At 44.1% G+C, this 288,358-nt stretch overlaps 3 protein-coding genes, 1 long non-coding RNA gene and 1 pseudogene across 11 annotated transcripts; 1 reads left to right on the forward strand and 4 right to left on the reverse strand.

Annotated features, from left to right (window-relative positions):
• Positions 1–672: 672 nt before the first annotated feature.
• Positions 673–64,590, reverse strand: LOC129865275 (GRAM domain-containing protein 4-like). 4 transcript variants are annotated; one of them, XM_055937918.1, is made up of 20 exons: positions 64,248–64,590; positions 59,971–60,187; positions 43,745–43,865; positions 19,581–19,701; positions 18,595–18,668; positions 15,518–15,662; positions 14,344–14,369; positions 14,138–14,229; positions 13,428–13,519; positions 9,572–9,620; positions 9,382–9,453; positions 9,226–9,269; positions 8,960–9,069; positions 8,403–8,557; positions 7,856–7,873; positions 4,634–4,778; positions 4,404–4,497; positions 4,056–4,146; positions 3,829–3,897; positions 673–3,738 (listed from the first exon to the last, which is right to left on the reverse strand). In XM_055937918.1, the coding sequence occupies exons 1-20, from the start codon at positions 64,349–64,351 to the stop codon at positions 3,625–3,627; spliced, it is 1,953 nt and encodes a 650-aa protein (XP_055793893.1). In that variant the 5' UTR covers positions 64,352–64,590; the 3' UTR covers positions 673–3,624. The 4 variants fall into 4 exon arrangements, with proteins under 4 accessions (XP_055793893.1, XP_055793894.1, XP_055793896.1 ...); XM_055937919.1 differs by lacking the exon at positions 7,856–7,873 and having other exon boundaries at positions 64,248–64,589; XM_055937921.1 differs by lacking the exons at positions 59,971–60,187; positions 64,248–64,590 and adding an exon at positions 44,155–44,885.
• A 20,767-nt stretch (positions 64,591–85,357) lies between these two features.
• On the reverse strand, positions 85,358–206,537 carry LOC129865276 (cadherin EGF LAG seven-pass G-type receptor 1-like). 4 transcript variants are annotated; one of them, XM_055937924.1, is made up of 38 exons: positions 202,798–206,537; positions 150,784–150,952; positions 150,365–150,545; positions 149,763–150,051; positions 147,970–148,192; positions 145,426–145,541; positions 143,909–143,997; positions 131,100–131,180; positions 113,156–113,313; positions 111,557–111,720; positions 111,243–111,368; positions 106,512–106,678; positions 106,191–106,376; positions 105,986–106,099; positions 105,623–105,797; positions 105,161–105,302; positions 103,897–104,017; positions 103,432–103,615; positions 102,449–102,550; positions 101,357–101,451; positions 99,132–99,341; positions 98,154–98,337; positions 97,784–97,933; positions 96,464–96,650; positions 95,674–95,841; positions 95,294–95,420; positions 94,904–95,104; positions 92,495–92,669; positions 91,422–91,534; positions 91,012–91,091; positions 90,574–90,700; positions 90,086–90,211; positions 89,836–89,930; positions 88,515–88,621; positions 88,180–88,344; positions 87,632–87,916; positions 87,119–87,428; positions 85,358–86,593 (listed from the first exon to the last, which is right to left on the reverse strand). In XM_055937924.1, the coding sequence occupies exons 1-38, from the start codon at positions 206,348–206,350 to the stop codon at positions 86,566–86,568; spliced, it is 9,273 nt and encodes a 3,090-aa protein (XP_055793899.1). In that variant the 5' UTR covers positions 206,351–206,537; the 3' UTR covers positions 85,358–86,565. The 4 variants fall into 4 exon arrangements, with proteins under 4 accessions (XP_055793899.1, XP_055793897.1, XP_055793898.1 ...); XM_055937922.1 differs by having other exon boundaries at positions 89,794–89,930; XM_055937923.1 differs by having other exon boundaries at positions 85,358–86,626; positions 89,794–89,930.
• Positions 206,538–208,040: 1,503 nt separating this feature from the next.
• LOC129866072 (mitochondrial tRNA-specific 2-thiouridylase 1-like) lies at positions 208,041–210,283 on the reverse strand (annotated as a pseudogene).
• Positions 210,284–215,928: 5,645 nt separating this feature from the next.
• Positions 215,929–223,889, reverse strand: LOC129865280 (uncharacterized). Of its 2 annotated transcripts, XR_008761346.1 has the most exons (4): positions 223,458–223,889; positions 223,192–223,368; positions 216,133–216,196; positions 215,929–216,010 (listed from the first exon to the last, which is right to left on the reverse strand). It is a non-coding gene; the product is annotated as an uncharacterized LOC129865280 (long non-coding RNA). The 2 variants fall into 2 exon arrangements; XR_008761347.1 differs by lacking the exon at positions 216,133–216,196 and having other exon boundaries at positions 215,945–216,010.
• Positions 223,890–224,129: 240 nt separating this feature from the next.
• On the forward strand, positions 224,130–228,766 carry LOC129865279 (putative Dol-P-Glc:Glc(2)Man(9)GlcNAc(2)-PP-Dol alpha-1,2-glucosyltransferase). Its single transcript, XM_055937926.1, has 3 exons — positions 224,130–224,518; positions 224,872–225,069; positions 225,301–228,766. Exons 1-3 carry the CDS (start codon positions 224,354–224,356, stop codon positions 226,357–226,359), a joined length of 1,422 nt encoding a protein of 473 aa, XP_055793901.1. The 5' UTR covers positions 224,130–224,353; the 3' UTR covers positions 226,360–228,766.
• The last annotated feature ends 59,592 nt before the right edge of the window (positions 228,767–288,358 follow it).

The following is a 288,358-nucleotide window of genomic DNA, read 5'->3' on the forward strand; positions in this document are numbered from 1 at the left end:
AACTATTTTGCTACAAGTCATTTTTCCAACAATTGTTTACAGACAGATTATTTCACTTATAATTCACTGTATCACAATTCCAGTGGGTCAGAAGTTTACATACACTAAATTGACTGTGCCTTTAAACAGCTTGGAAACTTCCTGAAAATAACATCATAGCTTTAGAAGTTTCTGATAGGCTAATTTGCATCACTTGAGTCAATTGGAGGTGTACCTGTAGATGTATTTCAAGGCCTACCTTCAAACCCAGTGCCTCTTTGCTTGACATCATGGGAAAATCTAAAGAAATCAGCCAAGATTGCTCCTTGGGAGCAATTTCTAAGGATGTATATATATATATATATATATATATATATCTATATACACACATCCTTGGAAATATATATATATATATAACACACACACACTGAATTGTGTATACAACCAGGCAGGCTCTAAAAGGTTTTGGGAGTTATTCACCTTATGCCACTGCCCTCTAGTGTCTAAAGGGTCATTATCAGCCTCCATCCATCTGTCCTGCAGTGACATCAAGTTGCCGAATGTGGGAATTGCAGTCAGCACTCGACCACACCATCTCCTACTACAGTACCTTCGTGTTAATTTGGAATGACTAACATTCTTATAATTATCTATAGGTGTACTACAAAGGATAACAATACAGAGAAGGCCAAATACTTAATTATTTTTATTTATATTAAAAAAAAATGGACACCACATATTTTACAATGGACATTGTTCTCTTTAAAAATCAATGGATTACGTTATTGTATAGAAATTCCTCTTTCGTCATTTTAGTCCTCGGACCCACAGATGACAAATAATTACCCACAACTGACAGATGATTGCAGTATATTGAACTTTGCAGTGATATACTGCATGGGAATATCATGAAGTAATTGACTCATGTTTACATTTTGAGTTACAACTCATACTTGGTTAACACAACGAAGCCACAGAAGTCAAAACCAATAGAAACCAGTGGACAGAAGGTCTCGGAGTCGCCATGATGACCCGTGCTGTCTGTAAGGAAGGCCTGTGAGTGATCCAAAAATAGCTAAAAGATTATGATTTTACCATGTACTGCACGCCACTACCATTAGAACGATCACTGACGTTTTTTTTGCAGCGTGATTGACGTGCAATATAATCTGACTAGAATGTTCTCTGATGTCACCGTCTATCTACTGTTAGCCTGGTCCCAGATCTGTTACTATATGCTTGATCCAACTCCTCTGACTTTCATTACCACGCTATGCAGTACATGTATAGTATTTGCCATGACAACAAACTCAACAGAAGAGCTAAACTTTAGCTTTAGCTATTAAAGCATTATAAACAGGTCAGAGATCAGGCTTACGTTTGCTGTTGGGATGAAGGTGAGCAGCAGAGGTTGTCCTGAGACCAGTCTGAGCCGATTTAAAAGCTGACAGTTGACACAGTAATTCAAACGCAAGAGGAAGATATCTGTCCGGTCTTCATAACTCCGCCTGTGGCTAGGAGCTCAAACCGACAATCCAAACAAAAGAAAAACAAAATCAATTAAAGGTTTTTAACCCAACCTTCAGTAAACATCAGTGTAGGCAGAGTATGGCGGGCAGTAAAAGAAAGAAATTACGTTTTGGCAACAAAACAATGTAACTAAGCGTTTACAGCAGTAACACAATACATTCAGTATGCTTCTTTTAGGACAGACCCTGAATGCAGATCTCAAAGTTAGCTGTTACTAATCCACTAAGAAAGGTTCCAGGTAAGCATTAAGACTACAGTAACGTACAGTCAGACAATCATTCAATCAACACACTAACATCATGAGTTCCTTAGACAATAGACAATCTCCAGAAATGATATTTTGTATCCAGTCGTAACACAACTGGAGATTGGGTTTTGTAAGACAATAACTAACAAAGTTTATATGGGCTTGTTAACAGTGTGGGAAGATGAACGCGCTTTAGGGGACTAGCTTGTTGTGCTGAGGCAAAAAAAAAGGATCGAAGAGCATGGTACAATCTCCTCTCTCATTTGCAGTAAACGAGAAACGAGAAATATTTACCCACAATAACTCTTCCAGCCATCTTACAAAACACAGAAAGTGTGCACGTCCACTTAGTTTGGCATTCATTACAATTCTACATATCAAACCTATCTGAGAAATAAAAGACCAGCTTTAAATCCCAAATGGTGACAATAATAAAGTGACATTCAAATATTCAGTTCAAACGTCTACTTCATCCTGCGGTCAATGAATACTACAGAACTAGGCCAGTTGACTGACTCGATTTGCATTGAAATACTGAGATAAGTCATCCAGGAGTTAACTAGTTACTAGTCAAGTTAACCAAGTTAAATTACTTCTTAACAGGACAGCATATTGTACACATCTGACCACTCCAGTGTTAATACTACAGGTTGGTATTAGTGGTATTACCGTAGAACTACTATAGTACTACTATACCGTATCATGTCACTAAAAACTGAAGTAACACAGGTTTTGGGTCTTAGTATGTTTATGTGACCTACAGTATGCACCTTAAGAATGTGTTGGCCTACTAGGCTAAAGCCAAGGCATTAACTTAGGCCTCAGGGATACTCAGCACACAAGTTTAGTTCACTGAACCAGTTATGTTACATTTAAACTATCTACCTTCAGTTTAGACACATTACTCAGGGTTTAGGTCTGTTATGGCTCTCTAACAGTGAGTGTGCTTTAGTTTTATAACACAATCCACAGATCCAGGACATACTTTAACAAAGTCCAGTTCCTCATCATGCCATTGGTTATTACAGAAATAAGCAGAATTCAAAAGGCAGGCATTTGAAAACATTTCACATTGAACATCATCGCCAAGGTCCACACTACTGTACGTGACACAGTACAGTTCAGTAGTGAGTGTTGAAAGTATAACACACACACACACGTCATATGCGAAAAGACACCTGAAAGCAAACGGTTTGTTGCTGAAATGTGCATGCGTGTCTCCACAGAAAATCCACAGCAACGATGTAAACTAATGGAAAAGGCTTCGTGTCATGTTGAACGTTGTTCAGGAGTTGGCTCGACTTTCTCGCAGCTTTTTGTTTTCTACACAAACATCTAGCTACCGTACGGCATACTGTCTGTACGGTTCCGTGCAGGAACAGCAGTAACAGTTACACTGACTTTGCGAGACAGACAGAGAGAAGACAGGTGAGTAGAGACGCACTGTCTGGGCAGCACACACACACACACACACACACACACACCTCTGAAGCGAATTAAAGCTGTCAGTCAGGCAAGCAGGCAGGAGAGCCAGCTCCTTCTCCTATGATGAGATGCGTGTTAAAAATGTCCCTCCCATCCCTTCTTCTTCATCCCCCTCATCCACGTTCCAACATAGAAAGAGTGCAGGAATGTGTGCACCATCCCTATTGGACTACAAGTCCCACCTCCAGACAGACGCGCGCACAGACACCTCTCAGTCATAAAAGAGAAGATTGTCCAGTCACTGTAAATAAGAGAGGGAGGAGAAGAGGTGTGTGTCCTGTCACTTTCCCCCCCAATTGTCTTTCCTCCAGCCAGGGAGGGTTCAGAGGAAGGTGGCCCAGCCCTGACCCCAGCCTAGCCCTCTGTTCATGGGGATAGCAGGGCTACAGCTCAGGGCTGCCCGAGGGTGGCCTGGAGGTGGTAATGATCTTCATGTACTGGGTGAAGATCGCCTCGAAGGCCTCGTCTCGATGGATCATGGCACCAAACACCAGAGGCTGAGGAGACACAGAAACCCACAAATAAATTGTATTATTTGTAAATATGTAAAGGATAATAAATGGTCAAATGAGTCTTTATTTCCATACCTTCTGTGTGGCGGGAGTGGCTATGGAGATTCCCATTCCAGACCCAGGTAAGACAGACAGCACTTTGTACTGGGAACAGAGAAGAGATGGTATCAGATGCATACAACTATGATAGGTTCTTTTGAAATGAATCTATCAGTTGTTGGAAGATGCATTTCAGGATATCACAGAAAACACAGAAACAATATGATAAAAATATTGAATTAGCTGCGAGTGTAGATAGACACCTTCTGGATATCTGTGATGTCCACCAGCTTAATGACCTTATTCTTCTTGGATGAGGCCGATTTGGAACTGGAGCTCTCGAAGCACAGATAACTGAGAGACAAAGACACAGATGGTGAGAGAGGAGGAGAGATAGAACGATGGAGAGACGAGTCAGCACAAAGCATCCGCTCTTGGATCTAGCTCTGAGAATCTGCAACATAATGGCACTATTTTGTGGCATGTTGTATACACCCACATTAGAGAGTAAAGATAGCACCCCAAAAAGGAATAGCAGACCACGAGGTGAAAAGCTATTGAGATTAAGTACTTGAAGAGACAAGCTAGTGTGATGAGGTAGGTCTACTTGCTTCTCTGTAACGTAGAGCATGCCGTTTCGAATGTAGTCGGTTGGCATCTTCCGGTCTCTGTTGATGAGGCAGCACCTCCACCCATTCTCACACACTGTAGACACACACAAACACAAAAATAGTTATTACAAGCGGATGGACAGCGCCCCAAAAGCATTAAAAAAAAGTAAATAGCAGGGGGAAAAGATTTTTAAAAATAAAAATATTTTAGGTGCATTAAGTCCTCTGACCTGGTAGAGGGCGCTCATTCTCTGAGACGTTGAAGATCTCATGAAAGGCTCCCTTCTTGGTGCTATGAATCCTGGCGCTGTCACCATCCAGGCTTACACCGCACGGGACGGTTGCTAAGCTACCTCTTGCCACCACAGGCTGAATCTAGAGGGGAGGAGGGGGGGGAAGTGGGAGGAGGAGGGGGGGGGGGGGGATTTGGGGAGCGGGTGGGGGAGGAGGAGGAAGGGGAAGAATTTTACTACAGAGCACTACTGTAGCCGTCTTCCACTATGGATTCTCTCGGAGACTAAACTGGTAGACAGCCTCTCACATAGAGGAAACATAAGATGGAGGCCATTCATCTGTACACAGTAGGAGTACGTACTCCTCGTAACATAACCTTGCAAACAACTTGCGGCTTATCAAACATCAGCCTCAGGGTGAGGGTCTCGTGCAAAGCGCAGAGCAGTTCCGACCCCCCCCCCCCCCCCCCCCCCCCAGACACAGTACACTTACAGTACATGTAGGTAGTCATCTCGGTTAGTTTCATTTCTAAGTGAGGACATTTTGTTATTTAACTTAATTGATTTAATTATCTGTGTTCTAAGGGTATCCTCTACTCTTCTGCCCTGAAGTGTTCACTGGTTCACTACCCCTCATATATAATTATAGTGGACCATTTCCCACCTGTCTTTTGCCGATGCATGCTTACACCCACCAATCCAATGTTTTTAGTGAAGGCTAAATCCCTGAAGGGGGGTGAGCGAGTGCACACTTCAGGCAGAGGGGTATGGGGGGGGGGGAAATCAGAGGTCAGTGTACAGTATAGACAGGATGGTATAGTAGTGGATTAGTTAGTGCTTGTAATGCTGGGAGTGAGAGTAGGGAGCTCTGCAGATAAATGGCCATGCCATTTACAGCTACAGTACAATATACTCCCTCATGCTGCAGGCAGGCAGGCCCCTAACTATACCAGCAGATGGACGGGATTATTTGTAATGTTACATAGAAATAGAATAGAGTAGAAGTCTTCGAATAGCTGTAGAATAAGTCTTAGTTACATGGTTGGGGAATTCAGACACACTAGTTGGCTCTGTTTTTCAAGGGTCACCTGGTAAATGATTCTAATTGAGTGATTGTTATACAAAGCCTACTACCAATTGGAATCACAAGAAAGTTTAACCTTACCTGATTGTCTTACCATCGATATGAAGGAATACACATTTTAGTGTTCTAGAGGTAAACTATGGGGGAAATAAAGGTGCTACTGTAAACCGGACAATAGTGTATCCTACTCTAGTCACACTAAAGTTGATTTTGACAGTGCTGGTTTGGGGTTGTGTCAGCACACTGAACACCTGGTTACTACAGAGTATGTCTGTGAAAATGGATTCAAAAAAAAAAAAGTCAAATGAATTCATAATTGTATCAATTAAGACTGGTTCAATTAAAGCTTAGTAAGTGTCTCTTTTGGACTGAGTTTGACGTTATGTCATTATGGCCCACTAAAAGTGGATACATGCATTGATATTTTTGATCCATTTATTCACAAACACTCAGTTAATGTTGGGAGGTTTGTCGTGAACCACACACACACACGCAGTGCGCACACACATAGACAGACTGACTACCGGTCAAAAGTTTTAGAACACCTACTCATTTAAGGGTTTTTGTTTATTTTTACTATTTTCTACATTGTAGAATAATAGTGAAGACATCAAAACTATGAAATACCACAAAAGGAAATATGTAGTAACCAACAACAAAAAAAGTGTTAAATCAAAATATATTTTATATTTGAGATTCTTCAAATAGCCACCCTTTGCCTTGATGACAGCGTTGCACACTTGGCATTCTCTCAACCAGCTTCACCTGGAATGCTTTTCCAACAGTCTTGAAGGAGTTCCCACATATGCTGAGCACTTTTTGGCTGCTTTTCCTTCACTCTGCGGCCCAACTCATCCCAAACCAGCTCAATTGGGTTGAAGTCGGAGATTGTGAAGGCCAGGTCATCTGATGCAGCACTTCATCACTCTCCTTCTTGGTCAAATAGCCCTTACACAGCCAGGGGGTGTGTTGGGTCATTGTCCTGTTGAAAAACAGATGATAGTCCAACTAAGCACAATCCAGATGGGATGGCGTATCGCGGCAGAATGCTGTGGTAGTCATGCCGGTTAAGTGTGCCTTGAATTCTAAATAAATTACAGACAGTGTCACCAGCAAAGCACCCCCACACCATAACACCTCCTGGGGAAATACACATGCGGAGAACATCCGTTCACCCAGACCGCGTCTCACAAAGACACAGCGGTTGGAACCAAAAATCTCAAATTTGGACTCCAGACCAAAGGACAAATTTCCACCAGTCTAATATCCATTGTTCGTGTTTCTTGGCCCAAGCAAATCTCTTATTATTATTGGTGTCCTTTAGTAGTGGTTTCTTTGCAGCAATTCGACCATGAAGGCCTGATTCAGTCTCCTCTGAACAGTTGATGTTGAGATGTGTCTGTTACTTGAACTCTGAAGCATTTATTTGCACTGCAATTTCTGAGGCTGGTAACTCCACTGAACTTGTCCTCTGCAGCAGAGGTAGCCCTGGGTCTTCCATTCCTGTGGCGGTCCTCATGAGAGTTTCATCATAGCGCTTGATGGTTATTGCAACTGCACTTGAAAAAACCTTCAAAGTTCTTGAAATTTTCCATATTGACTGACCTTCATGTCTTAAAGTAATGATGGACTGTCATTTCTCTTTTCTTATTTGAGCTGTTCTTGCTATAATAATGCTTTGGTCTTTGACCAAATAGGGCTATCTTCTATATACCCCCTACCTTGTCACAACACAACTAATTGGCTGAAACGCATTAAAGAGGAAAGAAATTCCACAAATTCATGAGGTAGTCCACAAAAAAACTTAAGGCACACCTTTTATTTGAAATGCATTTTGGATGACTACCTCATGAAGTTGGTTGAGACAACGTCAATAGAGTGCAAAGCTGTCATCAAGGCAAAGGGTGATTTGTTTAACACTTTTTTGGTTACTACATGATTCCATATGTGGTATTTCATAGTTTTGATCTCTTCACTATTATTCTACAATGTTGAAAATAGTAAAAATAAAGAAAAACTCTTGAACGAGTAGATGTTGTAAAACTTTAGACCGGTAGTGTATATACATGTTTTAGCTGGTGGCACACACAGGCACTACGTAACGTAAGGGGACAGAGGCACACCAGAGTCCCTACCTTCTCAGACCCAGACAGCTGAGAGAGAGAAACAAAACACAACGTATAGTGACAGTCACTAAAGCAAAGCCCATCTAGCACCACTAACATTACTGTCAATTGACTGAGGAAATAAACCAAGATAGCCATTGCAAACACTCACAGTCTCGCACACACACACCACACACACGAAAGAGCATGACATTCAGGTGACAGTGTCGAGGAAAATTAAGTTTGTTTAAAGTAAGGGTTCAAAATAAAAAGGGTTAAGGCTCATCATAAGATAAAATCAATTACAACGTTGGTAAGTTACAAAAATTATAAAAAACGAAAAAATCTATCCTTCAGTTGTAATAGCTACTTTGGGGTTTAGTTATTTAGCATTTGGATAAAGGTCAATTTTAGGGAAGTTTGGGTTGGATAAAGAATTGGTTCCTTTCTCTATGGGGTGAAGTTATTTTTTTAAGTTGTCAGATGACAGCCTGTGTGTTATTGTATACCGTATATGCTGTGTACGTGTGTGTGGATATGTGGGTCTGTGTATGCATTCATAAGTGCGTGTTCTCACCCGTCGGGACATTGTAGCGTTGGTCCTCTCCTTCAGCTGTGGATCAGTTGGTAGGTTGTTCCAGTCGATGTGAGGTGTGTCATATTTGTCCCTCAGCTTGGGACAGCTCTTAAACAAGAAGTCTATGATGAAGAATTTGATCCCTGCATACAGTCCTGAGAGCGAGAGGGAAAAAATGTCATATACATTTTTTTTGTTTTTTTAAAAGTTGACAGTAATGTTGTAAAAGTACAATGATTGTACCAAAACATATGTTGGTATACTTTTTTTATCTACATGTTTTATGTATTTCATAAAACGTGTGTCTGCTGTAAACTAAATGGCTCAGTCAGTCTCTTTCCTCTTAAAGCCTCCACAGCCACCAACAGGGAACACACAGTAGAAGACCAATTGCTTTAGAGAGGAACAAAAATTGTGCCAAGAGACAATGCCCCCAAGCAGCAAAGAGAATAAAGTGGTGTTTTTATATTGAATGTTACATAACCATAGCATTTCACTCAGTGTGTGTGTGTGAGGGCTACAGCAGTGTGTGTATGATTGTGTGTGCGTGTACTCACCAATCATGAAGCCCACGAGTTTAAAGGGCAGTATGCAGGAGGAGAGAAAGGCAACCCACAGGCTGATGTAGAGCTTCTGAGTGATCTCAGGCTGCACCCACATGAACAGGCTGAACACACACACACACACACACACACACACACACACACACACACACACACAGAGAGGGCGATAGCGAGAGGGAAACCGTTTGATCAACTATTCAGTCCAACTTAGAGAAAGAGAATAGAACGGTAAGACAGTGAAACAGCCATTTCTTACTTACTTCTTTATTTTCTCCAAAACATCCGCCATCTTACCAAAAAGGTTCTGTAAAAAAAGCCCAACAAAATGACTTTTACGAAACACACAATGTCAGAATGTGGTGTTTTTGCGTGTATGTACGCGTGCTTGTGTATGTGTGTGTTCACTACTACTGTACCTGGGCTTTTTGTGCAACGTCAAGCACTAACTGGAACTTTTCAGACACAGTCAAGTCATCCTTTGACGGTTCCTACATGAAACAAACCCAAAATTAAATCAGCTCATTCCATTCCAAAAAAGGTAGGAAATACGACAGGCTGCTTCCTGTGAGGTCAGAGGAAGTCATGTGAAAATGGGAGGTCTCTTACTATAGGATCCGTAATATCCGGCACAATGCTCCACTGAATCCTCCAACCTCTGAAAAGGAAAAAAAGGGAAGAGATCAAAATAAATGTAAAGATGTCAAAACTCTAAAGCAGGGATGGACAACTGGTGGCCCGCACCTGCGGATCAATTTCAATTCCTTTTTTTAGAACTCAGTCGGGGTCTCAACTCACTGTTGAGAGTTAGAATAATAGAATACACAACATTTGGTTGTGCATCAGTCAGTCACTCAGAATTCACTTAAATATTTTTTTAGATTGGCAAGTTAGTCTAGCAGCCAGCTATCTACACTTATAGTAATCATTGTTGAATTACCGACAGGGGGGCACCCATTGATTTTATAAGTCACTCAGAATTCATGCAATTCTCTCTCTCCACCCAATGGCAAAATGAGTAGAATTGCAGGAAATTAAATCTGCAACTTCAATTTTCCCTCTGCTGTCAATAGGGCCGCCTAAAATGTTTTGTTCGCAAGGTGCGGGGAGGGTTACAAAGTTTTGCTTAGGGTCCCCTAAAAGACTAGGGATGGCTCTGACTGCATGTGTGGGTATGGATGAGGGTACAGAGACCTGCGAGCCACTGCGGTCCCCCACGATGAGTTCAGATCTTTAGTGGCCCCCACTCCAATCAAAGTTGTCCATCCCTGCTCTAAAAAGGACTCTGTGAAAATGAGTTGCCCCACATTAAATAAATAGGTACAGTGTAATTACATGTAATAGAGCATAGTATGAATTTATTGATCCCAACTTGGTAAGTATGAATAAAAATAAACATGTAAAAGTGTTGGTCCCCTGTTTCATGAGCTGAAATAATGTCACTTAAAATTGTACATATACAAAAAAAAGCAAATTTCTTTCAAATATTGTACACACATTTGTTTACATCCCTATTAGTGAGCATTTCTCCTTTGCCAAGATAATCTATATACACCTGACAGGTCGGCATATCAAGACACAGATTAAACAGCATGATCATTACGCAGGTGCACCTTGTGCTGAGGACAATAAAAGGCTGCTCTAAAAATGTGCAGTTTTGTCACAACACAATGCCACAGATGTCTCAAGTTTTGAGCAAGCATGCAATTGGCAAGCTGACTGCACGAATGTCCAAGCTGTTGCCAGAGAATTTCATCTTAATTTCTCTACCATAAGCCGCCTCCAACGTCCTTTTGGAGAATTTGGTAGTACGTCTAACCGGCCTTACAACCGCAGATCACGTGTAACCACGCCAGACCAGGACCTCCACACCACCTGCAGGATCGTCTGAGACCAGCCACCCGGACAGCTGATGAAACTGGGTATGCACAACCAAAGAATTACTGCACAAACTGTCAGAAACCTTCTCAGGGAAGCTCATCTGCGTGCTCCTCGTCCTCACCAGGGTCTTGACCTAACTGCAGTTTGGCGTCGTAACCGACTTCAGTGGGCAAATGCTCAACTTCGATGGCCACTGGCACGCTGGAGAAGTGTGCTCTTCCCGGATTAATCCTGGTTTCAACAGTACCGGGCAGACAGCGTGTATGGCGTTGTGTTGACGAGCGGTTTGCTGATGTCAACGTTGTGAACTGAGCGCGCCATGGTGGCGGTGGGGTTATGGTAGGAGCAGGCATAAGCTACGGACAACGAACACAATTGTATTTTATCGACAGCAATTTGAATGCACAGAGATACCGTGATGAGATCCCGAGGCCCATTATTGAGCCATTCAACCGCCACCATCACCTAATTTCAGCATGATAATGCACAGCCCCATGTCGCAAGGATCTGTACCACCTTGACTGGAAGCTGAAAATGTCCCCGTTTCTTCCATGGCCTGCATACTCAGACATGTCACCCATTGAGCATGTTTGGGATGTTCGTGAAATTGTTGCATGTTGCGTTTATATTTTGTTCAGTGCAGAGCATGTGAGCCGCGTTGAGCAGTTGGAAATCCCGCTCACCGCTCCACTAAAAACCGCTCCAAATAAGCTCCATTCATTCAAATTTAACCAACACCCACCTGTTTTTGTGACTATCTGGACCTACCAATTGGTTTTTAGGGTATTGAAACCAAACCATAAGGATTTGAATTAAAAGTATTTGAATAAACATCAAAAAGGTGAATGTAAGAAGCAAACAATTTCAAAATAGGCTAACATGTCATATTACCCAGCATATAAAACACTAAATAGGTCAGGAGTCAGACAGGGAGCCTAAGAAGGAACGGCTAATAATAGGCCGTTATATTTCAAGGCTATAGCCTACAAATAAATACATTGTGAAGCATTTGCGAGTGCTACACAATAGGCTGGTAGGGACATAAAGTGCTCAGCATTTAAACATTTTGTTGGATTTAAATCATTAGTCTATAAATTGTGACTTACTTATACCATTTAAATGAAAAAAGGCTTCTTAGTGCCTTTGAATACATTTTTTGAATACATTTTTAGAAACACGAGTTTGGCCAGTCTGTGGCTTCAGGCTCATGCGATGGTGCCTGGAGAGCTGGCCAGCAGCGGAGAATATTCTCTCCACACTTGCAGAGCCACTGGGGATGCTGAACACCCTTTTGGCCACTCTTGCCAGGCTGGGCAGAGATGCAGAGTTGTTTTTTTTATTTTTCTATATGTAGGCCTAAAGGTTTTTAGGCTAAATAACCCAATCAAAACGGAAAGCTGCTTGAACGTGGGAATATTCCAGGCCTATTGGGCGTCACTACAGTCTCTGGTTCGAATCCAAGCTGCATCACTTCCGGCCGTGATTGGGAGTCCCATAGGGCAGCGCACAATTGGCCCAGCATTGGCCGGGTTTGGCCGGGGTAGGCTGTCATTGTAAATAAGAATTTACAATGAAGAACCGACTTGCCTAATTAAATAAATAAAAATAATATTGGTTCAAAATCAATTTTGGCCTATTGTATAGGTAATAGAATGAAAATGAACAAAAAGTTTAAGAGATCAAATGTTTTGTTTATAAATACTTTGCTACAATGACACACTTTGTTACACACACACCTCACTCCCTAATTTTAGCATGTGCACGTAGTAAGTACACCATCATGCTTTTTGGATACATGTCTTTTCAGATTCCACAATGATTCTTTAGTTGTGGACACTACATCAGCGCACCTTGATTTAGCATCTGTGTGTTTTATCAGTTTCTTTATGAAAATATTTAGTGAATACCATTTCAGTAGCTAAAGCAAGGGGCTATAGCAGCACACAAGTAAACTACAAATGCATGCTAGGGTGGGCATGCCCTGAGCTCATGAAGTGAGCGCTGCTGGAGCAAAATTGGAGCGGGTGAAAAGGCCGACGCTCCAGCCTTTGGGAATTTCGCTCCACGCTCCAGTCAAAATGGGCACGCTCCACTACTCGCTCCAGTTAAAATGGGCACGCTCCACTACTCGCTCCAGTCAAAATGGGCACGCTCCACTACTCGCTCCAGTCAAAATGGGCACGCTCCACTACTCGCTCCAGTTAAAATGGGCACGCTCCACTACTCGCTCCAGTCAAAATGGGCACGCTCCACTACTCGCTCCAGTCAAAATGGGCACGCTCCACTACTCGCTCCAGTCAAAATGGGCACGCTCCACTACTCGCTCCAGTCAAAATGGGCACGCTCCACTACTCGCTCCAGTCAAAATGGGCACGCTCCACTACTCGCTCCAGTTAAAATGGGCACGCTCCACTACTCGCTCCAGCTCCGCTCATATACTCTGGTTCAGTGTAGCTGCATCACTCATCATCATCAATAAATAAAAATGAATGTACAGTACAGTGTAGTTGCATCACTCATTATCACCAATAAATGGCAATTTGTGTGTGGGTGTGGGTGTGTGTGTGTAGTATGCTTGTCTTACTTAGCAATGAGGTAATTCAAGGAGAGCCTCAGGATGGCCAAGAAGAGGAACATGGGGATGGCCCAGCCATGCCACGCAGCATTCATGTATATCTGAGACAGGAGTAAACACAAGTGACATTCATCATTATATACACTACCTAGCCTACATCATATTTCCCACAATCAGATTTAATATACAAGTCTTCCAAATGACAAGCGCGCGCTACTGAATATAGTGGGAGATTTGGGACATTGAATGAGAGGAACTTGAAGAGACAAGCATTAGATTAGACATTTGGTCGATATCTCTATAGAATAGCATGTGTCAAAGCCTTGAGATAATGTTTACAGTAGTACTTTTCTATTTTTTATTAATTAACCTTTATTTAACTAGTCAAACTTATACAGGACAGCTCACTAAAGGGATAGTTCACCCAAGTTATATATTAGTTTCCTTACCCTGTAAGCAGTCTATGGACATGGTATGACAGAAATCCATGCTTTGGTTTTGTTTGCCTGGCCATGTTTCCAAATGCTAACTTATTACATTTGTGGCACAACTCCAATGCAAGTCAATGGTACCGATATTAGCATTTTTCGCACTTCATGTCCAAATCATCCTAAAGTTCCTCAAATTAATTGTGTAGCTCAATGAAGTTACTTTTAGATGATTTGGACACGACTCGCATATATCCCTTGAAAAAGACAGATAGGAGCAATTGTACTCACTATGAAGGAAATAGCTGAGGTGTATACTGAGTGCCAGTTGGATAAGGCTGAGAGGTTCCTCATGAAGTTCGTTACCGGTCTGGCTCCTCGCTCTGGAAAAAAAACAAAAGTCAGTCATCAACCTATTGTCACATTACAACAATATCTGACAACAGTAGCTCAATGGCAGAAAGTTCTGAGTGGGTATTAAATCGATAAATACTCACTGAGTCGCCTCATGTTTTCTGTTAGCCTGGAGAGAGAGAGAGGGACACACAATGGTAGATGAAACATGAACTTTAGCATGCCCTTTACACAGACACCACACCGTGGGGGAACAGAATTCTCAAACATCTACTAAAAGAGCGAAATGCTTCCTGCTTAGCGGAGGTGGCAACACCTCAACCCACTGATCATTCTGTTCATGAGTCACACAGCGGCGAGGAGGGAAGAATGAAGAGCTCAATCTATTTCTCTGTTCTCTCCATTCTCCACAAGGTCAGCTACAATACAGTGCATCCTTTATTTCTAGAACTTTCTACCTGCGCTGCCAACTTTTATCCAATCCGTGTGCACTTCAAACTGTGTATGTATGCGTGTGTTTACAGTAGCCTCCTGCCTAAGGTCACAATCTGATCTGCGCTTAGCAGGAAAATGAGCCAAGTCCTAGACTGAACCCAGCTAGCTTCAAGTGGAGTAAAGAGGAGCATGACATATGAGTTGCATCTCATATGTCACCATTAGGAGTTTACCCCCTAATGGTAAAGGTTAGAATTGGGGGATAGTGAAGCTGATCCTAAATCAGTGCACCGAGGGCAATGTCTATAGCCTCAGTCAATGGCTGCAGGGAGTTGTAGTGTGGTCAAACCACCACCAGAGGGCACAGACATTGTATTCACTCCCTGTGGCTAATCTGCCTTACACAACCTCCTATTAAACCCAGACAGGAAGGGCCTACCAGCCAATCAAATGTCTTAACATCACACTAATGTTTCTGTGAGTGTTACATGGTTTCACACCGTTTTAAAATGGCTTACTTCCTACTGAAAACCACCCTGGTCATGTTGCTCATGCAGTGATGTGCAACGTATACAGAATGTCCAGATGTCTTGTGTCTGTATAGAATTCCCATCACTACCATTAAGGTTAGGGTAGAAGACTACTGTTTCTGTGAGTGGTAGCATACTGTCAATGAGGGGTGCAACAAATACACAATGTTCAGATAATGACTACTACAACAGCCTTTCAATGTGACTGCTGTTTTCACCACCTCGTTCAGTACATAGAAATAATATTACAAGAACAGATATCGCCATTCAAAACCAATATTCCATGATGGGTGGACCCATTCATTCTATTTCTATGGTTTTGACAACACATCGTAGGACCACAACGATGTACCTTTTAGCACTTAGCGGTTCCTCCGCCTCCACAGTGTTCTCCTCCGGGACGAAGCGGAAGTCTTCTATGTAGACCCCCACCTTGTCGTAGAGCCACCTCCACGCCCGCAAGTACAGGGTCTCCCCCTGTGGCGGCTTCTCTTTGTCTGGAGGGGCCGAGTTGAAGATCATGTTGTCATTAGGCTTCTTTTTTTGGGTGGGTGTTTTATGTCATTGTATACTTGGAAGAGGACTCATGTATGTTCTTTTGTCTTTTATCTTGTTACTGAATATAAATAAACATACATTCAAAAGACAGAAAGAGGGAGAGCGAGAACAAGAGAGAGACAGGAAGAGAGGTTACAGGCAGCACAGGTTTATAATTAGTACAATGAATTTGCCTCCCTGTCGGTTTGGCATTTCTGTTCCTAGATCTGTGCCTAAGGGCAACTTCTATAACTACCTGAAGCTGTTTATTGAAATGAAGACAGGTACAGAAGGAGATACAGGGCTGTAGATCTCCCAGTTAAGAAGCTGGTTTAATTTAGAGTTAATACCAAAGACCCATTAACCTAAATTACACACTGAGCTCCTTGTGTCTCTCTTACAGAAACAAATTCATGTACGCACACATACACACATTCTACATTTGGTGAGGCTGCTCTAACACTGTGGGCCTGTCTGGCCTAGATTAAAAACTTAGCCCATTTCCTAAAATAAACACCCTTGCCAGTGTCACCAGCACCTGAAGCTACTAGTCGAACAACTGGTTCTGGAACCCTAAAATAATGTATTTTCAAGAGATACTTCAACAGCTCCTCTCCCCCAACCCACGCACACAAACAGTGTATTCTTCCAGCCTGTTGACAGACAGGCTGCCTGGCAGTAATCTGTGCTCCACGCACACTAAAATATCTCTGCTAATGAGGATGTTCAGCACCCAGAAAGTGGTTTGCACTAAACACTGCTATTAAAGCTGCCTGTCCTTACTGCTGGGTTAGAGTTTTAAAATGAATGGGGAAACTGTGTGTGAGGGGAAACAGAGAGAGGTTTTGAAGTCATTGAGATATGAGAATACCTGTTCATCAAATAACATTTTATTGGTCACATACACATATGTAGCAAATATTATTGGGGTTGTAGCGAAATGCTTGTGTTCCTAGCTTCCTATCTCCAAGTTTGAGGTGTGTGTGTGTATTCTGCATTGACTCAAGGGATTAAGGACAAGCCTGTGTGTGTGTGTGTGTGTGTGTGTGTGTGTGTGTGTGTGTGTGTGTGTGTGTGTGTGTGTGTGTGTGTGTGTGTGTGTGTGTGTGTGTGTGTGTGTGTGCGCGCGCGCGTGAAAAAAGGGGAAGCTTGCAAGCCGAAGAACACCATCCCAACCATGAAGCACGGGGGTGGCAGCATGATGCTGTGGGGGTGCTTTGCTGCAGGAGGGACTGGTGCACTTCACAAAATAGATGACATCATGATGAGGGAAATTATGTGGATATATTGAAGCAATATCTCCAGACATCAGTCAGGAAGTTAAAGCTTGATCGCAAATGGGTCTTCCAAATGGACAATGATCCCAATCATACTTCCAAAGTTGTGGCAAAATGGCTTAAGGACAAAGTCAAGGTATTCGAGTGGCCATCACAAAGCCCTGACCTCAATCCCATAGAACATTTGTCAGCAGAACTGAAAAAGCATGTGTGAGCAGGGAGGCCTACAAACCTGACTCAGTTACACCAGCTCAGTCAGGAGGAATGGGTCAAAATTCACCCAATTTATTGTGAGAGGCTTGTGGAAGGTTACCCAAAACGTTTGACTCAAGTTAAACAATTTAAAGGCAATGCTACCAAATACTAATTGAGTGTATGTAAACTTCTGACCCACTGGGAATGTGATGAAAGAAATAAAAGCTTAAATAAATCCTTCTCTCTACTATCATTCTGACATTTCACATTCTTAAAATAAAGTGGTGATCCTAACTGACCTAAGATAGGGATTTTTTACGAGGATTAAATGTCAGGAATTGTGAAAAACTGAGTATAAATGTATTTGGCTACGGTGTATGTAAACTTCCGACTTCAACTGTACATGTCTTAAGCTAAAGTGTACAACACGTGTTGAATATGGCCGGTGTCAGTAAACGTCGGCAAAAAAGCATAATGAAATTATTGCCAGCAGAGCTGGTTAGGCTGTTTTCATGTTATCCAGAGGTAAGCAAATCATTGGACAGAGCATCAATTGTGTGCTCTGATTGCTCAGAAAGCAAAACGAGATGGGTGGGGCCAAAGCTTAAGAGGGTGTGAACAATGCTGAATGGGTGAAGACAAAGAGGAGCTCTTCAATCGATACAAAAACATTCAACGGCCATTTTCTCAAAAGTGTGTTTACAAGTTTATTAACTTTCAAAGCAGAATTACTTTCCCATTGTTCCTCAAAAATGCAGTGTATGACATTTTGTAGCTAAAAAACACCATTTCAAATTGTGCTACATAAGATCGAATCCTGGTGGTGAGTCACATATGTGAAATCCCCCATGGAGAAAATAGATTCTCCACCATCCTGAATCCCCCCCCCCCCCCCCCCCACACGGGGTTATTACAGTCTTCCAAGAATAGTCATCCCTACACACCCCCACTGTAAAACACACACATCCACATATCCCAGTCCTTAAAGTGTCAGAGCAAATGTCAGTTCCTCCCCCTGTTCTGTCTCCTGTCCTTTTCCCTTCAGCTCTACAGTCCCACTGGCTTCAACCTGACTCCTGAATCCCACAGTCTCTCAGTCCCTAGCTGCCCTGTGGCCCTACAAACCCTTTTATTTCAGTGATCTATGAGAGTTACTGCTGTTTCTGACAAAGGTTTCTTCTGACCCAAAGCTTGAAAGCTTAGCACGTTAAATACCGAAACTGGCATCTGATTTTAGTGACTTTTCTACAGATTATTCCCTTATCCTTTTCAGCCTTTGCAGAGCTGAAGGACTGGGATAGGTGTGAGCAGTATCAATCCGGTCTCTTCAATTCCATAAACAGTAAAGGTAGGGGTTCTTGGTGTATACTAATCAGCAGTCATAGGTGTTTCGTCATAGTCCACTTTCTGCCTTGCTTACCTGTGTCTTTGCCATTGGCAGCAGGCGTTGGAGACGGGGGTTTACGGGCAGGCTGTGGCGGCGAGTCTTCCAAACTGATAGAAGTGTAGAAAAAGAGAGGAGAAAGACAGAAAGAGTGAGTCTTTGCAACACTATGTAAACAAACATTCATGAGCTTAATGCACCCTAAGATTTTGGTTATTTGATGTGTAATGTGTCTTCATGCCTTGTGGACCTTACTGTAAGGCCAAGGAGACATTCCACATGGAGTAGACTGGATGAACCCGAAGCTTTACTTAAAGGAAAATTCCACCCAAAAACACTATTTTGGTATTTGCAGCATATATATATATATATATGCTGCACTCCTCCAGCATATTTTCATTTTTTCTGCGTCTCACAAATGTTCTTCTTTGTGATCCGAACACCTCAGACTTAGATTCGTCTGTCCATAAAAAATGTTCAATCTTCTACAATCAAGTTTAACATATATATATATATATATATATATATATATATATATATATATATATATGTTAAACTTGATTGTTGACATGCAAAACATGTTTGGGACTACATCAACAATGGACTAATGAAACAAATACCAAAAAGATAGTTTTGGGACACAGAAGTGAACGTCCCAAGACTAACATAACTGCTGCGCCATGCTCTGCGCTCTGATATAGAAGCGCGTGATTTTGGTTATGACACATACACAAACACTACAGTGAGCACACACACACACACAGGTCCTTGAGGAATTCCCTGCCATGTGCCAACCAAGCTGCAGGGGCAGCTATTTATACCCGCTGCAGCCCAGGGTGATCCACCCCACCAAAGGACAACTCACTGGGGTAGGCAGGATGGTAGGCAGGGAGTGGAGGGTTGCAGCACTGAAGGCAGCACAGACAGACAGAGTGAAGTGACTAACTAAGTGTTCTCTAAGCAAGCAACACTTAGAGAATGAGACGACACACATTGTTCCCCTCACTCTCTCCAACACACACCTGGATTTTAGCACCTCGTTCATCCTCAGTTCGAGGTCGAGCCTCTTCCCTCTCTCTCTCTCCAGCTCTTCCTTTATCTTCTCCACATTGGTTTCCTCTCGTAGCTTCCTCAACTCCTCTTCTGAAAAACACACAAACACGACTGGTATCATCGCAATTCAATGGCTCAAGCTCGAGACGAATGTGTCAGGGTCTAAAGTCAATCATGGATTACAAAAAGAAAACCAGCCCAGTCGCGGACATCGACTTCTTGCTCCCAGACAAATGAAACAACTTCTTTGCTCGCGTTGAGAACAATACAGTGCCACTGACACGGCCCGCTACCAAAGCCTGTGGGCTCTCCATCTTCGTGGCCAACGTGAGTAAAACATTTAAATGTGTTAACCCTCGCAAGGCTGCCGACCCAGAAGGCATGCCTAGCCGCGTCCTCAGAGCATGTGCAGACCAGCTGGCTGGTGTGTTCACGGACATATTCAAACAATCGACATCCCAGTCTGTTGTCCCCATTATTCAAGATGGCTGTCCAAGAAATCTAAGGTATCTGAACTAAATGACTATCGCCCCATTGCACTCACTTCTGTCATCATGAAGTGTTTTGAGAGACTAGTCAAGGATCATATCACCTCCACCCCACCTGACACCCTAGACCCACTCAAATTTGCTTACCGCCCCAATAGGTCCACTAACGATACAATTGCCATCACACTGCACTATCCCATCTGGACAAGAGGAATACCTATGTAAGAATGCTGTTCACTAACTGCAGCTCAGTTAACACCATAGTACCCTCCAAACTCGTCATTAAGCTCGAGACCCTGGGTTTGAGGGGCCGCCCCCAGGTGGTGAAGGTAGGAAACATCTCCACCCTGCTGATCCTCAACACTGGGGCCCCACAAGGGTGCATTCTCAGCCCTCTCCTGTACTCCCTGTTCACCCATGACTGCGTGGCCATGCACGCTTCCAACTCAATCTTCAAGTTTGCACAAGACAAAAAACAGTGGTAGGCCTGATTTACCAACAATGACGAGATGGCCTACAGGGAGGAGGTGAGGGCCCTCGGAGTGTGGTGTCAGGAAAATAAACTCACTCAACGTCAACAAAAAGGAGATGATCACGGACTACAGGAAACAGCAGGGTGAGCACCCCGTTCCTCGGCGTACACATCACGGACAAACTGAATTGGTCCACCCACACTGTTAAACAGCCATTACTAACAGAGAGGCTGCTGCCAACATACAGACTCAAATCTCTGGCCACTTAAATAAATGGACTTAATAAAAGGTATCACTAGTCACTTTAAATAACGCCACTTTAATAATGTTTACATATCCTACATTACTCATATGTATATACTGTATTCTATAACATCTACTGCATCTTGCCTATGGGGCACGCCATTGCTCATCCATACATTTATATGTACATATTCTATTCATCCCTTTACATGTGTGTGTATAAGGTAGTCGTTGTGAATTTGTTTGATTACTTGTTAGATATTACTGCATAGTCGGAACTAGAAGCACAAGCATTTCGCTACACTCGCATTAACATCTGCTAACCATGTGTATGTGACCAATAAAATTTGATGATGATCATCAGATTTCTTTACCCCCTTTGTTAATGCACATACAGACAGATATGTAAATTGTATTCTGGAATCTATTTGTCTTTGTTCAAAATCTGGTAAAAAATAAATAAAAACCCAAAACCTTTGAGATGTTCCAGATCACATTGTCACATCTTTACAAGGGGCCGTTTCAGAATAATAACTGTTATTCTGGTAGCTGCTGTGCTGTGATACAATTTCAACCCCTGCAGACTGCAGTACAGAATGATAATCACGGGATGAGATCGTGATCCTCTTACATTGTCCCACTTGGCTCCTTTCACTGCTCTGCCCTGTACCCTGAGCAGAGCCACAGAGGTTACAGAGTGATCAAGGTGCTAAGAGGCTGGTCACTAGTCAATACACACCTGACAGACGAGAGGAGACTCTGGTAATTGTTTCACTAACGTCCTGTTTCTTTCTCGTTTCCTCACTTTTTCCTTTGTCTCGCTCATCCTCTTCTTTTCTTACTGACCACTTTCCCTCCTTCCCTCTCTCCTCGCCTGGCTGACTCCAGTAGTGTCAGGTGTCATCGGGTGACTGGGCAGACCATGCCTCCTCTTAGCCCCACGCCGGAGCTCAGCCCTGTGTTCCTGCTCACCTTTTGTCCCTGCACACACAACCACAGAGCCTCATGAATACTGGGAGAGAGAGGGCAGCTCCTCTCACAGACTGGAGGCACATGGTTAACGAACATGAACTGATACACAAAACGACACCGGATTCAAAAGTAGTTGTCTAGTTGTCAATTTGTTGAGGTGATCTGAAGAGATTTCACCCCGTGCTTCCTGAAGCACCTCCCACAAGTTGGATTGGCTTGATGGGCACTTCTTACGTGCCATACAGTCAAGCTGCTCCCACAACAGCTCGATAGCGTTGAGATCCGGTGACTGTGCTGGCCACTCCATTATAGACAGAATACCAGCTGACTGCTTCTTCCCTAAATAGTTACTGCAGTTTGGAGCTGTGCTTTGGGTCATTGTCCTGTTGTAGGAGGAAATTGGCTCCAATTAAGCACTGTCCACAGGGTATGGCATGGCATTGCAAAATGGAGTGACAGCCTTCCTTCTTCAAGATCCCTTTTACCCTGTACAAATCTCCCATTTTACCACCACCAAAGCACCCCCAGACCATCACATTGCCATCACCATGCTTGACAGCGGGCGTCACGCACTCCTCCAGCATATTTTCATTTTTTCTGCGTCTCACAAATGTTCTTCTTTGTGATCCGAACACCTCAGACTTAGATTCGTCTGTCCATAAAAAATTTTCAATCTTCTACAAGGCTGTAATTGCTGCAAATGGAGGATTCTTTGACAAAAGCAAAGTTCGAAGGACACAATTCTTTCAATTAAAAATCATAAACTTGTCAACGTCTTGACTATATTTCCTATTCATTTTGCAACTAATTTCATGTATGTTTTCATGGAAAACAAGGACATTTCTAAGTGACCCCAAACTTTTGAATGGTAGTGTGTGTGTGTGTGTTTCTTGACAAAAGCAAAGTTCAAAGGACACAATTCTTTCAATTAAAAATCATTATAACCTTGTCAACGTCTTGACTATATTTCCTATTCATTTTGCAACTCATTTCATGTATGTTTTCATGGAAAACAAGGACATATAAAATATGGGGGATTGGAAATTACGCAGACAAATACATTTATAGAAGCCACAATCAATTTGCAATATAAAAAATAAAAATAAATTTTAACCTGTTAGGCGGGCTCTCCCGACGTCGGTACAAATATGACAACATCCAGCTCATGTGCAGGGCGCGAAATTCAAAAGCTATTTTTTAAAAATATTTAACTTTCACACATTAACAAGTCCAATACAGCATTTGAAAGATAAACATCTTGTCAATCCAGCCAACATGTCCGATTTTTTAAATGTTTTACAGAGAAAACACCACATATATTTATGTTAGCTCACCACCAAATACAAAAGTGGACAGACACGTATGATTATGATTATGATGTATGAATTATGATTCAAGTAGCATGCACAAGCCAACCTAAATAACCTAAAACCAACCTAAAGAACCTAGAAAAAACTACCTCAGATGACAGTCCTATAACATGTTACACAATAAATCTATGTTTTGTTCATTAAATGTGCATATTTTAGCTATAAATCAGTTTTACATTACTGCTCCCATCATTGCTACAGCATAGCTACAGTCTGAAATCAGACGGGAGTAGCCAGAGAAAATACAGACACCAACGTCAACTACTAATTACACCTCATAAAACATTTCAGAAAAACATATGGTGGATAGCTAATGAAAGACAAATATCGTGTGAATAGAGCCAATATTTCCGATTTTTGAAGTGTTTTACAGCGAAAACACAATATATCGTTATATTAGCTTACAACATTAGCTAGCATACGGCAGCATTGATTCTAGTCAAGCGCTAGCATAGCACAGTTCGACAGATATATGAAAAAGCATCCCAAATTGGGTCCTTATCTTTGTTGATCTTCCATCAGAATGTTGTAACGGGGTCCATTGTCCAGTAAAGTCTTTAGTTGGGTTCCAGAACGAAATATTTCCCTCTTTGGTTAGCAAGCACAACGGCCGTGCGGCGCTAATCTGTCTTTCTTCAAATAATTCTTCCGTCGCATGACATCTAAAGTCCAGAATAAATTGCAATAATATAATTAAAGTATATTGAAAAAACATACTTTAGGATGATTTTGTGACATGTATCAAATAATATCGTAGGCAGAGGTCATATTCACCTTTAACGAGCGGATTCCAGGAGCCGAGTCCAGATTCTGCCTCGCGCCCGGAAAAAAAATTAAACTGCGCAGGTCTCACAAGAAGATGTGGTATTCAGTCCATGGAAGAGATATTCGACTCCTTTCAACTCTCACTTCCGCATTACACCCAGATGAAGGCGTATGACGTGTTTCTACGGTCCTAAGTGTCATGACCTTGTATAGACAAGGTCTTAAAGAGACACATCGCATTTTGGAAATCTCAATTCGGCTGGGAAAATGGCTGTAAAAATAGTTCTGTTCCACTTAGAGAAATAATTCAAACGTTTTTAGAAACTATAGACTGTTATCTATCCAATAGTAGTAAATATATGCATATTGTAAAATCAAAAATTTCTTAAGAGACCGTTTGAAAATGTGCACATATTTTCCAGTTTTTTCAATATTCACCCTGCAGCCTGAAGACGTTAAAGTACTGGAAGAGACGACGAGATGAGCAAGATCCAGTCCATCTGGGAATCAGAGTTGTCAGTTGAAAACAATAGAAGCCATACTCTTTGTTCGGGAGCAACAGAGCTAAGTGAGGGGATCCACCGCCCTTATACAAATGATAAGGAATGGTAGGGCAAACACTGCCATACTGTAGATCAATGCTGAGGTGACTGTTGTCAAAACTAACATCAGTGATAAAAATAGGTGGCTGATCGGCATTCGCGGTGAGTTAAGTAACGCTCCCCATATTTTCAATGCCATTTTTTCCCCAGCAAAAAGGTGGATAAAAGCAACAACAAAAAAGGTGTAGAAACAGTGTTTACCCTTCACTAGACCACTGTCTGTTGTTGTGCGTAGGCTCACCGCTCATGGTACTTATTGTCTATGGGAACGTCAATTACAGTAAAGAAACACAGCTCCACAGCCTGTGGAACTAACATCCATTATAAATGACTACCCACATCACAACACTCGTCTCCATACAACTACTACGGTACAACGTCCTGTCACACACCAGTCATAACTCAGTGGTTGACTTCATGCTAGAAGCTACACACATATTAATGGAACCTTACGTGGTATTACTTTACTCCACAGCCTTCGATCAGTCTTTCTCTTAATAGTGCTGCGCCAAAAAAAACATGCTGCTACTAACGTACCATCTTATTCTGAGTCGACTATGTACTGAAGCAACCTTACATAGCAATCATGCTAGCCTGTACAGTGTGATTAGACAGACATGTCACCAGGATCACTCTCAGATCCCAAAACAGCACTGCGACACTAGGGGTCAAAATCAAAACAGAACAAATCAGAGGATGAGAGACAAAAAAGGGGGGCAGAGAAAGGTTGACAAAGAACGAAAGAGATTGAGAGAGAAAAAGAGCAGCTACTCCCACCTGTAGGGCTACATCTATAATTCAGTTTCCTCTACCACCATCTCCTTAATTATCTACCATAGGAGATTTATACTACCGCAGTGTCACTCTTCTCTCTCTCCATCACTCTCATTTCTACCTGTTAACCCTCAAACAATAATACCCTTTGAGATAGAGCAAAGATTTCACTCCAAACAATCAATGGAAACATGATTGTCAACTTACAAAAATATAAAAAAAGGCACAATTTCAAAGATTTTACAGAGTTACAGTTCATATAAGGACAATCAGTCAATTAAAATGACTAGGAATACAGATACTAAGGATCTGTTGGTCACAGATACCTTAAAACTAAACGTAGGGGCGTGGCTCAGAAAACCAGTCAGCATCGGTTGTGACCGCCATTTGCCTCATGCAGCGTGACACACCTCCTTCGCATAGAGTTGATCAGGCTGTTGATTGGAGCTTGTGGAATGTTGTCCCACTCCTCTTCAATGGCCATGTGAAGTTGCTGGACATTGGTGGGAACTGGAGCACGCTGTTGTACATGACGACCCAGAGCATCCCAAACCTGCTCAACAGGTGACATGTCTGGCCATGGAATAACTAGGAAATGTTCAGCTTAGAGAATTGTGTACAGATCCTTGCGACATGGGGCCGTGCATTATCATGCTGAAACATGAGGTGATGGCGGCGGAGGAATGGCACAACAATGGGCCTCAGAATCTCATCACGACATTCAATTGCCATCGATAAAATGCAATTGCGTTCACTGTCTGTAGCTTATGCCTGCCCATACCATAACTCCACCATGGGGCACTCTGTTCACATCAGCAAACCACTTACCCACACAACGCCATATAAGCCGGCTGCCATCTTCCCAGCACATTTGAAACTATCTGTGAAGAGCACACTTCTCCAGCATGCCAGTGGCCATTGAAGGTGGCCATTTAGCCACTGAAGTCAGTTACGACCGTCGACTGCTGTCGGGTCAATTTCCTGGTGATGAACATGCAGATGAGCTTCCCTGAGATGATTGACAGTTTGTGCATAAATTCTTCGGTTGTGCAAACCCACAGTTTCATCAGCTGTCCGGGTGGCTGGTCTCAGACGACCCTACAGGTCCTGGGCTGGCAAAGTTACACGAGGTCTGTGGTGGTAAGGCAGGTTAGACATACTGCCAAATTCTCTAAAACAGTATTGGAGCCAGCTTATAGTAGAGAAATTAACATTACACTCTCTGACAACAGCTCCGGTGGACATTCCTGCAGTCAGCAAGCCAATTGTACGCTCCCTCAAAACTTGAGACATCTGTGGCATTGTGCTGTGTGACAAACAAATGCACATTTTAGAGTGGCCTTTTAATGTCCCCAGCACATGCTGTTTAATCAGCTTCTTGATATGCCACACCGGTCAGGTGTATGGATTATCTTGGCAAAAGGAGGAATGCTCAATGACAGGGACGTAAACAGATTTGTGCACCAAATTTGAGAGAAATAACCTTTTTGTGCATATGGAACATTTCTGGGATCTTTTATTTCAGCTCATGAAACATGGGACCAACACTTTACATGTTGCGTTTATATTTTGTTCAGTATAAGCATGTGTGGATGGAGGGTAGGTCACTATAGGGTCGGCAGGTAGCGCAACGGTTAACAACGTTGGGACAGTAAACCGAAAGTCTGCTGGATAGAATCCCAGAGCTGATGTTATGGGACACCGGTCCGGTAAAAATTGGTGCAACCAAATCATGTGCTGTGGCCATCAACTGAAAGTTAGTTGAACCAGTGCCACCCGTGGAAAAAGTTAGTCTCGACTAGACCCCTGCGTGGTATAAGTAGCTTAGTTGTGACCTCGTGCTAAGTGCCAGAGAATGCCTGTAACCCTATTAGACATCAGCTGACAGGACAGAGAGGCAGGCTAGGTAATAAGAGAGAAGCATGCTGGGTAATGTAACAGAAAGGCCTCCGTCCCTCTCCCCATGCTTGTGTAATGGGTATTGAATGACTGGAGTAATCAGGCAGAGCCAGTTACTCTGTCACTCTTCATCCCGTCAGCAGGTCAACGAGTTGGACCCAACACTGGGCCTGCCTGCCCTAAGCCCCCACCCCCTTTACCCCCCTAAACATCTAGGGTAGCTCATCAACCGAGGATGCTTTCACATCCACTCACCCCATTCCACCCCTTCCTTGTGGGCCTGAAACAAGTTAAAAATAAAATGCAAAAATATGCTGGGCTTTATTGTTAAGCTGAGATTATTCTTTACGGAGTCAAGTATATTTGGGGGGCTCGGGAGGCGCGTGAGGGGCGCAGCGGTCTAAGGCACTGCATCTCAGTGCAAGAGGCGTCACTGTAGTCCCTGGTTCGAATCCAAGCTGTATCACATCTGGTCATGATTGGGAGTCTCATTGGGCAGCGCACAATTGGCCCAGCGTCTTCCAGGTTTGGCCGGGGTAGGCCGTCACTGTAAATAAGAATTTGTTCTTAACTGACTTGCCTAGTTAAATAAAAAAGGTTCAATTCATTTTTTTAATCACAACTGTCCAGGCCTCCATTGCTACTTGACTAGCATCATTCACTCTCATTGTCAATCATTCTAAATGTTCTAACAGTAACTGGGGCGATTGCCATCTAAGTGGCAAAAAAAATTGGAGGCAGTGCTGCCTGCCAGTAGTAAATCTGATTGAGAGATTCATGGAGCTACTGAAGTTTAGTAACATAGTAGATGCAACGCATTGAATATTTATGTTCACGCACCTCAGAATGAATTTTGTAACTTTGTCCCAGAAGCATTTAACTGTCGGGCACTCCCACATTATATGAAGGAATGTGCCTACCTGATTTAGGTGGAACAGTAAACAGTTGGGTCAAATTTCATTGTAAAACATTTCCTTGTATTTAAACACGTCTCTGAACAAAATTAAAATGTTTAAATTGATGGTTTGGATTACGGGATGTCAAGACTGTATTTTTCCATATTCTGTTCCAGTTAAAGGGTTGTTCAGATTCACTTAGATCTGTGGACCATACTTTAAAAAAAATGGCTAGCTCAGAATATAAGCTTTCCAAAATTTGTTTATATATTAGAGATCAATCCTTTCGAGAGGACAGAGAATTTATTTATAAATCCCATCATTGGATGTTTCGGTAGTTGGGTTTCCCTAAATTACAAAAATAGGAGAAGAAAAAACACTGAGAAACATTGTGAACACCTGCTCTTTCCATGACAGACTGACCAGGTGAATCCGGGTGAAACCTATGATCCCTTACTGAGGTCTCTAGTTAAATCCACTTCAATCAGTGTAGATGAAGGGGAGGAGATCGATTAAAGTCTCAAGACAATTGAGACATGGATTGTGCATGTGTGCCATTCAGAGGGTGAATGGACAAGACAAAATATTTAAGTGCCAGGCTCACTGGCTTGTGTCAAGAACTGCAACACTGCTGGGTTTTTCACACTCAACAGTTGCCCGTGTGTATCAAAAATGGTCCACCACCCAAAGGACATCCAGCCAACTTGACACAACTGTAGGAAGCACTGGAGTCAACATGGGCCAGCATCCCTGTGGAACACTTTTGACACATTTTCCATGCACGAATTGAGGCTGTTCTTAGGGCAAAAGGAGAGGGGGTACAATGCAATATTAGAAAGGTGTTCCTAATGTTTGGTATACTCTGTGTATATGAGTCTTTAAAATCTTGGAATGTTCTAAAATCATTGATTTCGGCAAGGATACAGATTCCAACTGGAGGCTGCCCTCCAGTTCGCAAGGCATTATTATGAAATATTGGAGCATAGCATGCCATTTTGATTCCCAGTTACATTGTTTTTCAATTTTGCGGCAAATAGAAATTGTGAGAGCAATAATTGGAACAAGGCGTAGTTTACAGTGGTTAAGGGATATATCAGTAAAGACCACCTCTTCCAGGGTAATAGGAGACACCATATTTCTTTATACCCAGCCCAGGGAGCGGAAGAATCATGTCTAAACCAATTTAGGATGGGACAAAATGCTAGTGCCTGGAAATACTCTTTAAAATACAATTTATACAGAAGTGATAATTAAATAGAGCTATGAATACAATGGAAAGCACACCTGTGCTCCAAGCAGAGAGAACAGATGCACTAGTGTGCGTCGCAAACACTTAAGCTTTAGAATCCTGAGTGCAGTTTACCCTGGGTCGCCAAGGCACAGTAACAGAGCGTGTCTGTTTCACTTCCTTCTCTGGCCACAACGAACCCCAGTACAATGCCTTAAACACAGGGACAGAGTCATGCACAAATGTCATGTTTGTGGTTCAAGTGTCCTTAAATAGCGAAGACATTCTGTAACATGCCAGAGTGTCTCTCCTGTTCCCTTCACTAACCAGCTGCGAAGAAACTGATTTGCTGTTCGAGTGCAATCTCCTATGAATCCATATCCCACTCATCCACACACACAGTGGGGAAGCTGCACCCTCCAGTTAGAGTGCTGTGCCTCACACCCCAGAGCTGCTGGTCTAACCAATAAACGGACATCTACAGAGACAGAGACAGGTCAGATAGCTAGGAGACGGTTACCCAGAAAAGACAGGTAAAATATTCTGGGGCTATCGAGACAGACAAATGGGTCATATGAACCTACTGACGTTGAGGGATAGGTCATGTTAACTTACTGAGGTTACTCTTGCGAGATTTAATCTAGGCCGCTACAGTCCTCCATCTCCTCTGACCCCCCCCCCTAGACCCACTGAACCAACCCGCTCACCTCACATACACAGCCAGCACCCTGCTGTGTTAGGATATTGACTGACACCGCAGGATCCCACTCTCCAACCGGGCTATGGTATTGACCAAAACCAGAAGCAACAACTCGCCACACCTAAGAAAATACCCGCCAGCACTCTGATACAGGCCCAAACTTCGCTGAAGTCGGGATTCAGTGGAAGGTTACTGCCTAACGGACCCGACCCCAATCAAATCAGAATCTCCCTGCACTCAAATACAGCTCCCAGTCAGCCTGTCTAGGTTTAAGTTTATAGCCTAGCTTCACACAGCGACAGGTCAGTACATGGTGTACCAAACAAACAACCTCACAGCTGTTCAAAACTCCAGGTGAGAGAATGTGGGTCTGGTCTGCTTTGAGCCGGTCACAGTTGGATCCTATTACATAAACACAAGAGGCTTTGCAGTCTGCAGAGTTAGAGATGGAGCCTTGTAGAGTCCCTAAAACAGCCTGGAATCTACCAACCAAGTATGTTGAAGCCATACACCACACCCCTCCCATGCGGTCTTTCCCTACAGAACCTCAGGACCCCTGTACTAGTCCGAGGCAGTGTTCAGTGTGTATGCAAGCAGATAAATACAATTTACCTCACATCTAGGCTTAAAGAGCCGGGGGAAGGAAAAGTACTGCATGAGATTATACCAGCAGAACAATGGGTCCATTCACACACAGAGACCTGCTGCTGGTGCACTGTTGTTTATTGTTCACATTCTGTACAGAACTTAACACGCCAACGACTGACTGACGAGGATCAGTAGTTAGTGCAAGACGGCGCTACCCATGCATACATGTACACATCAATAAAAATAAACACATGGTAGCGTTATGTACTGTATAGTATGTAGTCTTCGGTTTAAAACACACCAGAAAGCTGATTTGACCATCGGTAGGTGGGGACATTCAGAGATTGTGATTGGCTGATCTATTAACCCCGGCAGACATGGAAAGCCCATGTACTCATACACACACAGGGTCCATCTGTTTATCAACACAGACCCTACAGGTCACAGGGACACTGCACTATTGACCCCAACGTCACCATGCCTCATGCTACTGTTGATTTCACTGCTGTCCTGACACAACCCAAATGCAATCCATTACAGTTTTTTCCCCTATACTGTATGCATTCAGGCTGTGGAACAGTTAGTTCTGTTTGTGACTGATCAATATTCTCCTCTAGCTGCCCTACTTCCCACTCGGTCATATAGACACACAGTTTAGAACTAAACAAGGTTATGACAGGAACACATGTCCTCCCGGGTGGCGCAGTGGTCTAGGGCACTGCATCGCAATGCTAGCTGCGCCACCAGAGTCTCTGGGTTCGCGCCCAGGCTCTGTCGCAGCCGGCCGCAACCGGGAGGTCCGTGGGGCGACGCACAATTGGCATAGCGTCGTCCGGGTTAGGGAGGGTTTGGCCGGTAGGGATATCCTTGTCTCAGTATGTAAAATGTAATAAAATGTATGCACTCTACTGTAAGTCGCTCTGGATAAGAGCGTCTGCTAAATGACTAAAATGTCAAATGTAACATTATGGCAGGAAATGGTGATAATAAAGGAAACATTGTTCAGAAGTAAACACATTCTCCAAGCGTTGTGGACTAATGGATGTGTGCATGTACTGTACTCAACATTTAATGACACCAGGGCCAAGCTTAGCGCATTGCACACAGCTAGCATGGTCAACGAGTAGCACAAGGCCGATAGGAATCATTCCCACAATTGATAGGACAAGCTTTGCTAGTGTCGTGTCTGTGACCATCATTAAAATGTGAAGACTTATTTTATCAAATAATTTGTCTGTGTAATTATTAATAGGTGATTAAACTAAATCATGTAAACTTTAATTAACTAGGAAGTCGGGGCACCCCGGGAAAATGTTTACGACATGTTTCTATTTCCTGAATCGACTTCAGGTATTTTCATATCTTATCGATTAGTCTCATATTAATATATCATTATCTCAGTCTCATTTCTGAATGTCGCAACCCCTTGGATATATGCACGAACCCTAGTCTCCATATGAATCAACGATATACACATAGTTAGTAAATAAATAATTAAACCTAACTAACCAAATCACAGAAATACATAAACAATATAGTTATTGGTTACTATCAATGCATTGTGTTAAGTCCCTAGTGGGCTAAAGCAGTATGACGGCTTGGTAGACAATGGAAAGGGGTGGGGACAGAAAGAACGAGAAAGAAAAAATGGATTCACTACACACTGTTGATAATTATATTCAGTGAAATGCTAATCGTTTGCACATGAATGGCCGCTCATTCGAAAATAATTGCAAGGTATATATTTACGACCGAATGTCATCTCCTCTGTTGGAATCACCGGTCCGTCTGCTGGAGAGTCAGTTCATCAGAGATTCTCTGGTTAACATCCCCAGAAGTCACAATGTATTTCATTGTTGTAGCCTTCTCAGCGGCTCTGGATAGTGTCTGTTGTAATGGAAACGTCAGGCGTACAGATGGCCGTTGCATAGAATAGATTCTTCCGCGGTTGTCGGTTTTCTAGTACTAGGCTTACGTAACTTCCAGGTGCAGACTAGTAATTATAAGTCTAGGATTTGCTCTTATTCTGTAGTGATCGATAGTCTCAGAGTTTAACCATTTCCAGCCGCGTAGCCAACACTACACACAGTCTGGTCTCCTGGGCCTATAGAGTTGTAGCCATTTCAACGTGGGGACTCCGTCCTGGCGTTGTTTGACTTCAGTTTGTAGTTTTCTTAACCATTCCAACATGTAGCAACAGCTCCATCTTTTCTGGTCTGATGTACATTTCGACAGGAGTGGGTTTATACTCACTGAGAAAATGGCGGTCCATGACGCCGACATAATGTGCTCACTTGGTTAACTTTATATGAAAACCTTCTAAATGAGAAAGTATGGGTTAACATCACATCTTTTCACAAATAGTCTCATGTTTAATCATATACATTTCGCAATATTTAGATGTGAACCCCATAATTAAGAAGTGTACACAACCAAAAGACACCGTAATGAGTGTTCTGTCCTTTATGAGATCAAATGAAACACACTCGACATGACTGCCCCTTAAGTGTCCACGGACCACTCCCACACTCAAAAATAGAAATATTGTTTAATTATTCAAACTTTTGAAGTCCAAGGGTCTCTCTGTCTTCCACAGTTTACATTCCAATCTCGAACACGACCGAGCATAGAGGCAATGTATTTTATGACTGCCATAAAACAGCCGACGTCCCGCTCTCCCCCTCTATGAGAGAGAGCACGCTGTATTACAGCCTGTCGACAACTTGGCTGGTAAGCCTGTCGACATCTCGTTTAGATGGGGCCTCCCGAGTGGCGCAGCAGTGCTAGCTGTGTCACTACAGATCCTGGTTCGAATCCAGGCTGTGTCACAGCCGGCTGTGACCGGGAGACCCATGAGGCGGTGCACAATTGGTCCAGCGTGGTCCGGGATAGGGGAGGGCTTGGCCGGCTGGGAAGTCCTTGTCCCATCAAGCGACTACTGTGGAGGGCCAGGCGCATGCACGCTGACACATGGTCGCCAGGTGTCTGGTGTTTCCTCCGACACATTGGTGCGGCTGGCTTCCGGGTTAAGTGAGCATTGTGTCATGCAGCAGTGCGGCTTGGTGGGGTCATGTTTGGAGGACGCACGGCTCTTGAACTTTGCCTCTCCCGAGTCCATACGGGAGTTGCAGCGATGGGACAAGACTAACTACCAATTGGATACCACGAAATTGGGGAGGTAAAAAGAAAAAGACGAAAGCAAATGGAATAATTGTGGGGCTAGCTAGCTACTCAATACCCTGCTACTACAACGCAAAGTTGTGAAAGACACGGGGTAACGTGAGCTTGAGCCAGGTAAGCAGAAACAGACAGCTGTATTTACCAGGGTGGTGGGAAATAAATACATCTTTATACTTTCGGTGTAGTGAAAGTAGAGCTAACAAGGATGCTAGCTAGCCATCGCGTCAAATACAGAGTAGTGACTCGGGTTGTAAACCAAGAACTCGAGGTAGAAACACACAGCTAGGTCATCTTTTACAGGATAATTTAAAAAGGAATGGTGCTTCAATGGTGGTGTAACACTAGGGAAAAAACGGCACCGCTCGTGTTAGCCAAACAAACTGAATGGGGGTTGACAGCTAAAACACCTGTGGTGCCGTTAGCCCACTAGCTAGCGAAGACATGGGAATGTTCAGTTAACTCTGAATGGTGGGAACCAATGGTGAGCTAGAGACCACAGGTAAAAGTAGCCAACACTAGTGGAAACCTGCTATAGGCGGGATGCTAAAGCAGTGGCTAGCGAGCTATCAATGCTAATTGCATGTAGGCCAAGCAAAAGGTGAACTGTAGCTAGCCGACTACAAAAAGCGCTCCTAACAAGTGGCATCTCCCAGGAAGGGTAGCTGGTGGTTTTGCAACAGCGAATGGTGATCCTAGTGAAATATCAAATCCACACCGAAATGAACCGTTAAGAGCTAGTTTTCCGAAGAAAGCTACTTAACGAGCCAGTAACCAAATAGACTTGTGAAGAGGCAAAGAATGAAGAAACCAGGGCATTGCAGGGTGTTATATAGATTGGCCTGTTAGACGTGCTTGAATGAGGCTTAACCAATGACCCATAGAGAGATCTGAGTTGACTGAAAGAACTACAATTATATTCTATATACATTAAACTACTTGATTACTGACGGTATATGCCCATGTAATCATCATTCATATAACTTATTGCATATAGTTTAACTGCTGTGTGACCTTTGCAGCATTATTACAGTATTAGCCTGCTGACAAGCAGGGAGATGCATGCCACTGTAAATAGCTAGAGATAAGACATACGGCTGGAGGAGGATGCTGCTAGGTTTGCTGCTGCCTACTGTTTTATGTATTGAGCTAAACCCCTTATATAATTTAAACATCCATTGTGCAATGTCGTGATATCTGCAGTACCATATGCTTAAAGGAGGCATCCGCCTGCAGAAGCAGGCTCTGCAGGCTGCAGAGTCAAGAAGTACAGACACACCCCCTGACAACCACACATAACAGGCTGCAGCGGTGGAAACCAAACCAATGACTGTGCAGAAACGGAATATGCAGAACAGGGAGGTACACGAATGAACCAACCCACCAACCTGCTATGATCGTCTTAAAAATCGACTAGTAAGCACAAAACACAGTGTGTGCCTCCAACAATGACTCAGCCTCTATCAGATGAAACCCTGATAAAGGCAGCATAGCTATCAAAACTATACCAGGTATCTATTACATGTATTGCAACTGAGCCCCGGAGTGTTTCCACTTCTCTTTTCTACATTTTCCTATTTACCAAAAAGATCAAGCGGCCTAGTAGACACCTGATGTCTGATCCTACTCACATAGTTACCTCACACGTATTTCTCAATGACTTATCAGCTACAGTGCGTGTTACATGCTCAATAGACACCCTCTAGGCCAGTTCCATAATAGGGTCTTGAACCTTCCTGTAGTCTAGCTATGGTCTGGTATGGGCTTTGGCCTATCTATGGTCTGTAATTCAGAGTCTCTTACTGACTTATACACACAAGGCTAATACTGTTCCATGTTCAATAGCCACTCCTAAGCTATTTGGGATCTCCTGTGATAGATGAGGCAGAGAGGCTGGTAGGGCAGGGTGGCAGGTAGCCTAGCGGTTGGGACAGTGACCAACATGTTGCTTGTTCGACTAGGTGAGAAATCTGCCGATGTGGCCTTGAGCAAGGCACTTAACCCAAATTGCTCCTGTAACTCAGTCTGTATAAGAGCGTCTGATAAATGACTAAAATGTAAATATAGTTTGTGTATGGTATGGGCTTTAGTTTAGCCTAGCAATGGTATGGACTTTGAGTTCCTTCACACAACCAAGTAATCTTTAACCCGCCAACTGGTGTCCCACAGTGTTCTTTCTGCGATGCAGTCTGGCTTCAAAACTAGCCATGGGTGCTAAACTGAAGGTTCTAAATCATATCTGCTTTTGACAACAAGGAGTATTTTGCATCTTTTTATTGATCTGGCTAAAGCCTTGGAATCGGGTTAGGCACTGCATCCTGCTCAATGGACTCGTCGATCTAGGGTTCTCAGAAAATTGTCTAGCCTGGTTTGAAAACTATTACAACGTGTCAAATCCGAGGGCCTGCTGTCCCAACCACTGCACGCTGTGTATATTAATAATGTTGCACATGCTGCTGGAAACTCCCTCATCCACCTTTATGCCGAAGCCTTTAGCCTGTAGTGACGCCTTTAGCACTGAGATGCAGTGTCATAGACCGCTGCGCCACTCGCGAGCCCTGCTGTGTTGCCTTGGACCTACTGTACATTGCTTATTGTTGTATATTTGATGTATATTTTATTTTTCCTCTGTATAGCGTTTTATTTATTTTTAGTGGTATTGTGTGTTGCCCTGTTCACTGGTTTTGGTTCTCAATTGACTTACCTGGTTAAATAAAGGTGAAATAAAATCTTGAATGAACTCCGCTGTCCCTCTCTTTGTTAATCTGATTAAAGTTCATTGTCGAAACAAAAAAGCGGTGAATACATTGAGAATCGTTGAATCGTTCACACATACAACACATGCCTCTGCTCAATGGTGTCTGAGTAGTAGCATAGTGCACCTTAGTTCAACAGCATCCAAGTTGTGCACTGTACAAACCTCCACTGTGTCAATGACTCTGGTTCGCCCTACAACGGCACTGGCTAAAATGGTCCCTGTAGAACTGAAATGAAAGTAGTGATTGAGTATTGATATTGTCAACTAATGTGATAAAGATGATCAGGCAACACGAGAACAAACAGGATCCCCACAACACAGACAATCCAGTTGTTCCCTCACTGGCTCGCAATCTCACACAGCGACACTGTTTGCATTCCAAACGGCACCCTATTCCCTACATAGTGCACAACTTTTGGGCCCTGGCCCAAACAAACAAGGTGGGCTTGGATTATCATCCAGGTACTGATGAAGACCACAATGCCTTCCTGCAACCTCCAGAGACTACTCTACTCTGTCATGCCTGCAACCTCTGCTGCAGATATCACGAGAGAAAGAGATGGGTGATGAGAGACCATGGTTGAGGGGGAAGCACTCACAGGGGAGAGGGAATCGATGAAAAGTGAAGTCATGAAAGGCGTAGATGGGAAAGAAGCCCATAAAGGCAGATCAGGGGATGAGTAGAGCGCTTACAGCGAGTGACTTCAGAGGAGTGAGTGACTGTGCAGTCAGAGGTGATATGCTAATAGGACAGAGAGTAGACTTCTTCCGCTTTAAAATCGGCTAGCCTCAAACAGTAACACACATACCACAGCACCAGCACTGCAAAAGCGACTTGTCAATTACGTCTGCATCCCAAATGGCATCCTATTCCCTACATAGTGCACTACTTTTAACTAGAGCCTAATGAGGACTGGTAAACTGTTGTGCACTACATAGAGAATGCGGTGTCATTTGGGACAAACATTGGTTGGCCGAGCTCAACCATTTCATCAGTATTATGTACCATCATGGGTTCTATCAAATCCATGCTGCCATGTTTAATAGATGTGGTAAAAAGGTCAATGGACCGCAGACCGTGGGGGATAGACAGATGCCAGATTGTTAGACCAGATTTGTTGAATGTGCGCCAAAGTGGATATTCGTCACATCCGTCATGATTTACGTATTGTAACAGGACCACAATGTGGCTACTACAGTCCGATTTGAAATATATTTGGCTGTTTTCGCAGCATAACATTCAGAAGTTGTCCCTTTTCAGGTTTAGAAGTAACTGCTAAATACTAACTCCTGTTCGTATAAGCTGGTAGCATAGCTAGCATACAGTAATCGGTGGTCGTTTTGAAGTGTAATGGAGTTTATTGGTGATGACATGAACATGTACTGGGGTTGACATCCATACAAGCATTATACTCATTTTTTGCTCAACATAGTGTGAAATATACAACCCATAGACGAAATGTATAGTTTTGGTCGAGTTCGATTGATCTCTTTAACGCATGTATACAGATTGTTTCAGAGTTCTAGTAGCATATTAGCCTGTCTAGTAGCTTGAGGTTGTTTCAGCTGTTCAGAGTGGGGCATCAGATGGACTATAGGCAATGCTATAGTCTGTAACCACTAGCCAGTCAAATCTCAGCCACTCACAAGCCCGTCTCTTTCTCAATTCGCCCTGCTCCACTACCTCCACCCACAACTGTGCAGAGATGAACACAAAATAAAGCAGAGATTAACAGAAAAGAAAGCAAGGATGAACAGAGCAAAGTCCATTTAGCTGCTAATGGAGTCTTCTGCGTCACTGCTCCTACTGGTCCAATTACACTGGGAGGAAAAGAGGGGTAGAGGGCGGGAGAAAGAGAGCAGAGAGGGGCCTGGTCAGGACCTGTATTACCCAGAAACAGATTCACTCTAGTTCACGGATACAACAGGCACCTCCCACTGCCATTCAGTATGAAGTGTGTAGATGCATTTAGTCCCTGGCCTGACATCTCTATTCTGACCTTTAGCAAGGCAAAGCTGCCATGTTGTGACAGTATTCTATAGCATGCTAAACGCTAACTCAAACATCAGCTATGGAAGACTGTCATTGACAACAGAGCAGAGTTGAATAATGCATGAGTATGTCCAGTATATATGCAGATTCTTATACAACAGTCCACCTTCCCTCTCCATACAGATCCTACACAAAACAGGAGTGTGAACTTGAAACAGCAAATTACCCTGACAAAAGACTGTGCTATGTACATATGACACAATGGTACTCAACTCTGTAGACAACATTCATCGGGACACATTTGTCTGTCTAAATGAGTAGTGGTGATGATTACATTTTTTGGGGGGTATGATATTTATGCTTCTGTAACTTTGTCACTCATTATTCACAATTCATTCATGATTGTCACATCCACATCGCCAGTTTACTAACCACAGCTCATGTCAACCCATCATTACGCACACCTGACAACCATTACGCACACCTGCGCCTCATCATTAGGCACACCTGGACTTAATCACTTCCCTGATTACTTGCCCTTTATTTAGCCCTCTGTGTTAATCAGTCTTTAGATGTTATCATATCTCGTTCAGTAGACTTCTCATGTTGGTTCTTTTGTATCTGTTCCATATTAAAAACTCACCATCTGCACGTGCTTTCTGACTCCCGGCGTATGTGTAACAGATTATCCGTAATCATGTGTCATGACGCTAGGCCTTTCAGTGAATTGCCTAGCAGAGATGTGAACAACCCCTTCCCCTGTTGGGGAGGGCAGGTTTACAATTTAACCCCCACGTCATAAAGAGGCGCTCCCCGGCCATGCAGCGAGTTTCACAGTAGAACAAAAGAACTTCTACTACATCACAGAATTTGAGAACTGAACAATATCCATCATTTTAGAGAATGTGTAAATGGTCGGTGGAGAAGCCAGCTACGACCCGGTCCGTTTTGTTTCATGTTTGTGACCTCATGAAAGGCAATACAGCCACATTACCATAACTCTGTTTATACAGGTTCCTCCATTATGAGGTTTGCCTCTAATTATTGTATAAAATGAATGAGTAAAGATGAAACTATTTGTGAAATTAAAGGTTTAACGTGAGAGAATTGTATTCCCTTTAAAGTTTAACTAAGTCATTGGCCCGCCCCCATGAACACAGACATGATCTGGCATCATGGAACCGCCGTTTCAATTGTTATGAATAAAAACCCCTCCTGAGGGAATCCTTTTCAGATCACGCATACCTTGGTGTAAGCTGAGAAGGCACAGGTTTGAGTACCAAGACTAAGCAAAGCCACAGCGTGAGCTGTGATTGCGAATAGTTATTGAATTCCTAACCATGCCACGTGGAGCATTGGCTACACAGCTGGAAATAGTTCAACTCAGACTATCGATCCCCACAAAATAAGAGCAAATCTTGGATACTAGTCTGCAGCTAGAAATTATGTAAACCTGGGACGAGAATACCGACAACCGCCAAAACATCTATTCTATGAGAACATTTCTGGATGGTACTCTGAAGTATTCACTCTAACCACGAAAGACTGATCTTCAGGGAAACAGAAATTCCAACAGAGAAGATCACAACACATGGGCGTAAATATACATTGAATGCAATTATTCCCGAATGAGTGAGCGTTCATGCGCAAAGGATTAGCATTTCAATTAATATAATTGCACTGTGTAATGATCCATTTTGTCTTTCCCGCTTCTTTCTCAGTCCACACCCACTTCCCTTTGTCCACCAAGCCGTCAGATCGGCTTAGCCCACTAGGGGATCTTCCCTATCATTGTTAGTAACCAATAGCTACTGTTTGTTTATGCATTTCTGTGATTAGTTAGTTAGTAAATAAATGATTAAGCCAATTGCTCTATGGATGATTCATGGTTTAGGCTGGGTTCGTGCAGATAACCAAGAATTCTACGACGTTTTGAAATAAGACTGACGTAAGATAAAAAATTCATTAATAGAAGACTAATTGATCAGATATTAAAATATCTGAGGAGTTATATTCGGAAAATTATAACTTTGTAATCTGAAGATTTTCCGTGGTGCCAACTTCCTAGTTAATTACATTTACATGATTAGTTTAATCACGTAATAAGTTACAGATAATTGATTTGATAAAATAAGTCTTCACCTTTAATAACGCCAAAGACATGACACATGGTAGCATCCACATTCATGTAGAAGTGTTAAGATATATATTCTTATTTACAATTAAAAAGGGACTCTGCATATGCATCCAACAAGTTTGTAGAGTGCCAAGCTTGATGTAGTCATTGCGTGCTAGGAATATGGGACCAAAATACTAAACTTCTGACATGTAGATGGTAATCAACCAGTGCCCGAGCACCTGCCCTTCTAAGAGAAAGTGCCCTCGCTGTATTTTTTTATTTGATTAATTATTTTGTGTGCATGCGTGAGAGAGAAAGAGAGCCCTATAGAGAGAGAAAAAAATAATGAGCATGAAAGTCAACACAATTGAATTTGCTTCCCCTCAGAATACGGAGCATGCCAAATCCCTCTTCCATTACTCCCAAGATTCTTAAAAAATGTTTGGAATGTAACAATTTGCTCATCAAATTAGCAAAAAATAATAAAAAAAAAAACTGTTGCCTCTTTTTGCATGTTGTTTCAGTTTGCAAACAAAATTATTTTTTATAGTAACTTAATAGTTAATAAAACCGCATACAAATATTATGGTCTCTTTTTTGCTTTCTTAAGGCAGCTCCAAAATGCAGGTGTTTCAGCCAAAAGTGCATTCTGTGGTGGTGGGACAGCCTGGGAATAGGGTGATTGGCTCAGTGTTCCGCCGTGATTGGCTCAGTGTTCTGTTACTCATGGGGACACCAAGTCACCGCCAAATCTATGGGGAGAGCTCAAATTCAAGCCCCTTGGACGCGGCCATAGATTTACATTAGAAGTGCCCATCCAAGAAGGCTCAATGTCATTGGCCACAGATAAAATGGCATCAAATCACATCTACCATAGCTTTGATTGGACTGATCATGTCAACATCTTACTTTCTAAGTCTTAGTTAGCAGTCATCATGAATCAAGTAGAGCTACTGGCAAATCCTTTTCTATCCTTGTCATAATGAAGAGAAATTATAGATAACATATTGGTGCTCATTGGCCATAAACATTACACAACAAGTTGGAAATCTCAAACTCAACCATGAGTGGTTTGGAAGGAATCAGTGGTTTGTAAAGCGATCACTTGCCTGCTATTCAGTGGAGTGGGTGTATGGTCCAAGTCTGGGTTTATGGTCTCTTTTCCAAGCTTAGAGTTATAGACATTCACATGCCAAAAAAGGTTGAATACATTGGCCATGCTGCCAATCCAGCATGACTTATGCCAAGTTCAAAAGAACTGGAAACTCGTAAATCTCAGACTTCAGTGAGTTCAAGACAATTGGGAACTCAAGCGCGTCACCCTAACAATTTGGTTCCTTCCCCCTCATACCTTAGCCTACTATTCTGAATTGGTGGTGCACATGTAGCCTATAGCCTGTTTTAGAGAAATGTAATCATTGAATATTGTAAGAGCTTTCATTGTCTGCTTAAATGCCCCCCTTATTTATCCTACGGTTCTGACTTGGTGTACAGGGAGAATACTGTCACCTCTTTCCCCTGTCGCTGTATATTTCAAAAGCGCTGAATAAAGTTATATTCACTATGTCCGTCCGAGCTTGCTCATTAAATGTCTTAAATCGAAATTACAGATTGCCTCTTATTTGCTTGTCGTCGCTCATGCCATAGTTTGTACATCTCAATTGTCAGTAGAAACCACATTTGTTTAAGCAAGTCAGCAATATCAGCTATGTTTTTAAAAAAAGGCAGTAAACGATGCCAGACAAGGCTCCGCTGACCACCAGGTGAAGCAGTGGTAAGGATTCACTCCACGGTGCTTTAATGTAGGCCCTAACACTTTGTGGGCACCGTTTGTCACCGTTATAGTGCAATTAATGTAAGTGTTCCGTTATGGCTTTGCTGCCATGCATTAACAAAAAAGATTTACATGCCAAAATTGCCACTGGTAAGAGGCACGTCAGCAGCAGAACAAACTCAAATCAAGTTTAAAAAAATTATAATAATTGGGGACAGCATAGCTAGCTAACTAGCAGACTTACATCAACCTCCCGATGTCAATCATGTCTTTAGGAGGCATTGTCATTAGCTTGCTTACAATGTCTGATGAGCGAGTGTTGCAAAAGAAAAATAAACATTTCACTACAGAGGCAGTTGGTATGTTATGAATTCTGGAAGTTTATTTCTGTGTGCTGTTTTTATTTACACCTGCTGCTCCCCCCCAGCCCCGACACACTAAGTGAATTATCCAAATACTTGACACCTTCAAATGTGGGGATAGATATAAAGGGCTTTCATTTCTAAATGATAAAACAGATATGTATGAAAATAGCCTCAAATAAAAGATGATATGTTGTACTGTCGCCACTGCTGTCTCCAGCAGAGAGCTAAAGTAAACGTTTTAGCTTCACTGTCCAAATAAATACCAGGGGAGTGTATATTAAGCCATAGCTTAACCATGTAGCTTTAGCTTCAATGTAGCACTATAGCTTTGGACATATAGCTTTAGCCCTGGCAATTAGCAATAACCTATCGCTTTATCCGTAGCCTATATCTTTAGCCATATAGCCTTAGCAATAGGCTTTAGTCACACAGCTTCAGCAATGCAAGCTCACACTCTCAGGGATGGAGAGGTACACTGGCAGACCTGTGGGTGGAAAAACTGTGCGCATGCGCGCACACACACACACACACACACACACACACACACGTGGGGTAGCACACCCACACAAACAGCACAGGCCACTACACCGTAGGGAAGGCTTGGTGTGTACCCATCCCTGAGTGGGGTTAATGGGGCAGGACAGCCACATTGGCCAGAGGCATTAGAGTGGCTGACCCAGCAGAGAGGTGTGTGTGAAAGAATAAACATGAGTCAGCACAATTGAATGTGCTCCCCGTCAGGCTACGGAGCATCCCAACTCCCTCGTCCATTCCTCTCCGTCACCCATCCCTCCACCATCCTCTTTCCCCGTTAACCGCCAATCCTCCAGCCCCTCCCATTCTCACACTGACTCACCAATTAATGTGCACAAGCAGATGGCTACTATAGCAATGGAGGACGAATAAAAAGCAAAAAAAAATGTGTGTTAGAGTTGTTAAGGTTACTTACGTAGGAAGTGTTTCTCCAGTAAGGCAATCTCGAGATGACCCTTCATCTCATTTAGCCGGTCTGACTCGCTCCTCTGGAAGTCTTGAAATGCTGCAGCCATGGTGAGAGCCCCCGAACCCGCCTGCACAGAGGAGATACGCACGTTCATGCAGGCGTAATATCAACGCACGCAGACTGGAAGTCCTGAAAGGCGGCCTCCATGGAGAGAGCCCCAGAACCCGTCAAAGCAAGAACACCAAGAGGCGAAACGGACATGAATACAGGCATGACAGCAATACACGCGCGACAAACCATGCATGAGATCAACTAAAAAAATAAAAACACATTAAAACATGCATGAATTTTAAAAAATGACACGCATCACAAACACACCATGGCGGAGTAGCTATATCTCCAGTATGATGACTCACAGGCAGTGCGTTTCCCTCCCGTTTTGAAACGCGTTGCAAAGGAGATCCCTGCCGACTGACTGTCTGTCCTCTAGTCTAAACACTACACTGATGACTCAACCACTCTCTCTGACTCAGATCTTTAGACCACGTAACCGCATTACTCCATAGATTACCAGACTAATGCCAGGTGAGCAAGAGGGAGAGAGGAGAAGAGTGGAGGAGCAGATGAAAAGAAGTGTCAAGGGAAAGCGACAGACAGAGGATGAAATGAGGGAGGAGAGCGTGGAAGCTGCCGTGCTGTGTTGCTATTCTGAGCCACTGCAGGTTTACCAGCCACCAACTGACCAACGCAGGCAGGGTGTCCCTTTAAGAGGCTCCCGCCACAGACAAAGACACACGGACAAACACGCACAGCATACACTGCAGCAGCTTCTTCTCCCTGCAGCAGTCCTGACTGCAGCGTGTCTTAATCTATTATGCTGCCTGTCAAGTCCATGAAAGAGACACAGCGCATGAGAGAGAGAACAAGGAATGAGTAGAGAGAAAGGAATGAAGGAAAGATGCCCTACTTGGGATGCAGCCAGTGATTAACAAGGGATGAAGAATAAAGACAGTGAGACAAATTAAAGACTAAACAGACAGCCTTCGCTCTGTAGCTCAAATGTCAGAGAGAGATGGCGAGAAGGAGGATCGAGAGGAGACGGTGGGGGGACAATAGAGAGGGATGATGAGAGAGTGAGGAGGAGAGGGAGAGGGAGCTGGAGAGGGGAGGGGCTATACTGGGTGGGTCTGAAACAGGAAGAGGATTTGGAAGTAAACACCTAAGTCATGTGATCTGGTCCTGAGGGGCAAAGAAGAAGCAGTGCAGAACTAGCACTGAGGAAGGAGCAGTGTGTGTGCGTATATATTTTATTTATTCATTCAACCTTTATTCTTATTTACAATGATGGCCAACCAAAAGGCAAAAGGCCCCCTGCGGGTGCTGGGATTCAAAATGTAGGACAAATAAAAACACACAGCATGATAAGAGAGACACCACAACATTGAGACCAAAGACAACACAGCATGGAGTGTGTGTGTGTTTGTTGGGGATCGTTGCAGCAGAGCCCAGGATCTTAAAGAACTAGGACCCTGCATAGCCCAACAAAAGGTTCTCTCTCTAACTCTTTGAATTACTGGGCGAGGCATATTACTGGCATCTTCATTTACAAAACCACTGTTCAGGTCTACTCCCCTCAGTTCTATGCTTCTACTTCTATGATTGTGAAAGTTGTTTTTCAGAAAATGACTAGAAAGTCAGGAGCAACCTCACACATACAGCAGGCACTGAGCTGGTCTCATGATTGTTCCTGGGCAGAAAATAGATCTAATTATTAGGCTTGGGCCACATACCGTTTATCTGGTTATTTTGAAATAATCGACAGTATGACTTTCGATACCGGTTTTGTGGGTACCCATAAACCCCCCTCTCCTTTTTTATAAGTGCCACTGCTTATAAACTTAAGTATAACTATAAGAAATCTAAGATGACAAATAATTTCTCTAGCTCAGTGCTCTAGCTATCCTTTTATTTGCTAACTTGCTAGCTAAGATGGCTAGATGTCAAGATCAAGCTTTTTGGTACCACCAAATACATTCAATCCCCTCCCTGTTGCCTAAATTGTTGTGTAATTTTTTTTATAAAATATAAACAAATATTGTTTTGTACAAAAGAGTGTGAAAGACCAGGTGTTCTTAATGTTTTGTACACACTTGGCATGCTCTCAACCAGCTTCATGAGGAATGCTTTTCCAACAGTCTTGAAGGAGTTCCCACATAAGCTGAGCACTTGTTGGCTGCTTTTCCTTCACTCTGCGGTCCAACTCATCCCAAACCACCTCAAATTGGTTTGAGGTCTGGTGATTGTGGAGGCCATGTCATCTGATGCAGCACTCCTTCACTCTCCTTCTTGGTCAAATAGCCCTTACACAGCCTGGATGTGTGTGTTGGGTCATTGTCCTGTTGAAAAACAAATTATAGTGGGACTAAGCACAAACCAGATGGGATGGCGTATCGCAGCAGGATGCTGTGGTAGCCATGTAGCCATGCTGGTTAAGTGTGCCTATAATTCTAAATAAAATCACAAAAATTCTCAAATTTGGACTCATCAGACCAAAGGACAGATTCTCACCAGTCTAATGTCCATTGCTCGTGTTTCTTGGCCCAAGCAAGTCTCTTCTTATTGGTGTCCATTTATAGTGGTTTCTTTGCAGCAATTTGACCATGAAGGCCTGATTCACGCAGGCTCTTCTGAACAGTTGATGTTGAGATGTCTGTTAAGTGTTTGGGCTGCAATCTGAGGTGCAATTAACTCTAATGAACTTATCCTCTGTAGCATTGGTAACTCTGGGTCTTCCATTCCTGTGGCGGTCCTCATGGGAGTTTCATCACAGCGCTTGGTTTTAGCGGCTGAACTTAAAGAAGCGTTCTTGAAATTTTCCAGATTGACTGAACTCCACGTCTTAAAATGAATGGACTGTCATTTCTCGCAATAATATGGACTTGACAAGTCAGTTAAGAACAAATTCTTATTTACAATGACAGCCTACCGGGGAACAGTGGGTTAACTGCCTTGTTCAGGGACAACAGATTTTTACCTTGTCAGCTCGGGGATTCGATCCAGCAACCTTTCAGTTACTTGTCCAATGCTCTAACCACTAGGCTACCTGCCACCCCTTTTAACTAGCAATACCTGTTAACTGAAATGCATTCCAGGTGACTACCTCATGAAGCTGGTTGAGAGAATGCTAAGAGTGTGCAAAGCGGTCATGAAGGCAAAGTGTGGCTACTTTGAATAATCTAAAATATATTTTGATTTGTTTAACACTTTTTTGGTTACTACATGATTCCATACGTATTATTTCATAGTTTTGATGTTTTCACTATTCTACAAAGTAGAAAATAGTAAAAAATAAAGAAAAATCCTTGAATGAGTAGGTGTCCAAACTTTTGATTGTATCCATCCATCCACACTTATTCTGTTTAATAGCGCCCCTTATGTAAAGTTCCAGTAATACAGTACAGAAACGGTATGATAAAACTGGATACCGCCCAACCCTAATAATTATATCTGTGGCAGGAAATTAAACCTTCAAACAAACCACAAGCTCGCTACATAAATGGTACATTTGATGTTTGGTTAAAGGGGAAAACAATTAGCCATAAATAGCCACGATTATTCAAATCTAGCTGTGTGTTTCAGCCCAACAGGAGAGCGTTTCCTGATCATGACTCATCGGTGCTGTATCATGACTCATGAATCACTCATGTATCATGAATCATGACTCATTGGACCAAAAAAAAGATTTGGGGGTCCAATTGAAGACAGACCAATAACAGACACCAACATCAGAGGCAGACCACTCACAATCGGATCCCTGTGGGACATAATCAGAGAGCACTCCTAACAGAAAGACATCATCCCTGTTAGAGCATTCTAGCAAAGATCAATGACAGATCCACCCACCTGGGCTGCTGTGATGGGAGAGGAAAAGGATGGATGTTTTAAATAAGAAAACAGTGAGAGGACATCATCCTTTTTTAATATTTTTTTTTATATATATATTTTATTTTTGTCCAGCTCTAGTGCCCAGTTGGATGTGTGCAAAACAGCCTGTTCATATAGGGAGCAATAAAGGCTCCATTAGCAAGCTGTAGCCCTCAGGTGTGGCCTGATGTAGAGCAGAGAGTAGCTGGACTGGACTGCTATACAGTCTGCCAGACAGACTACTATCGCGGTGATATAATTCCTTCCATGTTAGAAGGTTAAGCAAACAGACAACGCCTTAGCAAAGGTCTGGAGTTTAAAAAGCAAGTCTAGTCTTACCTCCGTCTGCCGGAAAAGACCGGTGTTTCTACTGCTTCTATTCCTCTTGGTTCGGTTACAGGCCATGCAAATGACTTGCAAAACACTCCTGCCGAGATTTGCTCCACTTAGAAGGGGATTAAAATGGTCAAAACCATAACATTACAGAAGCATGGAATAGATTCATGGATTGATCCGAGATTGAGTCATCAGCTGTTACAGTATTCCTGCTCAATTACAACCAATCCGGACAGTTCCATAGTTAAGCTAAATATTGATTAGAATGCATCTGTGACTTGTACCTTTGCAGAAAGCCTAAAAAATCAGGAATGGGGACAGTGGATTGATGTGGATGATCACTTGCACCTACAATCTGTGTTGTATGAGATATTGAATGAGAGCTAGATAGGTCCTTCTAGAACGGCCTGAATATCTCAGCTGAGGAATTGCCTCCTGTCATGTTATTTGATTTGGCTTCTTCTCCCCTAAGCTACAGACAGGCTGAGACATCTTATCGAGCTGAAAATAAACGTTTACTCCACTTCTCATCCATCAATAGCCTTGTCCTGTCATCATCTAACCCACAGAGACAAGAGGAGAGACAGAGAAAAACAACAATTTATGATGCCAGAAGCCGTCAAGCATAAGGTGATGTAACTCTAACACCACAGTCACCTGAAGCAGCAGCAGTACTCTAGGCTACTGGGAAGCTGGGGTGGCAACCCAGTATCTCTGGCACTGGTCCCAGTGCCACCTTAATCACAGAGGGAGGACATTTCTTGTGTGCTGTGGCCAGGGGATTAATACTTGTGACCAGGGCCTCTGCCAGTTAACCAGTAAGAGCAGGGGTGTCAAACTCATTTCCCCAGGGGCCGCACTCAGTCTTCACCAAGGTCTGGAGGGCCGCACTTCATGTATTATACTTCCTTGGCCTCAAAATTAGCAAAATGTCTTTATTTGTCCATTTGGAACTTTCGATGCTTTACCAACTGTCTAGATTTAGTTTTGATGACTGTTAGCAAGCAGGACAAAGTAAACCAACCACAAATGTAGGTCCATTAGGTCTACACAGTTTTGATTTGGTTTTAGACATTTCAATGTCCACTGAGATAAGTTTTCCCCCAGAAAAGCCACATGCGGACCAGATTGAATGGGCTAGAGGTCCGGGCCTCGAGTTTGACATGCAAGTTAAAGGTTACGCACAGGAGAATGGGAGACTCAATAGTCTAGAGTCCTACTCTCCTTGTTTTACCTTCCTAGCCTGTAAATGTATCCAAATGCCTATCTGACTCACCTGCTCTGACAGACGCAATAAGGGGAGGAACAGGGAGAATACAGCGGAGGGTAAAGTATGTGAATACAAAGCCTTCGGAAAATATTCAGACCCCTTCACTTTTTCCACATTTTTAGAATAAGGCTGTAACTTAAAAGATTTGCAGTCAGTCAATCTACATACAATACCCCATAATGACAAAGCAAAACAAACTTATATATTTTAAAAAATATATAAATTAGAAAACATTTCAGAAATATTACATTTAAAAGCCACCAGCGTACTTTGTTGAAGCACCTTTGGCAGCGATTTTGGTCTCAAGTCTTCTTGGATATGACGCTACAAGCTTGATACACCTGTATTTGGGGAGTTTCTCCCATTCTCCTCTGCAGATCCCCTCAAGCTCTGTTAGGTTGGATGGGGAGCATTGCTGCTAGGTTTGCAAAGGGTCGGAAACGTTCAGGTAAATTTCCGTAAATTTTCCATGGGAAGTTAAGCCTGGGAATAATGGGGAATTTTGCTTAAATTCATATTTTTTTTTAAGTTAGCTTATAAGAGTGAACCTTTTATGTGGGATACACAAGGTAATTCTAGGTCTTGTGGCATATTTTGGTTAAACTATCCCCAATTCAATGGAATTGCAACTCAATCACATGTACAGCTGATTCTCAAGATCTTGCACAGTAATGAGATGCTATTGAGCCCAGACTACTACACTGTCTGAGCCAAGGACTACATGCTTTCTGGTAAGTTTTGACTACAATACTGGGTGGGGTGAATTTATTTTTTGTTAACTAGTAAATAACTAATAACTAACTAGTAAATAGCCTACAGCAAGTGTTACAGGCCATACCCTTCCCCCGATTGCTCAGTTTGGACAGGCCGCCAGTTCTAGGAAGAGTCTTGGGGGTTCCAAACTTCTTCCATTTAAGAATGGAGGCCACTGTGATCTTGGGGACATTCAATGCTGCAGACATCTTTTGGTACCATTCCCCAGATCTGTGCCGACACAATTCTGTCACGGAGCTCTACGGACAATTCCTTCAACCTCATGGCTTGGTTTTTGCTCAGACATACACTGTCAACTGTGGGACCTAATATAGACTGTTGTGTGCCTTTCCACTTCATGTCCAATCAATTGAATGCACCAGAGCTCAATTTCAAGTCTCATAGCAAAGGGTCTGAATACTTACGTAAATAAGGTATCTTTTTTTATTCTACATTTGCAAAACATTTTTCCGCTTTGTCATTATGGGGTATTGTGTGTAGATTGCTGAGGATTTTTATTTATTTAATCCATTTTAGAATAAGGCGGTAACGTAACAAAATTTGGAAAAAGTCAAGGGGTCTGAATACTTTCCGAAGGCACTTTATATGAAGTGAGAGAGGACTGTGTACGCTGACAGTGTTTTCCCGAGGCCTCCTCTAGTCAGTGACCTCTCACACGCTCTCAGTGAGCAGCTGCCCACATGCCTGGCACAGAAACACACAGGGCGGGCGGCCTGTGACATCCACACATGCGCAAAACACTGGGAGACGTACACACACACACGAAATGTGTACACTCAGACTAAAGGCCTAACTCTACAAAGGGCTCAGTTTATATTACAAAAATCAGCAGATGAGCACAGGAAACTGACCTCTGAGGAAATTAGACAATCAAGTGACTAATCTACTGTTTTAATATGGGGGAAAACACTGACTGCTGACGGTACATGAAGCATGAAAAAGTCAAGATGACGGTGCAGTTTAAAATATCCCCTCAAGACAAGTCCAAACACTGAGATCATCGGCAGTAATGATATATTAAATTGGCAAGCAGGGGACGATAAATTCAGAGTAACCTTAGTGCCTGAAAGCCTATAGGAGGTAGTGTGTGTGTACTCTGTATCTCTCTCTCCCTCTATCCAACCCTCCCTCTGAGGAATGAGCAGAGTAAACAGGAAGAATGCCTATCAAATCGCCCTGTGCTTCCTTTTCTCTTTCCCTCCCACTCTCGCTGAAGTACGTTCTCCGTTAAGTCTCCCTGAGGGATAAGTAATCAACTTCATTGGAACCTGTCACACACACACACACGTCTGTAGCAACATTAAAATGGTCCCTTTGCTTTCCCCAGGAAATTATGGAGATCTTAAGCTAAGATCAAAACTTCTGTCTGCAAAGTAGGCTAGATGTGAGGGAACACACACATCTGCCAGTAGGAGCTTTTCGGGGAAACATCAAACGGAGGACAAGCGGAACATTTCAGTGGAAAAAAATTGAAAATGTTCTGTAGGCTACAGAAAATTTTGGCGTCACTTAGAAATGTCCCTTGTTTTTGAAAGAAAAGCTATTTTCTTATCCATTAAAATAACATCAAATTGATCAGAAATACAGTGTAGACATTGTTAATGTTTTAAATGACTTCTGTAGCTGTAAATGGCAGATTTTTTATGGAATATCTACATAGGCGTACAGAGTCCCATTATCAGCAACCGTCACTCCTGTGTTCCAATGACACGTTGTGTTAGCTAATCCAAGTTTATCATTTTAGAAAGGCTAATTGATCATTAGAAAACCCTTTTGCAATTATGTTTGCACAGCTGAAAACGGTTGTTCTGCTTAAAGAAGCAATAAAACTGGCCTTCTTTAGACTAGTTGAGTATCTGGAGCATCTGCATTTGTGGGTTCAATTACAGGCTCAAAATGGACAGAAACAAAGGCCTTTCTTCTGAAAAAACTCAGTCATTCTTGTTCTGAGAAATTAAGGCTATTCCATACGAGAAGTTATCAAGAAACTGAAAATCTTGTACAACGCTGTGTACTACTCCCTTCACAGGACAGAGCAAACTGACTACAACCAGAATAGAAAAGGGAGTGGGAGGCCCCGGTGAACAACTGAGCAAGAGAACAAGGACATGAGTGTCTAGTTTGAGAAATAGACGCCTCACAAGTCCTCAACTGGCAGATTAATTAAATAGCACCCGCAAAACACCAGTCTCAACGTCAACAGCGAAGAGGCGATCCCGGGATGCTGGCCTTCTAGGCAGAGTTCCCGTCCAGTGTGTGTTCTTTTGCCCATCTCAATCCTTTTATTGGCCAGTCAGATATGGCTCTCTTTGAAACTCTGCCTAGAGTATTTTTATTAACCGGTTTACAATTTTTTTTTAAAGTCTATAAAAAAAATAGAAACACACTACCGGTCAGAATTTTTTTTAAAACCTTTCTTTTTACTATTTTCTACATTGTAGAATATTAGGGAAGACATCAAAACTATGAAATATCACATATGGAAACATGTAGTAACCAAAAAAGTGTTTAAAATATGGAAACATGTAGTAACCAAAAAAGTGTTTAAATCAATCAAAATGTATTTTATATTTGAAATTCAAAAAAAACACCCTTTGCCTTGATGACAGCTTTGCACACTCTTGGCATTCTCTCAGCCAGCTTCATGAGGTAGTCACCTGGAATTAATTTCAATTAACTGGTGTGCCTTCTTAAAAAGTTAATTAGTGGAATTGTTCCTTCTTAATCCATTTAAGCCAATCAGTTGTGTTGTAAAAAGGTAGGGTGATATAAAGAAGATCACCCTATTTGGTAAAAGATCCAAGTCCATATTATGGCAAGAATAGCTCAAATAAGCAAAGAGAAACGACAGTCCGTCATTACTTTAAGACATGAAGGTCAGTCAATATTGAACATTAAGAACTTTTGAACGTTTCTTCAAGTGCAGTCGCAAAAACCATCAAGCGCTATGATGAAACTGGCTCTCATGAGGAAAGGAAGACCCAGAGTTATCTTTGCTGCAGAGGATAAGTTAGAGTTGCCAGCCTCAGAAATTGCAGCTCAAATAAATGCTACAGAGTTCAAGTAACAGACACATCTCAACATCCACTGTTCAGAAGAGACTGTGTGAGTCAGGCTTTCATGGTCGAATTACTGCAAAGAAACCACTACTAAACTGACACCAATAAGACGAAACTTGCTTGGGCCAAGTAATGGACATTAGACTGGTGGAAATTTTTCCAAATTGGAGATTTTTTGATTCCAACCGCAGTGTCTTTGTGAAACGCTGTGTGGATGAGCGTATGATCTCCACATGTATATTTCCCACCGTAAAGCATGGAGCAGGTATTGTTATGGTGTGGAGGATCTTTGCTGGTGACACTGTCTGGAATTTATTTAGAATTCAAGGCACACCAGCATGGCTATCACAGCATTCTGCAGCGATACTCCATCCCATCTGGTTTGTTCTTATTGGGACTATGATTTGTTTTTCAACCGGACAATGATCCAACACACCTGCAGGCTGTGTAAGGGCTATTTGACCAAGAAGATGAGTGCTGCATCAGATGACCTGGCCTCCACAATCACCCGACCTCAACCCAATTTGAGGTGGTTTGGGATGAGTTGGACTGCAGAGTAAAGGAAAAGCAGCCAACAAGTGCTCAGAATATGTGGGAACTCCTTCAAGAGTGTTGGAAAAGCATTCCAGGTGAAGCTGGTTGAGAGAATGCCAAGAGTGTGCAAAGCTGTCAAGGCAAAGGGTGGCTATTTAACCAAATCAAAATATATTTGAGATTCTTCAACACTTTTTGGTTACTACATGAATCCATACGTGTTATTTCATAGTTTTGATGTCTTCGCTTTTATTCTACGATGAAGAAAATAGTCAAAGCAAAGAAAACTCTTCAATAAGTTGGTGTTCTAAAACTTTTGAATGGTAGTGTACCTTATTTACATAAATATAAATTGAGCTCAATTGCATCTTGTTCCCATTGATCATCCTTGAGATGTTTCTACAACTTGATTGGAGTCCACCTGTGGTAAATTCAATTGATTGGACATGATTTGGAAAGGCACACACACCTGTTTACACACCCCAGTTGACAGTGAACGTCAGGGCAAAAACCAAGCCATGAGGTCGAAGGAATTGTCCGTGAAGCTCCGAGACATGATTGTGTCGAGGCACAGATGTGGGGAAGTGTACCAAAACATTTCTGCAGCATTGAAAGTCCCCAAGAACACAGTGGCCTCCATCGTTCTTAAATGGAAGTAGTTTGTAACCCCCAAGACTGTTTCCTAGATCTGGCCGCCCAGCCAAACTTAGCAATCGGGGGAGAAGGCCCTTGGTCAGGGAGGAGACCAAGAACCCGATGGTCACTTTGACAGAGCTCCTCTGTTGATGGGGAGAACCTTCCAGAAGGACAACCATCTCTGGTAGAGTGGCCAGACAGAAGCCACACCTTAGTAAAAAAAGGCACATGAGAAACAAGATTCTCTGGCATGATGAAACTGAGATTGAACTCTTTGGCCTGAATGCCAAGTGTCACGTTTGGAGGAAACCTAGCACTATCCCTATAGTGAAGCATGGTGGTGGCAGCGTCATGATGTGGGTATGTTTTTCAGCAGCAGGGACTGGGAGACTAATCAGGATCGAGGGAAAGCTGAACGGAACAAAGTACAGAGAGATCCTTGATGAAAAGTGCTCTGGAGCAGGTTAGGACCTCAGACTGGGGTTAAGGTTCACCTTCCAACCGGACAACGACCCTATGCACCAAGCCAAGACAGGAGTGGCTTCGGGACAAGTCTCAAAGTCCTTGAGTGGCCCAGCCAGAGCCCAGACTTGAACCCGATCAACATCTCTGGAGAGACCTGAAAATAGCTGTGCAGCGATGCTCCACATCCAATCTGACAGAGACAGAGAATCTGCAGAGAGGGATGAAAGAAACTCCCCAAATACAGGTGTGCCAAGCTTGTAGCGTCATAGCCAAGAAGACTCGAGGCTGTAATCTCTGCCAAAGACACTTCAACAAAGCACTGATTAAAGGGTTTGAATATTTAGTGGTTGCTCCACTAAAAGTTTAGCAATTATGCTGCGGTACTTAGAGGCAATTTGTGGTTTAGTACAGTACCCTGTGTCACCACTTCATTGCTCCAGACCAGCGCAACGGTGAGTAAGAGCACCGATTATCTTTTTGGGGTCTACTGTGTCTCTAACTGACAATGAATGTGCGACAAACCTAAATAGAAACTGATAAATTGTGCACACCTTCAGTATTACTTACTAAAACTGCTGTTACACTAAGGTTTTTATTATCTTACTCTTACTAGTGATGCCCACTTCCGACCGGTCACGTTGTACAGCGACTGAGTGGCGCAACTTGTCTAAGACGCTGCATAGCAGTGCCAGCTGTGTTGTTACAGATGCTGGTTCAATACCCATGCCGGCCTCTACTGGGAGGCCCATGAGATGACTGTTGAAATAAATAATTATAAATAACAAAACTGGCTTTATTTACAATTAGTAACAATGTCTCACTCCATGTTCAAGAATGTCCTTTTTCCTCAGTCATTTTACTTAAAAAAATAATAATAAAAAGTTTTCAAATAAAAACAAAATGACTATTATTAATTTAGAATTATATAAAAGCCCCTTGGATATTCTCACAGATATTATTAACCCTATTAGCAGGGCAATATATATTGGTCATGGCTCCCGAGTGGCGCACAATGGGATTGCCTTGCAGTTCTCCAGCTGTATCCACTGAAAGCGCGATAGTATACAGGCACGAGGGCAGGGGGCACGGGATGGGCCGTAGAGCCAATGGCACCGACAGACCTAGCCCATGGGGAAGGGAAAGGGATGTGGACCCCCACCACACTGGGTAGCACAGAGCAACACTTTAAGGGGCATTGCACTAATAATGGCGCCGACTAGGAAAACGTTCCCGCTGTTCTTCGTGTCAGTCTGCACGTTCAAACTAAGACAACGTAACTAACAATGTCATTTTTATGCATTCGTTAATAAAATAAAAATACTCTTTCAAAATGCCGATGTTAATTTAGTTACGGATCTATAACTAATTACTACGGGAATACATATTACTGAATTACAGAAATATTGGAACAAAGTTGACAAATAAAGGTAAACAAATTGTTGCTTACTGGAAAATACTATTTCTAACACACATGGTCACGTTGTACAGCGCCATTATGGCTATTAGCAAGTAGCTGGACAATAGACTTGCCTAGGCAGGTAGGGGGAGAATTCTATCGTCAAATGTATTTCTTAGGTTGGCTGTATCACAACCGGTCGTGATTGGTTGCAATTTCAGTTTAATCCACCAGAAAAGACAAAACAAATAATACAACAAAAAGTATTATTTATCACATCCAACTTCGGAGTCCAATAGCGCAGTGCACAATTGGCCCAGTGTTTCTCTCCCTCTAAAAACAAAGAAATGTTTTGGCCTATACAAATATTATTTTGGTCTTTATTCACTTTACAATCGGTCACTTTTGTTTTATTTTTTTTAAATAACCTCCAAAATATCATTAGATATTATCAAGTTGATGGCACAGTCATGTAGCGGCACCTACATAAAGCTGAGTGACTCACTCATTCATGGCTTTGAATCAAAATAAATAAGTACCAACATTCTTTCTGATAGTCTTTAATAAAGAAATGCTTTGGTTATCCTGACCTGGACACCATGTACTAGAGGTCGACCGATTAATCGGAATGGCCGATTAATTAGGGACGATTTCATGTTTTCATAACAATCGGAAATTGGTAATTTTGGATTTTTTTACACCTTAATTTAACTAGGCAAGTCAGTTAAGAACACATTCTTATTTTCAATGATGGCCTAGGAACAGTGGGTTAACTGCCTTGTTCAGGGGCAGAATGACAGATTTTTACCTTGTCAGCTCAGGGATTCAATCTTGCAACCTTACGGTTAACTAGTCCAACGCTCTAACCACCTGCCTCACGAGGAGCCCGCCTGTTACGCGAATGCAGTAAGAAGCCAAGGTAAGTTGCTAGCGAGCATTAAACTTATCTTATAAAAAACAATCAATCAATCATAATCACTAGTTGATGATATTACTAGTTTATCTAGCGTGTCCTGCGTTGCATATAATCGATGCAGTGCACATTCGCGAAAAAGGATTGTCGTTGCTCCAACGTGTACCTAACCATAAACATCAATGCCTTTCTTAAAATCAATACACAGAAGTATATATTTTTAAACCTGCATATTTAGCTAAAAGAAATCCAGGTTAGCAGGCAATATTAACCAGGTGAAATTTTGTCACTTCTCTTGTGTTCATTGCACGCAGAGTCCGAGTATATGCAACAGTTTGGGCCGCCTGGCTCATTGCGAACGAATTTGCCAGAATTTTACGTAAATATGACATAACTTTGAAGGTTGTGCAATGTAACAGGAATATTTAGACTTATGGATGCCACCCGTTAGATAAAATACGGAACGGTTCCGTATTTCACTGAAAGAATAAACGTTTTATTTTGAGATGATAGTTTCCGGATTCGACCATACAAATGACCTAAGGCTCGTATTTCTGTGTGTTATTATGTTATAATTAACTCTATGATTTGATAGAGCAGTCTGACTGAGCGATGGTAGGCACCAGCAGGCTCGTAAGCATTCATTCAAACAGCACTTTCGCGCGTTTAGCCAGCAGCTCTTCGCAATGCTTCAAGCATTGCGCTGTTTATGACTTCAAGCCTATCAACTCCCGAGATTAGGCTGGTGTAACCGATGTGAAATGGCTAGCTAGTTAGCGGGGATGTGAAATGGCTAGCTAGTTAGCGGGGTGCGCGCTAATAGCGTTTCAAACGTCACTCGCTCTGAGACTTGGAGTAGTTGTTCCCCTTGCTCTGCATGGATAACGCTGCTTCGAGGGTGGCTGTTGTCGATGTGTTCCTGGTTCGAGCCTAGGTAGCGGCGAGGAGAGGGATGGAAGCTATACTGTTACACTGGCAATACTAAAGTGCCTATACAAACATCCAATAGTCAAAAGGTATATGAAATACAAATTGTATAGAGAGAAATAGTCCTATAATTCCTATAATAACTACAACCTAAAACTTCTTACCTGGGAATATTGAAGACTCATGTTAAAAGGAACCACCAGCTTTCATATGTTCTCATGTTCTGAGCAAGGAACTTAAACTTTAGCTTTCTTACATGGCACATATTGCACTTTTACTTTCTTCTCTAACACTTTGTTTTTGCAATATTTAAACCAAATTGAACATGTTTCATTATTTATTTGAGGCTAAATTGATTTTATTGATGTATTATATTAAGTTAAAATAAGTGTTAATTCAGTATTGTTGTAATTGTAATTATTAAATAAAAAATATTTAAAAATAATAATAATAATTCAAAAAATATATTAATATTATACATTGTTTTTCATTTTTTTTAAATCTGCCAAATAATCGGTATCGTTTTTTCTTGGTCCTCCAATATAGGTGTTGAAAAATCATAATCGGTCGACCTCTACCATGTACAGTATTATAACAGCCCATATGGGCTATTAGCAGGACAATATACCTTTACCAACACCTCTCTGTGATACCTTATGGATGGGGCCTCCCCAGTGACACAGCGGCCTAAGTCACCGCATCGCATTGCAAAATAAGTTGCTACAGATACTCGTGCCGGCCGCCACCGGGAGACCCATGAGGCGGCTTTTGGTTTTAATTTAGAATCCTCCAATCCTCTATATGTAATTATTGGCGGAGAGTCACGTCATATTTTTCGATATACTGTAAGCAACATGAGTCTCACTAGTGTTGAGTAACGTGCTGTTTAAAGTGGTGTAGGTCTTCTTTAAAGAGAATATTGAAGTTAGAAGCAATAGGATTTGAAGCAATAGCCTACAACTATTTTAGCACCGTTTCGCGTTGCTCTGAGACAAGCATGGGGACTAGCATTAATGGTACCAGGCACTTAAATAACGTGCCTTAGAATTCAGCGGCACCACGCAAGCTGTGCTGCAATACGCTGCAACTTTTAAAAGGACGAACCACTGTACGTAAATGTCATATTTCATAATTTTTTTTAATTGGAAAACATTTCTACAAACCTGTTTTTGCTTTGTCATTATGGGGAATTGTGTAGATTTGAGGGGAAAAAAACTATTTAATCAATTTTAGAATAAGGCTGTAACAAAATGTGGAAGAAGTCAAGGGGTCTGAATACTTTCCGAATGCACTGTGTAGTCTGTGACCAGATTTCAGTTTACATTTAACCCATCTGAACAGTAGGCTACCATTCCCTTGATGTGCCATAGGCCTATTTGAAGTCCTTTTGTAAAGCGCCTCACAAATCATCACACAACATAGGCACTGCTATCATCCTCTATTACCACTTCATCAAATCATTACCAAACATTACATTTCTGGCCCTCACTTCTCTTTATTTTTAACTCTCCATTTTGCAGCTTTTCTCTTATTGATTTTTTTTTTTTTTTTTTTTTTTAACGCAGACTTTGTCCTTTTTGCCTCAGTGTATCGAAGTTAACTTTTTCTGCCCATTCCCAAGAGCTTGGCAATTGGTGTGTAGGCTATGTCACGCGTAAAGTTAAGCCTAAGATTTAGGGCCTACACACTAATTCCATAACGTAAAAATGATGTAGGAAAAAACTCTAATGTAGCCTATAGATCTAAATTGCACAAGAAAAATACATGATTTTTTAAAAATGTTTTGTTTATTCAACCCGACCGCTACCCACCTGCCCTTCATCCACACAATATTTCATGACCCGTTGGGAAACACTGACGTAGAGTTTCCAGACCACCTGATACAGCCTATAACTATGGCCCAGAGTTTTTCCTGGTCGGGTCCCGTTGAAAAGAAAAACTTCTGTCTCTGCTCATGGTCTCATTTGAGTCAAAGAACACAGCTGAATGAATACTTACAGGGTCTCCTAGTTCTTCCGTGTCTTGTGTCTTGAGTGAAGGCTTCGTCCTCAGCAGGATGTCATCGCTACATTCATTGTCGGATCCGTTGGGGGACTCTGCTAGATCCAGGAAGTCGTCTCGCTTCTGACCTCTGAACCTGATTTTGTCCAGCCGCTTTAGCATGTTCAACACCCCTCTCGTCGGTGGCTTTACCTTAGCATGGTGTACAGCAATTCTGGAAAGACAAAACAGAAGGGTCAAAGGATAGCCTTTGAAAAGCAGTGAAAATTAAAGGGTGGGACAAATTTCTTTGCATCAGAAGTTGTTTTTTATAAATAAGTACCTAAACACTACAGAACACAGATGCACAAGTTAAGACAATTGTTGAGTGTGGCCAATACAAGCCTTTAAAAAAAAAAATAAGATACATAAATAGACACCATACAGACGCACTAAAATATAGGCCTGCCAGGAGCCACAGTATAATAATAATGTAACAGATCACTCCATTTAAGATATCATCTCTGCCACAGTATCCAGTTAAAGACTATCACCTTTCATCATTGTGTTTGTCGTCTCTGACTCAGACAGCCTACTGACAGAGACTACGTCCCAAATGGTGCCCTATTCCCTATATAGTGCACTTTTGACCAGAGCTCTATAGGCCCTGCTCAAAAGTAGTGAGCTATGAAGGGAATAGGGTGCCATTTGGAACACAACCATATAGATTTAGCGGTAGATCCATCGAAGGCTCATCAGTGTTTGAGTCATCAGCCAGGGCCATATCTCTTACTGCTTAGGAAATTATCACAACGAGGCGTGGAGCGAGATGGAGACAAGAGGCGATCACCCTCTCACTTCAAACACTGTCACCAAAAATATATGACTTAACGACTTGATTAATGTGAATCCTTTTGACCTAGATCTACACTCCCCTGCGTATTTATTTGGGCAGTGAAGCTAAAACGTTTAATTTGGCTCTATAGCCTACTCCAGTATTTTGAACTTGAGATCAAATGTTTTATATGAGGCAACAGCAAAGAATGTCATTTTAGGGTATTTTCATACATATCTGTTCTACCATTTAGAAATAAAAGCACTTTATGCATCTAGTCCCCCCCATTTGAAGGGGTCATAATATCAAAACATGATATCTCAACATTACCAATAACAGGAGAAGTTAGCATTTTTATGCCTCCAACTTTCTCACTCTGCATCTAATCCCCCCATTTGAAGGTATCATACATATTTGGACAACTTCACTTAGTGGATTACATTTTGTCAAAAGTTTAGTATTTTGTCCCATACTCCTAGCACGCAATGATTACATCAAGCGTGTGACTCTACAAACTTGGATGCATTTGCAGTTTGTTTTGGTTCGGATTATGTTGTGCCCAATAGACATGAATGGTAAATAACGTAGAGAGCGCTTATGCCTGGAGCCGGCCCCACACACACACCTCTGGGGCTGTATTTAGGGGGGTGGAAAGGGGCTAGTGCAAACTTGGTCAGTGACACGATAGCTCACTCGCTCAAGGGATCCTGTCCAAGGGATCCTTCACTCTAATGTAAAATGGTGGGCATTAGAGCAGATCAACAGGGATGACACACATTGAGGCACAGGGCTTTATATAGGACAGTTCAGGCCATTTTCTGGCCAGGGGATTCTGATCCGGCTCTCAAGGTGGGCATCATCTAAGCGTGTTGTGTCCTCATGTGCATCTCTAGAAGTCCTCTGCTCACCTCTATGGTCAGTGTGTCACTAAGTCCCTGCTAATGATGCTCAAGGTAGAAGTTACCCCTAACCACAGATCTAGAATCAGATTACCCTTGCTCTAATCCTAACCATGACCATTTAGGTTGATTAACCTCTGACATTAGATCAGTCCTTAGGTAACATTCTCTCGTCAGATAATGACCCCATAGCCCAGAGCTCACCACCATCAGCTTAGCTTAGTGAAGCATCTAGACAGTTGCAGGAGCAAGGTGAGGTGAGAGGGTACCATAGGGTTAAGCTGTAATGTTGTTCAGAGAAGAGGAGTTTTTCTTCAATGGGATATACCTAGAGAGATCTTAAGTACTGCGTAATCATACTCACAGTCAAACATATACAAAGTTAGACGACACAGACTCAAGACACTCACCCACACCTTAAATATTCAGGTGAATTGACACACAGTACTCGTGACTGCACATCAGTCTATACTCCTATGAGAGCCATTGCAATGGCAGCCATGAGCGTTGTCGTGTCTCACTTCAATGAGATTACCACCTCTGATGTGAATCTACTGAATAAAAGAGAAGGGGCCACAGAGACTTGACTCCGCTCCCCTCATTGCCTAGTGTGTTTGATTGAGCACTTTCTGAGAAGAGAAAAGCATTCTAGGAACTGGATAGTCAATGGCATCATTTAGTAGTGATGGAAGGCCCCACACTTGCATAGAAAATAGGACATTGTTGAATTAAACAAAGACATTAATCAGACATTGTTAGGTTTAGGGTGAGATACAAGGACAGATATTTCTGAGAATAATACAAACTAAAAACTCCCACCCGGAACCCCCTCCTGAAACCCCCATTGGCAAGTACTTAACACCTACCTGTAGGCATCACATTTATTTTATGCACAGTCACCTCACAGGTTTTGTTTCACATGAAATACAACAAACCCCCTATCAATGTTATTCCTGGTTGCAGACCCACTGAACCTGTAGTCTACATGTGATTGTTCATTCAGAGACTGAATTCTGAATGAATGTCAACGTTAGGCTAAATGTTTAAACGTTTTAGTAAAGGAGTTGAGTGTTTGGTCATTTTTATTATAAATTAAGGGGAATAGGGACAAAAACAACCCGATTTCAACAATTCTTATTATTTAGAAAAGATAAAATAATATTGCTATAGTTCATCTGAGGACACCAGAAAGCTATTTGTGCTTATTTCCTGGCCATGGGACTTTTGTCTGAATGGTCAAATCTGATTTTTTTACCCTTGTGGTTTTTAGACTTATTTGGCATTTCTTGTTGCTTACTACCTACTCTATCCCAGTGACAATAACATGTGGTAGCCAATTAGCTTGTTAATGGTTTCCAAACAAATTAATATATGTGATAACAAGCTAACATTGGGTAGCTGTATAGCTTTCTAACTAAGTTGACTGCCTTGACTAGCCAAAATTTACTTGTTTTTAAAGTTGGATGATCTTATCCTTTGAGGTTTTAAACGTGTTCTTACTGGGAAACATCCATGGCCAGGCATTGTTTTCACCTTAGCTCACTACATAACTTCTGAGTGATAGGAAGCCTGAGCACCAACACCAACTAGCGTAGCTATGTCAGCAAATAAGTGCTGTCTGAACACACACAAATCCAATTAGGTCACTTATCTATGGACAGTCAGTGTTACGAAACGGATTTGAAAAACAAAACTGATATAGGCAATAAGGCCTTCATTGTGTACAAGGCTTTATTGATAACAGTATTTTTCAGTGACAACATGTTTCTGGCGGCCTTCTGTTACAGACAGGTGTTCAAGGCATGCTAGAGAGCTAATTAGCACAGGTGGTCCATGTCTTCTGTAAGCACACACTGTAACATTGAGATATGGCCATGTGGGAACACTAACCCCAACCCTATAAAAAGGTGTGTATCAATTTAACATAGTTTCTTTAAATATTTTTTCTCTGATATGAAATATAAGGTCCTTCCAAAGCCGTACAGCAAGCGAGGCATGTTGATGTTCAGACAGAGCGTCGGGGTTCTTAACAAACCTTCCCCTTACAGAATACGCCTTCGTCCACTTGTGTAACGTAATGGAACTGAGTTATGATCAAAGGCTAACGCACTGCGAGCTGTCATAGCTTCGCAGCAAACGAAAATAAAACAGCTGATAAGATGAGCCTAATTGTGATAATGTTTGTCGGAGTACGAAGGACCAGCGTTGTATGGCTTCACTGTACCCGCGACGATTTGTAACAATGCGCGTGAGCAACAGTAGGTGTTGGCCCGTTGTGACAACGTAACAAGTCCGTTATGTTCGTCTTCGCTTCATTATTGAAACTATGGCGATGCAACGTTCATTTGTAATACTTTCATTTACTTGTAGTTCCTATTCCTCAATTAAAATTGTATTCTTCGTAAATGACAGGCTACGCACAGTAGCCCTTACGCTCTATTAAATACATTAATTACCCAACTAAAAGCCAGACGTTTACATAAACACCACACGCAAAGACTTGAGCTAGGCTACTTTACATGATATTTTTTATAATAAAAAAAAAAAAAGTTTCTTCTTACCCAGCCCGTAAATCGTAGCAAAGTTTCATTAACACTGAGAATTGCCTTTGAATGTATCCGGTAGCGTCCACCTGCTCAGATCCGCTAAGCCACAAGCTGTTCATTGAGCATAAGCCCCGCCATCGCAATCCACTCTTTTGTAAACCAAAGAAACGATTTTACATCCCGCTGCAGCCTTGATTAGTTTTGCAGGAATGCCAGTTCCCCCCGAGAGATAATAGTATAGGCGATCTCCATCAGTACCGTTTGAAACCAGTCACTCTCTCTCTTAATTCCATAGCTCTCGCAAACCAGACCAGGGAATTCCGTAAATGTCAGCAGACTTTCTTTCTTAAAGGGGCCGTTAATGGAGTTTCAAAGTTATCAACAAGCCTTCCCTTTCTGTTATTGTACCGCCTACTCTGTATTCGTCTGCCTTCATAATGCCCATCAGCATCCTCTGTTGGATGACAATATTATAACAATGTAGGCCTACCAACAGTATTGCATGTGCAGAGTTGATTTCATATATTATTCGACAGTTCTTTCATGTAATACAGGTGATAAATAAATAATACATACATTGAATGAATTGACATTTGCACATATAAACATTTATATATAAAACAGCAATGAAATAATGTTTTAATGAAATAACCAAACAGTTGCCAAGTGTTTTTGAAATACAAACCTTTGCATGTTTCCACTCAGATTGCAAGGCAGAAATCTAAACTTCCATCATCTACAGAAACAAGCTCCAAAACAATGTACAGTTGTGGCCAAAAGTTTTGAGAATGACACAAATATTAATTTCCACAAAGTTTGCTGCTTCAGTGTCTTTAGATATTTTTGTCAGATGTTACTATGGAATACTGAAGTATAATTACAAGCATTTCATAAGGATTTTATTGACAATTACATGAAGTTGATGCAAAGAGTCAATATTTGCAGTGTTGACCGTTCTTTTTCAAGACCTCTGCAATCTGCCCTGGCATGCTGTCAATTAACTTCTGGGCCACATCCTGACTGATGGCAGCCCATTCTTGCATAATCAATGCTTGGAGTTTGTCAGAATTTGTGGGTTTTTGTTTGCCTCTTGAGGATTGACCACAAGTTCTCAATGGGATTAAGGCCTGGGGAGTTCTGGCCATAGACCCAAAATATCGATGTTATGTTCCCCGAACCACTTAGTTATCACTTTTGCCTTATGGCAAGGTGCTCCATCATGCTGGAAAAGGTATTGTTCGTCACCAAACTGTTCCTGGATGGTTGAGAGAAGTTGCTCTCGGAGGATGTGTTGGTACCATTCTTTATTCATGGCTGTGTTCTTAGGCAAAATTGTGAGAGAGCCCACTCCCTTGGCTGAGAAGCAACCCAACACATGAATGGTCTCAGGATGCTTTACTGTTGGCATGACACAGGACTGATGGTAGCGCTCACCTTGTCTTCTCCGGACAAGCTTTTTGATGATCCGATAAATGTTTGATTTAGTTGCAATCTTACTGGCAGCAATGTCCTTGCCTGTGAAGCCTTTTTGTGCAAAGCAATGAGGACGGCACGTGTTTCCTTGCAGGTAACAATAGTTGACCGAGGAAGAACAATGATTCCAAGCACCACCCTCCTTTTGAAGCTTCCAGTCTGTTATTCGAACTCAATCAGCATGACAGAGTGATCTCCAGCCTTGTCCTCGTCAACACTCACACCTGTGTTAACGAGAGAATCACTGACATGATGTCAGCTGGTCCTTTTGTGGCAGGGCTGAAATGCAGTGGAAATGTTTTTGGGGGGATTCAGTTCATTTGTGTGCCAAAGAGGGACTTTGCAATTAATTGTAATTCATCTGATCACTCTTCACAATATTCTGGAGTATATGCAAATTGCCATCATACAAACTAAGGCAGCAGACTTTGTGAAAATTAATATTTGTGTCATTCTCAAAACTTTTGGCCACGACTGTATAGTCCGTTTGTCCTGTTATGCAGTTGTCGCAAAAACTATTGTAGACTAGTCTACATGCATTTGACACCATACAATGGTCTTCTCTATACTCTCCAGCAGCTGATAGTCTGATACTGCTGTTGTGCCATCCTGGTCAGGGAATGACCCCTGACCCTTACAATACCTCTCACTGGAATGGCTGTCTGAATAAAGTGAACTCTGCCCCCCGTGAAACCTAGTGATGAGATTAAACACTGGGATGGAATCATAGAACCATGTGTCTGTCTGTTGTGAGTCTGTTGTGAGACAAGGTCTGTGACTCAGTGATGAGACTGTTGATACACTACATGGTCAAAAGTACACTATATGACCAAAAGTATGTGGACACCTACTCGTCAAACATCTCATTCCATAATCACGAGCATTAATATGGAGTTGGTCCCCCCCTTTGCTGCTATAACAGCCTCCACTCTTCTGGGAAGGCTTTTCACTAGATGTTGGAACATTGCTGCAGGGACTTGCTTCCATTCAGCCACAAGAGCATTAGTGAGGTCACTGATGTTGAGCGATTAGGCCTGGCTTGCAGTCGGCGTTCCAATTCATCTCAAAAGTGTTCGATGGGGTTGAGGTCAGGGCTCTGTGCAGACATATCAAGTTCTTCCACACCGATCTCAACAAACAATTTCTGTATTGACCTCGCTTTGTGCACGGGGGGCATTGTCATGCTGAAACAGGAAAGGGCCTTTTCCAAACTGTTGCCACAAAGTTGGAAGCACAGAATCGTCTAGAATGTAATTGTATGCTGTAGCGTTAAGATTTCCCTTCACTGGAACTAAGGGGCCTAGCCCAAACCATGACAAAGAGCCCCAGATCATTATTCCTCATCACCAAACTACAGTTGGCACTATGCATTGGGGCAGGTAGCATTCTCCTGGTATCTGCCAAACCCAGATTCGTCCGTTGGATTGCCAGATGGTGAAGTGCAGAGAACGCTCCACTGCTCCAGAGTCTAATGGCGGCGAGCTACACACCTACACATGTTTGACATTGCGCATGGTGATCTTTGGCTTGTGGCCAGCTGCTCGGCCATCGACACCATTTCATGAAGCTCCCAACGAACAGTTCTTGTGCTGACTTGGCGATCCCATTCTGTGAGCTTCTGTGGCCTACCACTATGCAGCTGAGCCGTTGTTGCTCCTATACGTTTTTCCTTCACAGTAACAGCACTCACAGTTGACCGGGGCAGCTCTAGCAGGGCAGAAATTTGACGAACTGACTTGTTGGAAAGGTGGCATCTTATGACAGTGCCACGTTGAAAGTCACTGAGCTCTTCAGTAAGGCCATTCTACTGCCAATGTTTGTCTATGGCGATCGCATGGCTGTGTACTTGATTTTATACACCTGTCAGCAACGGGTGTGGCTGAAATAGCTGAATTCACTAATTTGAAGGGGTGTCCACATACTTTTGTATATATAGTGTACACCCCTTCAGTAGGCCTGTAGACTTACACTGGGGCACATTCAGCAGGATGCAATGTTTTGGAACGTTCAGATTGTTTGTTCTACATAGCATATTACTAACATGCCTCTCTGACACGTATTCTGAACAAAGATATAAACGCAACATGCAAGAATTTCAACAATTTTACTGAGTTCCAGATCATATAAGGAAATCAGTCAATTGAAATAAATAAATTAGGCCCTAATCTATGGATTTCACATGACTGGGCAGGGACGCAGCCTTTGGTGGGCCTGGGAGGACGTAGGCCCACCCACTGGAGAGCCAGGCTCAGCCCAGTTTTTCCCCCAAAAAAATCCACAAAGGGCTTTATTACAGACAGAAATATGTGGAGGTCCTGGGCTGGCGTGGTTACGCGTGGTCTGTGGTTGTAAGGCCAGTTGGACATACTGACAAATTCTCTAAAACTCTTTTGGAGGTGGCTTATGGTGGAGAAATTTAAATTCAAACATTAAATTCTCTGGCAGCAGTTCTGGTGAACATTCCTGCAGTCAGCATGCCAATTACACGCTCCCTTAAAACTTGAGACATCTGTAACATTGTGCTGTGTGACAAAACTGCACATTTTAGAGTGGCCTTTTATTGTCCCAAGCACAAGATGTACCTGTGTAATGATCATGCTGTTTAATCAGCTTCTTAATTTGCCACACCTGTCAGGTGGATAGATTATCTTGGCAAAGGATAAATACTCAGTAACAGGGATGTAAACAAATTTGTGCATAAAATTTGGGAGAAATAAGCTTTTTGTGCATATGGAACATTTCTGGGATATCTTATTTCAGCTAATATAACATGGGACCAACACTTTTCATGTTGCGTTTATATTTTTCTTCAGTATAGAATAAGGAATCACATCAGCCCTATTCATAGCATATCTATCTGCAACGTTCGACAATGTCTGTCTACTGAACGTGGCCCTGGTTTGAGTCAGCCAAGTGGACCAAGAAATGTGTTGGCCCAGTCTAAAACCAGCCTCCTTCTGTCGCTTGTCTGTCCTGTAAACCTAGATCTGAGAATGGAGGGCTAGGTGGAGCTGCTGTAATATTAATGATATGGCTAACATCCATCCGATCCTTTCAGACCAACAAAGTGTCTAGGAGAAGAGGGTTTGATTTCAGACTGTGCGGAAGTCTGGTCTCCACCTCTCTCTCTCTTCCTACCCTCTCTCTCTCTCTCCTTCTCACTCTCTCCCTCTCTTTTAATGTTCTCCACTAGGTGGTCACATAACAAACACGAAACAGATGGACCCCACTAAAATGTCACTGAGCCGTTAGTCATTGCACTGTATGAGCCAAGCAAACACTGCTTTGCATTACAGCATCATACAGTATAACCAATCATATAAAATGCCAAGTCATCCTCTCAAAACACTATCTTATATTGTTAAGTAATACAGCAGTATGCAAGATTAAGTGGGAAAATTCAGATCAAGACTTATTAAAGACTTCAATCACCACTGTGCATATGAATTGTGTTACGTACGTCCGCTGAGACCATGTTTTAGGTAATTCAATTACCGTCTTACGAAATTGTAATACATTTTATTTGACACAGTATCGCAGTATTATGACAACATAAAATCCTGATCCCAAATTTCTCATTGGACATGTTACAATAGCAGGATGTATGTTTTGTGGAAACTAAATGATTTTATACCATGGTTTTACAGTATGTAATCCCTACTCTATTTCTGGCCTAAACACAACCATCACTCTAGCCTCTCTCTCTCTCAATGTCCCATATCAGAGCTGTGGGGCTGAAGCGCCCAAATCCTCCCTCCATGTTATAAATAAAAGTCCTAATCCCAATTGAGTGTTTTCTAGAGCATTCATTGCACATGTTTTCTTCTTATGCAATCACAACTACCACACTTTGAGTCAATTACAGAACAGCTTGGAGGGGTTGGTGCTGCTTTAATGATGTAAACACACAATTGTATGAGGGGAAATGAGATTAGACATTTTGTAAGAAATAGAAAGGAGATCAAATATGAGTTGATATACAAGTCTGTGATGGAAAAAGTGACATTTATTTTCAATTGTTTTTGTAAAATAAGTTTATTAATTGAATTTTAATTCACTTTCTGAAATTAATGACCTGAACTTAAAGTGATCCCAGTGGTTGATATTTGATATATTGATATCCTATTTCTATATAAGATGAGTTTACATTCATTTTTCACATTGTGAATTTTACAAAAATTCTAATTAATTGTGTGTTTGGTGTAGGCTTATCTTGGTCTGACATTTTTGATAGCCGTGTAATTCTCTCTCCGACATGTTGAGAATTCCCTGTCAAGAGGAAAGACACGGAATCCCCGCTAGTTTAGATAGGTTGTAGCCTCAAATGGAGGACGCTAACAAACGTTTTCAATGCTGCAGGAGCTGTGTTTATTTTGCTTTATTCCGGGACAACGTGGACCGCCCGGACTTTCAATGAAGCAACTGTTTGCTTGCAGAGGACTACAGGGGCAAAGTGGCTACTCTTAGCAAACTTACACAAGCTACTAGGGAATCCACGCCCGCCTCCTTTTTCTTTCTCTTCTACCCCAGTAGCCGGATGCTATGGTCTGTTGGAAGTATAGAGACAAAGTAGAGTTGCAATTCAACGGCTCAGACACAAGAGGTATGTGGCAGGGTCTACAGTCAATCACGGATTACAAAAAGAAAACCAGCCCCGTCGCGGCCCAGGATGTCTTACTCCCAGACAGACTAAATAACTTCTTTGCTCGCTTTGAGGACAATACAGTGCCACTGACACGGCCCGCTACCAAAACCTGCGGACTCTCCTTCACTGCAGCCGACGTGAGTAAAACATTAAAACGTGTTAACCCTCGCAAGGCTGCAGGCCCAGACGGCATCCCCAGCCGCGTCCTCAGAGCATGCGCAGACCAGCTGGCTGGTGTGTTTACGGACATATTCAATCAATCCTTATTTCAGTCTGCTGTCCCCACATGCTTCAAGAGGGCCACCATTGTTCCTGTTCCCAAGAAAGCTAAGGTAACTGAGCTAAACGACTACCGCCCCGTAGCACTCACTTCCGTCATCATGAAGTGCTTTGAGAGACTAGACAAGGACCATATCACCTCCACCCTACCGGACACCCTAGACCCACTCCAATTTGCTTACCGCCTCAATAGGTCCACAGACGACGCAATCGCAACCACACTGCACACTGCCCTAACCCATCTGGACAAGAGGAATACCTATGTGAGAATGCTGTTCATCGACTACAGCGCAGCATTTAACACCATAGTACCCTCCAAACTTGTCATCAATCTCGAGACCCTGGGTCTCGACCCCGTCCTGTGCAACTGGGTACTGGACTTCCTGACGGGCCGCCCCCAGGTGGTGAGAGTAGGTAACAACATCTCCACCCCGCTGATCCTCAACACTGGGGCTCCACAAGGGTGCGTTCTGAGCCCTCTCCTGTACTCCCTGTTCACCCACGACTGCGTGGCCATGCACGCCTCCAACTCAATCATCAAGTTTGCGGACGACACTACAGTGGTAGGCTTTATTACCAACAACGACGAGACGGCCTACAGGGAGGAGGTGAGGGCCCTCAGAGTGTGGTGTCAGGAAAATAAACTCACACTCAACGTCAACAAAACAAAGGAGATTATCGTGGACTTCAGGAAACAGCAGAGGGAGCACCCCCCTTTCCACATCGACGGGACAGTAGTGGAGAGGGTAGTAAGTTTTAAGGTCCTCAGCGTACACATCACGGACAAACTGAATTGTTCCACCCATACAGACACCTCCTCAGGAGGCTGAAGAAATTTGGCTTGTCACCAAAAGCACTCAAACTTTTACAGATGCACAATCGAGAGCATCCTGTCGGGCTGTATCACCGCCTGGTACGGCAACTGCTCCGCCCACAACCGTAAGGCTCTCCAGAGGGTAGTGAGGTCTGCACAACGCATCACCGGGGGCAAACTACCTGCCATCCCTCCAGGACACCTACACCACCCGATGTCACAGGAAGGCCATAAAGATCATCGAGAACAACAACCACCCGAGCCACTGCCTGTTCACCCAGCTATCATCCAGCAGGCGAGGTCAGTACAGGTGCATCAAAGCAGGGACCGAGAGACTGAAAAACAGCTTCTATCTCAAGGCCATCAGACTGTTAAACAGTCACACTAACATTGAGTGGCTGCTGCCAACATACTCACTCAACTCCAGCCACTTTAATAATGGGAATTGGTGTAAAAATTGTATCACTACACTTTAAACAATGCCACTTAATATAATGTTTACATACGCTACATTACTCATCTCAAATGTATATACTGTACTCTATACCATCTACTGCATCTTGCCATCTTTATGTAATACATGTATCACTAGCCACTTTAAACTATGCCACTTTTATGTTTACATACCCTACATTACTCATCTCATATGTATATACTGTACTCGATACCATCTACTGCATCTTGTCTATGCCGTTCTGTACCATCACTCATTCATATATTTTTATGTACATATTCTTTATCCATTTACACTTGTGTGTATAAGGTAGTAGTTGTGGAATTGTTAGGTTAGATTACTCGTTGGTTACTACTGAATTGTCGGAACTAGAAGCACAAGCATTTCGCTACACTCGCATTAACATCTGCTAACCATGTGTATGTGTCGCCGCCATGTCGGCTCTCCACACCAGACTGGCCGGTACTCTGCATGGATCCCATCCCCGAAGGGGGCTCCCCCTTCCCTGGAGAATGGCGTTAGGAGGATGCTCCTGGATGACTTGGTGGATGTTCATGTTCTCGATCCTACCAACCAACCATGAAAATATCACTCACCGTGGAAGTCGAAAACAGCCAACTCTGGCAATGGGGGCCTCCTTGGCGAAGGTAATCCTGGACCGGACACAGACTTGAAACAGCTTCGCCGCCCTTGATCCTGAGTTTCCGGCGCCTTCTTCCCTGGGGGCTTCCGATTCGAGATCGGACCCTGAGGTACCTGCGCCTTCGTCCTCTGTTCTGTCTCCCTCTCCGGTGGCTTTCTAGCTCGGGTTCAGATCCTCAGAGCGCCCCACCTCATCGGACCGTGAGGCTATCTAAGATACCGGCCCACTCATCATCCACAATGGATACTACAGCTGATTCGGGTCCATCGGTCACCACAACCCTTCGGTCCTCGAGGGGTTTGCGAAACCACTCGAGGCGAAAGAACGAACGTACCTCCTCAGCCATTGCACCAGCTGTCGTCATCGGCAGCTCTATGGTAAGAAACATCTGAGTTCACGGGGTAAAAGCCCTGTGCTATCCTGGCGTACAGGACATTACAAGGCTGCTTCTGACTTTTCTACGACAGCTGCCGGGAGCTGACACTGTTATAGTCCATGTGGGGTCGTATTACATTAGGAGGGCTAGTTCGGAACTGCTGAAAATGTATTTTAAATAAATGATTATAGCTCTGAAAGATTCCAAAAAGCAGACAATTATTTCAGGTCCGGTTCCATCGTTGGGCTGTGGGTGTGAAAGATTCAGCAGGCTACTGGCATTACACACCTGGCTAAAATATTACTGTAGCTCTGTTGGAATAACTGGAAACAGACGATGCTCTACAGGAATGACGGAGTGCACCCAAATCCTCTTGACTCCTTGACTCCATCCACGCATTTTAAGGCTGCATTGAGACAATGATTTATCAGATCAGATAATCCCTAGCACTGTCGCTGAGTTGTCTTAATGCTACAGCAAATGTACATTATCCTAGGGGCATTGGCAGTCACAATGTAAGTAACCTAATTTATGTCCCTCTAACACCCCTGAATGCCTCTGTTGATCCTACAGCTGTTGTATACAGTAATCATGTGCCTATGAACCAGAGTTGTACTGTAAGCACTGAGGCGGTGTGCTCTAGTAGGTAGTCCACTGTATGCAGCTCACCCTGCACCATGAGCTCAAACATAAAAACATTGTCATGTCGACTTCTGATAAGCTTCCCGGTAAAGCAATAAAAACTATCAAGAGTCCCAGAAAAGTGCTAAAAATAGCCCACATTAACATAATATGTAGCTTAAGAAACAAGGTTTATGAAATCAACAACTTGCTAGTAAGAGATGATATTCATATACTGACTATCTCTGAAACTCACTTAGATAATACACTATATATACAAACGTATGTGGACACCCCTTCAAATTAGTGGATTTGGCTATTTCAGCCACACCCGTTGCTGACAGGTGCATAAAATCGATCACACAGTCGTGCAATCTCCATAGACAAACATTGGCAGTAGAATGGCCTTATTGCCACCTTTCCAACGAAATTCTACCCTGCTACAGCTGCCCCAGTCAACTGTAAGTGCTGTTATTGTGAAGTGGAAACATCCTAGGCCCAACAACAGCTCAGCTGCGAAGTGGTAGGCCACACAAGCTCACAGAACAGAACCGCTGAGTGCTGAAGCACATAGCGCGTAAAAATTGTCTGTCCTGTTACAACACTCGCTACCGAGTTCCAAACTGCCTCTGGAAGCAACGCCAGCACAAGAACTGTTTGTCTGGCGCTTCATGAAATTGGTTTCCATGGCCGAGCAGCCACACACAAGCCTAAGATCACCATGTGCAATGCCATGCATCGGCTGGAGTGGTGTAAAGCTCGCCACCATTGTTCTCTGGAGTGATGAATCACACTTCACCATCTGGAAGTACGACAGACAAATCTGGTTTTGGTGAATACCAGGAGAACGCCACCTGCCCAAATGCATGGTGCCAACTGGAAGGTTTAGTGGAGGAGGAATAAAGGTCTGGGGCTCTTTTTCATGGTTCGGGCTATGCCCCTTAGTTCCAGTGAAGGGAAATCTTAACGCTACAGCATACAATGATATTCTAGATGATTCTGTGCTTCCTGCTTTGTGGCAACAGTTTGGAGAAGGCCCTTTCCTGTTTCAGCATGACAATGCCCCCATCCACAAAGTGAGGTCAATACAGAAATAGTTTGTTGAGATTGGTGTGGAAGAACTTGACTGGCCTGCACAGAGCCCTGACCTCAACCACATCAAACACCTTTGGGATGAATTGGAATGCTGGTTGCGAGGCAGGCCTAATTGTCCAACATCAGTGCCCGACCTCACTAATGCTCTTATGGACTCCATATTAATGCCCATGATTTTCAAATGAGAGTGCAGGTGTCCACATACTTTGGTAATCTAGTGTAACTGCCTTAATGTTGCTGGACCCCAGGAAGAGTAGGGGATCCTTAATAAATACATTGTAAGATGTCAAGAGGCTGGTGTGCAGAGATGGTTGAGTTTAGAGCAGGGGTGTCTAACTCCGGGGGCCGCATTCGGTATTCAACGGGGTCGAACCAGCTTCCCCCTGAAGCTAGGACAGCAGAGTCCCTGCCTATCTTCTGAAAACACCTGAAATCCTACCTCTTCAAAGAGTATTTTAAATATTACCCCCCCCCCCCCCCAAAAAAAAAGAATAATAACCAACACAGTTGCACTGACTGTTTATTTTAATTTAGATGATTATTAGAGAGCTGGATACAGTGAAGAAGCTGTATAAATGCAGGTCCATTCTAGACAGTTTCGATTTGGTGTTAGTCAATTTTATGTATTTTTTTTACTCAAACCACCTGGGGGCCAGATTTGGTCCTCCTCGCGTATTTTTGACACCCCTCGCTTAGAGGCAGAGGAAATGAAAGGAGAAAGAGGTGGCTTTTTTACATTTTAGTGACACTAAGTGGGCTCCCAAGTGGCACAGCGGTCTAAGGCACTGCATCACAGTGCTAGAGGCATCACTACAGACCCTGGTTCGATCCTGGACTGTATCACAACTGGCCGTGACTGGGAGTCCCATAGGGCGGGGCACAATTGGCCCAGCGTCGTTTGGGTTTGGCTGGGGTAGGCCGTCATTGTAAATAAGAATTTGTTCTTAACTGACTTGCCAGTTAAATTAAAAAGTGTGCATTTTACGCCAGAGAAAATCCTAAGAGGGAGCCCTTAGTCCAGATTTAATACAATTAGAGCATACGAAGAGGTATTCAATCAGGACCCATCAGCCCTGGTATCCACTGTGGCAGGGCAGGCGAAATTAATGTATCTGCAATATAATATACCTGTTGTGATACTATTTTACAACCAATAGATGGCGGTGTAGGATTCTTGTCATGGACTTTTTTGAGCTAACAAATAGGACAGTTTTCTGAAGTCTGTGTATCTGCTGTATGGCACTTTCTTCCAGTGGTGCCAACATGGGCCCGCCCACAGGAAAAGGAATTATTAAAGTGATAGCCATGCCTGAGAGACACTCAGGTGAGGCAGAGATAATTTAGAGAGGAAAGGTCAGTGCCAGACTTCTGAGTCGGCAAAAGTGTCTCCACATAACCCCCAACGATACACACTGAGTGTGATTATACAGTGACAATGTGATTCTGAAGAGCATGAAATAAAAGGAATATTGGCTGATTGTTCATCTCGGACCAAAAAATACTCTTCATTTTTTTTTTAAACACAGTTTAGAGAGCACAACATCTTGAGGTTTTTAAGCTATCGGTCTCAGGTGCCCCCAAGACTACCTCTATCCCTAACACCCCATTATTACCTGTACGCATCCTCCTCAACTGTCTGTGTCCCACACCAGCTCTGTTACCTGAGGTAGAGCCTGTTGTCACTAGGCTGACTGACGTCCCATCACCCGGCCGCCAGTAACCCGAATCACACATATACACTTTTTTTTTAAACATTTATTTTTATTTTTTTATATATATTGGTAATAATGACAATTAAAACAATACTGAATGAACAATGAACCCTTTTATTTTAACTTAATATAATACATAAATAAAAAATATTTGGTCTCAACTAAATAATGAAACATGTTCAATTTGGTTTAAATAATGCAAAAACACAGTGTTGGAGAAGAAAGTAAAAGTGCAATATGTGCCATTTAAAAAAGCTAACGTTTAAGTTCCTTGCTCAGAACATGAGAACATATGAAAGCTGGTGGTTCAATATTCCCAGTTAAGACGTTTTAGGTTGTAGTTACTATAGGAATTATGACGCATCAACTATTTCTCTCTATAACATTTGTATTTCATATACCTTTGACTATTGGATGTTCTTATAGGCACTTTAGTATTGCCAGCCTAATCTCGGGAGTTGATAGGCTTGAAGTCATAAACAGCGCTGTGCTTCAAGCATTGCTAAGAGCTGCTCAGAAACGCCGTAAAGTGCTGTTTGAATGAATGCTTACGAGCCAGCTGCTGCCTACCGCCGCTCAGTCAGACTGCTCTATCAAATCATAGACTTAATTATAACATAATAACACACAGAAATACGAGCCTTAGGTCATTTGTATGGTCGAATTCGGAAACTATCATTTAAAAAACAAAACGTTTATTCTTTCAGTGAAATACGGAACCATTCTGTATTTTGACAAACGGGTGGCAACCCTAGTCTAAATATTGCTGTGACATTGCACAACCTTCAATGTTATGTCATAATTGTGTAAAATTCTGGCAAATTAATTACGGTCTTTGTTAGGAAGAAACAGTTCGCAACTAGCCAGGTGGCCCAAACTGTTGCATATATCTTGACTCTGCGTGCACTGAGCAAGAGAAGTAACATAATTTCCCTAGTTAATATTTCCTGCTAACATGCATTTATTTTTATTTTTTTTATTTTTTTATCCCGTTTTCTCCCCAATTTTCGTGGTATCCAATCGCTAGTAATTACTATCTTGTCTCATCGCTACAATGCATTTATTTTATTATTATTATTTTTTTTAACATTTTATCCCCTTTTCTCCCCAATTTTCGTGGTATCCAATCGCTAGTAAGTACTATCTTGTCTCATCGCTACAACTCCCGTACGGGCTCGGGAGAGACGAAGGTCGAAAGCCATGCGTCCTCCGAAGCACTGCTTCTTTAACACAGCGCGCCTCCAACCCGGAAGCCAGCCGCACCAATGTGTCGGAGGAAACACCGTGCACCTGGCCCCCTTGGTTAGCGCGCACTGCGCCCGGCCCGCCACAGGAGTCGCTGGAGCGCGATGAGACAAGGATATCCCTACCGGCCAAACCCTCCCTAACCCGGACGACGCTAGCCCAATTGTGCGTCGCCCCACGGACCTCCCGGTCGTGGCCGGCTGCGACAGAGCCTGGGCGCAAACCCAGAGACTCTGGTGGCGCAGTTAGCACTGCGATGCAGTGGCCTAGACCACTGCGCCACCCGGGAAGCCAACATGCATTTATTTGAACTAAATATGTTGTTTAAAAAAATATATACTTCTGTGTATTGATTTTAAGAAAGGCATTGATGTTTATCGTTAGGTACATTTGTGCAGCAAAAATACACTTTATCTAGTCAAATAAATGGCCGTTATCACCGCCAACTAGCTAGCTAGCTAACATTAGGCTATCACTAGCAATGCAAATGGATTTCGGAAATATTAATAATATTACCACACAGATCATACATGTAGTGTTAGCTAGCGAGCCAGCTAGCTAACAGTACGCTTAAACTTGCAATGAAAACAACTTTACAAGCATACCCATAACATGATGCGGCCAACACCATGCTTGAAAATATGAAGAGTGGCAGGTACTCAGTGATGTGTTGTGTTGGATTTGCTCTGAACATAATGCTTTGTATTCAGTTAAAAGTTAATTTCTTTGCCAAGAATCACAGAGTGCCTTATTGCAAACATGATGCATGTTTTGGAATATTTCTTATTCTATACAAGCTTCCTTCTGTCAGATGCATTTGTTAAATGCCTCCAGTGTGTCTGAGTGCGCTCTGTGTCATTCGTAAATTCAGACCGGTGTCAGAACGCACACTGGATGCTCTGGGTAAGGAGAAAGGTTGAACTGAGTGTTCTGGCCTTACAATGGTAGTCAAGCACCCAAGCTAACTCACTAATTGACACATTTCATTTGTTAAACTCTATAGATGTTGTAAGGCTCTATACTTTCAGTGTAAAGTCGTTAACTGGGCCACTCCACAAATCTCTTGTTAACAAACTAAAGTTTTGGCAACTAGGTTAGGATATCTACTGTGTGCATGACACAAGTAATTTTTTCAACAATTGTTTACAGACAAATTATTTCACTGTATCACAATTCCAGTGGGAAAATCAAAAGAAATCAGCCAAGACCTCAGAAAAAATATTGTAGACCTCCACAAGTATGGTTCATCCTTGGGAGCAATTTCCAAACGACTGAAGGTACCACGTTCATCTGTACAAACAATAGTACGCAAGTATAAACACCATGGGACCACGCAGCCGTCATACCCCTCAGGAAGGAGATGTGTTCTGTCTCCTAGAGACGAACGTACTTTGGTGCGAAAAGTGCAAATCAATCCCAGAACAACAGCAAGGACCTTGTGAAGATGAAGGAGGAAGCAGGTGCAAAAGTATCTATATCCACAGTAAAACGAGTCCTATATCGACATAACCTGAAAGGCTGCTCAGCAAGGAAGAAGCCACTGCTACAAAACCACCATAAAAAAGCCAGTATGGCAGCACTGGCCAGGGTGGCAGCATCATGTTGTGGGCGTGCTTTGCTGCAGGAGGGACTGGTGCACTTCACAAAATAGATGGCATCATGAGGGAGGAAAATTATGTGGATATATTGAAGCAACTTCTCAAGACATCAATCAGGAAGTTAAAGCTTGGTCGCAAATGGGTCTTCCAAATGGACAATGACCCCAAGCATACTTCCAAAGTTGTGGCAAAATGGCTTCAGGACTTCAAAGTCAAGGTATTGGAGTGGCCATCAGAAAGCCCTGACCTCAATCCTATGTACAATTTGTGGGCAGAACTGAAAAAGTGTGTGCGAGCAAGGAGGCCTACAAACCTGACTCAGTTACACCAGCTCTGTCGGGAGGAATGGGCCAAAATTCAGCCAACTTATTGTGGGAAGCTTGTCGAAGGCTACCCAAAATGTTTGACCCAAGTTTAAACTTCTTTGGGATAGGGGACAGTATTTTCACGTCCGGATGAAAAGCGTGCCCAAAGTAAACTGCCTGCTACTCAGGCCCAGAAGCTAGGATATGCCTATTATTAGTAGATTTGGATAGAAAATACTCTGACATTTCTAAAACTGTTTGAATGATGTCTGTGAGTATAACAGAACTCATATGGCAGGCAAAAACCTGAGAAAAATCTGAGGTCTGTAGTTTTTCAAGTGATTGGGGTCAGATGGGGTCAGATTGCACTCCCTAAGGCTTCCAGTATATGTCAACAGTCTTTAGAAAGTTGTTTCAGGCTTCTATTGTGAGAGGGGAGAGAATAAGAGCATTTTCAACAAGTGGTCAGCCTGAAAGCCATTTGTGTCTCGCACGTGGCGTGAGCGCAACGGTCATTCTCTTTCCTTTCTAATGACAACAGAATTGTCCGGTTGGAATATTTTTGAAGATTTATGATAAAAACATCCTAAAGATTGATTATATACATCGTTTGACATGTTTCTACGAACTTTAATGGAACTGTTTTGACTTTGTCTGGACTTGGATTAGTGAACTAAACGTGCAAACAAAAAGGAGGTATTTGGACATAAAGATGGACTTTATCGAACAAAACAAACATGTATTGTGGAACTGGGATTCCTGGGAGTGCATTCCGATGAAGATCATCAAAGGTAAGTGAATATTTATAACGCTATTTCTGACTTTTGTTGACTCCACAACTTGGCGGGTAACTGTATGGCTTGTTTTGGTGGCTGAGCGCTGTACTCAAATTATCGCATGGTGTGCTTTTGCCGTAAAGCTTTTTTGAAATCTGACACAGCGGTTGCATTAAGGAGAAGTTTATCTTCAAACAATTTAAAGGCAATGCTACCAAACACTAATTGAGTGTATCTAAACTTCTGACCCACTGGGAATGTGATGAAATAAATAAAAGCTGAAATAAATAATTCTCTCTACTATTATTCTTAAAGTAAAGCGGTGATCCTAACTGACCTAAGACAGTGAATTTTTACTAGTGTCAGAAATTGTGAAAAACTGAGTTTAAATGTATTTGGCTAAGGTGTATGTAAACTTCCAACTTCAACTGTAGAACCACTCCACAGCAGGAAAATTACCTCCAGATAAAAAGGTGAAGACTTCTTGATGTGGTCTTTATACAGGCCAATTTCACCATTGAATGTTGATTATAAAGTATTTCTAAAATCTTCCTTTGTGTTTGTGTACCGGTTTCATCAGAGGAAAAGAGTCATTTGGCCCCCAGGTGGACAATGGCCAGAGCTGAACTGATGCTCATGGGAGAGAAGCAGATGTTCTTACTGGAGTTGGATTGGCCAAGTGTGTGAAGAAAGTCCAAGGTAAACGCTGTTTGAGCTTCCAGTGGTGGAAAAAGTACCCAATTGTCATACTTGAGTAAAAGTATAGATACCTTAATAGAAAGTTACTCAAGTATCTGTAAAATACTACTTCATTAAATGTCCAAAAATATTTGGTTCTAAATAAACTTAAGTATCAAAAGTAAATGTAATTGCTCATCTAAAAGTAGATTTCATTATTTCAAGCAAAGCAGATGGCACTATATTCTTGTTTTTAAAATGTATGGATAGCCAGGGGCACACTCCAACACTCATTTACCAAATATGTGCTTGTGTTTAGTGAGTTTGCCAGACCAGTGGCTGAAGGGATGACCTTGTGTTTGTTGTCTTGATAAGTATGTGAATTGGACCATTTTCCTGTCCTGCTAAGCATTCAAAATGTAACTTTTGGGTGTCAGGTAAAATGAATGTAGTAAAAAGTACATTATCTTCTTTAGGAATGTAGTGAAGTAAAAGTTGTCAAAAATATAAATAGTAAAGTACAGATACCCCCAAAAATGACTTAAGTACTTTACACCACTGTGCGCTACTGACAGTGGTCATGGCTGACTGGTGTTCCTACAAAGAATGAGTGTACGAAATGACAAGTATGATGGTAAGGCAAAGGCGGAAAAGAGCCGTCGTTGATGGGTTGAATTAGTATTTAGGGTGAATACTGAACTGAGACACGCAGGGCATTCTACAGAATTAAAAAACGAATTCAAATTGAAATGCAAATTTGGCTAAAACCAATTGAATGTGTCAATAAACCAATTGCACTTTATGGCAGCGAGGAGTGGGTGTCCACTTGTTAATTAAACAAGATTTCACCCAATGGGACAAACACCCCATGGCAACCCTGCACACAGTTCTGTAATATTATCCTGCATGTCCAGAGGAAAACTACAAACAATGCATGCAGGGTAGAACATTTGTGGCCTATACTTTAAATGCCCGGATGTCATCAGAAAGCCAGATCTTACAACGCCTGAATATGTATTTTATGTATCAGTTTACCACATATTTTATAGCAATCTGTCGGTCGATGACACAGTCGATGATGTGGAATGCAACCATTGGTTTATGCATGCAACGTCTTAGTAGGGGGGCGTGACTAATTACACCAGTCTCAAATGGAAGAGTAGTATGTTGATGTTTGTTGCTTACTGTATAAGTTTTTACTAAATAGTGCTGTTCTCCCATACGCACAAAAAGCGTATTTCTTGCAAATGTTGTTAACAAATTTGTTTACATCCCTGTTAGTGAGCATTTCTCCTTTGCCAAGATAATCCATCCACCTGACAGGTGTGACATATATCAAGAAGCTGATTTAACAGCATGATTATTACACACAGGTGCACCTTGTGCTGGGTACAATAAAAGGCCACTCTAAAATGTGCATTTTTTTTACACAACACAATGCCACAGATGTTTCAAGATTTGAGGGAGTGTGAAATTGGCATGCTGACTTCAGTGATGTTCACCAGAGCTGTTGCCAGAGAATTTAATGTTAATTTCTCTACCATAAGCCACCTCCAATGTCATATTAGAGAATTTGGTAGTACGTCCAACCGGTCTCACAACCGCAGACCACGTGTAACCACGCCAGCCCAGGACCTCCACATCCGGCTTCTTCAACTGCGGGATTGTCTGAGACCAACCACCTGGACAGCTGATGAAACTGTGGGTTTGCAGAACCGAATAATTTCTGCACAAACAGTCAGAAACCATCTCAGGGAAGCTCATCTGCATGCTCATAATCCTCACCAGGGTCTTAGCCTGACTGCAGTTTGGCATCGTAACCGACTTCAGTGGGCAAATGCTCACCTTCGATGGCCACTGGCACGCTGGAGAAGTGTGCTGTTCGAGGGTGAATCCCAGTTTCAACTGTACCGGGCAGATGGAAGACAGTTTTTATGGCTTCGTGTAGGCGAGCGGTTGGCTGATGTCAACGTTATGAACAGTGCCCCATGATGGCGGATGGGTTATGTTATGGGCAGGCATAAGCTATGAACAACGAACACGATTGCATTTTATGATGGCAATTTGAATGTACAGAGATACAGTGACAAAATCCTGAGGCCCATTGTTGTGCCATTCATCCACCGCCACCACTTCAGGCCTCATGTCGCAAGGATCTGTACACAATTCCTGGAAGCTGTATATGTCCCAGTTCTTCCATGGCCTGCATACCACCCATTGAGCTGTTTGAGATGCTCTGGATCGACATGTACGACAGCGTGTTCCAGTTCCCGCCAATATCCAGCAACTTCGCACACAGCTATTGAACAGGAGTGGGACAACATTCCACAGGCCAGAATCAACATACTGATCAACTCTATGCGAAGGAGATGCGTCAGGCTGGAGCTGAAATACCCAAATCGGAAAAGGGCGAGAGGCTTACCTTGGAATTCAGATCTGAGAGGTGAATAATCATGCCTGCTTTTATGTAGGTTGTAATGTACAGGAGGAGAATGTGTGATGTCAAAAGTTTAATTAAACATGTGGCTTTACTTTAAAGTGGCAATCAGCAATTGAAACAATAACAGTAATTGAAACAATAACAAGGGTTTCCCGGCCTGTTTCGGTAAAAATGGGGCTAGAGAAATGTAACCACTCAAATTCATAGACAGAGCTATGGATGCAAAGACTGACCATCTATGATATCAAAATTATAGTTTAAACCATATTTCCAGGCTATATAGTGTTTGTTTACATTTACTTTGTTTACAAACATTGGAGCAAAACAAGCTTATTTTGGGTTCTGATGGGGTACGACAGTTGAACAAAGCTCACGAGGCATTTATAAGTTATATTCTTCAAGAATCCTTAATCATTAATTCACAAGTCCAAAAATCTATTTAGCTACTGTAGATTGCCCCTTTAAAGGGTGCTATTGAGTGTCATCATTTAGGCAAGGGGTTTTCCCTGACCGCGTAATTTGGTAAGGAATAACTCTGGGTCATAGTTAAAGTCTAGATTAACTAGAAACCATTTTTTGGGGGGGTCAGGGCCCGTATTCATAAAGCATCTCAGAGCAGGAGTGCTTGTCTAAGCTCAGGTCCTCCCCATCCTCTGAAGCTAAGTAGGGTTGGTCCTGGTCGGTCCCTGGATGGGAGACCAGATGCTGCTGGAAGTGGTGTTGGCCGTCCAGGGACCAACCCTACAAGGAGGCACTCTCTCCTCTGGTCAAAATGTTTTATAATATCCCAAATGCCCCAGTTCAGTGACTGGGGACATTTCCCTGTGTAGGGTGCTGCCTTTCGGTTGGGACGTTAAACAGGTGTCCTGACTCTCTGTGGTCACTAAAGATCCTATGGCACTTATCATAAGAGTAGGGGTGTTAACCCCGGTGTCCTGGCTAAACTCCCAATCTGGCCCTCATACCATCAAGGCCACCTAAGCATCCCCAGCTCCTCCTAATTCATCTTCTTTCCCCTGTAACTATTCCCTAGGTCATTGCTGTAAATGAGAATGTGTTCTCAGTCAACTTACCTGGTAAAATAAAAATCCATATAACCCATTTCATGACAAAACTGATCCAAGATCAGAACTCCTATTCTAAGACGCTTTGTGAATATGTCTGTCAGGAAACATTCCTGTTCATCCTCCTTATCATCAACACTCATTGCTTAAACCCCAGGTCACCTTTTCCATGAACTATGGAGCCATTTGTTAAAGAACGACTAAGAAAGTGTGATAAAATACCTAAACTCTTCATCAGGGTGTCAAGAAAAACTCAACGCACTTCAAAAATGTGCCTTCTATTACACACTCACGTTTGCCCCTGTTATGTGGATAATACAATCTGTGTGAGAGTTTGACTGTCTCTCAGGGTGCCTGCCTGGTACAGTGAGCATGTTCTGTAGGGTGTGTGTGTGTGTGTGAGATGTCTGGGGTTAACTGCTTCTGTTTCATGTGTGACCCTTTCTGGTATGTGAACGTACGGTACTCTGGAACCACACTGGAGGAGTGAGACACACACACACAGCAGGACCGGTAGGCACCATTGTTTCATAAAGGATTAGCCCTGGACCTCAGTCACTGTCTGGACTTTGGACCCCACAGCTGGCAAGTCAGACAGTCCATCAGCCAGCCAGACACACACACACGCAAACTCCCAGTTGTGCCTGGCACAGCACAGGACAGTCTCAAGGAGTGTAAGGAGACATTACATTCCTTGGACAGTGTAAGGATATACAGGGAGAGTCATTTAAGACATAGCTACACTACCTTTTAAGGAAAAATACCATTCAAAGTACATCTCTTTTCTTTCCTCCATTACCTCGTTCCCAGTTATCCTCATTTCAGTTTTATCTCCCTCCTTAAGGGTATTATTTCCACTTTTCATAATGTGTGGGTGGGATGTCAGAATTCAGACAAGGCATACAAAAACAAATCAACGTGTCATCTTTAATTTTACAGTTACAATCATTTTTTTCCAGTGTCTTGAAACCATAAAAATAAATATACATGTGTTACAAAACGATTCCAGTGTCTTTGATCATACAAAAAAAAGAAGACATTTTGTACAGTGCCGATCACATGATAGGAAGTGTTATAAAGGCATTACTCGTGTAGTGGTTAGCTTGACATTAGAGACTCCATACCGTATATATGTACTGCAGTGGTTCTTGATCTACTTTGGTAAGCAGAATAATGGGTGTGTGCTGCTGACCTGTGTTCAATTTTTTTGGGGGGGAGCACTCCTGGAGTGCCTGATGGGCATGGTTTGCACAACGATAAGGCACAGGTCTGCTAGTCTGAGCCACAGAAGAACATGTCCTATAACAGCGTGTGATTTCTCCACAATGACAAAGGATTTCTACAACTGTTGTGTTTACAAAAGCATTTTCTTTTCAATTTACAAATACGTCGTTTTGTCTCATCCATGATGACACAGTTCAAATACAAAATATAGATTTTTTTTGAGGAAATATCTACATATTAATTACACTCTAAAAGGGTGAAAAGGTGAAAAGCTATGCTCCTCTTTCTATGATTAGCTTGGAGGAACAGGGCAGTTGGTAAGGCTCTGAGTTTCTCCTGAGCTTCCTGTAGGTCTCCATAGGATTTGTAGTCTTAGAAGTCTTCCTCCGGATTACCTCTGACTGTACCGGCACACAGTGGTCATACATCCATATCTGTATCAGTCCTGAGGCTCTTAAGAGTCTCTGATCGACCAATTTGAGTCACTCATTCTGGGGGATGGAGTCTTTCTTCACGGATTTCAAAAATGTGGTTTGGCACATGAGGTTCCATTAGTCCAGTAGGTAGGACCCCATCCTTTACTTGGTTAAGTCTGATGCATACATTCCCTTTTCTTGTCTTTACTTTAGTCCGGCAGGCATGGGCTCTGCAGTAATACTGCTCTCCTTACGAGATTAAGAGGGTGAGAGGTGAAGGGCGAGAGGTCACTTCTCCATTGCGCATGGGTGTGATACCTGCTCTCTTTTTCTTTATACCGATCCTTTTCTCGCCTCCCTTTTCTCCATTACTCTCTTGTTTTCTCCTCTTTTCCTTTCATTGTCCTTTCTTCTCTTGTTCCTTTATTCTCCTCCTTCTCTCCTCTACTTCAGTGAGAGATCATCTTTTCTCCTCTCATAAGGGCAGAGAGACTCTGGTTTTCCTGCTGGGTCAGATTGAAGTTTCATTACTGCCGCTGTTCCGGGAGAGAAAAAGGAATGGAGGAAAGGATAGAGGGAGGGAGGGAGGGAGGGAATGATATAGGGAGGGGAGGGAAGGATAGAGGGAGGGAGGGGAGACATGCTGGGTTAGATGTGTGCAGGTAGGGATGCAGGCTAACACCACTAAACAGTGTACAACCACGTGCAGCATTCATATGTAGGATGGGAACTTTCATTCATACAGTACACATAGACATGTGCGACAGCGAAATATGTCCTCCCTATGTGATAACTTCACCTAACACATGCAGGTCAGCATCAATAGACTCCATGATCAACAGATGCGTGTCATTAAAGTGTCTATAATGAAGTAGCATTCAGATGCAATTTGACATTAAAAACAAAATCCACTCATTCACTATTTAGGCTAAAAGGATTCATACATCACTTCATGCTGAGTTGCGCTGCATTCTCAGCTCTATTGAAAAACACCACACACAGAATCACATCATCACGCGACTACCCACTCTGAGTCTGATTCGTTGCCTCCGTTGGTTGTTATCGCCTTCATGCTCATAGCCACGCCCCCATTCTGTGGTAATTGTGGCCGTGGGGCAATCGGCGGCTTGATGATTGCGCTGTTGCTCTTGCCCACAGATACGGGGTGCACCCCGTCGTTGGAGGCCACGGAGGGGGTCTTAGATGGAGGGATGACGGGTGGAGGGATGGAGGAAGAGATGGTGGGAGGGTTGTAGTCACTCAGCTTCTCTCTCAGTCGGTTCTTCATGTTCTTGTCGGTCAAGGGAGGAGGGTACGTGATCTTGTTCTTCAGGATGCCTGAGATGGGAAGAACACAGAATCTCTTTAGATTTGTTTTGGGTGTAATAAAAAAACGTTCACAAATGGACAAAGACCCAGTTACAGGGCCAATATATTGTATGCTTGGATGAATGAACAAACGAGTGAATGAATGAACAAACAAACAAACAAACAAACCAACAACAAAAATTTACTAAATTAGGAATGTCTACATATCGCACCCTTCTTCGGCTCAGGTTGATGAGTGCTGTTGGGTAGGCTTGGAGGCCCATTGGAGGGTCCATTGGAGGGTAGACTGGGAGGTCCATTCTCCCTAGTGGGGGTCTCCCTGTCCTGGGGTGTCTCTCCTCTCTCGCCTACATGGTTGAGTTTGTTCTCCTGGTGCATCTCCACGTTCACCTTGGTCTCCACCCTCAGCCGTTCTGCACCCCCAGGATCCTCGCTGTCACTGGCTGTTGTCGCCTCCTTGGGCCAGTAAGGCTTCACATGATTGGACACTACTTCCACTAGGGTCAGAGGAAGAAGAAATATGAGCCAATCAGTACTTTGGTTGTAGGTAGTACTACCATACCACAGTACAATAATAAATATGTTGATAACACTTTACTTTACTGTAAAGTCTGCAGGTATAATGCACTATAATCCAGTTATAATGTATTCTCAGACTTACGTCATCTTATCAGTGAGCCATTAAGAATGAAGCAGTGAGACCATGGATGTTTTGATAGGTACCGGTGAGGGGTGTTTTGGATTGGAAATGGATGGCTACCTTTGGGCGCAATGCTGGTCCCTTTAGGTGTGCTGTGTAGAGGCTGTCTCTCGTTGTTCCACTTGGGCTTGATGTCCATGTCATCATCTTCGCTGTCGGAAGAGTGAGACGAGGCATAGGACGAGCTGTGCTCATCTACAGACAACTCACTATCCGAGTCCGAGTCTGAGAGAAAGAGAGAGGGAGACCAACAGACAAAAAGAGAGAAAGAGCAAAACATGAATTATACAGACACACAGCTCACTTGCTGTGAAGACTGCACCCCATCTCCATCAACTCTTTCATGAAAAAAGGACAGTTTGATGGAGTTTGAATCGGATCATGATGCGGCTTACCGTCTCCTCCTTTAGTGCCGTTCCTGTGGAACAGAGATCCGTCCAGGTCAGTGTGTCCTGCTTTCGCTGTCGCCGACGACACACTGGGCTTCTGACCAGAGTCACCCCTACATCAGAGAGCAGGCCAAACGGAGGTTAGTTACACGTCTAGATGTCATCACATTGGATCCTTTGAACTTACTGTAGAGCAGCAGAAGAACTGATGACAAACTTAATTTTATTATTTATTTTTTTCCCCTTTTTGACTTTTCACCCCTTTTTCGTGATATCCGATTGGTAGTTACAGTCTTGTCCCATCGCTGCAACTCCCGTACGGACTCCGGAGAGGCGAAGGTCGAGAGCCATGCGTCCTCCGAAACACGACCCTGCCAAGCCACACTGCTCGCTTAACCCGAAAGCCAGCGGCACCAATGTGTCGGAGGAAACACCGTACAACTGGCAACCGAAGTCCGGCCCGCCACAAGGAGTCGCTAGAGCGCGATGGGACAAGGAAATCCTGGCCGACCAAACCCTCCCCTAACTAGGACGACGCTGGGCCAATAGTGCACCGCCTCATGGGTCTCCCGGCTGCGGCCGGCTGCGACACAGCCTGGGATCGAACCCGGGTCTATAGTGACGCCTCTAGCATTGCGATGCCCGCTGCGCCACTCGGGAGGCCATCGAACTTCACCTGGGCAATGGATGAAGTGTATTACCCGCCCCATTTAGTCTCTTTTCCCTGAACATAATGTCAGAGTAATACCTTTTCCAAACTCTTATAGATTTCTTATAGACATTAGCCAGAGGGCCTACAGCAATACTGTATTGTAGTTAACCTGTCTGATGCTTTCTGATCTAGGAGTTAGCTAGGCTCCAGCCCCAACAAGCCTAACTGCCAGAGGCCAGCTGTGTGTGTCTGAAATATTCTACCAGGTACTGTATATACCTCCCTCCTCCAGGCCGACACTCTCCACCCACTGGGACTAGCCCTAGTAGACCTGTGTAAGTGTGTGTGTGTGCTTGTCGTTGACACACTGCTGTGTTAAGCTGAGCCATGCTTTGCCTGCATGCGTGTGAAATAACATTCAGAAAGGTAGAAAAACAGTCACGAAATTAACAGAGAGAGAGAGAGAGAGAGAGGGCTCAGAGATGCTGTGGAGGCTGTAACTGGGGTTAGTGTGGTGAGAGAGAGAGATGGCTCAGAGATCAAAAGAGTAACAGAGAAAAAAAGGGAGATCCAGACTGAGACAGGGCAGACAGTTATGCCATTGCCATAGCCATGCGGCAGCCACCATGTTACCTGAGTGTGTAAGCGAGGTAGCTGCTGTGGCTTTTGGCTGACCTGACGGCACTCTCCAGAGAAACAGTGGACTCCCCAATGGCTGACCTGTACAGAGGACCGTCCTCAGTGTACGTGTTGTTACAGTTCAGAGACCGCTGGAGGGAGGGAGGAGGGGGGATTGGTTGGAAGGAGGGAGGGAGGGAGTGAGAGAGGAGGAGAGGGGTGTGGAGAAAGAAACCAGTCAGTACTAGACAGTAAAGACATCTGTTCATCTCCTTATGTGTGTGTGTTTATCCGTGTGTATACGTACAGTCAGTAGAGATGCTCTGGTAGTGCTGGACTCATCCGGTAAAGCCTTCTTCCCAGTAAAGACATTCTTCAGATTCTTCCTCACTTCTTTATTAAAGATCACATGGAAGAAGAAGATGAAGATGCCCTATAAGGAGACAGAGAGAGAGAGGGTCAGTGAAACCCTTTTTTCAAAAATCCATTCTCTTCACTGATATTAGGCCAGGGCCTGCATTCGTAAATTGTCTCAGAGTACGAGTGCTGATCTAGGACCAGGTCCCCCCCGGCAATGTAATCTTATTCATTACGATCTAAAAGGCAAAACTGATCGAAGATCAGTATGCCTACTCTGACACGCTTTATGAATGTAGGCCCTGGCCTAATGAAGAGAACAGATTTTGTAACGGCTGGTGTACAGTAAGGCTGAGAGTTTTAACCTCTAGAGTCGTGAATGACTGTACAGCCTGACCCGTGACCTTTTAACCCTGAGCCCTGTCCCTGACCCCTCACCTGCAGACAACTGAAGATGGCGAACAGGTAGTGGAAGGTCATGACATCACTGTTGACTGCCATGAGGCCCAACAGCCAGGTGGCGCTGATGAGCAATAGGAGGAGGAAGGCTATCCTCAGAGCAGGACTATGTAGGGGGAGGGAGGTAGAGGGAGAAACTCGGATTATGCACACACACACACGACATAACACACACATGCACACACTCATACATACACGCATGGATGCACACCCACACAGTCGCGCATCCACAGACACACACGTAAGTCCTACTAATAGATGGTTAATGTAACATAGGTGACACACACGTAAGTCCTACTAATAGATGGTTAATGTAACATAGGCGTAGCTCAACAATGGAATGTAGAGAATGGCCTTTGAAGTTCTTAATCTCAAGGGTGTGTGTGTGTGTGTGTGTGTGTGTGTAAAAATAATTACATGGCTCCAGACTTCTCGAAGGACCTCTGCCTGCGTCCACAGGATGCCTTAGCTGCCAGTACAAAGATGACAATGTTGACCTGAGAGAGAGGAGAGAGATGGAGACAAGCATTAGTGCCATGGCAGACAACAGGGTAATCCACTTACAGTCAACAACAGATACACTCAAGACCTTAAACTGCAAATCACTAGGGGAGAGAGGGCTCAGGCATGGCATTCACTAAGGAATTAGAGAGAGAGAGAGCAAAGGAAGGACAAAAAGAAACGGAAAGGGCAAGGAGAGAAGAACGAGCAAAGAAAGAAAGAAAGAAAAAGAAGAACGTAACATTGAAAAGAACCGTGTACAGTGAGTCAACATCTATCACTGTTACAGGTTAAAAAAAAAGGCACCATTTATCTCAGGCACTCACCAGGACGACTACAGAGATGGGTCCTGCGAAGCTCCAGATGAGGGTGTCGTGGACAGAGAGCCAGCAGAAGTCTGGGTTCCCATAGCCCTGAGGGTCAAGACCCACTGCCAGACCTGAGGAGGGGAGAACCAGAGAAACACATCAAGACTGTGTTAGCTACAGGTAAAGTATGAGCGTCACCTGTACTGGGCCAATAATACATTTGCACTGTGCAAGAATTCTTCATTAAATAAATCAGAGGCACCTATTAGAAACCCCCACAAAAAAAACCTATGCAAGTAGATGCATCGGGCTATTATTGACGGGAGAAGAGAATAGCAGAGAAAGTCTAGAACGCCTGTGCATGGTTCGTCCACAAATGTCGTTGCAGGTCAAGCAAACCATGCGGGGACAGCGTATACTGTGTACAGGCGTTCTTCCCTCATTCAAATCCATAGATATGCACAGAGGCTTCATAAAACACCTCACTCTAGTGCACGACGGTGTAAGCAGGTCTACTGGTGTTATCCACGAGTGAAGAGAGGAGCTGGGCTGGGTTAGGGTCTTACTCTCTCCCCAGGCTTTGTGCGTGTGCCAGGGTGGAAGGTGATATAGCATTATGGGCCGACTGGCATCAGCAGACACCGGTCTAATCCACTAGAGGAAGTCTTCAGGACAGGAGGAGACATATAGCAGACAGAGAGACTACTACCAGACAGAGACTTCAGGATGTCTCTCTCTCTCTCTCTTTCCACCGCTCGCTTCCTCTCTCTCTCTCTCTCTCTCTCTCTCTGCGCTCTCCCTCATATTATCTGGCTTTTCCTACTGCTCTCGCTCTCTCTCTTTCTCCCTCCCTCTCCTCCAGGTTTCCCACAGGGATCAAAGAGTCGCAGTACGCCAGAATACAGACAACTTGCCTTCTGACTCATGGATGTGACTAGGTTTGTTTACCTGGGATTGGGGTGACTGAGTTTAAGTGTGTGTGTGTGTGTGTGTGTGTGTGTGTGTGTGTGTGTGTGTGTGTGTCTGCATGTGCATCTGTGTGTGCATACATCGTGCATCTGTGTGTGCATACGTCATACATGTGTCCTCACCTGTGATGATTGCAGGTATGCCCCAGCCCATGGCGTAGTAGAACCTCATGTGACCGTGGTTGATGTTCCTGACCTCCGTCAGCATGCGATAGATGTGGAGGCCCTCCACAAACATCCAGGCAAACGTACACATGTAGAAGTAGTGGAGCAGGATGGCGATCACCGTACACACAAACTACAGATAGAGAGTCACGGAGGGACAAGGTCAGTGATCACGAGGGACATCCATTTCAATCACATTGAGAACCACTAATCCAAGTTCCATTCTTCAGCACTGGCCACACTACACCGAGGGTACAAAAACATTAAGAACACCTTCTTAATAGAGTTTTGTCTTGCCCATTCACTCTCTGAACGGCACACATACACAATCCATGTCTCAAGTGTCTCAAGGCTTACAAATCCTTATTTAACCTGTTTCCCCCTCTTCATCTACACTGATTGAAGTGGATTTAACAAGTGACGTCAATAACGGATCATAGCTTTCACCTGGATTCACCTGGTCCGTCTATGTCATGGAAAACAGGTATTCATAATGTTTTGTACACTCTGTATAGCCCTGAGTGGGTCTCTCTCTCTCCCTCCCTCCATCTCGCTCTACTTTTCTTTATCTCCCTCCATCCCTTGTTCCAGGAAGAATGCAGGGTTCTTGGGAATCCCCCAGCAGGTAGGGGAGGGAGAGGACTAGAGCTAGATCACGGAGCTGAGGGTCATCAATCTAACAGAAGACGGCTCAGGGCTGTGACTGATGACAGCATTCCACAGCACTGACACACAAACACACACACGGCTAAGCTTCTAACTTCAGAAAAACAGAGGGTGAGTCAGTGAGTAAGAGTCAATCGTTACTACTGTTGTAACAGCATAGCCAGAGGAGGAATGGCCAGCCCTCGGAGCCTGGTTCCTCTCTAGGTTTCTTTTTATGTTCCTGCCTTCTAGGGAGTTTTGTCTAGCCACTGTGCTTTTGCCTCTGCATTGCTTGCTCTGAGGTTTTAAGGCTGGGTTTCTGTAAAGCTCATGATATAAAAGAAGTTGATTTGAATTTGAACAGAGTCTATGGAGACAGACTCAGACCTGTATGTCTGTCTGTGACAGGGTCTACTGCCCCCGAGGCTCAAACAGTTAGGCACCAGTAACAGCATGTCTCTATTATCACAGGCCCGGAGGGGCATCAGGCCTATTAGTGTGTATGTGTGTGCATTTCAGAGTAAATTGCACCAATGTACCTAAAAAAAAATTGTTTAAGTCAAAATACACTATTAGATTACTTGCTTATAGGCAAACCTTTATACTGCACTTACAAGTTAAAGGAATCGCATGCTATGCGAATACACAGTATCGGCATCTCAGAGTGCCTTAAATAGGGAATCTATTTTTAGCCAACAGAGAAATGGTTAGTCCCATCCAGTACAGTAAATTCCTTAGCTCTAACACTATCAGTGACGCATCAGATGTATAATACCCCCCAACAAATAGAGCAGAAAAAGACAAACTCTCAGGTAGGACCGATCCCTCTAAGCTGCTGTCGGCACCAGTACCTGAATGGCTACAGGCAAACAAATAGCAGCTACTTACCAGTAACCGCTAACTGGCGTGAACCTGAAACAGAAATCCCTGCTTTATCCCTTATCCTACCTGAAAATCCACCACACTACAGGAATAGGACAAATACTGCATATGTTGGGGAGGAGTGTGTATGTGGGGGGACTGAGAGGTGTGTTTGTGTGTGCATATTTAATGAACGTGGGTTGTTAGTGTGTTTTAAACATTGCAATGTGATTTTGGACAAAAAGAGAAACCTGTGCGGGCAGACAGACACTAAGACTTTCCATAGTGATGTTGTAGAGCTGGACTCTTTTCTCAGCTCAACAACAACGATGAATTCCCATAAAACGCCAGGGAGAAAATGGCTGCAGGGCTGTATTCCTGGGGTTATCCCAGGTGATCCCTTCAATGTGTAAACAAAATGTGGCGACTCCATAATCCACATCATTTACAGAAGTGGTAATTCAAGAATGAAATGTAACTGTGAATACAATGGAGAGCACACCTGTGCTCTAAGCAGAGAGAACAGAGGCACTTAAGCTTAAGAATCAGGACTGCTACCAAAAATCCAAGATCTTTTTCATTCATATCACAAATACTAAACATTCCAAACTATCAATGCTAAAGCATGGTCAATGTCATTTTCAGGAGTTTAGAGGTCAGGGTTCCTTAGTTTTCAGTCCCTGGGGTTTCAGTCTGGTTGATGGGTCAGAGATTAAAGGTCAGGGTCATGGTTAGAGGTCACAATAAGGCTTCCTTAGTTCCATTTATCTCACCAGGTTGTCAGCCTGGTCGATTCATCAGGGTTAGGGTCATAGAAGTCACAGTAAGAGGTCAGGGGTCCTAGGTTAAATTGTTTCTCACCGGGTTGTCAGTCTGGTTGATGCCGATGAGGAAAACGAGCTCGGAGAAGAAGAGTGCGGCCACCAGGTTCCTGTGGATGCTGTGGAGGTTAGAGCGTAGCTTCCTGAGTAGAGCCAGCAGGATGAAGGTGAGGAGCAGGGCTACCAGGGAGGCTGACACCGTGGTGTAGGTCACAATTTTTAGGGGTAACACGTCACCATGCTGGGGAGAGGGGAGGGGAAGAGAAAGGAGGGAGAGACGTGTATTAGATTGTTATATAACTAGCTCAAATAAAGATCATAATCAAACTCGGTAGCAGCAAACAGTGAGAGGACATTAACTACCCCCCCCCATAGCAAAATAATTACAACTATATTTAGAGTTATGTACAGTGTATCTCTATGAGCCTACCTCTCTCTTGGAGATGTCCATGAGCACAGCGAAGCTGCTCATGTGGTCACACTGACAGCTGATGTGTGTGTTGTTCCTGTTCAGCAGCTCACATCCCTTAGACGACCAGCCTCCCGTACCACCAATCCTACACACACACACGCGCACACACACGAGCACACACACACACGAGCACACACACACACACACACACACACACACACACACACACACACACACACACACAGGAAAGAGAATAAATACCATGTAAAGAGTGTGTGTGTGTGTGTGTGTGTGTGTGTGTGTGTGTGTGTGTGTGTGTGTGTGTGTGTGTGTGTGTGTGTGTGTGTGTGTGTGTGTGTGTGTGTGTGTGTGTGTGTGTGTGCGTATGTAGTACTCACGCGATGGAGTGATTCCAGAACACACACACAGGTTTGGTCCTCTCCTCTGTCTCCAGTAGTGTGTACTCCAGTGTGATGGGGGGGTCAAGGGGAGAAGGGAGGGGCGAACCCTCGCTGTACACCAACGTGCTCACTATGGGGGTGTTGATCACTGGACGGTTGGGCAGCCTGCTCACACACAACACATATACATATGAGCAAGCATGAACGGGCACCCTCATTTTGATAACTTTTGAAGTACTGTTTACGCACGTATGACCGCAAACACTCCTTTTAGGGTATTCCCAAAATATACATTCTCAGCTGTTTGTGGCCACTTGGCGACCGGCCAAATAGTGCTTTCTGAGCCCTTCTAGTACCAGTGTAGCAGCTATCATATACACACACAGCGCTAAATATTATGACATACCAACCAAACTGTTCCACATTTAACTCCGCCTTACACTTACGTGTATGTTTTCATTTGTAATGATATGTTTGAATCATATATAGTTTTGAGTGGTCTAAATGTATACAGTGAAAGATTCAGACAGCATGGCAATGCTATGTGAGACAAACACCCACAGTATGCCAGGGCAATAAACGCACCTAAAGTAAACAATGGTTTGTACCAACGCAAACACAGTTGCCATATCTGTTGCTACGCTTGAGTAATTTATGACATACATTATGTCTTTATTATGATGGCTAGATTAGCCACATAGAAATTGATAAAGGCAGTGTCTGGTTATGTCCGATTTTATGAAAGATTGAAGTAAAGTGTGGAAAAATGTAGTAAAGTGCTGGTTACCTGAGGCTCCTACGGTCCGGGTCGTATCTCTCAGGGAGGAGCTGACCCAACGACCTGAACACTATCACCACGGCAACAGGCAGGGGGGCGGCGGGCTCGACATGGCGGCGTCTCTTATTGGATAGGTTGTGATCCTCTTCAGGGGCGTCGGTCTGAGAGGGCTCGACGCTGGGGCTGGGCTCGACTACTAGAGAGTGAGAGTGAGAGAGTTACACCTATTAAAGTCCTTGCTACATAGTAGATTGGGACCCACTGATGCATTAGAACAAAGATAAATGATATAAAGAATAGTAAAAAGCTTTGGACCTTAAATAAAAATTTTGGGCAAAAAGGCAAACTCGGCTCCATCATTTACTGAATCAGCTGGCTCATTCATCACAAAACCCACTAATATTGCCAACTACTTTAATGTTTTTTTCATTGCTATGATTAGCAAACGTAGGCATGACATGCCAACAACTATTTCTGAACCTACACATCCATGTATAACTGATCCAAATTATGAAAGACAAGCACTGTCATTTTGAATTCTGTAAAGGAGAGGCTCAAAGTAGAGGAGAGATTGACTTCCTCACTACTTGTATTTGAAAGAAGTGTTGACGTGCTGAATGCACCGAGCTGTCTGTTTAAACTACTAGCACACCGCTCAGACACCCATGCATTCCCCAAGAGAAATGCCACAAGAGGTCTCTTCACAGTCCCCAGAACAGACTACAGGAGGCACGGTACTACACAGAGCCATGACTTCATGGAACTCTATTCCACATCAAGTAACTCATGCAAGCAGTAAAAATACAGATATAAAAATGGAACACCGGGGACTGTGACGAGGCATACACACACACATGATAACATACGTACACACACACATGATAACATACATACACACACACATGATAACATACATACACACACACACACATGATAATATACGTACACACACACATGATAACATACATACACACACACATGATAAGATACATACACACACACATGATAACATACGTACACGTACACATGGATTTTGTGCTGTAGATATGTGGTAGTAGAGTAGTAACCTGAGGGCGCACACTTAATGTGATGTGAAATCTGTTGTGAAATGTAATGCAATGATTTTTTTAAATATGAATACAAATCACAGCTGATTCATTTTGAGTCTTGGTATGAGATTGGGTTACACCACTGCTTGAGCTTGACTACAAACACGGGGATCTGTTTAACCGGTAGGTCACCCACAAATCCGAAAGGTTCTGAAAGATTACAGCCCAAACGAGCTTGTACAGTTTGCAGTATTCCAGTGGTAGTGTGAGCAGACTGTACCTTTGTCGGGGACCTCCTGGGGCCTAGTGTTGAACTGTGGGAAACGGACAGAGGACGTGAGGTCTTTGGGGTAGTACTCCTGGATCTCATGGAAGCGAGGGATTGAGGCCTGCTCAGGGACGGACGTGTCCAGGTAATCAACAACAATGACTAAGGAGAGAGAAAGAACCACACATCAAGACCAGCTCATTATCAAATAAAGGTGATATATTATAATTGCACTGAATGGAAGTAAAACTTGACTACAGTTTACCCAGAGGCGAATTATCAATGGACGATTTGTTCAAATTCTGTGTTAGGGAGTTAGGAATCTGCTCCTAGACTCTCTGAAATCCTCTCATCATTGGTCTGTAAATTTGTCTTCACTCACTCATATTGTCAGTGACGATGGTGAATGGTATGAGGTAGGTCTTCCTCATGTTCCGTGCCAGGGTGTTGGTGTAATCCTCAAAGTGGCGCAGCAGGTGGGCGGTTCCCCCCTCAGAGCGTTGGATCTGCTCCCAGTGGTCTCTGGTGCCAGGGTCGAGGATGGCACTGCCCGCTCTCACCAGGTTCTGAAGGGTTTAACAATACAGAGCAGGACGGTCTGACAGTAAGTCGCTTTGAATATGGGCACAGCTCCAACTCTGTCACTCCTGTCTAATTCATTTTAAGTCCTGGAGTAGCAGAAGTTACCTGCTCACGTAGGCCTGTATGAGATAGGTGACCTAAAACATTCACAACCTAAAGAGAATTGCCATAATAAAATGTGGAGATATAAAATAGCTCAGATTTTTGTAGATTTCATATTGCAGGTTGACGTTTATTGTCATGAATCTTTCCCTGCAACGAAAACTGAGCAGTTTCCGCTAGATGGGACAGCTGCAAAGTCAAAATTGTCTATATCGTAAAAAAATGTAAGGTTAGGGTTAGGCATTAGGGTCAGAGGGTCAGCAGTGTGGTTCATGTTATGTTTAAAATCAGATTATAGGACGTTGTGGCTGTGCCAGCTAGTGACCACTCTGCAGAGCTGCCTCCAGTACACGAGTCATCGAAATAAATTCCAACCTGCGTTCACATTGGTCAGGTCAGCTTCCCCTTTCAGTGGAACTGGGAGAGAGCCAGTGGAGGGCAGTATTCCTCCAGTCTTCCCAGTGTAACTGAACCCAGTAGGCTACTCCTGAATAATGCACTGGTAATGCACCTGCTGTCTGACACAACAGACAACTAGTGCATGGTCCCTGAGAGAAATACTGTGCATACAAAAACGAATCTTATAAAAAAATATATATATATTGCAATTAGACAGTTTGCGATCAGCATACTTGCAATGTTGTATTCAAAGATTTAAAAAACAACAAACTCTGACCTCGTTGAACTCTGCGTCCCTCGTGGCGGTGAGATCGAAGCCTGTCTGCTGACTCTCGTACTGGAGGACCCTGGTCAGCAGCTGAAACGCTGTCTTCACATCGTTGCCGTAGTAGCTGTCCGTGTGGTTGGTGGCGTTGTGGAGCAGGCGGACGATCGCTTTGGAGCGCTCGCCATCCATCCTGGACTCGTTACGATGCATCTCCTCATTCTGGAGGGACGGAGGGGAAGAGAAGGGGGTCAAGAACACAGACAGATACTGGAGACAGTTACAGCTATATGGACTGTCTGTGGTAGGTTGGTACTAATAGATGAATCCTAACCAGGGGTGAAAGTAGATTGAATTTATTACCGATACGCGACACCCAAGCACACGCACCTATTCGTTTCATATAGGATCTCTGTGGGCCTAGTAGCCTAGACCAAGTAAAGATGTGTCATATCACTTTTAACATGCAATACCTTTTAACAGGCAGCGCGTTTGAGGGAGCACATTTTCACCATAAACATGCACCTTTGTCATAAAGCATTCCATGCAGCCTCGCATTTGCAGACGTATGTAAGAGAACCTACTTCTCCTAATGTGATGATTCGATTGGATAGTCTAGATTGGATAGTCATGATATAACTCAATCACTGGTTGCAAAAAAAGACTGTTCAGTGCAGCACGTAGCGGTGTAGAGTAGGCCGAGGCTACAAGCTATCGGCCTATCACATGCATTTGTTGTTGGCCTTTTATAAACACATTTCATGCAATTCTACTACACTTTCTAAGACTGGAGACATGAACAGAAACTGTTTAATACGACAAAAATTACATGGTAGCCTACTGTGCTGCCATTGACAAACAGCTCAATAGAAACGACGTTGTCGGATCCATATAATCGGCCTATGAAAAGGGAGAGACGCAAATACAATATGACGTCCATCTAACCTGGAGGAGGAAATGATTATCCAAAAACCAACAAAAGTGGCAGTGACGCAATGATAAAGACAGTGAATACGCACACTCACCGGAGATATGGCTGATGTTCTCTGCTCGTGCCAATAAGGTAGGCTACTGTTCGCTCAATTAAGTTGAGAATTTTGATAACTAAAAGACAGATTGGAGTCTTTTCATTGTCATCTCTTCACAGCAATAGCCATTTGCGTTCCAAACCGGTTTTCCACGATTGTATTTTGAAATATTACAATATGCCTGGCTGCGTCTCTCTGCTTTGCACTGACAGTCACAACTCAACGTTCATCTATTTGGTATTTGCCGAGTGCGCTACCCAATTGCGGGCCCTTGCGAGTGTTGGCCATGTGATTTAAAACAATCCACTGCAACAACAAAAAAAGCAAATGATCCTCTGTGGCCAATTCATGCTTTCTGGTGTAGTAGCACATTTCAAAAGATTGTACTTATTTATGTATAGACAGAAGTAAGCTAATTAGGATTTTTGAATTGGCAATTTAATTCAATTTACTTTAGGGAAAGCTTAGCTTCCCCTAGCCTCATGGACACGCCATCTATGCCTTTTCATGTGGAATAAACACAACCAGTCATGATGTTTTCATCTGACTGTCAATCACTTTAAAAGACACACCTGTAGGCTATCCATGCACTCACAAAATAATTCCAGCATCCAAACCCCAACAGTGCTCTGTTGACCCACAATTTGATGAATGGAAAGAGACATCTGTTGTAAAACACCCACTTGTAATGCACTGACATTCTGCGATTGTCGTTAGGCCTACACGTGTAGCCCGAATGGATGCCCACTGTTATTAACGCGCGCTTCGATCTCAGCCACTCATGTGCACTGCTCGGTCTCAGCCACTACTTTGTGCCTTGTCCTAGCACGTCTTGACCATTCATCTCCGCTTTGGCAAAATGTAAGTGCTCTCGTTGAACCACAATGCAATTTGGAGCAATTTGCACATTTTCCATGTGGCTGACATTCAGTAATGTTAAATAATGGTCTAATAGCCTATAGTTTTTTGTTTGTTGCCATTTTGTGTTACTTGTGATAGGCTCACTTTTTACCAGTATTTATTTTTGCTGGGATGCGTACCGGCTTACTTTCACCACTGAACTCTAGATTCACATAAGTGACTCCAAATTTTGCATAATCTTTCAGTGGGAGATTTGCAAGTTAAGAAAGAGCTGTGCATGTGCACGTCTGTAGTTAAAATAGGTCTCTGTATGAGTGAACTTGGACTGGATAAGAGGAGCACACCCACCATCTTCATGAGCTGGGAGAAGGAGACTGTGGTACAGTTGAAGAGTTCAGGAGGCAGCCAGCCCTTTTCATCATTGCAGTGGCGGATGGCAGTTCCTACAGTTAGAAAATAAACAAGTTCAATGATCGCTATAGTCACAGTAAGAATAGAAAAAACAAAAAGGAATATTGGGGTGTGAAAGAGTTCAACAGTCTCTTCCTAGCACCAGGTGGCTCTCTACACATGGGTGAAAATGGGGAGTTACTTCATATAATAAATTAGTTAAAAGCACAATCTAAATGCCAAAGTCATTACCATTAATTCCAAACAAGCATTAAACAGAGAAAAGACTTTACGGTTAGAACTGACAGTTGGTTGATGTGAGCCAAGGCGAGTCACCCAATAAAAACAGCCCAAGAGAGTCCTGCGGGGCAACAACGGGTTTCCGTGGTGACAAGAGTAACTAAGGGGGTAACTAGGGAGGTTACTGTGGTTTAATGGGAACAGGTCAGTGATGTTACGTCTTGGCCCTGCCCATATTGTCTCTACTGCTAAGGCTCTATGTGGAGTAGGCGACCACACACACACACACACACACACACACACACACACACACACACACACACACACACACACACACACACACACACACACACACACACACACACACACACACACACACACACACACACACACACACACACACACACAAACGGTTCTGCAGTATTATGAATGTGTCTCCAAGCAGATGTTGCCAAGTCTTCTACACAATACCCTGTGTTTTGTCTCTGTCTCCGGCTGCTGCCCTCCAGAGACAGAGTTTCTTTAACACCATTGGCCGACGACAAATCTCAAAAGGCCCTGATAGACCAATGAGATGGCCTCGTTAGTGTGCTGCGTTAATGAGTTCCCTCGACAAGAAAGAGGTGTTAGGAACAGCCCGAAGGCCTTGAACTAAGGGACTCCACAGTACATAACCTCCCTTCTCCACCCATACAATCTTTATTATGAATAAAATCCTTTGAAGCATTTGATATCTGTACGAATTGGGCTTTGTATTATTGTGACTGTACCTGCTATCATAAGAGCTGTGTTGCGTGCAGAGGAACTCACCGATAGATCCTTTGGGACAGTTCATGGCTGCAGGACGGCCAAACTTGGTCTTAGGCCACCAGATCCCTTGGTCGAAGGCCTTGGGACAGCCCTCGTACACCACTGAGAGATGAGAGGGGACAGATGGCACATCGTTAGAAGTGGTCCCTATAATCCCTAACCACTGACACAGGGTCAAACGTGTTGAGATCCCCTAATGGTTCTGGATGGCAGTGAGGCTTGTGTAATCTGATCCGAGATGGTTAGGAACAACTTCTGCCTTGAGCGTCAAGGGCTGCCTTGGGCTGTATTTCACATATCTAACACGCCCAAGAAACACGGCTGCTAACGACTCTTACGAGTCTTTCAAAACAGCCAAAACAGGCCAGCAATTATATCAATAATCCTAGAAAGTGGTTACACAATGTTAATAAATGATTCACCTGATTTCTAATTTAGTTGCCTAATCCTAAACAAAGCCAGGTTAAGACCTGTATGCGTGTTGTTATGGCTTTCTAAGTAATGCAGTCTGATCATGTGCTGTATTGTATACACACCCAAGTGCTTATATCCTAAGAAGTGACCATGATTGTAACCCTTTGAAGACCTTTGATACAGTAAGCCACAAGGTTGGGTTGAAGCACTTAGGTGACAGATATGGTATGGGGACTGTGGTTCTTTATTGAAGCGAGAGTGGGATCTAAAAGAGGGAAGGCCTTGAACCAGACTATAGAGAGGAAAAGGTTCTGTTCAAATACTCTGAAGATGAATCCGTCCTTCCTCCAGTCCTTGGCGTTATAACTGATCTGACATGTCTGGATGAGAGGAATCCTTGCTTTCATGAATCCAAATTGAGTGAGGTCAATGATTACGTCAAGGAAGGGAGGACAGAAGAAAGGCTGCATTTTTCAAAGTGTTCAAAAAGACAGAATGCCCTCACAGGCTCGCAAGGTCACATTTAAGAGTGGCAAACATTTGCATGTGCACCATTTCCTTCCACGTACCTTCGCAACCGGTGGCGGTGACCTCAGCGAAGGGGTTGTCACAGCGGTTACACTGTTGTCCAATGACCCCGGCCTTACAGGGGCACTGTCCGGTGTGTGTGTCACAAGTACGGGAGTGGGCCCCAAGAGGGAAGCACTCACAGGGGTAACAGGTGTCCTCATCCTTGGGCTGGTAGTAGTTATCCTGGGGAGAGAGAAGATACGGTTAGTTTACTAAGCCTACAACATGCAGTATTATCTACCAGACTATTGTTTAAGAATGGTTGGTTGATTTGGGACCTATTGGTGAGTTGTGGCCAATTCCTACTAGGTTTGTCGTAGTTTACAATTGGGGGGCTTCAAGAGGAAACATAGTTCGATTCATCTTCAGCCACACAAAATTCAAAAGGCATAGGGAGGGTCCAAAAAACATATTAGAAACGCTGCATTAGCCTGTGAGAAGAGTACCTGTGATTATCTTCTTACCTTGCACTGACACTCTCCACTGGTCTTGTTACAGTCAGGGTTGAATCCTTTGCTGATGTCACAGTTGCAAGGGCCACACATGGGGTTCCCCCACCAGCCCCGAGGACACGGCTTCTCAACCCTGACACATCACACGATAACAACGCATTTAGTTGAGTTCAGCACATAATGAATGGAAATAAAATGGCAGAAAAAAAATTTACGATAAAAAAGGAGACTGCATTTATCCTTACATCACATACCTGCTATATAACAATATCACTTAACAACACAAATGCATTCAACTGCATCATGAAACTAGTATAAACGTTCTATCCCTTGGAAGGGAGACACAACACAGTGAGTGAGTCAAACACTCTTTCTCCAACACTTTCATGTCTCTGAGCTGATGGAGGGGTAAGATCGTGGGTTATGATAGGGGCAGGGTAGTCAGTAGAAGAGTATCAGTGCAGGTGGAGACCAAACACCCATGGAGGAGCACTGAAGCATGAGGTGGTCCCACAGCCTGCCTTAGACAGGAAATGATGTGTGAAATATGGGTCAAAGGTCAGTGGGTAAAGAATTGACATGCAATCTACCACCCAGAGGAATAGTCAGGAATACGTTGCTAGCTACTGTTACATAACTACAGTCCTACAGGAGCCAGTTATGGCCAGAACCTAATATAGCCAAAGCTGGCATGAGGCTTGGCTTACCATTATATATGGCCAAAAACACACATACTCACACACACGAACGCTACAGACCCCGTTTGCGTTTAAACCATACACACCACACACATGCACACTTGTTACAAGACCCAGTTAATGTCTAGAACAACACACAGTGGTTTCATCTAACCCTCTGGCTCCTGCCTCTTAACACTCACGCCAGATTCCTGCTCTGATCAAAGGCAGATCTGGGATCAGTTTTGGAAGAAGGAACATCCCCCAGAGAGCTCAGATCACAGGCCTGGGAACAGACACATCTGGGGTTCATTACCAGCAGGCTTACATCAGGTGCTGGAGCAGGACTGTTTTGAGTTAAGGCCAGTAAAAGTAGAGCCTGTTGCCAGTCAGATGAATGGTGAGGCGCATATTTGTGAAAGACAGAGAGGAAGGTAAGGGAGCAGAGGTTGATTAGGCTAACATGAAAACAATCAGATGTTGCGTTGATATTGGAGGCATGTGTGTTTCCCCGGCACTGTGGAGCCAAACCAGGAAACACACATACCCACACGTGCACACACTTACACAGGCACTTGCACAAAGCGGCCAGGTCTTACTTGTTTTCGCAGTACTGTCCGTAGTAGTTCTGTCCACACTCGCAGGTGTAGCCATGGGAGGAGCTAGGCTTGCGGACGCAGGTGGACACGTGCTCGCAGGGGTTGAGGTGACACGCGTCAACGCACTCCCTCCCAAAGTACCCTGTGAAAGGACACAGGTCACAGAGAGAAGAGAGAGAGAGACATCCGGTCAGCAGGTCTTCAACAACATGGCAGAATTATACACAGTTATATAATGGAACGAAAACTCAGTCAAAGCTGGAGACTACAAAACAGCATTCCTATGGTGAACATTTTTCGGAACAAGTGAATGGTGTGACGAGATCCAGACACGGGTGTGTGTGTGTGTACACCGTGTGTACTGACAGCATGTGTGTAACCTGGGTCGCAGACGCAGGTGTGTGTATCTACTACAGTGTGTGTGTGTGTGTGCGCCCATACGTGCGCATGAGTGTGTGTTACCTGGGTCGCAGACGCAGGTGTGTGTGCTCCAGTCGTCGCTGCAGTGGCTGTTCTCAGGGCAGATGTTAGAGTCACAGGGGTCAGCCAGGTCACAGCCGTCCTCTACATGAATCTTAAAGCCCTGCAGCATGTTCACGTTGACCACGTTGGTGGACGTCTCACCCATACGCACACCCTGTGGGAAAGAAAACATGGCCTCTCCATTAGGTCCCAGAGAGTCGCAGGTACATACTCTCATCACACGCTCTGCCCACAGCCCCTAGGTATTAGCTAAGACAGGTAGGTATATACATACAGTGGGCTACAGTACTTTATGTTGTGAAGAATAATGTAATCCAGACCATGGTTACTGTTAAAACGGACCTGTATGCATCCGGTGAAGCCATCGTGGACGTCGTTCCCCACTCCTGGTAATCCTCCCAGATACAGAGCCCTCAGCCTCAGACCTGGCAGCTCATTACCTATCTCCACAGACCTCTGGAGACACACAGACACACACAGAGTATAAGATTTGCTGTGTGTGTGTGTTTGTGTCTGTGTCTTTGTCTGTATGTGTAGGTCTCAGTACCTCGTACAGTCCGTAGTCCAGTGAGACCAGGGCCATGTATTTGATGTCCTTGCCGCCTTTGACGCTCTTCAGCTCCACAAGGACATGGTGCCACTCCCCATCGTTCACCCTGACTTGAGGGAAGCCCAGCACCGCTACCAGCTCAGATCCCAGAAACACCTCAAACCTCACGTACTGATCACTTATCTGAGGAGAGGGTGGGGAGAGACAGAGAGAGAGAAAGACAATTACTACACACGGGCAGTCTACTGAACTTCAATCAACCGTATAGCACAGCTTACCTTCTTGCTCTGTTGTTACTGTGCGTGTACAATAACTCACCAGTAAATTGACCGTAGAGAATTCTCCAGCGTTAGCCCGCATCAGTGTGCCAGTGCCTTGCCTCGTCCGGAACATCAGGCCCATGTACCAGGGCACAGCGATGGTGATGTCGAGGTCACTCCACGACACCAGGGCCTGGCCGTCAAAGTGCTGCGGAGACGGCATCACTAGAGGAGAATAGTGCGAATCAGAATCACACAATATGTTCAATAATCACTGCTATTAAAGCAAATCACGTGTTATACACATCACATGCTTAGCAGGGCTGGGAATTGCCAGGGACCTCACGATAAGATATTATCATGATACTTAGGTGCCGATACAATATGTTTTGTGATTCTCAATTTCTATATGTATTGCGATTCGATATTGCTCACTGTATGTCTGCTACAGAGAGACACAAGAGAGCATGTGAAAATGAGTTTTGATCAGTCATGGAAATAAAAGTGCTGAAAGCATGTTGGCTCACTGTTTAAAAGGAAGATGGAGAACAAGCTATAGGGTGAATATAGGGCGACTAGCGCTAGCCAGCAGACAAAACAAAAACATTTGTATTTTTACACATCGATACCTGGAGTCAAAGTATCGATACAATATCGTCCAAAAACAATATCTCGATATGTAACTGTATCCATTTCCCCCCGCCCCATCATTAATGCTTAGTATGTCAGACTTACAGATTTGCATCTTGTATTTTTGTATTCTTCCAGGCAGAATAATTACAGTAGCTAATCCACCCCACCATGTCTAATTCAGCTATAAGACATCATTACTGTCAAAAACCTTGTACCATACAGGACACTAATCCTTCTCTGACAAACATGCCCACAGTATAACACATCACACTCCAGAGCACCCACTAGCCCTGCAGCCAAACAGACATGTTGTAGTCAGTCAGTCAGCCATTCAGTCAGTCAGTACAACAGTTGCATGTCTGTCAGCAGAGCACTAGGTTGTTCGCTATGAGACAACTGAAGCGCTAAGCTCTCTCGATCTCCCTCTTCTCCGCAGGGCACATATTTCTACTGACGCACAGAGTACACACGCACGCGCGCGCGCACGCGCACGCACGCACGCACGCACGCACGCACGCACGCACGCACGCACGCACACACACACACACACACACACACACACACACACACACACACACACACACACACACACACACACACACACACACACACACACACACACACACACACACACACACACACACACACACACACACAGAAGATGCATGGGGACTAGCTCCTGAACCGTCGCTCTCTCTTGTGTCTCTCCAACTTTTTTTCCACACGATACATTGCTCATTTGCAGTGCCTGGAAAGAGTCAAAAGGTGTGCATGGTGCATAAAGAACAACATCAGAGATAGCCTGGAGTTGGATTCCTTCGAGATACAGTTCATAAGAGAGTGGAGAGCAGAGGAAAGCCACCAGCTCACACGAAACCTTCACACTAACCTAAACACACTCACAGGTCAGCTGTTGATGTGCAACTAAACCACAACATAAACTCAGAAAAATAAATAAACGTCCTCTCACTGTCAACTGCGTTTATTTTCAGCAAACTTAACATGTGTAAATATTTGTATGAACATAAGAAGATTCAACAACTGAGACATAAACTGTTCCAAAGACATGTGACGAACAGAAATTGAATAATGTCCCTGAACAAAGGGGGGGTCAAAATTGAATGGCCCTAGCCCTCACCCTCCGATCCAACAGGTCCCAGACGTGCTCAATGGGATTGCGATCCGGGCTCTTCACTGACCATGGCAGAACACTGACATTCCTGTCTTTCAGAAAGTCACACACAGAACGAGCAGTATGGCTGGTGGCATTGTCATGCTGGAGGGTCATGTCAGGATGAGCCTGCAGGAAGGGTACCACACGAGGGAGGAGGATGTCTTCCCTGTAACGCACAGCATTGAGATTTCCTGCAATGACAACAAGCTCAGTCCGATGATGCTGTGACACACCACCCCAGACCTCCAAATCCAAATCAATCCTGCTCCAGAGCACGGGCCTCGGTGGAACGCTCATTCCTTTGACGATAAACACGAATCCGACCATCACCCCTGGTGAGACAAAACCGCGACTCGTCAGTGAAGAGCACTTTTTCCCAGTCCTGTCTGGTCCAGCGACGGTGGGTTTGAGCCCATAGGCGACGCTGATGCCGGTGATGTCTGGTGAGGACCTGCCTTACAACAGGCCTACAAGCCCTCAGTCCAGCCTCTCTCAGCATATTGCGGCCAGACTGATGGAGGGATTGTGCGTTCCTGGTGTAACTCAGACAGTTGTTGTTGCCATCCTGTACCTTTTCCGCAGGTGTGATGTTCGGATGTACCAATCCTGTGCAGGTGTTGTTACACGTTGTCTGCCACTGCGAGGACGATCAGCTGTCCGTCGTGTCTCCCTGTAGCTCTGTCTTAGGCGTCTCACATTGCAATTTATTTCCCTGGCCACATCTGCAGTCCTCATGCCTCCTTGCAGCATGCCTAAAGCGCGTTCACACAGATGAGCAGGGACCCTGGGCATCTTTCTTTTGGTGTTTTTCAGAGTCAGTAGAAACGCTTCTTTAGTGTCCTAGGTTTTCATAACTGTGACCTTAATTGCCTACCGTCTGTAAGCTGTTAGTGTCTTAACGACCGTTCCACAGGTGCATGTTCATCAATTGTTTATGGTTCATTAAACAAGCATGGGAAACAGTGTTTAAACCCTTTACAATGAAGATCAGTGAAGTTATTTGGATTTTTACGAATGATCTTTGAAAGACAGGGTCTTGAAAAGGGGACGTTTCTTTTTTGGCTGAGTTTATGTCCAAACCCACAGAATGCGTCTGGGAAATCCTGAATTATCGACTGTCTCGTCATATTTCTCTTACTGCGCCTCTACAGTACCACTGATATGTCTATGGTGTCCCTTGCCACTCTAAAAGTGATATGACGTCTATGGTTCCCGTGCTGTCCATACCCATGACATAACGTCTATGGTTTCTACTTCCTACACAGCTTGTCAACAAGTAATGAAGCAGCCAAACCCTCCGTGTTACTTCTGTTCCTAAGTCCAACTCCAGATACTCGATCTGCTGCCTGGCATCACTACACAGCTGCCTCATCCAACCCAGACTAGGTGGAGATATTTTGTCAAATATCAATGTGTGTGTGTTTTATAATTGTTTGGAAGCAGGCCCTAGAGGGTAAATCAAAGCCACCCTCTCACTGTTTTATAACTCAGTATGAATATTACTCGTAGTCGTGTAGTAGCATTCATTTCACTCAGGTAAAAATAACAATATTTTTGGCAAGTGTTCTGGTTCTATTGCCGTGGCCTTGGGATAGTTTCCCATAATGCTGACTGACACACAGTCGCACACACCGTTGCACACACACACACACACACACACACACACACACACACACACACACACACACACACACACACACACACACACACACACACACACACACACACACACACACGCACACACGCACACACGCACACACGCATATACACTACAGCTTCCCTTGATGACTTTAGATGTCTCTGGGTGCGAGACAGGACAGGCACAGAGTGAGTCACTTAGTTTAACCCTTTCAGAGGAACACACACAAACCATTTCAGTACCCCGCTCCGGACCACGAAACCAGTAAATCACTGTCATACAAGCATACAGTGCTATCATTAGGCCTGTTAGACACACACACACACACACACACACCCCACCCCACCACACCTCACCCCACCCATCATCCATCCCTAGTGGGGGATATGAGCAAAAGAACAGTCAGGATCAAAACAGGACAACCTGTAACAGTGTAACTACACATCATATATCTGTCTATTACACACCCACACCTGTCCATCAGCACGGGAGTATACAGGACTGCTATGATTGGTACTGTACATACACACTACAGGAGCTCCGTGGTCTGTTCCATGTAAACACTCTGGCTCAACAACAGTGGGGAAACCACAGGCTCCGCGTGTGTGTGTCCGTCCCTTGATCCTGGCACTGATATGTGAGTCAGAGTTGGTCTTTGTCTCATTAGTGAAATAGACAACAGCTCTTTGGGCTATGTTCTAAGTTTCACTATAATACTAACATCTAGCTTCTGCATAGCACGTGTATGAGTCAGTAATGACCAGTCACCTCAGGTTCCTGCTGGATCTCTATCCGCAGATACACTTCCTTCACACACACACACACACACACACACACACACACACACACACGCGCACGCACGCACCCTTCTTGATCGCTATCTGAAAAGACACTTCCTTCACAGGAAGCTAAGCCACATTAACTCCAGTGTCCTTCCTCACTTCCTTATGCAATCAACTGTAACACAAACAAGTCCTACTCACACTGACGCATACAGATGTTGATCCAGATATTCAATATGAGGGACTCTCCCTGTAACATGCACAGCTGCAGTCCTTATGCCATCTTGAAACACACACACACACACACGTAACAGTATTTCTTCCGTCCCTCTCATTGCCCCGACCTGGGCTTGAACCAGGGACCCTCTGAACACATTGACAACAGCCACTCATCAAAGCGATGTTACCGATTGCTCCACAAAAGCCGTGGCGCAGCAAGGGGAACAACTACTTCTAGGTCTCAGAGCAACTGACGTCACCGATTGAACACTACTAGCGTGCACCGCTAACTAGCTAGCCATTTCACATCGGCTACACACACACACACACACACACCCTCACCTTGTTCGCAGTTCTTGCCCCCGTAGCCCAGAGGACAGTCACAGCTGTAGGTGTTCCACTTGTTGACACACACTCCTCCGTTCTGACACAAATCCTTAGTACAGAAGTTGATCTTGGCAGGACAACCTACATGGGTCATGATAGATGTCCATCAGTAGCAGTACACAAACAACACAGCTAACCTGAGTAAAGACAAAAATATATGTTTCTATGAATTCATCCATTAATAGCCTGGTGAATGAATCAATTCATGAATGGTCGGACGGACGGACAAACAAACGACGAACAACGAGTGAACAAACAAAGGTTGTTACCTGCAGTGGTTCCGTTGTTAGCGATGAAGCTGGCCATGTCGGTGGGTTTGCTGTCGATGCTCAGGTTCCTCATGCAGCCCACAAAGTCTCTGTTCCTCACAGGGAAGTCCTCGGGCAGGTTGGGAACACCACCCAGCAGCAGCGGTCCTGTCAGGTCCAATGATCTGCAGGGGAGAGTACAGGAAACTGGGTCAGAATGGAGACAAAATGGCACTTAGAGTTCCTCTAATGGCTCTGGATCCAAAATGGCGCCTCAGCCCCCAATGGATTAGGTGCTAAAGATGCACCAACAAAGTGTCAACTGATGGGTAATGGACTTAGGTGAAAACAAAAGTCACACACTATATTGAACTCCCTTTCTTTCAAATGAATGCAATGACAGCACCAACGTTCCACAACAGAGTGCCTGTTGTGACAGACACCAAAGTGTTCCTCAAAGGGTCTTAAGTTTTCTAAAGGGGTACTGATGGTGTGAGTAGTATGGTTACCCTGCAAAAGGTTATTTGTCACAGGCCTTGTTGACTGAAAGGACAAAGCCACTGTAACCCAGCTAGCTAGCTTGATTCATTCCTCCTCCTGTAACACCACCAACAGCCCAGAAGACTTAGCAGGCAGCAAAGACGCTGGCTAAAGAAGCCACTTAGCTTACACACAAGCCTCTAAACTTACCAAACATCCAAGGCCCAGGGTTTAACGTGAATTATTGTGACGCAACACCAACGCATAACGTAAAACATATGGTCAATTTGAATACGGCAAAAGTCCAACGTCATATGGTCTAAAAATGCCACATTAACTCGTGTGGTGTCCCACAAAGTATGTGTTGAACGAGAGTCGCACAATGTATGCTATTTTGAGCCTGTCCTTTGTGGCGATTTTTGCCTCTCACTTCAGGAGAAGCAGCTAGAGTGCGGTCTGACCGACAAATAGGTAAACAGATAGACAGTGTGACAAATAGGTAAACAGATAGACAGTGTGTGCGTGCGTCGTAACTTTCACTCCTTTTCGTCAAAGACCTAACCTAAAAGCCTGGGTGTCGGCCTCGGAGTTAAACGGAGCCACGTAATTTACTGTGGAACAGCTCTGAGCCTATCATAGTGGAGCGACCGGTTCTAAAAGAATGCAGCCTCATTACCCCGTTCCTTTGATGTGTTTTTCTTCTTTTCCTAAATGTGTTCTAGCTCGCTGCCTTGCCTAACGTCCCTAATTTGAAAAGGATCTTGGGTTCAGATACAGAAACAATTAGTTGCAGGTAGTAAACGTCTGAAAGATGAAGTAAAGGTTAAGCTATGTTAGGCTGTGTAAGAGGCTATGTCTGAGACATTCGCCTGACAATTGAGAGCATGTCAATCCCGAGAGATTAAGAGAGAGAAAGGCAAGGTAATGTGGTGTAATGAGGGTGACTGAACATCAGTCCTGCACTTACAACACCTATTAGCCTAACACATATTAGTCTCACTGAAGGTAGTGGAATGAACCTGAAGACAGAGGGGGGGGGAGAGAGGGAGACAGAGAGGGAGAGAGATGAGAGGGAGAGAGAAGAAAGAGAGAGAGAGAGAGGAGGGAGCGAGTGGACAAAAAACAGAGAGAGGTACTCACTTTTTCTGTCCTGTTTGGGTTCCCTGGGCAGCACAGGAGTAATTGCCGATCTGGTTGCCAAAACGAACTGCCATGGCAATGTCACAGTCGTCCACAGCAACCACAGCCACCTTCTCACCCGAGGGTCCATGGGGGATCCCCAGTCGACCAATGTTGGGCTGGAACACAGAGGTAATAGGTCTGATGATTATTACAGGAATGGTAAAAACAACTAAAATCAATAATGGAGGAATGAAGAAGTTGCCCTCCTTTGAAAATTATTTTTGACTCATTCTTTACTGTTTGAAAATAGTTTGCATTCTAAAGATTGCGTGAAACTAAAACACTAAAAAGCTATCAGGTTAATTTGGTCATAACGGACACTGATGAGAGCAATTATCCTAATCAAGGGCTCTGGCCTATGAATGTTGATCTGAGAGAAATGAAGATCAGTTCAGAAAATCTGATTAAACTCCTTGGTTTTAATCGCAGTGTCAAAGCTCAGGCTGAACATTCATCTGCAGGAATATATCTCCTCTAACAATAGGCAAGCAGTGGGCTTGTGTGGAAAGACCAGTATTGTCTCACAGTGTATTTACTCCACAGCCTGGCCTGAGACCACAGATTAGTTGATTATCTGTCTCTCTGTCTCCCTGGAAAACAGTAAAAATGTAAATAGTCTACCCTTACAAGAACTCCCGTACAGATCCCAACTCAGATGAACAGTAAAGAACTCGCCCCTACAATAACTAACTACAGATCACAATGCAGATGACCACAGAGTTTACAGAAGATAGAAAGGCTTTTAATCCTGGGTGCTTAACGATTGGGCTAGAAGAGAGGAAGAGAATGAGAAGGGGAGAACGCGAGAGGAAGATAAAGAGATAGAGGGGCCGGCAGAGTGTTTATCACTGACAAATAACATTAAAGTAATAGGACAGTGTATGGTAGGGCAGACAGACTGTGGGAGGAAAGAAATACAGAAATAGAGAGGGAGACTATAGTTAGAAAGAAGTGGAAAGAGAAAAAAAAATGAGAGAAAAACAAGAGAAAGTTGTGAGCGAGACAGAAACAGAGAGCGAGCTCCATTTCGGGTCAGAGCAGTCCCAGGGCGGCACAGTTGCCAGGACACAATATCCTTTAGCAGCACTATCACAACCACTCCTTTAGCCACACCCCTTTCCACCGCTCTCCACCTTCAAAACACTTTTACATTCTCCACATAAAGACCTACCTAAACAACAGTGCGCTTCTGACCTCGTTACAGTCTCTCCCTACGTTACACTCTCTCTCTCTCTCTCTCTCTCTCTCTCTCTCTCTCTCTCTCTCTCGCACGCACGCACGCACGCACACACCAACACGCACACACAAACAGGGTTTAACAGGGACGGTGTGTGTCTAGCAGTGTGGGTATTTGATCCCTTTCCTGTGGATGTGTGACAATGGGGAGGATGGGCTGTTGAAAGGCAGGCAGGCGTGGTCCAGCAGCGGGAGCAGAAGCAGGAGCAGGTCATTGTGGGATAGCTCTCAGACAACACACCACCAACTGTGTCTGGCCGTTACAAAGTACAAAAGCTTAATAAAAAGGTAATTCGCACAGGCCTGGTCTGAGGATGTAAGTCCTTTTAGGTTACTGTTCTCTTTGCAGTGTAACCTCAATTGAAACCCCTAGATATTCTCTGGCTCATAGAGGGAGAGAGAGAGCGAGAGATAGAACACGAGAGAGAGAATGATAGAGGTAGGAGGTATAGAGCGTGAAAGCTTTGAACTTTTAAGTAGAGGTAGCGAGCCGAGCGGGCGGCGGGTGTTTCTTGAGGTTGAGCCAACTTCTCTTGGTACCACGTACAGCTCAGTACCGCACAATGCCCTGGTCTGCACTCACACTGGGTCAACCTGTAGAGCGTCATAACTCTGGCTGGCCAGGCCTGATTTAAGAGCTGCACTGGGAGCTGGCTGGCTACGTTCTGAAGGCACCACTAGAACTCTCTAATAGTTTGATTTACTATAAGAGCTTGAATAGAGTGCTAAGCACCACGGCTCTCTGTCTAATCTCTTTATCAGAGAGCAGAGTGAGGGAAAGTAGTGGCACCATTACTGCCAAATGTGCACATATACACGTGAACACATGAATGCAAGTAAGCACACATTCACACACACACTTACTGCCAAACACAATAAAATAATTACTTCCTCGCCTTGCCACATAACCATGAGAAAAGATCGATATTCGATAAGGAACAGTTGCCTGGAAAAATAACACGAGGCCGAGTTACATGCCTGTCACTCCTCCATTTCTCAACATCAAGGAAGATCTGTGCTAAATGAATGTGTGTAAGTGAATGAGAGAAAGGAGGAGCAGTTCTCAGAGTGGATAATGAACATTACCCTCTTATCTGTGTGTAGGTGAAGTGTCTGCTGAATGACCATAGAAGTCTAGTGGATGTTGTAGTAGATGTTGTAGCCAGCTCTCCATTGACAGGCTAGGCCAGCAGATCAATGGCTCTCAGGGTGAAGTATACAGTACTGGCCTCCTAAGTAGACACTCTCACACTCTCTGGTTATGTTCCAAATGGCACCCTATTTAACACACTACTTTCGACCAATGTAGGGCTCTGGTCAAAAGTAGTGCAGTGCACTACATAGGGAATAGGCTGACACTCTCCGTGTCAGCCTAGTGACACTGTATGATTAATGAGACGAGGGGTGAAGCATCTCCACTGGCACGCAGAGCGGCACATTAACAGTGACGCATGCATGCGCACACACACACACACACACACACACACACACACACACACACACACACACACACACACACACACACACACACACACACACACACACACACACACACACACACACACACTCAATGAAACCCCACTCTATACTTGGCTTGGCACATCAGGCATCTCTTTACACATTGGCAGCAACACACACTCAGCGGCAGTGGACTGGAAAAGAGTTGAGTGTGTGTATGTGTGTGTTTATGCCCAGGGGGACTGGGAGGGCTGTGTTTGGGCAGGTACAATATAATATCCTCTTTACAGTTACCTTTAGAACAGAAACACAAATACATAACTGAGCTCAGGTGAATCCGGTTTCCATTGATCATCCTTGAGATGTTTCTACAACTTCACTGGAGTCCACCTGTGGTAAATTCAATTGATTGGACATGATTTGGAAAGGCACACACCTGTCTATATAAGGTCCCACAGTTGACAGTGCATGTCAGAGCAAATAAACAAGCCATGGGGTCGAAGGAATTGTCCGTAGAGCTCCGAGACAGGATTGTGTTGAGTTACAGACCTGGGGAAGGGTACCAAAAAATGTCTGCAGCATTGAAGGTCCCCAAGAACACAGTGGCCTCCATCATTCTTAAATGGAAGAAGTTTGAAACCACCAAGACTCCTCCTAGACTTGGCCGCTCGGCCAAACTGAGCAATCGGGGGAGAAGGGCCTTGGTCAGGGAGGTGACCTAGAACCCAACAGTCACTCTGACAGAGCTTCAGAGTTCCTATGTGGAGATGTGAGAACCTTCCAGAAGGATAACCCTCTCTGCAGCACTCCACCAATCAGCCCTTTATGATAGAGTGGCCAGACAGAAGCCTCTCCTCAGTAAAGGGAACATGACAGCCCGCATGGAGTTTGCCAAATGGCGCCTAAAGGACTCTTGGACCATGTGAAACAAGATGATCTGGTCTGATGAAACCAAGACTGAACTCTTTGGCCTGATGCAAAGCGTCACGTCTGGAGGAAACCAGGCACCGCTCATCACCTTGCCAATACCATCCCTACGGTGAAGCACGGTGGTGGCAGCATCATGCTGTGGGTGTCACGCCATGACCTTAGAGATCCTTTTAATTCTTTATTTGGTTAGGTCAGGGTGTGACTAGGGTGGGCAATCTATGTTTTCTATTTCTTTGTTGGCCGGGTAAGGTTCTCAATCAGAGGCAGCTGTCTATTGTTTTCTCTAATTGGGGATCATACTTAGGCAGCTTTTTCCCACCTGTAGTTTGTGGGATCTTGTTACTGTGCTGTTTAGCACAACTGAACGTCACGTTTCGTTTGTATTAGTTTTTTTTCCGGTGTTCATTGAATAAAGTAAAATGTACGCCTACCACGCTGCACCTTGGTCCACTCATTCCAACAACGAGCGTGACAGTGGGGATATTTTACAGCGGCAGGGACTGGGAGACTAGTCAGGATCAAGGGAAAGATGAACAGAGCAAAGTACTGAGAAATCCTTGATGAAAACCTGCTCCAGAGTGCTCAGGACCTCAGACTGGGGAAAAGGTTCACCTTCCAACAGGATAATGACCCTAAGCACACAGCCAAGACAACGTAAGAGTGGCTTTGGGTCAAGTCTCTGAATGTCCTTGATAGACCCAGCCAGAGTCTAGAACCCGATCGAACATCTCTGGAGAGACCTGAAAATACCTGTGCAGCGACGCTCCCCATCCAACCTGACAAAGCTTGAGAGGATCTGCAGAGAAGAACGGGAGAAACTCCCCAAATACAGGTGTGCCAAGCTTGTTGCGTCATACCGAAGACTCGAGTCTGTAATTGCTGCCAAAGGGTCTTCAACAAAGTACTGAATAAAGGGTCTGAATACCTATGTAAATGTGATGTTTCATTTTTTATTTTATTTTTTAAGTTAGAGGGCATTTAGGACACACAAGGCGGATGCCACAGGAAATTCGAGACCCGGTGAGAATATTATCAAAAGTGTGCAGCCTGCAGAAGAAACAAAGCAGAGCTCATGCCTTTCATGAGACTTATTTCAAATCATTATTAGAGTTGCTTCAAAACATATATCACAACGTTTTAATCACAGCTAAAGTTGAAAAAATAACTCTAAATTAAGCATATTGGAGGATCTGCTTCTTTGTTAACCGCTCAGCACAGAATAGCCGCATATGCGCACTCCCTCGGAAATCATTTGGAGAAAATGTCCTTTCAATTTTATTTTGCTATGTTACATAGCATCGTCATACTATAAAACAATGCCACAGAATTCTAAGCAAATCTTGTCTGCTAAATGAACTAGTGTAGCACACAGCCATATGGCATTGCCAGATCAGGGCCTAACATAGGGACAACTCAGAGTATGCTATTCTGTTCTTCTGAAATAGACTACATTTTCCTTATATCATGTGTCTTTAGACCTGTCTAAAATAAATCATACATTTATTGTGAAGGTGTAGGCTATATTAAATGGATTTCTTAGACTTTTCAAAATGTAGATGTTGCAAAGGTCTGCATCAGTGGCTTGTAGGCGTTGCGTGGAAGCCAGGAGATGCCAAATGCGTTTATGTTAATTAAAGGGTAATTTACTGTGAAACCAGCAGTTATTTGCTTGACAATCACCGGCTAATAAAATGTCATGATCAGCACAGCTCTACCCAGGACGTTATATAATTAAGCAATAACGCCCGAGGAGGTGTGGAATATGGCCAATATACCACGGCTAACGGTTGTTCTTACGCACAACGCAATGCGGAGTGCCTGGATACAGCCCTTAGCCATGGTATATTGGCCATATACCACAAACCCCAAAGGTGCCTTATTGCTATTATAAACTGGTTACCAACATAATTAGAGCAGTAAATAAGTAATCATACTAGGGATTTTTCTGGCATTGAAATTCTTGGGTGGGACGGCTAAGTCCAAACAGTGTAATTTAAAAAATAAATAAAAACATATGTTTTATAATAAAAGCACTTCTAAAATTCAGCCTCGGCGATGGGCCAACCACGCCCATTGCCACGCCCCCTTGCTACACCCACCACGTAGGCCCCTTTTAAATCCAGAACAAACTCTGCATACCATGGTATATTTAAGCAATAAGGCATGAGGGCGTGAGGTATATTGGCCATATACCACAGACCCTGAGGGGCCTTATTGCTATAATAAGAGAAAAATAAATGTTTTGTCATACCCGTGGTATATGGTCTGATATTCCATGACCGTCAGCCAATCAGCATTCAGGGCTCGAACCACCCAGTTTATTGTTAAGCAATAAGGCCCGAAGAGGTGTGGTATATGGCCAATAAACCACAACTAAGGGCTGTCTTTGCTCGACGCAACGCGGATACAGCCATTAGCCGTGGTAAATTGGTCATATACTGTACTACAAACCCCCAAGGTGCCTTATTGCTATTATAAACTGGTTACCAATGTAATTAGAACAGTAAAAAGATGTGTTTTGTCATACCCGTGATATACCACGGCTTTCAGCCAATCAGCATCCAGGACCCAAACTACCCGGTTTATAATATACAGTACATGTATGGTGAAATCAGAGGTGATATATGTATTGCAGCAGGTGATATACATTATGCAGGTATGCAATTTATAATGAGAACACACCTCCGTCTCTGGCACAGTGCCATTCACCCCCGGGAACTGGCAGGTGTCTACCTGTACCTGGGTGCCCCCTGGGGTCTCATGTTAACCACAGACATCCCTCTTTCCTGTCTAGTACCCATAAAGGGGCAATCAGCTGTTGAAACAATAACAAAGCTGACACCCCGTCACTGATTTGGTAAATAGCCGAGGGTTGAGGCTGCAGAAATGTAACCAATCTCAACTGCAGATTGCCCCTTTAAATGCCTGTGATGGATCTTCACTTCTGAACCACTTTGTTGAGTTAGCCAATGTGACTTTCTTCAACAGAAGCTAGTAGTTAGTAAAACCACACAGAGTGGAGGATATGTAGTCAGTCTCACCTTCGTGTTCCCCTATGTCCTCAGCCATGCAGGGCTGGGAATGCAGGTGTTTTATCACTAGAGTGTGTAATTGCATGGTCTGTTCTAATCTAGGGAAAAAAGAGAGAAAGAGAGAGATAGACCGAGAGAGGAGAGAAAGAAAGACAGAGAGAAACAGATGCAGGTCCAGATGTGGTATATGGGGGTCCACACCGAACGGTGAAGGGTCTGCAGCAGATGTGCTCAACACTCACTTCACACTCACACACACTGAAATCCCAGGATAGGGGTCCGATATGTGTCTGACGTATTGACGTATGCGCAGGGGCAACAGCTCGGCCTGCGAACGCAAGGCACTACGGAGGGTGGTGCGTACGGCACAGGACATCACTGGGGCCAAGCTTCCTGCCATCCAGGACCTCTATACCAGGCGGTGTCAGAGGAAGGCCATAAAAATTGTCAAAGACTCCAGCCACTCTAGTCATAGACTGTTCTCTCTGCTACTGCACGGCAAGCGGTACCGGAGAGCCAAATCTAGGTCCAAAAGGGCCTTTCAACAGCTTTTACCCCCATGCCATAAGACTCCTGAAAAGCTAATCAAATGGCTACCCCCATTTTTCGCTGCTGCTAATCTCTGTTTATTATCTATGCAAAGTCACTTTAACTGGACTAACCGGCTCTATACCGGTACCCCCTGTATATAGCCTCGCTATTGTTATTTTACTGCTGCTCTTTAATTATTTGTTACATTTATTTCTTATTTTTGTACTTATCTATTTTTAACTTAACACATATTTTTATTAAAACTGCATTGCAGGTTAAGGGATAAGTAAGCATTTCACTAACGTCTAAACCTGTTGTATTCGGCGCAAATAAAATTTGATTTGATTTGAAACATGACCATTTACCCAGCTATCGGCTGGTCACAAGTGTCTCCCCCCCCCCCCCCCCCCCCCCCCCACCACACACACACACACAGAGGAAACTACCCCAATACAGCTCCAAGACATACATACAGTAGACATTTGACTAAGTCCTGTGTGAAATAATGTTGCCCTTTATATGGAATGGGGCTTTCAGTGACACTGACAGCATACCGACAGATAGATCTGTATGTATGGCAGAAATGTATGGAGTTGCACCAGAGTTTTCAGCAGAAATGAAGGCCTAGGCCCTATACAGTTTCAGTTTCAACAGAGTTTCTGATCCCCCGACTAAAAGTGGACTTGGCTCACAGACAGGGCCCCCTGAGAGTCTCCAGTTTACCCCCGTTCCTTCTCTCTTTCTCCCCTCTTTCTTTCTCTCTCTCTCCGGGGTGTTGACAATTCTGCCGTTCATCTCCTAGCTCGTCTCTGGGGACGATAGCCTAGCTGGTGCCATAGCAACACACTTGATCCATACGGCGACTGACAAAGAGGAGAAGGTCAGAGAACACAAGCAACAAGTAACACAGACAGACAGACACACGCACAAACGCATGCGTGCACACACTCTCTCTTCTCACCGCCTCTTTGAGTGTGTGAACCAACTAACTCTCGCTCTGTGTACTTGTTTTCAGCTCTAACACAAGTCAGTACAGGCATAACACTCCATGTTATGGCCTCACGTTTTATTTTTTTTATTTTTTTTACATTTTAGTCATTTAGCAGACGATCTTATCCATTGCGACTTACAGTTAGTGCATTGATCTTAAGATAACTAGGTGAGACAACCACATATGTCAGTCATAGTAAGTACATTTCCCTCAAAGTAGCTTTCAGCAAAGTCAGTGGTAGTAGAGGGGAAAAGTCAAGTATGAGTGTTGGTTTACGAAAGTTTCAAAAAATGTTTTACCACTCAGTGTGCCCTGCAGCACAGTATGTAGGGGATAAGATTACTGACAGAGCTGACAACACAGAAAACACTGCATTAACTACCCCCAAACAGCCCTAGGACTGAACACTGACTAACTAACATTATATTTTTATCCTTAGACCTCTGTCTGACACACATATGAAACTTTACTACCCGGGAGGGAGGCAAAGGTCAGTGGTGGATGTATCAGATTACAAACAAAAGAGGAAAAACAACTGGGGAAAAAAAATCGAGCCACTTTATGAGGACTTATAATACTGCTAATGTCATGACTGGAATCTTTCCAGGAGTACATTTTGAGTCACAAGGCAGTGTTAGGGCCGTGGGGTGGGAGGGTGTGGGTGGTGTCGAGAGTGTGTGTGTGTGTGTGTATCAGTCTTCCTCCGCTGTGTCACAACACTCCCCGCACAAAGACAATGGGGGAAACCCTGGATTTCAGATTGGACGGGAACCTCTTCAACATTAGGAAGCTCCAAGCTGCCACAAAGCTCAAATCTGAACACGTACGCCGATGATCGCGTTCTTGTGGCACATACCCCAGAAGCTTTGACGAGCCACCCTCACAGCAGCTGTGAGATAATACAGCAGAATCGGGCTGTCTGTTAACATCCCAAAAACAGAGGTCCTATGTCGGTGGTCATCTGATCCTCTGCCTGAACTACCCGCATTCTCCATTTCCGGCTCCTCACTTGACATTGTACCACACTTTAAATATCCAGGACGCATCCTCTCAGAAGACCGCAACATCGACCAGGATATCCAGAATCGGGTCAAACAGGCCTCATCCTCCTTTAGACGGCTAAGGAAATCGTGTTTTTAACAACCTAAACCTACACACCAAAGTGGCCGTGTGTATCTACACTCCTTTGTGGACGTGAAACATTGACAGTCTACAGCCGGCCGGTAAAACAACCGGAGTCCTTTCACATAAAATGCCTACAATGCATTTTGAAAGTGACCTGGCAGGACCGTGTTCCACACGCAGAGATCCTACAGAGAACCAGCTGCAGGAGCATTGAGGCATCCGTCACACACCACCAGCTTAGATGGCTCGGCCATGCCGTCCGGATATACCAGAGGATGGACAGAGAAGACATACGACCACCCCTGTACCAGCATCAACGGGACAGGCCTTTGTGTAACTCTGTCTGTGGCAGATTGTGTGCATCCCGCATCGTATTATACACTCATCCGCAAACCCACAAGCAGTAGTGGAAGTCATCATCGCATATGATGGACTACCTCAAGTAAGTAAGTAAGTGTGTGAGTCAGGCCCACGCTGTAGGAAGTTACTAGCGGAGGAGAGGAAAGGGTGAGCGGGGGTATTTTCAGAATGAAGGAAGTCGGGAGCGAAGGCTCTGATTTGACTTGGGTTTCACTGAGGAAATTCAATCGCCAATCTCTTGCCCTCTCTTTCTCTGTCTCCCTCTCATTCCAACTTCCAGAATTTTTTGAAAAGCGGTATCTCCTGCCATCCTTTGCTTTGTGTGCTCCTATGGAGGGAGGGGAAAGGCAAATGTTCAATGTGTGTGTGTGTGTGTGTGTGTGTGTGTGTGTGTGTGTGTGTGTGTGTGTGTGTGTGTGTGTGTGTGTGTGTGTGTGTGTGTGTGTGTGTGTGTGTGTGTGTGTGTGTGTATGTGCGTGTGTGTGTGTCTGTGTGCATGCATGGTGTGTATGTGTGCCTGTCTTGTGTGGGGTTGGGTGTCTGTGTACGTCCCCATCTGTTCTTTGACCATTACCTCACCTACCCTCTGGCACTGTAAACCTAGAGCTGTCAATTATTCATACACGCATGCATGCATGCAAAATGTAAACACACACACACACACACACACACACACACACACACACACACACACACACACACACACACACACACACACACACACACACACTCACACACACACACACACACACACACACACACACACACCCTGAGGATATACAACGGGTAACAATGTTGTTCTCTCTCCCACAGGACATGAGGCGGACGTTCAACCCTATATGTTACCCAGATGCCTTCTCTATAACACACACACATATATATCAGTGTTCTGCTCTTTCTCTGGGCGATGCCAGATGGACAGCAGCATTGTCCTCTGGATATCTTGAGCCGGACAAATGATATGCTGAGGAATAGGAAACCTTCAAATATGGAGTCTCTCTCCTACGGTTATTGAAATCTAAAGCTAGTTGGAATATCTGTGAGATGACTATCTTACTACAAACTCCCCAATGTAGGTGTGAAAGGTTACTGTAACACGTGTTCTATACAAGCCTAGGAGTATTGAAAGCATCAAACACCCATGAGAATGTCTGGCAGTGAATGCTGTTACACATTAACACGGCTTATGAGGAAGAGAAATGGACAGAGTGAATAAGGGAGGAAAGGGAGAGAGGGGGGGGGGGGGGGGGTAAAAGACAGAGACAGGTGCCAGGTGTTTACAGCACTAATAATAAATCCCTTTGCAGCACCCTCACCCTCCCTCTCGATCTCTCACCCTCCTTAGTTCTCTTTCTCCTGACCACTTTCTCCCTCCTCTCTCTCTAACATAGAGTCATGCTACATGAGCTGTGTGGAATCTCTGGCTCCCTCATTTGCAAACAGCAATTGGTCTGAAATAGGACACAGGAATTACAACAGGGGTCTTCAACCATTTCTTGCCCAGGGACCCCCACTCAGGCAAACCGGAAACATAAACTCAGCAAAAAAAGAAACATCCCTTTTTCAGGACCCTGTCTTTCAATGATAATTCGTAAAAATCCAAATAACTTCACAGATCTTCATTGAAAAGGGTTTAAACATTGTTTCCTATGCTTGTTCAATGAACCATAAACAATTAATGAACATGCACCTGTGAAACGGTCGTTAAGACACTAACTGCTTACAGACGGTAGGCAATTAAGGTCACAGTTATGAAAACTTAGGACACAAAAGAGGCCTTTCTACTGACTCGGAAAAAGACCAAAGAAAGATGCCTAGGGTCCTTGCTCATCTGCGTGAACGTGCCTTAGGCATGAGGACTGCAGATGTTGCCAGGGTAATAAATTGCAATGTCTGTACTGTGAGACTCCTAAGACAGCGCTACAGGGAGATAGGACGGACAGCTGATTGTCCTCACAGTGGCAGACCACGCGTAACAACACCTGCATAGGATCGGTACATCCGAACATCACACCTGCGGGACAGGTACAGGATGGCAACAACAACTGCCCGAGTTACACCAGGAACGCACAACCCCTCCATCAGTGCGCAGACTGTCCACAATAGGCTGAGAGAGGCTGGACTCAGGGCTTGTAGGCCTGTTGTAAGGCAGGTGCTCAGCAGACATCACCGGCAACAACGTTGCCTATGGGCACAAACCCACTGTCGCTGGACCAGACAGGAGTGGCAAAAAGTGCTCTTCTCTGACGAGTCGCGGTTTTATCTCACCAGGGGTGACGATAAACGATTTGCGTTTATCGTCGAAGGAATAAGAGTTACACCGAGGCCTGTACTCTGGAGCGGGATCGATTTGGAGGTGGAGGGTCCATCATGGTCTGGGGCGGTATGTCACAGCATCATTGGACTGAGCGTGTTGTCATTGCAGGAAATCTCAATGCTGTGCGTTACAAGGAAGACATCCTCCTCCCTCATGTGGTACCCTTCCTGCAGGCTCATCCTGGTTCTGCCATGGTCAGCGAAGAGCCTGAATCTCAATCCCATTGAGCATGTCTGCGAACTGTTGGATCAGAGGGTGAGGGCTAGGGCCATTCCCCCCAGAAATGTCCGGGAACTTGCAGGTGCCTTGGTAGAAGAGTAGGGTAACATCTCTCAGCAAGAACTGGCAAATCTAGTGCAGTCCATGAGGAGGAGATGCACTGCAGTACGTAATGCAGCTGGTGGCCACACCAGATACTGACTGTTACTTTGGATTTTGATCCCCCTTTGTTCAGGGACACATTATTCCATTTATGTTAGTCACATGTCTGTGGAACTTGTCTCAGTTGTTGAATCTTGTTATGTTCATACAAATATTTACACATGTTAAGTTTGCTGAAAATAAACGTTGACAGTGAGACAGTTGACAGTGAGAGGACGTTCCTTTTTTTGAGTTCATGTTATCAAACAAAAAAATGTCACGTCTTGTCTTATCATCAAGTGAATGGTAAGGAGAAGTAATCAACATTTTAAAATGAATAGATTTGCCCGCTGCACTTTTTCAATGCCTATGTCAGATACTCCAGAGAGTGTAATTAGCTCCAATGAGTGTAAATTGCTCAATATTAGGAGTTGAGAAATAAAATTGGAAAGGTACTATCCTCTTTTCTACTGTAGGTATGAAATTCAACATAAATGTAATCTGTTGTTGCTAGCGATATTCATAAAAACATATAAAAAAATGAAACTGTTCCATTTTTTTGTTTATACAAATACTTTTTCCGGCCCCCCTGCAGTACCGTGGACCCCCGGTTGAACACCCCTGGATTAGAACACAGAGGGAGGGAGGTATGGAGAGAACAAGGGAGTGTGTGATAGACATAGAGAGACAGACAGAGGGAGAGATCGAGAAACAGAGACCGGGAGAGAGGGAAAGTAAAAGAGGGATAGAGGGAGGGAGAGAGGGATGGGAGGAAGAGGCAGTCATGAATGCAGGTGGAGACTGGCAGATTTATGACTCACTGTCTAAACATCTGGGGTTTTCTACTACTGTAACTCACAAGTAGACACACACACACTACGCTTAGCTCATCATGTCCTGGTCTTATGCATACACCCTGCTGGAACCAATACAGCTGGAGAGGTTTGGAAGGTCCACGTTTAAATCCTTCACACAATCCCTTTAATGTAGCCATCTTTAATACATTAATCCCAATGAATTAGCAAGTCACTTATCCCAAAGTATCCTTATTATCACTCAGAGGAAATCAAATTGATGAGATTAACTGTTAAAGATAGAGTACCATCCACACTGACAGAAAGCACCCGAACTCCTAATCTTGCCAACATAAATTTGAGTTCTAGCCATTAAGCTTCAGTCCCTCGACATTTGAGTAGACAGCTGTCAAGATGCACACATAGCGGAGCGAGAGAGCAATGACGAGGTGTACGTACAGTATCTGCACATATGTGACATAGCACGCAATTTTCGGGGACCGCCTTTGGCTTGTGAGAGCTACTGGCTAAACAGTATACAAAAGCGCCAGATAATCTCTGTAATCCTACTGCTCCTATTTGCTCCCTTGGTCACACGACCAGCCCTATAAGAGATCCCTCTCTGTGTGTCAGGGCCATTCTGACTGGTGGTTGGCTGAAATCGGACACCTCACTTCACAATCAACACCTCCATTTGAACCCGTCCTCTGCTGAGCGCTACAGCGGGTGCTTGTAGCTCACGGTGCTCAGCGCTCCTGCAAGATTCCCTGCAGGTGTTTGAGAGGCTGCAGCATAGAGAGATGTCGACGAACACAAACACACGGGTTTAACGGGTGAGCATTGTGTTTTCAGTGAAGGAAAATGTAGCTACAGTGAAATGAATGGAAATCAAATGGAAACGTACGACAGGAAGTGAAGTAACTCTGTTAAAGAATGGAGTCTGTAAAGCAGGGATCATCAACTAGATTCAGCCACGGGACGATTTTTACTCGAGGGGACGGTCGGGGGGCCGGAACATATTTACAATTAATTTGTAGACTGCAAATTGACCGCAAGAAGCCCAAACAGATATAATGTTTGACTAAAACATAATCATTTTAAACCTTGCTTACATTTGCACACAATCACGTGTCTCTCTATTATGCATGGGAATTCTTGGGAACAGATATCTTAAATAAAAATCACTTTGAGCTGACTGGTGTTATCCAGTCTTTTATGTCCCGCCCCGCCCCCCAATTTTGTATTTAAAAAAAAAAACAATTTTCCTAAAAAAACTTGGAGGGCCAAATAAAACCACCCGTGGGTCAAATCCAGTTGGGGAACCCTGCTGTAAAGACATTCAAACCTGTGTGTCACGATCGTGTGGCGGATTAACGGACCAAAACGCAGCAGTTGGAAAATAAGCCATCTTCCTTTTATTATGAAGAAGGCAAGAAACGAAACAAAACACTGACACACTATACAAAACAAGAAAACGACCGTGAAGCTACTAACGTCGTGCACACACAGGCTACAAACGTTTAACATAGACAACACTAGACACCTGTACTCCACACAAACCCATATATTATACAACAACCCCTATACCATAAAAAACACCCAAAACCAACAAAACAAAAACATTCCCCATGTCACACCCTGACCTAACTAAAATAATAAAGAAAACAAAGAATACTAAGGCCAGGGCGTGACATAACCCCCCCCTTGAGGCGCGAACTCCGGGCGCACCATACACAGTCTAGGGGAGGGTCTGGGTGGGCTTCCATCCACGGTGGCGGCTCCGGCTCTGGTCGCGGTCCCCACGTCACCACAGTACCTAACCACCTCCTAGGCTTCCTCCAAACGACCCCCCTCCACATTAACCCCATTGCATTAAGGGGCAGTTCCGGACTAAGGGACAGCTCCGGACTAAGGGCCAGTACCAGGGTAAGGGGCAGTACCAGGGTAAGGGGCAGTACCAGGGTAAGGGGCAGCACCAGGGTAAGGGGCAGCACCAGGGTAAGGGGCAGCACCAGGGTAAGGGGCAGCACCAGGGTAAGGGGCAGCTCCGGACTGAGGAATGGCAGCTCCGGACTGAGGGACTGCAGCTCCGGACTGAGGGACTGCAGCTCCGGACTGAGGGACTGCAGCTCCGGACTGAGGGACGGCCCATGGCTGGCTGACAGATCTGGCTGCTCATGGCTGGCTAACGGATCTGGCTGCTCATGGCTGGCTAACTGATCTGGCTGCTCATGGCTGGCTGACGGATCTGGCTGCTCATGGCTGGCTGACGGATCTGGCTGCTCATGGCTAGCTGACGGATCTGGCTGCTCATGGCTAGCTGACGGATCTGGCTGCTCATGGCTAGCTGACGGATCTGGCTGCTCATGGCTAGCTGACGGATCTGGCTGCTCATGGCTAGCTGACGGATCTGGCTGCTCATGGCTAGCTGACGGATCTGGCTGCTCATGGCTAGCTGACGGATCTGGCTGCTCATGGCTAGCTGACGGATCTGGCTGCTCATGGCTAGCTGACGGATCTGGCTGCTCATGGCTAGCTGACGGATCTGGCTGCTCATGGCTAGCTGACGGATCTGGCTGCTCATGGCTGGCTGACGGATCTGGCTGCTCATGGCTGGCTGACGGATCTGGCTGCTCATGGCTGGCTGACGGATCTGGCTGCTCATGGCTGGTTGGCGGCTCTGGCAGATCCTGTCTGGTTGGCGGCTCTGGCAGATCCTGTCTGGTTGGCGGCTCTGGCAGATCCTGTCTGGTTGGCGGCTCTGGCAGATCCTGTCTGACGGACGGCTCTAGCGGCTCCTGTCTGGCTGGCGGCTCTAGCGGCTCCTGTCTGGCGGACGGCTCAGTGGGCTCATGGCAGACGGGCGGCTTTGCAGGCTCATGGCAGACGGGCGGCTTTGCAGGCTCATTGCAGACGGATGGCTCAGATGGCGCTGGGGAGACGGATGGCTCAGATGGCGCTGGGGAGACGGATGGCTCAGATGGCGCTGGGGAGACGGGCAGTTCAGTCATTGCTGTGCAGACGGCAGACTCCTGCCGGCTGAGGCGCACTGTAGGCCTGGTGCGTGGTGCCGGGACTGGTGGCACCGGGCTGGGGACACGCATCTCAGGGCTAGTGCGGGGAGCAGGAACAGGGCATACTGGACCCTGGGGACGCACATTAGGCCTAGTGCGTGGGGCCGGAACTGGTGGTACCGGACTGGGGACACGCATCTCAGGGCTAATGCGGGGAGCAGCAACAGGATGCACAGGACTCTGGAGACGCACAAGAGGCTTAGTGCGTGGTGCCGGAATTGGTGATACCGGGCTGGAGACACGCACCATAGGACGAGTGCGTGGAGGAGGAACAGGGCTCTGGAGACACACTGGAAGCCTGTTACGTGGTGTAGGCACTGGTGGCACTGAACTGGGGCGGGGAGGTGGCGCCGGAAATACCGGACCGTGCAGGCGTATTGGCTCCCTTGAGCATTGAGCCTGACCAACCTTACCTGGTTGAATGCTCCCCGTTGCCCGACCAGTGCGGGGAGGTGGAATAACCCGCACCGGGCTATGTAGGCGAACCGGGGACACCATGCGTAAGGCTGGTGCCATGTAAACCGGCCCGAGGAGACGCACTGGTGGCCAAATATGTAGGGCCGGCTTCATGACATCCGGCTCAATACTCAATCTAGCCCTGCCAGTGCGGGGAGGTGGAATAACCCGCACCGGGCTATGCACACGTACAGGAGACACCGTGCGCTCTACTGCGTAACACGGTGTCTGCCCGTACTCTCGCTCTCCACGGTAATTACAGGGAGTAGGCGCAGGTTTCCTACCTGACTTCGCCACTCTCCCTTTAAGCCCCCCCCAAAGAAATTTTTTGGGTTTTCCCACAGGCTTCCTACCGCTTCGTCGTGCTGCCTCCATTCGCCGGTATCCCTCCTCGCACTGCGCCAGAGAATCCCAGGCGGGCTCCGGCACTCTCCCTGGGTTGATCGCCCACCTGTCGATCTCCTCCCACGTAGTGTAGCCCAGATCCTTTGTAGGTTCCTTTTCCTGTCTCCGAGCTAGCTCCTCATATCGCCGCCTCTCTGCTTTCGCTGCCTCCAGCTCAGCTTTGGGGCGGTTATATTCTCCTGGTACCTCCCGGTCTAAAATTTCCTCCCATGTCCATGAATCCTTGTATTTCTCCTGTTGCCGCTGGTCATGCCGCTTGGTCCTATGGTGAGTAATTCTGTCACGATCGTGTGGCGGATTAACGGACCAAAACGCAGCAGTTGGAAAATAAGCCATCTTCCTTTTATTATGAAGAAGGCAAGAAACGAAACAAAACACTGACACACTATACAAAACAAGAAAACGACCGTGAAGCTACTAACGTCGTGCACACACAGGCTACAAACGTTTAACATAGACAACACTAGACACCTGTACTCCACACAAACCCATATATTATACAACAACCCCTATACCATAAAAAACACCCAAAACCAACAAAACAAAAACATTCCCCATGTCACACCCTGACCTAACTAAAATAATAAAGAAAACAAAGAATACTAAGGCCAGGGCGTGACACTGTGAGACACTCAACAACATGTTGGATAACACACTATGGACTAGAACCAAACTAACCATAGAACCACCGCAAGACTAGAGCACAACTAGAGCAAGACCAGAGACCAGACTAGAGCCAGACTAACCCCAAGACTAGTACTACCACCAGTACTTGCAGTACTAGAACTAACACCAGTACTAGAGCTAAGACACTAGAGGCCATGCTACTGTACCTCCTTGTGTGTCAGCTCCAGCCAGGCAGTATAAAGTGGGACCCCCAGCACCCCACTGGACCCCAGCAGGTGCAGGCTGTCCTGGGTAGACCATGGGAGAGAGAGGGGTGTGTTAGATCCATTAAGATCTGCAACTAGTGGGTGTGTGTGTGGACTACAGCACCAACAGTGGATCCTCTAGTCTAGTGTGTGTGTGTTTGTCTGTGTCTGCATGACAGGGAGTATGCATGTGTATGCATGTTTGAGAGAAATTGTTTCTGCTCATTTAGGTCTCAGTGACTGGATTATTCTGTATGTTCTCGGCTCAGCACTAAAATGCTGAGCCGGATGAAAAAAAAAAAGTTACATCGGTTATAACTCCAGGTATATCAACTAATATAGTGAACCACAAATATTATCTCCCTACAAAACCAATGGCTATGGCAGATATGACTCCCGTTTTAAAACACACGTTTTAACTCACTCAGAGTTTATGATCATGAGTCCAGCTGTGAACAGTGAACGGAGCCGTCTTAACTGTTCTGAGGCGCTAGCACTGATGACAAATGCTGCCTTTGAGCTCTGGAGTAATGAGCGTCAAGACATACCAAAGAATAACAAGCTGGCTTCCTTTAAAACACTCCCCTAAGAGACATAGAGACGGCCTTTAACCTAGAAAACATTCATTTAACCCCTGAGACATTTAGGGAGCAGCAGAGGCCCCCTCCCCAAACACACACTCCTATGCCCCCCCTCCCCCCCCACAGGGTTCTCCACCTGGGTGTTGGAACTCACAACGCCCACCCCAGAGACCAGTTATCTGTTGGGGGATAAATCTCACTGTGAGTAGCTAGATCATCCCCACTACCACACTACCCCTCCATCATCTCTCTGCACTGTTTGCATAGAAATGATCCTTCGTAGAGCAGAGACACACAGAGAAACAGAGACACTGTATATCACACTGGCTGTCCTGGATAAAAATGCTTCCTGAAACACAAGCAAATCCCTCTGCCATAACACTAGCTGCTCTGCTAGGTGGAGCTAGCATGGCTGAATTAATAAGAGAAAACTGGTGGAGGGTGAGAGAGGAGAGAGAGAGCAGGCAAACACTATGTTGTCCTGTGAGAATGACCCAGCAGGGGGTCCAGTGAGGCTAGACCTGTTTGTGTAGCCTGGTCCCAGATCTGCTAATACTGTGTATAGCCAACTCGCATGGTCACTGCCGTGCTACTACTTGTGGTCCTAGGACAGTGGTTCCCAACCAGGGGTACTAGGACCCATGAGGGTACTTGGCTTATCCACAGGGTGTACTTGAGAAGACTCATGAGACCATAGACCTACTGGTAAAATGCACATGAGGGGGTACTTCAGGCGATTTACGCCGAAACTTAAGCCTGTTTGTATGCCCCAATAAATACTCAGATCAATGCAGAAACAGAGTGCACCTTTTTTTTTTTTTTTAAAGGAATTCCATGTGACAGTTGTCACGGTAATCTCCTCTTATGCACTCTGGATATTGCATTGGTACTACCCAACTCACTAACGACCATCAGGTCTCTAATGGTCTAGTGCTCACTGCTCTATTGTCTCTCTAACCACTCTGACATCACATCAAACACTTATCATCAAAACAATGTCATGCTTTTAAAACTCACCTCGCCGTGAATTAACAATTTAAACAATGAAGTTCAACAACAGGTTGAAACTGAGTGGAAAACATGTTTGTTCAAAGCCCAACACAACGAAATGGACAGCGCTTTCTAAGGCGATGATTCATTCAAAACCTCATATACATATTAGAGCTTATGCATATGCATAGGCCTATATATATATTGCCTACCGCATATTACGCACGGCAGAAAAACATTTTTAAAAACTGACCTAGACGATCTTGTTGGTTCATTGATTGTGCAGGGTTAGCCTACAATTATAGTGAATTTGTATTTGATTTTGAATAGCCTAGTAATAGGGAATTTTTTATATTATTATAATTAATAGGCTGACACATTACCTTTAGCTACAGAATATCTTACCACCCTGCGTTTCCATCTCCTCCGCTCTCTCCTTCATTCCTTTCTCGAGTATGCAGAGAGAGGCTGTCAACAGTTTAATTAAATGTTTCGTTGTGAAAATATGTTACTATTGATGTTTCCAAACAGATTTCACTTTGTTTCCCAAATTAAGCACTGGGTAGCTGCAGGAACAGGGTTGGAGAGCTCATGGCATACTGAATTTGGGCAGAATATCACCTGTCGCGTATCGAGAGAATGCATGCTCCTCAAACAGTGGTTGATGGGTGGAGTGAAATAACAGGCAAAGACTAACTGGCATGATGGAAAAATCAAACCCATTCGCTAAGACATTTTAAGGTTTGTATCATTCACAACTAAAGTTTCCAAATAACTCTAAAACTAGCCTATAGGACCTGTTTCAAATGATTACTTTTACGCTCAATATTGCCACTTCATATTGGCACTCGCTCCCAAATGGGAAAAATATCATTTCTATTTTATTCAGCTAAATTTGATTATGTTCTCCTTACTATAAAACCATAACGATATATAATAATGGCACGGGACATATAAGCATATCTTATCTACAAAATGAACAAGCCTACAGCCTATGGCATGCACTAATAAAGACCCATATCTATAAAAGCCATGTTATCACCATCTCCATCAGTCAGAGTATGAGTTTTAGATGAGGGCTTCGATGCAGCAGTGTGATTAGGGCTAGCTATTACAGTGAGCTAGGCCTGTCTGTGTCTGGGAATGTGGCTGATAGAGCACCCTATACTGTAAAGTGTAAATAATATCGTGTCCCCTAGACTACTCCGTCCAGACCACAACTATTTTCAAGTCTGACACTAGGCCCAGACATAGACCCCTTTACAAATAAACACACAAATAAAGTACACAGACATACACAAATATGCACAAACACAGACACACACTTGTCAACCTCTTGTCCTTATTAGACTTTCATCATTCGACGTAGTGCCCAAAGTCATCCATCACAAGACAGAGCCTGCCTGCCTAACTGTCACTGTTTCAACCAGTGGTCTACAACAGAAAGGAGATGAATAGAAATACACCACAGTGATTCAAAATACTTCCTTCCCAGACGATCATCCTTTTGAGAGATGACGTGACATCACTTCCTGCTTCATAATCATCAAAACCTGAACGGTCCAAGAATATCCCTCTCTTTCTCTCTGTTTCCTGTTTAGCTCTCTCTCTCTCTGTGTGTGTGTGTGTGTGTGTGTGTGTGTGTGTGTGTGTGTGTGTGTGTGTGTGTGTGTGTGTGTGTGTGTGTGTGTGTGTGTGTGTGTGTGTGTGTGTGTGTGTGTGTGTCTTCTGCCAACTCCTCTTGCTGTCCTTGAGAAGTCGCTGCTCTACATCCAAAATAAAGTGGGAATTTCAAAAATGTCTCCTATTGTGTGAAATCTTCAATAGGGACGGCACCCCCGCCCTGCATGAGTCTACCCACCACACACACCACCGTAAATCACCTTGCACAATGCAAGTGTTTCTGTTACCATTGTGGCCCAATGCCCCTCATAGCCCACCCCCTTGTGGCCTCTGAACTATGGTTTGGGGAGAAAGAGGAATGGGTGTGTGCAGGGGCACCCCTACACCCTCGGTCCCTGACCCCATAACTCAGAGCAGACTGTTAGGGGCTGTTTGGGGTGACTGGGTCTCTCCACTCTGATTTGGACAACCCTTAATCTAACCGGTGCCTTGAGAAGCCTTAATAGGCCATAAGAATATCATAGGCTGTGTCCCAAATGGCAATGGCATTGCATTCCCTACATAGTGCACAACATTTGCCCAGGGCCCATAGAGCTCTGGTGAAAAGTAGTGCACTGTGTATGGAATAGGATGCCATGTGGAACGCAGACATAGAGCATCCCTTTATAAGTTCTCCAAGGCTCTGATGTAGAAAGTGATAGGTCTTCTGGGCTTAGTCTGGCTTTAGATGAAGGCCTGGATCCTATCTGGACTGTCAGGGCCAGGTTTGGCTGTTCTAAATCTGACTGGGATGAGGTATAACATAAGGTGACAGTGTGCCTGGTTGCCGTAGCCTCTTCCTAGATTTAACGGATTTCAGCCAATTAGTGGACGGCAAGGTTATTATAGTGTTTTTATATCTATTCATTTTTCGATTTTTATTTGAAATTCTGATTTGCTCATTTTTGTTTGGTTTTAGTTGTATAAAAATATGTATATTTTATTTTTATAGTTAGTTTTAGTATTAGGGATAGAAAGCATGCGTGGGAGGCTCGTTTTTTGTGAAATGTTTTGTGTCACTTCCTGCAACTGGGGGCAGTAATACATAAGGTGATTTGTCAGGTCATAGGTGAGTTTTGGTTGAATTATTAGGTCAATCTCATCGTGACTTGGATTTATTAAAAGAAATAGCGTACAGACTTGAGCAAAAAATATGTCGGAAGGAAACTTTAGCTCGCGTATGTTTACACCAATCCAGCGCTTTTTAACTTTAGTAGTACATGTAAGAAGAAGCTAATTAGCTACCAAGCCATTTTTTCCCGTGAGCTACTGATAGCTAGTGATAGTGATCAAAGAATGTGTACGCACTGACCAGATACTGGACTGACCACGAACCACTAACAATGGGAATAAATGTCGGAAGGCGGTGAGGAGGTTGAATCAGACCGGGACATTCTAGCCAATGAGAGGGCAAATATGCATTTGAACCACAGGGACAACTCTGATACAAAATTGTTTTTCTCAAAGTTATATCAGTACATTCAAAGCAACCTAAATAATACAGCTATTTTATCAAGTAAATGGACCTGAGGACAGTCAGACCTGTTCCTGAAAAGGCCTGTGGAAAAACAGACCCAAACATGCCCATTCAGAACCGAGAGTAGAAAGAGAGAAAGAAAGCAGCCAGCTCCATCAATAAATGAGAGACATTGACTAAATGACCCGTGTCCTTAAAAACTGCCAATGACAAATAAAATAAAAAACAATTAGTTGTGTTTTGATGTGTAGCCTATTCAAAACTTTATAGCCTATTGTTTAATTGATTATTACTCACCTAAAACAATAATTGTTCACCTGTCTAAGATTTGAGCAATAAATGCATCAGGGCATTGCATGAATAATGCAGTACATTCGCAATGTATTCAGACCCCTTCCCTTTTTCCACATTGTTACATTACAGCCTTATTCTAAAATGGATGAAATTATTTCTTTTTCTCATCAATCTTCACACAATACCCCATAATGACAAAGAGAAAACAAGTTTTTTGAAATTTGTGCAAATGTACACTACCGTTCAAAAGTTTGGGGTCACTTAAGAAACGTCCTTGTTTTTAAAGAAAATCTAATTTCTTGTCCATTAAAATAACATCACATTGATCAAAAATACAATGTTGTTAATGTTGTAAATGACTATTGTAGCTGGAAACGGCAGATTTATTATGGAATATCTATATAGGCGTACAGAGTCCCATTATCAGCAACCCCAGTTTACAATTGGCTCATTCATTCCCCTCCTCTCCCCTGTAACTATTCCCCAGGTCGTTGCTGCAAATGAGAACGTGTTCTCAGTCAACTTGCCTGGTAAAATAACGGTAAAATAAATAAAACCATCACTCCTGTGCTCCAATGGCACGTTGTGTTAGCTAATCCAAGTTTATCATTTTAAAAGGCTAATTGATCATTAGAAAACCCTTTTGACATTATGTTAGCACAGCTGAAAACTGTTGATCTGATTAAAGAATCAATAAAACTGGCCTTTAGACTAGTTGAGTATCTGGAGCATCAGCATTTGTGGGTTTGATTACAGTCTCAAAATGGCCAGAAATGATGTACTTTCTTCTGAAACTCGTCAGTCTATTCTTGTTCTGAGAAATGAAGGCTATTCCATGTGAGAAATTGCCAAGAAACTGAAGATATCGTACAACGCTGTGTACTATTCCCTTCACAGAACAGCACAAACTGGCTCTGACCAGAAAAGAAAGAGGAGTGGGAGGCCCCGGTGCACAATTGAGAACAAGACAAGTACATTAGAGTGCCTTGTTTGAGAAACAGACGCCTCACAAGTCCTCAACTGGCAGCTAAATAGTACCAGTGAAGAGGCGACTCCGGGATGCTGGCCTTCTAGGCAGAGTTCCTCTGTCCAGTGTCTGTGTTCTTTTGCCCATCTTAATCTTTTCTTTTAATTGGCCAGTCTGAGATATGGCTTTTTCTTTGCAACTCTGCCTAGAAGTCCAGCATCCCGGAGTTTCCTCTTCACTGTTGACGTTGAGACTGGTGTTTTGCGGGTACTATTTAATGAAGCTGCCAGTTGAGGACTTGTGAGGTGTCTGGAAAGATTTCCACCGGTCTAATGTCCATTGCTCGTGTTTCTTAGCCCAAGCAAGTCTGTTTTTCATAGTGGTGTCCTTTAGTAGTGGTTTCTTTGCAGCAGTTCCTCCATGAAGGCCTGATTTATGCAGTCTCCTCTGAACAGTTGATGTTGAGATGTGTCTGTTACTTGAATTCTGTGAAGCATTTATTTGGGCTGCAATCTGAGGTGCACTTAACTCTAATGAACTTATCCTCTGCAGCAGCAGAGGTAACTCTGGGTCTTCCTTTCCTGTGGCGGTCCTCATGAGAGCCAGTTTCATCATAGCGCTTGATGGTTTTTGCGACCGCACTTGAGGAAACTTTCAAAGCAATTGAAATTTTCCGGATTATCTGAACTTCATGTCTTAAAGTAATGATGGAATGTGCTTATTTGAGCTGTTCTTGCCATAATATGAACTTGGTCTTTTACCAAATAGGGCTATCTTCTGTATACCCCCCTACCTTGTCACAACACAACTGATTGGCTCAAACAAATTACACAAATTAACCTTTAACAAGACACATTCCAAGTGACTACCTCATGGGAGAATGCCAAGAGCGTGCAAAGCTGTCATCAAGGCAAACGGTGGCTATTTTGAAATGTTTAACACTTTTTTGGTTAGTACATGATTCCATGTGTTATTTCATAGTTTTGATGAATAAAGAAAAACCCTGGAATGCATAGGTGTGTCCAATCTTTTGACTGGTACTGTATATATAAAGTAAGAGAAGCCCTAGAGAGATCGAGAGAAAGATAGAGATATGCCGGTGCCATGTTCCCGACACAGACAGAAATAAAAGTTAGAAAATTGCAAAAAACCTGAATAGCGAGTTTCACACAGTCCATTCACACAGTCCAGTCCCTCTTAAGGATCGGCCCCATAATTTTTTTTTTGATGCCTAAAATGACATACCCAAATCTAAGTGCCTGTAGCTCAGACCCTGAAGCAAGGATATGCATTTTCTTGGTACCATTTGAAAGGAAACACTTTGAAGTGTGTGGAAATATGAAAGGAATGTAGGAGAATATAACACATTAGATCTGGTAAAAGATAATACAAAGTAAAAAACATTATTTATTTTTTGTACCATTATCTTTGAAATGCAAGAGAAAGGCCATAATGTATTATTCCAGCCCAGGAGCAATTTAGATAGTAGTGTATGTGCAAAGTTTTAGTCTGATCCAATGAACCATTGCATTTCTGTTCAAAATCTTGTATCAAGACTGCCCAAATGTGCCTTATTTGTTTATGAATAACTTTTCATGTTCAAAACTGTGCCCTCTCCTCAAACAATAGCATGGTATTCTTTCACTGTAATAGCTACTGTAAATTGGACAGTGCAGTTAGATTAACGCCGCGCCAACATTCTTCTCATCTTTGTCCACTACAATTTTTAAAACTTGTCCCCGAGAACATTCTCATTGTCTGAGAATTGTTTTACTTCAATGGAAAAGGCCTCCATCTTCACAATCAACAGTAGCCTAGGCTAGGGCTCCTTTCACTGGGTTTCTACTCAGCAGCAGGCGCACATGACGTGAGCAGCCGGAATACATTACAAGCTTGCGCAGTTGTCATTACCTCACACACATTAAATTAACAGAGGACGGGTCCAATCGAGAATACATTTTTAGTTACACCTACCCGACCCAGATCCGAGACAACAGTCAGAATTTAGCCTCTAACGCCTACCTAACCCGGACCCGGGATCCCCCCCATCACAAAAGCTGACTAGCATAGCCTAGCCTAAAGTTACAGGGATATCATAACATAAAATGTTCATGAAATCACAAGTCCAAGACACCAAATGAAAGATACAGATCTTGTGATTCAAGCCATCATCTCTGATTTTTAAAATGTTTTACAGGGAAGACACAATATGTAAATCTATTAGCTAACCACGTTAGCAAAAGACACCACTCCCATACCACTCCCACTCCCACCATTTTCTTACTGCATCAGTAGCTATCACAAATTCGACCAAATAAAGATATAAATAGCCACTAACCAAGAAACAAACCTCATCAGATAACAGTCTGATAACATATTTATTGTATAGCATAGGTTTTGTTAGAAAAATGTGCATATTTCAGGTAGAAATCATAGTTTACAATTGTAGCCCCCATCACAACTATCACTAAAATGACTAGAATAACTACAGAGACCATTGTGTATTAGCTAATTACTCATCATAAAACATTTCTTAAAAATACACAGCGTACAGCAGATGAAAGACACAGATCATGTGAATATAGCCAATATGTCAGATGTTCTAAGTGTTTTACAGCGAAAACACAATATAGCGTTATCTTAGCTTAGTACAATAGTCAGTCACACGGCAGCATTGATTCAAGGCAAAAATAGCAATAACGTTATAAACCACCAAACGCTATAAATTTTTTCACTAACCTTCTCAGAATTCTTCAGATGACAGTCCTGTAACATCATATTACACAATCCATATAGGTTTTGTTCGAAAATGTGCATATTTAGCAGCACACACCGTGGTTATACAATGTGATCAGTAGCAACAGGGCATGCATTCTGGCCGGCGCCATCTTGGAAAGGCACCTACTCTTATCGAAAGCTATTCATAAACTTGACTAAAAAAATACAGGTTGGACAGCAATTGAAAGACAAATTAGTTCTTAATGCAATCGCTGAGTTAGATTTTTAAAATTAACGTTACAAGACATACAGTGTGCGCTACAGCCAGACTAGTGCCGAAATAATTGCGGTCAAATCCGTTTACATTTTTACACATAAATACGGAATAACATCATAAATAGCTCTTACTTTTGGACGAGCTTCCATCAGAATCTTGGCCAAGTGGTCCTTTGTCCAAAAGAATCCTTGCATGGTTGTAAAACGTCGGCCTTCAACTTCGGAATTAGCCGCTAACAGTAGCTATGTGGTCACGCATGCCCAAATCCCCAAAACGTAATTCTAAGGAAATTCCGAAAATAGCAATGTACTCGCATAAAATGATATAACTCGATTTAAAATAACTTCGTTATGATGTTTCTAACACCTATATTAAATTAAATTAAAGACGGATATATTTAAGGTCGATAACTGAGCGTTCCAAAACGCCATGCTGAGGTCCTGCTCTGCGTAAAGGCAAAAGTCGAAAAGAGAGGTCCTCTCGCTCCTTGGCCATTTATAAACTCTGAGAATGACGTAGAGACCCCATTCCACTTCTCATTGGTTACTGACATCCAGGGGAAGGCGGGTGCAGTTCATGTCGATCCATACGATACATACAGGGCTTAAAACTGATCTCAGAGCAGAGCTTCGTTTTCAGACCTTCGCAGTTCCTGTCATGGATTTCGCTGCAGAAAGAGTTCTGGTTCACCCACAGACATAATTCCAATGGTTTTAGAAACTAGAGAGTGTTTTCTATCCAATAGTAAGAATAATATGCATATTGTACGAGCAAGAATTGAGTACGAGGCCGTTTACATTGGGTACACATTTGTGCTATGTCGAAATAAAACTTCTTGCCACTAGGGGGGTGCTAAGACCCACTTGGGTCCCGGGTCGGATCTCGGAATTTCAGGTCTGTTGGACTCGTGAAGACCTCTAGTGTGTGTGTGTGAGCTCGCCCATGCATGCGTGTGTGCGTGTGTATGCGTTTGGGTTTGTTTTACGCTGCCGACAGAACACTAGTAGCTTAAAGACGACAAGTCCAGTCATGGGAGAAACTAAACAAGCAAGAAAGAGGAGGATTTGGTTAAGAAACAGGAAATCTGCCCAGACTGGCAATAGCAGGGAAATTAATCACCCGTTCCCATGGTACTATACCCCCACAACACTCGCAATACAACAAACAGAACAATGAAAACCAACATTCCTTAAGTTTGTACAGTGCAAATAACACTGTGGTTTGTAATGGCCAGGTAGTGAGGTGAACAACTGAATGCCTTCAACTGAAATGTGTCTTCCACATTTAACCCAACCCCTCTGAGTATTCGGCACCCAGGGAACAGTGGGTTAACTGCCTTGCTCATGGGGCAGAACGACAGATTTTTACCTGGTCAGCTCGGGGATTCGATCCAGCAAACCTTTCAGTTACTGGCCCAACGCTCTAACCACAAAGTACTACATGATATGTCGCTCGTTAACAATAATCATCCTCTTTAGAACTGGTTCCTATTGAGAAAGGTTGGGATTTGGCCTATATATACACCAATGACAACAACCATGCTGATCTAAAGAACATCTTCATCTATTTACATTTCTGAGACCAAATGCTTGTCAGTGCCAGCATGCCTGGTAGAAACAAGGCTAGTTGATAGGTAGTGTGACAAAATGCTACATTGTTTTCTGCAATCCTGGCGAAGTCAGAACGGAGGCAGATCCTCTTTAAGAGGGAGCTGAACAAAACTATACGTACAGTAGGGTCCAAAATAAAAAATGTGTGTAATTAATTTTGGACTTCACTGTATGTAGGCATGCATGCACACACACGCACGCAAGCACGCACGCACGCACACACACACACACACACACACACACAGTATTTCACATCTGATCAAACCAGGGTTAGGGGAGCCCGGAAAGCGGGAATCAAAGACAGGCAGGAAATAAAGAAACCGGTGTCTTTTGTGACAAAAATGGATGAGGCTATTCTAAAGCTTCAACACAAGGCACATACCTTCCAGTTAACATATGCTTGTCCTGGAAACCGGTTGGAAAAGAGTCTAAAAGTCGGCGCTAAGAAACTCTCTCATGTTCAGAGAAGCATAATCTATAATATACGTTTGAGCTAGATGTTGTCAACCTGCTATTGTAATTCAATGGGCCCGAGGCCTTGGAAGTTTGTGGGAAAATAACACCCAGCAATTTACTGCCATAATATATACCTTTGGTGGTGAATTTGATCCACACTATGAAATAAGCATTATAATGCTCCTTAAGATTGGCTTTTATACAGAGAGTAAGGGAAATCACAGCCATGTTTCACTCTGTTCGAATAGTTCACATGGAATATAATTATGATTAACTCAGACACACACACGACTCGTAAAATCTTCATGATATAATCATGATCACTATGATTAAAATGTATGTAGTTATGTCCTTGAGCTGTTCTTGTCTATTGATGTTCTGTATTATGTCGTGTTTTGTGTGGACCCCAGGAAGAGTAGCTGCTTTTGCAACAGCTAATGGGGATCCTGATAAAATACCAAATACCAAAAATGAATATGGTACTTAAATGTAGTCACACTTTATTTCGATAGTCCATAATAAATGATCTAAAGGTGGCCCAAATATCAACAGACTATCAACCCGGTTATCTGAGTAGGTGAACATGACAGGTTCATTACAGACTTCTCCATTGGGGTGTCCATTATATTTGCCTTCAACATATGTTTACAGTTTCTATGTAGAGCAACAAACAAGCCAGACGAGACAGCGAGATGAACAATGTGTAGCGGTGTCTTACCTTGTTGTGGTAGTGCAGCTGAGAGATCAACAAGGTGTAGCGGTGTCTTACCTTGTTTTAGTAGTGCAGCTGAGAGATAAACAATGTGTAGCGGTGTCTTACCTTGTTGTGGTAGTGCAGCTAAGAGATCAACAAGATGTAGCGGTGTCTTACCTTGTTGTGGTAGTGCAGCTGAGAGATCAACAAGGTGTAGCGGTGTCTTACCTTGTTGGGGTAGTGCAGCTGAGAGATCAACAAGGTGTAGCGGTGTCTTACCTTGTTGTGGTAGTGCAGCTGAGAGATCAACAAGGTGTAGCGGTGTCTTACCTTGTTGGGGTAGTGCAGCTGAGAGATCAACAAGGTGTAGCGGTGTCTTACCTTGTTGGGGTAGTGCAGCTGAGAGATCAACAAGGTGTAGCGGTGTCTTACCTTGTTGGGGTAGTGCAGCTGAGAGATCAACAAGGTGTAGCGGTGTCTTACCTTGTTGTGGTAGTGCAGCTGAGAGATCAACAAGGTGTAGCGGTGTCTTACCTTGTTGGGGTAGTACAGCTGAGAGATAAACAAGGTGTAGCGGTGTCTTACCTTGTTGGGGTAGTGCAGCTGAGAGATCAACAAGGTGTAGCGGTGTCTTACCTTGTTGGGGTAGTGCAGCTGAGAGATCAACAAGGTGTAGCGGTGTCTTATCTTGTTGTGGTAGTGCAGCTGAGAGATCAACAAGGTGTAGCGGTGTCTTACCTTGTTGTGGTAGTGCAGCTGAGAGATAAACAAGGTGTAGTGGTGTCTTACCTTGTTGTGGTAGTGCAGCTGAGAGATAAACAAGGTGTAGCGGTGTCTTACCTTGTTGTGGTAGTGCAGCTGAGAGATCAACAAGGTGTAGCGGTGTCTTACCTTGTTGTGGTAGTGCAGCTGAGAGATCAACAAGGTGTAGCGGTGTCTTACCTTGTTGTGGTAGTGCAGCTGAGAGATCAACAAGGTGTAGCGGTGTCTTACCTTGTTGTGGTAGTGCAGCTGAGAGATCAACAAGGTGTAGCGGTGTCTTACCTTGTTGTGGTAGTGCAGCTGGACAGAGTGCCACTGGCCGTCACTGACCCCTCCGGGAACAAAGGGATGGACCACGGTCTTCGACTCTCCTGGAGGAGGGAGAGAAAGTGATGGGGAGAGAGGGAAAGAGGGAGAGAGGGAGAGAGGGAAAGAGGGAAAGAGGGAAAGAGGGAGAGAGGGAGAGCGGGAGAGAGGGAGAGCGGGAGAGAGGGAGAGAGGGAGAGAGGGAAAGAGAAAGAGAGAGGGAAAGAGGGAGAGAGGGAAAGAGGGAGAGAGGGAAAGATAGGAAAGACAAGAGAGATGAAAAGAGGTTGTGGTTAATTCAATACCATATTGTCTGCTGGATGTACATAACCTTGCATGCCAGACGTATAGGCTGTACTTTAATTGGATGATAAATGTCTCCTATTATAGTAGTGCCATCGTACGACACTGCTAACAAACAATACATGATTTACAACATGCATTTAAAAAAAAAAAACATTTTTACAGCCTCTTAAGTACGTCAAAGTTCAAATCAACGTATGGAAACCTACTTCTCTCCTCCATTCATCCATTAAGCTAAAACATGAAACTCCAACATGGGGAAATAAAAAAACACAGCCAGACTCACAAAGCCAGCCAGCCAGCTCACACAGTCATCATAAATCACACTCACTGTAAGAACACAGGGGGTTTCCCAACCATATCGATGGTTCTCAATCACAACGTCTACAGAGCAACAATCCCACCAGATTTACCCAGGGCTTTTACTGACTGTTTACCAAGGGCAGGAGTCCCTCTGGAAGCATTTACCCACTGACTCAGTCAACAGTAACGCAACATCGTAGCTGTGTAACACAGAGCCATTAGTCATGGTGTTTAGCAGTCTTTATCAGAGAAAAACGCTATGACTTCTGCAGTACAACGTTGCCTTTTCTCGTTGGTTGTGTGGTATAAACTCCAGGGCTCCTTAGGCTTTGGCAGTGAGACACACTCAGCGTAGTGGATTCAACAAGAGCTGTGTTTGTTTGCGTGCATATTTGAGCCAGGGGAAGCAGTGGCCCAGCCTTTGCTCCTCTGTTTGCGAGCGTGTGTGAGCGGGGCTGAGCAGGGCTAAGGTGTAAGTAGGTCTTTATGGCTTGTTAAGTGTCTATACTGTCATGAATCAGTCAGCCCGGCCTCTGTTACGGGGGAAAGCAGCTGCTCTCTGACCACAGTAAAACACTCATTCCTTTCACACAGCCAAAGCCAATGCATCTCTAGGTTTAACAGCACAGCAGCGTAGCCAGACAATTGAGAGGACACATTCTAACGAAATCCTGTAACTGTTTGTTTCACACTGGTCAAGGAGTCCAGCTGATAAGAGCATTTACCAAGCGGTTTGTGAAAGCCACATTAATGAAATCCTTACAGCGGAGTTGATTAATCAAGCTATCGGCTAGTGTTAATACAAACAACTTGAAAGTCATTTTCCAGCTCTTTGTGTGAGCCTGATTATTTGTACCGTGGACACACACACACTGCTGCTCTCTCACCTGCAGAGAAGGTGAGTTGGATCTGTTCCTCGATAATCTCCAAGGCGATAAAGTCATGCTTCTCGTTAAATCTCCCGTTGTACAGCAGCAGGGCATTCCTCTCTCTGGTGGCAAACCTGGGGACAAGATGGACACAGGGTCAAGCTTTTATTGTAAAACCCACATTTGGTGGCGAAATGGCACCCATTCAAATCCTACATCTCAAATATAGTTAGCCAAATTATTTTGTTTTGTGAATGATTATTCATTAGGTTTTTAAAGTATGTGGCATAGTTTTAGACTGTCACAGAGTCTGTGTACTGAACCCAAACCGCCAGATAAGATACACTAGATAAACAAAAGTATGTGGACACCCCTTTAAATGAGTGGATTTGGCTATTTCAGCCACATCCATTGCCGACAGGTGTATAAAATCGAGCACACAGCCATGTCATCTCCATAGACAAACATTGGCAGTAGAATGGCCTTACTGAAGAGCTCAGTGATGTTCAACGTGGCACCGTCATAGGATGCCACCTTTACTAACAAGTCAGTTTGTCAAATTTCTGCCCTGCTAGAGCTGCCCCAGTCAACTGTAAGTGCTGTTATTGTGAAGTGGAAACATCTAGGAGTAACAAAGGCTCAGCCGCGAAGTGGTAGGCCATACAAGCTCACAGAACGGGACCGACCGAGTGCTGTAGCACGTAGCGCGCAAAAATAGTTTGTCCTCGGTTGCAACACTCACTACCGAGTTCCAAGCTGCCTCTGGAAGCAACGTCAGTACAAGAACCGTTCGCCGGGAGCTTCATGAAATGGGTTTCCATGGCCAAGCATGCCAAGCATCGGCTGGAGTGGTGTAAAGCTTGCCGCCATTGGACTCTGGAGCACTGAAAACACGTTCTCTGGAGTGATGCATCACACTTCCCTATCTGGCAGTCCGGCGGATAGTGCCAACTGTAAAGTTTGGTGGAGGAGGAATAATGGTCTGGGGCTGTTTTTCATGGTTTGGGCTATGCCCCTTAGTTTCAGTGAAGGGAAATCTTAACGCTACAGCATACAATGACATTCTAGACAATTATGCGCTTCCAACTTTGTGGCAACAGTTTGGAAAAGGCTCTTTCCTGTTTCAGTATGACAATGCCCCCGTCCATGAAGCGAGATCCATACAGAAATGGTTTGTCGAGATCGGTGTGGAAAAACTTGACTGGCCAGCACAAAGCCCTGACCTCAACCCCATAGGACACCTTTGGGATGAATTGGAACACTGACTGCGAACCAGGCCTAATCGCCCAACATCAGTGCCCGACCTCACTAACGCTCTTGTGGCTGAATGGAAGCAAGTCCCCGCAGCAATGTTCCAACATCTAGTGGAAAGCCTTCCCAGAAGACTGGAGGCTTTTATAGCAACTAATGGGGGGACCAACTCCATATTAATGCCCATGATTTTGGAATGAAAATGGAATGAAATTTGGTCATGTGGTATATATGAGAGGTGGGATTTGGGGTTGGAGAAGTGTGTAAGGAAGGGGTGAGAAATTCCTGAGGAAGAAAAGAGGAAGAGAGACTTGAAGGACAATAAGGAAGTGGTCGTAAGACCAGTGGTCTAGATACAGGAAGGAGGAAGTAGATGCCCTGCCCTGCCATAGTGTGTGTGTGTTTGTGTAAGTGTGGGTGTGTGTTTGTCTGCCTGTGTGTATGCTATGAGGGGCACAGAGGGCACAAGAGTCAGACACCAGATGCCAGCAGGTCAGTGGGAGGTGCGGAGGGGGGCAGGGGGGCAGGAAGACACAGCCGATTAAAGAAAACAGTGATAAGAGCACCTCATCACAGGGCGCTTCCTGTTTTCACCCTGTTCTACCGCTTCTCACCGACACACACTCTGCTTTTCACATCAACCCACTTTTACGATCCTCACCCCACCTAGAAATTCAAATGGGACTAGCAACAGATCTGATACAATATTTACACTATTGTGCAAGTGCACTAGTTTTGATCAGAGCCACATAGGGCTGCCACATAGAATGCAGTTTACTATAGATTATGGTCCGGGAATATGGAGTCATTTGAGAGACAAAGAACTTGACCTGCATTCCCATTTCTGTGTTCCTGCCTTGACTAATATGGTTATGAATGGTGTTATAGCTCATTTTGCTACACGGCAGTTTCAACAGATTAGAGCGTGAACACACACACACACCCCTCTCATGTGCTTAATGTAAGCGGTTTTTGTGTGAGCTCCGACACAATCAAGATGTCTCTACATGCCCCACTGAACTGGTACACTGAACTGAGTGAAGTGTGTTTGTTTGTGCAACCCTCCCTGTACCCAAATTACAGTTTACCACACACACGCAACCATGTACAGTACGCATGTCGCTTTGTTAACACACCTAGTCTGTGTAGCTGCGTGTGTGTGAGGTGAAGATCGACAGGAGATGAGAGAAGAGAGGGTAAATGGGGAGAATAGTACAATTGATTCAGCTAGAGGAAGAGGGGGTAGACATGGATGGGGAGCTGAGATAGAGAGAGAGAGAGAGAGAGAGTAGATGGTTTCCAAGCACTCACATGAACGAGACAGTAAAGTGGAACCTCTGTCGTAGTCCTCTGAAGGTGATGAAGGACCGACCAGGGAAGGACCTGGTGGTCATCTCACAGTAAGGCTTCTCGTACTCTCCCGGGGGACACTGGCACATGAACCCCCCCACCAGCAGGTCCACACATTTCCCCCCATTCTTACACACCCCTGGGACACACCGCCCCGACCGGGCGTTCACCTCACAGTGCTCACCTAGGGAGAGAAGGGAGGAGGGAGACAGTAAGGTTTAAGAGTGATGTACAGCCGGTCAGACACACACAAAGTCATATTGATAGACTGCATTCCCATTTCCCATTTCTGAGAGACAGAAGACACTGAACACTGTTTCCATATTGCTCTGCTGAACGGTTCTCATGGAGAATCTAATAATAATAATGTTTTATTGTCACATACACCGGATAGGTGCAGTGAAATGTGTTGATTTACAGGGTCAGCCATACTAATACGGCGCCCAAGGAGCAAATTAGGGTTATGGACACTAACTACTGGTCTGGACATCACCACCACAGATACACAGCTCAGTTTCCCACTGACAGACTGTCTGTCTAAGAGACCACAGGAAACTGGCTGACTGGCTCAAGTTTGCATGCCAAAGTGGGCCAGCTTAGGCAGATTCCTGATTCCTCCACTGACAGACTCCCATGGCTCTGACTGGTACTCCATCTTGGATTCCACCAGTTTCCTTATCTAAGACAGCCACCAACCATCGGCGTCAACTCCAGCTCCAGTGTTGTGTCAACCATCATCCCGACAAAATCTGTCTGGGGGGAGGGGTGGGGACAGCCAGGTATGCGTGGGACGGAGGGGGGCACAGGATGCCAGAACATCAGATCTCGGACCCTGTCTGGACCCTGGTAATGACTCTTCTCTCTGCGGTATAATCCCTTTTTCCGATGAGAATTAGGAGGATCTGTTTCCCTGTAATGTGGAAATAATGTGGAAACCCAAGGCAGACACAGTATGCCCCATCTGTCATCGGCCACATAATGGCTCCCGACTAGCTGAGGTTGAACTGTGACCTTCAAAGACTAGGCCCCCCATTGGAGGAGCGGAGAGGTGGAGGATGGTATAATCAGGTAATTACAGCTGATAAGGAAGTGAAGGAGGGAAAGAGAGGAAAGGAGTGGTGGGGTTGTTATTATATTCTACCGGGACCCACTGTAGGGACAGAGAGACGGAGAGATGTGGTCTCACTATCAGATGAAAGCTCCCGGTCAGTTGACCTGCAAACGCCATCACAAAAATGTCACGAGTGCAACTGATAGCTCCGACCCTCGACCATCACTCCTAGACACAAAGACAGAGTGATAGGAGTAGGGAGTAGGGCCTACTATGGAGTGTACCTGGGGCTGCCGGCTAGACAGCATTCCAGCCTCATCTCAAACATAAATCACATTGAGACAGACCACATGCTTTCCATTTTAGTAAAGGGGTCATTTGTAGTTGATGGATCGTCAGTGGGTTGGTGCATCCTGCTGATGGCAAACACCAGAGTTGATCTGCAGCCAAAATGATTGCCATGAAATGTGTGCGTCACCCAAATGGGAAGCTACACTCTGATGGTGGATGGGGTGACTTACCAGACAGCACCTACATATAATTTAAAGCTCTTTGAGACCTAATAAAGTATTAGCCTGGTCCCAGAGCTGTTTGTGCTACTTTGCCAACTACTATGGCCATTTTCACACCATTGGCAAGACCGCACAACAGCTCACAGAACAGGCTAGCAAAGGATACTACAGTATAGAGTGGAGCCACTCACCAGTGAAGTCTTCCTGACACTCGCAGGTATAGCCTCCCTCTCGGCTGCGACACTTCCCGTTGTTCCCGCAGGGTCCTGAGTAGCAGAGGTCTATCTCCGTCTCGCAGTAGTCCCCGGTGAAGCCTGCAGGACAGCGGCAGCGCAGACCGTTGATGGGGTGGATGGGCCGGAACAGCACCGTGTCGGAGGAGATGAAGGGCGGGGAGCTGTCGAACTTCAGCACGGACACACACTTCATATAGTTCTCACACGGCTCCCTCAGGCAGATGTTGTCGTCGAAGGGAAGCACCTGGAATGGACACAATTAAATCAGGAAATTGCTCAAATCCAGAAAATGAAATGGGCAACAGAGATTGCTGGTTTTCGTTCCTTCCTTCGAATCAGTGGCTGACTTAGATCGGGAAAATCTTAGTCGCGTTCATTAGGGCACACCGTAGCTAAACTTTTCAAAACAACAACAAAAATGCATTATTTGACAAGTTCAGATAGTACCTTCCAGTCTGTGATCATTTTCTTCAATATCGTGACAACTGAACATGACCCAGTTCTACAGGAGTGCCTATGGGGTCGGTATTGGTCGATTTGGGACTCATTCAAATAACCTGCTGTGATGATATTAGTCGGAGCAGGGTGCGGTTCAGGTAGATCTGCTCCTGCAGCTCCTCGGAGGGGAAGTACCTCCCTGGGGGACCCCCTGGCTGGAGCGCCGAGAAGGTCACGTTGAGGATGGCGCCCCGAACGTCTGTGTCATTCTGGATATTGAAGACAAAGACGGCCTGGCGGCTGGTGGAGAGTAGAGAATAGCGAGTAGAGTCTTGTGAGCACACGGAGCAGAAGTACCGTAGCAGCAACAGAATTCTACACGGACTCCCATGTAGGGTAACAACATTTCAATATCTTTCCCCCCAAAAAATTCCCAGCTTAGACAGAAATCTCGGTTGGAGGATTATTATTCCGTCCTGATACCGAGAATCTTCCAACCAGGATTTCCTGGAACCCTCAGTAGGAGCAGACAAATTACCTGGTGGAGAGCACGGCTGCCACACCCTCCAGGAAGAGGGACAGCAGAGGGGACAGGAAGCGCTCCTGAGACATGTTCTCCAGGCGCACCGTGATGCTGTTGGTCAACATGTCGTCTGTGATTATGGTGACACGCAGGGTGCACAGGGCTGTGACCTGATGGATACCGTCTAGGGAGGGAGGGGGGGGGGGGGGGGGGGGGGGGGGAGGGAGGGTTAAATGGATGAACTACAGAGCAGAGCAACAGTTAAAAGGCGGACCAGAACTACTGTGCATAATTGAAACCATGAAGATTTGCTAAGATTTGTTTAGCATGTAGAAGTGATCATCGTCTAAGTCAGCGTTTCCCAAACTCGGTCCCGGGGCCCGTTTTGGTTTTAGCCCTAGCACTACACAGCTGATTCACATAATCAAAGCTTGATGATGACTTGGTTATTTGAAGCAGCTGTGTGGTGCTAGGTCAAAAAACTAAACATGCATCCGGGGGGGGGGGGGGGGGGGGCCTGGGAAACGCTGATCTAAGTGGATTTATTGCAGAGCAGAAGTAGAGTCAACCACATGAAGACTGGTGTTGAACAGTACTTTTTTTTTAACTAGGCAAGTCAGTTAAGAACAAATTCTTATTTACAATGACAGCCTACAGGGGAACACTGCCTTGTTCAGGGGAAGAACGACAGATTTTTACGTTGACGGCTCGGGGATTTGATCTATCAACCTTTTGTTTACTGGCCCAACACTCTAACCACTAGGCTACCTGCCGCCGTTGAGTAGTTAATGAATGAGAACATTCTGTAATAACTGGCCCGATCAGACATTAAATCAAGCAGACAGAGTCACTGGTAGGCATATATCATTTGAATAAATAAGCATTTTGTCAAACCTGTCCTGTCAATGACAAGATAGTGTAGGCATTCTTACCCCTCTTGTCCACAAACACACTTTAATTACATACAGTAAATATCTCAATCCTAACGGATCCTTCTCAGAGGGGATCTCGGGTGCATCCCAAATAGCCCCCTACTCCCTATGTAGTGTACTACTTAGACCAAGGCTCCGGACAGAAGTACTGTCCAAGAGGGTGAACGCCAAACGAGAGACGTGTGCTGCTCACAGCGATTTCCTGACACATATTATGTTACAGGTGAGACATGGGACGGACTGGCTTATATCGTCCTGAGTCTTTGCCAGCGTTCTCTGGGGTTAAGTAGGTGTCAGTGGGTCTCGTTGGGATTCCACCTGATTCAAAGCCACTCCTAAGTAATTAAACAAATCTGATGTGTCATTTCAACTTGTGGAACAACTGAAAACTGCTATGTCTTGCTGACCTAAATATCATATACACAGAGTGCACATAACGTTATGAACACCTGCCGTTTCCATGACATAGACGGACCAGGTGAATCCAGGTGAAACCTATGATCCCTTACTGATGTCACTTGTTAAATCCACTTCAAATCAGTGTAGATGGAGGGCGAGGGACAGGTTAAAGAATACGTTTTTGAATCTTGAGACATTGAGACATGGATTGTGCATGTGTGCCATTCAGAGGGTGAATGGGAAAGACAAAGGATTAAGTGCCTTTGAACCTGGTTTATGGTAGTAGGTGCCAGGCGCACCAGTTTGTGTCAAGAACTGCAATGCTGCTGGCTTTTTCGTGCTCGATAGTTTCCTGTGTGTGTGTGTGTGTGTGTGTGTGTGTGTGTATCAAGAATGGTCCACCACCCAAAGGACATCCAGCCAACTTGACACAACTTTGGGAAGCATTGGAATCAACAAAGGCCAGCATCCCTGTGGAACGCTTTCGACAACTTGTAGAGTTAATGCCCCGACGAACTGAGGCTGTTCTGAGGGCAAAGACGGGGTGTAACTCAATATTAGGAAGGTGTACCTAATGTTTGGTAAACTCCATGTAGAGCCTATAGGCACGGGCCCGTTCGATATAATGCTGGATAATAGGGAGAGAGCTGGCAACTCAAAACTGTTAACTTTAACTGATCCATACAAAGTCTATAGGGCTAGTGTATATGTTCAACACCAAGCATACAGACAGAGCCTATAGGGCTGTGATGTAGGAGGAGAGTGGCCAACAGGTGGCTGCAGCAGTTGACATACTGTTGAAACGTCTCTGAGTGGGAGATCGGGTTGCATGAGTCTTGTTGAGTCAATGTGTATGCGTGTGTGAGAGAGACGGCTGAGGGGCAGGTGCCTTGTCAGTCACTCTCCCCCAAATTAGGTCATTTCTCAGGACCCCTACAACCCTCTCTACCCCCTGCCTCCCGGCCGTCCTATATCCCCTCTCTGCTCCCTCCCCCGTCAGTGCCTCTGTTCATCAGACTGCCTCACACTGTTCATCAGACTGGGTGTTGATACCGTTGTCTCCTCACAGCCTCCTCCTCCTCTCCCTCTTCTCTAAAGTGTTGCCCAGTGTGCCATCATTATCTGACAAAGAAGAGCCAGACGACCCATGTTTTCCACTCTGTTGCACCCACAGTCACCACATATACTTCGAGAGAAGTGCACACAAAAGCACCCCCTCCCCACGTGGTCATACACACACACACACGCGCGCACACGCACACACACACACACACAAAACATTCCCTTAATTCGATGTAGAGCGAGTGTGCTCTACTAACACAGAGAGTAACTGTTACATTAGCAATCCATTACAGAGTAGCCTACCCAGCTGTCCGTTCGCCACCTGTCCCCTCTGCCTGTCTGTCTGCACAACACACTGCACATGGTGGTCTAGAAGCTAGATCAATCAGCTGATTGATTGAAACACAAACACATATGCGATCAGGGATGGTCGGACAAAAACATGCACACGTGTACACACAATGTGTGTCACAATACAGGAGGCAGGTGTAAGAGGTTCCAGTCACCTGTTGAGTGTTGCCATTAAGCCGCGATGAAGTAAGTCCTGACACTAGCTGTTGGCACTCAGCTTAAGACAACAGTACTACTCTGAACCCGTTGCTGTTGAGAGTACAGCTCAAGCCGTCCTGTTTGTGGGCTAAATGATGTGTTTGACAAATGTTTCATCACCGATTCTCAGTGTACTCAAAAGGCAATCTAAGCTATTCACTCACTGAGTAAACTAACCGGGAAAAAGCCTACTGTATAGGCCATGAAGTACATGCACACAGTCCTGACTCTCTAAGTAAGTTACTACATAGATCCACTGAACCCTCAAACTCTTCCCCACACACAATTCTAACAAATTCTTATTTACAATGACGGCCTACACCAGCCAAACCTGGACGACGCTGGGCATATTGTGCGCCGCCCTATGAGACTCCCTTATCACGGCCGGTTGTGATACAGCCTGGGTTCGAACAAGGGTGTCTGTAGTGACGCCTCAAGCACTGAGATGCAGCGCCTTAGACCGCGGGAGAACAAGGTTAAATACAGGAAGAGTTTTACACGAGTACCATCTTTTTCCTCTCTCTTTCCCGTGGCCTCCCAAGAGAGAGAGAGATGCTATTTATATTCCTGCAGCTGTTCTATTCGGGATCAATGAGAGGGCAACACACACACACAAGCACACACACACACACACACAAGCGGGGGGCGCACACATACGCACACACACACACATATACAAGCGGGGGGGCGCGCGCATACGCACACACACACACACACACAGGGTGTCCCTGGGCAGCTCACAGCCAGTCATCACAGGGTGTGTCACATTCAGACATCATGGAAAGAGGATTTCTCCGAGGGTAAACAGGACTACATGGGAGTGACGTGGGAGAAGACAGGACCCATCCCACAGTGATATAAAACACCACACACTACATTACAAAGATGCCGCTTACAAGTATATCTGAGCGTGTCACAATGAAATACCACGACGAAGGTCTATAGATTCAGAAACATTGGTGAAACAAGATCCATGACGTGTGTTGGAAGCATCAAGATCGCCCGTGTGCTACAGCTTCCTTGAATATTCCGTGCGTTACACCTACGATATGCCACGCATTCATGAACTAGTAATAACCATTAAGATACGAGACTGACATACTAGTGCTAAAGTAAATAAACAAATACATTATCCAAACAGTAAAAGCCATTAGCGTCACGGCGTATCACTCATTGTTTTATTAGTCATCTCGGCTGAAGAATCCAGACGGTGTACTGCCGAGCTGTAGCAGCGAATGAATCATAGACGAGATGATTGCAATATGTGTTTATTGGGTTACTAAAATGCAATAAACCCGCAATCTCTTTTCCATAGACACAGATCTAGTCAGCAATAACTCCCCCAATCCTAACCATAAGTGGGAGAAACTCAAAACTCACCATGGATCAGTGTCTAGGAGCATCTTGTTTACGAGGCAGGAGGTGCTAAGGCTGTTAATAGACTGGGAGACACCAGCCAGTCCCTGTAGATGCTAAGCCAACTTAACTATGATGGAGCTGGACACTGGGACACCGGGACACATTCCACCAAGGTCCCCAGCTGTCACAGTGAGTGACAACACCCTTGTCTAAATCACTAACTGCCCCACCCACCCATTCTGGAGATCGATGACACTGCTGTCACTATCTGTCTGTGGTCTGTGACTGACAGTCACAGAGTGTGGTCATCGTGGTGTGGGGGTAAATTGTTGTTCAACGCACAATTTAGGAAGCATGTTAAAATGCTAGTAATGAATTGGAACGCTCTCATAGAAACAACAGGTGATTTTCAATTCAACTGACTGAATTCAAAATCAAGCGGAGCACAACCCCGGTGGCCACCTACTCCATCCATCAACAACAACAACAGCAGTGTTTTCACAGATGACGGAAGAAGCCGAGAGGGTGGTGTAAAACAAACGACAGACGTCTCGTCTGTACGACGGTCGACAGGTTCCCCTCGCAAACCTGTCAACCTCACCTGTGTGAAACAGAGGGGGGATTCAAACCTCCCCCCTACAGCAGGAAGAGAGTGGTATGCTCCACTCCTAAATCACTATGACGGCGGAAAGAAGGGACAACCTCTGCATTCCGCACAAAGACCAATCCTTCCCTGCATTGGTTTGTTTGCAGTGGAAAGGGGATTATTTCAATCATTTTGACATTTACCACAGTCAAATAGGATGGTGATACGAGGAAAAGTGTTGAATCCTTGAAGAAAGCCAACAATTATTTCAACAGGCATACCAGACATAGACTTTTTTTTATTTTACTGGCAACCACGTTTTATTGTGCAATAACATTTTAAAAGGTACAGCGACCAATGAAAAGCAGTAAAAACGGAGCCCTATTTAGCAGGTGCAGAGAAAACGCCACAAAGCGACCAACTGACCCCTTTCTCTCTCCGAACATTCAAATATTTGAATCACAACAATGATTCCAAACCGACTGTACCTCGACCAATCGGTGTCTAGAGTGATATCAGCTCCCCCTTCACTATGACACACCTAACCGCCCCTGGCCTATCAGGTACAGAGCAAACAAACAGGTTATTTGACTGTAGAGTCAATCCCACACTTTCACTAATAGTTTGGCTTTCTCAGCAATCAGCTCGAGAAAGTGTAATTAATCTCTCTCTCTCTCTCTCTCTCTCTCTCTCTCTCTCTCTCTCTCTCTCTCTCTCTCTCTCTCTCTCTCTCTCTCTCTCTCTCCCTCTCCCTCTCCCTCCCTCCCTCCCTCTAGCAGACACAGTAAAACTTTTCCCTATAAGAACTTGGTAACTAACTGGGTCCAGTAGAAGGGTTTCTCTCACAGCGTGAGCAGACAGACTGGGATGTAAGGATCACATATCAGCGGCCTACAGACATCCTGCTGCCTGTGTGATAAGAAGAAGAACAGGGGAATTCACCTCCTCTACCACAATGGCCATTATATCCTACAGACTGACAGAACGGAAAGACAATCATAATAGAATCAATCTATTACTCAGGAATTCAATATGCAAGACATGAGATGATTGGTTAGGGAAAGTAATAGATTCAACGAGGAAGTGAAGGAAAGGTTCTTAGTAGTTGCCAAGTGGATGTTTATTACGCGAGCGTGGGGAGGAGAGGAAAGGAGAGCAGGAAACAATGAAACTGTAGCTGACAGAGATAATCACTGCCAATGATTGGGGATGATTGGGGCCTCCCTGAGACAGACAGACAGCCGTGCATCTGTCTCTCCCTACACACAACTGGCACACACATAAATTACATCTCCACACACAAACCCACACCACTGCCATAGGCATCATTCAAGGGAGGACAGGAGATACTGACACCAAGGCAAATCATTGTAATAACATTATTAGTGGGCTCCCGAGTGGCGCAGCGGTCTAAGGCACTGCTTCTGCTAGAGGCGCCACTACAGACCCTGATTCGATTCCAGGCTGTATCACAACCGGCCGTGATTGGGAGTCCCATAGGGCGGCACACAATTGGCCCAGCGTCGTCCGGGTTAGGGTTTGGCCGGAGTAGGCCGTGCCAAGTTAAATAAAGGTTCAATTGAAATAAAAATCAACTATCACTAATATAACTTTAGCATCTCTGTTGACGTACAACTGGGATGTGACTTTACCATAATAGCATGATAGTGTTTAAATATGGGCCGCGTGTCAGGGACAGGGAGTAGGAACTTCGGCCGCGAGTCCGACCAGTGGCCCTTTAAATGAAACCGTGTTCCAGGATCAATGGTTAACCCGACAGGAATGCGCAGAGTGACTGGGTTCACTGAGAAACCCTGGCAGGTTTACAGGCCTCAGACCTGAAGTTAGACAACTAGAGAAAGCTGGAGCTCATCTATCAGTTCACTCTTTAAAGTTCTTTTTTGAACTACGTCCGCATCCCAAATGGCACACTTGTCCATATATACTGCACTACATAGGGAATAGGGCGCCATTTGGGACGCTGGCTATATGTTTCCCGCCCACACTGCCGCTCTCACTCATATTCCCCTTCACCAGGAATTAATTGTGCAAAGTCAGCAGAGCGTTGTCGGTGTCAACTGGACTTCCTCCACCTGGCTGGCGGTCCGTTCAAGTGAAGGAAGAGATAGTCTGCTACATATCTTAGCTCATCCCTTCCTCCTTCCCTCTTGTCCTCTTTCTCTCACCATATCTCCCGCCCTCTCTTCACCCATCCCTATCGCTCACTATCTTTATCGGTCTCTGTCCGTCTGTATCTGTGTCTCATCCCTGTCTGTCCAGCAGGCCCGGTGGACTCTACACCCAGAACCCTTTATCTAACAGGATTTAGCGGTTATGTACGTCTGGCTGCAGCTTTGATCTGCTCTGGCCTGGAGACAGACACACGGACTGCATCTCAAATGGCAACCTGTACCCTTTAGAGTGCAATACTTTTGACCAGGGCCCATGGGGATCTAGTCAAAGGTAGTGCACTATAAGGGAATAGGGTGCCACTTGGAATGAAATCATGGACATACCTGAGAATAAACATGTCTGGGGAGATGAGAGGGGCTTTCACTGACTGCTTCCAGACACACTGACAGTAATAGAGTAGAGGAATAGAGAGGAGAGGAGGAGAGCTTCTGGCCACTACTCCTCTTCTGAGGCTGCCAGGGGTAGTGTCCAAAAGTGCACCCTGCCATATTCTGTGTCTATCTGTAACTCTGCGGCCCTGGCTGTTTTGGAAGCACTACTGATGATGTTACAGAGGTGTCTTCCTATCCCACTAGACTAGCGAAATTCACTTCACGTCATAACTCAGACACACATACACAAAAACACACACAGCTGTCCAACTCAACACCCGCACTTGCTAGGGGGTCCCCTCCCCCCTCCTCTTCCTCCTCCTCCTCCTCTCCAATGGTACAACCCCAAACTCAAGTGTGAGCTAACAGGGATTATTGCTCTCTCACTTAGCCAGTCAGTCACTCAGCCGTAGTTGTGAGGAGAGGACAGCAGAGCGGCAAGCAGGTAGGGACACAAAAGACTCCTTTCACCCCAGGATGAGAGGAGGGGGGCTAGCAGGGAATAACATCCCTTTGACAGCACTGGAACAGGTGGGATTACGACACAGGAACAGACATCTATTTATCCTTACAACAGGAATAGGGAATCATTCAATTCTTCCAGGGTGATCATGAAGTGCAATCACGACACCCTATTCCAAATCAAATCCAAGAAAATGCTTTTTGTCACATGCTTTGTAAACAACAGGCGTAGACCAACAGTGTAATGCTTACTTACGGGCCCTTCCCAAGAATGCAGAGAGAAAGAAAATAGAGAAATAATAGAAAAGTACACATAGCAATACAAGTAATAATAAATAGACAATAAGAAACGATAACTTGGCTATATACACGGGGTACCGGTACTGAGTGGATGTGCAGGGGTACGAGGTAATTGAGGTAGATATGTACATTACTACAGTGCCTTCAGAAAGTATTCACACCGGTTGACAGTATCACCATTTGTTTGTGTTACAAAATGCGATTAAAATGGAGTGAATTGTCATTTTTTCATCAAAGATCTCCACACAATAACCTGTAATGACATAGTGGTAGAAAAATGCTAATATTTCAAACATTTTTATGGATAGTAAAACACTCAAATATTTTGATTTGGATTGTACAATATTTGCCCATTATTCTTTAAAGAATTCTTCAAGCTCTGTCAAGTTGGTTGTTGATCATTGCTAGTGTCACACCCTGATCTGTTTCACCTGTCCTTGTGATTGTCTCCACCCCCTCCAGGTGTCGCTTATTTTCCCTGGTGTGTACAGTTGAAGTCGGAAGTTTACATAGACTTAGGTTAGAGTAAATAAAACTCGTTTTTCAACCACTCCAGAAAATTATTGGTAACAAACTATAGTTTTGACAAGTCGGTTAGGACATCTACTTTGTGCATGACACAAAACAATTGTTTACTGACAGATTATTTCACTTATAATTCACTGTATCACAATTCCAGCGGGTCAGAAGTTTACATACACTAAGTTGACTGTGCCTTTAAACAGCTTGGTAAATTCCTGAAAATTATGGCATGGCTTTAGAAGCTTCTGATAGGCTAATTGACATCATTTGAGTCAATTGGAGGTGTACCTGTGGATGTATTTCAAGGCCTGTCTTCAAACTCAGTGCCTCTTTGCTTAACATCATGGGAAAGTAAAAAGAAATCAGCCAAGACCTCAGAAAAAAATTGTAGACCTCCACAAGTCTGGTTCATCGTTGGGAGCAATTTCCAAAAGCCTGAAGGTACCACGTTCATCTGTACAAACAATAGTACTCAAGTATAAACACCATGGGATCACGCAGCCGTCATACCGCTCAGGAAGGAGACGCGTTCTGTCTCCTAGAGATGAACGTACTTTGGTGCGAAAAGTACAAATCAATCCCAGAACAATTGTTGTGGGGGTGCTTTGCTGCAGGAGGGACTGGTGCACTTCACAAAATAGATGAAATCATGAGGAAGAGAAATTATGTGGATATATTGAAGCAACATCTCCAGACATCAGTCAGGAAGTTAAACCTTGGTCGCAAATGGGTCTTCCAAATGGACAATGACCCCAAGCATACTTCCAAAGTTGTGGCAAAATGACAACAAAGTCTAGGCATTGGAGTGGCAAAGCCCTGACCTCAATCTTATAGAAAATGTGTGGGCAGAACTGAAAAAGCGTGTGCGAGCAAGGAGACCTACAAACCTGACTCAATTACACCAGCTCTGTCAGGAGGAATGGGCCAAAATTCACCCAACTTATTGTGGGAAGCTTGTGGAAGGCTACCCGAAACGTTTGACCCAAGTTAAACAATTTAAAGGCATTGCTACCAAATACTAATTGAGTGTATGTAAACTTCTGACCCACTAGGAATGTAATGAAAGAAATAAAAGCTGAAATAAATCATTCTCTCCACTATTATTCTGACATTCTTAAAATAAAGTGGTGATCCTAACTGACCTAAGACAGGGAATTTTTACTAGGATTAAATGTCAGGAATTGTGAAAAACTGAGTTTAAATGTATTTGGCTAAGGTGTATGTAAACTTCCGACTTCAACTGTATATCCCTGTGTTTCCTGTCAGCATGTTTTCCCGTACTCCTGCTTCTATTCTCTTTTTGCTAGTCCTCCCGGTTTTGACCCTTGCCTGTTTTCTGGACTCCGTACCTGCCTGCCTAACTATTCTGCCTGCCCTGACCTCGAGCCTGCCTGCCACTCTGTACCTCCTGGACTCTGAACTAGTTTTGACCTGTTGCCTGCCCACGACCATTCTTTTGCCTACCCTCAAACCATCTGCCTCCCGTGTCTGCATCTGGGTCTCGCCTTGTGCCCTTATAGCTAGACAGCCATGTTAAAATCTTGCCATAGATATTCAAACTGATTAAAGTCAAAACTGTAACTTGGCCGCTTAGGAACATTCAATGTCGTCTTGGTAAGCAACTCCAGTGTATATTTGGCCTAATGTTTTAGGTTATTGTCTTGCTGAAAGGTGAATTTATTTCCTGGTGTCTGTTGGAAAGCAGACAAAACCAGATTTTACTCTAGGATTTTGCCTATTACGTTTATTTTTATCCTAAAAATCTTCCTAGTCTTTGCCGATGACAAGCATACCCATAACATGATGCAGCCACCACCATGCTTGAAAATATGAAGAGTGGTACTCAGTGATGTGTTGTGTTGGATTTGCACCAAACAAAAAGCTCTGTATTCAATGCAGTATTACTTTAGTGCCTTATTGCAAAAAGGTTACATGTTTTGGAATACTTTTCTTCTGTACAGGCTTCCTTATTTCACTCTGTCACGCAGCTTTAGTATTGTGGCGTAACTACAATGTTGTTGATCCATCCTAATTTATGTCCTATCACAGCCATTAAACTCTGTAACTGTTTTAAATTCCTCATTTGGTCTTTTAAATCCCTTCCTCTCCGTCAACTGAGTTAGGAAGGGCGCCTGTATCTTTGTAGTGACTGGGTGTATTGATACACCATCCAAAGTGTAATTGATAACTTATCCCCCCTATCTATCAATAATTCCCCTCCCCATCTTCTTTGCGAGTCATTGGAAAACTTACCTGTTTTTTTGTGGCAGAATCTGTGCTTGAAATTCACTACTCAACTGAGGGACCTTACAGATAACTGTATGTGTGGGGTACAGAGGTGGAGTAGTCAAACAAAAATCATGTTAACCACTACTACTGAACACAGAGTGAATCCATGCAACTTATTAATTTAATTTTTTTAATCGAACCTTTATTTAACTATTGAACAAATTCTTATTTACAATGACGGCCTAGGAACAGTGGGTTAACTGCCTTGTTCAGGGGCAGAACGACAGATTTGGACTTGTTTTATGTGACTTGTTAAGCTTTTCTTTTTCTTTTTTTTACTCCTGAACTTATTTAGGCTTGCCATAACAAAGGGGCTGAATACTTATTGACTCAAGACATTTCATGCTTTTCATGTATTATTCATTTGTCAAATGTTCTAAAAACAACATTCCCCTGTGACATTATGGGGTACTGTGTGTAGATCAGTGACACAACATCTCAATTGAATACATGCTAAATTCAGGCTGTAACCCAACAACATGTGGAAAAGATCAAGTGGTTTGAATGCTTTCTGAAGGCGCTGTAGGAATAACGTTATAGACCCTCTCGGGCTGTGTGCTGCTTGCATTTTAACCTGTGATTGTCCCCATGAAGGCCAGACCCAGGGAGAAGAAAACAGCCACGGTTACAGAAAGACCACCTCTAAAATGAGTCCAAATGAAGGACTAACAGCTTGATTTGCTATTTAGCTGTTGTTACTCCATCTCATCCACAATAGGGTAGTCTAGGCCATTGTCCTCTATACCGTAGCTCGGTGCTGCTCAACGAGCTGTTACACTGGACCTGAGATTTAAACACAGATAGAACAGATTGATTTGCTGCTAGTTGTCCCTGTTGTCTCTATAGGCCTAAGATTTCAGATGGCGTTGGCTGAAAGCTGGAATTGCATTACAAGGTATATTAGATTAAGAAGGGAGGGAGAGAGAGAAAGAGAGAGAGAGGGAGAGAGAGTGGATAGAGTGTCATGTTCATCGTCTATTAAATTAGCTGGCAATAATTCGCCGGGTGTCACGCGACGTTCATCTGCCGTGAGGACAGAGACCGAGAATAGAGCCTGATAGCTGGTGGTTGGGGGTATTTCTACACTACAGGAATACAGTCACACGATGGATCACTGGATGGTCTCGTCCACCAGCCGGCTCTTTCTCTCTCTCTCTGTTACATTTGCTAGCAATTATCCTGGGGGCGAGGTCACTGGTGGCCACAGGGTCCTGTTGCTTTATCAGGGTTCATTAACATCCCAGATTCAGCAGCAATCAAAGTGGTCTCGTTGGAAGACATTAGTTGATTTTCACCGCTTAGATCTACTTAACGCAACTCAGCGCCCCCCCCCCCCCCCCCCCCCTCTCTCTCTCTCCATCCCTCCCTACCTCTCTGTTCTCTCTCCTCTAATCGAGTTCCGGTTCTTTATTTCCCCTTATTATAAAGGTCAGAGGTCATCATATCCAGGTGTCTACTACTCATCACCAGAAGGAAAGGTAGACGTGGCCCACAGGCACTGATCTAGGACCAGTTGTACCCTCCCCCAATATTAACCTTAGTGATTTGTTAGGGAAAGTGCAAAACCGACCTTAGATCAGTTGCTAGGGTCAACTTCTTCCTACTCCTCTCCAGACTGTTTTATGGTGGAGGGGAAAAGGAGGGGTATTACAAACAGGGGAGGAGAGGTTGATGAGAAAGAAGGAATGGAGGGAAGAGATGGGGGAGGAGCGAGAAGGGGTATGTCAGGAACAGATCAAGGGAGGGGTCAAGGCGTCCGAATGCTTCCCAGACTAAACAGTTTGGAGTATTTTGTGAAGTTTTTATTCGTTTTGGACTTCAGAAAGGTTTTTTCGGCTGTTCAGGCACAAAACATTTTTTCTCAAGGCAAGCCGAAGTCGACAGCCAAAGTCTACGCCTCTTCGTCAGTGATTGGTCAACAGTAGGGATTCTTCAATAAAGTCATTCAATGGGAGACAACTCGTTTTCATGCACATTCTTTCCTGAGTGTCTGTCCCGTACGGAGACGCACACTTACTCTGTAAGAATAGTGGCCACAGCAACTACACAGCCACCAAGGGCTGACCTAAATCCTCCTCTGTAGCCGGGGCCTTGGAGCATGGACGGACGGAAGGACGGACGGACGGACGGACGGAAGGAAGGAAGGAAGGACGGACGGACGGACGGACGGACGGACGGAAGGAAGGAAGGAAGGAAGGACGGACGGACACAGACAGACAGACAGACAGACAGACAGACAGACAGACAGAGTGGGAGAGTGGGAGAGTGGGAGAGTGGGAGAGAGACAGACAGACAGACAGACAGAGTGGGAGAGAGACAGACAGACACAGACAGACAGACAGACAGACAGACAGACAGACAGACAGACAGACAAGAGAGAGAGAGTGGGAGAGAGACAGACGGACGGACGGACGGACGGACGGACGGACGGACGGACAGACAGACAAGAGAGAGAGAGTGGGAGAGAGACAGACAGACAGACAGACAAGAGAGAGAGAGTGGGAGAGAGACAGACAGACAGACAGACAGACAGACAGACAGACAAGAGAGAGAGAGTGGGAGAGAGACAGAGGCAGAGAGAGTGGGAGAGAGACAGTGGGAGAGAGACAGTGGGAGAGAGACAGAGGCAGAGAGAGTGGGAGAGAGACAGTGGGAGAGAGAGAGAGGCAGAGAGAGTGGGAGAGAGACAGAGGCAGAGAGACAGAGGCAGAGACAGAGGCAGAGAGAGTGGGAGAGAGACAGTGGGGAGAGAGAGAGAGAAAGTGGGAGAGAGAGGTGAGAGAGTGTGAGAGAGACAGTGGGAGAGAGAGGTGAGAGTGGGAGAGAGGAGAGTATGAAGAGAGACATACAATATGTACAGAAAGAGAGAAGGAAAGGGAGATAGAGGATGCACCAGGGTTTGACCTGGGTTCTGTGATTATATGATCACATGTTCCTGACAAGATAAAACCCCACTACTCATTACTTTATCTGCCTTATCTGCTGTAGTCAATCAGTGACAAAATTGACTCAATGTCATATTTCCCTGCTCGGACAGCTTTGTTTTCTCCTTTTAGCTGGATTTGAGTACAGCATACACAAACCCTGCGTCACACTAGAGCTAGAGAGCGAGCGAGAGAGAGAAAGAGCGATAGGGAGGAGGAGTAGGGAGGGAATATGGGAAAGAGAGATGGAGAGAGAGATAAATGAAGAGAGAGAAGAGAGGAGAGAGAGAGATCTCCAATAACGGTGTTTAAAAAGTAAAATAAACTATGTCTGTGCTATCTAAGATGTGGAATAGGCTTCCTGTGGCGTGCTACTGCACTGTGAGAGGGAAGAGCGTATGAGATGAAGAGATAGCTCTGTCTGTCTGGGTGATAAACTCACTCAGCTACACAACACAATGACGAAACCACCGTACCAAATCAAAACGACACACAAAACAGGTCAACAACGAAGCATAGTCAATCAGGCCTGTCAAAACTACTCATACTGCTAGGCCAGGGTAAAGTATCTTATTTCCTTAACATTTTAGCTTACATTTCACACTACTGAAGAGACACAGAAGCACACAAAAAGAAAGCACCTGAGAAAGAACCACTACTACTTATGGTTTATAAATTTGACCTAAAACATACAGCTTTTAAATTCCCCTAAACTTAACCTAAACTTGAAATCACCTGGGTTGTAAATCAAAGAATGTTCTCCGATCACTCAATCAGATGAAGGAATTTAAGGGACATACAAAGTAGTGATGGGGGAAACAAATCGATACAGTTATATATCGGGATATTATTTTTGACAATATATCATATAGTGTTGACAATATTGCAATATTATTTTTGTGCTAGTCGGCTGTACCTGCACAAAAACGTCTGTATTTTTCCTTCACAGCTTGCGGTCCACCTTCTTTTTAAATAGGGAGCCAATTTGTTTTCAGCACTTCTAAGTCCATGACTGATCAAAAGTGGTTTTCTCATGATTCTCTCTTATCCCCCAGCAAACATATGGTGAGAAATACGTTCGCAACATCGAATCGCAATAAAATCACAGTACTGAATAGGAATGCATATAGAATCGTGAGAATCGCAATACATATCGGCACGTAAGTAGTGTGATAAAATCGTGAGGTCCCTGGCAATTTCCAGCCCTAATACAAAGTTACAATGGTAGAGTAGATGAAGGCTATGAACTTTCTAACAGCTCTCGTGACTTTCATGATCATGGTAGGAACAGTATTGGACTAATGTAACACAGCTGCCTTAGGCACACACACACACACACACACACACACACACACACACACACACACACACACACACACACACACACACACACACACACACACACACACACACACACACACACACACACACACACACACACAGACTTACACACAGACTTGCATGTGTCCCACACATGCTACCGTATGGTCAAAGACAGTATTCCCCCTCTCCCTCCTTCTCCAGAGAGCTATAGACCTCCCACCTGAAACACATCTGCTTTCTGCATCAGCAGCCAACATCTCTCTCCATCTCCCGCTCTCTGTCCCTCTCTCTCCCTCTCCCTCCCTTAGGCCTGTATGGCTGCAGCACCCATAGACTGACGTCTCAGTGTAACTCACTAGATGTCTTTCTCAGACATACTCTCTTATTAATAACCTCCACAGGCACTCAGATATATTCCACAGGAATGCATTTATCTGGAAGAGAGATTAAGGAATGCTCTTTTATATGTGCAGGTCTGTCTTGGCAAGCGTGCGTGTGTGTGTGTGTGTGTGTGTGTGTGTGTGTGTGTGTGTGTGTGTGTGTGTGTGTGTGTGTGTGTGTGTGTGTGTGTGTGTGTGTGTGTGTGTGTGTGTGTGTGTGTGTGTGTGTGTGTGTGTGTGTGTGTGTGTGTGTGTGTGTGCGCGCGCGTGCGTATGCGTTCATGTCTCTGACCATTAGGTCTCTCTGAGTACGTATACATGCACACTAATAATTCAATATTAAACTGATTATGGCAATATTCATGTAAACACCTTATTCTGCTTATCTTATTCGGCGTTAGGTCATAATCGAGGTAAGCATACCTGAGCAATCTTTCAAGTGATTAGGACATGTAAACGCCTTGATCTGAGTTGCAGCAGTTTATTTGCATGTGCTAGCACGAGCAGTGTGAGCTTCTTTCTTTTGCGCGAATGAAGTGACTTCGGAAAAACTCAAAGTATTCATCGTAGAAATAGTTTTTACAAACAAAACATATATATCAGAACTCAGAACAAAATAGTCTTCCCAGAAATAGCTGACAGCTGATGTTCTGAAAGAGCTGCAAAATCTGGACCCCCACAAATCAGCTGGGCTAGACAATCTGGACCCTCTCTTTCTAAAACTATCCGCCTCAATTGTTGAAACCCATATTACTAGCCTGTTCAACCTCTCTTTCGTATCGTCTGAGATCCCTAAAGATTGGAAAGCTGCAGCGGTCATCCCCCTCTTCAAAGGGGTTGACACTCTAGACCCAAACTGTTACAGACCTATATCTATCTACCCTGCCTTTCTAAAGTCTTCGAAAGCCAAGTTAACAAACAGATCACCGATCATTTCGAATCCCACCGTACCTTCTCCGCTATGCAATCTGGTTTCAGAGTGATCATGGGTGCACCTCAGCCACGCTCAAGTTCCTAAACGATATCATAGCCGCCATCGATAAAAGACAATACTGTGCAGCCGTAGTCATCGACCTGGCCAAAGCTTTCGACTCTGTCAATCACAACATTCTTATTGGCAGACTCAACAGCCTTGGTTTCTCAAATGACTGCCTCGGCTGGTTCACTAACTACTTCTCTGATAGAGTTCAGTGTGTCAAATCGGAGGGCCTGTTGTCCGGACCTCTGGCAGTCTCTATGGGGGTGTCACAGGGTTCAATTCTCGGGCCGACTCTCTTCTCTGTATACATCAATGATGTCGCGCTTGCTGCTGGTGATTCTCTGATCCACCTCTACGCAGATGACACCATTCTGTATACCTCTGGCCCTTCTTTGGACACTGTGTTAACTAACCCCCAGACGAGCTTCAATGCCATACACACTCCTTCCGTGGCCTCCAACTGCTCTTAAATGCTAGCAAAACTAAATGCATGCTCTTCGATCGCTGCACGCACCCGCCCGCCCGTCTAGCATGACTACTCTGGACTGTTCTGACTTAGAATATGTGGACAACTACAAATGGCTAGGTGTCTGGTTAGACTGTAAACTCTCCTTAAGCATCTCCAATCCAAATTTGAATCTAGAATCAGCTTCCGATTTCGCAACAAAGCGTTATTCACTCATGTCGCCAAACATACCCTCGTAAAACTGACTATCCTACCGATCCTCGACTTCGGCGATGTCATTTACAAAATAGCCTCCAACACTCTACTTAGCAAAATGGATGTGGTCTATCACAGTGCACATGTAGTCTATCACGTTTTGTCACCAAAGCCCCATATACTCCCCACCACTGCTACCTGTATGCTCTCGTTGGCTGGCCCTCGCTTCATGCCAAGAGTGTGCAAAGCTGTCATCAAGGCAAAGGGTGGCTACTTTGAAGAATCTCAAATATAAAATATTTTGATTTGCTTTACACTTTTTTGGTTACTACATGATTCCATATGTGTTATTTCAGCGTTTTGATGTCTTCACTATTATTCTACAATGTAGAAAATAGAAAAAATGAAGAAATCCCTGGAATGACTGGTACTGTATATTTTGCAACTTTTACTTTTACTCCACCACATTCTTCAAGAAAATATGTACTTTTTACTCCATTACATTTTTCCTGGCACCCAAAAGTACTCGTTACATTTCAAATGCTCAGGCTGGAATATGCAATATGGTCCAATTCACACCTATCAATATAATGCGTTGACATCCCTACTGCCTCTGATCTGACGGACTCACTAAACACAAATACTGTGTTTGTGAACTGAGTGTTGGAGTGTACCCTTGTCTGTCCGGAAAATTTAAGAAACAAAAAAATTGTACCATCTGGTATGCTTAATATAAGGAATTTGATCCATAGCACTTTTACTTTGTACTTTTACTCAAGTAAGACAATTTATTACTTTTTTCACAGCCGTACTTAAGTCATTTTTAAACCAGATACTTTTAGACTTTTACTCAAGTAGTATTTTACTGGGTGACTTTCATCTTCACTTGAGTAATTTTCTATTATCTTTACTTTTACTCAAGTATGACTATTGAGTACTTTTCCACCACTGCTAAATATGTAATATAAGAGCTATTTCCCCCCTTCTCAGAAGAATCTTTCTTAATCATAAGGGGGTGTGGCAAGGTAGGTTAATTGGTTCCACAGCCACAGGCGGTCCTAACTCTGTGTGTCTTCTCTCGCTCTTGTCACAACGCCCTCCTCCCTCCATTTTGTCAACAATTAATCTCCCTCAACGATAAAGCGGCCGTCTACAGTAACATCACACAGGTAGACACAGCCAACATGCTGCAACATGGCTCCTAGAACTTTAATAGCAGTGTGTGTGACTGTGTGTGTGTGCGTGTGTGTGTGTGTGTATGTGTTCGTGTGTCTGTGTGTGGATGTGTGTCTTTTAATAAGCACCGGAGGTATTTCAAATCTCTCTCACTGAGTGGAGTGTGGTGGGGCCAGAACCATAACTCAAAGCCAGCAGAATGAAACGCCTCGATCTCTGAGGAGAGATGGAATAGTTGTGTGATGTGATGATGCGAAGCAAAGTGAGGGTCGTCACTCCAGGCGCGTTACTGAAGCCATACAGTCATTTACTATTTCCTCTTAACCCCCCACTGTGTAGGCAGGGTGGAATGTAAAGTTAAGGCCTATTTACCACATGAGCCCTGTTTAGCGCAATACATATCAAATTACAATATACAAATTCAAATACACCCCCATATACACATTAAATACATGATTTTCTGCACAACAATACATGAAAAGCAAAACACAAGTCAGCGGAAATCCTCTTGTCCCTAGACAGCCTCTTATCCCTCCCAGAGGAAAGGAGGAAAGGAGACAGAGGAGGACTGGAGAAGGCTGAAAGCCTCTCCACTGACTGTACTTAGGAGGTAAAGGTATCTCATCCCTCCATTCCTGCTCTCCCTGTCATCCCTCACTACCTACCACCCACAATGCACTGTTACTTAACAGCTCCCCTGAGGAGAGGGCTGGGGGGAGGAGGGGTGGGGAGGGAGGAAGAGGGGGATGGTGGATTCCGCTCTATTCCTTTACTTTCACAATCACATTCTCTCTCTCTCTCTCATTTCAAAAGAATCTCCTGGTGAGCCAGGGATTATCTACCTTCAGTCGAGCAGAATGCTTCGTTTCACTCTGAAAAAGACCACAATTACATCCCATTCCACTGCTACAAAACAGCAGCCCTCGTAATATTCAGTTAACCACTCTATTCTTCGGTGAAAACACTTGCAAGTACATGTTGCAAGTACAGAAGCCTTTAGTATTAGTTGACTGGTGTTTAGGGTCTAGAGCCTACCTCTTCAACCATGAGGAGCCCTGCATTTCTCTATCGCCCTTTCTCACGCGCACGCACACACGCCCACATCTCTCCCCGCACACGTATGTAGTTTGGGTTACACACAATCCTCCATCCGTCTCATTAATGGGACTACAGATGTGTTAGTCTGGGGCCTGAGCCTGGGCCTGGGCCCAAGCCTTTACTGAGCCTTTACACATTTCCATTTCACACTTGTACAGGTTACCCACTTACACACGCAGTGAAACAGGACAAATATAAGCATCCAGTATTTGACCTTTGTAGAATTGCGCCTCAGAATTGTTGTGGAGTGGAGCTAGAGAGAGCCTTTTCATCAGGCTCACAGACCAGAGTGGAAGGACTGGGCAATAGAGAGCACCTGGCCTAGTCTGCCTGCCTCCTCTGTAGATTTCCCCTGATCTGCCTCTATCCCTGCCTAATCTCTCTCTCTCCTCTGAAACCCCAGTGTGGTGGGCTGGGCCGATACAGCTTTGTTCCTTGGACCAGAGGGGTAGTAAAACCAAGGGGAACCAGAACAGAAAAAGGCACGTTGGAGGAGGAGATGTTGGCTGCCTTCCTGCTACTCAGGTATTCAAGGTTTACAGCCCTGGTCCTGAGCAGCAGAGAGAGAGTGTGGGCAGGGCAGGCACCCAGCCAATAAATAGCAATAACTCAACCAAGAGGAGCAGCAGGTGGGCCTGAGCATACTGCCCATTCACTCATCTGGCTTGGGATCAATGGCTCAATGGCACAAGTCAACTCACAGGCTGATCACAGACCGGTAGTTTTGAAGAGGATGTAAAGGGTGCATGCTTTTGTATTTGTTTTCATTTGTCTAGTTTATACAAGAACATGCTATATTCGTGCAGAGAAGTCAAATATATTAGTTATGGCATTGGTTTTATATTGGATAGGCATCTGTGGTGAGCGGGGAAATTCTTGTAAGAAATAAAAAAAATCCCCATGTGAAGTTTTGTCCGTAAATCTACTGTAGTCTGATAATTATTAGGTTTCAAATCCCCCTTGACAGGTTAAACATCCGGAAAATGATCAATGATTTATAATTGGAACCCTTTCTTAGAGATGACAGTGTATCTGGGGGCTAGCCTCGCGGCGGCAGGCAGCTAAAGACGCCTAGCGCAGAGTAGGGGTGAAATAGTGGGGGTGTTTCACCATAACTAATTAGGTATGAAAACGTTGAACAGCAGTCATTTGTTCACGTTTTATTTGCTTTCCTCAGAAATGTGACAGGACACATAAAGAGAGGAATGAGAGGTATGTCTCTAGTCTCTATACATCCTACGGCAAGCGCTTTCAGATAGCTATGTGGTCTATATGGTCGTAATGTTGTTACTATCAAGGGCGTAATAAATCACTTTTGGAGAGCAGCAACCCGTAAGTGGACATCTCTGTCTTTCCTCAGCTGGCTAGGTTAGCCTGACATTACAGAGAGTAATAGGTTGAATTATAGGTATAATAGAGTAATGGTTTGTTTATCAATGATTTGCTACTGATGGCTCTTCCCATTAAATTAAACTCCTGAGTCACTAATCCAGACTGCCATTATGGAGTGGCTTGACTAAAATAGACACCAATACTTTGATTATTAAGCCTTCACTTTGCACATTGTTAAGTTCTACACAGGGAATGTCCGTGGGGTTACAGCTTGCTTAGCGACAGTGCAGGGGGTAGACAGACGACAGAGGGTATTGGGGGTCATGCCATCTCTAGCTGTGTGTTGGTAATAGCTGTGAAAATGCCTCCACTCCTCCTCATAATACGCCTGCATGCCCCGGCTCTACTTTTTCAAATGTACACAAGTCTCTGTGTCGCCCGGGCAACCCTTTCTTGGCTTTGTTGAAAAGAGCCAAAATAATCCGCGGGCACGTAACTAAGCCCCCTGTTTATCAGTAACTAGGACGGACAATGCCTGTAACTTGACTCTGGTCCAACGGAGAGGGAGGGAGGGAGGGAGGGCGAGAAAGGGGGAAAGCGAGGGAACGAGAAAGAAAGAGAGTAGGAGAAAAGAGGAGAGACGATGGCAAAAGACAGTGAGCGAGCCAAGGAAATCCAGGGAGAGTGAGTGGGAATGACAAAAGAAAGAGAAGACAGGAGAACTAAAGAAAAAGGAACAAGAGAGTGCCAGCTAGCTGGAGGAAGATCTAATGACAGTGGAACTGATACTCCAGACCAGTCTTATTAGGACGTGCCCGGGTGGGTGGGTCTTAAACAGCAAAGCCAAGGAAGGGTTGTGCTGTAAGAAGGCGTTTGATCCTTTCAGACAATAGTCAACTTTAGCCTGGCGTAACCAGGGTCAAGTTAACTGGTTACGTTATTGAATGAGATCATACATACACAGACTGTTTGGTAGACATATCTGGTAGACTAGCAAAGGACTTCACAGCCAGCGGGGTAAGGGTCGTTGGGGGGTGGGAGTTGGGGGGGGGGGGCGAGAGGTTGGTGTTTAAGGGGCAGGGGCCCGTGACTGGGTGACTGGGTGACTGTTGGTGCATGGCTGGCCCGTGTGAGGGTGTGGTCACAGCTCACTGGTTCTCTCTCCCAGTTGTTGAATAGGGACATTTGACTAATGCCCCCCCCCCCCCCCCCCCGTGATCTCCTCTGTACAGATCTAATAACCAGCCTCTGTTCCGTTCATCCTCAGCTGGCAATGCACCCATGCTCACCCTATTCTACCTCTATTCCCTATGTCCAGCTGGCTCTTCTGTCTGGCCCTATGGCAGGGGAGGGCCCTACAGTGTGTGAGAGAGAGAATAACCCACTGCTGCTTCCGGGCTCTTGTGATGCAGGCTGATATGCCCATTGCTTTTCAATATATTTCTAAACATTTTCCATTCAACATTGTCCTCCAAGAGTCCAGACTCCAGAGCAGCTGAGTATCTCTGGCCCATCTAGTGGCTGTGACACAGTGCTAGTGAGACAGAGCCAGCCCCCCTACTGTCCTCCAGTCACACAGATCAGCAGGGGGACACTACACACTGTGATACACCCAGCGCGAGGCCACAATAGACACAGCGACAATAGACCCTGGGCAAGAGCCCCACTCCACCCCAAAATGACCCTAAGAGGGGCTTCTGGTTGCTATAGAGATAGCCCACTGGGCACCAACAATCCTGCAAAGGCTTTTGGGATAAGTGAGAGAGAAAGGAGAGGAAGAAATTAAAGGAGGGGAAGAGAGCAGTGAGAGAGCTCGAGAGCATGAGAGAGAGAGAGAAAAATGGTTATTTTGACCCTTGATTATTGTTGTTACTGTTGTCCCGTTGACAATTTTGATTCTTATTATTTTCATGTTGTAAATATCAAAAGTAAGCTTTGGCAATATGTACATTGTTACATCATGCCAATAAAGCAAATTTATTTGATTTGAATTGAAATTGAGAGAGAGAGTGAGCAATGCAGAGAGAGTGGAATCTAGCCCATAGCTCCACTTCCCAGTGGTATACAGGTAGGCCTATGCCAGTGTAATGCATGCCCACGCGGTACTGTCATCACTACAATACTAGACCATTTACACTACCTGTCCCAGCCGCTGCTTGCCTGCTTCAGTACCATGAGATATGTTCCTACCAGCCTCTGTTCCCCCTGAAGACATAACCACAACACCCAATAAAACCTGCAACCCAATGGAAACTATGTCTGATGACAGTACACACGGATAGCACTCGTTAAAGAAGCCCATCATGCTGTTTTTACTCACATCAGATCACAGCAGGTACATAGGTTCCCAACCCTCACACACACACGCACACGCACACACACATGCACACGCGCACACACGCACGCACACACACACACACACACACACACACACAAACACACGCACGCACACACGCATACACACACACACGCACGCACACACGCATACACGCACACACGCATACACGCACACACGCACACACACACACACACACACACACACCAACGGTGTTTACTTATGAAAGCAATGTGTATGTCTAACAGTTTCTAGGCTGTGTGGCAACAGGCCAGTTAAAGGAAGTGATGAAGATCCTCCTGTGTTTAGTGTGTTTAGTGTGTTTAGTGTGTTTAGTGTGTTTCTCAGTTAAAAAGCTAAAGATAGAGCCATGCACTCCCAACAGCTACGACACACCTTACTGAGCAAACATTCCCTCAACAGGGCTGTGTAATTACTACAGGAGGAAAGCTTGGGGGATAGAGAGATATACTGTAGTAGTCTCGTCTCTACTGCTACATGATTGAACTTTATGTACATTGAGAGAGGACAGACTCGCAGATCTGTTTGCTAAACAGTGACTAGTCAGAACGTATGGCTCCACGCGAAAAGCTAGCTCCATTCAACTCCAGCTCAGTCTCAGCTCAGCACAGTGAACTTCATCGCAGACTTGTTTACCTAACATCATTACACACTACTACAGTATCTATGACAGCAAAGGCTTACTAGCTTATTAATGCCATAATATTTCATTGAGTGAAAATCAATAGGCTGGACATTTTGTGGTGAAATGAGGGCTGGGATAGTGACACACAGCGCGTGTGTCCGTGCCCGTGTCTGTGTGCACTGCAGGCATTCAAATGTATGTGTGTCTATGTGCGTGCGAGCCGTCCTGCGCGAGCCGTCCTGCGCGAGCCTGTGTGGTGATAGATGAGGATAAGGGGGTCAGTGAGTATGTGAGGCATCCCAGTATGGAAATTGTCATCACCCGAGTGGACGGATCTCATTCCTCACATCACCCACATGACTGGGGCCTCACCCCCCCCATGACCCATGACTCATGCCCTGCCTCATACCCTGAGCCTAGAGAGGGGCACAGCCGGAGGGGAAAAAGCCTAGACCCTAGACCCTTATGCATATGCATATATTCTTATTCCATTCCTTTACTTAGATTTGTGTGTATTAGGTAGTTGTTGTGGAATTGTTAGATATTACTTGTTAGATATTGCTGCACTGTCGGAACTAGAAGCAAAAGCATTTCGCTACACTCGCAACAACATCTGCTAACCATGTGTATGTGACCAATAGAATTTTGATTTGATTTGTCTTAACTGGGGCCTAGCAAGACCACATCTATTTAGGACCCAGAAGTGAAAAACGGGACTTTTCATTACAGAGGGTAATTAGGCTCCATTCACTTGCAATTGTCCGGCAGGCCATTTCAATGTGTGTGAATCATAACCCCTTATAACAGTGTAGGCTAATAAGGGCTGGGGCTACAGTAGTCAGCTAGCTGGGACTACTGGGGCATTGCCAAAACAACCCCTTCCCCTAGCTCCATTGTCCATGCATTTACATTTGCTCTACATTACCAGAGGGTCCGTTTCAAAATCCCACTACGTTACTGCAAGAAGAGAGGAGACGATTGTGATTGCGGAGGAATCCCTGTTATGACTGCCAGGATATAGGCCTAGTTCATTAAGATAATTATTACAGTGAAGAGACAAGGGCCCTCCTTTCCTGTCTGTGGAATCTCAGGGCCACACAGTGAATCGGTAACACTGTTGTGTACGCATGGGAAAATATTAGCCCTGACAGAGACAGCTAGAACAGAGATAAGAGATAATACACACAGCAAGCAGGACAGGATCAATGTTCCTATCAAACCCTGAGTGATTGGAACTGCTCTGAAAAAACAGACTTGGACATTCACTCATTTGGATTCTAATAGTGAAACAACGATGATAGACAAGTAGTGTGTGTTACAGCAGCTAACCCGGGTGTGCCCTGGTGTCCATGCTGATAAGACTCTGCTGCCACTGTCCAGCAGGCCAGGCGCTGGTCTAGTTGACTTCTAGGGTCAAAGTTAAAATCACCATCATGACCCTGGGATCTGTGACCTTACTACCTCAGACCAAAGACAAACTCAGCGGACAGGGATCATAAATCCATACGAAATCAATAATAATAATAATAATAATAATAATAAAAATCACCTTTATTTAACCAGGTAGGCTAGTTGAGAACAAGTTCTCATTTGCAACTGGCCAAGATAAAGCAAAGCAGTTCGACAAATACAACAACGCAGAGTTACACATGGAATAAACAAACATACAATCAATACAGTAGAAAAATCTATAAACAGCATGTGCAAATGAGGTAGGATAAGAAAGGTAAGACAATAAATAGGCCATGGTGGCGAAGTAATTACAACATAGCAATTAAACACTGGAATGGTAGAGTGTGCAGAAGATTAATGTGCAAGTAGAGATACTGGGGTGCAAAGGAGCAAGATAAACAAATAAATACAATGTGGGGATGAGGTAAATTGGATGGGCTATTTACAGAGCTATGTACAGGTGCAGTGATCTGTGAGCTGCTCTGATAGCTGGTGCTTAAAGCTAGTGAGGGAGGTAAGAGTCTCCATCTTTAGTGATTTTTGCAGTTCGTTACAGTCATTGGCAGCAGAGAACTGGAAGGAGAGGCGGCTAAATGAAGAATTGGCTTTGGGGGTGACCAGTGAGATATACCTGCCGGAGCGTGTGCTACGGGTGGGTGCTGCTATGGTGACCAGTGAGCTGAGATAAGGCGGGGCTTTACCTAGCCTTGTAGATGACCTGGAGCCAGTGGGTTTGGCGACGTGTATGAAGCGAGGGCCAGCCAACGAGAGCGTACAGGTCGCAGTGGTGGGTAGTATATGGGGCTTTGGTGACAAAATGGATGGCACTGTGATAGACTGCATCCAATTTGTTGAGTAGAGTGTTGGAGGCTATTTTGTAAATGACATCGCCGAAGTCGAGGATCGGTAGGATGGTCAGTTTTACGAGGGTATGTTTGGCAGCATGAGTGAAGGATGCTTTGTTGTGAAATAGGAAGCCGATTCTAGATTTAATTTTGGATTGGAGATGTTTGATGTGAGTCTGGAAGGAGAGTTTACAGTCTAACCAGACACCTAGCTATTTGCAGTTGTCCACATAATCTAAGTCAGAACCGTCCAGAATAGTGATGCTGGACGGGCAGGCAGTTGCGGACAGCGATCAGTTGAAGAGCATGCATTTAGTTTTACTTGCATTTAAGAGCAGTTGGAGGCAACGGAAAGAGAGTTGTATGGCATTGAAGCTCGTCTGGAGGTTAGTTAACACAGTGTCCAAAGAAGGGCCAGAGTTATACAGAATGGTGTCGTCTGCGTAGAGGTGGATCAAAGAATCACCAGCAGCAAGAGCGACATCATTGATGTATACAGAGAAGAGAGTCGGCCCGAGAATTGAACCCTGTGGCACCCCCATAGAGACTGCCAGAGGTCCGGACAACAGGCCCTCCAATTTGACACATTGAACTCTATCTGAGAAGTAATTGGTGAACCAGGCGAGGCAATCACTTGAGAAACCAAGGCTGTTGAGTCTGCCAAGAAGAATGTTGTGATTGACAGAGTCGAAAGCCTTAGCCAGGTCGATGAATACGGCTGCATACTAATGTCTCTTATCGATGGCGGCTATGATATCGTTTAGGACCTTGAGCGTGGCTGAGGTGCACCCATGACCAGCTCTGAAACCAGATTGCATAGCGGAGAAGGTACGGTGGGATTCGAAATGGTCAGTGATCTGTTTGTTAACTTTGCTTTCGAAGACCTTAGAAAGGCAGGGTAGGATAGATATAGGTCTGTAGCAGTTTGGGTCTAGAGTGTCTCCCCCTTTGAAGAGGCAGCTTTCCAATCTATGGGAATCTCAGACGATACGAAAGAGAGGTTGAACAGGCTAGTAATAGGGGTTGCAACAATTTCGGTAAATCATTTTAGAAAGAGAGGATCCAGATTGTCTAGCCCGTCTGATTTGTAGGGGTCCAGATTTTGCAGCTCTTTCAGAACATCAGCTATCTGGATTTGGGTGAAGGACAAGTGGGGGAGGTTTGGGCGAGTTGCTGTGGGGGGTAGAGGGCTGTTGATCGGAGTAGGGGTAGCCAGGTGGAAAGCATGGTCAGCTTGTAGAAAAATGCTTATTGAAATTCTCAATTATAGTGGATTTATCGGTGGTGACAGTGTTTCCTAGCCTCAGTGCAGTGGGCAGCTGGGAAGAGGTGCTCTTATTCTCCAAGGACTTTACAGTGTCCCAGAACTTTTTTGAGTTTGTGCTAAAGGATGCAAATTTTTGCTTGAAAAGCTAGCCTTAACTTTCCTAACTGCCTGTGTATATTTGTTCCTAACTTCCTTGAAAAGCTGCATATCACGGGGGCTGTTCGATGCTAATGCAGAACACCACAGGATGTTTTTGTGCTGGTCAAGGGCAGTCAAGTCTGGAGAGAACCAAGGGCTGTATCTGTTCCTGGTTAAAAAAAAATTAATGGGGCATGCTTATTTAAGATGGTGAGTAAGGCACTTTTAAAGAATAACCAGGCATCCTCTACTGACGGGATGAGGTCAATATCCTTCCAGGATACCCGGGCCAGGTCGATTAGAAAGGCATGCTCGCTGAAGTGTTTTAGGGAGCGTTTGACAGTGATGAGGTGTCACGACTTCCGCCGAAGTCGGCTCCTCTCCTTGTTCAGGCGGCGTTCAGCGATCGACATCACCGGCTTTCCATCGCCGCTCCATTTCTCATATGTCCATTTGTTTTGTCTTGTTCCATACACACCTGGTTTTCATTCCATAATCACACTGCATGTATTTAGTCCTCTGTTCCCCTCCATGTCTTTGTGTGTAATTGTTTTGTGTTACGTGGTTATCATTAATCGCCCGAATGGGTTTTCATGTTTCTGTGTTTTTTGCACACGGTTTGTTTATTTTGTATTACAGTGTCTTGTATTGAACATTTATCGTGCCTTACACTTTTGCCTTGTGGGCTGGAGGTTTTCAAGAAGCTGCGTTCTTCTGTTATTTTCTCTACTGCCATAATAAAGTGTGCGCTTGCTCAATACTCCCTGCTCTCCTGCACCTGACTTCTCCACCAGCAGCGCACAGCCCTGACATGAGGGGTGGTCGTTTGACCGCATAGCCATTACGGATGCAGGCAATGAGGCAGTGATCGCTGAGATCTTGGTTGAAAACAGCAGAGATGTATTTGGAGGGCAAGTTGGTTAGGATGATATCTATGAGGGTGCCCGTGTTTACGGATTTGAGGTTGTACCTGGTGGGTTCATTGATAATTTGTGTGAGATAAAGGGCATCAAGCTTAGATTGTAGGATGACCGGGGTGTTAAGCATGTCACAGTTTAGGTCACCTAGCAGCACGAGCACTGAAGATAGATGGGGGGCAATCAATTCACATATGGTGTCCAGGGCACAGCTGGGGGCAGAGGATGGTCTATAGCAAGAAGCAACAGTGAGACTTGTTTCTGGAAAGATGGATTTTTAAAAGTAGAAGTAGAATTGTTTGGGTACAGACCTGGATAGTAAGACAGAACTCTGCAGGCTAACACCGCCCCCTTTGGCAGTTCTATCTTGTCGGAAAATGTTATAGTTAGGGATGGAGCTAGGCACTGCAGGGCCTGGATTAACCACTACATCACCAGAGGAACAGAGGAGGAGTAGGATGAGGGTAGCTAAAGGCTATTAGGACTGGTTGACTAGTGCGTTCAGAGCAGAGAGTAAAAGGAGCAGATTTCTGGGCGTGAGAGAATAGATTCAAGGCATAATGTACAGGCAGAGGTATGGTAGGATGTGAGTACATTGGAGGTAAACCTAGGCATTGAGTAATGATGAAAGAGATATTGTCTCTAGAGATGTTTAAACCAGGTGATGTCACCGCATATGTGGGAGGTGGAACTAAATGGTAGGTTAAGGCATATTGAGCAGGGCTAGAGGCTCTACAGTGAAATAAGACAATAATCACTAACCAGGACAGTAATGGACAAGGCATATTGATATTAGGGAGAGGCATGCGTAGCCGGGTGATCAATAGGGGTCCAGTGAGTGGTTGGGCTGGCTGGAGACGCGGCGATTCAGACAGCTAGCAGGCCAGGGATAGCAAGCTAGCAGACCGGGCCTAGCAAACTAGCAGAAGCCTTAGAGGGACGTCTCGAAGGAGGAAAGTCTGTTTTAGCCTCCGCGTGCGGTGACGTCGCTAGACCAGTCGTGATGGATTAGTAGGGTTCCGAGTAGCAGAGGGGTCCAAGTCCAATTGGCAAAATAGGTATAGTGGCCCAAGACATTGGCTGATGGATCTATACAGCTAACAGTCCAATATGCTCTGGACAGCAAGTGATCCGCGGCTAGCGGATGGGCATTCAGGGGACGTCGCGATGTAGAGGCCAGTTGAGTACCCCCTTGAGCAGATTACGTCGTAGTCCAGTCGTGAAGGATCGGCGGGGTTCCGTGCCCCGTACCGGCAGTAGAAGGGATCCGGCTTTGTAGCCCAGGAGTCGCTGCTGGGCCACTTTAGCTAACCGAGAGAAAGGGCCTAGCATGGGCTAGCTCCAGGCAAATTGGTGCTTGCTCCGGGACCGACGTTAGCCAGTAGTCACTCGGATAGCAGCTAGCTAGCTGCGAAGATCCAAGTGAAAATGTTCCGAGCTTGCGGTAGGAATCCGGGGATATGGACAGAAAATAGGTCCGGTATGCTCTGGTTTGAGTCGCAAACTGGCGAGAGCTTTCTGAGCTAAAGGTTAGCTGATGACCGCTAGCAGTGGTTAGCTGACTACTAGCTAGTAGCTAGGGAGCTGGCTAACCTCTGTTGGCGGATTCCGGATTCGAGGTGAATACAAATACTTTAGAAAAAAAACTGATCCGCACCACATTGGGTGAGGCGGGTTGCAGGAGAGTGTTTTGAAGTTGAGTTTTCAAAAAAATATATTAAAAAGATATGCGAAGAAAAATATACACTGCTCAAAAAAATAAAGGGAACACTTAAACAACACAATGTAACTCCAAGTCAATCACACTTCTGTGAAATCAAACTGTCCACTTAGGAAGAAACACTGATTGACAATAATATTTCACATACTGTTGTGCAAATGGAATAGACAAAAGGTGGAAATTATAGGCAATTAGCAAGACACCCCCAATAAAGGAGTGGTTCTGCGGGTGGTGACCACAGACCACTTCTCAGAGCAGGTTCACACTGAGCACATGAGCACATGTGACAGACGTGACAGAGTCTGGAGACGCCGTAGAGAACGTTCTGCTGCCTGCAACATCCTCCAGCATGACCGTTTTGGCGGTGGGTCAGTCATGGTGTGGGGTGGCATTTCTTTGGGGGGCCGCACAGCCCTCCATGTGCTCGCCAGAGGTAGCCTGACTGCCATTAGGTACCGAGATGAGATCCTCAGACCCCTTGTGAGACCATATGCTGGTGCGGTTGGCCCTGGGTTCCTCCTAATGCAAGACAATGCTAGACCTCATGTGGCTGGAGTGTGTCAGCAGTTCCTGCAAGAGGAAGGCATTGATGCTATGGACTGGCCTGCCCGTTCCCCAGACCTGAATCCAATTGAGCACATCTGGGACATCATGTCTCGCTCCATCCACCAACGCCACGTTGCACCACAGACTGTCCAGGAGTTGGCAGATGCTTTAGTCCAGGTCTGGGAGGAGATCCCTCAGGAGACCATCCGCCACCTCATCAGGAGCATGCTCAGGCGTTGTAGGGAGGTCATACAGGCACGTGGAGGTCATACAGGCACGCCACACAAACTACTGAGCCTAATTTTGACTTGTTTTAAGGACATTACATCAAAGTTGGATCAGCCTGTAGTGTGGCTTTCCACTTTAATTTTGAGTGTGACTCCAAATCCAGACCTCCATGGGTTGATAAATTTGATTTACATTGATCATTTTTGTGTGATTTTGTTGTCAGCACATTCAACTATGTAAAGAAAAAAGTATTTAATAAGAATATTTCATTCATTCAGATCTAGGATGTGTTATTTTAGTGTTCCCTTTATTTTTTTGAGCAGTGTATAAAAAGATATATACACGGGACACGACAAGACGAGGACTGCTACGCCATCTTGGATTTGAAATAGATCAATGGATCAATAAGTGCATTCATATGGATACACACTTTCTCAACCAACTGTCTCATTTCACCATAATGACGGAAAAGTTTGTCTTTGAATATGAATAGGCTTCAAGGGTAACAGTGACAATAGACCAGAGTCCATTCAATTGATCTCAGTGGACGTTTGTCATTCAGTAGTGCAGACGTTTGTCATTCAGCAGCCAATCTATGAGTGGTGTGAGTGCGAGTGTCTATGGTGAGACAGTGAGAGGCTGTATCAGTGGAGTAGGCTAGATGTCTGCCTGTTATCAGTGAATCACTCTGTGAGCGAGTACAGTTGGCCAGCGGCCTGCACGGTTGCACTGAGGGTTGAGGGCAGTCCTCTGGCTGGCATTCAGCCATTAGCTAGCCCGGTCCTTCCAACTAACCCTGATAAACGCTCTCTCTTCCTCCGTGACTCTCCCTCCTTATCTCTCCTAGTACCTATCCTCCCTCTAACAAGAGAGGCAGATATACCAAAGCCTTCTTCTGTATTTCTCATACTTCACCGACACACACCCCAACATGCACACACACACATAACACTGCAGAGCTGCATGTTCCAACCTTTGAAACTAGTTAATCTTGAGGGGAATTAGATAAACGGTTTGAGGTTGGGTCAGTAGTGTTCCAGGGAGAGGACAGAATGGCAGCAGCAGGTATATCATTTACCACTAATGATGAGGGGGGGGGGGGGGGGGGGGGATCTATACAGCTACATATCGCAATATTATTTTGGACGATATTAAATCTATACTTTGAGTATTCCCCCCCCAAAAAAAAATTGTTGTTGCTAGGCAGCATTATCTAGCACTGTTTGACAGTACCTGTGCCAAAACTCCGGTATTTTTCACCCTAAAGCTTGTTCTCCATCTTCTTTTTAAACAGTGAGCCAACATGCTTTCAGCACTTTTATTTCCACGACTGATCAAAACTCATTTTCACATGCTCTCTCGTGTCTCTCTGCAGCAGACATACAGTGAACGATATGTTTGGAACATCAAATAGAAATAAAATCGCAGCATCAAATCGTAATACATATAAAAGCGTGAGAATCGCAACACATATCATATCGGGACCTAAGTATCGGGATAATTTAGTATCGTGAGGTCCCTGGCAATTCCCAGCCCTATTTACCACATGGATCTGAAACCAACAGAGGATCCCATTTTAGGTCGAATCCCAACATGGAGCAGGTTCCACCCACCCACGTGCATTACTTGAAACTAAATTGAATTTAAGACGCTAGGGAGGTGAGGGGAATGTTTTAACTATGCAGTGTTAAGGTGGGAAGGATCTTTGGGGCAAACTGTGACACTTGACATTCACACACACACACACACACACACACACACACACACACACACACACACACACACACACACACACACACACACACACACACACAGTAGGGAGGGAGGGTGGGAGGGGTCATGAACTGAATACCTCCATCGTGTTGTGCAAGGTAAAACGGAGGTAGCCTGACACCTTTACAATAGAGAAGGCAAACCCAATCCATCTGTGTCCTCCTGTCCGCTCCTCTCTCAGTATTAGACATTAGCCCGGAGGGGTTTAATAAAACATAAGACTTCAATCCATTCAATACATGTCTTATACAGGGCCTTTGATATGCTTAGAGAAGGGATAAAGCTGGTGTAGCTAGGAGCTATAGGTGTGACATGTGTGTGTGTGTGTGTGTGTGTTCTGCCAGGTAACAAACACATTGTTGTTGCTCTGTTCTGACATGTAAAATAACACCCAGATGATTGTGTGTTAACCTGTCTAGGACTGGGGTGCCGCTAGCGGCACACCCCCCCCACCCCCACTGAAAAGGCAGAGCCGCGAAATTTAAAAAATATATTTTTTTTAAATATTTAACTTTCACACATTAAAGTCCAATACAGCTAATGAAAGACACAGATCTTGTGAATCCAGCCAACATGTCCGATTTTTAAAATGTTTTACAGGGAAGACACAATATGTAAAGATGTAAATCTATTACCTAAAAATACATTAGCATAATCCACCATCTTTTATTTGTCCACCAACACCAGTAGCTATCACCAATTCGGCTAAACTAAGATATTTATAGCCCCTAACCAAGAAAAAAACTCATCAGATGACAGTCTGATAACATATTTATGGTATAGGATAGGTTGTTAGAAAAATGTGCATATTTCAGGTAGATGGCATAGTTTACAATTGCACCCACCGTCACAAATGGACTAGAATAATTACAATGAGCAACGTGTTTACCTAACTACTAATCATCAAACATTTCGTAAAAATACACAGCATACACTAATCGAAAGACACAGATCCTGTGAATACAGACAATATTTCAGATTTTCTAAGTGTCTTACAGCGAAAACACAATAAATCGTTATATTAGCATAGCACATGTGCAAACATTACCCCAGCATTGATTCTAGCCAAAGAGAGCGATAACGTAAACATCGCCAAAATATATTATTTTTTTCACTAACCTTCTCAGAATTCTTCAGATGACACCCCTGTAACATCGCATTACAACATACATATACAGTTTGTTCGAAAATGTGCATATTTAGCCACCAAAATCATGGTTAGACAATGGGAAAAGTAGCCCAGCTGGTGAGAAAATGTTGGTGCGCCATATTAGACAGTGATCTACTCGTATACATAAATACTCATAAACGTGACTAAAAAATATAGGGTGGACAGCGATTGATAGACAATTTAATTCTTAATACAATCGCGGAATTACATTTTTTAAATTATCCTTACTTTTCAATACAGTTTGCGCCAAGCGAAGCTACGTCAAAAAAGATGGCGTCCTAAGCCACTAACATTTTTCGACAGAAACACGATTTATCATAATAAATTGTTCCTACTTTGAGCTGTTCTTCCATCAGTATCTTGGGCAAAGGATCCTTTCTTGGGTCTAATCGTCTTTTGGTGGAAAGCTGTCCTCTTGCCATGTGGAAATGCCAACTACGTTCGGCATGAAATGGAAGCGTGCCCAGAGATTCACAGCGTCTCAGAAATAAATGTCTCAAAATCGCACTAAACGGATATAAATTGCTATAAAACGCTTTAAATTAACTACCTTATGATGTTTTTAACTCCTATAACGAGTAGAAACATGACCAGAGTAATATTACTCCCTACACTAATGCTTGGAACAAGTGCGGGTCGGTGGCCGCCGCGCGCGTGACGCAGCAAGAAAAGAGTTCCTAGCTACAGTTTTTTTTTTATTTATAGTGCCTGTGATTGTGCAATCGACACCATTCAAATCGTCATCACGTAAAGGCATCCAGGGGAAGACGTAAGCAGTGTCCATATACTCATAGGAATAACAGTGGCCTTAAAACTGACTCCAGAACAGAGGCCAAAATTTCTGAAATCTGACTCCATGTCAGGGAAATTGCTGTAGAATGAGTTCTGTTCCACTTAGAGACAAAATTTCAACTCCTATAGAAACTATAGACTGTTTTCTATCCAATAATAATAATAATATGCATATTGTACGATCAAGAATTTTGTAGGAAGCCGTTTCAAAAATTACACGATTACCATAAATAGTGACAACAGCACCCCCTAGCCTTAACAGGTTGAGGGGATGGGGGACATGTTGTCATGGGGGGTGGGGGCTACAGAGATCAGTGACAGGGACATGATTTATTCTATGGGCCATGGAGCAGTTAATTCCATAGCAAAAAGGTATGGAGCATTTAGAAGTTTTTTATAAACTGTATAATCCCATTATTATCACCATTAGAGATGTGAGTGACTGGTTTTCGGGGTTTCATTTCTCGCTCTGAGCGAAGGCCATGTACCAACAAGTTTATATAAACACTAACCATTACCTTAAAGGATTAGCTAGACAGACAGATGGGCGTTATCCAAGGGGCCGCTTAATACCTGTCATGCTACCATTCAGATGCATCACGCACCCAATTCAATTTTCATCCATTATACATCACAGAAAAATTGTACATGGAGGATTGTGCGATGATAATAACAGTGCTATAGAGTTACAGCTAGGGCTGGGCATTCCATCCTCAGTGACTTTGAATATGATCAACAGGCAGGCAAACATGAAAGTCTTTGAAAGTCTAAATCTGGAGAGGGATTTTGCCCCGCAGAGGGTACACACAAGCACGCAGGAAGGAACACACGCACACATGCATGTGATACTGAAATTGTATATGGTTATCCTATGTAAAAAAAATATTGGTGCAACGCTAATAAATATAATATGATAACAAATGCGCTTTTCCCCGCGTTGGATACTGTCGCTGTCCGCGGTTCTGAAACAATCTTCAGAGCGCCGTAGAATTGGCGCCTTTCCCTATATGTTGTTATGTGCATAATAGAAAAGTTAACCAGAATATTGGGATAAAGAACAATGCGGCAGAGGCAGCAGAGATGACAAAACAGCCCTTGCCTTAGGCTAATTTATAAGAAAATTGAGGACAGGAGAAACCCTAACTTAATTAGGTCAATAATCAATAGCCTAACTGTTAAATGTGCCTGGCTTTAAAAATCATTTATATAATGTATATCTACAGAAATAAGACAGATGTTGCTTCTGTTGCCTGTTTGAGTGTTTGTTTAATAGCCTTTAATAGCCTTTAATAGCCTACTGATTCGGTGAGTACCAAGCCTCATGCAAAGGAAAAATTACTGATATTTCGGATATTTCAAAGATTTGTCTGTTTTTAATCTTGGCAATGCTGTAATAAAGTTTGTTTTCTTTATGTTAGAACAGACTGGTATTACTTATAATTGATTTAGTGTTGTTTACACTGTTCCAAACAGGCAGGAAATGTATATTGTAATGTAACAGCACACAAAACATGCACGCAGCTCTCGGCTCTCACTCCTATACCCTCCTTTTTCTTGATCTCCGTCTTATTGTTATTATTACAATTATCATTATGATCATCATTATAATAAATAATAAGTCATGTTGTTATCATTAGAAGGCTTGGTATAGTAGCCTTAGTATAACCACCATCGAGCTGTAGGCCTAAGAGCGCATTCTGCTTAGTCTTATTACCATCATTTACTGTAGGCCTATATTTGAATATATAGGCTACTGTATCAATCAATTCATTTGATTATGCCATCACACAGCATACGAGACATTCATGCTTTGAAATGCAATCAAGCATTTTGGTTTTACAATTAAAATGTTAAAAAAAGGGGAGCTTTGAATAATTAAACCCAAACAATAAATAAAACGCAATTCACGAATGCATGCAATTGTTTTCATTCTGCTGTAATAAAGATTGTATATATGTATTTATTTCCTTCACTAGAACACTCTGTGGTGCACTTATTTATTTCGTTTTGTTTATACTGTTCCAAATGGTCAGAATTGTTTTAAATATTTGAATCTAACGGCAACTGTTTGGCACACATAATAATCACGCTTGCTCCTATACCCTCCTTTTTCTCAATCTCCAGTAGTTTCCACGACTACAGTCAAATGTCTTCCGCATCTGACTTCCCCTTTCCCTCCTGAGCAACCAGTAAACATTCAGCGTTTCAAGTTTCTTTTTCACGTCCTCCGCATCCCTTTTGCTGTCACGTGTCACAGTCTTCGGAGTTTGCGATAACAAATGTATTGATGTGATTATGACAGTCTATAGGTCAGGCCCTATTGGTCACATGCACGCAATGCTTTTCTGTTTCACGTAAAGAGAGCAAGGATTGAGGGAATAGAGAATGTTTTTACTAAACCAGTTAGGGATTTCGGTGAGATAACGTTTCAATCAGAAACAAATAAGAAACTAAATGGCTGACATGATGTTACAGCTTCAGCACGGACAGCACAATAAATACTTGCTGTGCTATGGTGCCTTTTCGCTGAAGTAGGGGTGAGAGCGAGACAACGTGCACCAGTCACACATGCAGACAAGCTCAGTGCATATGTAGTTGGTTTTATTCAAAGAGAGTGTGTCTGTCTATATATGGAAAAATAAGTTTAAACATTTCGACCAATCGATTGGTTGAAAGAACCGGACGACTCTCGGTCGACCAAGATTTTTTTTAGTCGGGGACAGCCCTAACGCAAACACACATAAATGAATGCACACATGTGGCACACACACCACACGCACAAACACTTACTCACTCACTCGCTCGCTCGTACGCACGCACGCACGCACGCACGCACGCACGCACACACACACACACAACCCCTCTGGACCCTGTCACTCATTGCCCTGTTAAGACGGAGCACAGCAGCTTTAAAGTTCCATCCCCCTCTCTTAACATTCCAGTAGTTGGTCACTGTAGAGCCGACCCATGTAATGTCACACTGTCGTGCCCTTAGCTGAACAAGATGCTTTTCCAGCCCCTCAGTGTGAAGGACAAAGACCTCTATTGTTTGGTTAGAGAGAGAGTGGGGAGAGAAGAGAGAGTGGCAGGTGTGTCGTGTTACACTAAAATATATCCCCTCCAGTCCGGCAAGAGATGAGTGATGAAAACAGTGTCCTGCAGCATGTTGGCCCTGTCAGAGGGATGTGACTGTGTGTGTGTGTGTGTGTGTGTGTGTGTGTGTGTGTGTGTGTGTGTGTGTGTGTGTGTGTGTGTGTGCGTGCGTGCGTGCGTGCGTGCGTGCGTGCGTGCGTGTGTGCATGCGTGCGTGCATGCGTGTGTGTGTGTGCGCATGTGGGCGGGCGTGCGTGTTTTGTCTGTGTATACTTCCGCATGTGTGTCCGACGTGTCTGAGAGGGGAAGTGCTCATATGACAGAGAGAGCAGGAGGTTCCAGACCTCCACCTTATCCCTCCTCACCCCAGGTGAGAGAGGAGGGACACCTGTCAGAGAGCTATGCATCAATAGGACAGGTACCCTCGCCCTCCATCTACCTCCGTCTACCACTGTGCTCCGAGCATAAGTGTTTGCTAGCAAACAATTGCAAGGTTGTCCATTTTCATGACAAAGCGGTGTCTGTAGAATAAAGAACTGATTGATAAGCAACCGGGGGCAAATCTCGGGTGAAGAAGCATAGTAAGATGATCAGAACCTGATAAACTTCTATGTTGTACACCGCAGTCGTCATATTAGGGATATCTAGGTGAAACGTTTTCCTGAAAATTGGTACATGCTTACTTAGGGAAATCTATGTGAAATATCAATATCTCTTGAAACCAAGGCATGTTACTTTCACTTCTTTGTTTCCTTCGTTACAGGTCATGAGAATCTATAGTCTGAAGCTGCAGCAATATCCCTTGATCCAAGGGCTGCACCTGAAACTATATAAGATCACAAGTGAAGTGTTCATTAGAGAAGTCCTTATCAACTAGTGGAATGGAAGAAGAATTCCTCACTACTGGCAGACTGTCAGAACATCATGTCTAATAGTTATCTATGTGGGACAGATACCAGTGTGGAAGAGCTGGTCACTTTTAAAGGACTTGGTGAATGATTACCTTGCCAATAGGACGATTGAATATTATTGTCTTGCAGACAATTCTTTTTTGTGAGTTTCCTCCTAATACAGGATGTGGTAGGGACATCATCATTACACCTGGGAATACTTATTTTCTATAACTTTGTTTGGAATGTATTTCTTATTGTAACAACAAGTACAATATGATCTTTGTGTTTTATAGAAATACAAGGTGTTTAATGTGAATGAATGTATGCTTAAATCTAATGTTTTTTACACTGTCTATTTTTTCATGTTTTCTAAAAAAACATTTTAAGTATATTTCTTTTTAAAATGGCCTAGGGGAGAATGTAAGAATATTTTGAAGATAAATACACAACGCAGAGGACTAAACGTCAATAGAGGACTAAAGGTCAAGAGGGAATTAACGATCAATGGAAATAGTAGTTTTTCTGTAATAGGGAATTAATGATCAATGGGTCAGAGATGGGTCAGAGAATTTCAGTCCGGGACTCATAGCTACATGGCAAGTTCTCATTGGTCCAAATTGTTTATACATTGAGCCTGAAATAGGACTTGTTATTTGGCCATTGGCCCAGGTTTATTGCAAGGAATTCTAATTGGTCAACCACAGGCTAGGGTTGGGTTATAAAACTACATCCTGTCCCTCCTCAGAATCACTGAGGAGAGAATCACTGAGGAAAGGGGAGAATGATTATCTACCTCTCAGCATAACATCTATGATTCGTCCTCTTTGAATAAGCCTATTTTTCTCCTCCTGATTTGCCTTGGGGTCTGTGTTATTGATGAGTAACATGCTAACACTGGGTGTATTGATACACCGCCCAAAGTGTAATTAATAACTTCAACATGCTCAAAGGGATATTCAATATCTGCTTTAAAAATATATATATATATATATCTTCCAATAGGTACCCTTCCTTACAAGGCATTGGAAAGCCTCCCTGGTGTTTGTGGTTTAACCTATTTGAAATTACCTGCTTGACTGAGGGACCTTACAGATATGTGTGGGGTATAGGGCTGTCGATTGAAAGTCGTCTGTTCTTTCGACCCAATCGATTAGTCAATTTAAAAAAATAATCTAATATATTCATTGAGCTTGTCTGATGCTTTAAGCTTATGGTTTGATAAAATAAGACAAATGCCTCAAGAGGGCACCAGAGATCTAAATAACCAGAATAAAAAAACCTGACCCAACTATTCTCCTCCCACTCCTGCTGGCTTTCGCAGATTCTGCCATTACTCTCCAGAAGTTTCTGGTAATAGGCTGCACGAGGAGTCTGCAACATTTCAAATGTGGAATACCGATTTATCTTACCATTTCTACCGATCAGTTATGGTTTTCATATGCAGATTTTCGTGAAACAGTCAATCTCAAACGTCAATCTCAAAATCATTGTCATGTGGTTAATCAAAATTCTATCCAAATCTAAATGAAAATGATACAAACCTACAAAGTAACTTCGATTGGCATTGCAAACTATGTAAAAATAGCTTACATAAAGCCAACAAATAAAAACATTGCAGCCTGCAGGTAGAAAATATCCTGTTAAAAATAAATGTCCAGGCTCAATATATAAACAGCTTTGGGGCGGCATCTGAGCCGCCCGTCTGCCCAGCTCCATCTGAGCCGCCCGTATGTCCTGAGCCACTAGAGCCGTCCGTCAGGATTCCGTGAAACATAAGATGTTCCAGTTTTTGATGTCCTGTTGGTAGGATTTTTGTGATCATACCTCATATAATTTATTGTCCAATGATTGTATGGGGCAAGTAATACTGACGTAACGGCAGCTTTCCCACTCGGCTTCTGCGGATCCTTACGAGGCACCCCTCCCTGTGTCCTCTGTACCTGCGTCTCTTTCTCTTGCCAATAGCGGGGATGTTGGCCTTATCGGGTGTTCGCAGTATATCCTGTGCGTCCTGCTTGTTGAAGAAAAAAATCTTTGTCTATTCCGAAGTGAGTGATCGCTGTCCTGATATCCAGAAGCTCATTTTTTGCCGTAAGATACAGTGGCAGAAACATTATGTACAAAATAAATTACAAATATCGCGAAATAAAAACCACACAATAGCACAATTGGTTAGGCGCCTATAAAACTGCTGCCATTTCTTTGGGTGCCATTTTATTTATATACACTAACAATCAAACGCAAACAATTCACCCAATGAAGTTATGAATCAATGAATGTGCACAAATTAGCAGGAGAGAGCGCATTCTGGAGAGAGAAGTGCATTGTGCAAGGGGCGCATGATCAATCCGACGTCTGCATTGGCCATGCAGCATTTACGGTGATATGGCTTCAGCAGTTGTCAGGGCCTTCGCGGAGCAGTGCAGAGTTTTTGTCAAGGAAGTGAGTTTCTGTTTTCTACAGGATGTACCTCCCCCACCTACCGTCAGCCAATCATGTCAATGCGGAGCTATACAGAGCCCTCCGCATTGTTACCTCCAAATGGAGCCTCCGATCACATTTTCGATCAAGCATAAATTGGCTTTTAGTCTAGGCCTCCGCAATGGATTAGTTCACTGAGAAAGCCACTTTTTATTTTTTATAAATTTTATTAATTTGTAAACAATTCTAAAAACATAATTCTACTTCGACATTATGGGGTGTCAATGACACAAAATACCTATTTAATCCATTTTAAATTCAGGCTGTTGCACAACAAAATGTGAAAAAAGTCAAAGGGTGTGAATACTTCTGAAGGCACAGTATATATTAAAAGTGGGCAGAATAAATCTCCATATGTAGTGGTTCAGTTTCTAAGACAACAGGTAATACATAACCATATGGATTATCAATCCCTTCAAATCCACTCAGAACTGATTTGAAATCAAACATACCTCTGGACTTAATTCCAATCAAAACCCGCTATAGAACGTAAATAGATCTAATTGAATTGATTACAAATTCAAACTTCACTGTCAAAAGGTGTAAAAGTAGTGGTAATAAAACATCCCTAGCCTGCATATTCTGTTTAGCATTCCATTCATAGCTAGACTGCATGGAATCCATACCAGCGTTGCCTGCCCTGAGGGTAGTGATGTCCTAACCAGACAGGACCAGACTATAGATCCTCTATACTCTTAGGCCTGTAATTTACCGTCTGCCGAGACCCTTTAAAACTACACTTTGGGATTCTTTTCTCAGCACACTGGCAGCCCGGTCACAAAAATGTAAAAGACCATTAAACAGGCACCCAGATGTCAGATTGTGGCGATGGACACAGGGGAGAGATGTGGCCGAGCCTGATCCCCTGGTAGTACTGGTTCCACTTCAAACTCCTAGCCCACACAGATGGGCTAGTGTTAACCCTCGCAAGGCTGCAGGCCCAGACGGCCTTCCCAGCCACGTCCTCAGAGTGTGCGCAGACCAGCTGGCTGGTGTGTTTACGGACATATTCAATCAATCCTTATCCCAGTCTGCTGTTCCCACATGCTTCAAGAGGGCCACCATTGTTCCTGTTCCCAAGAAAGCTAAGGTAACTGAGCTAAACGAATACCGCCCCGTAGCACTCACTTCCGTCATCAAGAAGTGCTTTGAGAGACTAGTCAAGGACCATATCACCTCCACCCTACCTGACACCCTAGACCCACTCCAATTTGCTTACCGACCCAATAGGTCCACAGACGACGCAATCGCAACCACACTGCACACTGCCCTAACCCATCTGGACAAGAGGAATACCTATGTGAGAATGCTGTTCATCGACTACAGCTCAGCATTTAACACCATAGTACCCTCCAAACTCGTCATCAAGCTCGAGACCCTGGGTCTCGACCCCGCCCTGTGCAACTGGGTACTGGACTTCCTGACGGGCCGCACCCAGGTGATGAGGGTAGGTAACAACATCTCCACCCCGCTGATCCTCAACACTGGGGCCCCACAAGGGTGCGTTCTGAGCCCTCTCCTGTACTCCCTGTTCAACCACTACTGCGTGGCCATGCACGCCTCCAACTCAATCATCAAGTTTGCGGACGACACTACAGTGGTAGGCTTGATTACCAACAACGACGAGACGGCCTACAGGGAGGAGGTGAGGGCCCTCGGAGTGTGGTGTCAGGAAAATAACCTCACACTCAACGTCAACAAAACAAAGGAGATGATTGTGGAAACAGCAGAGGGAGCACCCCCTTATCCACATCGACGGGAATTGATGGAAATGTATGTAAAAATGTATCACTAGCCACTTTAAACAATGCCACTTAATATAATGTTTACATACCCTACATTACTCATCTCATATGTATATGTATACACTGTACTCTATATCATCTACTGCATCTTGCCATCTTCATGTAATACATGTATCACTAGCCACTTTAAACTATACCACTTTATGTTTATATACCCTACATTACTACATTACTCATCTCATATGTATATACTGTACTCTATATATATAATAAAATTTGATTTGATTTTACAGACACACACACACACACACACACAAACAGTTGGCATACCTCTCTGCTGGTCCAAGGGTTGGTAAATGCTGATACAGCCCTGCGGCTAGCTCTGGCTGGCTACATCTAAAGGCCAGACACGCACAGAGAAACCAATGAGCATTGCTGAAATACCAGAGACTTTATATCTTTATAACTAATAGCCTGTACACTAATCAAAGTGGATTAGGGTATAAATTAATTTAATCGATAAATCAAAACTAGCTGTATGAGGTGATTGAGGTCATCTGTGTGTCTACAGTGTCCCTGGATAGCCCCTTCTCAGACACTCCTCTCTTTTCCTATCCTTCCCCCTTTCCTGTCCTCCTTCAGAACTAGGCTTATACCACATCCACACGTTCCTGAGTCTAGCCTCCATCAATCTCAGTCACCTCGACACGCACCAATGACAGAAACGCACACACATTACCACCCCCCGACACACACACATACACACACACACCACCCACCCAAGTGAGTGTGCAAGATTAAACATGAATCAGATTCCTTTCCCGCTCATTGAACAGGGAGAGAGACCGGCTTACCCAGTTCAGACAGTTATTTCAGCTTAATTGATGTTCACGATTCACAATCCGCTCTTCTCTCTCTCCCTCTGGCTCTTCTGTTGTAGGAGAATAGAGAAGGCTGGGGTGGGCTCAAACCTAAAGTCATGGAATTACTACAGGAAAATCAGAGGCTAGCTATCCTGGGCCATGACAGTCTCTGCCCTTGCTTTCTAGAGTGTTGAAGTGTATTGAACAAACAAACTTAGCTAGGCTACTATGGAACGCCGTTTGGGTCTTTGCGTGTCAAAAAAGATACATGTCAAATAACACTATGCAAACAATGTTCTTACCAAAAACATAACAAAATGACAATCTGTTTCAGTAGCTATAGTTAGCTAGCTAACTATCTAGCTAGGTGTCATCATCTAAAATACCCCTAATTTATAAGACAGTTCTTATTTGATTATTGATGGTCAGACGCACCCATGTGATGCTAGCCACAATAAGGATTAGCCACAATAGTGACGTTTGCGGTTGGCCTTCAGAATAAAAGTATCTCAATAAAAGTGATGCAAATTAATAAAACTCGTGGAATCATGGAATAGATCATGCTAAACGAGGTTGGAGTGTTCTCATATCAATTCAACAAAAGACAATAATTTGTTAGTTTGACAAATATCTGTTGAAATCACACTGGAGGAAAAATGGTGCCGACAGATAGGGCAGCCGTGCTTCTAGCTCCTCGGCAACTTTGCAGTATATATTTTTTTATGTGTTATTTCTTACATTATTAGTCAAGACATTTTTTGTGTTATTACATACAACCGGAAAAAAATAAAAAATGTGTACAAGCATTTTTGCTACACCCGCAATAACATCTGCTTAACATGTGTATGTGACCAATAAAATGTTATTAAATATATTAGACCTTAGAATTGCATTGGGGGCATACTTATTTCCCTGTACGGCTTTACCTATGGATTGTGGATCAATTACATTGGGTATCAGTCTCCTCAGTGACACCCACAGAACATTATCGTCGTAGCTCTTATTGCGGGACTTTGAAACCACTGTGAATTGAGACACATTTATTGTACCAATACACCTACTATTTGTATTGAACACTATTCCAGAGGAAAAACAATACGACGTGGATGTTTTGGAACCTGATAACTCTGAGGACTGGGAAAAAAGCACTTGGGTACTGAGTAGACTGATACCCCATTTCATTGATTCCCAATCCTTAGGTAAGACTGTACAGTGCAATATGAATGTCAATACGCACAATAGGCTGACTGGGGAGATGATTTCCCACAGTCAAAAGTCCCGCAATAAGAGCTACGATGTTAATATTTGCGTAAACTCTTCACAGTTGTGTTCTGTGAATGTCACTAAGTAGACTGATACCCCATTTCATTGCTCCACATCCCCAACACTCCAACCTTGTTTAACATTATCTAGTCTAAATATGGCATGATTCCACCAATTATAACCTTCTGCATCACTTTCAAAGAGGGACTTTTATTTTGAGGACGAAACATAAATTCAACTATTGTGGCTAATCTTTATTGTGGCTAGCTTCACAACACATACCCCGGTCAGGTCACACCATACTGTACTAGCCAGATGAAGCTAGCTGGCTGCTTATAACTTTAGTTTTGGGCAACAGGGTTAAATATCTGGCTAGCTAGTTATTTCAATAGGATAACAACAAGTGTCTACCTAACTAATACTTAGTCTCATGGATTCCAAAATCATTGCTAAGAATATTGAAAATTACTTCAGTTTCTACTGGTCATTGTTTTTGGACTGCTTGCATTGTTGCTAGCTAGGTACCATGCTAAAGCTAGCTAGCTACCCCAGAAGTTGCTAAAAATATCTGTATCAAAAATATTAGCAAAAAATGTTGATCCTGCTTGTTTGATCCTGATCTAATTTCAAATGCTCACACAGATGTTTTCCATTCCGTCTAACAAATAATGCCTTACCAACGCAATATCGTACAGCTTTGACAGTGATCGTAATGGTGGCGCTTGGACTGCACGTGCATGTTCAGCACACACTACATTCTATAATAGAATTGTGTTATTTGACATGTCAAATTGAAAGCTTATTTGACGTGTCAAATAGTATTATTTGATGTGTATCCTTTTAGACATGCAAAGACCCAAACAGCGTTCCATAGGCTACATCACGTGAACTAAGAGAAGAAACGCAATTTAAATGCAGTGTCAGATTTATTAAAAAGCAATATACAAATAAATACATTTAATTTCTTCTCAGAAGCTGTCAATGTATACTAGATGCACTGCAACAGACCCCTTGACTTTTTCCACATTTTGTTATGTTACAGCCTTATTCTAAAATGGATTAAATAAATAGAAATCTCATCAATCTACACACAATACCCCATAATGACAAAGTGAAAACAGGTTTTTAGACATTTCTGCTAATTTACTACATATAAAAAACAGAAATGCCTTATTTACATAAGTATTCAGACTCTTTGCTATGAGACTTGAAATTGAGCTCCAGTGCATCCTGTTTCCATTGATCATCCTTGAGATGTTTCTACAACTTGATTGGAGTCCACCTGTGGTAAATTCGATTGACTGGACATGATTTGAAAAGGAACACACCTGTCTATATAAGGTTCCAATGTTGACAGTGTATGTCAGAGTAAAAACCAAGCCATGAGGTCGAAGGAATTGTCCGTAGAGCTCTGAGACAGGATTGTGTCGAGGCACAGATCTGGGGAAGGGTACCAATACATTTCTGCAGCATTGAAGGTTCCCAAGAACACAAGAACACAGTGGCCTTCATCATTCTTAAATGGAAGAAGTTTAGAACCACCAAGACTCTTCCTAGACCTGGCTGCCCAGCAAAACTGAGCAATCGTGGGAGAAGGGCCTTGGTCAACCTGATGGTCACTCTAACAGAGCTCCAGAGTTACTCTGTGGAGATGGGAGAATCTTCCAGAATGACAACCATCTCTGCAGCACTCCACCAATCAGGCCTTTATGGTTGAGTGGCCAGACGGAAGCCACTCCTCAGTAAAAGGCTCATGACAGCCCGCTTGGAGTTTGCCAAAAAGCACCTTAAGGACTCTCAGATGATGAGAATCAAGATTCTCTGGTCTGATGAAACCAAGATTGAACTATTTGGCCTGAATGCCAAGCATCATGTCTGGAGGAAACCTGGACACTATCCCTACGGTGAAGCATGGTGGTGGCAGCATCATGCTGTGGGGATGTTTTTCAGCGGCAGGGACTGGGAGACTAGTCAGGATTGAGGGAAAGATGAACAGAGCAAAGTACAGAGAGATCCTTGATGAAAACCTGCCCCAGAGCGCTCAGGATCTCAGACTGGGGCGAAGGTTCACCTTCCAACAGGACAACGACCTAAGCACACAGCCAAGACAACGTAGGAGTGGCTTCGTGACAAGTCTCTGAAAGTCCCTGAGTGTCCGAGCCAGAGCCTGGATTTGAACCTGATCGAACATCTCTGGAGAGACCTGAAAATAGTTGTGCAGCGACGCTCCCCATCCAACCTTACAGAGCTTGAAAGGATCAGCAGAGAAGAATGGGAGAAACTCCCCAAAAACAGTGTACCAAGCATGTGGCATCATACCCAAGAAGACTCGAGGTCGTAAACGCTGCCAAAGGGGCTTCAAAAAAGTACTGAGTAAAGGGTCTGAATACTTATGTTAAATGTGATATTTTTCAAAAATGTCTAAAAACGTGTTTTTGCTTTGTCATTATGGGGTATTGTGTGTAGATTGATGAGGAAAAAAACGATTTAATCAATTTTAGAATAAGGCTGCAATGTAACAAAATGTGGAAAAAGGGGTCTGAATACTTTCCGAATGCATTATACTAGTTTGGTTACGTTAGAGTTAATCAAATGTAATATTTTAACAATGAAATACAAGGATTGAAATACTCTAGGCTTGATTCCGACTTCAAAACATCCCCAGTGAGTTATGGGGAGCTTTATTTCTTCCCTTGCCTGCTGTGGGGATTCTAGGCATAGCCTGGTGTTTTGTTCAAAGGCTGCGAGTTTCAGAGCAATGTGCGTGTGTGCTGTGTGTGTGAGACCCAGACTGTTTCTGTAATCTAATAACAGTTTCTATAGACACCAAGGACAGATATAACCTCCAAACCAGGAGCCTGGTAACCAACAGACTCTGATGACTGGCAATGAGGACAATCCTTAGAGAGAGAGGGGGAGGGGAGGGGAGTGAGAGAGCGAGAGAGAGGAGAGATAGAAAAAGAGAGATGGAGGCAGGGAGAGCAAGAAACAGGCAGAGATATATTATTGAAAGTGATAGAGGGAAGGAAGGACAAGAGAGGGGAGAGAGGTGGTTGTAATGCCTTAGGAATAACCATGGCGTTGCTTGCTAATATCAGTTACTTTCAGGGTCAAGACTAATATACCACCACATCACGCACATGAACATGTAAACAAAATCTGTTCTATGAACAAAGGACGACTTACATCACATGAAATGTCAAACAAATTCATCAATCTCCGAACCCCTAGTTCCAATCTATCATGTCAACTAAAGGCATGATCCTCTAGCCTGGTCCGAGATCGGTTTGTGCTGTATAGCCAACACTTATGGTCACAATACAGCACAAACAGATCTGGGACCAGGCCAATGTCCCTCTAGGCAGGCCCTGTATAGGTAGTGACTCATCTCAACGAGCCTCTCCGGACATTGTTAGGACATTCATCAGAGTTAGGGGTCAGAGGTTGTGTGTAGCCCCACCACACCAATAACCCCCTCTCGCTCTCCCTCTCTGTTGAGTGCAGTCAGTGGCAGCAGTGGTAGTATTGTAACAGGCAGGGCTGGGATACACACTGGCACAGCTGGACCTGGGGGCACACTCTCCTCTTTCCCCACACAAACACACACACATTTGCTTACTTTAGTCCTGTCCTTTAGCAAACCTCTTGTAAGATATATTCAGCGCCTAATACACTAAAACATCTATATTTATTATCTTGTTCATGCTGCTGCAGTAGAGACCTCATGTAAATCAAATTAAACCTCTTAGATTCCTGCGGAAATCTTGATTATAGGACTTAGAAGAAACGGTAAAAACCTCCTCTGGGTGCTATGGAGATAAACTTCAGAGAAAGAGAGACATGGAGGGAGAAAAAGAGAGGGGGAGAGAGAGAAAGAGAGATAGGGAGAGAAAGAACGCGTGAGAGGGAGAGAAAATGAGACTGGAAGGGAGAAAGAGAGACACGGAGGGAAGAGAAATGTTCAAAAGCTATGTGGCCCCTACAGAGTGGGGTCGAGGGCCAAACCAGTCCTATAAGAGACGCTAGCTAAAGGCCCCTAGGGGGGAACGAAGGAGTGTGTGAGTGTAGCGGCGCACTGCAAGCTCTCCATCCCTTCATCCCTCCTTCCCTCCAAAAGAAGAAAGAGAGAGAGACCAAGTGGGAAATGATGATTTAGCACCAATCACTCCAAATCATTGAGGTACATCTCACAAAGTCAACCAACAGACGAGTAATGTAACACTATCCATCCCCCGTCTCAACTACGCCAGGAGGGCCACACAAACAGACAGCTTATACCACACAGACAGAACTCCGTATGCTGGGCCGGAGAAAGACTTTAGGTATCTAGATAGAAGCCCGAGGAGATAGATACATTCGATAGCCAAGTCAATGGCTCTTCTTTTAACAAGACCACGGTGAATAAAACGAGAGAGCAACATTCGGAGGGAAAAGCTTGTTGAATGTTGAGCTAGCCAGATAAGAGATATTGTATTACAGTGGGAACACTCAGCCCCTCGTCGGTGTTGTTCTAAAGGGGAGAGACAGAGTGGTGTTGTGACTAGAATGTTAAACTACGTTATCTGGGGGATATCTGACAGTACCTCTGGCCTTTCAGGAGGGATAGATAAACACTTTCAATCCCTTTCTGTGGGTAGAATAAAACACCTGTTCCTGCCCCTTTTGGTGAATCTAAACAGGTTTCGAGAGCTTCGTATGAATGGGTGAATAGACAGAAAGAGACATCTATCTATCTGATTAAAACAATGTTCATTTTCACACATCAGTAGTCACCACTACTATGCCAATGGTAGAGGTAAGGAGGTCAGACTTAAGTAATAATAGCACTGTTTTTTGTAACAAACATTTGTTTCCTTTCTCATAAGCCCTAATATTGGCCCTAATCTTCCAAAAAGCTCTGAATGAATTTCAGTCAAGTCATTACCACACAGAGAAAGAGAGAGAAGGGCTAGTGTTTCATTAGTAAAGGGAGCCAGTAGCAGGCTGTTGAGGTCCGTCTCAGTCTGGTCTCCTGTTGTCCCTAGAGGGCCCTTCCTCTCCCCTGGGCCTGGGGTTGAGAGGTCAGAGCACCAGTGTTAATGGTTAACTAACATTTGACATCAGGGTATGTCTAGAGTAGTGAGGAGGTAGGTTGGGGGTCGGAGTGTGTGTGTGTGTGTGTGTGTGTGTGTGTGTGTGTGTGTGTGTGTGTGTGTGTGTGTGTGTGTGTGTGTGTGTGTGTGTGTGTGTGTGTGTGTGTGTGTGTGTGTGTGTGTGTGTGTGTGTGTGTAAAACGCATTATTCTGATGGTCTGATGGAGGGCAGGGGTGCCCCTCGAGGGACAGCCGGGGGTCAGCATTGTCAAGGAGACCTCAAGAGTCCCAATTGTTAAAGGCGAATGTGAAAGCAGGGCCTATGAATGCAGGACACAAGGGACTAGCTGCTCCTTTAGAAGGTCCACTAGCGACCACGAGCCTCTGGACACTCATTGGCCAGACTGTCTTTTGTTACACAGAAAAAGACAAGTAATTGAGATAACTAACTATGAGAGAAGTTGAGAAGGAAAGGCTTAGAGAGGTTTCATTCTTGGTAAATAGAAAGAGGGAATGAGAGAGAGAGAGAGAGAGAGAGAGAGAGAGAGAGAGAGAGAGAGAGAGAGAGAGAGAGAGAGAGAGAGAGAGAGAGAGACTTAAGGTGCTAGGCAGTTTGCCATATCGGGAAACAAGACGCGATTTGAAAGAAAAGCCTTCACAGAGAGACAAACAGCTGTCAATATGACAGCATTCTCTCATGGGGATAGGATGTCTCTCTCCCACTTACTGCCTGAAACAAGTCAATACGAAGGCCTGTATAACATCAATGCTCTATATTACAGTTGAAATAACCATACTACAGTGTCTCTGTGAGGGTGTGAGCTATGGGTGTTTGCATTAGTGCAATCTTTAACTTAACCGAACGAAGTCTACTGCTGTATAAGAGGACATCTTTCACGCAAATATTTCTGCGTGACGTACAGACGAATGCAGATAACCCATCTTACATTTAGTACACTAAACTGTATGGGCTGTACAACACAATCAGCAACAAGGCACTCTTCGTTTCAACCGAAATTGCAGCAGAATCACCAAGCACGAACTGCTGACTAAGGCTATGTAAAAGCCCGGAGAACTATTTCAGTTAGTGAATGCGTGCGACAGACATTGCAGCAGTTTTGATCATCACACTTAACCATTCCTGCTAACCTAAGTGAAAAAGGGGCCAACATAAGCTGTTCACTTCTAAGGTGAGTTCTTCGAGGAAGGTGTCTCGCGCGCTATGATGTTGATATGTGCAAACTGCAGTTCTGCAGTGGAAAAACAACAACATTGGTTCAAGAAGTAGGGGCACCTGGTATAATAGCACGTTTTATGAACCCAGGCAACCACCAACCACCACAATACAGTAGCACACAAACAGTATGAAGTGGTAAAACCAGATCCTGTTACACCTTCCAACTACCTCTCACTAAAGAAAGACAGCACTTCTGCTGGGGCCTAAGCTCCACGTCGCTTCAATAGAACACGCAGTCAACTACACACAGTTCCAGGCGATAAATATGTTATTACAACAGTGACATCTATTACCTATAGCACATATTTTTCTTACACTTATTCCACTCTGCAAGCAGCAAACGATGTCAGGTGACTGGAAAGAGCGGAAAACCAAAATAGCTTACTTTCAAATGCTTCTCCACTTCATTTAATTCAACTCACGGTCATTCTAGCATACAAATAAGCACTGAGATATCCATCTTGAATAAATTCCTTTGCTTACTCACTCAACTCTGCCAGCGAGAAACTAGGCCTATTTAAGAAGGCCAGAAGAATATGATTTATGAACAAGGCGTTTTCTTTAGGTAATAAGACAGGTAATTATAGTTAATAATAATAAGACATGGTAATAAGCAGATCACCCATTTGCATGTATTCATTTGAGGTGCTCTCACCTGAGACAGAGACAGTCATGGGGGCCTCTAGAGGTCTGTTGTTATCCAGGTCTCTGCTGAGCTTTAGTTCCCCCGTGTCTGCATTCAGCACCAGTAGGTTCAGCTCATTCCCCGACTCAAAGCTGTAGTGGAGTTTATCCGACACGTCCGGGTCATGGGCAGGCACCTTCCCTATGATCCCTGCGGGGAAACTATTGGACTTGTTGGTCACATAGTTGTTGAAGATAATCTCAAAGTTCTGCAGAACCGGGTCGTTGTCATTGATGTCGACTAAACGGACGTGGACTGTGGCCCGGCTGACGAGCGGAGCGGACGTGGCCTGGACCACGATGACGAACTCGGTTCTGGACTCGTAGTCGAGGTCCATGAGGGCGGTGAGGTCGCCTTTGAAGATGTCCAGCTTGAAGACCTCTGGGATGTTCCCCTCCACGATCTGGTACATGATCTGAGCGTTGGTTCCCTCATCTGGGTCGGTGGCGCTGATCCGAGCCAAGACGGAACCGACGGGACTGTTCTCCTCTACGTAGATAAACAGTTCGTCCTTCTCGAACACGGGCGCGTTATCGTTGATATCCAGTACTGACACCTGGATGTCCACCGCTGCTTTGAGAGGAGGGATCCCCTTATCCACAGCGAAGGCCTTCAGGGTATACACAGGCACGTTCTCTCTGTCTAGCTTCCTGGCTGTTCTGATGATGCCAGAGTAGGGCTCGATGAAGAAGTCCCCCTCTCCGTCATCTCCACCCTGGAAGGTGTAGCTCAGCCTGCCGTTGGATCCAGAGTCCCTGTCGGAGGCAGATATCTGGAGCACGCTGGTGTAAACGGGTGCGTCCTCGAATACAGTTCCCTGATACATGTCCCGTAGGAACTGAGGTGTGTTGTCGTTGGCATCCAGGATTATTATCTCCACATAGGTTGTATCGGACTTCTGAGGAATGCCGTTGTCCCTGGCGATGATGGCTAACGTGTACGACGCCTGGTCCTCGTAGTCTATCTCCATCTGGGTGGTGATGGCGCCCGTGTCGGGGTCGATCTTAAACTGGGGGACGTTGTCCTCCATGATGTACGTGATGCGAGCGTTTTCACCTGTGTCTTCGTCGGTGGCACTGATGACGACCACGGTGGACCCAATGGGCCGGTCCTCGCTAATCATCACCTGGTAGTTGGCGCTCTGGAACACGGGACGGTGCGTGTTGGCGTCCGTGACGTTGATGAACACCTGTGCCATGTCATAACGCGTGCCGTCCGAAGCAGTCACCGTCAGCACATACTGGCGCTCCTGTTTGTAGTCTAAGGGTAACGCCAAGGTGATGAGCCCACCTCCACTCTGACTGGTGATGGCGAAACGGTTCCTGGTGTTTCCGCTAGAGATCTGATAGGTTACGACGCTATTTACATCTCTGTCGATGGCTGTCACTGTCAACACACTGGTCCCCACCACAGCATCCTCATTAATCTTTAGAGAATACACCTTCTCTGTGAAGGTCGGGATGTTGTCGTTCACATCTAGGACCGTGATGCTCACGCTGGCCGAGGATGACATCACAGGTATCCCACAATCCCTCGCTTCCATGCCGAAGGTATAGAACTCGGTGGTTTCCCTGTCGAGCTCTGCGGCGACCGTGATCCACCCAGTGCTATTGTTGATGGTGAAAGGGAAACCAGGGGAGGTGTCGGTGAGACGGTACTCCAGACGAGCGTTATTCCCAGAATCAGCGTCTATAGCCTGGATGTGGATTACTGAGTAGCCAATGGCCACATTCTCCAGCACAGTGGCTTGGAACGGCGTGCTGACGAACATAGGAGCGTTATCATTTACGTCAACCACCTGGACCACCACCATCCCAGTCCCGTTGATCAACGGAGGCCTGCCACCATCCTGAGCTTTAATCCGTAAATTATACTCCCTAATCATCTCGTAATCCAGGGGATTGATGACATCGATGACCCCAGTGGGAGAGTGGATGTAGAACTGTCCCTTCACGTTGCCACTGATGATGCTGTAGTGGACCTTAGCGTTGTTTCCCTCGTCTTTGTCCGTGGCCTCGACTTGAGTGACTTTAGAGTTGACAGCCACGTTCTCAGGGATTTGGACCACGTAACGTTTCTCACTGAACTGGGGGTAGTTGTCGTTCTCGTCCTCTACAGAGATGTTGACGGTGGCCGTTGCGCTCCGGGGTTCAGGGTCTTTCCCCTGGTCGTTGGCTTCCACGATCAGCTGGTACTGGGACGTGGTCTCTCTGTCGGGCCGCTCTCTGATCCTCACTAGCCCGTGGCGTGGGTCGATATCAAAACCAGCGTTCACTCCGCCGCTGTTGACTATTTTATAGACCATATTGGCGTTGGAGGGAGCGTCTCCGTCTGTGGCTCTTATGGTCATGACCTCAAAGCCCACCTCTACATTCTCCCGTATGGTTACCCGGTATTCAGTCTGCTCGAACACCGGGCCGTGGTCGTTGGTGTCGCTGACCGTCACGGTGAGGTAAGACGTGGCTGAGCGCCGTGGGGAGCCGTTGTCTGTTACCATTACTTTGAAGACGTGTGTGTCTTTGACCTCTCTGTCTAAAGGCTGCACTGTTGTAATAGCACCTGTCTGAGGGTTTATCACAAAAAAGTCGTTGGATCTGCTGTCAAAGAGGGCCTCCATTCCATACTCTATTCTACCGGCCTCTCCGTCATCCGGATCATTGGCCTTCAGTGTGATGACACGGGTCCCTGATGGTTCATTCTCGGGAACAGACACCTGGTAGTTGGGGAGCTGAAACTGGGGAGGTGTGTTCACATTTCTCCGTTTTCGGTGGTTCCATTTGACAGGCACAATCTGGATGGTGTGTGAGGGTGTGTGCTGCTCATGGGTCTCTCCCTCAGCCACTGTCACCAACCGCAACCTCACGCGCACGGAGACGCGGACGCGCCGGTCACTCAGAGCACGCAGTGTACAATACAAATGCACCTCGCTCAGCTCTCCTTCACCCAAACAGTAGTTGTCGTCCAGCAATATATTGCCATGTTTAAAAACTGCTCTCAAGTCTTTCCCAGTAGTACATGAGGCAGAAAAAGTGGTATTTCGCGAAAAGGCAGGCAAAAGTTCTGTTACATTCACAAGCAAATTACCCGCGGATAGGCAGGAAGTTGCTTCCAGTTTGGAAAAGTAATTGATGTGAATGTCGGGCTTACCTATTGTGCTCTTTCTCTTGTATTTGATAAAACAGTCCTGTCCGTGTACAAATGTATTGAAATGTGTCAAAACAAAATTCTCAGACGTCAACGACCCTATCCTGATATAGACAGGCACTGGGTTCCTCAATAAGCGCATACAATCCACTGTTCGGTACAGACGGAGAGCTCCTTCTTGCCATTCCACTTGTAAAAAGTTCTGAATGTATTTAGGAGTTAAAGTCCTGTCGATTTTGTAAGTCCAACCGGGCCCCAGGGACATATTTGCCAAAACGGTCCCAGTTTGTAACGTCTCCGAAAGGTGTAGCTCGAAACATCCCAGCAAGGGCACATTGATAAGAACACAAACCCAGATCCAATTCATCGGTAATTCCATGGTTTAAAACTCCAACAAATCCCATTCAACCTCATCGAAACACCTCCACAAAAACATTAACTATCCCTCTCCCTTTTTCTTTTATCCTTCATGGTGAAGTTTTAAAGTGGAGAACACGCGTATATCCAGAGTATCCACGGAGCGCAGTCACATTATTCCACGGGCAAGTTTAAATGACTACAAAATGGCTCCGCGGCTCCCCTCCTCTGAGAGTTGATTAGCATAAACCTGCTGTGTTCGGCTCACCGGGACACTTTCGCAGGGGGCTTTCTCTTTGACATTCGGAAGTGTCCTGAGCTGATGACGATTGCGCATTCGGACCATTGTTATAACAATACAGAGAGCTTGTTAACACGCGCATTGTGTGTTTGAGGGTCACTAGAACTTTCTTATAAAACGAGTTTGGCATCATTGAAACTTTCTCTGATGTTTTGTATTGAGCTTGTCACCTGGGAAAATGGTATATTGTTAGACATGTGTCTGGCCACGGTTCCAAGAAAATTAGCACACAATTACCTTTTGGAAAAAGTTAAGCTGTTTGGTCAACGATTCGCTATTGTTATGGTTAGTACTCTAGAGCTCATCATTTGCATATCCATTCTGAATAAATAGTTTACAATAAATTATTGATTTAGAATTGGCCCATGTGCTTGGATTTGTACTGTGGAGTTGGATTATCACTTATTATGGTCAGTTTATGAATTTATTTTCAGAATATATATAACTCTCCAGATCATCCATTTGAAATGAGATTTTAATCCATTGCTTCCTCCATCCTACCATTAAAATGGGTACCAACATAAATGTAGCCTTATTTAATGAAAAGGTGTCCCTTGCACCTGTTTGTAATGTATGGGGCTTTCATTCATTTACAACTTTTGGCGAATTGTAGGTTTTATTCCCATGGAAATCCCATCACCATTGAAAATGAAGGTATGCATGGAACTAAATTAAATCATGCATAATCTGCAAAACCATTGAACAGGTACAGGTAACTGTAAAAATGAAGAAAACCCCAACATAAAGTGTCTTAATAGGGCGTTGGGTCACCACGAGTCAGAACTGCTTCAATGCACCTTGGCATGGATTCAACAAGTGTCTGGAACTCTGGGATGTGACACCATTCTTCCACAAGAAAATCCATAAATTTATGTTTTGTTGATGGTGGTGGAAAACGCTGTCTCAGGCACCACTCCAGAATCTCCCATAGGGGTTCAGATCTTGTGACAGCCATGGCTTATAGTTTACATCATTTTCATGATCATCAAACCATTGTAATTACTCGTGCCCTGTGGACAGGGGCATTGTCATCCTATGGCAGTCACAATAATGGGCTGCCCAGCATTTTATACACCCTAAGCATAATGTGATGTTAATTGCTTAATTAACTCCGGAACCACACCTGTGTGGAAGCACCTGCTTTCAATATACTTTGTATCCATCATTTACTCCAGTGTTTCCATTATTTAGGCAGTTACCTATACATTCCACCTGGTATAACATCAATACTGTTATTTTAACCACCAGAAACCATGAGTAGGAAAAGTTTAGAAGGCTCAGTATAACTTATGCGTGTTCGCCCCCTTTTGGAGAGAGTGGAAGAGGACGTGAAACTGTAAAGTAAAGTGACTCACATACATTAACTGGATTTCTTCCGTGAGGTTTTCTGCTGGCCACAGAAATCACTTACTTAAAACAATCGTAAGTTTAATCACTTAATCAAGTTATTCTATTTACATATTGGATATTTTATACAGTAGTTCAAAAGAATGCAGTTCAATGCTGAATGTGTTTAGGTGAAATGACACCAAAGGTGTCATTTGGATTGTCACAAAAGCCATCATTTTTTAAATATGCATTTCACAGTTTTTAATAATCTGTCCAAATAAATAAATTAGACAATGAATTACCATGTGTATGATTTTACACAGTCCACACTATTAATTAATACTGTACATCACAAGTACCCTAATAGGAAAAAGTATCAACTGAGTGCAACAGTACAGAGGAAGTTTGAGTGTGTGTTTTTTGGCGAGTAGACAGGTCCAAAAGCATGATCAGTGTTCTCTTCTGTTATACAGTAGTGGTTCAGAGAATGGGATAAGGCCTGTGGAAGGAAGTACAGTACTCTTGTCCATCAGCAGTGTGACTGAAGTCTGGAAGGTAAGGTTAGGTCCATATTGATAGTGGATAGGCCTGGGCCTAGGAAGTCTTTCTCAGGCTCAGCTGGCTGGTTCCGGAGTCCTCTCCTTGGCCACAGGGGCTTCCTTCATGCGGTCTCGTCCCTGTTGGAGTGTGTGCTCTGTGAGGCCCAGACGGACGATCTTCCCACTGCCCAGATACTCGTCCCCCTTGTACAGCACTGGAAACTGGGGGGAGATGAGAGAAGTGAATAAGAAGTTAGAAGGGAGGGTAGTGAGGAGCAGACACTGACGGAATTTTTGAAGCAAGGCTACTCATTCAATATCGAGGTAGATAAGACAGGAACGGAAAATTGATGTTAGTGGGAGACATTGATGCTGAATATTGACTACTAGTTCCTCTGAACTAACCTCCACATTTGAGCACACACACCACTATTCTCTATCGCTTCTCTATTCTACTACCCGCACTCTGGCCTCGAGCCCAGAGCTCCAAGACAAACGTGTCTCGGCCATATTGTTTTCTAAGAGCAGTGGGTTATGGGATAGCACATGAAGAAAGGGGGTAATCCAAGCGTGGACAAGGCTCTTTGTGCCCTGACTAGAGTCTGGAGTAATCCCTGTCAGGGAAACCAGAGACACACTGGAGCAGCTGGCTACGTTTGTTGGGCCTATGATAGGCCTTTGTTCGCTGGCTAATCAGGATCTTAAGTAATAACACACTGGGACTAACACTAACACACCAGCTCACACAGATGAACTAAAACGACTGTAACAGTACATGGGTTGGCTTTACTCCTAAAAGCTGACCTAATGACAATAAATCAATTTGAAAATGGCCTATAGAAATTTTGATCATAGTTTTACTTTTTTATGTTGAAAAAAACATCCCTATAGGAAGTAACAAAACCAACTGCCCAAACTCTGAAAAAGGGTGAGACAGACGGCTTACATGTCTACGTGTGGGAAGCAACAGAGGTCTTACCTGTCCTGGTGTGAGTGCTCTGATTGGCTGAGACAGCATGATCCACACAGAGCCATTCATGTTCAAGGTCACAGTTCAAGGAGCTGTGTTATTAACAAGTTACCAACACATTATCAACATGTCACTAACACTTTCGAAGTGTACATTTTTAACCCATTAAATCTGTTTAAGCCGTATGGGAGGTAAAGCTATTATTAATGACACTTCCTTACAAACTGTCTGGCCCTAACGTGTCATGTGACTCACTAAGAGGCATCTGGTGGATGAAGCGGAAGTGACACTCCATCTTAGTCTGGATCAGCTCAGTGGGAGGGTCCTCTGTCATCCAATGGAAACGATCTGTTCGTACCTCGTCTCTGAATAGAGCCGGGTGATTGGTGGTCGGACCCTGATGTTAGGGAGTTTAAAATCCGAATCAACAGCAAATAACAGCAAGGAGGCGGGAGATCTGCCTCATATCCTGTACTGTAGCTAGGCCGGTTGTTTAGGACTCAATTAGCTGTAACAGTATCGAAGAGGTAGAAACCATACCTTACCACAAACACTTCTCCAGTAGTGATGTCTTTGTCCAAAACAAACCATGCGTCCCTCTGCCCACCAATCCTAATCAACCAACCCTAGCCCTTTGGCCTAGAGTCAGGGTGAACCAACCTGAGAGGAAGAGGAAGAAAAAGAGGAAGAGAACCAGTCGTTAATGTAAAGATTTACCATTGGAAGAGCTGTACTCTTATAAGGATAGTGGGACAAGCAGTAACATAGAAGATACCACTGAGGATATCACACAGCGTTACCTTTACGTTCAGACATGATTTTCCCTTCCTCAATGGAGACAAAGTTCGCCGGTTTCGGCTCTAAATACTGACAGAAAAACAGCAACGCAGATATTGTTATTACAGACAAACGTGTTTATTCATTACTATGGCTAACGTATCTCTATAATTAACTTGATACAGTATATACCTCCAGAATGAAATCCTAAAATTTCCTCTCTCCAATAAAGCAGATGCCCATACTCTGGAAACAGATAATGATTTTCAGTGTTGCCAAACAGTCCACGAAAAAATACAATTGACTTTGTAAGCAGGGGCGAAAATCTGATATCAACCTTGGAGGGGACAATTACATTAAATTTTCTCAAGAGCAATTCCTGAGGGGGACACCAAAAGTAGTGCTGTAACACATAGCCTACGTTGTAATATGTTAAATGTATATTGAGGAACCATAATTCCTACAACTGGATAATTGATAGGTACAGTAGTTAACTGAAGGGTTTTCCCAACTTGTTCAAATGTTTAAATCATTATAATTCTACTACTAATAATAGTTATAGCAGTGCTCCTTACCAGTCCAGTATGTATGCAGGTATTCGTACTTACAACCAGCAATATCAAGAAAGGTCAGTAGGTGACAATGGTACTGTACACTGTATGGGTGTAGTTTTCATAAATACAATGAACATGGTGTGATCACATCTAAAAGAATCTCCATTGAGACCCATCACAAAGTTGGTCTCCGTATTGAATTGACCTTTTAATTTGACTTTTTCTGATACATTTATATAGTCATTAAATATGTGCACCTGGCCTGAGTCTACTACAATATCTTTGCAAGAACAAAAAGCTTAAAATAAGTACAGTTCTAAAAGCAAGATAACTACTTCAATGAAAAACCCAAACAAATCAAACAAAATATCCTTCAGTCAGTGTCTCAACTCTTCAAACAGCAGCTATGGACAAGTATGTCGCACAAACTATGCAATTTTAAATAAAATAACATGAAATAAATAATTTGTAAGTGTACTGAAAACTACTAAACAAAAGAACAAATATCAATTACACCAAGGGTTCTCAAACAGGGGTCCATGGACTAATTGCAAGGGGTCCATGAAATAAAAAAGTGTAATGAATGTAGTCAGTACCACAAGGTTTCCAGTAAGTTTACATATAATATAGAGGGGGTGGAGGTCCCTGAGGACCGCTCAAAACCTTGCCTGCCTTGCCTTGCCTCAAAATATGCAGGGGTTCCAGTACCCCAAAAAGGTTGAGAACCACTGCTATACACACTACTGAACAAAAGAACCGAGCATATGTTTGCGGGTTTCCTCAACAACACATCAGTTGCCACTTTCGCAATGCCCTCGCCTGTTGTCTCCGACACCCTGTATAGCCCAATAAACTCCTCGTGAGGGACAAGGTCATGGTCAACATAACGCAGACAGACACTCTCCTGTTCAGCACCAGAGACATCTTGAGTACCATCAACAATTAATGAAAATTGTACAAATCGGAAGAGACCTAATCTCAGCTGCAATGCCTCAAATGACTATTGGCCATGATGTTCAGAATTTCATTCCGTGCTTTGGGGCCTGTGTACATTGTGGTACGCTCTGTTAACCACTTCAGTAAAATCCTCTTCTGCCCTAAGTTTCAAAATCTGGTATAAATTCCCACTGTCATCCGTGTGGCCTCTAAAGGCTTGTCCCTGTCTTACTACATGCCGCACCGAACTAACAATTTTCATCAAGCAATGCCTTGCGTCATCCTGCTGTTTACCCCACGCGCTGGATAACTGGACCCTGATTGGATTTAGCTGGTGTGCTGTTACAATTACAAAGTGGCGGTGGGTTTGGCAGTTTTGATGTGCTGTGAATTTTTCAATGGCTTTTCTCCAGTTCCTAAATCCTGCACTAATGAAGGCAGCATCTGCTCTTTGGCCAAAAGATGGCTGGCTTGAAAACCCTTGGCTACAGTGAAAACACAACACTCCTTTTATTGATTGATAATAATGTAGCCAGGGGAAATCGCGAAACCATCTCTCTTGAAACGTCAACACTCTGTTGGCAAGAGTTTGCGGTTCTATAAATTGTGGGTGTGGCTGATATGGTTTTGTGCCATCACTGTGGTAACTGGACAATGCTGTGCCACTGTCCCCTATACTGGTGCTGCTGGCAACAAGGGTGACACTTGGTCCTGCCGTGGCTGTAACGGTAGTCCTCCTCCTCTTCAACCGAAAAGGAGGAGTATTGAGGGAACCAAGGCGCAGCGAAGTTTGAACACATAATGATTTATTAAATAAACAAAATAGACAAAGACGAAAACGAACTATACTGGATATAACTAACAAAATAACAAAACGATGTAGACAATCCTGAACGACGAACTTACATACAACGTGACGAACGAAATGAACAGGAACAGACTACATGAAATGAACAAACCGTATACAGTCCCGTATGGTGCAAACATTGACACGGACACAGGAGACAACCACCCACAAACAAACACTGTGAACCGCCTACCTAAATATGACTCTCAATTAGAGGAACGCCAAACACCTGCCTCCAATTGAGAGCCATACCAGGCAACCCTAAACCAACATAGAAACAGACAACATAGAATGCCCACCCAACCTCACGTCCTGACCAACTAACACACAAAACTAACATAAATAGGTCAGGAACGTGACAGTACCCCCCCCACAAGGTGCGAACTCCGGACGCACCAGCACAAAGTCTAGGGGAGGGTCTGGGTGGGCATCTAACCACGGTGGTGGCTCAGGCTCCGGGCGCGGTTCCCATCCCACCATAATCCATCCTAGCCCCCTCCCTTCAAGAATGTCCACCCTCTTACTTCCCCCACAAAATCCTCCTAATAACAAATCTAATAGTGACAATACCGGGACAGAGAGATAAACCAAGACAGAGGGATAGATAAGACTATAGATGTAGATAAAGATAGAGAGGGAGATCAGGATAGAGGGGCAACTCCGGACTGAAAGGCAGCTCCGGACAGAGAGACAGCTCTGGACTGATGGGCAGTTCTGGGTATCTAGCCTTTTCAGGCTGAAGGGCAGCTCATGGCTGACTGACGACTCACGACGCTCATGGCAGGCTGACGGCTCTCGACGCTCATGGCAGGCTGACGGCTCTCGACGCTCATGGCAGGCTGACGGCTCTCGACGCTCATGGCAGGCTGACGGCTCTCGACGCTCATGGCAGGCTGACGGCTCACGACGCTCATGGCGCTCTGACGGCTCTCGACGCTCATGGCTCTCTGACGGCTCTGGCTGCTCATGGCTCTCTGACGGCTCTGGCTGCTCATGGCTCTCTGACGGCTCTGGCTGCTCATGGCTCTCTGACGGCTCTGGCAGATCCTGTCTGGTTGGCGGCCCTGGCAGATCCTGTCTGGTTGGCGGCTCTGGCAGATCCTGTCTGGTTGGCGGCTCTGGCAGATCCTGTCTGGTTGGCGGCTCTGGCAGATCCTGTCTGGTTGGCGGCTCTGGCAGATCCTGTCTGGCTGACGGCTCTAGCGGCTCCTGTCTGGCTGATGGCTCTAGCGGCTCCTGTCTGGCTGACGGCTCTGTAGGCTCATGGCAGACGGGCGGCTTTGCAGGCTCATGGCAGACGGGCGGCTTTGCAGGCTCATGGCAGACGGATGGCTCAGATGGCGCTGGGGAGACGGATGGCTCAGATGGCGCTGGGGAGACGGATGGCTCAGATGGCGCTGGGGAGACGGATGGCTCAGATGGCGCTGGGGAGACGGATGGCTCAGATGGCGCTGGTGAGACGGATGGCTCTGGCCGGATATGGCGCACTGTAGACCTGGTGCGTGGTGCCGGAACTGGAGGCACCGTGCTAATGATAAGCACCTTCCTACTAGTGCGGGGAGCAGGGACAGGGCACACTGTATCCTCAAAGCCTACTCTACCCCTGATGCGTGGTACCGGCACTGGTGACGCCGGGCTGAAGACAAGCACATCAGGATTAGTAGGGGGAGAATATATAGTGTGTACAGGGCTCTGGAGACGCACTGGTAGCTTAGTGCGTGGGGCCGGAACTGGAGGCACCGGGCTAGATGCACGCACTACAGGGAGAGTGCGTGGAGGAGGAACAGGGCTCTGGAAATGCACTGGTAGCCTAGTGCGTAATGTAGGCACTGTAGGTACTAGGCTGGGGCGGGGAGGTGGCGCTGGAAATACCGGACCGTGCAGGCGTACTGGCTCTCTTGAGCATTGAGCCTGCCCAACCTTACCTGGTTGAATGCTCCCGGTCGCCCTGCCAGTGCGGCGAGGTGGAATAGCCCGCACTGGGCTATGCAGGCGAACCGGGGAAACCATGCGTAAGGCAGGTGCCATGTATGCCGGCCCGAGGAGACGCACTGGAGACCAGACGCGTTGAGCCGGCCTCATGACACCTGGCTCAATGCCCAATCTAGCCCTACCAGTGCGGGGAGGTGGAATAACCCGCACTGGGCTATGCACACGTACAGGAGACACCGTGCGCTCTACTGCGTAACACGGTGTCTGCCCGTACTCCCGCTCTCCACGGTTAGCCTGGGAAGTGGGCGCAGGTCTCCTACCTGCCCTTGGCCCACAACCCCTTAGCCCCCCCCCAAGAAATTTTAGGGAATTACTCACGGGCTTTTCGGGCTTCCGTGCAAGACGCGTCCCCTCATAACTCCGGTTCTTTACTCCAGTAGCCTCTGCTCTCCTCAGTGCCTCCACCTGTTCCCATGGGAGGCGATCCCTTCCAGCCAGGATCTCCTCCCATGTGTAGCAACCTTTACCGTCCAATACATCGTCCCAAGTCCATTCCTCCTTCTTGCGCTGTCCCTTACTCCGTTTACCCCGCTGCTTGGCTCTGGATAGGTGGGTGGTTCTGTAACGGTAGTCCTCCTCCTCTTCAACCGAAAAGGAGGAGTATTGAGGGAACCAAGGCGCAGCGAAGTTTGAACACATAATGATTTATTAAATAAACAAAATAGACAAAGACGAAAACGAACTATACTGGATATAACTAACAAAATAACAAAACGATGTAGACAATCCTGAACGACGAACTTACATACAACGTGACGAACGAAATGAACAGGAACAGACTACATGAAATGAACAAACCGTATACAGTCCCGTATGGTGCAAACATTGACACGGACACAGGAGACAACCACCCACAAACAAACACTGTGAACCGCCTACCTAAATATGACTCTCAATTAGAGGAACGCCAAACACCTGCCTCCAATTGAGAGCCATACCAGGCAACCCTAAACCAACATAGAAACAGACAACATAGAATGCCCACCCAACCTCACGTCCTGACCAACTAACACACAAAACTAACATAAATAGGTCAGGAACGTGACAGTGGCTGTGACACTGTCCTCTGAAGTCTCTCTCCCTGGCTCTTTCCCTTTCACCACCCTAACTGACTCACAGTCTGTCTCCAAGAAAATAAATAAGGTGTTTGCCGTACTCCTAACTACCGGTACCCAAAACTACACAATTAATCACAACAGCAATACCATTGCCGTAAACAAATCTTAGTTTAGTCACCAGTTTAAGTTGAGAGTGGGGGTATCCATGGCATTTTCCAATTATGTCCCTATTTTACAAGTCAAAAAAATTGAGAACCTTTCATAATGTTGCCAAACAAAGACTCAACAAACTTACCTGAGACTCCCTGTCTCTGCCAATCTGTCCCTGCATATCTGTCCCCAGCTCTGCTGTCTGTGTCCCATCTGTTGCCTGCTCTGCCTAATGACATCATTGTGAAACATTTCCATTAGCATTTCACTTCTTTCTTATGAACATTTTATCAACTAGTCTTTGAGATATTAGGCTACTAGAGTTCTTACTATGCGTTTTGGTGTACTGACAAATACTCGGATGTCCGTCTTCTTACTTTTTTCTGCCATTTTTCTACCTGGCTGGCTGGCCTAGCTGCACACACACACATTTACACAACACATGCTGCAACCTTTTGTAATTTTAACATAGTTTGTTTCATATTGGCTGGCTTCCAACAATAGCTGAATTTGTAAAGCTAGCGAGCACCAATTCCGTTTCTGTGTGTTTGCTATAATCTTTGCTACCTGGTTAAATAAAGGTGAAATAAAATAAAATAAAAAAAGTTCACTAGCGACAATTTATCTTTTGCAACGAGACCATTATATATATTTAAGACAATGGTAGAAGAGAGTGTAGTTCTGTTCTGTTCAATTTGGACTTCAGTTTGTCGCTAACCTTATCACAGGGACGTCGAAGCACTACAGCTGCATGCTGATCTTGGAATAAACTGACGATAGCAAAGATTCCATCTTTGACGACGCCACATAAATGGAATAGGTACTAACTAGCTTGATAGTTAATGTTTGCTTTAGTTTGCGCGCTAGCTCTGCAAATTCAGCTAGTGTGTGAACCCTGCCAACATAAAATAAATAAATAACATTGCTATGGACCTGCTATGGATTGACTGGATTACCTCACGTCAGTTACGTACATGTGCCTTTCGGACAGTAGATACGAACCCTCTATTACCTTGCCAGCTAAAGAACTGGCAGTGGATCAAACCATCGTGAGGCAAAGGGAGGGGGAGGTCGCAATCTTTTGAAACTTAAAAACGCGCTATTAAGTGTCTATAATCAGCACAAGTGCTTTCATTGCGTATTATTAATATTATTGAAATTACATAGTTATGTTTACAGTGATATATTGGGGGGGACAAATCATATTTTTCGTGTCCCCCCCGTCCCCCCTGGGATTTCCGCCTATGTAAGATATAGAAATCTATGTCAATACAGTGTAATTAAGGTGTAGGCCAAACAACAACACAATGCAATAAAATTATGTTTAACAAAGTTTATCTGTAGGCAGCTCAGAGAGGAGAGATGATCAATACTTTATATACACTCCCGTCTGTATGTATTATGACAGCGAAGCTAACATTTTACATTTGGCTCTATACTCCAGCTTTTTGGATTTGAGATTAAATGTTTCATATGAGGTGAAAGTACAGAATGTCACCATTTATTCGAGGGTATTTTCATACGTATCTGTTTTACTGTTGAGAAATGAAAGCACTAGTTCCCACCCCCATTTGAAGAAGTCATAAGTATTTTGACAACAAATTCACTTATTCACTATCAATAACAGGGGAGGTTAGCATTTGGGGGGGGGGGGGTGATCATCATCATGATCATCAGCACTTTGCATATCACAAGAATAAATTTTTCAATACATTGATTCAAGTCAGAATTATTATTATTTTTTAAATAGGGGGGATAACACACCCAATGCTCAGACTTGCCCAGAACAGTTTATCAGAATATTGTTATTTCATGGATTTATAAAAATAAAAAAAACACTATTCACATGTACGGCAGATGCATACGCCTTGATCATACCAACAGTGTCATTGCGCAAAATGTTACGCAGCATCATCTGGATATGTGTGCAACAAAAAGTTCAACATTTACCTTCTGCTACCATTTCTGTCAAGCCGTCTACGCATACAATAGTTCCAACATATGCACTACACAGAACACACTGCAACGCAATGCTGCAAGGCAAACGCAGCGTTCCATTGGAAATGAATGTACTTATGGTGTACCAAAATGCAATGCCGCTGTCGGTGTGATCGAGGCGATATTTTGCACACATTTACAGTTAAAATGCCACTTGAAATAACAATTCTACGAGATATCAAAAAAAGCCTCTGGACAAGTTTGGCTATAAGTCCTAAGAACCCGTGTGTGGAATAATGTAAATGTACCTCTTTTGAAGGCTGAGAAAAATTACTTGGCGCATGGGAAACAGGTAATTTTGAGAAAATGGCTGATAAAGATAGGTTAATTGCATTATTATTTTTCACATAAAAGGCTGATGAAATGTGCAGAAGTTCATGGATGAATTAGCTATGCCAGCCAGCCCCATTTGTAAGGCACTACTTGAGTTGTTGCTGGAGCCTGTTAACTCTTTGGACTGTGTCTTCGGAACTGCGACTACGCTTGGCACATACTGTTGAGCCAGCATCAGCTCTCACAACATGCCTCTCACCCTCCTCTCTGATTGCATCCAGTGTCACCAAAAATGCTGTCAAGCCACAATCTTTCCATCACATTTGATACAGCAGTGGCACCCTCGTCGAATGTGCTATTGCAATACTGGCTGCATTGTCTGCATCAATGTGACTTTTGCCCACAAAGACTGTTTGGGGCCACCATATTACAGAATTTCGAGATTCATTTACATTCTGGGTTCCTCTGTGCTTCATTCTTTTGAGGTTTTCATTTGACATCCTATGTTATACAGGCACCATTTTCTGTTTCTAGTTCACTTTCTAGTTTTTCTAGTTTTTGTGACTGAGTAGATCCTCACCATTTTCTTGGGCTTGCTGGTGCCAGCACCAAGATGACGAGCATCTACTGTGAGTGTGGGTTGTCTGTTGACATAGAATGAAGAAACCAGCACAGATAGCAGTCTTTATGCCCTCTACGTCACCCTGGTTATCAAGAACTGCACCCCTGTAATAGCAGTTTAGACTCTTACATTTTAATACACTTCTCCCCCAAGGCACTAAGTTTACGTAGTGCTGTTCCCATCCTCTTGTGAGCATGATTGATGCATTCCAGTTTTCCTATCTTAATGCCTGGTTAGGGATCTAATGTATGCAGTACTTTCACGATCTGAGAGCATCTCTGTGTAACGAAAGCAGTGGCGACTGACTGATCTGGCCCACATACGTTTTGCTACTTTCTGCTCCATTGCTTTGCTAGAGCCTGAGAAGTTTTGGGCACAGTTATCTACATGACTCCTTCCAATTCCCTAAAATCCTCCTCAGTAACCCCACTTTCCCGTTTCATGGAATTGGCATTCTAGAGCATGCATTGTTTCCCTGTAACGCAAGGTAGAATTCAATGGCTACAGTTCATTCTTACGTTTAAGATGCTTTTGAAAGCAAAAGTCAAATTGAAAACATTATTGGCACTGTTGAACTAGATTTTCATAAAGGACTGGTGGGTTGGTTAGCGAAACAAGCAAGTCAGTGGTTACCATGGCAACTACCGTAGCTATCTAGTAAACTTGCTAGCTACTTCAGTGGATGTCAAACACATTTCTAACAGCAAATGAACACATTTCTAGCAGCAAATGTATTAAATTAGTTCCACTCCGCTAGCGCATCGTAAAACACAGCTTCCATGTCGCTCCTTATTTTCCATAGAACGCAAAGCCCCTCATTGATGATCCCTTTACACTGTGTAAATAGGGTGGCGCACAACTGGCCCAACCGTTCCTACCCACTGGGCCAGACGTCAGTTCAACGTCTAGTTTTGATTTACATTTGCTTGACTTGTCAAATAATGTGAATTCAACGTTATTTTTTATTTATTTCACCCTATCATTGGATTTTGGTGAAAAGTTGGGTGACAAAAATACGAAATTACCTTACTTTGATTACTTTTTGCTAATCGAATCAGTTTTCCACATTGAATTTTGGGGTTGACATGAGGTGGAAACAACCGTTTTTGCCCAGTGGGTATCGTGTAAGGAACGTGTTTGCTGGCCTCACAAACGCTAGCCAGCTAGCTTATATTTAGAAAAAGAAATGTTTGAGTTATAAAGATTATTATTTATTATAACAATAACAGCTACTGCCATCTTGTTCTGTTATTATCACATTTTGCCTATGCTACCTCATATTTTACCTATGCCACCGTTTGCAATGCTTACTGGCATTTGAATATAGCACAGCAAAAGGGAATCCGATTCCAGACACAATGTGGACAATGCAGACACATTTAAATGTAGGTGTAGATGCATGATGTGTTTGTAATTCCATTATCAGAATACATAAACTCCATTAACTGTCAAGTCTAGATATGGCCAGAGAGATCTGATTACAATCCGTTCCCAATGTGTATTTTGATTGTTTACACCTGTCTACAAATATGGGCACAATCAGGACAAATGTCACATGTTAGCACCATGTATAAATGGGGCGTTACAGGGCTATTGCTGTTGAGCTATGGGACTGGAGACACTGTACAGACTGTAGATGGATGGAGGGGAATCATATCATGCTGGAACATGAGGGATCCCAGATGAAGAACTTAGACACTGAAGTGATTGTTTTTTATTTTGAGGAGAGGATGAACTCTACCAAAAGGTTTGATTTAGTTGTTTGATGTCTATTCTGCTCATATGAGGTTAAAAAACTATTGTACAGTATGTTCAGATATATTTGATAGAATTATGATTCAATATTTGCATTTGTAGTATTTGAGGAATTAAATGCACAGCATCATTTTTGTATCTATCATATTCTGTACAGTAGTTTGAGATTTGGTCAAATAAATCTGTAATATAGTTTCTGATAAATAATTTGTGTTTTTGTCACTAGGATCCTGCCCCTTCGTGCTAGAAGGCAAAATTATAAGTGGGTACCAGTGAAGAAACGACTCTATCACACCAAGTACATACAAGAAGTTGTGACCGCTGCAGTGGTTATCTCTATGATTATCATTGTGCTGTGGCATATATGGACCCAGGACAACACATAGAGGCCTTGCTATCTTTGAGTTAACTCAAGCACAACTGTATCATCAAAGATTCACACATGTTGCATCTGCTCCAAACATTTCCAGCATGATTCACGCTGCAAAACAAAGAATGTCGGTGAGTGGTGACACCGACAGATTTCTGTAAAACAAAAGGGGATTTTAATAAATCCCCAACCTAAACTGTGACAAAGGAACCTGAGAACATTGATTAATGATGATGTACCACAGTGCCTGTTACACTGCTGCAACTCATGGAGCACCATTTCCTGAGGACAGGACTCTCAGGACAGGACTGTTCCCCACTGGAACAATGTGATGAATGAAAGGGCTCTTTCAAGAGCGAGTTGGTTACACAGTGGGGTGGATTATTTGTGGATTTAATAGGACAAGCAGTTTTTCATTAAATGTACTGACTGTAAATACATTGCATCATACTATACAGTAAGCCACATTTGATAAATAATCTAAAAACTAGAAAGAACCAAGGCATAGAATACTTGTGTATTGTCTCAGCGCTGCTTATTTAATAAGTATTCATTGTACATGTATGCAATTATGGAATTTGATTGAGGACATTTTGAAATCCATGTGAATGTTTTATGTAGTAAATTTGGATGTCTTTGTTTTCCAACCCTCGAGGCACTCTGCCACGGCTTATGCCTTGATCACACTGACAGCACCATTGTTTACCTTGCAGCATTGCATTGCAGAGGCAGTTGCAGTGGGTTCTGTGTGGTGCATACATTGGGTTTATCGAACATATGCGTCTACGGTCAAACTGTATGCTTAGACAGCTTGGCAGAAATGGTAGCAGAAGGTGAATGTTGAACTTTTGTTGCACATATACAGAGAATGCAGCGTACCATTTTGCGCAATGACGCTGTAGGTGTTATCGAGACGTAACAGCATCATTGCATTTTGGTACTCCAGAAGTACATTCATTTCCAATGGAACGCTGCGTTAGATGCCTCACCTCGATCACACCTACAGCGTAATTCACCTTCTGATATCATTTCTGTCAAGCTGTCTAGGCACTACCGGAAAGCATGCAGTTTGTAACACCTCGATCACACCGAGTGTTATTGGACAAAATGGTACCATCATCTGGATATGTGTGCAACAAAAGTTCAACATTCACCTTCTGCTACCATTTCTGTCAAGCCGTCTACCCATACAGTTTGATGTATATGTTTGATAAATCCAAGGCATGCACCACACAGAACGCACTGCAACTTTAACACAATGCTGCAAGACCAACGCAGCGTTCCATTGGAAATTAATGTACTTCTGGATCAAAATGCAATGACACTGGTGGTGTGATCGCGGCGTTAGGCTACAGATTAAATAAATTATGATGAACTTCACAGGGTGGTGAAAGTGCATGTCGATGAGATTGATGCTGCTTTCCAATGGAACAAAGAAAACTTAACTCGAAGTTAGGCAAAAAAGGTAGTAGTATAATTAAGAATAATATCTTGGAGGATTCAATAGTTTGCGTTATATCGAGGGTCTTATCTGGTGACATGATGATCGATGCTTGGCTGCCATTTTACAAATACAAATAATTTCGCTAATTTGTCCATAAAAAGCTCATGTAGGCAATACCCACACTGTATTTGCGAGCTGTAGGCAAGAGCGCACATGCCAGGGCCAGAGTGGGCACATTCTCGATATAACGGCATTTTTTTCTGACAAAACCATCAGTTGAGTTGAAAATGTTTGGTCTCCTCCCTGACCAAGGCCCTTCTCCCCCGATCGCTCAGTTTGGCCGGGTGGCAAGCTCTAGGAAGAGTCTTTGTGGTTTCAAACTTCTTCCATTTAAGAATGATGGAGGCCACTGTGTTCTTGGGGACCTTCAATGCTGCAGACATTTTTTGGTACCCTTCCCCAGATCTGTACCTCGACACAATCCTGTCTCGGAACGCTACGGGCAATTCCTTTGACCTCATGGCATGGTTTTTGCTCTGACATGCACTGTCAACTGTGGTACCTTTCCAAATCATGTCCAAACAATTACATTTACCATAGGTGGCCTCCAATCAAGTTGTAGAAACATCTCAAGGATGATCAATGGAAACAGGATGTACCAGAGCTCAATTCCGAGTGTCATAGCAAAGGGTCTGAATACTTATGTAAATATGTTTTTTTTAATTTTTTATTAATCTGTTTTCACTTTGTCATTATGAGGTATTGTGTGTAGATTGCTGAGAATTATATATTTTTTATACATTTTAGAATAAGGCTGTAATGTAAACAAAAATGTGGATAAAGTCATGGGGTCTGAATAATTTCTGAAGGCACTGTATATATTATATTAGTGTGTGTGCACCCAACACACCAGGAAAAACAAGACTGACAAAGAAAAACAAGGCCAACCTTTTTGATCTTAGCAGGGTCGGTCAACATGGAGACATCTTCAACTGGAATCTGTTGTCCGTCCACCTTGGCAATGATGTCACTCATGTGCTGCGTCTCCTCTTTGGGATGGACCAGAACTATGAGAAGAGCACTATCACTGTCTGATATCCCAAACCTCTCGAAAGCCTCTGAAATCTAAAGGAAAATGTGTCAAAGACATTGGGATGGGATATTACTTAGAAAGGAGTGTCAATGTGTGTGTGGTACTTTTAGAGGCTACTTACATTATTAGTGGGTGAAAAGTTGTAGATGATTTCGGGAATATAAACTCCGTGTCTTCATTTTTCCAGTGATATGTAAATGGGCTGCCTTGTTTGCTGCCACTAGCACTTGGAAGGGGTTCACTATCTGCAAAAATCAATTTGTGAATCATTGCATCAACTTCAGTCAAGCATTCATTCATTACATCAAACCAAACTGTCTAGCCAGCTAACGTTAGCTAAATTACATTGTCTCCCCATAGACGGGTTTATCAAGGCACCATTTATCTTTCCTTCCATGGCATTTTTCCTAAATTCTGCGACGTTTTTGACATCTTTGAATAGCAACTGAGTTACAGTACGATCAGGAAAGAGTTCCAATTCTTGAGTTGAATACATAACGGAAGAAAAACGAATTTGTGGATGAAACACGACCCGAACATTTCTGTTTAACCATCTCACGTGGTTAAAAAAAGCAATAGAGGGAACAAAAACAAAGTAGCACAATTCATCTAAAAGGTTCCGGTTTTACTCGACATAAAAAAGATGTATGCTGTACTTATAAATTGTTAATACATATTATGAAATAAAATATAATGCATTAATGCTCGTATTTTTTAAACGTGTGTACAACAGAGAAGCAATTAAAGTATTTGTGAAATGATACTAATAGGGACATCAGAATTTTAAAACAGCTTCCGTACGGACTATCTTTCACTGACGGACCACCAAGCTGTCAAAAAATCTAAACTTTTCCGTTTGCGTTTTAGCTAGATGGAAAGATCTGTATATTTTTTGTAATCTTATTTCAATTTCATGTTTAGTTAACTTGAAATTAAACGTATGTAGCGTACACCATATATACGTATCTAGCTAATTTTAGAATTATTTCTGCGTTAGTTCGGAATTCGTAGGTGAAGATGGAGAAATTCGAAGGGTACATTTTCACTGCTCTCTGCAGCACCAACTTTTTGGTTTCATGTCTCCTATTCTCCAAAATAACTCGGGAGCAAAGGGATCCCTACATGGACGAAATATTTCACGTCCGGCAAGCTCAGAAATACTGCTACGGGAAGTTCAACGAGGTATCGTTTTGCTATGTCAATATAATTTTCTTGATTTTGTTATATTGTTGCTTGTCGGATTAATGCAACACTTGTCCTTGAAATATTGTGACAGATTGCTAGATTGACTTTTTAACCCTTAACTAAACCATCTGCGACGATTAACATAGACAGATCAGACTATCGCTAGTCATTATTGAGGATAATATGCCTGAATTCTGAAAAGTATTGTACTTCTGCAGTGGTATATACCCCTATATGTAACTAAGCCATTTTGGCATCTCTCTAGCTTGAACAACATTAACCCTTTTATGTTTAATGCTGTAGTAGAGGCTCTCCAACGGGATCTTTTTCCTTTCTCTTTGTTGTTCCAGTGGGACCCAATGATCACCACGCTTCCTGGCCTGTACCTGGCGTCAGTGGGTGTGATCAAGCCAGTGGTGTGGCTAGTGGACCTCACAGGGAAGGTAGTGTGTTCTACTGCGATGCTGCGCTTCATCAACCTCCTTTTCAACTGTGGTATCCTCTACCTGCTGTATCTCATCATCTGCAAGCTCCACCTTAAAGAGAAGGTAATGATGTCTTTACATGTTATTACATTTATAACATCCCCAAGGGTGGCCAGCTCATGTGGAAAGCTGCAGTGTGTGCACTGTGCAGGCTTTTGCTCCAGTCCAACTTTTACTCACCTTACTCAAATAAGTTTGGTATAAATTAAAAGACCTTGAAAAAATTATTGAATGTCCTTAAAGCTTCAATTGCATTCCTTTTGTTGGTCATAACAACCATGGCTTCTCTTTCAGACTAAGACTGCCTCCCGCAGAGTTCTCTCAGCCCTGTCCCTGTCCACCTTCCCTGTGCTCTACTTCTTCAACTTCCTCTACTACACAGATGCCGGATCTACTTTCTTCATTCTCTTCACGTACCTCATGACCCTGTATGGCTGTCACAAAGCCTCGGCACTCATCAGCGTCTTCGCCATATTCTTCCGCCAGACCAACATCATCTGGGTGGTGTTCTGCGCCAGCACGGTTGTGGCCAACAAGATGGACGAAACTTGGAGGACGGAACAGTCGAAGAAGAAGGACGATAAGTCGCCCTGTCAGATACCTTTCTCCGTAAGCGGGGTGAAGAGAGTGATGCGTTTCCTGTTGGAATTCCTGACCACAGCCAATCATGTGAAGGCTGTGATGTTAGTGGCGTGGCCGTACATTCTTATTGCCGTGGGTTTTATCGCATTCATTGTGTTGAATGATGGGATCGTAGTCGGGGACAGATCCAGTCACGAGGCCTGTCTCAACTTCCCTCAGCTCTTCTACTTCTTCTCTTTTGCCCTCTTCTTCTCCATCCCCACGTCGCTGTGCTACCACCGAGCTCTCCGCTTCCTCCAGACCCTCAAGAAGCAGCCACTGCTCTACTTACTGATCACGGGACTCTGCCTTCTCCTAGTGTGGAAGTTCACCTTCGTACACAAGTACCTCCTGGCCGACAACAGACACTTCCCCTTCTACGTGTGGAAGAGGATCTTCCAGAAGCATGAGGTGGTGCGTTTTGCCCTCATCCCGGCATACGTGTTTGCAGCGTGGAACTTCATGGACACTCTGAAGTCCCGGTCACTGTTCTGGAGCCTGGCGTTCCTGGTGTGTCTACTGGCGGCCACAGTGCCTCAGAAGCTGCTAGAGTTCAGGTACTTTATTGTTCCGTACCTGCTCTACCGCCTCCACATGCCCCTGCCCTCCCTCACCAGACTGGTGCTGGAGTTCCTGTTCTATACAGCCGTCAACGCAGCCACGCTGTACATCTTCATCAACAAGACTTTTCAATGGCCAAATAGTCCGGCTGTACAGAGGTTTATGTGGTAGCCTGAACTGAACAGAAGGAACCCAGTTATTTGGAAAAACCTATAGGTTAGGCTTTTTCTATTTAAAATGAGTAAGGCCAGGAGTTTTTCCTGTTGTGATGAGATCATGCTCAGAAAAAATCCCTGGCCCTAAATGTGAGAAAATGCATTTCATGTGAAGAAAGCTTTGAAGAGCACAAGTTGTTTTATTATGTACATTTGAACTGTGAATTGTACATTGAATGATGTAATTTGGATGGAGGAAGAGACTGTAAAAGTCATATTGTAAAGCAGGAATCTGTGTTTTATACTGTATGGTTTAAAGAAATGTTATTTGTTTTGAAGAACATTCATAACTTATCTTAATTTAACTCTGGGGTATAGTTACGTGTTATTTGTCTATATTTAATTCAAACAGATGGTTAAAGTTTGATAGAGACTAAATGATGTGGCTCTCTTTGTAAACACATCATCCTTGACTTTATTCAAAGAAATTAGTCTGTTATTCCTTATTCTATATCGGGAATAGCATCAATAAACCATGTTAACAAACATCTGTGTTTACATTCTGCTGCAATATTCTGAAGAGTAAAGTTGTGATATACAATGGGTTATAATCATCTTTTTTTCTTTGTGCTGTATTTTAGATGATCTAAATCTTGCCTTCAAATGCATTCCCTTGAATAATGTTCTTGAACTTCTTTGTTTTTCTTGTGTGGTTGGTTGCCCTAAAATTCCAGAATCCTTCTCTGTCCTTTAGGCCTAAGATTTCATCCAGTAGCTTAACTATTCATCAGTCAATGATTTAATAAACAGTCTTTAACGTACAGTACCAGTCAAAAGTTTGGACACACCTACTCATTCAAGTCTTTTTTTTCTTCTTTTTTTTTTATACTATTTTCTCTATTGTAGAATAATAGTGAAAACATCAACTATGAAATAACACATGGAATCATGTAGAAACCAAAAAAGTGTTAAACACATCAAAATAGATTTTAGATTCTTCAAGTTAGCCACCCTTTGCCTTGACAGCTTTGCACACTCTTGACATTCTCTCAACCAGCTTCAACTGGAATGCTTTCCCAACAGTCTTGAAGGAGTTTCCACATACGCTGAGCACTTGTTGGCTGCTTTTCCTTCACTCTGCGGTCCAACTCATCCCAAACCATCTCAATTGGGTTGAGGTTGGGTTATTGTGGAGGCCAAGTCATCTGATGCATCACTCCATCACTCTCCTTCTTGGTCAAATAAATCACTGACAGTGTCACCAGCAATGCACCATCACACCACCTCCTCCATGCTTCATGATGGGAACCACACATGTGGAGCTCATCCGTTCAACTGCGCTGCGTCTCACAAAGACACTGCTGTTGCAACCAAAAATCTCAAATTTGGACTCATCAGATCAAAGGACATATATCCACCGGTCTAATGTCCATTTGTCATGTTTCAAGCAAGTCTCTTCTTATTGGTGTGGTTTCTTTATACCATAAAGGCCTGATTCATGCAGTCTCCTCCAAACAGTTGATGTTGAGATGTGTCTGCAACTTGAACTCTGTGAAGAATTTATTTCGGCTGCAATGTCTGAGGCTGGTAACTAATGAACTTATCCTCTGCAGCAGAGGTAACCCTGGATCTTCCTTTACAGTGGCGCTAGTTATTAATCAATATTGAATATAGATGATTGTTTGAAGAAATGACAAAGTCTCTCTCACCTGATTAGAATATTCCACCACAAGAGCCAGTTTCATCATAGCACTTGATGGTTTTTGCAACTGCAGATGAAGAAATTTTCAAAGTTCTTGACATTTTCTGGATTGAATGACCTTCATATCTTAAAGTAATGATGGACTGTCATTTCTTTTTGCTTATTTAAACTGTTTTTGCCATAATATGAACTTGTCACAACACAACTGAAAGAAAGAAATTCCACAAATGAACTTTTAACAAGGCACATCTGTTAATTGAAATGCGTTCCAGGTCATGAACCTCATGAAGTTTGTTGAGAAAATGCCAAGAGTGTACAAAGCTGTCATCAAGGCAAAGGGTGGCTACTTTGAAGAATCTCAAATATAAAATATATTTTGATTTCTTTAACACTTTTTTTTTGGTTACTACATGTTTGTGTTATTTAATAGTTTTGATGTTCTCACTATTATTCTACAATGTAGAAAATAGTAAAAATAAAGAAAAATCCTGGAATGAGTAGGTGTGTCAACTTTTGACTGGTACTGTATGTAGATTCTTCAAACGTATTGTGTACATTAGCTTCAGAAATGTTTCTTTGGTCAGAATTCGGTTACTTTTACCTGTATTTCCTACCTGCATCTTTACCTGTCTCTTACTGATCTTTCTTGTCCCTGTATGGCTGTCCCTGGGCTGAAATGATCAAATGAAGTGATGCAATAAAATTATTCATGTAATACTAATAGTGTTGAGTGAGTTTGAGTCACTGCCTGATGCTCAAATACACCCATTTCACCACAAGGTGGTGCTCTAATATTTTGTAAATATACATATGAACTCAATTTTGAATTGTGCACGATTAGCTTGATTGGGAAACATTGATTTGATAGAACATAATATAATTGTCAAACCTTTTTAAGTGTGTAAATGGAAATGTATATCAGAATTTGTGACTCGTTGTGAAGAAGCAAAGGCTAGACCAATAAACAAGAATGAACATGCTTACTGTAAATTAGGTATTGATTGCCTTGTAGCTATAGTGTTGTGAAGTGCGCTTCCTACCCACACGGATGTCGATAGAGTAATCAAGTATGCTCTCTACTAGGGATGTAATGATTCGCCGGTCCCGGATTCAAAATGTTTAAGTGCATCGATCCGCAGACCACAAACCGAAACAAATGTAGGTAGCACGCATCCGTCAGAAGATCGATTAAAACATTATGAATCGCCGGTTCACTAAAATATTTTGCTCATATTACATTCTTTCAACCAAATACCTCATCTTTTAAGTCAATAGATGCGTCCTCTCCTTCAGTTTCGAATTGCATGTTACTGTGTTGACAGTCATTGACCTACAAGTAATTTTGCATGCAACACAACCCCAGGCAATATATTGTAACGACCCGGTATTGTGTTCTGTGTTTGTGGGTGTGTTATTGTTCTCATGGCTACTAGCAGGGGTTGAATATGTCAGGACAGATGGAAAGGTTGGGGGGGTATGATGGGTAATACCGCGGGATTTGGAAATGCATAAATAGGGATTACTGTCTCATTGTTCTCTCTCTTCTGTTCGTGCCTTGATCTGTTCCTATGAGAGTGACTCTTGACCCGACAGGGTAACATTGTGTACGTTCGGCATTTAGCGGCGTGGGTTGTGGCCGGAACAATAGCCCAGTTTATGAATAAACCTGTGTTCTGACCTGCACACCTAGAGTCCGTCTCTTTTCCCTTTATGACCCAGCCGGGTCATTACATTGGTGTCAGAAGTGCTTTCGAACTACGGGATCGTGACTAGGCGAGTTAGCTGTTCAGTATAGGCCGGGTTGGCTTTAGCGTGACTCGCATCTACGGTCATGTCGCTTGGGGCGAGGCGGAAAATTAAGGAAGAGTCGGACAAAGTGTCCGTTGTGGGCTCGGGGGTACCCGGTCGGGAGGGTCAGGCGGCGACTGCCGTAGGGAAGCTGGAGAGCCACATGGCGGGAGTTAAATTGTCAGTCAGCAAGATGGCAGAACTGGCGGGTTTTCCTTCGCATCGCTCGAGAGCTGACGTCACGGCGACGGGGATATCGACGTCACCGGGTGCGGAAATGGCTGGGCCTGCTAAGGTAAACAGAGATGGCGGCGACCTATTGCCATTAGCCACGGTAGCGGCTAAACTACCAAAGTTCAATGGACAAGGTAAATGGGAAGTTTTTTTCACTCAATTCGAGTTGTTGGCTAGAGCCGGGAGGTGGTCTGACGAGACGAAAGCGTTACAGCTTGCCCTGAGCCTGGCGGAGGAGGCGTCGGAATGCCTGCTAACGCTAGCCCCGGGCGATAGGGGCGACTACGGTGCGCTAGTGGAGGCATTGGGGGGCCGTTTCGGCAGCGACGCGCAGCCCAACATGCTGCGTATTGAACTGTGTAACAAAAAGAGACTTCAGGGGGAATCATTAAAGGCGTTGGCAAGTGGTATTCTGAGCCTGACCAGGCGGGCTTATGCAACTATGCCGATTGGGGTGCAAGACGAGCTGGCACGGGACAGTTTTATTAGAGCGCTCTCTTCCACCGAACTGGGTAAGCATGTTCAGATGGCGGACCCACCATCTCTGCAGGCTGCAGTGGAGATAGCCAGGAAGAGGGAGCTGATCTGGGGTGAGGGAGTGAGAGTGGAAGTCACCAGTCAACCAGAGGTGAGAGCAGCGGTGGCTGGGGTGCCAGGGGTCACAAAGCCAGAGTGGGTTGACGAGTTGGGCGGGCTGGTCAAGACTGCTTCGCTTGTCATGGAGAGGGGCTCAAGGCAACGTCGCAGTGTCAGCTCAACTCCTATTGTCTGCTGGGGTTGTGGCCAACCTGGCCACATTCAGCGGGAGTGTGGCAGATTCCCCCGTCACCAGGGAAACGACAACGGGTTCTCGCGCAGGGGGCAGCGCGGATCCACCCCCCCGCCCCCGAACCCACTGTAAGCAAAGGAGGTACCCAGCAGCGCAGACAAGAGGGTGGGGTCCTGCTCCCCCAGGGTGTAGCTGCCGCCGTGTTTCCTAGTCCGGTAGTTGTGGTGGGACGTACCACCGTTGGGGACTTCTGCAATGTCGTCGTCAAGGTAGAGGGGGTGGAATGTTTGGCCCTGGTCGACACGGGCTCTACAGTAACCCTGGTGAGACCAGACATACTACCTGTTGGGGTGCGGGTGGAGCCGACCCATGTCCAGCTACGGACTGTCACGGGGGAGCTAGCCCCCATGTTAGGGAAGTGTCAGCTATCTGTGACTGTGGGGGGGAGAACTGTGGGGTGTCCGGTGTGGGTAGCAGCGGTGCAGGACCCCTGTATACTGGGAATGGACTTTTTGAAAAACTGTGGGGCTCAGTTGGACTTAGCGTCAGGTACTTTGAGGCTGTCGGGGGGGCCCACAGTGGGAATGTCGCCTTCGGGAGGGCCAGCAGGGGGCAGGGCTGTTCCTCCGTCTTCCTCCAAGCTTGCAGAAACTCCACCGGTCATCCCGGCTGCTCCCTTGGTCGTTGTGCCATCCCAGCAGCTGTCTCCGGCGGCGACGGCCTTCACTCCCCATCATGGTGCAAGCACAGGCAGCCCAGTAGCCCAAAACACACTGGCCCCTTCAACCCATCAGCCCGACGGGGGGAAGGAGGAAGCTATCGACGCCGTCGAGGCTGTGTGGCTGAAGAACTGTCAGGGTCTGGATGAGGGACAACAGAGACAGTTAAAGCAGCTGCTGTTGGACTTTAAAGATAGCTTCGCTTGGGGGGAAGATGAGGTAGGACAAACGCACCTAGTTCAGCACGAAATAGACACTGGGGACGCCCGACCCATTAAAATTCGGCCCCGTCGTATTCCCCTTGCCAGGAGGGAAGCAGCAGACACAGCTATTGTTGACATGTTGCGGGCTGATTTCATTGAGCCATCAGATAGCCCATGGTCCGCGCCGGTCGTCATGGTGCCTAAGAAAGGGGGTAAACTTAGGTTTTGTGTTGACTACAGGGGCCTAAATTCTGTCACCACTAAAGACTCTTATCCCCTACCGAGGATTGATGAGTCGCTAGACCACGTGAGAGGGTCCTCGTGGTTCTCCTCCCTTGATCTGCGCAGTGGCTACTGGCAGGTGCCCCTCTCGCCAGGGGCACGTGAAAAAACGGCCTTCTCCACAGATAGGGGCCATTGGCAGTTCAAGGTGCTGTGCTTCGGGCTCTGTAATGCTCCTGCCACCTTTGAGAGGCTCATGGACAGAGTGCTGGCGGGGGTTCCGAGAGACGAGTGTGTTGTGTACCTAGACGACATATTGGTGCACGGCACATCGTTTGAGGGGGCACTGGGGGCAATTAGGCGAGTGTTGGAGAGAATCTCGGGGGCGGGGCTAAAATTACATCCGGGAAAGTGCCATTTCATGCAAAGGGAGGTGGCGTTCCTGGGGCATCAGCTGGGTGGTGAGGGCATCAGCACGATGCCAGACAAAGTAGAGGCTGTGAGGGGGTGGCCAGTTCCAGGGGGAAAAAAAGAGGTTAAGAGCTTCCTGGGACTGGCATCCTACTATCGTAGGTTTGTGAAGGGGTTTGCGGGGATAGCGGCTCCTTTGAACCAGCTACTCAAGGAGGACACTGTTTTTCAGTGGACCGAAGAGCACCAGCGGGCGTTTGAGGCCCTCAAACGGGCCCTGATGGAGGCCCCTGTCCTGGCCTCACCAGACCCGAACCGTCCGTTCATCCTGGACACCGACGCAAGCAATGAGGGGTTGGGGGCTGTGCTGGCTCAGCGGGGTCCTGATGGGGAACACGTAGTAGCTTATTACAGCAGGACTTTTGATAAGGCTGAAAAACGCTACTGCGTGACAAGGAGAGAGCTTTTGGCTGTCGTGGCAGCAGTACGCCATTTCAAGTACTACCTGGGGGGCCTGCCGTTTGTGGTCCGGACGGATCACTCCGCCCTGCAGTGGCTTCTCTCCTTCAAAGAGCCAGAGGGTCAGATTGCCCGCTGGCTGGAGGAGCTACAACCCTACGACTTCCAGGTGGAGCACAGAGCCGGCCTTCGCCACAGCAATGCAGACGCCTTGTCCCGCCGCCCGTGTGCTGAGGATGGCTGTGGGTACTGCGCCAAACGGGTGGAGCGAGAGAGAGAACTGTGCAGGGAGGAGGGAGTCACCGCCACGGTGAGTCAGCTGAGTGTGACAGAGTGCCGGGAGCTTGAGGCTGTGGACGTTGGGGAGTGGAGGCGTCGCCAGGAGGAGGACGCAGAGCTGCGTCCTGTGCTGCGGTGGGTGGAAGAGAGAAGACGACCGCCGTGGGGGGAAGTAGCCCCTCTATCACCAGTCACCAAAGGACTGTGGGCTAAATTCACAGTCCTTAGAGTGGCTGAGGGAGTGCTCCAGAGGGGGTGGAAAAAGCCAGCGACTGGAGAAATTACGTGGCAGGTAGTGGTGCCCAAAAGGCTGCAGGGGAGCGTGTTACAGCAGCTTCATGGGGGAGTAGGCGCAGGGCATTTTGGGGTCTCCAAAACGTTAAAGCGCATGCGTAAAGGCTTCTATTGGGCAAGGCACAGGAGGGATGTTGAGGACTTTTGTAGGCAGTGCGACGAGTGTGCTGCTAAAAAAGGACCTCCAGGTCAGTCACACGCCCTCCTACAACAATTCCCAGTAGGGGAGCCCATGGAGAGACTGGGGGTAGACATAGTAGGGCCGTTTCCAATCACAGACAGCGGTAACAGGTGGATTCTAACCGCCATGGACTACTTCACCAAGTGGCCGGAGGCTTACGCTCTCCCAGACCAGGAGGCGGGGACAATAGCTGATGCGTTGGTGGGGGGAATAATCAGTCGGTTTGGGGTGCCACAGTCTATTCACAGCGACCAGGGAAGAAACTTCGAGTCACGGGTGTTCTCAGAGTTGTGTAGACGGTTGGGCGCGGAGAAGACGCGCACTACTCCGCTTCACCCGCAGAGCGATGGGTTGGTGGAAAGATTTAACAGAACATTAGCACAGCAGCTGGCCATCGTTACCTCAAAACACCAGAGAGATTGGGACACCCACTTACCGTTTATTCTTATGGCGTGTAGGTCGGCTGTTCAAGAATCGACTGCGTGCTCCCCAGCACTACTAATGTTAGGTCGTGAGTTGCGCACCCCAGCCGAACTAACGTTTGGCCACCCTCCTGATAATGACGACGGGGTTTTGCCTGGCCCGAACTATGTGTGTCGTCTGCAGAACCGGTTAGAAGCGGCTCACACCTTCGCAAGAGAGCAACTCGAAAACGCAGGGGTGCGCCAAAAGCGCCACTACGACTCGCGCGCTAGGGGGAGGCACTTTGGAGCGGGAGAATGTGTGTGGCTTCACAACCCCACGCGCAAGAAGGGGCGGTGCCCAAAGCTGGACAGTGCATGGGTGGGGCCGTGTCTGGTGATAGAGAGAGTGGGGGAGGTGACGTACCGGGTGGAGGTTCCCCCACGGAGCAGGAAGGTGGTGGTCCACCGGGATCGATTGGCACCCTACAGAGGGAGGAAAACGGTAGGGAATGGGAGTGAGGGCTCTGATGTGAGCCCACGGGAACAGTCTAACGAGGAGACTCTAGCACAACCTGAGCCTGGGGAGGGGGCTGCTTCTTCGGAGGGCGCTGGAAATGACATTGGGGCAGAGGAGCGTTCTGGGGGGCCACCGCTGAGAGTCACGGGGAGGCCCAAGAGACTGATGCGACCTCCGGGTCGTTTTAAGGATTTTGTTGTGTAACCCTAGGGGCTAGGGTTTAGAAAGGGGGGGGCTATGTAACGACCCGGTATTGTGTTCTGTGTTTGTGGGTGTGTTATTGTTCTCATGGCTACTAGCAGGGGTTGAATATGTCAGGACAGATGGAAAGGTTGGGGGGGTATGATGGGTAATACCGCGGGATTTGGAAATGCATAAATAGGGATTACTGTCTCATTGTTCTCTCTCTTCTGTTCGTGCCTTGATCTGTTCCTATGAGAGTGACTCTTGACCCGACAGGGTAACATTGTGTACGTTCGGCATTTAGCGGCGTGGGTTGTGGCCGGAACAATAGCCCAGTTTATGAATAAACCTGTGTTCTGACCTGCACACCTAGAGTCCGTCTCTTTTCCCTTTATGACCCAGCCGGGTCATTACAATATTATCAGTAGCCTAGTCAAACTGGCCTTTTCCCAATCTTGCACATCTGCGCTGCACCTTCAGCATTCAAATGCTAAAATGGCCTTCGTGATATTAGGCATTATTAGTTGAGTGAACCTACGTCATTTTCTAGGTTATTGTTAATTGTGGGCTGTTGAGCCTCCTTTTATTGCTCAACTCCAAACAGATTTCATTTCAAGCCGTGCTTATATTTGTATACTATCACGTGTCTCTCTATTATGCTTGGGAATACTTGGGAACATGTTTCTTGAATTAAAATCACTTGAAACTGATTTGCTGGTGTTTTTACAGTCTATTGGTCCAGCAATTTAAAAAAAAATATATATATTATTATTTTTTCTCAGAAAACTTGGGGGGCCATATAAACCAAATTCGGCCCACAGGCCACCAGTTGTGAAACCCTGCCATAGACATACATAATTTACACACACACCACACACACACACACACACACACACACACACACACACACACACACACACACACACAGAGAAGTCAGCTCAGACAGATCCAGCTCAAAGAGGCCCAGCTAATGAGTTCCATCAGCAGCAGATTTGAATTTAGAATGGAAAATTAATGTGTTTATGCAACAAATGTTAGTGAACCGAATCACATCCTGTATGTATCAGAGCCCATGTATCTAGATAAGTATCGAATCGTCTTAAAAGGGAACAATGCACATCCCTACTCTCTACCTACGTAACTGATGGCCCTACTAGAGTATAATCACACTGTTCTCAACATGAGTTCTCTGCTGTTTACATAAGTGCTTTATAATGAGACAGACAGGATGTAACTGGAATTATCATCCAGTGTTAATTACACTATTGAGCCAAAAGTTGCTTGGTTAACGACTAATTAGCATCTTGTTGTTATAGCAATGATCAGCTCCTCATATGAACGCACAATGTTATATGCTGTTTTAATATTATGGCTTGGAAGGGCAGAGAAAGCTCTGTGTATTATTATATCAATGTATTATGAACCTATAGCAGCTGTTTTTAATAAGGAAAACCAGTTAATAAGGAAAACCAGTTAAGGTTTGTTATTGTTGCAAGTATAAAATGTTAGGTGTGTGGCTGGTAGAGGCGTTTGTAGAGGTTTTATCTTTACTCACACACACACACACTAATTGTTCCCTATTCTGAGCATTCCCTTTGTGCCCACAGAATACACACAGTATTTTTTTTATTAGTCCAGTGGATAAGAACCAAATATACCAGAGATTGTTCCACTCTATGATACAAGTATCAAACTTGGTACACTAATACTAAATACCACCTTCAGGAAAATTTTAAAGATTGGAGGCAGTCTGGAAAGCATGTCAGTCAACCAAGGCAGCCATTTTAATAAAATGGCAGCAATTCGGATTTCCTGTTAGAATAAAATAGGGTAAAATCATTACAAATAATATCAAAATGACTTTGTAATGTTATCTACTCATTACATAAACCCCACAGATAATATAGACAACAATTCTGACTCCAAATACTCTGAAGACCTTCATGGGGGTCAAATTGAGGTCATTTTGACTATGGCTAGTGGCTACGGGAGAGAATTGTGGACTTTGCGATAGAGCCACCAAATTTCACACAGCTGAGGCATGTCTAAAGAAGTATTTTTGGCTACTATGCCATCACAGATTTTGGCCATTAACCCCCTGGCGGCCATTTCCACATGTCTACCAACCAGCTACAGGTGGCCATATTGGACTATATTCACTTGGCCATATCTCCATAAATAATTGGTACATACAGCACAATGATGGATTAAAATGTTTCAGGGTGTTTGGAAAACACAATAAATGGGCCACAAATACGTATTGTTTAATCTTTTAGTAGAAAAGTGATGAAAATGCATGCCAAATGTATGTTTTTTGTTAATGTTTTCATGGTTTGTTCCAATAGTTTCCACGTAAATACAAGAAAAATGTATATGGTATTCCCTGAAGTCTACTGATTGCAATGATATATAATATGATATTCTGTTGTGTGTCAATTTGAAGAAAACGTACAGGAAATCTGTACCTAAATTTTACTTTAGGTAAAATCCCATAGGAATGGATTATGTCCAGCAGAGAGACATGTAACCCATTTTAACAAAATACTATTATGATGAGAGCATTTGGCCAATCGTGAAAGATAATTATTCTCGTTTTATGGGTGAAATGTCCAAGCTGCATCTGAATGCCAACCATAACCTTTTGATCGCACTCTCACTGAGGATATTCTATTAGGGAGTGATTGGACTTCTCTGAAAAGAAAATGGATGGCCCCTTCCCTATAAAACAGAAGTGGATAGCAGAAAACATCTACCGTTTACTCTTACTCCTTGGACAGACCAGAGCCTTACATATGCAGTTTTAGAAACTGGGCTGCGGGCCAGAAGGTTGTGGGTTACCTGACCGCCATTGACAAGAGTAGGGGTGGAAAGATCTCCTTTATAGTAGAAGCATTGAATGAATCGATCATAATTTTTACAGGTCTGAGAAAAAAAATGGCATTTTATAAAAATGTCATACAGTTCTACATAATAGAGAATCTTTTTAATACCACACAAATTCAGAATAATAATTAATCATTTATTAAGTGATCTTGCGAGACATTGATTTGTCTGCCATATTCTGTATTTGCATACTTTAAGTATTTTGAAAAAGTGGTGAAAAAGTGCACAAGAATCTACCAAAATTACTGAATCTTGAACATACATACATATATACATTTCAGCCTCATTTTCAGTATTTTACATTTAAATACTTAAAACTGTCAAATGGCTGTTCCCTAAAGACATAAAATATGATATTCTGTATTTTGTCAATTTCAATAAATGTGACAAGAAATCTTTCCTGTACATTAAAAGTCAATGTTTTTTTGCTTCATTAGAGATATCTGGGATGTGCAACTATAGTTTTCCTTCACATAAAATACATTAGTGCAACACATTTGGCAGAAAATAGATTAATTTACATCAGATGACAACAGAAGTGCCACGCTATTTGGCTGGGCAGCCACACAAGTAAATGAGCTTACAATGATAAAGCAAGGTCTTTTTTTTGCAAAAACAATGCATGGCCATCATATTTCTGATGTTTATCATAAAAAGAATGTAGCCAGCTACATTTCCTTGTTTTGCTTAAACTTTATCTTATCTTGCATTTTACCCGGAGAAAAGTGGGCTGGCTACACCAAGAAATGTATCAGAGAAAAGTAGCTACACATCAGTCAGAGCGCTGTCTGCTGATAGAATGCCCGTTCATGAATTCTCATGTGAAGTGCAACTGAAGCACAGCATTCGTGTCATGCCGAGCAGAAATGTATAACGACTCAGGATATGACCCAGATGCAGACACAGGAGGCAAATAGTTTGGTTCTCAGAATATTTATTAGAACAAAGGGGCAGGTAAAGGGCGGGTCGAGGGCAGGCAGAGGTTCATCATCCAAGGCCGAGTCAAATCAGGGACAGAACCGCAGGGAGAAAGGTCGAAACCGGGAAGACTAGAAAACAATTACTAGAGAACTGGAGAAACTGGAAACACGCTGGTGAGACCTGACAAAACAAGACGAAGTGGCAACAGACAAACAGAAAACGCAGGTATAAATACACAGGGGATAATGGGGAAGAATATGAGACACCTGGTGGGGGGTGGAGACAAGACAGGTGAAACAGATCAGGGAGTGACAAAATTACAATAAGAAGCATTTGAGATCAGCATTTACAAAACGCAGCAAGATATATCTAATATCTAATCTATATTCACACGACCCTTAAGTTTAACTAGCTAGTTATCTAAGTGGCAGAATTAATAAAGTGACAGGGCATCATATTGTTTTAGCTTTCTTCTCTGTTTGAGAAGTCAAAGCAATTTGGATGAGTTATTTGTACAGCTACCACTATTTTGATATTCTCTCCGTTCTTGGTCTGTCTTCTCCTCCCCCCTTTTCTCTGAGCAGAGCAGACAGGCCCGTTGCCCTAGCGCCTTCAGACACAGTGTGTACACATGCTGCTCTAGAGCCAGTACTGTTCTTCCTTCAGACAAGCATGCATCAAACCTTTGTTCACTTGCACAACATCTCTCATTCACATTCACTTATAAATGACCAAAAATGACATTTCGGTAGCGCCTACCTACAGTACCAGTCAAAAGTTTGGACACACCTACTAATTCATGGATTTTTCTTTATTTTTACTATTTCTACAATGTATAATAATAGTGAAGACATCAAAACTATGAAATAACACATAGGGAATCATGTAGTAACCAAACAAAAAAAGTGTTAAACAAATCAAAATATATTTTATGTTTTAGAGTCTTCAAAGTAGGCACCCTTTGCCTTGATGACAGCTTTGCACACTCTTGGCATTCTCTCAACCAGCTTCAAGAGGTAGTCACCTGGAATGCATTTCAATTAATAGGTGTGCCATGTTAAGTTAATTTGTGGAATTTCTTTCCTTCTTAATGCGTTTAAGACAATAATTTGTGTTGTGACAAGGTAGGGGTGGTATACAGAAGATAGCCCTATTTGGTAAAATACCAAGTCCGTATTATGGCAAGAACAGCTCAAATAAGCAAAGAGAAACGACAGTCCATCATTACTTTAAGACATGAAGGTCAGTCAATGTGGAACATTGCAAGAACTTTAAAAGTTTCTTCAAATGCAGTCGCAAAAACCATCAAGCGCTATGATGAAACTAGCTCTCATGAGGACCGCCACAGGAAAGGAAGATCCAGAGTTACCTCTGCTGCATATATTTGGTTCCAACCGCCGTGTCTTTGTGAGACACAGAGTAGGTGAATGGATGATCTCCGCATGTGTGGGTCCCACCATGAAGCAGGGAGGTGGTGTGATGGTGGGGGGTGCTTTGCTGGTGACACTGTCAGTGATTTATTTACAATTCAAGGCACACAGCATTCTGCAGCAATATACCATCCAATCTGGTTTGCGCTTAGTGGGACTATTATTTGTTTTTTCAACAGGTAAATGACTCAAAACACACCTCCAGGCTTTGTAAGGGCTGTTTGACCAAGAAGGAGAGTGATGGAGTGCTGCCTCCACAATCACCCAAGTGAAGAAAAAGCAGCCAACAAGTGATCAGTATATGTGGGAACTCCTTCAAGAATGTTGGAAAAACATTCCTTATGAAGCTGGTTGAGAGAATGCCAAGAGTGTGCAAAGCTGTCATCAAGGCAAAGGGTGGCTACTTTGAAGAAGTAGTTCTTCACACCACAAACATTTTATGCCATCACTGGGCTGGCTGTATGTACCAATTATTTATGGAAATATGGCCATGTGAATCCAGTCTAATTAGAACCAATTTGGCTGATGGGCAGTCATTTCGGAAAACTGGTCTTTTAAAATCTGCAATGGCACTATAGGTAGACATCTTTATGTAGTACTTTACTCACTTTGTGTAAAGATTGAAAGGTCTCATTATATTGGGTCTCTCTGCTGGACATAATGCATTCACATGGGATTTTACAGGGCATGTTTCCTTAAGTTGGAACAAAACATAATATAAAAATCATTATCAAATTTTATTGGATGTGTACACATATTTAGCAGATGTTATTGCAGGTGTAGCAAAATGCTTGTATTCCTAGTTCAAAAAGTGCAGTAATATATAACAATACACAACAATAAACATACATCAGAAAAAGTAAAAGAATGGAATAAAAAAATATTGAAATATTGTCGGATTCAGGAGTATAAATATGCGATGGGATGTACTGACAGTATATGGATAGAATATGTAGAATATCTGAAGAATAGTATACTGTATGTACAGCAATAGTCAAATAGGATAGGACTTAGAATACAGTATATACACATGAAGTAGGTAAAACAGTATGTAAACATTATTTTTTTTTTTTTTTATTATTATTATTATTTTTTTTTTTAAATTGTTATCCCATTTTCTCCCCAATTTTTCGTGGTATCCAATCGCTAGTAATTACTACCTTGTCTCATCGCTACAACTCCCGTACGGGCTCGGGAGAGACGAAGGTCGAAAGCCATGCGTCCTCCGAAGCACAACCCAACCAGCCGTACTGCTTCTTTAACACAGCGCGCCTCCAACCCGGAAGCCAGCCGCACCAATGTGTCGGAGGAAACACCGTGTACCTGGCCCCCTTGGTTGGCGCGCACTGCGCCCGGCCCGCCACAGGAGTCGCTGGAGCGTGATGAGACAAGGATATCCCTACCGGCCAAACCCTCCCTACCCCGGACGACGCTATGCCAATTGTGCGTCGCCCCACGGACCTCCCAGTCGCGGCCGGCTGCGACAGAGCCTGGGCGCAAACCCAGAGACTCTGGTGGCGCAGTTAGCACTGCGATGCAGTGCCCTAGACCACTGCGCCACCCGGGAGGCCTATGTAAACATTATTAAAGTGACCAGTGTTCAATGACTATGTACATAGGGCAGCAGCCTCTAAGGTCCATGGTAGAGTAACCGGGCGGAGGCCAACTAGTGGTGACTATTTAACAGTCTGATGGCCTTGAGATAGAAGCTTTTTTCAGTCTCTCAGCCCCTGCTTTGATGCAACTGTACTGACCTCGCTTTCTGGATGGTAATGGGGTAATCAGGCCGTGGCTCTGGTGGCTGAGGTTCTTGATGATCTTCTTGGCCTCCCTGTGACACCGGGTACTGTAGATGTCCTGGAGGGCAGGCAATGTGCCCTCGGTGATGGTGGTGCAGTTGCAGTACCAGGCAGTGATACAGCCCGACAGGATGCTCTCAATGGTGCATTTCTAAACGTTTGTGAGGGTCTTAGTGGCCCAGCCAAATTTCTTCAGCCTACTGACAGTGAAGAGGCACTGTTCAAATCAAATCAAATGTATTTATAAAGCCCTTCTTACATCAGCTGATATCTCAAAGTGCTGTACAGAAACCCAGCCTAAACCCCCAAACAGCAAGCAATGCAGGTGTAGAAGCACGGTGGCTAGGAAAAACTCCCTAGAAAGGCCAAAGCCTAGGAAGAAACCTAGAGAGGAACCAGGCTATGAGGGGTGGCCAGTCCTCTTCTGGCTGTGCAGGGTGGAGATTATAACAGAACATGGCCAAGATGTTCAAATGTTCATAAATTACCAGCATGGTCAAATAATAATAATCACAGTAGTTGTCGAGGGTGCAGCAAGTCAGCACCTTAGGAGTAAATGTCAGTTGGCTTTTCATAGCCGATCATTAAGGATATCTCTACCGCTCCTACAGTCTCTAGAGAGTTGAAAACAGCAGGTCTGGGACAGGTAGCACGTCCGGTGAACAGGTCAGGGTTCCATAGCCGCAGGCAGAACAGTTGAAACTGGAGCAGCAGCACGGCCAGGTGGACTGGGGACAGCAAGGAGTCATCATGCCAGGTAGTCTTGAGGCATGGTCCTAGGGCTCAGATCCTCCGAGAGAGAGAAAGAAAGAGAGAAAGAGAGAATTAGAGAGAGCATACTTAAATTCACACAGGACACCGGATAAGACAGGAGAAGTACTCCAGATATAACAAACTGACCCTAGCCCCCCGACACAAACTACTGCAGCATAAATACTGGAGGCTGAGACAGGAGGGGTCAGGAGATACTGTGGCCCCATCCGATGATACCCCTGGACAGGGCCAAACAGGAAGGATATAACCCCACCCACTTTGCCAAAGGACAGCCCCCACACCACTAGAGGGATATCTTCAACCACCAACTTACCATCCTGAGACAAGGCCGACTTTGGTGCGAAAGGTGAAAATCAATCCCAGAACAACAGCAAAGTGAAGATGCTGGAGGAAACGTGTACAAAAGTATCTATATCCACAGTAAAACGAGTCCTATAATCGACATAACCTGAAAGGCCACTCAGAAAGGAAGAAGCCACTGCTCCAAAACCGCCATAAAAAAGCCAGACTACGGTTTGCAACTGCACATGGGGACAAAGATCATACTTTTTGGAGAAATGTCCTCTGGTCTGATTAAACATAAATATAATTGTTTGACCATAATGACCATTGTCATGTTTGGAGGAAAAAGGGGGAGGCTTGCAAGCCGAAGAACACCATCCCAACCGTGAAAGACTGTCACGTTCCTGACCTATTTCTGTTAGTTTGTTGTATGTGTTAGTTGGTCAGGACGTGAGTTTGGGTGGGCATTCTATGTTTTCTGTTTCTATGTTGGTTTAAGGGTTGCCTGGTATGGCTTTTAATTAGAGGCAGGTGTTTGGCGTTTTCCTCTAATTGAGAGTCATATTTAGGTAGGTTGTTTCACAGTGTTCGTTGTGGGTGGTTGTCTCCTGTGTCAGTGTTTGTCGCACCATACGGGACTGTTCGGTTTGTTTTTGTACATCGTCATTTTGTGTAGTCATTTTTTCCTGTTCGTGAGTTCTGCGTTTTATGTAAGTTCGCATGTCCAGGTTTGTCTACTCCGTTTTGTTGTTTTGTTAGTTTATAGTCAAGTTCGTGTTTTTTCGTCTTTCTGTAAATAAATTATGTCATCACAACCCGCTGCGCCTTGGTTCAATAACTACTCCTCCTCTTTGGTTGAAGAGGAGGAGGACTACCGTAACAGAACCACCCACCTTTCCAGAACCAAGCAGCATGAGTTAGAGCAGCGGCCAAGAAATCAGGACTCATGGACTTGGGAGGAAGTATTGGAGGGAAAAGGTCCTTGGGCGCACATTGGGGAATATCGCCGCGCTCGTGAAGAGATGGAAGCAGCGCGAGCCCAGGAGCGATGGTATGAGGAGGCAGCAAAGAGACGTGGCTGGAGACCGGAGAATCAAGCCCAAAACCGGCGTTATGAGGGGACGCGTCTAGCACGGAAGCCCGAAAAGCCCGTGAGTACTACCCCAAAATTTCTTGGGGGGGGGGGTGGCTAAGAGGTAGTGGGCCAAGGGCAGGTAGGAGACCTGCGCCCACTTCCCAGGCTAACCGTGGAGAGCGGGAGTACGGGCAGGCGCCGTGTTACGCAGTAGAGCGCACGGTGTCTCCTGTACGTGTGCATAGCCCAGTGCGGGTTATTCCACCTCCCGGTACTGGTAGGGCTAGATTGGGCATTGAGCCAAATGTCATGAAGCCGGCCCTACATATCTGGCCACCAGTACGTCTCCTCGGGCCGGCTTACATGGCACCAGCCTTACGCATGGTGTTCCCGGTTCGCCTACATAGCCCGGTGCGGGTTATTCCACCTCCCCGCACTGGTCGGGCGACGGGGAGCATTCAGCCAGGTAAGGTTGGGCAGGCTCAGTGTTCAAGGGAGCCAATACGCCTGCAAGGTCCGGTATTTCCGGCGCTACCTCCCCGCCCCAGCCCAGTACCACCAGTGCCTACACCACGCACCAGGCTTCCAGTGCGTTTTCAGAGCCCTGTTCCTCCTCCACGCACTCTCTCTATGGTGCGTGTCTCCAGCCCAGTGCCTCCAGTTTCGGCACCACGCACTAAGCCACCTGTGCGTCTCCAGAGCCCTGTACATACTGTTCCTTCTCCCCGTACTCGTCCTGATGTGCGTGCACTCAGCCCGGTGCCACCAGTGCCGGTACCACGCACTAGGCCTATAGTGCGTTTTGAGAAGTCAGTGTGCCCTGTCCCTGCTCCCCGCACTAGGCTTGAAGTGCGTGTCTCCAGTCCGGTGCCTCCAGTTCCGGCACCACGCACCAGGCCTACAGTGCGTCTCAGCCGGCCAGAGTCTGCCGTCTGCTCAACGGCGCCTAAACTGTCCGTCTGCCAAGCGCCGCATGAACTGCTCGTCTGTATTGACGAGCAGTTGGCGGCTCTGGCAGTGTATTTCTGCCAGAGCCGCCAACCAGACAGGATCTGCCAGAGCCGCCAACCAGACAGGATCTGCCAGAGCCGCCAACCAGACAGGATCTGCCAGAGCCGTCAGCCAGCCATGAGCGTCCAGAGCCATCAGCCAGCCATGAGCGTCCAGAGCCGTCAGCCAGCCATGAGCGTCCAGAGCCGTCAGCCAGCCATGAGCGTCCAGAGCCGTCAGCCAGTCATGAGCTGTCCCTCAGCCCAGAGCGGCTATTTATCCAGAACTCCAGAACTTTCTGTAAATAAATTATGTCATCACAACTCGCTGCGCCTTGGTTCAATAACTACTCCTCCTCTTTGGTTGAAGAGGAGGAGGACTACCGTTACAAAGACAGGATCCTGAAAAAGGGAGTACCAGTCAAAAGTTTGACCACCTACTCATTCAAGCGTTTGACTTTACTTTTTACATTTTCTACATTGTAGAAAAACAGTGAAGACATCAAAACTATGAAATAGCACATATGGAATCATTTAACATAAAAAAAGTCTTAAATCAAAAAAAGTAGCCTTGACAGCTTGGCAAGGTAGCCTTGACAGCTTGGCACACTCTTGGCATTCTCTCAACCAGCTTCATGAGGAATGCTTTTACAATAGTTTTGAAGGAGTTCCCACATATACTGAGCACTTATTGGCTGCTTTTCCTTCACTCTGCGGTCCAACTCATCCTAAACCATCTCAGCCTGGCGGTGTGTTTTGGGTCATTGTCCTGTTGAAAAACAAAATGATAGTCCCACTAAAGCAAACCAGACAGGATGGCGTATCGCTGCAGAATGCTGTGGTAGCCATGCTGGTTAAGTGTGCCTTGAATTCTAAATAAATCACTGACAGTGTCACCAGCAAAGCACCCCCACACCATCACCATGTTTCACAGGGGGAACAACACATGCAATGTTCATTAGTTCACCTACTCTGCATCTCAAAGACAAGGCGGTTGGAACCAAAAATCTCAAATTTGGACTCATCAGATCAAAGGACAGATATCCACCGGTCTAATGTCCATTGCTCGTGTTTCTTGACCCAAGCATGCCTCTTCTTATCTGTGTCCTTTAGTAGAAGTTTCTTTGCAACTGTCAGAGCTGCTAGGAGTACTGTGTGGAGGAGTCAAGCGCAGAGAGCAGGTATTCAAGAACGTGGATTTTATTTCCAGTAGACAGAGAAAACGATCATGCCCAAACACACGGGCGCATGAAAATACCAGTCCAAACACACAGGACTAAACTGTCTGGAAAATATAGAATCCACATAAAATCCAACACCAAATAACAGAGAACAAGCCCGCACAAAAGCCAGCGGGCCTACTGCCCTTAAATAGCCTATCCACAAAACTAAACTCAAAACAGGTGCACCCAATCAGCCCAAACTAACAGAAACAAAAAGAAGAGAATCGATGGCAGCTAGTAGGCCGGTGACGACGACCGCCGAGCGCCGCCCGAACAGGAAGAGGCACCGTCTTTGGCGGGATTCGTGACAGCAACAATTTGACCATGAAGGCCTGATGTCGGCCAAAAATGTCATATCGGTACATCACTAATCACAACTGAAGTGGCCAAATAACTCCAAATGCAGCCTATAGGCCCAAGACCGCTGGAACATGGTTGGAGAGCCCATAGACTAGAGCCTAGTGAAACGTGTTCTTATAAGCACAGTCATTGCGCAATCACATGTGAAAACAGAGTTTTGACCAATGGTGGAAAAGGTACCCATTTGTCATACTTGAGTAAAAGTAACGATACATTAATAGAAAATGACTCAAGTAAAAGTCACCCAGTCAAATTCTACTTGAGTAAAAGTATTTGGTTTGAAATATACTTATTAAGTATCAAAAGTAAAAGTAAGCGGCTTATTAATAAAAACGTTAACTGCACATAACCTCCATTCGCTATTGGAGTGCAGGCTATGGATTCCTTTTTTTTGTGGGCCATTCTAAATCAAAAATAATTCCACACATAGGCCTATAGCCTACTAATATAGCCTATGTAAAGAGAAGATTAAATTGAGAATACTGCGTGAGAATATTATTAAGTGCTTGTCAAATTGTGAATGAGAGATTGATGAGGTGTCTGCAGCCTGTGCAAGAAATAAAGAGCACTTCCCTTTCATGCGACTTTTTTTCCAATCACCATTCGTTGCATCATGCAGCCTTAGAATGTATTAGAAATCAAAACATATAGCCTAACTTTTGTATCACAACTAAAGTTGCATAAATAACTCTAAATTAGGCATATAGGAGGACCTGTTTGTTAAACCCTCAACACAATAGCCGCATGAGCACTCTCCCTCGAAACACATGCTCTCCTTGGAAAATCGTTTGGGGAGAAATATCCTTTCTATTTTATTCAGCTATGTTCAATTGTATTCTTCTTACTAGGCTGTAAAACAATAGTCTATAAAATAATGCCATGGGAATTGGAAGAAAATCTAGTCTGCTGAATGAACTATTGTATGCCACAGCCATATGGCATGGCTAAATCAGGGCCTAACTTAAGGACTCGATGAAATAGTCTCCATTTCATCATATCATAATGTTTCTTTAGACCTGCCTAAACTAATGGATTTATTGTGATATATTAAATGGCTTTATTCAACTTTTAAAATGTGGCTTGTAGGCTATGTGTGGAAGCCAGAGATGCTAAATGTGTTTCTGTTCATTAAGTCAATTAATGTGAGACCAGCAGTTATTTGAATGACAAGTCACCGGTGACAAAATGTCATGACTGCCACAGCCCTAATCCCAACCCCAGAGTGTACTGGGGATTTTCGAAAACAGCAAAAGCTAACTCAGTCACATAAAACTCTATGAAAGCTAACATAACCTTTTCATTTGTTTCAGCTGTTTTACATTGACATTTATCTCTCTAAGGCAGGGGGGAAGATCATGTCATATTTCGCAACATTGTTGCCAGGTCTGAGTGACAGCAAGGTTCATACAAACTATTGACGGTCGGTGCAATTTTTTTATGAGCATGGGTTTATTTCTATTGCAGCACATTGGATGACTGTCATTCCTATTCCATTCACGCAGTTCAATGCAACATCGATCGATTTAGGCAAGTACATGATACTTACATTTTCCCTATACGTTTCTCAACAGAATCGGCGGAATGAATACATCCCTGATTTCACGCGAACAGCTCACTTTCATAGCCAGATACAAACAGCTCTACAAACACGCTCTCCTCCTCTCACCTGTTCCCTTCGCTTATGGACTTCAATGCACAACACATCAGCTGTCTGTGAACAGTCAAATAAAAACCCTTCCAAGCCAAACTTTCATTTCTTAACAACTACATCTTTGTCACCATATTATCTAAAGTAACGTCATAGTCAACATAGCTAATATAGTAAACCCGCTACAATCATGCAGTACAGTCAGTAAGCAATTAACAGTCACACCGGCGGGCCCCGGTTGCAATAAATTAGTAAAACCAAAAGCTTACCTTGATTTGGAAGCGTTCCAGTGTTGGATAGCCATAGCCAGCTACCTAACATAGCATCCCTTTCTGTTTGAGTAGGCTAATCTAGCTAGATGCATTTGCTACCTAAGTAAATTAAAGGAAAGTGTTAAGTAAATATAGCTCTCGCTCGCTCCTTCATATTTGAAGGAATACATTTGTTCAAAACTGTTCAACTATTGTCTTTCTTTTTGAGTCAACTACTTACCACATTTGATGCACTGCAGGGCTAGCTGTAGCTTATTCTTTCAGTACTATATTTATTATCTGATCAGTTGATTGGGTAGACAACATATCAGTTCATGCTGCAAGAGCTCTGATAGGTTGGAGGATGTCCTCCAGGAGTTGTCATAATTACTGTAAGTCTATGGAAGTGGGTGAGAACGATGAGCCTCCTAGGTTTTGCATTGAAGTCAATGGAATCTAGCTTCCTCCATCTACACCATGGTGCTACCCTACAGAGTGCTGTTCCGGCTACTGTAGACCTTCATTGAAAAACAGTGTGTTTTAATCAATTATTTGGTGACGTGAATATATTTAGTATAGTTTTATCTAAGAAGGATGGCTTTTTAAATGTTTCACTATTTTTATCAAACTCACTTAGCATGGTACTCCACTGATACAAACCTGTGCTTTTTATAACAAAGTGCTAGCTAAAAGCCAGAGGAAATCATGTGTTTAATAAAATCATAGATAAAAAAAGGGGTTCTAACACCGAGTGTGCAAAATATTAGGAACATAATATTGAGTTGCACCCCCTTTGCCATCAGAACAGCCTCAATTCGTTGGGGCATGGACTCTACAAGGTGTCAAAAGCATTCCACAGGGATGCTGGCCCATGTTAACTCCAATGCTTCCCACAGTTGTGTCAAATTGGCTGGATTATTGCTCAACATATTAAGGTAAGCAAAGTTGATCATTTAATTGAAATATATGAAGCCAAAGTCATATAATAAACTACAGGCTAGAAAAAGAAAATACGTTTTATTCAAATTTGAGCTTGTTTGTTTGTTAGCTAGCTAACGTTAGCTAAGTAAACAAAAAGCTAGGCTACTTTAATTTGCCTCTTTACAAGCTAGCCAGCCAACTCTTTCAAATACACATACGTTTTATTATAGGATATGCCAAATAGAGCTTAGAGACCCAGCTTTACATTGGATATTAGCTAATGGTTACTTTTATTTCAGGGTGTAGTCAATTGAGGGGACTATGTTTCATGAAGCCTGCAGAAGACTGTTGCTGACTGAGAAGAGGTATTTATAAATTATTTATAATAAATGATGTAAAGTAAGTCTTGGTGATTCAATAGCCTAGTTAATGATTACGTTACTCTATGTTTTGCTCAATCTGGCAGTAATCCCAGAACTATCAGAGGCAGAGGATCTGTCTTTCGGCTGCTGCTGACAACTGCATATCAGTAAGATGTTCTTCAACATTATAGTAATTATATGTTTGCATAGCATTTTGATTTCATTTTGGCAGATTAACTCATGCTTATTTCTAAAGATTAACTTGTGTTTTTACTCATTATTTATTTTTCTCTGGAACCAGTCAGGCAGCAACATTACTGCCATACTGTACTTATGTTAGGTAGCCCAGCGGCTAAGGAGTTGGACCTGTGGCTGAAAGGTGGCTGGTTTGAATACTGGTCCGGACGCTGGAAAAGCGGGCGGAATTGATCTGATAATTGGAGGGCTGCTGGGTTCACATCCTCATAACATTACCAGGGGCGCTGCAAATGTATGTGTGAGGTCTGCTGTTTGGGGGGGTTGAGAACTGAGCATAAGCCAATTTTTTTTTGTTCGCTGTGACTAATGGATAAAGTTCTATTGTATTGTAATAAAGTCAGCCAGAGTTGACATGAGCCATCATTCAAAAAAGAGATGCCTATGCTGTGCTGGTATTCTTTAGTCCAATATTGTTTATAAAATTACAGTATATTCTTAGCAAAAAAAAAAATACTATACGGAACAAAAATATAAACACAACATGTAAAGAGCTAAATAAATGTTTCATGTTTCATGAGCTAGATAAAAGATCCCAGAAATGTTCTATAGTCACAAATCGCTTATTTTTCTAAAATGGTGTGCACAAATTTGTTTACATCCCTGTTAGTGAGCATTTCTCTTTTGCCAAGATAATCCATCCACCTGACAGGTGTGGCATATCAAGAAGTTGATTAAACAAAATGATCCTTAAAGGTGTACCTTGTGCTGGGGACAATAAAAGGCCACTCTAAAATGTGCAGTTTTGTCACACAACAAAATTCCACAGATGTCTCAAGTTTTGAGAGAGCGTGCAATTGGCATGCTGACTGCAGCAATGTCCACCAGAGATGTTGCCAGATAATTTAATGTTAATTTCTCTACCATAGACCGCCTTCAACGTCATTTTAGAGAATTTGGCAGTACGTCCAACTGGCCTCACAACCGCAGATCACCTGCAGGATCATCTGAGACCAGTCGTCCAGACAGCTGATTAATCTGAGGAGTATTTCTGTCTGTCATAAATAACTTTTGTGGGGAAAACTCATTCTGATTGGTTGGGCCTGGCTCCTAGTGGGTGGGCCTGGCTCCAAAGTGGGTGGACCTATGCCCTCCCAGGCCCATCCATGGCTGCGTCGCTGCGCAGTCACATGAAATCCATAGATTAGGGCCTAATGATTTTATTTCAATTGACTGATTTCCTTATATGAACTGTAACTCAGTAAAATCTTTGATAATTGTTGCATGTTACGTTTATATTTTTGTGTTCGGTATATTTAACAGCAGTAGCCATCATAAATGGCACCATGCAGGGTTCTACTTGGAACCATTTTGGTTCAGTGAAGAAGAACGTCTAGGGTTCTGATCAAAAGAACCCTATAAGCGGGTACTAAATAGAACTTTTAGGGATTCCATATATGAATCAAGCGATAGAACCCTTTTTGGTTATATAAGGAACTTTTTTTCTAGGAGTGTACTGTATACTAAACAGTACACTGCTAGAAACCTAGGTGCCTGAGGCTATATCCCAAGCCCTGCTGAGAAGAGACAGGAGGACCAGATGTCTATCTCTTCACAGTACATTATTGAACAGGAAGCTCATAAAGACTGCACACAGATGCCACTAATGAACAAGACAATTACCTGTGCTGATATAAAGCATCCTGCATGCCGGAGAGCAAATCATATCTCTGTATCTGAGACTTAGAGTGGGATAGAGTGGAGACTGAAAGGGGTCTAGAATGGAACAAGGTGGATAGATTATTGAAATATCTGGTGTAATCTCTCACAGGCAATAATAGTGGGTAAATTCTGTTCATGTAAGGAGACCGGCGGGCCCCGTGATGCAAAGCAATATCTGTACCTGCCAATGACACTATGTGAAAGGCTTGGTGGCTAAAGCAATGTCATTTCTGATTATTATTATTACCACCCTCCAGTGTATTTATGAAAAGAGACCTTTCCAGTTTCCTCCTCCGCTATTGATGTAGCGAACGTCGTTGAGATATTGGAATCTGAGTCGCTTCTTGCTTTGTGAGTGTAGATGGTGCAGGGAACAATACCGTCTCTGTGTGAGGGGATATTGTTTGGATCTTCAAGTGGGCTCATATAAAATTGGCAGCAGTTCAGATGTGTGGGAGTCATCTTAAAGAGCAAAGCTGGGGTGAATAACTCATTCTGCTTGGTTAATCGCTTTTGTTTTAGATTTTTGGTATGGAGGTTACCCACACACATACAATGCATTTTAAGAGTCTCCTGACTGTTTACACATTTTGTTAAGTTACAGCCTTATTCTAAGACGGATTTTAAAAAAATCCTCATCAATCTACACACAATACCGCTTAATGACAAAGCAAAAAAAGTTTTGGGGCAAATGTATTAAAAATATTAAACTGGAATATCACATTTACATACAGTTGAAGTCGGACGTTTACATACACCTTGGCCAAATACATTTAAACTCGGTTCTTCATAATTCCTGACATTTAATCCTAGTAAAAATTCCCTGTCTTAGGTCAGTTAGGATCACCACTTTATTTTAAGAATGTGAAATGTCAGAATAATAGTAGAGAGAATTATTTCTTTCAGCTTTTATTTCTTTCATCACATTCCTAGTGGGTCAGAAGTTTACATACACTCAATTAGTATTTGGTAGCATTGCCTTTAAATTGTTTAACTTGGGTCAAACGTTTTGGGTAGCCTTCCACAAGCTTCCCACAATAAGTTGGGTGAATTTCGCCCCATTCCTCCTGACAGAGCTGGTGTAACTGAATCAGGTTTGTAAGACTCCTTGCTCATATACGCTTTTTCAGTTCGTCCCACAACTTTTCTATAGGATTAAGGTTAGGGCTTTGTGATGGCCACTCCAATGCCTTGACTTTGTTGTCCTTAAGCCATTTTGCCACAACTTTGGAAGTATGCTTGGGATTATTGTCCATTTGGAAGACCCATTTGCGACCAAGGTTTAACTTCCTGATGTCTTGAGATGTTGCTTCAATGTATCCACATAATTCTCCTTCCTATGATGCCATGTATTTTGTGAAGTGCACCAGTCCCTCCTGCAGCAAAGCACCCCCACAACATGATGCTGCCACCCCCGTGCTTCACGGATGGGAGTGTTCTTCGGCTTGCAAGCCTCCCCCTTTTTCCTCCAAACATAACGATGATCATTATGGCCAAACAGTTCTATTTTCGTTTCATCAGACCAGAGGACATTTCTCCAAAAAGTATGATATTTGTCCCCATGTGCAGTTGAAAACTGTAGTCTGGCTTTTTTATGGCAGTTTTGGAGAAGTGGCTTCTTCCTTGCTGAGCGGCTTTACAGGTTATCATATAGGACTCGTTTTACTGTGGATATAGATATCTTTGTTGTCACACCCTGGCCTTAGTTATCTTTGTTTCCTTTATTATGTTTGTTAGGTCAGGGTGTGACATGGGGAAGGTTTGTGTGTGGGTGGTTATATGGTTAAGGGGTTGTTGGGTTTTGTGTGTGTGGTTTTGTGTTGAGTGAGTATGTCTAGGTATGTCTATGGTTTAGTGAGGGTTTCTAGGTATGTCTATGGTTGCCTGAGTGGTTTCTCAATCAGAGACAGGTGTCTTTCATTTGTCTCTGATTGGGAGCCATATTTTAGGCGGCCATAGGCATCATGTGTTTGTTGGGTCATTGAGTTAGTCATTGTCTTAGTCTGTGTCTAGGTCTGTGTCAAGTTTGCATGTTTGCATTTAGTCGGTTTTGGTTTCACGGTCTTTGATTTGTTGTTTTGCTTCGTTAGTTCATCTCCTTAATAAAGAGAAGATGTATTATTTACACGCTGCGCCTTGGTCCTATCTTTCTCCCATGGACGATCGTGACAGAATGACCCAACCAAACACATGATGCCTATGGCCGCCTAAAATATGGCTCCCAATCAGAGACAAATGAAAGACACCTGTCTCTGATTGAGAAACCACTCAGGCAACCATAGACATATCTAGAAACCCTCACTAAACCATAGACATACCTAGACATACTCACTCAACACAAAACCACACACACAAAACCCAACAACCCCTTAACCATATAACCACCCACACACAAACCTTCCCCATGTCACACCCTGACCTAACAAACATAATAAAGGAAACAAAGATAACTAAGGCCAGGGTGTGACATAACCCCCCCCTTAAGGTGCGAACACCGGGCGCACCAACACAAAGTCTAGGGGAGGATCCGGGGTAGGCCTTAATATGGCGGCGGCTCGGGTGCAGGACGTGGCCCCCACTCCACCATAGTCGATCTCCGCTTCGGTGTCTCTGGTAGATCCTGGCTGAATGGCGGATTCAGCCGATCATGGCTGGCGGGCGACTCTGGCTGATCATGGCTGGCGGGCGACTCTGGCTGATCATGGCTGGCGGGCGACTCTGGCTGATCATGGCTGGCGGGCGACTCTAATGGCTCGTGGCAGACGGATGGCTCAGATGGCGTTGGGTAGACGGATGGCTCAGATGGCGCTGGGCTAACGGATGGCTCAGACGGCGCTGGGTAGACTGGCAGCTCTGACGGCTCGGGGCAGACTGGCAGCTCTGACGGCTCGGGGCAGACTGGCAGCTCTGACGGCTCGGGGCAGACTGGCAGCTCTGACGGCTCGGGGCAGACTGGCAGCTCTGACGGCTCGGGGCAGACTGGCAGCTCTGACGGCTCGGGGCAGACTGGCAGCTCTGACGGCTCGGGGCAGACTGGCAGCTCGGGGCAGACTGGCAGCTCTGACGGCTCGGGGCAGACTGGCAGCTCTGACGGCTCGGGGCAGACTGGCAGCTCTGACGGCTCGGGGCAGACTGGCAGCTCTGACGGCTCGGGGCAGACTGGCAGCTCTGACGGCTCGGGGCAGACTGGCAGCTCTGACGGCTCGGGGCAGACTGGCAGCTCTGACGGCTCGGGGCAGACTGGCAGCTCTGACGGCTCGGGACAGACTGGCAGCTCGGGGCAGACTGGCAGCTCTGACGGCTCGGGACAGACTGGCAGCTCGGGGCAGACTGGCAGCTCTGACGGCTCGGGGCAGACTGGCAGCTCTGACGGCTCGGGGCAGACTGGCAGCTCTGACGGCTCGGGGCAGACTGGCAGCTCTGACGGCTCGGGGCAGACTGGCAGCTCTGACGGCTCGGGGCAGACTGGCAGCTCTGACGGCTCGGGGCAGACTGGCAGCTCTGACGGCTCGGGACAGACTGGCAGCTCGGGGCAGACTGGCAGCTCTGACGGCTCGGGACAGACTGGCAGCTCGGGGCAGACTGGCAGCTCTGACGGCTCGGGGCAGACTGGCAGCTCTGACGGCTCGGGGCAGACTGGCAGCTCTGACGGCTCGGGGCAGACTGGCAGCTCTGACGGCTCGGGGCAGACTGGCAGCTCTGACGGCTCGGGGCAGACTGGCAGCTCTGACGGCTCGGGGCAGACTGGCAGCTCTGACGGCTCGGGGCAGACTGGCAGCTCTGACGGCTCGGGGCAGACTGGCAGCTCTGGCCGGCTGAGACGCACTATAGGCCTGGTGCGTGGTGCCGGAACTGGTGGTACCGGGCTAGGGACACGCACCTGAAGGCTAGTGCGGGGAGAAGGAACAGAGCATACTGGACCCTGGATACGCACATTAGGCCTAGTGCGTGGTGCCGGAACTGGTGGTACCGGGCTGGGACCACACATCTCAGGGCTAGTGCGGGGAGCAGCAACAGGACACACTGGGCTCTCAAAGCGCACTATAGGCCTAGTGCGTGGTACCGGCACAGGTGGTACCGGGATGAGGACACGCACCTCAGGGCGAGTGCGGGGAGAAGCAACAATGCGAACAGGGCTCTGGAGACACCCTGGAATCCTGGGGCGTGGTGCCGGAACTGGTGGTACTGGGCTGGGGCGGGAAGGTGTTACAGAAGGTGTAGGACTAGGAATGCACACAGGAGGCCTGGTTCGTGGGACTGTCATTCCCAGACGGTTAGCACGCAACTCAGGACGAGCATGAAGAACTGACTCAGGTAACATCACCTCCCGCACACGCTCTGTCGGGTGGATGTCGTGCCTCACGCACCAACACAGCAGGTCCCTCTTTTCACTCTCCTCCAAACTCCTCATTAAGTCCTTAACAGTCTCTGTATTAATCCCATTGCTCACCTCCAATCTCCGAACCACTGGCTTTGGTTCCCTCCTTTCACGCTGCTTGGTCCAAATTGGTTGGGTCATTCTGTCACGATCGTCCATGGGAGAAAGATAGGACCAAGGCGCAGCGTGTAAATAATACATCTTCTCTTTATTAAGGAGATGAACTAACGAAGCAAAACAACAAATCAAAGACCGTGAAACCAAAACCGACTAAATGCAAACATGCAAACTTGACACAGACCTAGACACAGACTAAGACAATGACTAACTCAATGACCCAACAAACACATGATGCCTATGGCCGCCTAAAATATGGCTCCCAATCAGAGACAAATGAAAGACACCTGTCTCTGATTGAGAAACCACTCAGGCAACCATAGACATACCTAGAAACCCTCACTAAACCATAGACATACCTAGACATACTCACTCAACACAAAACTACACACACAAAACCCAACAACCCCTTAACCATATAACCACCCACACACAAACCTTCCCCATGTCACACCCTGACCTAACAAACATAATAAAGGAAACAAAGATAACTAAGGCCAGGGTGTGACATTTGTACCTGTTTCCTCCAGCATCTTCACAAGGTTCTTTGCTGTTGTTCTGGGATTGATTTGCACTTTTCTCACCAAAGTACATTCATTTCTAGGCGACAGAACACGTCTCCTTCCTGAGCGGTATGGCGGCTGCGTTGTCCCATGGTCTTTACACTTGCGTACTATTGTTTGTACAGATGAACGTGGTACCTTCATGCATTTGAAATTGCTTCCAAGGATGAAACAGACTTGTGGAGGTCTACAATTTTATTTCTGACGTCTTGGCTGATTTCTATAGATTTTCCCATGATGTCAAGCAAAGAGGCATTGAGTTTGAAGGTAGGCCTTGAAATACATCCACAGGTACACCTCCAATTGACTCAAATGATGTCAATTAGCCTATCAGAAGCTTCTACAGCCATGACAATTTTCTGGAATTTTCCAAGCGGTTTAAAGGCACAGTCAATTTAGTGTATCTAATCTTCTGTCCCACTGGAATTGTGATACAGTGAATAATACGTTAAATAATCTGTCTGTAAGAATCTAAAATATATTTAGATTTGTTGAACAATTTTTTTGTTACTACACAATTCCCTATGTGTTTATTTCATTGTTTTTTACAATTTATTAGTTGGTTATTTTATAACATTTTTTTTTTTTACCCTTTTTTCTCCCCATTTTCGTGGTATCCAATTGGTAGTTACAGTCTTGTCTCATCGCTGCAACTCCCGTACGGACTCGGGAGAGGCGAATGTCGAGAGCAGTACCTCCTCCGAAACACAACCCAACCGCACTGCTTCTTGACACAATGCCCACTTAACCCGGAAGCCAGCTTCACCAATGTGTCGGAGGAAACACAGTACACCTGGTGACCATGTCAGCGTGCACTGTGCCCGGCCTTCCACAGGAGTCACTAGTGCGCAATGGGACAAGGACATCCCTGCAGGCCAAACCCTCCCCTACCCCGGACAACGCTGGGCCAATTGTGCACCGCCCCATTGGTCTCCGGGTCGCGGCCGACTGCAACAGAGCCTGAACTTGAACCCAGAATCTCTACTGGCACAGCTAGCACTGCGTTGCAGTACCTTAGACCACTGCACCACTCGGGAGGCGAGGTCTTCACTATTATTCTACAATGTAGAAAATAGTAAAAATGAAGAAAAATCATTGAATGAGTAGGTGTGTCCAAACCTTTGACTGGTACTGTATGTAAATAAGGTATTTCTGTTATATATTTGTAATAAATATGCAAACATTTCTAAAAAAAAACGTTTTTCGCTTTCTCATTATGGGGTATTGTGTGTAGATTGGTGAGAAAACGAAATACTTAATCCATTTTAGAATAAGGCTGTAACGTAACAAAATGTGGAAAAAGGGAAGGGGTCTGAATACTTAAATTTGATCCCCTTTTCTCCCCAATTTTCGTGGTATCCAATCGCTAGTAATTACTATCTTGTCTCATCGCTACAACTCCCGTACGGGCTCGGGAGAGACGAAGGTCGAAAGCCATGCGTCCTCCGAGGCACAACCCAACCAAGCCGCACTGCTTCTTTAACACAGCGCGCCTCCAACCCGGAAGCCAGCAGCACCAATATGTCGGAGGAAACACCGTGCACCTGGCCCCCTTGGTTAGCGCGCACTGCGCCCAGCCCGCCACAGGAGTCGCTGGAGCGCGATGAGACAAGGAAATCCCTACCGGCCAAACCCTCCCTAACCCGGACGACGCTAGCCCAATTGTGCGTCGCCCCACGGACCTCCCGGTCGCGGCCGGCTGCGACAGAGCCTGGGGGCGAACCCAGAGACTCTGGCCCAGGGGCCACCCGGGAGGCCCCTGGGGTCTGAATACTTTCTGAATGCACTTTATACACCCACATGTAAGCACACATGCATGAACATGGGCAAACACACACACACACACACACACACACACACACACACACACACACACACACACACACACACACACACACACACACACACACACAGGGGATTCTGTGTCTCAGGTGGGATGCAGAGCTACAGTGCAGTGGTAATAAAGGGCAGTTTGCCGGTGAGTAGCAGTGATGTCATCGTGTTAGAGACTGGGAGAGAGGATCCTATGGTCTCCCTGCCCACTCTCCTCAAGACGCTGTCACTGTTAATCAATCAGCCCTGAAAACAGACACACACACATACACAAACACACACACTCAAATACACATCTGCACGTGCACACCCCGAAACATACACACGCAAAAACACACACACAGAAAGGAGCACACGTGCACACTACTACTTACTCAGTGCCCCATTATTCCATTCCCTGTAGATCCAGCTCTGCTCTGGGCGCTACGTACTGTACATCTGCTTACTGCATCCCTGCATAATACATTGGTCTTCTTCAGCTTTAAATAGGGTGACAACACCACAGAGGACAGACAGGCATGTCTGTAGAGAACTGTTACTTCTCCTATCATGTTTTATACACCAAACTGGATTACATGAGAGTGCCAGGCTCATAAATTTCATTTCTAACCTCATCTGTAAATTTCCTATTTTCTTATTTTTCATTGTAATTGATTGCATGAAATATGTGAGCATGTGCATGCATGTGTGTGCGTGTTTATATATATGTGTGTGTGTGTGTGTGTGTGTGTGTGTGTGTGTGTGTGTGTGTGTGTGTGTGTGTGTGTGTGTGTGTGTGTGTGTGTGTGTGTGTGTGTGTGTGTGTGTGTGTGTGTGTGTGTGTGTGTGTAACTCACTACTATGGCACGGTCTGCAGAGTGCAGAGGCAGCATGTTTCTGAAGCCTGTGAGGAGAGCAGCATCAGGCTGGTGTCTGTGTGAGAGAGAGCAAGAGAAAGAGAGAGAGACAGAGAGAGAGAGAGTGTGTGTGTGTGTGTGTGTGTGTGTGTGTGTGTGTGTGTGTGTGTGTGTGTGTGTGTGTGTGTGTGTGTGTGTGTGTGTGTGTGTGTGTGTGTGTGTGTGTGTGTGTGTGTGTGTGTGTGTGTGTGTGTGTGTGTGTGTGTGTGTGTGTGTGTGTGTGTGTGAGAGAGCGACAACACACATTGCCTTAGAAACACCTAAAATAACCTGGTATTGTAATGTATCTTTATTGGCAACATGAGTCATTGCAAGCTGTTGACCCTTTCCATATACATTATTTAAAGATGTGTTGCTATTGTATTTATAGTACACAACCTACCAGGATGACTACCCAGACTAACAGGCCAGGCATTTACTGTGGCCTCACTTCTGCTCTGCTTAGCAACTCTACTCTAAAAACAATTACAGTTACATGAGAATATGCGCTATTTATAATTATACAGTAGGTGTTTGGTGGGTAGGCAGAGAAAAGCATGTTTTAAGGTTTACGTACATCTTAATTATGGATCACAAATTCCTTTCCTATGCTAACTATCTGAAACTTTAATGCAGAGCTAAAGTGGCTCTGCATTTCCTACATTTTAAAAGGCCCAATGCAGCTGTTTTTTTTTCATCTCAATATCAAATTATTTCTGGGTAACAATTAAGTACCTTACTGTAATAGTTCTCCATTAAAATGGTCAAAAATAAACTAAAATTAAATTCAAGCAAAGATTTTGCTATGACTGTCTGGGAGTAGTCTGAGCGGGGAGGGGAAGGACTCCAAAGCAGTGCATTAACCACAATGTGGATCAATCCACCAGAGCAGAGGGGCCTAATGGGAGGGATATATAACCTGAAAAGTAGCTGTTATAGGCACAGAGGTTTCAAACTATTTTTGTTATTGGTCTATTAACTTAAACCACCTGGTGATGTCACCTGGCAAGCCAAAACCCATGCAAAACTTGCTGATTAGAAGATTCTGACTGAGTAGATTGTATTTTCAAGCAGCAACTATAACACTTCATATTATGACATTTTTCACACTTTTAGAGTGTTAGCTTCTTCCTCTGTTTTATTATATGATACAAAACAATTTTGAATGCACTGGGCTTTTAACAAGGTTTGCTATTACTCATGGTTTGTAGAAAATATAAGTTTGAGCAGTACTTTAAGGGCAATATTAGGAAAGACAATAGTTGTGAAAATGTTTACCTATTAAATGTCAGAGTGCCTTTAAAAGAGCCTCTATTGGAATGGCTTGCCACCCACGGATTTTGAAATTGTGGCAGGTTCCTGTCATTCAAAATAGTGTTCACTCCCTGTGTCACAATGGGCTAAAACAGGGTCACACTGAGTGTCAAGGAGAGAGTGTTCAGGTCCGATTTTGAGAGCCTTTGGTGGGAAGGGGGTCAACCCAGTGGAGGAATGACAGAGAGTTCTGGGCGTACTCTGCCCAAGGAAGGAAACGTGCCCACTCACCCTGCTGGTCCTGACAGTGACTCCTCAGGGACCTCCCCAGCCCCTGATTCATCCTCTCCACCTGCCCATTAGACTGGGGCCGATACCCGGATGTGAGGCTAACCGTGACCCCGAGCTTCTCCAAGGCGGCCCTCCTTACTCGGGATGTGAATTGGGGCCCACGGTCCGAGACGATGTCCTCCAGAAGGCCATAATGCCGGAAGACCTGCTGCAAGAGTGCCTCAGCGACCTGGAGAGCAGTGGGAAGACCAGGAAAAGGGATTAATCGACATGACTTGGAGAATCTATCCATTACCACCATAATGGTGGTGAAACCAACAGAAGGGGGAAATCAGTAACAAAGTCAATGGGTAGATGGGACCAAGGTCGCTGAGGCACGGGAAGCGCAGGAGCTTCCCTGCTGGAGAATTCCGGGGGGACTTGATTTGAGCACACACGGAGTTGACATACCGCGTAACATCCTGCACCAAGGTGGGCCACCAGTATTTCTCAGAGAAATACCTGGATGTCCAGCGACGACAGCTGTGTGTGCCCAGGTCAGCAGACGATCCCTTATCCCTGTGGGAACATAGATGCGAGCGGGAGGACAATTCCAGGGTGCGGGCTCCCTCTCAAGAGCCTGGCAGATGTCCACATCTGCGTCCCAAACCACTGGACCCACGACTCGGGAGGATGGGATTATGGGTGCCCTCTGGACAGGAGCCTCTCCCGAATCGTAGATACAGAGAAGGGCATCGGCCTTGATGTTCTTAGAACCTGGGCGATAGGTCAGCGTGAAGTCGAACCTGGTGAAGAAGAGGGTGCGGATTCAGTCTCCTCTCTGTCCGTATGTACTCAAGGTTCCGATGGTCAGTGAGGATGACAAATGGTTCCTTGGCACCCTCCAGCCAGTGTCTCCACTCCTCTAATGCCAACTTCACCCCCAAGAGCTCTCGATTGACAATGTCGTAATTCCTCTCTGTGGGGGACAGTTTCTTGGAGAAGAAAGCACAAGGATACAATTTTAGTGGGTCCCCCTTTGTGACAAAACTGGCCCCACACCCACCTCCGATGCGTCTACTTCAACCACAAAAGGTAGCGTGGGATCTGGGTGTTTAGCAAGGGGGCAGAGGTGAAATGCCCCTTGAGGAGACTAAAGGCCCTGTCAGCTGCTGGAGACCAAAGCAACCTACGAGACCCACCCTTGAGGAGGGAGGTGAGAGGGGCGGCTCCGACACTGAAGTTCCTGATGAAACGTCGGTAAAAGTTGGCAAACCCCCCAAATTCTTGTAACCCCTTGATGGTGGTTGGGACTGGCCATGACCTTACCGCATCTACCTTCTTGTCCTCCATCATCACTCCCTGCTGGCTGATGTGGTAACCCAAGAAGGAGATTGCCCTCTGGTGGAATTTGCACTTCTCCGCCTTGACGAACAGGTGGTTAGCCAAGAGGCGTTCCAGGACTGATCAAACGTGAGTGGTGATCTTCCAGGTTGGTTGAGAAGATCAGGTTGTCATCGATGTACACAATCACCTGACGTACGAGCATGTCCCTGAACACCTCGTTGACAAATGCCTGGAACACTGACGGAGCATTGGCTAAGCCAAAGGGCATAACCAAGTACTCATAGTGACCAGACATTGTGCTGAACGCCGTCTTCCACTCATTCCCCTCCCGGATGCGAATGAGGTCCAGTTTGGCGAAGATCCGGGCCCCACTGAGCTGCTCGATGGCTGACAGCACGAGCGGGAGAGGGTACCGATACTTCATGGTGATGTCATTGAGTCCACGGTAATCGATACAAGGGCGTGATCCTCACTCCTTCTTGGCCACAAAGAAGAAACCAGCTGACGCAGAGGACGTGGACCTGTATGCAACCCTGTTGGAGCGCCTCTTGAATGTAATCCTCCATGGCCTGTGTCTCAGCCACCGACAGAGGGTAGATGCGTCTGTGCGGAGGTGTAGCACCGGAAAAAAGGTCAATGGCTCAGTCCCAGAGGCAATGAAGAGGGAGACAGATAGTGCGGGTCTTGGAGAATACCTTCCTTAGATCCTGATATTCCTCTGGGATGTTGGGCTGGAGGGCAACCACCGGACTCGCAAACGACGTGGAACCACAGGGGACAGGAAAGCAGGTCTTCTGGCATTCAGGTGACCAGTCGGTGATTCTTATCCTCGACCATGAGATGGTAGGGTTATGGCGCTGCAGCCAAGGTAGGCCGAGGATGATATTGTGAACTGGTACACTGGTGATGAAGAAGGGGATGTTTTCCTGGTGATTGGGCTCCACGTGAGGGTGAGTGGTTGGGTGATGTGTGTGATGGTTCCGGATCCTAGAGGGCGACAGTCAAGACCTTGAACTGGAAAAGGAGAGGAGAGCAGGTAGTAATATTGAGAGAGGAGTCAAGGATCTGATCCATAAAGTTCCATGTGGCGCCGTAATCCACTAGAGCTGTAGACACATGGCATGAGGGACAGTCAGCCAGAGGAATGGGTACTAAAAAGAGTCTAACAGCAAGGGCAGTAGATGGAATACTCACTCCTGGTCTGGGGGATGTAACATCAATTGGCCGTCCCTCTGCTGTAGTGGATCCCGGATTCTGAAGTAACGGACAACCGCTGACGCTTGTGCCCTCCCTGGCCACAGTACAGACAGAGCCCCAGCTGTATCCGTCTGTGTCGTTCCGCCGCGGGAAGGCGTGTGACCCCTACCTCCATGGGTTCAGGCTCTGATCCCGAACACTCGCCGAAGGAGGGAGAGAAGAAATGGAGATGTCGACGCTCCCGGAGGAGGTTATCCAGACGGATGGCCATCGCAATGAGTGCGTCCAGGGTGAGGTTATCATTTCGGCAGGCCAGTTCCGTGTGGACCTCCTCGCGCAGACCTCTTCTAAATAACTTGCTGAGCACCGGCTCATTCCATCCACTGGAAGCTGCTACTGTCCGGAAGGTAAGTGCATACACAGCAGCTGTCTGATTCCCCTGCTGGAGCTGAAGCAGACACTCACCCTCCTCTCTGCCTTCCGGCAGGATGATCCGATAATACATTTAAAACAGAACCATGAACCCCTCATAAGACTTGAGCTCATCCTCTCCTCTCTCCCAGACAGCCGTAGCCCATTCCAATGCCCGCCCAGTCAGCTGAGAAATAACCGTGGCAACCTTAGACTTCTCGGTGGTGGGAACTCCCATCTGATGTGCAAAATAGAGGGAGCACTGAAGGAGGAAGCCACGGCATTTGGATGATGTCCTGTCATATTTCTCCGGGAGGGATAGACGGGCATCGCTGACCTGAGCTGTTTGCTGAATGGGCTGGTGTGCTGACTTGTTGGGTAGACTGGCTCTAGAATGTCCTCCGCTGTTGAGACGTTGTAGACTGCGGAGAAACAGGACAGAAGAATTTATAACTGACTTTTTACAACATAACTTAGATCCTCTTATTGTATTGGACACTTTTAAATGTGCCTTTAGAGGACATGGAATTCAATACTTATCTTTAAGACAAAAGTATTTAATATTAACAAAGGAAATAGAGGGACTAACAGTACAGATACAGTAGATAGCAATAAAATCTGTATCATAGAAGGACAGAATAAGTTAGAGGAAAAACAAAAAGAACTGAGGACCTTATTCAAGAAAGACCAAGCTAACTGGATAGAATATGGGGAAAATGCACATAATAATTTTTTTATCTTCAAAATAGTCACCATTGATATACAAAACTATATTTTAAAAGAGGAAGCAAAGTACTTCAAGCATATGTTTTTGTTTCAGTTTCCTCCATCTCCAGTAAAGTTATTTGTAAGGATTTTTTTCTATTCATAATGTAAAATGAACAGCTGTACAGAAAGACTCATGTGAAGGCCAAATTACAGTAGAGGAACTTATTGATGCAATTAAAGCCTTTAAGTCCGGGAAAACTCCAGGGCCGGATGGCATACCAGTTGATGTATATCAAACCTTTTTAGATGTACTCAGAGGAAGGCCATTAGCATGTTTTTAACCACTGCAATAAAAATGATAGATTATCAGATATTCAACAAGAATGTCTGATTTTACTATTATTGAAACAGGACCCAGGTGGTAAATATAAATATTCAGTCCATTTAAAATATTGGAGACCCCTTACACTTCAGTGCTGTGAAGCAAAAATTCTGGCAAAATGCATAGTGCATAGAATTAAAAATGTATTGACGGGTATTATTCATCCTAATCAGACAGGTTCTTTACATGGATGATACATTGGAGATAATATAAGACAAGTACTGGAAACAATAGAACACTATGAGAAATCTGGGAAACCAGGCCTGGTATTCATAGCTGACTTTGAAAAGGCTTTTGATAAAGCACGACTGGAATTTATATATAAATGCCTGGAATATTCACATTTTTGAGAATCTCTTAAACAATGGGTTAAAGTTATGTCTAGTAACCCTAGGTCTAAAATAGTAAATAATGGTTACTTCTCAGTAAGTATTAAACTGTCAAGAGGAGTAAAACAAGGTTGTCCACTATCAGCATATATATTTATTATGGCCATCAAAATTATATTAAAATCAGATCCAACAATAATATCAAGGGGCTAGAAATCTTGGACTTAATTCAAAACAAAGATGTCATTGTACGCTGACGATTCATGTTTTTTAAAATTTTAAATCCACAATTTGGATCCCTCCATAGCCTCATAGAGGATATAGATCATTTTCTAATCTCTCTGGATTACAACCAAGTTGTGATAAATGTACTATATTACCCATTTGATTACCCAGCCTCTCTGGATTACCCAGCCATAAGACTGCTGAACAATTAATCAAAAGGCCACCTGACTATTTACATTGACACCCCCCCATTTGTTTTGTACACTGCTGCTACTCGCTGCTTATTATCTATGCATAGTCCCTTCACCCCTACCTACATGTACAAACTACCTTGACTAATCTGTACCCCCGCACATTGACTCTGTACCGTTACCACCCGTATATAGCCTCGTTATTGATATTGTGTTACTTTCTATAATTTTTTACCTGAGTTTTTTTCAAAAATATTTTCTTAACTCTTTCTTGAACTGCACTGTTGATTAAGGGCTTGTAAGTAAGCATTTCACAGTAAGGTCTACACTTGTATTCGGCACATCTGACAACTATAGTTTGATTTCATTTGATATTGGATCACAAAAAAATAACAATTTTACATTACTGTGTAGTTTACCAATAAAATGGTCTGATATTGAAGTGGACATACTCGGAATTCATATCCCGAAAGAAAGAAATTCTCACTACAATACATTTGAAAGCTAGTAAAAATAGATAAGATCTTGCTACCATGGAAAGGACAATGCCTGTATATTTGTGGAAAAATCTACCTGATTAACTCTTTAGTTTACAGTTTACCTATGTGCTTATGGTCCTGCAGACACCTAATGACTTGTTTTTTAAATTATACCAAACAAAAATACAAACGCAACATGCAACAATTTCAAAGATTTTGCTGAGTTACAGTTCATTTAAGGAAATCAGTCTTTTGAAATAAGTTAATTCAGCCCTAATCTATGGATTTCACATGACTTTGCAGGTGCACAGCCATTGGTGGGCCCGGGAGGGCATAGGCCCACCCACTTGAGAGCCAGGCCGAACCACTGGGGAGCCAGGCCCGGCCAATCAGAATGATTCTTTACCCACAAAAGGGCTTTATTACAGACAGAAATACTCCTCCTACCCCCTCCGATGATCCCTCAGGTGAAGAAGCTGGATTTGGAGGTCCTGGACTGGCATGGTTACACGTCGTCTTTGGTTGTGAGGCCGGTTGAACGTACTGCCAAATTCTCTAAAACGACGTTGGAGGCGGTTTATGGTAAATACTCTGGCAACAGCTCTGGTGGATATTCCTGCAGTCAGCATGACAATTGCAAGCTCCCTCAAAACTTCAGACATCTGTAACATTGCGTTGTGTGACAAAACTGCACATTTTAGAGTTGCCTTTAACTGTCCCCAGCACAAGGAGCACCTGTGTAATGATCATGCTGTTTAATTAGCTTCTTGATATGCCACACCTGTCAGGTGGATGGATTATGTTGACAAAAGATAAAATGATCACTAACAGGGTTGTAAACAAATTTGTGCACAACATTTTAGAGAAATAAGCTTTTTGTGCGTATGGAACATTTCTGGGCTCTTTTACCTCAGCTCATGAAACAGTGCACTGCACTTTACGTGTTGCATTTATATTTTAGTTCATTGTATATGAGCAACAAATATTACATTTTATTTGGAATTAAACCAGCCTATTTATATAAATAATATGAATTTGTAGGGCAGAATGTATTAAACATTAAAGCATTAGACTTCTCAATAAAGGCTTCAGTCACACAAAAGCTATTCTGAAATCCGAACGGGTTCTCTTGAAGATTAGTAAGAATGGCTCACATCATGTTCAAGAATGGCCTTTCCCCTTTATTCAGATTACAACCTTTCACTTTAGGTTATTTGAAAATCAAATAATCTCCAAAATATTGCTATTTTCAAAACAAGCCATAGAAAGTTGGTTGCAATTTCAGTTTCATCCACCAGAAAAGAAAGAACAAATATTTCAACAAATATTATGGTTAAACTCAAATATAATAATTTATTTAAAAAACTGTATAATCTTCGTAAATTATATCATAAATAGTGCTGGTGGAGTTGTCCCACATGCAGCTAACAAAAATATATGAAAATCTCCGCTCTATCCAAAATTACAACAAAATTACAATTACCGCGAAAATGGAAGAGGCAAGTGGAAAGGGTAGAAAGTAAGGAACTTGTTTGTCGGCCCAGCATTGAAGACAAAATTTTTTTAAAGAAAATTGTGATAAATAAAAAAATATACAGGACCAAAAATTCACAGCTGTGCCATACAGATTGCAAAATAGTTGGGAAGACATCTTCGATGTACCGCTTCCACATGGTTTATAAACTGATACACAAAACAACACCGGATTCAAAACGTAAAGTTTTTCAATTTAAATTATTATGCAAAACTCTTGCAACCAATAGAGTGTTATCTATATGGGGGATACAACCCTCCCAGCTTTGCAGATTTTGGTATTGTCCATATGTAGCTTGTTTTTAGTCGCAGGTTCAGGAATGGCTGAATAATTTAAACTCAGCAAATAGCACTGCTGGGTGATCTGAAAGGGCAGTCAATGGATCAATAATATAATAATACTTTTAGCAAAAAATAGTATATTTAATTTACAATCTGTTGAAACTATGAGAATAGAAAGGTTCAGAACTTTTGTTAAACATCACAGCACAGTTGAAAAATATATGGCAAATAGAAATCAAAACTGGATTGTTTTCAGAGATAGATGGGAGGGGTTGAGGGTAGCTAAAGGATGGGACTAAAAACAAACAAAAGATAACTAGTGTAAAATATACTACATCCGACTTTAACACTTTAGTCAAGAACAAAGTACTGGAGCCTGTCAGCGTGAGTTAATGGGCTACACCCATCGTACCAGTCCTTAAGAAGGATGGTGGAGTCAGGATATGTGGAGACTTTAAAGTCACAGTTAACCCTGTGTTGTCTGCTGAGCAGTATCTGCTATCACCCATTGACAACTTTCTCATGGGTTTAGCTGGGGGTCTGAAGTTTAGCAAAATCATCATAGTTGCTGGAAAGGACAGAGAGGGCCATCTCAAGATCTTGAATGCGACCTTACACAGATTGAAGGACCACGGACTGCGAGTTCATAAGTAAACATTTGCATTCTTCCAATTATTGGTTGAATACCTCAGGCACGCCATCAATGCCACGGTCAAGGCTATCTTGTACATCCCAGCTCCTCAGAACATGAGCCAACTAAGTTCTTTCCTGGGGTTACTGAATTACTATGGGCACTTTATCCCGAGCTTAGCCAACGAAGCTGAAGCCACTGCATTAGTTGCTTTGTCAGGACAAAACATGGAAATGGACAGAACAATGCAAGGAAGCATTCATGAAAACCAAGGAAACAGTCCTGACACATCTGCGGGACTCTAACCCGGAAGCTTATAAGAAATCCTGCTATGCCCTCCGTCGAACCATTAAACAGGCAAAGCGCCAATACAGGGCTAAGATAGAATTGCACTACACCAGCTCCAACGCTAGTCTTATGTGGCAGGGCTTGCAAACTATTACAGACTACAAAGGTAAGCACAGCCGCGAGTTGCCCAGTGACACGAGCCTACGAGACGAGCTAAATCACTTCTATGCTCGCTTCGAGGCAAGCAACACTGAGGCATGCATGAGAGCATCAGCTGTTCCGGACGACTGTGCGATCACGCTTTCTGTAGCCAACGTGAGTAAGACCTTTAAACAAGTCAACATTCACAAGGCCGCGGGGCCAGACGGATTACAAGGACGTGTGCTCTGGGCATGTGCTGACCAACTGGCAGGTGTCTTCACTGACATTTTTAACATGTCCCTGATTGAGTCTGTAAAACCAACATGTTTCAAGCAGACAACCATAGTCCCTGTGCCCAAGAAGACTAAGGCAACCTGCCTAAATGACTACAGATCCGTAGCATTCATGTCCATAGCCATGAAGTGCTTTGAAAGGTTGGTAATGGCTCACATCAACACCATTATCCCAGAAACCCTAGACCCACTTCAATTTGCATACCGCCCAAACAGATCCACAAATTATGCAATCTCTATTGCACTCCACACTGCTCTTTCACACTTGGACAAAAGGAACACCTATGTGAGAATGCTATTCATTGACTACTGCTCAGCGTTCAACACCAGAGTACCCTCAAAGCTCATCACAAAGCTAAGGATCCTGGGACTAAACACCTCCCTCTGCAACTGGATCCTGGACTTCCTGACAGGCCACCCCAGGTGGTAAAGGTAGGTAGCAACACATCTGCCACGCTGATCCTCAACACTGGAGCCCCTCAGGGGTGCGTGCTCAGTCCCCCCTCAGGGCTGCGTGCTCAGTCCTGTACTCCCTGTTCACCCACGACTGCGTGGCCAGGCACGACTCCAACACCATCATTAAGTTTGCAGATGACACAACAGTGGTAGGCCTGATCACCGACAATGATGAGACAGCCTATAGGGAGGAGGTCAGAGACCTGGCCGGGTGGTGCCAGAATAACAACCTGTCCCTCAACGTAACCAAGACTAAGGAGATGATTGTGGACTACAGGAAAAGGAGGACCGAGCACTCCCCCATTCTCATCGACAGGGCTGTAGTGGAGCAGGTTGAGAGCTTCAAGTTCCTTGGTGTCCACATTACCAACAAAATAGAAAGATCCAAACACAACAAGACAGTCATAGAGGACACAACAAAGCCTAATCCCCTCAGAAAACTAAAAAGATTTGTCATGGGTCCTGAGATCGTCAAAAGGTTCTACAGCTGCAACATCAAGAGCATCCTCACTGGTTGCATCACTGCCTGGTATGGCAACTGCTCGGACTCCATCCGCAAGGCACTACAGAGGGTAGTGTGTACGGCCCAGTACATCACTTGGGCTAAGCTACCTGCCATCCAGGACCCCTACACCACGCGGTGTCAGAGGAAGGCCCTAAAAATGTTCAAAGACCACACCCACCCTAGTCATAGACTGTTCTCTCTACTACCGCATCGCAAGCGGTACCGGAGAGCCAAGTCTAGGACCAAAAGGCTTCTCAACAGCTTTTACCCCAAGCCATAAGACTCCTGAACAGGTAATCAAATGGCTACCCAGACTATTTGCATTGTGTCCCACCCCCCTCCCCCCTCCCAACCACTCTTCACACTGCTGTTACTCTCGGTTTACCATATATGCATAGTCATTTTAACTATACATTCATGTACATACTACCTCAATTACCCGACTAACCAGTGCCCCCGCACATTGGCTACCCGGACTGCAGTGTCCCGCCACCCACCGCCCGCCAACCCCTCTTTTACGCTACTGCTACTCTCTGTTATCATATATGCATAGTCACTTTAACCATACCTACATGTATGTATGTATGTACATACCTACATACCACCTCAATTAGCCTGACTAACTGGTGCCTGTATATAGCCTCGCTACTGTTATTATTCACCGTCTTTTTACTGTTTTTAATTCTTTACTTATCTATTGTTCACCTAATACCTATTTTTTACTTAAAAATTGTACTGTTGGTTAGGGCCTGTAAGTAAGCATTTCACTGCAAGGTCTACACCTGTTGTATTCGGCGCACTAGTTCATATGATGTGGGAGCAGTTGTGTCCCATATCATGCCTTCCGGTGAAGAGAAGCTGATCGCTTTCATATCAAGGACATTGAACCAAGCAGAAAGTTACTACGCACAGATAGTGTCACACCTGATCTGTTTCACCTGTCTTTGTGCTCGTCTTCACCCCCCTCCAGGTGTCATACATCTTCCCCATTATCTTCAGTGTATTTATACCTGTGTTCTCTGTCTGTCAGTTTGTTTTGTTCGTCAAGCCTACCAGCATTTTCCCCCTTGCTCCTGTCTGTTTCTAGTTCCTGTTTTCCCAGTTTTGACCATTCTTCCTGCCCTGACCCTGAGCGTGCCTGCCGTTCTGTACCTTGTCACATCCCACTGGATTATTGACCTCTGCCTGCCCTGACCCTGAGACTGCCTACCATTCCGTAACATTTGGACCCTGATCTGGATTACCAACCTCTGCCTGCCCTTGACCTGTTGTTTTGCCTGCCCCTGTTCTAGTAATAAACTTTTGTTACTTCGACAATGTCTGCATCTGGGTCTTCCCTAAAATGTGATAGTTAGAGCAAGAAGCAATAAGCATAGTTTTTGGAGTACGTAAGTTTCACCAGAATCTGTATGGGAGGAAGTTCAGAGTTCTTACAGATCATCGTCTGCTGATGACCATCTTTGGACCGCACACTGGGATTCCATTACTTGTTGGCGTTGTTATTGTCAGCACACACCTAGGACATCAACTACTGCAAGTAAAAACTGCAACGCAGATGGACTTTCCAGGTTGCCACTACCTATCAAGCCGGAGTCACTATCAAGCCGGAGTCACACCAAGTGGACATCTTCTACTTCGCACCCAGTCTTCTTCAATACAAGTGCAGAGAAACAACAGAAACGACCCGGTGTTATCCGAAGTGATGGACAACATCATCAAAGGTAGAGCCGCAGGAGATGCAGGAACTGAAAACGTACCTTTCTAGGTGAACTGAGCTGTCAGTACAGTCCGGTTGTCTGCTGTGGGGTAGGAGAGTTACACTATCAATACAACAGTATGTGGACACCCCTTCAAATTAATAGATTTGGCTATTTCAACCACACCTGTTTCTGACAGGTGTATAAAATCAAACACACAGCCATGCAATCTCCATAGACAAACATTGACAGTAGAATGGCCTTACCGAAGAGCTCAGTAACTTTCAACGTGGCACCGTCATAGGATGCCATCCTTCCAACAGGTCAGTTCGTCAGATTTCTGCCCTGCTAGAGTTGCCCTGGTCAACTGTAAGTGCTGTTATTGTGAAGTGTTATTGTGTGGCCTAGCCGCAAAGTGCTAGGCCACACAAGCTCACAGAACGGGACTGCCAAGTGCTGAAGCTATCCTAAAGTAACATGCTGCATGTAACCGCCAAGGCTTTGCCTGCATCGCTACTCATGGAGAGCTACGCACAAGCTTCGACTTACTCAAACCTCTGAACACAAAGGACAATGAGTCAAGTCAAACATAGGGAACTGAAAGCAAACGACAGAGCTTTCAATCCTGGAGAAACTTTCTTAGCTAGGAACTACCTTAAAAGGACCAAAGGGGGTTCCTGCTACAGTCATCGTCAGACTGGTCCTATGTCCTACACCGTTCAGACTGCAGAGGATATCATCTAGAAAAGGCACACAGATAATTTACTGTTGAGTAAAGCAACTCTGACAAAACCACCAGTCATGAGTGGTCCAGAACTGTTACTGGGTGACACCCTGAACCAGCAGTCGTCACCTAGGGGCTCACAGTCATCTTCTCAGGACTACTGTTCATAATGTTCATAATGGAGAACTACTGTTCATAATGGAGACAATGTAGGACGGGAGGAGTTGTTATGTATTGTGGTTGTGCAGCAGATCATCATGGGGGTTTGCGATGCGCACATTCTAGATAAATTGTTGAACCAATTCATGATTTAGAGAAGTTGCTCTCGGAGGATGTGTTGGTACCATTCTTTATTCATGGCTGTGTTCTTAGGCAAAATTGTGAGTGAGCCCACTCCCTTGGCTGAGAAGCAACCCCACACATGAATGGTCTCAGGATGCTTTACTGTTGGCATGACATAGGACTGATGGTAGCGCTCACCTTGTCTTCTCCGGGCAAGATTTTTTTCTGGATGCCCCAAACAATCAGAAAGGGGATTCGTCAGAGAAAATGGCTTTACCCCAGTCCTCAGCAGTCCAATCCCTGTAACTTTTACAGAATATCAGTCTGTCCCTGATGTTTTTCCTGGAGAGAAGTGGCTTCTTTGCTGCCCTTCTTGACACCAGGCCATCCTCCAAAAGTCTTCGCCTCACTGTGCGTGCAGATGCACTCACACCTGCCTGCTGCAATTCCTGAGCAAGCTCTGTACTGGTGGTGCCCCGATCCCGCAGCTGAATCAACTTTAGGAAACGGTCCTGGCGCTTGCTGGACTTTCTTGGGCGCCCGGAAGCCTTCTTCACAACAATTGAACCGCTCTCCTTGAAGTTCTTGATGATCCGATAAATGGTTGATTTAGGTGCAATCTTACTGGCATCAATATCCTTGCCTGTGAAGCCCTTTTTGTGTAAAGCAATGATGACAGCACGTGTTCCCTTGCAGGTAACCATGTTTGACAGAGGAAGAACAATGATTCCAAGCACCACCCTCCTTTTGAAGCTTCCAGTCTGTTATTCGAATTCAATCAGCGTGACAGAGTAATCTCCAGCCTTGTCCTCGTCAACACTCACCTGTGTTAACAAGAGAATCACTGACATGATGTCAGCTGGTCCTTTTCTGGCAGGGCTGAAATGCTGTGGAAATGTTTTTGGGGGATTCAGTTCATTTGCAGGCCAAAGAGGGACTTTGAAATTAATTGCAATTAATCTGATCACTCTTCATTACATTATGGAGTATTTGCAAATTGCCATCATACAAACTGAGGCAGCAGACTATGTGAAAATTATTATTTGTGTCATTTGCAACTTTTGGCCACGACTGTACTTGCTCATCAGTTCCGACAATATCGACACCTATCCACATCTCGCATGGTTATTGGAGAGTGTGTGTGCAAGTATGTTTGTGTGTGTCTGTGTGTGAGCTTTTGCACACGTGACGTGTCCCTGTGTGTGTAGTTAATCTCTGTAGCGTGCAGAGGCTGTGCTCCCTCCTGCCTGTCTCTATCTGCTCCCCTCAGGCTGTGTGGCTGGATTTGAGCAAAAGCTTCTTACCTACTCTAACAGTATCACAGCTCTGGAAGGAAGACTGGAGGAGAGGCACGTTATAGCAGTTCGGTTGATTCCCCAGACACAGATTTTGCTAAGAGATTCTCCATTGAGCGTGGTTTTAAGTCAAGATGTAAAATGAATCTGTGTCCTTACACCGGACCTTGAATGTAAACATAAAGAGCGTACCTTAGCCTCAACCTTAAGCCTGACCTTAGCTTCATGTCCACATCGTGGTTCAACCCTAACCCACAACCCTAACCCCCCACCCTATCTTGATGTCCACATCCCTGTTAAAACCTAGCCTCAAACACAACCCTAACCATGTTGTAACTTCATGAGCACACCCCGGTTCAAACCTACTACTAGCCATAACCACAACCCTAACCGAACCCGTCACTGTAAAAAAGCCAACTTAACCAATTGAGTTGAGTGGACTTAAAAAAGGACAATAATTTTAGATAATGTGTTTAAGTTTGTTTACTCAACAAACTCTGCTCGAAGTGTTGAATTTGAAAAAGCATTTTGAGTAAAATTAAAATGTCATGCTTGACTTTGGAAGGCAACACTATAAAAAAGCCAAATGAGTTGAGTGGACTTCAAAAGGACAATCATTTTAGCTAATATTTCAAGTTTGTTTAACCACTCAAATCACGCACTCAAAACCACACCCATCATTATATTTCCCAGTATGCTCTATTACAAGTTGATTTTCAGAAATGTTTGTTTCAATACCTGTGTTTTTTCATGTACATTAATTGGTTTGTTGTTAATCTTATGCTACACAAACATAAATAACATATTTTTTCTAAACTAATTCAATCTGTTAGTAGTTGGACTTATTGCACCCATTAGTGAGATGGCTGTTCCAGTTTATATGATTTAGGTAGTCTCGGCAATAAATATTTCCTGCCCTGGCAGTCATTCTCAATGCAGGTTTCAGGTGATTAAAAGTTCCCAATTGTTGGCTACATAGTCCATGTAGCTAGCTACAGTTTATATCTGTTAGCTTCTTGAGTTCATTAATCTTATAAAAATAACCAACGGTGTATAGTCGAGGCCATATGCAACCAAAATCAACTTTATTTCTCATTATTTCAATTCACAAAATAGAATGAACACGCACGTCAGCCATCGAGAATTGAATCTCGGCTATTCATGTGCTTGGCCATTGGATATGACGCAACTCGAGCGCAACACGGGCAGTATAGCAGCTTTCATTGATTTCAAATGAAGTATTCCCTCAATAGCTGAAGGCAATGCCGGACACCCGATGGCTGTAGCGTAGCAGGGTCATTATGATGTAATTAGGCCCTCAAAGAAAGGCCTTATGATATATGTAATGAATTGTCATAAAGAGTTTTATTTTTAAGATACAATATTCACTTAGGGTGGAATTCTAACCCGGGTTAAGCATGTGTAAATGTAACATAATGCACTTTTTATGCACTTCTCTCTATGCGTTTTCTGACAAATTTAAGCATGAGAATAGCATGCTATTTACCAGCTATTCGTTTGGTGTGGAGATCACAGAAATGGAAGTGTGGCAGAGGTGTGCGAGGAAACGATGAATAAGGTTGAGAAACCTGTCGCTTCCAAGTGGAACGACATCTACACCAATCTCCATGCACTGTAACATAAATTGATAAGAGCTATTAAAAGAACTAGGTACATGAGTAATCCGTTTGGATAAGGGGATTGTACTGTACATGTAAATAATCACTGTTTTAAATTGATTTTACCTTAAACTTTAAATAAAGTTTGATTTGATTTAGTCCTATTCTTTAAATTCGATGTGATGTGAATCCAATATTTTAATTATTCATTTGAAGACAAACTGGAATTAAAGCCAGACTAAGTCAATAGCACAGATATAACTATCCAAACAGAAGATACCTCTCCTTCAAATCTTGACATTTGGTTGCGTTGACAACCAAACACAAATCGATATAATTAAATATCATTACCTTTTAAATCAACCTTAGCTTGAAACCCTACTGTATTGTATTGTCTATTTTGAGTTGAATTTTGAGTTGAATTGAAATAATAGCTGTTGATGACTTTACAAATGTTATATAGGCAAAACAGAGCATAATTGATGATATACTGTATGAGTAATAAAATAGAGTCACACATCAGTTGCTCTGTTAAACCTACCCTTTGGTAGTAAATCTATGTAGTGCTTAAGTGGAGCTCTCTCAAAAATCATTCTCACAATAACACATTGGTAATAGTCAGTACCAAATATCAAAGCTTATAGGGCTTGGTTAAAACCCTGGATGGGAGACCAAAGGGTAGCTGTAGATAGATTGTACAATTCTCCAGTAAGAGGTGCCCAGCCTATTGTTTTGTTTTCTGATAGCGGATATAACGTTGAAGATCTGTTGTTTTAAATGTACAAATTCAACATATTTTACACAAGGTATGTTGAAATATGCTTGCCATGATTACATAGTCCTATGGTTGAAATTTCACCCTCAAAACAACAAGTTTACATTGATTTATTTTTCAAACGCAATGTACATTCCATGTAGATTCCATGTCACAATACGTTGACAAATTACATTGTAACAACGTTGATTCAACCAATTTGTGCCCAGTGGGCAGTCATATTGGCAAACTGATAAGCAGGTAACACTTAATTTGGATAGTCTGTAGAGCATCTACAGATGGACTATCAGTAACATTTCAACTAACCATCTACTAACTTTAACCTTAACCCTTATCCTAGCCCTAAACTTAAACTTTATCTTAGCCCAAACCCTAACCTTAACCCTCACCCTAACCATGACCTTAACAAGCAGTTGCTTATCAACAGATACATAGGTTGTTGATAGAGCATCTACAGATGGACTTTCCAGAATATCCCTTGACCTTTTAATTGTAGACCAATGGCTTCATAATTTGTGGGGGTGAAATTTAGAGACCCAAGCCGATGCTGTAGCCTATGGAAGCCTTTTCAGAAAAGAAACAACAACTAACATTTCTATCATATAATATACAGGCAAAAACCCATATACATAATAACTGTTACTTTAGTTCAGTATTTATTCGTTTCCTTCAGTTTGTAACCTACATTTTGCATTGCGTCCGTGTGGTTGTTCCTGAGGGTCGCAAGCAATAGTGGATCATATTAGGCTAACATATTGCAAGTGCAATAATTTGGGACACGTAGCCTATTTGACTCATACATAGCAGTTTAAACCTCGAGCCTGGCGCACGGTTCACGATGACTGGACTGTTGTCATCACAGTTTTGTGATTAGTGAGGATTAGGGTAGATTTACAGGACTATTGTTCAACCCCTAACGTACACTTCTCTCACCTTACAATATTTCATGGATTGAACAACTTTCAGGATGAATCAGATTGCTTTTTTTCAATGATCCCTACACTGAACACATTTTCTCGATATTCTAGTAAATTTGTCAAAATACATCTAATTTAAGATGCATCATGCAGAAATCACTCGGGCATTTCCTTGGTGATCAAATTCTAATAGTTTGCTTAATTTCAGTATATGTGACAAAACAAGCAAGTATAGTCTAGAGATTCATTGTATCATCTAAACCGCTGTTAAATATCTTTTCCATAACCACAAATATTGTATTTTCAGCTGTTTGAAGCTTGTGTACAAAACCTGAAAGTAAAAGAAGCAAAAACAAAACTTGAGAATGGGAAGCATAGAAATAGTGCACATAGAACAGATATACCACTTCTTAGACTTGTTTTCAATGCGAATTACATATCTATAACAAACATTTCTATGTTAATTTGGTCAGGTTTCCCAACAAGCTACATATTGCAGCTTTAAAGGTACACTATTTAAAGGAATGTCTTTAGATAAATGTATTGAAAACCATATTGAATGAAAACCCATCAAGTGGGAGGGTTTTCAGCAAATGAATTACATTTATTCAGTGCATGCAAGGGAGACACACCTGCAAAGCCCATTATACACCTGCATATAGTAAGTCTGGATACCAACTACTGAGAAGTGCCTAAATCAAAACATGTAAAAAAACAAATAGCTTTCCTAAGTCTGAAACAGGCACTAAGACACTCACTTGGTGATAGCTACAGGACTAAAATACATTGAATACAACAACCATGTCTCTGTCACTAACAAATACAGTCATGGGTGGTAACTACAATTCACTCGAATGGCACACTGGGAAATATGCAAATAAGGTACAATAAATTCTCAAGTTCAATTGTATGTTCACTCAACCTAAAAATCTAAGTTGAGTGAACATACAATTCAACTTGAGAATGTATGTTGGTTCATTTATATGCCCAAATGTTGAGCAAAAACACAATCCTATTGCAGCTGGTTGCCTTACAAATGTACGTTGAATCAACAACTTGTTTTTTTACAGTGTAGCTTCATGTCCACATCCCAATTCAACCCTTTTTTAAATGTATTTTTTATTTCACCTTCATTTAACCAGGGAGGCCAGTTGAGAACAAGTTCTCATTTACAACTGCGACCTGGCCAAGATAAAACAAAGATGTGCGACAAAAACAACACAGAGTTACAAATGGGATAAACAAACGTACAGTCAATAACACAATAGAAAAATCTATGTACAGTGTGTGCAAATGTAGTAAGATTAGGGAGGTAAGGCAATAAATAGGCCATAGTGGGGAAAATAATTACAATTTAGCATTAACACTGGAGTGATAGATGTGCAGATGATGTGCAAGTAGATATACTGGGGTGCAAAAGAGCAAAATAATTAAATAACAATATGGTGATGAGGTAGTTGGGTGGGCGATTTACAGATGGGCTGTGTACAGGTGCAGTGATCGGTAAACTGCTCTGCCAGCTGATGCTTAATGTTACAGAGGGAGATATAAGTCTCCAGCTTCAGAGATTTTTGCAATTCGTTCCAGTCATTGACAGTAGAGAACTGGAAGGAAAGGCAGCCAAAGGGGGTGTTGGCTTTGGGGATGACGAGTGCAATATAGCTGCTGGAGCGCGTGCTACGGGTGGGTGTTGCTATGGTGACCAGTGAGCTGAGATAAGGCGGGGCTTTATCTAGCAAAGACTTATAGATGACCTGGAACCAGTGGGTTTGACGAATATGTAGCGTGGGCCAGCCAATGAGCGCATACAGGTCGCAGTGGTGGGTAGTATATGGGGCTTTGGTGACAAAACGATGGCACTGTGATAGACTACATCCAATTAGGTCAGTTAGGTCAGTACCTGAGTTCGAGGCTGGGGCCGACAGATAAACAAAAATGAGGTACCGTGTTAGTGAACAAGTCCAGCAGGGATCAGCTGTGTAGCCGAGTGATCATAGGGTCCAATGAGCAGCAATAGGTGAGTCAGGGAGCTTCTCGGTAGTCGCTTCTGCGCTATTTTATTTTATTTATTTATTTAACCTTTATTTAACCAGGTAGGCAAGTTGAGAACAAGTACTCATTTACAATTTCGACCTGGCCAAGATAAAGCAAAGCAGTTCAACACATACAACAACACAGAGTTACACATGGAGTAAAACAAACATACAGTCAATAATACAGTAGAACAATAAGTCTATATACAATGTGAGCAAATGAGGTGAGATAAGGGAGGCAAAAAAAAAGGCCATGGTGTCGAAGTAAATACAATATAGCAAGTGAAACACTGGAATGGTAGATTTGCAGTGGAAGAATGTGCAAAGTAGAGATTGAAATAATGGGGTGCAAAGGAGCAAAATAAATAAATACATAAAAACAGTAGGGGGAGAGGTAGTTGTTTGGGCTAAATTATAGATGGGCTATGTACAGGTGCAGTAATCTGTGAGCTGCTCTGATAGGTGCTCTGACAGCTAGGCGAGCGGGAGACACGGCGTTCAGAAATCTAGCGGGCCGGGGATAGCAGATGGGACTTCGGGTACATCGCAACGGAAAAGCCTGTTGAAACCACATCGGACGATTACGTCAGCAGACCAGTCGTGATGGATTGGCGGGGCTCCGTGTCGACAATAAAGGGTCCAGGCCAATTGGCAAAAGAGGTATTGTAGCCCAAAAATTAGCTGATATACTTCGTCGGCTAGCCGGGAGATGGGCCTAGCTCGAGGCTAGCTCAAGGCTAACTGGTGCTTGCTTTGGGACAGAGGTGTTAGCCAACAATAGCCACTCGGTTGCAGCTAGCTAGCTGCGATGATCCGGTGTAATGGTCCAGAGCTTGCAGCAGGAATCTGGTGATGTGGTAGAGAAAAGCAGTCTGACATGCTCTGGGTTGATATCGCTCTGTGCAGCCTGGTATGTATTGACCGAGCTAAAGCTGGCTGGTGTTCGAGCTAAAGGTGAAGACTGCTAGCAGTGGCTAACAATGACTACTAGCTAGTAGCTAGTTAGCTGGCTAGCTCCTGATAGGTTCCAGTTATAAAGTATAAAAAAAGCAGATCTATACCACATTGGGTGAGGCGGGTTGCAGGAAAGTATATTTAGTTCGTAGATAGAAAGTGAGATTAAAATATATAGGGAAAAAATGAAAACAGACTATTTATACGGGACAAGACAAACACACGTCTGACTGCTACGCCATCTTGGATATACAGTGGGGCAAAAAAGTATTTAGTCAGCCACCAATTGTGCAAGTTCTCCAACTTAAAAAGATGAGAGAGGCCTGTAATTTTTATCATAGGCACACTTCAAATATGACAGACAAAATGAGGGGAAAAAATCCAGAAAATCACATTGTAGGATTTTTAATGAATTTATTGGCAAATTATGGTGGAAAATAAGTATTTGGTCACCTACAAACAAGCAAGATTTCTGGCTCTCACAGACCTGTAACTTCTTCTTTAAGAGGCTCCTCTGTCCTCCACTCGTTACCTGTATTAATGGCACCTGTTTGAACTTGTTATCAGTATAAAAGACGCCTGTCCACAACCCCAAACAGTCACACTCCAAACTCCACTATGGCCAAGACCAAAGAGCTGTCAAAGGACACCAGAAACAAAATTGTAGACCTGCACCAGGCTGGGAAGACTGAATCTGCAATAGGTAAGCAGCTTGGTTTGAAGAAACCAACTGTGGGAGCAATTATTAGGAAATGGAAGACATACAAGACCACTGATAATCTCCCTCGATCTGGGGCTCCACGCAAGATCTCACCCCGTGGGGTAAAAATGATCACAAGAACGGTGAGCAAAAATCCCAGAACCACACGGGGGGACCTAGTGAATGACCTGCAGAGAGCTGGGACCAAAGTAACAAAGCCTACCATCAGTAACACTACGCCGCCAGGGACTCAAATCCTGCAGTGCCAGACGTGTCCCCCTGCTTAAGCCAGTACATGTCCAGGCCCGTCTGAAGTTTGCTAAAGAGCATTTGGATGATCCAGAAGAAGATTGGGAGAATGTCATATGGTCAGATGAAACCAAAATATAACTTTTTGGTAAAAACTCAACTCGTCGTGTTTGGAGGACAAAGAATGCTGAGATGCATCCAAAGAACACCATACCTACTGTGAAGCATGGGGGTGGAGACATCATGCTTTGGGGCTGTTTTTCTGCAAAGGGACCAGGACGACTGATCCGTGTAAAGGACAGAATGAATGGGGCCATGTATCGTGAGATTTTGAGTGAAAACCTCCTTTCATCAGCAAGGGCATTGAAGATGAAACGTGGCTGGGTCTTTCAGCATGACAATGATCCCAAACACACCGCCCGGGCAACGAAGGAGTGGCTTCGTAAGAAGCATTTCAAGGTCCTGGAGTGGCCTAGCCAGTCTCCAGATCTCAACCCCATAGAAAATATTTTGAGGGAGTTGAAAGTCCGTGTTGCCCAGCAACAGCCCCAAAACATCACTGCTCTAGAGGAGATCTGCGTGGAGGAATGGGCCAAAATACCAGCAACAGTGTGTGAAAACCTTGTGAAGACTTACAGAAAACGTTTGACCTCTGTCATTGCCAACAAAGGGTATATAACAAAAGTATTGAGATTAACTTTTGTTATTGAACAAATACTTATTTTCCACCATAATTTGCAAATAAATTCACAAAAAATCCTACAATGTGATTTTCTGGATTTTTTTTTCTAATTTTTTCTGTCATAGTTGAAGTGTACCTATGATGCAAATTACAGGCCTCTCTCGTCTTTTTAAGTGGGAGAACTTGCACAATTGGTGGCTGACTAAATACTTTTTTGCCCCACTGTATATCCAATCCTGACCTTAGCCACAACCCTAACACTAGCTCATGTCCACATCCCGGTTTAACCTTAACCCTCAACCACAACCCTAACCCAAAAGTCCACACCCTGGCTCAACCCTACTCCTAGCCATACCCATATCCCTAACGCTAGCCATAACCTTATGATACGCTACCAGGTCTGACAAGAATCAATGACATGAGAAGGTTATGGCAACCCAGGTTTACATATGTCTGAAATAGCACCCTATTACCTCAGTAGGGCTCTGGGGAATAGGTTACCATTCCAGACAAAGACATGTGCATCCAAACAGCAGAAATTTTGATTTTATAAATCTATTAAAAAAATTAAATCCCCATCTGACCTTTCCCCATCATTGTTGAACAGATCAAATTATTACAATAATGACTTAATTAATGAATGCATTATTTCCCATCCACTGTGCAAGGAATGTATAATTACCATAATGAGAAATAATCTTGGGTAGAATATGTATTTTATTGTGTGATGTCTCTGTGTGCTTCTAGGTACACACAGCAGGACTCATGTTTTTGAATTAACTTGCTTTTGTAAAAGGGAGATATAAATATGCACAGATGTGAATTAAAGAATGGCTCTGGTATATTGCATACAGTTAATTGTATTGACACTTATACAGCGCAAATTGAATAAGCGACATATTGTAATTACTTCTGTGCTCTTAGTATTCAGAAGAATGCAGTGCTGTCATTTAGTTCAGATGTCAGATGCTATTTTTGTCCACATTACTGCACGGTAGGGCTGGGCGATATGGCAAAAATCTCATATCCCGGTTTAGTTCATTTCATATCCCGATAACGATACATATCAGGATATAGCACATTTTCTGTAAATTCAATGAATAAATAGTTTATATAAAATGACCACATGTAAAGGCCTATTTCTTATTACATTTTGAATTATATTCAACAAATAAAAAGGTACTTATTCATATTTGATTATTTGTTTTATTTCGAACCTGTGCAAATTTTCAATTAAGCATGTAACAAAATATAAAATATGAATGTATAAAATCTAAAAAGGTAAATAGAAAACACTTCAACTATAGTTGCAAACAAAATAAATATAGGCATAAAATATATATATATTTTTTGGGGGGAGCTTGTCTGTTTTGCATGTTATTTTGATATTAATACGTGTCACATATCAATTTGCATTTGGTACCTTGGGTTGAGTGTTAGCACCAACTCACAAAACCCCCGTTTCTCGACCGTGTAAATTGGGGCCATGTCTTTGCAGATGTAAGATGTAACGGCAGCTGTTATCTCCTTCCATCTTCGTGATTCTTTGCTATATGGTGTGCCACGGGCAAAAGCCTCTTGCAACGTCTGAGTGTGATTTACGACACAACGAAATAAACAATAGAGCACAATATGAAACGATAGATGGTTTTCTATCGTCACACGATATATATCGTCATATCGCCCAGCCCTAATGCATACTGTTCTCTTCTACAGACTACTGATCACTGTCCATGGTGATGAAATTACAACATGTCTTTGCAGCTGCCTATCGAATCGATGATAGGCTTTCTGTGGTGCCAGGGCATACAGCTTTGCTTTAGCTACTGGAGAAATGTTTATTGGGAGGCCTATTTGGTCTCCATTTTCTCATGTTAAGCCAGACATTTCACGAACAGTGTCACAATGCCGCCATTTAGACTGCTGACTGGTGGCAATAATGTAATTACTTGTTCAGTAATTAAAGTTGGAAATTCAAACATGGCAGATTGAAAAATAGATTTCCGATGCAACAGCATACTAATCAGATACCAATAGATTATTTTACAACTGTCCTGCATAGCTTACCTGAACCTACATAACATGAGCTGTCCTCGCTCTCTCTTCCAGCTTGGATAGAAAGTTGTGTAAAATGTAATTATTTAATTAAATATACAATCGGCTTCCTATTTCGCAAAAAAGCCTCATTCACTCATGCTGCCAAACATACCCGCGTAAAACGGACTATCCTACCCATCTTGACTTTGGCGATGTCATTTACAAAATAGCCCCCAACACTCTACTCAGACTGCATCCAGTTTGCTATCACAGTGCCATCCATTTTATCACCAAAGCCCCATATACTACCCAGCACTGCGACCTGTATGCTCTTGTTGTCTGGCCCTCACTACATATCTGTTGCCAACCCCACTTGTTCCAGGTCGTCTATAAGTCTTTGCTAGGTAAAGCACCGCCTTATCTCAGCTCACTGGTCACCATAGCAACACCAACCCGTAGCACGCGCTCCAGCAGGTATATTTCACTGGTCATCCCCAAAGCCAACACTTCCTTTGGCCGCCTTTCCTTAGAGTTCTCTGCTGCTAATGACTGGAACGAACAGCAAAAATCTCTGAAGCTGTAGTCTTATATCTCCCTCTGTAACATTAAGCATCAGCTGTCAGAGCAGCTTACCGATCACTGTACCTGTACACAGCCAATCTGTAAATAGCACACCCGACTACCGCATCCCCATATTATTACTTACCCTCTTGCACTTTTGTACCCCAGTATCTCTACTTGCACATCATCATCTGCACATCTATCACTCCAGTATTAATGCTAAATTGTAATTATTTTTGCCTCTATGGCCTATTTATTACTTACCTCCCTACTCTTCTACATTTGCACACACCGTACATAGATTTTTCTATTTTTCTTTTCTTTTGTGTTATTGACTGTACGTTTGTTTATGTGTAACTCTGTGTTGTTGTTTTTGTCGCACTGCTTTGCTTCTTTATCTTGGCCAGGTCGCAATTGTAAATGAGAGCTTGTTCTCAACTGGCCTACCTGGTTAAATAAAGGTGGAAAAAACTAAAACAAACAGTCTATTAAGGCCAAATAATACAGTCAGTCCACCCTCAAAACACTAGCTTACTAGGGATTGTTTCATTATGCAGTGTACTATCTATAGCTATATACTGTAGGCCTATTTAGCTGCTATTTACTTGCTTATTATGAACATTTTATTTAAAAATTATACATCAAGTAGCCTAACAATGATGATAAATTCATAATTTATTGTTGAACTCGGTGGGTTTTGTTTGGCTAATAGCCTACACAAATGGGCTGCAATACTCAAGGGAAACTAAATCTAATTAAAACCAACTTGAGAGACTATCCTGAAGTCCTCCTTGCTGATTCTCTCTCGCTGTCTGTCTCTTTTTCTCCTACTTTCTGAGATAAAAGTGTCTCTGTGCTTGTCTCTGTTTTTTTTCTACGTAGAAGCCCAGAGTAGCTACCGCATGCAAAAACGTCCTCTTGCATTTTTGTGTGCAAATGCCAGGTTGTGGGCCCGACTGTTTTCTATACTGAATATTGCAAATCCAGACCGTCTTTCCTGAGACCTTGTGCGTTGTATGTACAATGCGCTGCACACAATTTAAACATAGTCTTGAATGATGCATGCCAGGATATACCATAGATTAGGGACTGTTCATATTGCAACCACACAACTCAAACGCCGGTTCACTAGTATGAACGAAATTGCAAACTGCTTTTTTTTGTTCAAGCCCTGAAGAACTGTTGTTGTCCGCAAAGATGACAATATATTTATTGTCTGTCCAGTATCCAGACAACCTGTCCCCAGATATTCCTATACAGTTAGTATTTTTTCGTAACGCGTTGAGGCCGCCAATTAATGAGAATGAGAGGCTCAATGAAATATGTTGCAGAACTACTGAAGAACCACTCCCTTCTAGTTTTTCTGATGTTGATACGGCATTGCGACAATCAAGCAGTTTTTACCGTCCCCGTAGATGTTGCTTCTGCAGAGAGATCGTTTTCTAAGCTAACACTCATAAAGAACTACCTAAGAAGCATTAGGGTATTAGGCTGTTGGTCCGATTTTCACGATTGAACCCCTAAGTATTGCACTGGCGCCGTCGTCAGTGGTGGAAAAAGTACTCAATTAGCATACTTGAGTAAAAATAAAAAGATATTAGTAGAAAATGACTCAAATAAAAGTGAAAGTCGCCCAGTAAAATACTATCTGACTAAAAGTCTAAAAGTATTTGGTTTTAAATATACTTAAGTATCAAAAGAAAATGAAATTGCTAAAATGTACTTAAGTATCAAAAGTAGAAGTATAAACCATTTAATATTCCTTATATTAAGCAAACCAAACAGCACAATTTTCTTTTTCTTTTTTCTTTTTTCTTTATTTATTGGCGATAGCAAGGGGCACACACCAACACTCAGACATGGATGCGGTCCAAACACTTAAAAGACACACCCTCGTCCACTTGGGGGAATCCCCGTCGCCATCTTGGCGGGTGGTCCAAATGATTAGCCAAGCAAGGGAAGTTTGCAACCTTCAGGCTTAGTTTTCGGTCGGCTTTGCAAGTGTACAATTATGTTCACTCCGGGGCTTGAAACTCCCCATAATTAAATTCGCGACGATTGTACATCCGCTAAGAAAAGCCCTCGAAACTTAAAAACAACATCAACGGAGAAGTCAACATACTTTTTTGGTGTAAATAAAATGATATATGTTATAAGTTATAAATGTTGCTATTACGTAAAAAGTAAATATGTTTTTGTTTGGTTATGTTTTGGATATGGTATAAATAAAACATTTCCCTTCTTCAGAAGTTCCAGCTAGGCAGGCTAACGTTAGTTAGCTAATCAATTTGCTTGCTATCATACTGTGGGTGTATATTAATAATTATATATTTAATATAAGTAGACATGTAGCGCATAATTGAATGTAGCGCATATAAAACATCCACAAGCCACCGGTTGCTGAAAACACAATCATCGCGGCATGAAAGAGTGACGAATTTCCGGCCAAAGGTGATCCATTTAAAAATCATTCCTTCCTCCCTTGCAAGTGTATACTCGTCAGACGTCATGAAACGTCATCAGAAGTGTCCACTTAATTTGAGGGCTGAGGGGATAGGGTGTGTCTTTTAAGTATTTGGAGCACAACCATAATTTACAAACGAAGCATTTGTGTATAGTGAGTCCGCCAGATCAGAAGCAGTAGGTATGACCAGGGATGTTCTCTTGATAAGTGTATGAATTGGACCAATGTCCTGTCAAAATGTAACGAGTACTTTTGGGTGTCAGGGAAAATAAAAAGTACATTATTTTCTTCATGAATGTAGTGAAGTAAAAGTAAAATTGGGAAAAATATTAATAGTAAAGTACAGATACCCCAAAAACGTAATACTTAAAGTACTTTGACTTAAGTACTTTACACCACTGGCCGTCGTAGCTTTGTTCATAGATATCCCCTTACTTTAAATCAGTTGAATGTTTTCTTTTTCAAAACCAGAGGCACTTTTTCAGTCACATTCTTGAAGCCCAAGAAACAAACACTTAGCTTGCTAATACATTTGGAAATTATAAAGGTTTATGAATTACTTTTTGGAGTGGGTGTCCAGTGGTCATGTTCATGTTGATCAATCAAGGGTACAACTCCTGCTTGCATAGTAACTTAAGACATCAAGTATAGCTGATCATTCTGCTCCTTCCAGCCAAATGTGTGTGTGAGAAAGTGTTTGTGTGTGAGAGAGTTTGTGTGTGTGTGTGTACATGGAAGTGTAATGTATGTGTGTGTTGAGCCAATCAGTTGTGCTGTAACAAGATAGGGGTGGTATTGGGCTCCCGAGTGGCACAGCGGTCTAAGGCACTGCATCTCAGTGCTAGAGGAGTCACAACAGACCCTAGTTTGATTCCAGGCTGTATCACAACTGGCTGTGATTGGGAATCCCATAGGGCTGCGCACAATTAGAAAGCATCATCCGGGTTAGGGTTTGGCCGGTGTAGGCCGTCGTTGTAAATAAGAATTTGTTCTTAACTGACTTGCCTATTTAAATAAAGGTTAAATGAAAAAAAATACAGAAGATATCCCTATTTGGTAAAAGATCAAGTCCATATTATGGCAGGAACAGCTCAAATAAGCAAAGAGAAATGACAGTCCATCTTTACTTTAAGACATG

The sequence above is a fragment of the Salvelinus fontinalis genome, chromosome 11 (genome assembly GCF_029448725.1).
Source record: "Salvelinus fontinalis isolate EN_2023a chromosome 11, ASM2944872v1, whole genome shotgun sequence".
In the NCBI taxonomy this organism is placed as follows: domain Eukaryota; kingdom Metazoa; phylum Chordata; class Actinopteri; order Salmoniformes; family Salmonidae; genus Salvelinus; species Salvelinus fontinalis.

Excerpts from the sequence above, each read along its gene's own strand:
- LOC129865275 (XM_055937918.1), bottom strand. The coding sequence starts at position 64,351 with ATGAACAGCTTGTGGCTTAGCGGATCTGAGCAGGTGGACGCTACCGGA. Across the intron at positions 18,669-19,580 it reads AACGAGGTGCTAAAATCCAG|TTTGGAAGACTCGCCGCCAC; the intron begins GTGTGTGTTGGA and ends CACTTCTATCAG. Across the intron at positions 8,558-8,959 it reads ACTCGTGGGCTTCATGATTG|GACTGTATGCAGGGATCAAA; the intron begins GTGAGTACACGC and ends TCTCGCTCTCAG.
- LOC129865276 (XM_055937922.1), bottom strand. The coding sequence starts at position 206,350 with ATGGAATTACCGATGAATTGGATCTGGGTTTGTGTTCTTATCAATGTG. Across the intron at positions 103,616-103,896 it reads GTGGAGAGTGTCAGTGCAAG|GATAACTACTACCAGCCCAA; the intron begins GTAAGAAGATAA and ends CTCTCTCCCCAG. Across the intron at positions 87,429-87,631 it reads TCAACCTGAGCCGAAGAAGG|GCATCCTGAAGAACAAGATC; the intron begins GTGCGATATGTA and ends TTCCCATCTCAG.
- LOC129865279 (XM_055937926.1), top strand. The coding sequence starts at position 224,354 with ATGGAGAAATTCGAAGGGTACATTTTCACTGCTCTCTGCAGCACCAAC. Across the intron at positions 224,519-224,871 it reads GCTACGGGAAGTTCAACGAG|TGGGACCCAATGATCACCAC; the intron begins GTATCGTTTTGC and ends TTGTTGTTCCAG. Across the intron at positions 225,070-225,300 it reads AGCTCCACCTTAAAGAGAAG|ACTAAGACTGCCTCCCGCAG; the intron begins GTAATGATGTCT and ends CTTCTCTTTCAG.